The 288358-nt window shown below is 41.1% G+C and overlaps 1 protein-coding gene across 2 annotated transcripts; it reads left to right on the forward strand.

Annotated features, from left to right (window-relative positions):
* The first annotated feature begins 49055 nt into the window (after positions 1-49055).
* On the forward strand, positions 49056-161874 carry MBOAT1 (membrane bound O-acyltransferase domain containing 1). Of its 2 annotated transcripts, none has more exons than XM_033434825.2 (13): positions 49056-49389; positions 105226-105371; positions 106256-106333; positions 109977-110072; positions 131737-131792; positions 133837-133891; positions 135228-135411; positions 137391-137517; positions 142050-142153; positions 144125-144189; positions 146284-146416; positions 148974-149125; positions 160552-161874. In XM_033434825.2, exons 1-13 carry the CDS (start codon positions 49294-49296, stop codon positions 160676-160678), a joined length of 1419 nt encoding a protein of 472 aa, XP_033290716.1. In that variant the 5' UTR covers positions 49056-49293; the 3' UTR covers positions 160679-161874. The 2 variants fall into 2 exon arrangements, with proteins under 2 accessions (XP_033290716.1, XP_004273580.1); XM_004273532.4 differs by having other exon boundaries at positions 49059-49389; positions 137325-137517.
* The last annotated feature ends 126484 nt before the right edge of the window (positions 161875-288358 follow it).

The following is a 288358-nucleotide window of genomic DNA, read 5'->3' on the forward strand; positions in this document are numbered from 1 at the left end:
TTTGTGCTTTTGGGTTTTGTTTATGGACTTCTTTCTAACTCCGAAATCAAAAATATATTCTCCCATTTCTCTTAACACCTATCTCGAATACTTCCTGCTGTAAAGATCTTAGATCTTGGAAATCTTTGTTTTAAATTCTCCTCCCCTTCCCCAAGTTTGTACTAAGTAAGGAAAGATCATTTTATTTGGAGGAGGAAGGGGTGTCAGGATGGCTGATAAATTTAGCCTATGGGCCATTTGTCACCTGTAAAAATCCTTTTACCCTTAGAATCTCAGCCTAAAACTCTCTCCTCCGTGAGGCCTTTACTAACCATCCCAATGGAATTCAATTCAACATACATTTATTGAGCACCTTTTATATACCTGGCCCTTTCCTAGAAGCTTAGGACACAGTGTTGAATAGCATTTATATTTCATTAGAGAACATAGATTTTAGCCAGATCGAGGCACAGATTCCCCTGTGGTTCCACTATATGCTATAAACCTCCACCACAGTAATTATTATCTTAATAGAATAATTTATGCATGGTTTTCTCCTCCATCAGCCAATCCCATTGACTCTGCCTTCAAAATATAACCAAAGTCTGATGACTCCTCAAGATTTTTAAAACAGCCTCAAAGGCGTAATCTTCTGCTGGATTATGTAATAGCCTCCAGTTAATCTGCCTGCCCCTGCCTTTGTCACACCCACCAATCTCTTCTCAACACCACCGCCACAGTGATTCTGCTAAAGTGTAAACCAGCTTCTGAACACTCTTCTGCTCAGAACCCCTCAGCAGCTCCCATCTCACACGGGGGAGAAGCTGAACACCCCACCCCCATCCGTGCCCTTGGGCTATGGCCGCTCTCCTTTCACTCCCGCACTCCTGGGACCCCGGCCACACCAATTCCCAACAGTTTCTACAGCATTCTAAGCAATCACTGGCCTCAGGGTCTTCGCATTTGTGGTTTCCCAGCCCAGGGTCCCATATCCCCACAGTCTGACCCCCTCACTTCTGTCGTGTCTCTGCCCAAATAGCACAGTTGGCAGTAGGTCCTGCTTTGACCAAAAATGAAGTTAAACATTAAAATTAAAATAAGAAAAATAAAATAAGAAACAGCACACACAGTCCTACTCTCTGTCTCTCCTAACCTAATTAATTTTTCTCCACTGCACTTAACATCTGATCTGCTGTATGTTTCTTTCTCACTGTTTACCACCACTAGGATATAAGCTCCCTGAGGCTCAGGAATGGTGTTTATTCACTGCTGTTTCACTACTGCCCAGAACAGTGCCGAGTACATACTGCCCAATATATATTTATTGAATAAATAAATGCATGCATGTAGGAATGAATGAATGGCAGGTCTAGGTGTGGGTGGGTCAGCATAAAATACTGGTTATATTAGAAAAAGAATAGGTACAGAGGGGCGAAGAGATCATAAAGAAAGGAAGAGGGCCGATAAATTTCTCCCACTTTGCGATTTTACTTAGAGCCTTTGGGATAGCTGACCCCCTTATCACTGGCCTCTGCTATTGCCTTGGACACTAGTTTCCTTCCTGAATGTCCTGAAGGTGGCTCTCGATAAAGACTTATTGATTGACAGCTTAATTAAGTTATTATAAGAGTTTTTCCCCTGCATCACCCAGAAAATGGAATCAGCTTTCAGATTGCTTTGGTAGGCAGGCTTGCCCTCAGATCTACTAGGAGAGGGATGGACCAGGAGCTTCCTGTGCTCGTGTTGAGAATGCTGAAAGTTGACTTCAAGGACACATGGCCTTTGTTAGGAGAAGACTTCTCCTAACGAATAACCCAATGGAAAAATGGGCAGGAGACTTAGACATTTCTCCAAAGAAGACATACAGATGGGCAATAGGCACATGAAAAGATGTTCAGCATTGCTAATTATTAGAGAAATGCAAATCAAATCTACAGTGAGGTACCCCTTCACACTGGCCATCAGAATGGCCATCATTTAAAAGTCTACAAATAACAAATGCTGGAGAGGGTGTGGAGAACAGGGAATCCCCCTACACTGTTGGTGGGAATGTAAATTGGTGCAGCCGCTATGCAATCCTACTCCTTGGCATATATTCAGAGAAAATTCTAATTCAAAAAGATACATGCACCCCAATGTTCATTGCAGCACTATTCACAATAGCCACGACATAGAAACAACCTAAATGTTCATTGACAGATGAATGGATAAAGAAGATGTGGTACGTATATACAATGGAATACTACTCAGCCATAAAAATGAGTGAAATAATGCCATTTGCAGCATCATGGATGGATGTAGAGATGATCACTAAGTGAAGTAAGCCAGACAAAGACAAATATCATATAATATCACTTATATGTGGAATATAAAATATGACAAAATGAACTTACCTACAAAACAGAAACAGACTCACAGACATAGAGAACAGACTTGTGGTTGCCAAGAGGGAGGGGGTGGAGGGGGAGGGACAGACTGGGAGTTTGGGATTAGCAGATGCACACTGTTATATATAGAATGGATAAACAACAAGGTCCTACTATATAGCACAGGGAATTGTAGTCAATATCCTGTGATAAACCATAACGGAAAAGAATATGAAAAAGAATATATATATATAACTGAATCACTTTGTTGTACACCTGAAATTAATACAACATTGTAAATCAACTATAATAAAATAAAATTTTTAAAAAGACTTCTATTGGTTTATCATGTACAAAGCCATCTAAGAAACTCAGAACCAACTGAGATGGCTGGAATCCAAGATTTATCTCTTAATTCAAAACTATGGGAAGAAATAATACAGGTGAATTAAATCTCAACTTTTCTTCGTTGTCATCTTCGACTCACTTATTTATACTTTCAAGTACGTCAATTTTTGTGTGTATATGTAGAGACAGTGTGGTCTACTCAAACATAAACTGAGGGAGAGAAGAGCTGCTTATCTATTAATCAGCTGTACTGTAGGCAAAATATTTAGTCATACTGTGGCTCATATGGTAGGGATGAAATAGTTAAATAACAGAACTCCTAAGAGGAAGGAGGCGGCCAGTTTTTAACCCCAACTGTCACAACCAGAGACTATCATCAGAGTGGGACAGACTTCTAGAAAAAAATTTTCCAGTCTACACTTTACCTGTAAGTTACTCGTTTTCTGCTTAAAGACAAGGATTAAAGCTTTTCATCATCGGAAAGAAAAAGTACCCAAATTTGGGGGCATTTCTGCCTTTTTAATAATTTGTGCAATAACAATTAAAATGGGGATATCTAGAGAAATGGAAATATGAGTATTATACATATGTTCCCGAAAGCTAAACTTTGAAAATTGTATGTATACATGACCAAAATCTCCTCTGCGATCCACGGATCAGATCACAGAGCGTGTGGTGTGGACAGATGGGAATCTGCACAGGAGGTGGACTGCCATGGCATGTGGTCCACGTGGGATTCAGAAGCACCTCAACAGCTGATTAGAAACCAGGATGAGATGATGGAGATGCAAAGTGAGAGAAGAGTCTTTAGCCAGGACACTTTGAACAGCAAGTGACAGAAAACCAATCCAAACTAGGTTAAACAAAATGAGTGGTTTATCTGAAGAGCATGGAAGTAGCTCAAAGGACCATCACAGGACCTAGAGTCATTCTGGGGTCCCACAGACTGGAACCAGAACCCAAAAATTGTTAGCTCGCTCTCTCTGTCTGTCTGTCTGTCTCTCTCTCATCTGTTGCACTTACGCTTCCTTCTCTGTTAATAGAGATGGACATTCTCTGCCCAGTAGGAAAAGTGGCCTTCAGCAACAGTCAAAGTCACATCCTGAAAGATTTGCAGCCAGAGATGTCTATTTATCTGTGAATTTCAGTTGGAAAGGTCCTAGGGAAGGACTCAGGCTGTTCAGATGGGATTCTTATGCCCACCACTTGGATTATTGGACTGTACTGTGGCCAGGGCGTGGGCCCTCTGTTGACCTAGCCTGGGTCATGTTCCTTCTTTGGGCCAGAGTGCGTAGCTTCTATACCGGGTGATGGCTTAGCACAGACATGACCATGAGACACTTGTTTGTGTGGGACGGCCCCTACAAGGCGGCCCTGACAGTTACCGCCCTGGTCATTCCTAGCACCCTTCCAAGGAGGATGGCTGGACAGTTACTATGAGAACTTCGCCCTGGGGGTACGTGTGTGCATGTGTGTAGTCAGACCGACTAGATTCCAATGGCTCCTCCCTCCACCACTTACTTGCCAAGTGATCTTTCTATGTATCAGTTTCCTTGTTTATAAAAAGAAAATAATAATCGTACCAACTCCATGGGGTCGTTAATAGGATTAAATGACTTATACGTAAAGCTCCTTGAACAATCTGGAATACGAAGGCTTAGCTGTCACTATGACTAAGAATAAAACCATAAAGACAACACACTAAATAAGGACACTTTTCACGATCCTGTCCATGCCCGTTACAGACTGTGAGGTCCGTGGAGTTACTTTCCATTCATCATTGTTTGCTCGCCAGCAGCTGTGAAGGCTGTGCCTGCCAGATGATCAGTGGGGCTCTGAGGCTGTCCAGTGTCTTTCTGGGCCTCCGTCCCAGGGTGTCTTTCTCATTTTATGATCCCAGACAGTTTATTTCTCAACTAAATACACTTTTATTGTAGGGTCCCTATGAGGCCTCAGAGATAAAGTGTCACTGCAAGCTGCCAGTGAGCAGAGCTCTGTCCCCCTTGCTTAGCTTGCTTCCCCCGGTCAGGCCCAGGTTTCTGAGCAGCCTCCCGGCTCTGCTCACTCTGCTTCCTACTGGCTTTGGTGGCTTCATGTCAACCAATTCACTATCAGACACTCTTCTACCCATCATAGTCTTCTCATTCCTAATGGTGTGTTTCTAAGGCCTGGGTTTACTTTCCCTCAGCTTCTTTGGTTTTTTTTAAATACATCTTTCTCTTCACTTTATCACTCAAGCCTCTATGTCTTTATCTTGATCCAACTCAAGTCAGCAAATATTATTTACCAATAACTGTGCTTGGATTTACTCCATTTACTTGCTTTTTCTTTTCTCTGCCTTTAATTCTCTCTCTTTCAGTTTCCTTCATGGAGGGAATCCCAACTTTGAATACACAACTTTTTAATACTTGAAGTAAAATTCTCCTAGCTGTTGAAGATATATTGGAAAATTAATCTTCATATATTAGAACTTTGTGTGAGAGCAAATTCCAGTCGGGAAGAGGTTACATACACCTGTTTCTTCTATCTACATGTCTGTAGTTGGTAAATTGTATATAGTTTATTCCATATAATGGGTTCATTAGTCTCAGTTCATCTTTTTGTTGAATTTATAAAGTCCTGAGTTTTGAAGTCATTCTTCATATACTTTTTTAAAATTTATTTTTTATTTTTAAAAAATCTCCACTGGTGTATAGTTGATTTACAATGTTGTGTTACTTTCTGCCATACGGCAAAGTGAATCAGTTATACATACACATAAATCCCCTGTTTTTCAGATTCTTTTCCCAGATAGGTCATTACAGAGTATTGAGAAGAGTTCCCTGTGCTATACAGTAGGTCCTTATTATCTATATAATATATTATCTATTTTATATATAGTAGTGTTGATCCCAGTCTCCCATTTATCCCTCCCCCACTTCCTCCCTGGGAACCATAAGATTGTTTTCTACATCTGTAACTCTATTTCTGTTTTGTAAATAAGTTCATTTGTACCATTTTTCAGATTCCACATATAAGTGATATCATACAATATTTGTCCTTCTCTGTCTGACTTACTTCACTCAGTATGAGAGTCTCTAAGTCCATCCATGTTGCTGCAAATGGCATTATTTCATTCTTTTTCATGGATGAGTAATGTTCCATTGTATATATGTACCACATCTTCTTTTTCCACTATACTTTTAAGAGAGGTACCTGAATCAGATAGATCTATCAACATTTATGGTCTCTAATTGGTTGCTGAAGGTGGTTAAATCAGTCAAAAACTTTAGACTAATGCCCAAAGAGGGTTTACTCTCATGTGGGCATGGCTTCTTATACTTTCATGCCTCTTAAAGTGAAAATAATAATACCTCATGTATGGAAGATAAAGGGTTAATTGAATGCCAGTAAGCCTCTTTGAATATGTTACTATGTAACTAGAGAAAAACATGTTTTAAATAATTTATCGTATAATCATAACCCATGGGAAGGCAAGGATCCACAGATAAATACTATGTTTTAAGACATTTACCTAATTTCATTGTCTCTCATTCTTTTCAGAGAAAGTATTAGAAGTCTGAGTCAATTTCTATAAAATGGTACCTATTTGTTAAATAGTTGTCTTCTTGGAAGACATTCTAGGTCTTCTGCAGAAGCAGAACAGAGAGGATTGAGGAAAAAGGGGAAGGGTCCACAACCTCAATCTTCTATTTAAAAATCACATTTACATTCATTCATTAATTCACCAGTCATTTATCGAGCATATATGTGTCAAATCCCATGCTTTGAGCTGAGGACTCAAAGATGAATAACATAAAGCAATGCCTTTGAAAAGTTTCCTGTCTACTGGGGGAAGGGGGCAGACCTGTAAATGAATAATTATAGCACAGGAAGGTAAGTACTAACAGACAGATGCATCCAGTGTTGTGAGAAGAGGAAGGAGTGAATGACTAACTGCTTGGTGGGGGGTCAGCAACATCTTTATTCATTTAAGAGATTAATGGTTCATTGAGAAGGTAGGGACCTAGAGAAGGGCACTTCCGGAAGACGAAACACATGCAAAGACTACTGAGGTCTGAAAGAGTGTGGAATGTTCAGAGAGTGGAGGGGAGCTCAGTGAGACACGTGGGTAGGATTGTGTATGAGGAAAACCTGGGAGTGAAGCTGGAAAGGTAAATAACAGATTGCAGAAGACCCTGTGTTTCATGCTAAGGATTTCACACTCTCCCTTGGAAAGAATGATTTACTGATATTAAATGGAGAAATGATTTGCTCAGAATCCAGTAAGAAACTGTAGAAATACTTAGTGAATAGGACACTGAAACTACAGAGATAATTGAGTAATTGCCCTTCAGAGTAGCTTTTTGGGAATGTTCATTTAAAAAAGGAATTTTTGTTCAGATAAGGTTGAGAAAAACTGCACATTCAGTTCCCTCTCAGAGAAACATTATTTACCAGAATTTATTAGTGGCTCTGTGAAGACCAGCATAAAAGATATTTGTTTAACTTAAGTCGGTATTTTTATGTGGCCATAATATAGATTTGACAGATGAAATTCTGGACATCCAGTTTAAAGTTGAATTTTTAGATAAGCCACGAATTAAGAGATAGTGCATGGAACATACTATGTGAAATTAATAATAGAATTCTGAGGAACACTTGGACAGCACTTTAAACTTCAAAGATATTGCTAATGAGACAACACAGCAAAGATATTTTCTGTGGTGCTAGTGAGACAAGAAAAGGATGCCACTCACCAGAACTCCATGCATCCTTAAGAGATCTGTTTGATGGAATTTAAAACTCTTTATAATAATTGTGGTAGGTACTGATTCTTGTTATCTTTTTTTGTGTGTAATAAGAACTTTAAAGTCTCCTCTTTCAGTAACTTTCAAATATACAATACAGTATTATTAACTACAGTCACCATGCACCATGTTACACATTACATCCTCATGACATTTATTTTATAACTGAAAGTCTGTACCTTTCGACCACCTTCACCCACTTCTGCTCCCCTCCCCAATTTGTCCGCTGTATCTATGAGTTTGGTGTTTTGATTCCACATATAAGCAGGATCATATGGTATTTACTTTTCTCTGTCTGGCTTATTTCACTTAGCCTAATGCCCTCAAGGTCCATCCATGTTGTTGCAGATGGCAAGATTTCCTTCTTTTTGTGGCTGAAGAATGCTCCATTGTATATATATGCCATGTTTTCTTCATCCATTCATCCATCAGTGGACACTTAATTTGCTTCCATGTCTTGGCTGTTGTAAATACAGTTGACCCTCGAACAACATGGGTTTGAACTGCACAGATCCACTTGTACTGGATTTTTTTCAACAGATATGTACTATGGTACTGCATGATCAGCAGATGGTTGAATCTGCCATTGCAGAACCTTGGATGTGGAGGGTTGGCTATAAAGTTATAATGTAAATTTTTGACTGAGTAGGGGCCAGCACCCCTAACCATCAGGTAGCTCAAGGGTCAACTGTAATGCTGCAATGAACATGGGGATACATAATCTTTTCAAGTTAATGTTTTTGTTTTCTTTGGCTGAATACCCATAAATGGGATTGCTGGATCATATGGTAATTCTATTTTTAATTTTGTGAGGAACCTCCATACTGTTTTCCCAGGTGGCTGCACCAATTTAATTCCCACCAACTATGCACAAAATTTCCCTTTTCTCCACATCCTTAGCAACACTTGTTATTTCTTTTTGACTATGGCCTTCTAACAGGTGTAAGGTGATATCTCAGTGTGGTTTTGATTTGCATTTCTCTGATGACTGGTGATTTTGAGCATCTTTTCATGCACCTGTTGGTCATCTACATGTCTGCTTTGGAAAAATGTCTATTCACTTAAGAACAACCCATTTTGTTGAAAGTTTTTATCATAAACACATGTTGAATTTTGTCAAATGTTTTTTCTGCATCTGTTGAGATGATCATATGATTTTTATCCATCATTTTGTTAATGTGTTATATCACATTGATTGATTTGTAGATGTCAAACCATCCTTGTATCCCTGGGATAAATCCCACTTGATCATGGTGTATAGTCCTTTTTAATGTATTATTAATTTTGGCTTACAAAGATTTTGTTGAGAATTTTTGCATCTATGGTCATTAGGGATATTGGCCTGTAATTTTCTTTTCTTGTGGTGTGCTTGTCTGGTTTTGATAACAGAGTAATACTGGCCTTGTAAAATGAGTTCAATTTCTTGAGAAAGGTTGGTATTAATTTTTCTTTAAATATTAGGTAGAATTCTCCAGTGAAGCTATCTGCTTCTGGACTTTTTTTGAGGGGGGAGATTTTTGATTACTGATTCAATCTTCTTACTAGTAATTGTCTGTTCAGATTTTCTGTTTCCTCATGATTCAGTCTTGGTAGGCTGTATATTTCTAGGAGTTTATCTATTTCTTCTAGGTTGTCCAATTTGTTGGCATGTAGCTATTCATGGTAGTCTCTTATCATCCTTTGTACTTTTGTGGTATCAGTTGTAATGTCCCCTCTTTCATTTCTGATTTTATTTATTTGAATTCTCTCTTTTTCTTGGTTAGTCTACCTTCTTGGCAATTTTGTTTATCTTTACAAAACAAAAAAATTTATTATCTTTAACTTAAAGTATCTTTTGTATTTTACATTTTTTTCATTTTGTAGTAACTGTATGCTACTATAAATAAAAGTTGTCCTTCCTGTAATTGATTTAAAAAGTATTCTCCTTCCAGTGATAAGGTTTAACTAATAAATTAATATAATTATCCAACACACATCTGTTGAGAGGCTACCATGTACTAGACACAGAGGATACAGAAATGTAGAAGGAAGGTATGTTCTCTGCCCTTTGCAGCACTTACAGTACAGTGAACAGCCTAAGTCAGTCTGTGGTCCTCTAAACTGAGCTTAGCATAGCAGCTTCTGCATGGTCTGGCTCCAGATCATGCAACATTCTGCAACATGCCTTTTTCTCTAGCCATGTTTGTAGTTCCCAGGACACACCAAGATTTTGTACCTCCATGCTTTTGCATGTAGTAAGGCCTCTCCCCAGAATGCCCTTACTCTCTTCCTCCCTCCTCATCTTCTCCATGTCATACTTGGCCTTTAATATTCAGTTTAGGGACTTCCCTGGTGGTCCAGTGGTTAAAACTCCGAGCTCCCAATGCAGGGGGACGGGTTTGATCCCTGGTTGGGAAACTTAAGATCCTGCATGCCGCGTGGCACAGCCTAAAAAAAAAAAAAAAAAAAAAAAGATTCAGTTTAAACATGAACCTTGGAAGCATTTCCTGATAACACCTCCCCCAGTCTGATTGGATGCCCTTTTTTTGTATTCCAAATATTCTTCCTGACCCAGATATAACTCTACCATAACATTCACCAAGTAAACTTGCTGCAATTGCTGGTTTACCTGAGCCTTTCCTCCACATTAAACTATTAGCTACCTGAGACCAAGGACTGTGTCTTCCTACAGTCTTACCACCTAGCACCACCCTGGTTAGACATTCGTGCTTGTTGAATGATACATTGGGGGTCAGTATCTGTCGGTCTTATATCAATAGACTCTCCTCCATTCTCTCCTGCTATCATCACGATACTGAATTATTCTGAAATGAATTATCAGTAAGAAAATATCATTATTTTCCATCTTGTGAACTATAGCACACTAAGTTGAAAGACAAAAAAGAAAAACTGTTAAGTACCCTCTGAAGAAGAATTTTAAATAGTGCTACTTTTTGATTACTAAGAACTGTCACCAAAGCCATGCCTGAGGTGGTTAGGAGGGGACAGCTTGACCCACAAAGGTTCTTTGTCAAAGAGGCTGATTTATATGCAGTCACTATGATTCTGTAAATGACAGCTGTGGTCCCAAACCAAGGAACAATCTTTACATCTCCTCAGAGTGGTAATATGGTTGGGCTTGTCTTGATGGGTATGGTCACATCCCACACTCAGATAAGAATTGTGCTGAGTAGTGTCACTTACAAATGCCAAACGCCAGAAGAGAGGTCAGAATTATCTCCTGTTAGAGGGCAATGAAATTATAATTTAGTTAATTATGACTTTATTGGACTAAGAGTTAAGAATGAACATGTAGGTGTACCTTTTCTATGTCTTGTTCTCCTATTCCATTTCTATATATACATTTCTCCTGATGCCAATTTCACCTCCCAACCAAGACAGGTGGGTAGCCATGGTGGGGCCATGGTTTGAAGGCTGAAGCCCTTTCAATGACGAGAATGGTTTCCACAGCAGGGAGATTATGCTTTGTCTCTTGCAGATCCAAACAGAAACATGCTTTCCCCTCGTCTCCTAGTCACACCCCTAATTTTGAGTAGTTGTTTTGAAACCTCAAGACAAAAATTCAACCCAGCAATCTAAAATAACCTGCATAGACCCTGGGAGGCTGGGCCTGAAGACCGAGGGGGTTTCTCTTTGATCATAATTTGTGGTGGTTGGACTGGGAAGGTAGGTGATGGCTGGGGAAGAAGTTCTGGAGGCATACACTATAGTGTTGATAGATGCCTGTACAGTTTTTGCCCTAAGTTTTTGAGGTTCAGTTCAGTTTAAGGAAGATTTGTAGGGTGTGGTAAGACCAGGTGCTAGAAATGTAACAGTTTGCAAGGTAGATACAATCCCTGCCCTCATAGCACTTGTGGATAAGTAAATACAAGGAGATACAGACAAGTGTTATGATAAGGGACTTATAAGATGGTAAAAGACCATCCTGGAGGAGAGGATATTACACAGCCTGCTAATCAAAGAAAATGAATGGAACTGTCTGACCTTTCTGTATAAAAGGGTAGGTAGCTGGCTTGACTCATACCTCTCCAGTGAAAGAGCAATGTCAAGGATCTGCGTTGGGCAACAGAAAGTCTATAGCTCAGATGTCCCTTCTTTTCTCAGCTTCTCCAAGGAACTAGTATGGGTCAATAGAGCCAGTGGTGGTAGAGTCAGTGATGGCTGGCAGGGGTCAGAGTGAGGAATGTCATTGGCAGGGGAATGTCTGGGATGCTAGCTGTGACAGCCATGACTGTGTTCCAGCAGTCAGGGAGTAAATGCCAGTATGGCGTTATACTGACAAGGCAAGGCAATTAGCGGCCAAGAGATGCTGCCGAGAGACTGAAAGCAACATGGCACCCGAGGGCAAGGAAGAGCAGCCTGAACGATACCTGGGGTTTGTAAAAGGATTTACCTGAGGTACCTGTGCTCCTTTGGAAGGGGAGAAATGGGGGAGAATCTGTCCCCTTTTCCTGAAGGCTTTGGATTGGGCTACGGGCGTTTGTTACTGGAAAGGGAATTAGCCTTATAGAGTTGGGTTTCATCTGGGTGGTGAGTGAACTTCTATCCTCTTCAGGACATTCTTTTACCACTATACATTGTGTGACCAAACCAATAAGATGATGGAATTTAATATCTAGTTCAAATAATTAATTAAATACACAAAGCCTAAATAATATGGTGAGGAAGCTTAAGAAAAGTAAAAAATATCCTATCCCCTTTTCACAAAGACTTTCAAAACATCTGGATTCATGGTCATTGGCAGTTTACAATGATGCCATTCCCCAAGACTGCTGTTAGGACTAGAGCACAGGCAAGATCCTATGATAATGAGGTTCCCTGGCAACTAAGTCCCTTAAACAGTGTTAGAGACAGACTGTAAAAGAGAATTCTGTACTCTGCCAGGATGCATTTAACAAGACTTTGGTGTCTACTTGGTATTTTTATGACTTGTAGAACAGCAAGGCAAGTGAGCATGGTACCAAGATAGTTACTATAGCAATAATAAGTGCAAATTTTGAGATCTACTAAACATTTTTTAGTATTAAAGATGTTTAAGTATTTTGGTAGTGCTCTCTCTTTAAAATAAACTAAAATACAGAAAATTCATTAATTTACTAACTACTCAGACCTCACAAAGTCCTTTCATAAAGACACTTAGGAAAAAAGTGTCTAGAAATGTAAAGAAAAAGGGCAGCTGTCACTAGAATTACTTCTTGAAACCATAATCCAAACTTACAACTTCATTTGCTTTTACATTAAAAACTATAGCCCCTCTTCTGGTATTGTTATGAATTATTGACATTAGGTTACAAATTATTCTAGGATGTAGAGCATAACAATCCCTTTAACAGAATGAAAGGTTGACATGTATCAAAGAAACAGTCCTTCACTACTGACCAAACTGCAAATCACTCGTCATAATAAAAGCAATAAATAACCAACCTTTGATTGAAACCCCAATATTCACAGGGCCCAGGCAAGAGCACAAACGGAAGCCCACAAGTCATAGGTTTAAACCAAGCTAACAACTTGCTAAATAAAATATGTTCTATCCACGTACATTGACTAACGTGCTTTCATGATTGGAAGTCAAGGTCAAAGTTAGAATTCCTAGACCACTTAGTGTTGAATGTCTACCGTCCCCCGGCCACCCCTCTTCTCTTCTCATCACTAGCTCCATCCTGTACTGTAGGGCCTTGTGGCACGAGGCACATGTGGACACCCTAGTCTTGCATACAAGCTCTGTCTACCTTCTACCATCTCCCCGAACAGCTGTCCCGCAGGGCTAGGAGTGGGTATTCTAACTGTTCTGTCTGCTTTTGGGCCAGACCCAGAGAAGAGACCAGTGCAGGACATGAAAAAGGGCTCAGGGTCATTTGGGAAGGGAATTCCAAGGTTTTGGGTGCCTGTAGTGTCATCTAGAGAGAGGTTACGAGCTCCAGGTTGGTGTGTCCTTTTGGCCATGAAGGGAGGGCATGGGCCGAGAAGCGTGGGAGTCAGCATGCAGTCCAGGGAAGGAGCCTTTCTTGCCCACGTCATAGGGTGGGCACTAGGTAACTTCCCAGCACTTGCCTAAGGGCTGAAACCACCCTACTCCTATTTAACAGTGTTCTATTCTTCCAGTGTGTCTCGTTTATTTCCCTAAGATAATTGCTTTTATAAGCTTCTGGACAAACATGACAATATGCCATTATCCATGGGAAGACAGGACAGGAGAAGGCAAAGTGGCTTCTGGATAATACTGGAAGTTTGAGTTGCAGAGAGGATATTGAAAACAGGGAACTGAAACTATCCTCTTACCTTTCAGGGTCCTTCTTCAAACAAGGCAAACTTTCTAAAACAAACAAGTGCATTGATTCTTTCTGTCAGTCAGACCTCCTTCCCAGTGGCACCTGTGCTGCTTGCTCTCTGCCATCTCCTCCCTTTTAAAGGATGCCAGCAGGGCTAGCTGTGCTAGAGCGTCCTCGCCTCTCTCTGGTAGTCATCTCTTAGCTCTTGCCATCTGTATCTTTCTGTGTGACATCAATGATTTCTTTGTGGGTCAAGACCTGACCTGGTATGTACTTTTTCTCTGACAGAACGTCAATTCATCTTCCTCTGCTTAGCTCCTGTTAAGTGACTCATCTGGGGTGCAGTGGGAAGGCCAGCCACACCTGAAAAACAATGTGCCTGTTGGATCCTAGAGATTTAATTGCTTTGTACTTCACCTTTGATTTTACCATTTCAACCAATGTGATCAGAGAGATGGGAGTAAAGCTACGTGTTGACATTTCCTCATTTCATATTGGGAACTAGAAAATAAAAAGAAGAACGATCTTTTTTTCTGGGGGGAGGGCATCTCCCTTTCACCTGTACTGTGTTCCTTAGCTCATTTCCTGCCAGGGCAATTTCAGGTTCAACCTATATTTTTAAAGTTGTGAATCATATCAGTGACTCAAAACCAATTTGGGGAGAAAAAAAAGCTAAGCTGGCTGTTTATAAAGAACCAAGCCTAGTAGAGAATATGAATTATCATTCTTGGAACTTCTGGCAAACACCCACTAAAGTATTATTCATTCCTTCATTCAGCAGAAATATGTTGAAGCAAAAATATGCTCAATGGATGGTGTCATATATAAAAGCAACTAAATATTCTTTTCTGAAAGATGCATAGGTTTTTTTTTTACATCTTTATTGGAGTATAGTTGCTTTACAGTGGTGTGTTAGTTTCTGCTCTATAACAAAGTGAATCAGTTATACATATATATATGTTCCCATATCTCTTCCCTCTTGCATCTCCCTCCCTCCCACCCTCCCTATCCCACCCCTCCAGGCGGTCACAAAGCACCGAGCTGATCTCCCTGTGCTATGCGGCTGCTTCCCACTAGCTATCTACCTTACTTTGGTAGTGTACATATGTCCAGATGCATAGGTTTTTAAAGTTGGATTCTTATTCTTCTCATGAGGGAAACAAAATTTAGAAGTAGTGGTTACTATAAATTTGTCAACTGTGTTGTTGTTTAAAAAAAGAGGGGAATTATGGAGTTCCTCAACCCAGACATACTGTGATAATGAGTTGATACATTAAACATTTATTTTCTAATCACAGAGCTGGGAGAGACCTCAAGGATTATGCACACAACTTTTCAATTTCACTAATGAGAAGAGGGAGTCCCAGAGAGGGTGAATGACTTCCTCAAGGTGGCACAGCTGGTCAGCCTGTGGCAGAGCTGGGCCCAGAAAGATCTTGCATCTTTCTGTGAGCTAGTGCCCTCTCCAGGAACAATCATGTATACTTTATTGTTTATTTATTATGAGAGCAAGCCACCTTCTCTTATGCTGTATTACTTAATAGTCATACATCATTGCAAAATAGGTATTACTCTCTTTACTTCAGAGAAAGGGAGAGCAAGTCTAAGAGAAAATGTTATTTAACCAAAAATTTCCTGATTGGCTGGTGACAGAGCTAGGACTCGAGAAGGCAAGAATCTAATTCAAGGTCATATTCTTTTCATATTTCAGCACCGCTCTACCCTACCTCATGCTGCCAGGGAGTGTCTTCTTATGGTTGTCGCCTTTTCTTATATACCCAAGACTGAATGGAGATGAATGAGATTCTGTCCCCAAACCGATACGTTTGTTTATTTGTTCATTCATTCTTTCATTCATTATTCTCCTTGTAAAGCATTGAGTTAGGTGCTATGGGAGATGAAAAGAAATGGGTAACATATAGACCTGCCCCTTGAGATATCCAATGTCTGTAAGGGGACATAAGACTTGTTCACAAATAACTATTGTATGAGGTAGAATGTATGAACAAATTAAAAGTGGTAGAAAGTATTACAGAAATTCCTGTGTTGGAGGAAAAATAGATAATTTTGTACAGTTGGGAAGGAAATATCTTGGAAAGATTATGAGTTGTTTTACTCTTTGACCTCTAGGTGGCGAAAGAGAGGGAGTGCATGTCTATGGAGATTTCCTCCTGAAAGAATGCACATAAAACTTTATCGAAAAATAATTTGATTAATGAACTTAAGGGGAAGATGAGGAAGTTTGGATTTTCCAGATGGGTCCTTGGAAAAGTAACAAGAAAGCTTCTAAACTTCTAGACAGTCTAGTCTTCTAATACGTGAAAATGTAGATGCTAACTAAAATTTAGTTAGTAACTAAAAATACATAGTTATTACATTTGCAGGACTCTCACCCTGAGTTATGAAATTTGTGGATAAGTAAACATTCAGATTTTGATAGAAATGAACAAAAAGTTGAAAAGGAAGAGATTCCATTGGGCAAGAGCAGCAATCAGTTATTTTTGCAGGAAATTCACGATTCTAATGGCTACACTATGGGGAAATAAAATAAAAAATCAAATATCTTAACTTGTGAAATTACACAAGATTTTCAGCATGTCTTTGGGCATCTTAAACTTTAATAACTTAGATTGAAGGCAGATAAAAATTTCAAAGCACATTTAGATCTGTTTTTTGTTTACAACCTAATAGCACAATGAATCCTAATTCTGGGTTTGAGATTCTTTGAAAAAATGAAGAAGAAAAAGGCCCTATAAATGAGAAGGAAAACATGCCCTAAGACTAGTTAAATCCCATAGCAACAGAAGAAAAATTTCACTTTACCTTTGAATGCAGTTTTCAGATTTATGACCACCATGCTCCCAACCTAGTATTTATAAAGTTTAAAGAATAATAATAACTGCAACTTCCAAAAGAGGACTTCAAGTACATCTGTGATATTTTATCCCCTCAAAAACACCTGAAGTAAACATGGGGAAAATGAGAACAATCTGGACGGTGGTGACTAAGAGTCTATTATCTTGTTCTCCTTGTTTATTGTCTGTTTGAAATACCTCGTAATAAAACACCTGTACACAGGCTTCATGAAGCCTTGATCATTTTTATAAGTCATCAAATCATTCTGCACACCCACTCTTCTATCAGCATTTTGACTTACCACTGGGAAATTACACCACAAAAATGACAGTATAGAGTGATGAGAACTTCCAGCCAATTAGTGGAGGCAGGGAAAGTGGCTGGAAGAGGAGTGGGGAATTTGGAGGGGCAAGAACTTGTCTATTCTTTAGCATCGCCAAAGCTTCTTGATGCGCTGTTGATGTCCTTGTGCATGGCGGGTGCCGGGCAGGGAGGGATCTGAGTCAGCTTCCCTCAGAGCAGTTTCCCTTTCCAGTAGGTTTGGCTAGGCCCCTTCTGAGGTGGTTTGGCTATTGGAGGACTAAAGAATGTCTTTTCCAAGAGTCTGGGAAAGGTGTCCTACCCACAAAACTGGGGAGAACCTCTCAAATATTTTGTGAAATATCACATTGAGTTTAGATTTTCAAAGATACAGGGAAGAAAGGCCAAGTATATGATACCCAAATAGGATGGCTGACCATCTTTTACTACAAGCTTTTCCTCCTGTCTCACAGTATGCTTTGGATGAGAGGGCAGGAGATTTAGCTGCAGAAGGCCTTACGGAAAAGGATGGTAGGTAAGGGAAAGCACTTTAGAAAAGGTCCAGATTTCTCACTAGTATTCTTTGATTTGACAGCTCTGCCAAGTACAATTTAGTACATGCTAGCCTTGGGGCTCCTCATAGCTATCAGATACAGTTTCAGGCAAATTTGTGAAATGCGTGAGGGGTGTTCTTACCACCTGATGTGGAAGACTGAGGGCTTCCAGTGAGATGGTGACCGTGCTAAGCATTTCTTTGTGTGCATTACCTTATTTGATCCTCACACCATTCTTTAAGATAAGGAGTTTCCCTATTTTAATCATAGGCTCAGCGCTATGGAAAAGAATACGGATGTTTCTTAAAAAAATAAAAATAGAGCTATCATATGATCCAGCAATCCCACTCCTGGGCATATATCTGGAAAAGATGAAAACTCTAATTTGAAAAGATACATGCACCCCTATGTTCATAGCAGCACTGTTTACAATAACCAAGACATAGAAATTACCCAAATGCACATCAACAGATGATTGGTTTATATACAATGGAATATTACTGAGCCATAAAAAGAATGAAATATTGCCATTTGCATCAACATGGCTGGATCTAGAGATTATCATACTGAGTCAAACAGAGAAAAGACAAATATTATATAATATTACTTATATGTGGAATCTAAAAAATAATGCAAATGAATCTATATACAAAGCAGAAACAGACTCACAGACAGAAAACAAACTTATGGTTATCAAAGGGGGAAGTTTGGGGGAAGGGATAAATTAGGAGTATGGGATTAACAGATACAAACTATCATACATAAAATCAATAAGCAACAAGAATTTATGTATAACATAGGAAACAATATTCAACATCTTATAATAACCTATAATGGAAAATAATCTGAAAAAATATATATATATAACTGAATCACTTTGCTGTACACGTGAAAGTAACACAATATTGTAAATCAACTATACTTCAATTTTTTTTTGTTTTGTTTTTTGCGGTACGTGGGCCTCTCACTGCTGTGGCCTCTCCCGTTGCGTAACACAGGCTCCGGACGCGCAGGCTCAGCGGCCATGGCTCACGGGCCCAGCCACTCCGCGGCATGTGGGATCTTCCCAGACCGGGGCACAAACCCGTGTTCCCTGCATCGGCAGGCGGACTCTCAACCACTGCGCCACCAGGGAAGCCCCTTTGCCTATTTCTTAATTGGGTTATTTGGTTTTTTTGCTATTGAGTTGTATGAGTTTTTTATATGTTTCGGATATTAACCCCTTATTAGATACATGATTTGCAAATATTTTTTCCCATTCTGTAGATTATCTTCTCACGTTGTTTGTTGATGGTTAGAATATACAATTTTTATGTATATATTGATGACCATAATTATGTGAAATAATGTTGACAGAAAAATAATGGAAAGAATGCAAGAGGGGGAAGATGGCAGCAGTGGCAAGGTGTGTGAATCTTTCCGAATCCCCACATAAAACCAGAGAACACAGTAGCTTTCTGAGCCTCACCTAGTTTCTGCAGGGTAGTAGCCAGGCACCCCTGAGTTTTCAAGGTAGGATTTAAAAATGACAAGACATGAAACAAACAAATCCGTATTTTTATTTGGTAACAGTTTACCTTGAGAATCTACACTGATATTCCAGGGATGCTGCAACTGTTCAAATTGTTTTGGATTCCTCTTTTGAGTCTCTGGCATATTCTTTGGAGATCTTTCAATGATAAAATATCATCATTTGTGGACAGACATAATTTTTCGAACAAAAGTTACCTTGATCCCAGGATGGCAGATAAAGTTGGTTATCAAACAGGCCACATGCACAATTGAGATACAGACAACAAAATGAGACTTATTTTATGGGATGTGTGCCAGACTGACCTTAGTCCGGGGTAAGAGGAGCCTGGATATTGGGCCCATAATTTAGAGGGCCCTGCATATAACACAAATGCACTAAAAAGTAAAAATCCGTGGAGGCTCTATCACTCAGGGTCTAGTGCTGGTCAGTACAACTCATATCCTTAAAATATCTGCCCTCGTGATTAACACTGTTGAAGCCCCAGGGGGCTACTTCTCAATCTCCCTTGAGATTCTTGAAACAAAAGGTAAATGTTTAAATGTTGTCAAGTGATACTCTGCTGACACTGATGTGGAGAGACAGGCAGTTTCAAGCAGTAGACATAAAGAGAAATTAATAATCTAGTCAAATACATTTTCTCAGAGAGCTGAATGCAATAGATTTTTTAAAAAATTGAAGTATAGTCGATTTACAATGTTGTGTTAGTTTCAGGTGTGCAGCACTCTGATTCATATACATATATATTCTTTTTCAGATTCTTTTCCATTATAGGTTATTACAAGATATTGAGTATAGTTCCCTGTGCTATACAGTAGGTCCTTGTTGGTTATCTGTTTTATACAGAGTAGTGTATACGTTAATCCCAAGCTCCTAATTTACCCTCCACCCCAACTATCCCCTTTGGTAGCTGTAAGTTTGTTTTCTATGTCTGTGGGTCTATTTCCATTTTGTATATAAGTTGACTTGTATCATGTTTTTAGATTTCACATGTAAGTGATATCATTTGATATTTGTCTTTCTCTGTCTGACTTACTTCACTTACTATGTTAATCTCTAGGTCCATCCATGTTGCTGCAAATAGCATTATTTCATTCTTTTTCATGGCTGAGTAATATTCCATTGTTGTATATACCACATCTTCTTTATTCATTCATCTGTTGATGGACATTTAGGTTGCTTCCATGTCTTGGCTGTTGTAAATAGTGCTGTTATGAACATAGGGGTGCATGTATCCTTTTGAATTTTGTTTTTTTTTCTTTATAGCAATAGCTACTTATGACTGCTCATGTGTTTCAGCATGAACACTAGAATATGTGTTCCTAAAAGGTAATGTGTAAATTAGATTTCTTAAGTGATTTAGAGGGTTCAATTCTTGAAAGACTGCTTGTGATCAATTTAGCATCGTAGAGCAAAGATTCTTTTAATAAAGCAAGTTGTCATCTTTGTAATTTACATATTTTTGGAAATCCATGCTTGCTTAAAACAGTGGTTCAACCTTGAATGCACCATAGAATAATCTGGAAAGAGTTTAAAAAATATTAGTGTCCTGTCTTACCTCAGGAAATTTTCATCTAATTTGTCTGGAATAGGGGTCAAGCATCAGCATTTTATTAATGTACTTTTTTTTTTTTTTTTTTTTTGCTTAAAAGTTTTACTTTGAAATAGTTATAAATTCACAGGAAATTGGAAAAAAGGTACAGGGAGATTCCGTGTGCTCTTCAACCAGTTTCCCCCAATGATAATCTTGCATTAAGTATAGTACAATATCAACTCCAGAAAAACAACATTGGTACAGTCTACAAGAGCTTATTCAGATTTCACCAGTGCTAGTATGCTCCTGTGTGTGCATGTGTGTGTGTTTCTATGCAATTTTAGCACCTGTAGAGTTGTGTAACCACCATCACAATCGACATACAGAGCTGTGCCGTCACTGCAAGGCTACCTCATGTTATTCTTCCACCTCTAACCCCTGGCAACCACTGATCTGTTCTCCATCCCTATAATTTGGTATTTCAAGAATGTTATGTGGATGGAATCACACAGTATGTGATGTTTTGAGGTTGGCTTTTTTCACTCAGCATAATTCCCTTGAGATCCATCTAAGTTGTTGATGTATCAGCAGTTGGCTGCCTTTTATTGTTGTGTAGTATCCATGGGATGGGTGTTTCACAGTCTGTTTTACTATTTACCCACTGAGGGATATTTGGGTTGTTTCCAGTTTGGGGCTGTTATGAAGAAAGCTGCTATAAACAATCATGTAGAGGTTTTCGTGTGAACCTATGTTTTCATTTCTCTGGAATAAATGACCAACTGTGGAATTCCTGGGTCATATGGTAAGTACATGCTTAGTTTTATAAGAAGCTGTCAAACTATTTTCCAGAGTTGCTGTACAATTTTACATACCCACCAGCAACATATGAGTGGTCCAGTTTGTCCTCATCCTTGCCAGCATTAGATGGTGACACTTTTTTTTTTAAATTAGCCATTCCAGTAAGTGTGTAGTGATATTTCACGATTTTGATTTGCAGTTCCCCAATTGCTAACGATGTTGAACATCCTTTCATGTGCTTGTTCACCGTCTGTATATCCTCTTAGGTAAAATGTCCCTTCATGACTTCTGCGCATTTAGAAATTGGATTGTTGGCTTTTTACCATGAGTTTTGAGTTCTTTATATTTTCTAGAAACAACTCTTTTGGAGGATATATGGTTTGTAAATATCTTCCCTCACTCTGTAGCTTGTCTTTTTATTCTCTTATAAGGTTCTTTCGCAGAGTAAAAAAATTTAATTTCAATGAGATCCAATTTTTCAATACTTTTAGTGGATCATGCTTTGGGCCTCAAGTCTAAGATCCCTTTACCTAACCCTCGGTCCTGAAGATTTTCTCTTATGTTTTTTTCTAAAAGGTTTGTAGTTTTATATTTTGTATTTAAGTCTGTGATCCATTTTAAGTTAATTTTTTGTATAAGACATGAGGTTTAGTCTGAGATTCATTTTTTGCCTATGCATGTCCAGTTGTTCCAGCACCATCTCTTGAAAAGTCTATTCTTTCTCACTAGAATTACTCTTCCATCTTTGTCAAAAATAAGTTGGGCATATTTATGTGGGTCTATTCACAGGTTTTTTTCTGTTCCATTGATCTATGTATCCATCCTTCCATCAGTACCACATTATCTTTTTTTTTTTATTACCACACTATCTGGATCACTGTAGCTATATAAGCCTTAATATCAACTGGAATGATTCCTTCCACTTTATTCCTCTTTTTGAAAATTGTCTTAGTTATTCTAAGTCCTTTGCTTTTCCATATCAATTTTAGAATAAGCTTGCCTTTGTCTTGCTGGGGATCACCTCACTTTAATTGGCCTGGAATACAGCCCTGGCATCAGTAATTTATCACCCACCCCCAGGTGGTTCTGATGTATAGCCAAGGTTGTGAACTTTGGTTTAAAGCTTAAACATAAAGCTTAAACATAAACATAAAAAACACATAAACAAAAATTGCCAGTAGAGAATAGATGACTCAAGCCTTGGCTTGAAAGTTTGAAGAACAGGTGGGATCTTCTAAGACAATGGACCATGAAATGAAATTTAAAGAAGTGAAAGGAAAAGAGAAAGATAGAAATTTCTTTACAGCTCTGTAAAGTAGTCTCTATTAAATGCCCATCCATGGAGGAGGAAGCCTAGGTTTGAAAAAGTAGCTCAACGAATCTTGAGGAAGCTCCAAAAATGGAAAGAATTGGTCTCCGGCCACAGAATTCTCACTTGGCTTGAACACAAAAAAGACTTAGGTGTGGCCAAGGCCACACCTGTTTGAGACAAAATACTCTAAATAGGGGCGGTACAATCCAGTAATGTGAAGGCATTTTTCCTCTATGCAGATGGTGCGAAAAAGAAGTGTTGAAACTTTAAAGGATTTTAAAAGGTATTTTGAATTTGAGCCACATTCAGGAGTCCCGCTGGACTAAAATTAAAAATGGCACACATAGTAATATACTTATTGTTATTTTCTTTCTATTCTTTTTTAAACTGAAAGCCTTTTTAACTGTATTCAGTGAGCATCGATGTTATTACTTTTCTTACAATTTGCCTATAGTTCATAGCTGCCACTGGTGAATAGATGACTACGTTCTTGAGGGGCTATCTCTCCCTTTAAATGCTGTTGAAAGTCTTCCCCTAACTGCAATTAATACATATTTCCCCCATAGTTATAGAAAAGACAGAATGATTGAAGTAATACTATTTCAGAGCAAAATACAGTCCTTTTTCTATTTTTAAAATTACCAAGTAGTTGGCACCACAAAAGTTTGGGTCTGAAAACAGATATCTAAGGAGTCTAAATGTTAGCGATCCCATTTATGTTTCTCAAGGCTGCTTTCTGCAGTGGCCACAGTACCAGGAGACAGAAAGCTTCTTTCCTTTACACCTTCTTCCTACTGGCCCAGTTCATTGACCTTCACCTGATGGTGAAGTGTTCATCTATTTTCAGTGATCTTTCTTACAGGGAAGGATTTGGGCCACCTGCCTCCCTGGCTTTCAATTCCATCTCCTTGGGGAATTTTGGTTAACATGAAGATTCCTGGTCCCCAGCGCTAGCCATTCTGCTCTGGAAGTTCTGCCCCGAAGCCCTCAAATCTGCATTTTTGACAAGTACCTCAGAGGGTTCTGGTACTGGAAGGGTCTGAGCCTGCTTCGGGGCTTGCGGCAGCAGAGCGCTGGCTGTGATAAAGATGCTTTTAAAGTACACCTGGCTTGGGGATGAAGTTGGCAACCATGGCTGGAAGAGCCTTCCATGAGAGGCTCTCCTGGTTGTCCATTCTCTCTTCAGATCCTTTTCTCTCCAGTCGCTTCCGCCATGGACTGCCCTCTGTTCTCTCTCAGCGACCACAATAACGATCCTCTGTTTCAGTTCTCATGACTTCATTGAGAATTTGACTATTTCGGTCCACGTGGCTCTCTCCCTTCTCTAGACTTACTACCATCACAACGAACGAAGCAGAAGCATTCTGAGGGTGCGCTTCTTGTCCAAAGTTTCACGAGGAGGGGTCCAGGCTCTGGCCTGCTCAGGAGGCATCTGTGCTCAGAAACGGTTCTTCCCTGACCAGAGCCTTTTGCTGCCTCTCCTGCAACCTCCACAGTACCTCTCCTTCCATCACCCTCCCTGGGCCTTCCCTGCCTCTGTGACTTCACCCCAGCACATGCCACTGCTTCCCCTGCTTCTGGGACATCACTTTCTCTGTGTTGTCCAACGCCCCAAATGGTTCCGTACCCTCCCTTTTTGCATACAGGAAATTAGAAAATTGTTTTCACGAGCACAGCAGTGAGAGGACTAAACATTAGTACTAGGTTTCCACAGCCAGAGAGTTTGTAAGCTGAGGTATAACTGTGATGTCTATTATGGGCTGTGTCACTTGCAAACCCAAATTGGGTGTTACACTTTATACGAATTCTTCTCGCCACCTCAGCTTCACTGGAGGCTCCTTAACAGCAGGGATCATGTCTTCTCTCTCTTCTTTTGTTTTTTTTCTTTTCACATTTTCCATAAGCTTCACTGAGAATTGGAAAGAATGTTGGAGAGGCAGTAAGAAGGGAGTATGATATAAAGAAAAGAGGATGGGCTTTGGAGTCTCGGTGGGTAGAATCATGGTCCCCCAAAGACGTCCACTAATTGATTCCTGGACCAGCGAATATGTTAGGTCTTGGTGGGGTTGGGGGGGCTGGAATTAAGGTTGCAGTTGGAACTAGGTTTGCTAATCAGCTGACCTGAAAGTAGGTATATTACCCAGGTGGGCTGAATATAATCACAAGGGTCCTCAAAGATGAAAGCTGGAGGAAGAAGAGTTGGTCAGTATCAAAGTGATGTGACATGAGAAAGACCTGACCAGCCCATTGCTGACTTGAAGATGGAGGGGGTCTACGGGCCAGTGAATGTGGACAGACTCTAGAAGATGGAAAAGGCAAGAAAATAGATTTTCCTCTGGAGTCTCCAGAAAGGAATGCGGCCCTGCTGACACCCTGATTTTAGCCCACTGAAACCCATTTTGGATGTCTGACCTCCAGAACTGTAAGATAAAAAATTTCTGTTCTTTGAAGCCGCAAAGTTTGTGGTAATTTGTTCCAGCAGTCATAGTAAACGAATACAGACTCTGACAATCTCTCTCTGCCACTTATTAGCTTCGTATGAATCTTTGCAAGTTACTTGACCTCTTTGTCTTCAAAACAGGGATAATGTTACAAACTCTGAAGGACTCTTATCAGGATTAACTCTTATCATGAATTAACAGTATGTTAACTCCTGCACAATACCCAACACATAGTCAATGCTTAATAAATGTTAACTTTCTTTCCTATAGAGATGATCAATTCTAACTTTTACTTGATCTATGGATTTTTTAATATAATATCCTTCATTAATGGTGTCAGCCATTTCTTGACTACCCCAAGGGACAGGGAGCTCACTCCATCCATTTTGTTTTCAAAGTTATGATTGTTACAAAGACTCTTCTCCATAGTTTTTATGTACTAGTTTTATTCTGTCTTTTGGAGTTGGGATAAATAGCCACAGGGACACTGCTAGCCTATAAAGTATTTTTGTAAAAATTAGAAAATATACACCCCCTTTCAAGGTACTTTACTTTCTTCTGTTTCTGTTGGAAAATTATTATAATATACTAGTTTTGTAGTACAAGGCATTTTGTTGCCACCAGTTAGAAAATTGTTGCCCTAGAATACAAATCTATGATGTTTCTGAAGTGAATGTTGCCTTTAAATGTAGCCCTTTGCGCAGTGCACCACTTGCGCATCTAAGCATGACACCCTTGAGTGACCACTGATTCATACAGTGCCTTATGGTTTAGACAGGCTTTCACGAAAGTGATGTAATTAGCCTTCACCATATCCTGTAAAATTCGTAAAAATAATTATCTTAATTGTAGAGATGAAGCAACTGAGGCCCCAGTTGTTTAACACATGCCAAAGATCACAGAGCAAGGAAATGGGAAACCATTCTGAACTTTGACGTTCATTTATTATAATTCCTATTCCTTGAATTTCATATCATTTGTGATATCAAGTGAATGTCTCCATGATTTCAGTCAAGTCATCGATAAAAATGTTCCTAAGGTCAGGCCTGCTAGAGGAAGAAGGGTGGCTTTTGAATGACTACTTTGTGCCAGCAATTTATTTGCTATAATCCCATTCTCTTGAGAAAAGTCATGATATCCATTTTACAGATAAGGAGATAGATGGGTTAGCAAATTGCTCAAATTCCCAAAGCCATCAAATAGTTAAGTGCGGAGGTGACCTTTATATCCAGTTCTGTCTGAGTTCAAGACCCCGGTTTTCCTTCTTTACACCATTCCATGTCGCACAAGGCAAACCTCAAATAGTTCTGGATTTTGGACTTCCTATTATTTCTTATAGGTCAGTATCATATTTTGCTGGTGCTTTGTTGTCTCCCTCCTTCCACCTTTCCTGAATATCATTTTAAAAATCAGAGTTAAATAGAGCTTGCAATTGTAACTCTTTTTTAAGATACACACCTCTCCTTTCCCCTTTGGTGAATATTTGCAATTATGAAATTAGAATTCCTCTCTTGAATACTTCCCAAGAGTCTTCTTCCATGTAGAGGACTACTTGCTGATTAATTGATAGTAGGCACTCAGTGAAGATTTTTAGAATTGAATTTAAGGATTCCCAGGGAGCTAGCATACTTGATAAACCTTACAGCCACAGGAATTTTAATCTTATTGTTGCTTACATTTGAGAATACATTTTACTTTTTAATTGTTTTTTGTTTTTGTCTGTTTTCTAAACTGAAGTATAGTTGATTTACGATACTATATTCATTTCAGGTGTTCAGCATAGAGATTCAGTATTTTTACAGATAATACTCTATTACTATAAGATAATGGCTATAATTCCCTGTGCTGTGCAAAACATCCTCGCTGCTTATCTGTTTTATTTATTTATTATCCATTTTATACATATTAGTGTATATATGTCAATCCCAATCTCCCAATTCATCACACCACTCCACCGCCCACCGCCCCCCCCCCCGCCACTTTCCCCCCTTGGTGTCCATACATTTGTTCTCTGCATCTGTGTCTCAATTTCTGCCCTGCAAACCAGTTCATCTGTACCATTTTTCTAGGTTGCACATATATGCGTTAATATACGATATTTGTTTTTCTCTTTCTGACTTACTTTACTCTGTATGACAGTCTCTAGATCCATCCACGTCTCTACAAATGACCCAATTTCGTTCCTTTTTATAGCTGAGTAATATTCCATTGTATATATGTACCACATCTTCTTTATCCATTCATGTGTCGATGGGCATTTAGGATGCTTCCATGTCCAGGCTATTGTAAATAGTGCTGCAATGAACATTGGGGTGCATATGTCTTTTTGAATTATGGTTTTCTCTGGGTATATGCCCAGTACTGCGATTGCTGGGTCATATGGCAATTCGATTTTTAGTTTTTTAAGGAACCTCCATACTGTTCTCCACAGTGGCTGTTTCAGTTAACATTCCCACCAACAGTGAAAGAGGGTTCCCTTTTCTCCACACCCTCTCTAGCATTTGTTGTTTGTAGATTTTCTGATGATGCCCATTCTAACTGGTGTGAGGTGATACCTCATTGTAGTTTTGACTTGCATTTCTCTAATAATTAGTGACGTTGAGCAGCTTTTCATGTGCTTCTTGGCCATCTGTATGTCTTCTTTGGAGAAATGTCTATTTAGGTCTTCTGCACATTTTTGGATTGGGTTGTTTGATTTTTTTCCTATTTGAGCTGGATGACCTGTTTATATATTTTGGAGATTAATCCTTTGTCCATTGATTTGTTTGCAAATATTTTCTCCCATTCTGAGGGTTGTCTTTTCATCTTGTTTGTAGTTTCCCTTGCTGTGCAAAAGCTTTTAAGTTTCATTAGGTCCCATTTGTTTCTTTTTGTTTTTATTTCTATTACTCTAGGGGGTGGGTCAGAAAGGATCTTGCTGTCATTTATGTAAAAGAGTGTTCTTCCTATGTTTTCCTCTAAGAGTTTTATAGTATCCAGTCTTACATTTAGGTCTCTAATCCATTTTGAGTTTATTTTTGTGTATGGTGTTAGGGAGTGTTCTAATTTCATTCTTTTACATGTAGCTGTCCAGTTCTCCCAGCACCACTTATTGAAGAGACTGTCTTTTCTCCATTGTATATCCTTGCTTCCTCTGTCATAGATTAGTTGACCAGAGGTGCCTGGGTTATCTCTGGGCTTTGCCTTTCTATCCTGTTCCATTGATCTGTATTTCTGTTTTTGTTCCAGTACCATATTGTATTGATTACTGTAGCTTTGTAGTATAGTCTGAAGTCAGGGAGCTTGATTCCTCCAGCTCCTTTTTTTCCCCTCAAGACTGCTTTGGCTATTTGGGGTCGTCTGTGTCTCAAATTTTAAGATTTTTTTGTTCTAGTTCCATAAAAAATGCCATTTGTACTTTGATAGGGATTGCACTGAATCGGTAGATTGCTCTGGGTAGTATAGTCATTTTCACAATATCGATTCTTCCAACCCAAATACATGGTATATCTCTTCATCCATTTGTATCATCTTTAATTTCTTTCATCAGTGTCTTACAGTTTTCTACATATAGGTCTTTTGTCTCCCTAGGTAGGTTTATTCCTAGGTATTTTATTCTTTTTGTTAAAATGGTAAATGGGAGTGTTTCCAGTTTCTCTTTCGGACTTTCATCATTAGTGTATAGGAATGCAAGAGATTTCTGTGCATTAATTTTGTATCATGCTACTTTACCAAATTCATTGATTAGTTCTAGTAGTTTTCTGGTGGCATTTTTAGGACTCTCTATGTATAGTATCATGTCATCTGCAAACAGTGACAGTTTTACTTCTTCTTTTCCAATTTGTATTCCTTTTATTTCTTTTTCTTCTCTGGTTGCCGTGGCTAGGACAACAAAAATATGTTGAATAATAGTGGTGAGAGTGGACATCCTTGTCTTGTTCCTGATCTTAGAGGAAATGCTTTCAGTTTTTCACCATTGAGAATGATGTTTGCTGTGGGTTTGTCGTATATGGCCTTTATTATTTTGAAGTAGGTTCCCTCTATTCCCACTTTCTGGAGAGTTTTTATCATAAATGGGTGTTGAATTTTGTCAAAAGCTTTTTCTGCATCAATTGAGATGATCATATGGATTTTATTCTTCAGTTTGTTAATATGGTGTATCACATTGATTGATTTGCATATATTGAAGAATCCTTGCATCCCTGGGATAAATCTCACTTGATCATGGTGTATGATCCTTTAAATGTGTTGTTGGATTCCGTTTGCTAGTATTTTGTTGAGGATTTTTACATCTATATTCATCAGTGATATTGGTCTGTAATTTTTTTTTTTTCTGGTATCTTTGTCTGGTTTTGGTATCAGGGAGATGGTGGTCTCATAGAATGAGTTTGGGAGTGTTCCTTCCTCTGCAATTTTTTGGAAGAATTTGAGAAGGATGGGTGTTAGCTCTTCTCGAAATATTTGATAGAAATCACCTGTGAAGCCATCAGGTCCTGGACTTTTGTTTGTTGGAAGATTTTTAATCACAGTTTCAATTTCATTACTTGTGATTGGTCTGTTCATATTTTCTATTTCTTCCTGGTTCAGTCTTGGAAGGTTATACCTTTCTCAGAATTTGTCCATTTCTTCCAGGTTGTCCATTTTATTGGCATAGAGTTGCTTGTAGTAGTCTCTTTGGATGTTTTGTATTTCTGCGTTGTCTGTTGTAACTTCTCCTTTTTCATTTCTAATTATAATGATTTGAGTCCTCTCCCTCTTTTTCTTGCTGAGTCTGGCTAATGGTTTATCAATTTTGTTTATCTTCTCAAAGAACCAGCCTTTAGTTTTATTGATCTTTGCTATTGTTTTCTTTGTTTCTATTTCATTTATTTCTGCTCTGATCTTTATGATTTCTTTCCTTCTACTAACTTTGGGTTTTGTTTGTTCTTCTTTCTCTAGCTCTTTTAGGTGTAAGGTTAGATTGTTTATTTGAGTTGTTTGTTGTTTCTTGAGGTAGGCTTCTATAGCTATAAACTTCCCTCTTAGAACTGCTTTTGCTGCATCCCATAGGTTTTGGATCATGGTGTTTTCATTGTCATTTGTCTCTAGGTATTTTTTGATTTCCTCTTTGATTTCGTCAGTGATCTCTTGGTTATTTAGTAACATATTGTTTAGCATTCATGTGTTCGTGGTTTTTACATTTTTTCCCCTGTAATTGATTTCTAATCTCATAGTGGTGTGGTCAGAAAAGATGCTTGATATGATTTAAATTTTCTTAAATTTACTGAGGCCTGATTTGTGACCCAAGATGTGATCTATCCTGGGGAATGTTTTGTGCGCACTTGAGAAGAAAGTGTAATCTGCTGTTTTTGGATGGAATGTCCTATAAATATCAATTAAATCTGTCTGGTCTATTGTGTCATTTAAAGCTTGTGTTTCCTTATTAATTTTCTGTTTGGATGATCTGTCCATTGGTGTAAGTGAGGTGTTAAAGTCCCCCACTATTATTGTGTTACTGTCGATTTCCTCTTTTATAGCTGTTAGCAGTTGCCTTATGTAGTGAGGTGCTCCTATGTTGGGTGCATATATATTTATAATTGTTATATCTTCTTCTTGGACTGATCCCTTGATCATTATGTAGTGTCCTTCCTTGTCTCTTGTAACATTCTTTATTTTAAAGTCGATTTTATCTGATATGAGTATTGCTACTCCAGCTTTCTTTTGGTTTACATTTGCATGGAATATCTTTTTCCATCCCTGCACTTTCAGTTTGCATGTGTCCCTAGGTCTGAAGTGGGTCTCTTGTAGTATATATATGGGTCTTGTTTTTGTATCCATTCAGCCAGACTGTGTCTTTTGGTTGGAACATTTAATCCATTCACGTTTAAGGTAATTGTCAGTATGTATGTTCCTATGACCATTTTCTTAATTGTTTTGTGTTTGTTTCTGTAGGTCCTTTTCTTCTCTTGTGTTTCCCACCTAGAGAATTCCTTTAGCATTTGCTGTAGAGCTGGTTTGGTGGTGCTGAATTCTCTTAGCTTTTGCTTGTCTGTAAAGCTTTTGATTTCTCCATCGAATCTGAATGAGATCCTTGCCAGGTAGAGTAATATTGGTTTTAGGTTCTTCCCTTTCATCACTTTAAATATGTCCTGCCACTCCCTTCAGGCTTGTAGAGTTTCTGCTGAGAAATCAAGTGTTAACCTTATGCGAGTTCCCTTGTATGTTACTTGTCATTTTTCCCTTGCTGCTTTCAATAATTTTTGTGTCTTTAATTTTTGCCAATTTGATTACTATGTGTCTCGACATGTTTCTCCTTAGGTTTATCCTGTATGGGACTCTCTGCGCTTCCTGGACTTTAGTGACTGTTTTCTTTCCCATATTAGGGAAGTTTTCAACTATAATCTCTTCAAATATTTTCTCTGGTCCTTTCTCTCTCTTCTCCTTCTGGGACCCCTATAATGCGAATGTTGTTGCATTTAATGTTGTCCTAGAGGTCTCTTAGGCTATCTTCATTTCTTTCCATTCTTTTCTCTTTATTCTGTTCCGCAGCAGTGAATTCCACCATTTTGTCTTCCAGGTCACTTATCCATTCTTCTATCTCAGTTACTCTGCTATTGATTCCTTCTAGTGTAGTTTTCATTTCAGTTTTTGTATTGTTCATCTCTGTTTGTTTGTTCTTTACTTCTTCTAGGTCTTTGTTAAACATTTCTTGCATCTTCTCAATCTTTTTTTTTTTTTTCCTGTGGTAGGCGGGCCTCTCACTGTTGTGGCCTCTCCTGTTGCGGAGCACAGGCTCCAGAGGCGCAGGCTCAGTGGCCATGGCTCACAGGCCTAGCCGCTCTGCGGCATGTGGGGTCTTCCCGGACCCGGGCACAAACCCCTGTCCTCTGCATTGGCAGGCGGACTCTCAACCAGTGCGCCACTAGGGAAGCCCCATCTTCTCGACCTTTGCCTCCATTCTTTTTCTGAGGTCCTGGATCATCTTCACTATCATTATTCTGAATTCTTTTTCTGGAAGGTTGCCTATCTCCACTTCATTTAGTTGTTTTTCTGGGGTTTTATTTTGTTCCTTCATCTGGTACATAGCCCTCTGCCTTTTCATCTTGTCTTTCTGTGAATGTGGTTTTTGTTACACGACTGCAGGACTGTAGTTCTTCTTGCTTCTGCTGTCTGCCCTCTGGTGGATGAGACTATCTAAGAGGCTTGTGCAGGTTTCCTGATGGGAGGGGCTGGTGGTGGGTAGAGCTGGCTGTTGCTCTGGTGGGCAGAGCTCAGTAAAACTTTAATCCTCTTGACTGCTGATGGGTGGGGCTGAGTTCCCTCCATGTTGGTTGTTTGGCCTGAGGCAACCCAATACTGGAGCCTACCTGGGCTCTTTGGTGGGGCTAATGGCAGATTCTGGGAGGGCTCACACCAAGGAGTATTTCCCAGAACCTGCTGCCAGTGTCTTTGTCCTCATGATGAGACACAGCCACCCCCTGCCTCCGGAGGAGACCCTCCAACACTAGCAGGTAGGTCTGGTTCAGTCTCCTATGGGGTCACTGCTCCTTCGCCTGGGTCTTGATGCACACACTACTTTGTGTGTGCCCTCCAAGAGTGGAGTCTCTGTTTCCCCCAGTCCTGTCGAAGTCCTGTAATCAAATCCCACTAACCTTCAAAGTCTGATTCTCTAGGAATTCCTCCTCCCATTGCTGGACTCCCAGATTGGGAAGCCTGACGTGGGCCTCAGAACCTTCACTCCAGTGGGTGGACTTCTGTGGTATAAGTGTTCTCCAGTTTGTGAGTCACCCACCCAGCAGTTATAGGATTTGATTTTATTGCGATTGTGCCCCTCCTACCGTCTCACTGTGGCTTCTCCTTTGTCTTTGGATGGGGAGTATTTTTTTGGTGAGTTCCAGTGTCTTCCTGTTAATGATTGTTCAGCAGTTAGTTGTGATTCTGGTGCTCTGGCAAGAGGGAGTGACAGCATGTCCTTCTACTCCGCCATCTTGAAGAATGTAAGTCTGCTTATCTATTTTATACATGGTAGTTTGTATCTCTTAACCCTATACCCTAATTTGCCCCTCCTCCTTCCCTCTCCCCACTGGTAACCACTGGTTTGTTTTCTGTATCTGTGAGTTTGTTTCTGTTTGGTTATATACATTCATTTGCATTATTTTTGAGACTCTACATATAAGTGATGATATACAGTATTTGTCTTTGTCACTCTGACTTATTTTACTCATCATAATATTCTCTAGGTCCATCCACATTGCTACAAATGGCAGAATTTCACATTTGAGAATACATTTTAAAGTCCATTTACTTAACATATATACCATGAAATGAGGGAATTAAAAGTGGAAATAGCTTTAGTGACTATTTCCCCTCCTTCTCTGCCTTCATTTTGCAATGAATTAACTAAGTTAAAGGGGTTTAATTATTAAACCAAAAGCATGCAGCTAGCTATTGAAGACATCAACATTAGAATATAGAAATATGGGTTCAATTTAATAGAGATAAATATATATGAACTGTAAAGCTAAAGTGGACATTTGTTTTTATTGAAAGCCTGAAATCCACTCCTCCTCCTTCTTTGGGTAACAGAACTCTATTTTTTTTTCTTAGAAAATTACTCTTCCCCCACTTTCAGTTAAAAGGTTGAGTTGTGCTAATTCAGTCTCCAGCTCCACAGATGGGCATGTGACCCAGGCCTGACCAGTCAGAGTGGTACATTCTTTATTTGGTTTGGAGATGGGCATGTGACCCATCCAGAGCCAATGAGACTCAATCCTGGGATTCCCCTTGGGAGGATAGGATAATAGCCTGGAACTGCAGGCAGCCATCTTGCCATTTTAAGGGGAGTATTGCATAAGAATGGAACATCATAGAGGAAAACAAAATCCAGAGATGGCAAAAGACCAATCCTGAAAACACTGAGACCTGGGATATAGATGTGTCTGAAGTGTGAATACACTTGGACTTTTCAGTTATTTGACTAATCACTTTATTAGCCAATAAATCATCACCCTGTTTTTTTGTTTTGTTTTTTAATTGCCTAAGGATGCTTGCAATGGGATTTCTGTCATTTACAACTAGAAGAAACAATAAAAATGTGATCAAAAGCTAATAGATGAGGATAGGATTGGGGAGACATGGCCTAATAGTTATTTGTATGGAAGAGGCTCTTAGGAGAAATTCTTATTCATATTAATTTAAAATTGTTTTCTTGGAATAGATGACAATAGGTCTGAGTTCTATACTGAGGGACAAAAAGAAATAATGTAAATTTACTTCTATATGGCAGGGATATGTTTAACTTCTAGAAACAGCAATTTTATAGTCTCCATCTACAATGCACTGGTCATTTCTTCCTTGGAAATTTATTTTCAGTTTTGTGTAATGGTTTTTAAGAGAGACAGGGACATATAATAGTTTCTCAGGAGGGGGGTAACTAAAATAGTATGGGATCTTAAAATCACACCATTATTGAAGGACTAGTTTAGCCAATGGAAAGGAAGGCTTAGAAGAGAAAAGAAAAAAAAGGCTCTTTTCACAGATTTTGACTGCAGTCAATTGGAAGAAAATATTTTTTATTTCATTTGGCAGAACTAGGAATAGTGGTTAAGAGTTTTGGGACAGCAGATTTTTAACTCAATATGAGCAAAATTTTTAACCAATATGCTTTTCCCACAGTGACTGTCATGGGTTACATATGAGCCCCATATATTTTTTATTTTCTTGGAAGAACCAATTGACACAAAAATGTTTCACTGTTTAAACAGAGTCCCTCCCCTTCCCCAGTTAAAAACTGAGAGCAGACTGTGTTTGTCTGTGCATCAGTATACTGTATGGTCGGGGACAATGTTGGGTAAGGGTGTTATAAATATATGTTCAATACATGTATGAATAAAATAATTGTTTTTTAAAATCTATCTTCTCATTTCAAAAACAATGTTCTACCTGTCTTAAGACTTTGTGAATGATTATATAATTGACTTTGGTTAGCAAAATATTAATGTATACTTCTAAGCTACAATGATAAGTATTGCATGGGCCAAAAAGTTTGTTCAGGTTTTTTTGTAACATGTTGCCCAAATGAACTTTTTGTCCAACCCAATACATAGTAGGACCTGACCTCTGTCTTCTAGGGAGGAATTAAATGTTGCCATACTCAATTTCCATATAATTTATACAAACTATTCCTATGTCCTGTCACGATGTATCATATTGATGAGTTTACTTCCCTCAATAAAGCACTTCAAGGAGAAGGACTATGTCTTCTCAGATTCCATATGAAAGTACTGGAGGTTCTAGCCAGCTCAATAGGATTAAAAAAAAAAAGAAATAAAAATGTAAAGATTAGAGAGGAGGACATAAACTATAACTTTTAAAAGAAGATATGATTTTCTACTTAGAAAAATTGAATCTATATACAAATAAATAAAATGAATAAAAATTTAAAAGGTTGCTATATATAATAGATCAATTTCAAAAGTAAATTGCAACAAACAATATGTAGTGTAAAAAAAAAAGAGAGAGAGAGAACATTTACAAGTGCAAAAGAAAATGTAAAGTACCTGGAACAAATCTAATAAAAATGATCAAGGTATTTCAATAAGACTTTATTGAAAACATCAAGATCTGAATAAATCGAGAGAAATACAATACTCATAGAGCACAAGGTTCTATATATCATAAAGGTTTCAGTTCTCCACAAATGAGAATTTCTCCACAAATTGAGAAAGAAATTCAATACAATTCCTGTCAAAGCCCAAGAGTTTTTCATGAAACTAACAAGCTGGTTCTAAAATTTATATGGAAGAAGAAGGTCCCACATTGTCAAGATGCTCCTGAAGAACTATGTGGTGGAACACATCATACCAGCTACCAAGACTTTCATACATCAACTGTAATTATGACGTTGTGGTATTGGCCCAGAGTAGACACAGAGGCCAGTGGAATAAAATAGTGAGCTTAGAAACAGATCAGCACAAAAATGAGAATTTGATATATGACAGAGCTGGATCGGTGGGAAAAATAGGAACAGGTTGATAAAAGTTTCTGAAACATCTAATAATCCATATGTAAAAAATGAAATCTGAATTCTATCTCACATCATACCCAAGAATTAATTCTAGATGAGACTTAAGTATAAAACAAAATTTTAAAAAGCTTTAGTCAACCAAGATGTCTTTCAGTAGGTAAATGGATAAACAACTGTGGTGCAGCCATACAATGGACTATTACACAGTGATGAAAAGAAATGAGGTGTCAAGCCATGAAAACACAGGGAGGAACCTTAAAAGCATGTTGTTAAATGAAAAGAGCCAAGCTGAAAAGACTACAAACTGTGGGATCTCTACTATATGACATTCTGGAGAAGGCAGATCTACAGAGGTGAGATGGGGGAGGGAAGGATAGATAGGTGGAGCACAGAATATATTGAGAGCAGTGAAACCACATTGTTTGACACAGTAGTGATGGGTACATGTCATTATACACATTTCAAAACATACAGAATGTACAACACAAAGAGTGAACTCTAAGGTGAACTGTGGATTCCCGTTAATAATAATGTATCAGTATTTGTTCATTAATTGTAACAAATGTATCACACTAATGCAAGATGTAAATAATAGAGAAAACTGGGGGTGGGTGGGAAGAGAGGGGTTTGTGGTAACTCTTTGTACTTTCCAATCAATTTTTCTGTAAACCTAAAATTGCTCTTCAAAAATCTATGAATTGGGCTTCCCTGGTGGCGCGGTGGTTGAGAGTCCGCCTGCCGATGCACGGGACGCGGGTTTGTGCCCCAGTCCGGGACGATCCCGCATGCCGTGGAGCGGCTGGGCCCGTGAGCCGTGACCACTGGGCCTGTGCGTCCGGAGCCTTTGCTCCGCAACGGGAGAGGCCACAACGGTGAGAGGACCGCGTACCACAAAAACAAAAACAAAACCAAAAAAAAAACCCTATTAATTAAAAATTTAGGAGATAACAGAAAATAAGCTTATCTGTGAATTATGGGTAAGATAGATTTCTTAAATAAGATGCAACAATAAAGAAAAAGGTTGAATATGTGACTAAATTTAAATTAAGATCATTTACTTAAAAACACCATGAAGAGAGTGAAACTCAAGCTACAGCCTGGGAGAAGATATTTGCAATAATTATGACTGATAAATGTTTAGTACTGGTATCCAGAACATATAAAATACTCCTAAAAATAAAACAGAAATAGATAAAACACAAAACGAGTTATAGAAATATAGGCAAAAAACATGAATAGATATTTCAGAGAAAAGGACACATGAATGGTCCCTAGACAAATAGAAAGACGCTAAACTTCATTACTAATAAGAAAAAATAATAAAAGGACCTAACCTTCACCAGTCTGACAAAAGCTTAAAAGGCTATAAATACCAAGTGTGCTTTTAGTGTTTTTTTTTTTTTTTTTTTTTTTTAGCTTTTTAAGGAACCTCCGTACTGTTCTCCATAGTGACTGTATCTATTTACATTCCCACCAACAGTGCAGGAGAGTTGCCTTTTCTTCACACCCTCTCCAACATGTATTGTTTGTAGATTTTTTTTTTTTTTTTGCGGTACGCGGGCCTCTCACTGCTGCGGCCTCTCCCGCTGCAGAGCACAGGCGCCGGACGCGCAGGCTCAGCGGCCATGGCTCATGGGCCCAGCCGCTCCGCGGCACGTGGGATCCTCCCGGACCGGGGCACGAACCCATGTCCCCTGCATCGGCAGGCAGACCCCCAACCACTGCGCCACCAGGGAAGCCCTGTTTGTAGATTTTTTGATGATGGCCATTCTGAATGGTGTGAGGTGATAGATACCTCATTGTGGTTTTGATTTGTATTTCTCTAATGATTAGTGATGCTGAGCGAAGATGTGGCACATATATACAATGGAATATTACTCAGCCATAAAAAGGAAAAAAACTGAGTTATTTGTAATGAGGTGGATCGATCTAGAGTCTGTCATACAGAGTGAAGTAAGAAAGACAGAAACAAATACCATGTGCTAACACATACATATGGAATCTAAAAAAATGGTACTGATGAACCTAGTGGCAGGGCAGGAATAAAGATGCAGACATAGAGAACGGACTTGAGGACACGGGGGGGAAGGGGAAGCTGAGACAAAGTTAGAGAGTAGCATGGACATATATACACTACCAAATGTAAAATAGACAGCTAGTGGGACGCAGCCACATAGCACAGGGAGATCAGCTCGGTGCTTTGTGAGGACCTAGGGGGTGGGATAGGGAGGGTGGGAGGGAGGCATAGGTGGGGGATATGGGGATATATGTATGCATATAGCTGATTCACTTTGTTATACAGCAGAAACTAAGACAGCACTGTAAAGCAATTTTACTCCAATAAAGATAAAAAAATACCAAGTGTGAGTGAGGATGTGGCAACTGGGAGTTTCATACACTGCTGGGGGAGGGCAGCTTGGTACAACCACTTTGGGAAGCCATTTGGTCTCATCTTGAAATGTTGAATGTGCATTTAGCTTATGATCCAGCAATATTCACTCCTAAATCTTTACCACAAAGAAATTCTTATCTATGTTTACCAGGGATTGAGAATATTTACATCAGCATTGTTATGGTTTTATGTTAGTGTTTTTAAAAGCAAAAATCTGGAATCCACTGTTTCCAGATATCAAACGAACCAGATAATTGTTAATTAATTTATTAATTTATTTATTTTTGGCTGCTTTGGGTCTTCGTTGCTGCGTGTGGGCTTTCTCTAGTTGTGGCATGCGGGCTTCTCATTGCAGTGGCTTCTCGTGTTGTGGAGCACGGGCTCTAGGCACCTGGGCTCAGTAGTTGTGGCATGCGGGCTTCAGCAGTTGTGGCTCATGGGCCCTAGGGTGCAGGCCCAGTAGTTGTGGTGCACAGGCTTAGTTGCTCTGTGGCATGTGGGATCTTCCTGGACCAAGGCTCAAACCCATGTCACCTGCATTGGCAGGTGGATTCTTAACCACTGCTAATGGTTAACTTGTGATAATTAATTGTTAAATAATTGTTAAATTGTGATATAGTTTATATAAAGGAATACCACACAGCAGTGAAAATGATTAAGGTATTTTAACCACATCCCTATATGGATGAATTGCAAAAACCTTTTGAGTGTTAAAAAAAACCCCACAAGGAATGGGGAATTCTTGTACAGAGGTCAAAACCAGCTAACCCTAACAATTATGCTTAGAGATATATACATACATGGCAAAGTTACAAAAAGAAGCAAGTACATACTTAACATAAAATTCAAATAATTGTCACCTTTGTGAGATGGTAATTCATTGAGAAGGGACACATAGGACTTTTTAGTTCAAATCTTTTGTTCACTTATTCCCGTAAAGAATTTTGAGAAACTATGTATTTGTTCCTACATTTTAAAGTCACCATCTAAAAATGTTCATTATAAGTTGAAAGAGTTGCAAAGAATGTAATTTCCAGTGTTGTAAAATTTGACATTTAAAAATAAAACTGTCATATCTTGCTTTTAAAAGTATTCAATAAGATATAAAACTATAATTTTATACTGTTACCAACAACCATTTAAAACATATGTAAACAAGCTCTTTAACTTGTTAAAGAATATGGGGAAGGGGAGGAGGGATAAGTTAGGAGTTTGGGATTAACATATACACACTACTATATATAAAATAGATAACCAACAAGGACCTACTGTATAGCACAGGGAACTACTCAGTATTTTGTAATAACCTATAAGGGAAAAGAATCTGAAAAAAATAGGTATATAAGTAGGTATAACTGAATCACACTGCTGTACACCTGAAACTAACACAACATTGTAAATCAACTAATCTTCAGTAAAACAAAACATTAAAATATGTAAATCTTCCCTTTTTCTCTTTGAATAATATTTCTATCCTACTTCCTCCACAAGCTTTTGTCCTAATATATCTTTATGATCGAAACTCTTCTCTTGATTATCCTATCATACTTATCTAAAACAAAATACGCGTATACGTGTAATCTTAACATTTATTTCATTTTCTGAAGTCATAAGGCTCCAAGACTTAAAAAATTTACCTTTGTAATTATTATTAGTGCCCACTTTATCAAAAATTCTTAAATGTTATAACTGTTGATAAATAATCATTAAACACAAAAAGTAAAATTTATTGGAAATAAATCCTTTTTTTTGCTTATTTATTTATTTATCTATTTTACATTTTACTGAAGTATAGTTGGCTTTGGAAATAAATCCTTTTATAAGAAGAATCATGATCTTCTTCTATGCTTTTAATAAAGAGAATGGTTTATACTGGTAATAACTGGTGGGGCTAGCAGTTATTTCATATACTTTTTTTTATTAATAGGAGATATAAAATAATAAACATTTCATAGGATGAAATAATATGAGGATGCAATGTAATTACAAAGAATTCATAATATAATTGATAAAATGGCTTTTAATTACTACATTGAGTACCACATACCAAAATGGAAAGAAGTTACATAAAAATTTTAACTTTGGATTTTACCCAAAGTTATCCTGATATTTTTGGCAGTCCCAGAAAACATTCCAGTAACACTGAAAAGAATCAGAATCATTCTGCTTCTTCAGCTGATCAAGATGTTTTTATTTCCAGCAAATGACACACCCTAGGAAAGAGTATTGAAAATAGCTGAAAAGAAATGCTTGTTTTTAAATATATGAAAAAAGAAAGCCCAAGTTTTCAGTGTTGAGTATTTCTCATCCATGCTTTCTTTGTTTTTCTCTCCCAGGACTCTTCCTCATTCTTTGAAAATAAACTGGGGAAGAAAGAGGTAGAAAATTATCATTGCCACCCCCATCCTTATCACTACCATAGATCTGATTTCAGAACATCTTGACAGGAGCCACAATACTTGATTCTAAAATTCATGCTTTACCATTGACAGAAATATGCATAAAATGGGAAACACAGAAAGGCCTGTGGGTTTATGGTACCTCGCTTAATCCTCAGGAGACCTGGCCCATTTGGAGATGAGAGGGGTTCACACCCAGGACCCTGGTGCACTGTGAGATTTGCAATGGGTGCTTCGGTCAAGTGGGAGAAGGACTATTGGGAACTCAAGAGTTCTCAGGCAAATTGAGTTAAGAAAGAGTATATATGGAATTTGGGTATCTAGAAATAACTTACTTAAACTGGTGGATGCTTAGGTACCCCCAGAAAGTCCTTATGTACCTGAGTTGGGGTGGGGGGATGAGGGCGGTACAAGCCTTGGTTTGGAGAGCACTGTTGATGATATTCCTGATGTTCTATTTCTTGAAAGAGTTGTGGGAACATGCATATATCTTTAATTTGGTTATTTTAATTTAAATTATATATATATGTGTGTGTATATATATTATTACATTTACATATATAATGTATCTCTCAATAAATATAGTTTAAAAAATCTACAATGGTTGCAGGGCAGTTTTATTTCTCATCCACATACATGGAAACTGCAGCCCAGGAAGACTGAATTCATAGCTGTGACATTTGCCGGAAAATCTAAAATTTTCACAGCTGGCAGGAGAATCTCTTTCAGGGAGAAAATTATCTTTATGTAGGAAAATAATAAGTCCTTTTATAGGCTGGATTTTAAAGAGCTTGGAAGGAAAGAGATAGCTTAATTGTTTTACATTAAAAAATGAGGGAATTCAGATAAACCCTCACACATATGGTCAAATGATCTTCAACATATGGGTGTCAAGACTACTCAATGGGAAAAGGACAGTCTAAGATTGTGTTGAGAAGCTGGAAATCCATCTGCAAAAAACTGAAGTTGGACTCTTATCTTACACCATATCCGAAAATTAACTCAAAATGGATTAAAGACATACACATAAGACCTAAAACTGGAAAACTAGAAGAAAACATAGGGGAAAAACGTTATGACGTTGGATGTGGCAATGATTTTTTATATATGACAAAAAAGCACAAGTAACAAAAGTAAAAAGGGAGAAATGGGACATCAAACTTAAAAACTTTTGTGCATCAAAGGACACAATCAACAGAGTGAAAAGGCAACATACAGAATGGGAGAAAATATTTGAAAATTATATATCTCATAAAGGGTTAATAGCCAGATATACAGAGAACTCCTACATCTCAACAAAAAATCAAATAACATGACCAAAACATAGGTAACGGGCTTAAACAGACATCTCTCTAAAGATGATGTAAAATGGTTAACAAGCATATGAAAATGTGCTCAGCATTACTAACCAGCAGAGAACTGTAAATCAAAACCACAATGAGATTACCTCACACCCGTTCGGATGGCTACTACCGAATAAAAACAAAACAGAAAATAACAAGCGTTGGTAAGAATGTTGAGAAATTGGAAGCCTTGTGCACTGTTGATGGGATTGTAAAATGGCACAACTGCTATGGAAAACAGTACTATGGTTCCTCAAAAAATTAAAGAGAGAACTACCATATCATCCAGCAATCCCACTTATGGGGGATATACCCAAAGGGTTGAAAGTAGGGTCTCAAAGAGATATTTACACACCCATTTTGATAGCAGCACTATCACCATAGCAAAGAGGTGGAAACAATCCAAGTGTCCATCAACAGATGAATGGATAAACAAAATGTGGCCTTTACATATAATGAAATATTGTTCAGCCTTCAAAAGAAAGAAAATCCTGTCACATGCTACAACATGGATCAACCTTGAGGACATGAAATAAGCCAGTGACCAAAAGAAAAATATCGTATGATTCCACTTATAGGAGGTATCTAAGGTAGTCAAATTCATATAGAAACAGAAAGTAGAATGGTGGTTCCCAGGGGCTGGGGGAGGGGAAAGGGGAGCTGTTTAAAGAGTATAGGCACTCCTCTGCTCAAATCCTTGCAGTGGCTCCCGGTCGAAATCAGAGGAACAGACAAAGTTGTTGTAATGGCCCCCAAGGTCCCCATAGGCTGGCTCTCCATACCTCTCTGGCCCATCTCCTCCCTCTCTCCCCTCAATCACTCTGCACCAGGCTTCCTGGCAGCTTGTTGTTTCTCCACTCTGCCAGACCTACTCCTGTCGTTGGGCCTTTGTGCTAGACAGTTCCTCTTTCTGGAACAGTCTTTGCCCAGAAATCTGCCTGGCTAACTCCTTAGCTGCTTTCAAGTCTTTGTTCAAATGTGATCTTAATGAGGTCTACCCTGGCCACCCTATAAAACACTACAACATATGTACCCTGCATATACATATCATATACATATATATATATATATATATATATATATTTAATGTTTTTGTTGTCTTCCCCTGCTAGAGTATGAGCTCCATTGGGGGAGGTATTTTTGTCTGTTTGTACTTTAGGATAGTGCTTTATAAATAACTGTTCCTTAATAAACATTTGCTGAATGTCAACTCAATCTTCACAAGCAAAAGCCCTGTCTCCCCAAGTGAATCTGGGGAATGTTAATTCTGAAGGATGCACCACGTACACACACAGAAAGTCCTGTGGTCAACGGAGCTTGACGTTCCTTTCTTAGAGACTGCCAACAGGAGCACCTGCTAGTATGTTTTTGAGATACTCTGAAATAATTGACCAATAATGATGGAAATTGTTTCAAAGTAAATGAAAGTTGCAGAAATGGCACAATAGGTATAGGAAAGGCTTAGGGAATAGGGACAAATACCTAGTTTAGTCCTATAAATAACAGACTACAGTGTACACTCAGCATTTAGGGCTGGCCACCCTAATGTGCTGACACAGAGAGCCACGCAGGCTCTGAACAACAGGCTGGGTCATGAGGATTTAAGTGAAAAGTCATGAGTACCACTGGCCGCACTGATTGCCAGGAAACCATCCATCCCTTCATTCTAAAGCATTGTTGTGCTTGACACTATCATTGGGCCTAGGAATCAGGCAGCAGAACAAAGAGTGAAGAGTAAGGTAAAAATATGGGTTGAGGGAGCGTCCAAGTGGCCTCTGATCTGAAAACGAGGTCTAGGATTAAAGGATTAATGCTGGGCAGCTCCCTGAAGCCTAAGATGGCAGCGGTCTCAGCAACGACACCCACAGTGGGGCTGGGGCACGGGATGGAGAATGTCAGGACACCCAAAGCGTATCAGGACACCAAGCATGTCAGGACACCCAAAGGAAGTAAGAAAAAAAAACAAACAAACCTCTGAATATCCGAGATAGATAGCATAGAGCTTACTTAAAAACGAGGTACGGTCGGCCGTCCATACATATAGTTTGCATACAGTACTACGTTTTCCATCAGCAGTAGGTTGAATCCGCGGATGTGGAGCTCGCAGACAGGAGAGTCTACCGTAAGACTCGTGCTTCCATGGATTTTGATGTCTGCCGCACGTCCTGGAACCAACCGTCCCCGGATACTGAGGGACAACTGTACTTGACTTCTACAAGCACTCCTTAGGCATTCAGCCAAAGCCTAGCAATTTTAGAGTTCCCTAACTCACAGGAGAACCAGAATAGCAGTCAAGGCAGCAACAACCGAAATATGAGAGGAGATTGGAAAACTAGAAAGTAGACACAGTAATTGAAAAAGCTGACCTCTTTGGGCGTAGTTTAGTGTACGGACAAATTGTTGACAAGTCAATGGACTCCAAGACATCACTCTATTGCAGGATGGGCTCTTGACTCATCAGCAAAAACTCAGTAATGGTCACGAACTCCATTTAAGTATGCAGGGACATGTGCGATCCATTTTAGAAACCTCTCCTTCCCCAAAGGCTAAAGTTAAAAATAAAATGTTAGCTTGTAGAGGGTAAGCTCCGCTGAGCAGAGATAATTAATATTTTTTGAACAATTACTTGATGATGGGTTATTTCGTATATAATCTTTCCTTCAGTCCTTACACCAGCCACAAGAGACTGTAATTCTTTTTTTTTTTTTTTTTTTTTTTGCGGTACGCGGGCCTGTCACTGTTGTGGCCTCTCCCGTTGCGGAGCACAGGCTCTGGACGCGCAGGCTCAGTGGCCATGGCTCACGGGCCCAGCCGCTCCGAGGCATGTGGGATCCTCGCGGACCGGGGCACGAACCCGTGTCCCCTGCATCGGCAGGCGGACTCTCAACCACTGCGCCACCAGGGAAGCCCGAGACCGTAATTCTTATTTCCACATTATAGAGGAGGAAGCGGAGACTTGCAGAAGATAATTGATTTGCTCAAAGTCACAAAACTAGTAGAAAGCAGTACTGGTTTTCGGGTCCAGTTTTGCTTTGCTTTAAAGGCTGGGTTCTTTAGATTTTCATTACCTGTTTCTTTTCTACATTTTAGCCTCCAATCCTGCCCACTCAGAAGTTGTGCAAAATCGTATTTATAAATATCATTCTGTGTATTTTTAGTTAATGGTGTTTTGTTAGTGAGATTTATTTCTACATTTGCTTATCCGTGACTAATTTCTGCTTCGTATTTCTCATAACTGGCTTCTTTCAGAGGTTGGCATATTATTTTGGATTCTTTTGTCTTTAGACATATCAGCATCTCCCTGATGTAAGTACAGAGGTTAGCAGGCTGAGAGGATTTGTGTCGATTTATCTGGAATGACTAAATGATAGTATTCTCAGGGGAAAATGCTATGTTATGCAGCAGTAAGAGCTAAATCTAGTAGGTGTTCAGTTATATTAATTTCTTAATTTTTCTGAACATGAACAATTATAAAAACGATGTTTAACTGTGACCTCAACTCAGAAAATACGTTAGGCAGGTAGGAGGTAACAGATGGTCCAAGCAAACGCAGAATGGTTGAGCTAAGACGTGACGGAGTAGGGCACTGATCGCAAAATCTAAATTCCCTGTGGTTTTGTGTGGACGATGCTTAAAGAAACTGCTTAAAAAGCAAGAGTGATACCCATCGTGGGTCAGTTCAGACCATTCTCCGGATCAGATCTCAAATGTTAGGCGTGGAGTTAAATGTTCTATGCAGGCAACAGTTTCTGCCGTTTTCCTGAAGGTGGACTCCTAGTATAATAAAAAGATCTCTGTGTAATAAAAAGAACAATGGAATAGCCAAGTTTGAATCCTACTTTTGCTGTTTACCAGCTGGATAAGCTAGCTGCGATGTACCAGAAACTTCGTACTCTCGTGAATAAAAATGGAGAGGATGATGACATAATAATAAAAGTGATAACACCTGCCCTTTCAACCTCATAGAATTGTTGGGAGGATCAAAAGGGATGATATAACTGAGTGTGCTCTGTGAATACACAATATCATTACACGAATATGTGGTATTATTATCATGGTATTTTATTTTTACGTGGGTTATGTCCTTGTAGATGGTTTTAATTAGTTTTGTTGGTGATTATTTTTGATTGAATCATGAGAACTTATCTTCTTGAAGGGTTACACCTTTGTAAACTTTGAGGCTGATTTGAATTCAATTTTGTTGTTTGAGTATCTTTGGCTGGGTCTGGATTGGCATGAGACTGGTGTTGGATTTTTATCAGTCGACAGTATCACGCTGCCTCCCTGAAATATGCCAGATCCCTTTTCAGGTCTTTTTGTCTGGCCTTTAATTTTAGACCAGTCATCAGGATCAGCACTGGATCTTCTGGATGACTTCACATTCTGAGTATAGCTTCAGAAAGGAGATTAGAAACTTGACCTTGATATCATGCCTCATTCTACGGCAGACAGAGAACAGGTGAGACCGAGTGCCTGTAGCATCACCCCAAGCCACCTCATTTTTGAACAGTAAATACAGTGCTTTGTCCACAGGAATGACAGGCCTGTGGGTGTATGAGTGGGCCTCTTGATAAAGAGAGAAATGTTTTGTTTCAGAGGAGGCAACGTGGCATAATGACTGAGGGCCCAGGTTCTGGAATCAGACAGGCATGTTTTATTCAACCTCCCTAAACACGGCCAAGATACTTAAACTCTCCAAACTGCAGGCTTCTCATCTATAAAATAGAGATTATAATAACAACCACGTGGGTTATTGTCACTGGTAAATGAGAGAGCTTTTTAAAAGGTATATCTAACATGTAATAATTATTATTATGAATTGATCTCTGATGGAAACAGAGATAAAGGGGAAGGAAAAGAGAGTGATGAGTCCATGGTACAGCTCTTATACATCTTAGAATCATATCCCATCCTCCAGAAGCCAGCTGAATTAACCTATAGGGTAACTGATCCATTCTTTTGAGGCTGCATCACCTAATAGTTCTTTGAACATTAATTGTACTACAGTATCAGTAAAACAGAATTATTAAGATTTAAGTTCTGTGATGTTTTGTTTTCAAGATCTAAGCGTACTTCCTCCATTTTTAAGGGGAAATTTTAGACTAGATGATAATCTGTGTTTTGTTGAGCAGAAGAAAATCCGTGTAGGGCTAATCTTCTGTTTTTAAACCTACGCCAATGTGAAGACTAGTTTTTGAAGTCTGAAGAGCATAGCTTTGCGGAAAATTATGAGTGGTCTGAGCATTTGCTTCGTAAATACTACCCAAACTGGCCTACTTTTCTTTTCTGGCAGTTCACATTTAAGTGTTGACTTTTTTTTTCTTTTAACAACGCTGTCTAGCTCCTTCTGCCCTCAGACACCTCATGTAAGCTGTCATTTTGCTCAAGATAAGAGGAACATTGCTTCAATTCTGGTCAGTTTCTAGAACTGTGTGATATTTAATGAGCCTGTCTAGCCTAACTGAGACTCAAGCATATGCCTGTGTGTGTGTGTGAGTGTGTGTATATGTATGTGTGTGTGAGTGTGTGTATATGTGTGCGTGGTGTGAAAAGCAGATTGTCATCTGGTGGCGGTGGCCTCCTATAAAATCTCCATGGGGACAGGGAGTGGTGGGGACATGAGTTGAGAAACTCTGGCCCGGCCATTTAAAGTTCTGTGCAGCTTTTTGGTGATGAAGCTCTTCCAGAAGGCCAGGGTGAGGCCCAGCCTTGGAGGGGAAGTTGTTGTGACCATCTGACAGGCCTTCAGTTGGATTTGAAGCTGGAAGCCATGTTGATGACAATGTTAGTTCTGCCCCAAAGTTACTGGCCCCCTGTTTGGTTGGATTCTCCACCAACTAATCCACGGCTCTGTGGCTCCTACCAGCTCCCAGGAAACCGCTGATGCAAAGCTTTGGGCTTGGTTACCTGGTGAAGCCTAGAGATTGACACCAACTCAGTTTTCTTTGTTTTTTGTTTTTTCCTACCCATCTGATTTCCTGCTTTCCCGAAAGCCTTCTTCATCAGCGAGCATACAACAGTTCTTGGAAAGGATCAAGACGTTTATGATTCTCAAAACCTATTAATCAACTAAAGGTTTCCAAGTGCCAGTGATACACTTGGGTGTCTGAGGACAGAGAAGCGAAGGGGCCAGGTACCTCTTTTTAGAACCGGTTCTGGCAAAAGCTGATCAGAATGCACATAACTGTAGCGCCGTTTCTTACAGGGGTAAAAAGAATTCACAATCCAAAGGGCCGAACATTAATGGTCAGAAGCTAGCAGTCCTAGTGTCTGAGCCTGTGTGACACAGACCATGTCAGATCAGGGTGTAGGAAACTATGTCTTGCCCACAGGCACGTAAGGAGAAAAGGAGGCTGGGTGCTGGGGTGCTGGCTGGGAGCCCCGGGGTGTCCTTGGGCTTCGAGCCCCTGGCAGATTAACCCTTTGCCGCAAGGACTGCGAGGGAGAAGCCTTGCAAGGAAAGTGCAGGAAATCTTAGCCGGCGCGGGGACCGGGAGGGCCGCGGTGCCGACGCTGCGACGGAACCAGAACGGGGTGGGGTCAGGGTGCTCCCTAGCGCAAGGAGCCCGCCAGGGTGACCGGGATGGAGGTCGTTTCTTGTGGCGGGGAGGGAGAATGGGGAGCTCGGGCGAAGTAAGAGCAGAGGATCCTCCCGCCCCCGGGGCCGCGCGCCACCAGGCGCCGGGCTAGGCGGCGGCGTCCCTGTCGTCGCTTTCCCTCTCGGGTTGGCCCGGGCAGGGCGGGCCGGGTGGCGCTCGAGGGCCGGGCTCCGAGTCCGCACTTTTCCTCCCTCCCTTCCTCCCTCCTCCCGGGCAGTCCCGGGCGGCCGGGCCAATGAGCGGCGAGAGGAGGGGAGCGGGAAGCAAACGCTCTCGGCCGCAGCCCTCCTGCCGCGCCCGCGGCCACTGCGCCAACGCCAAGTTTGCGCCCCGAGAATTTTGCGCTGGGTCGCGTCCTCCGGCTCGCCGCTCGGTCCCCGCGAGCCAGGCGGCCGCGCGGCCCTCGGGACAGCCACCCGCGCGCACTCGGGCGGGAGGACGCCGAGCGGGGTGGCGCGGCCTGGGGCCGGGGCTGCCGCCTCCCGAAGATGCAGGATGGCAGCAGAGCCTCCTCCCAGCCTCTCCTACCGCACCACGGGCTCCACCTGTCTGCACCCGCTCAGCGAGCTCCTGGGCATCCCTCTGGACCAGGTAACGGCGGGCGGGCGGGCGGCCCTCGGCTGGGGCGGGAGCGCGGGAACCCTCCCGGAGCCGGAGCGGGCGTGAAGCCTGCGGGGGTGTTGGTGGGGATGTTATCTACCTCCGTCCCCGCCCCCATAGCAGATTTCACTGCTACAAACTAGACAGGTGGAGTTTTGTTTGTTGGTTTTAAATTGATGTTTTTCTCCTGTAAGTGTGAAAAAAATTGGTATACCTTGCACAGAAGGTTCGAATAAACTTTTTTGTTTTGTTTGAAGTTTTGGGTTTCCTCGTTTCCTGTAACCCAGGGCTAAAACATTCTGATAAATGACTCAAGTGTTTCTTTCATCAGTGTAGTCAGGTCTTTATTATTTTTAAGTTAGATGAAACTACTTAGAAACTGAACCTGAGTGATCTATATGCAAAAGCCTGTAGCTTTTGAATGAGAGACCTGGGTTTTCTGCAGTGAGGCTTGTGAAATCGGGTTGACAGTTATTTTGTACCACCTGTGATCAACATCGTCAAGGGAGGAGGGACACAGGATGCTGTGGTTTTCCGAGGGCCTTAGGTTATTCAGTCAGTCTACCCTCGGGGGTCCAGGCTCCCTAGTAGGACAGGTTAGTGGGAGAAGAGAGGCACTGTTGCAGGTATTTGGACTGTCCAGCAACTGTCTGCTACCATTAAAACTGAAAATGGCAGCAAACAACAGTAATTCCAGGTAAGAAATTTTCCCAAGGGTTGAGGCTATCTTAACCTCTTTTCTTGTCTCCTTAGGTGCTGCAGGCTAGATAGGCCCTGTATTTAGCAGTGAGTCAATAAATATACAGTTGACCCGCGAACAACACGGGTTTGAACTGCATGGGCCCACTTATATGTGTATATTTTTCAATAGAAAATACTACAGTACTGTACCATCCGAGGTTGCTTGAATCCACAGTTTCCGAGGAACCACAGATACAAGGGGCCGACAGTAAATTATAGACAGATTAACCCCTATATAGTTCAAGGGTCAGCTGTATGTTATTTAAATGGAATTGGGTAAGGCATGCTGGAGGACGGCCCGCTAGTGATCTTTTAAAAAATTCTTCTTTCCTTCAAACAAGAGTATACCTGCTGCTCTTTCCACTCACATTCCCTCAGCAATGAGGAAGTGAGACCTAGATGTTTCCCGTACTCAGATGCTGTTTACTGAGCCACCCTTCCACCTGGCTCCCTCTGAGGATCTGATTCAGAACTCCACCTGACCTGACTGTCGGCCATCAGTTGTAAAATCCAGACGGTCAGGAAATTGGGAGAGGTATCAGCTGCTAACGCCTGTTCTTGTAGTGAGAGTGTAGTGACTGCCAAGGACCTGCAAAGGCAGAAATAATAGCAAATTCTTTAGCCCTGAAATGAAATATAACTCAGAGCTGAATTTCCTTCAGGGGAGTTCGTTGGTACTTACCCCTCTACTCTCCATCACAATTTATTTTAATTGCATTTTCCATTTTCAGCAATTCAGCACAGCTACAGAGAAGAGGAATCCAGGGAGGTTTTTTGTATGGAAAGAGTTAGATTGTTAATGAATCCCAGAGATTGACGACTGAGAGGTGCCTAGGATGATGTTATTAAGTGCTTTGTAACTGCATCCACCCTCATCTTCCATCTCCTGGATTTCTGGCAAAGGAATTCTGGTTTTAATTTATAAACAAGAACAAGAGAGCCTGTGGGATGTTTAAGGCTGGAAGGAAGGGATTTCTGGGATGAACTGAAGGAAAAATGTGGGCGATAGGCAAGGAAGGAGCACCTGTGATCTCTTAGATCTTAGGAAACCCCACTGCCCTCCAGCAGGGTCAAATCTAAGCAACTCTCAGTGGAAGAAGCACTGAAAGGGCAATGCCCCAGCTGGCTCATTTCAGGCCGAGGGAGAATCCCAAACCATAAATAATGTGGTTTGAGGCTAAACTGTGGCTTGAGAGTTTGGAAGCTTGATGTGTTTTTCTCCCTCGCACTTTCAGGGGCTTTTTAGTTGTTAGACTGACTTGGGAGTAATTTGTGCTCTGCCAGAAAACTTCCTTTATGACTGCTGGCTGGTATTCTACCCTCCTGGAGCCTCAGAGTCTTCACGTGTAAAATGGGAGACGACAAAAAGACCTACATTTTGGAGCCGAGACATTTTATATAGATATAAAATGCCCTACAGTCCTTGTATCAGACAGGGTCCTGGCAGGAAACAATTCAACTCAATGGATGGCAATGAAGAAACTTTGATGAACTACTTAGAGAGGTGTGGGTGGCATTAAGGGAACCAATAAAGGAGGTTCAGGTACCAAGACCTGGGCAAGGGAAAGGGAAGAAAGTCCTCTTGCCAGGATACAGGGGGGAAGTAGAGAGAGAACCTCAGCCCTTCTGCTCCCCATCTCCTGGCCTTTCCATCTCTTTTTTCTTGCGGTACGCGGGCCTCTCACTGTTGTGGCCTCTCTCGCTGCGGAGCACAGGCTCCGGATGCTCAGGCTCAGCGGCCATGGCTCACGGGCCCAGCTGCTCCGCGGCATGTGGGATCTTCCCGAACTGGGGCACGAACCCGTGTCCCCTGCATCGGCAGGCGGACTCTCAACCACTGCGCCACCAGGGAAGCCCCCTTCCATCTCTTGCAGTGGCCCCCAGTGGGTGGCTGGCCTGGGGCACCTGGGCGATGTGGTCTGCAGGGGCTCCCCCTGGGGCACAAAATTGGGAAGAGAAAAGTGGAGCCAGGTCTGGAGGACAGTCCTAGGGTGAGAGCCCAGTCCTTGATACATGTTTGCTCCTGGCCCATTAAAGAGTGACTTTTTATTGGCCTTCGATTTGCTAACAGTGGTAAAACATATACCTCACGTTGTCCAAGTGGTTCTTCATATGCCACTTAAAGATAGTGAATCCTGGGCTTCCCTGGTGGCGCAGTGGTTGAGAGTCCGCCTGCCGATGCAGGGCACACGGGTTCGTGCCCCGGTCCGGGAAGATCCCGCATGCCGCGGAGCGGCTGGGCCCGTGGGCCATGGCCGCTGAGCCTGCTCGTCCAGAGCCTGTGCTCCGCAGCGGGAGAGGCCACAGCAGTGAGAGGCCCGCGTACCGCAAAAAAAACAAAAAAAACAAAAAAAAACATAGTATGAAAAAAAAGATAGTGAATCCTTTTCTTAATGTCTTAACATTTCACACGTATATTTTTAATTTCTGTATTGATTGCACTTGTGAGAATGTCTTTGGCTTCTGGGTCTCCCTGTGTCAAGTTGTTTATTATTTGCAAAACCTGAAATATCTGTTGAGCATTCTACTATGTGAGTGAAGAACTCTTTTTTTAAATATTTTTACTGGAGTACAGTTGATTTAAATGTTATGTTAGTTTCAGGTGTACAGCAAAGTGAATCAGTTATACATATACATATATCTACTCTTTCTTAGGTTATTTTCCCATATAGGTTATTACAGACTATTGAGTAGAGTTCCCTGTGCTATACAGTAGGCCCTTATTAGTTATCTATTTTATAAATAGTAGTGTGTATATGTCAGTCCCAATCTCCCAATTTATCCCTCCCCCAACCCTTTCCCCCTGGTAACCATGTTTGTTTTCTATATCTGTGACTCTGTCTTGTAAATAAGTTCATTTGTACCATTTTTTTTAGATTCCACATATAAGCGATATCATATGATATTTGTCTGACTTACTTCACTCAGTATGACAATCTCTAGGTCTATTCATATTGCTGCAGATGGCATTATTTCATTTTTTTTTATGGCTGAGTAACATTCCATTGTATACATGTACCACCTGTTCTTTATCCATTCATCTGTTGATGGACATTTAGGTGGCTTCCATGTCCTGGCTATTGTAAATAGTGCTGCAGTGAACATTGGGGTTGCATGTATCTTTTCAAATTATGGTTTTCTCTGGATATATACTCAGGAGTGGGATTGCTGGATCATATATATGGTAGCTCTATTTTTAGTTTTTTAAGGAACCTCCATACTATTCTCCATAGTGGCTGTCTTTAATTATTTTTCATCTGATTCTTCCATTTATCTGTTCTGTTAGCTTATGGGGGGAGCCTGTGTGCAATTGTGACTATACTCAGGAAAAGTCTATGGTTTTAGTTTCCAGGGACTTTTACTAGCCTGGCCTCCTCCTAAAGATGTTAAATGCAAAATCATCTTATTTAATTAGAGACTAGAGCACAGCAGTTCAGATCCAGAGTATAGGAAATGGATGACTTAGGGGCCTTCACAGGTGCCTCACAGATGAGTTTGATGAAAACTGCTTTTCTAGAATGAGTTTCTTTCGAGCAGATGTGGAGCTCGGGCAAAGAACTGAGGATGACTATTTTGTTTGATTTTTTTTGTTTAAATCATCTGCTCATGCCCTCTCCACTCGGTTTTGGTCGTGGGGTATGGCATGATCTGTCTTTAAACTATCCTAGCCTTCGAAGTTTGCAAAGTTGACTCAGCTACCAGGATAGACGCGGTAATACTGACGTTCCTAATTTGTGTGGTACACGGTCGTATCCTAGGAGCTGTGCAAGAGGAGAAATTTCTGGCTTTAAGGAATTTGCAATTTGGTGGTGGGGAACTCTGAGTGCCAGGAAATGATTTTTGAGATTAAAGCAGTCCAGGTTTAGGCCTATTTATGTAAGCTTGTGTTACAGTTTAAAAGGCAAGATCAGTGAAGACCAGCTCTGAAGGCCTGACCCTCTCGACTTATGGTGATATCAGCAGTGGGTTTTGATGACTCCACCGGGGCCTCTGACCACAGTGTCTGTACCTGCCTGGAGCTTTCAGTCATCTGGTTGGTTCTTTTGCCTATTCTTGGAAAGCCCAACCCTCAATTTTCTCTTCTTATCTAAGTCTTGCCCTTGGTTAAAAGCCCAGCTCACATTCCACAGTCATTATTAAATCAATTAAATATTTATTTAACACAAGTAGTACCAGGGACTTGGTCAGGTCTTAAAAAAAAAAATCAAGGTTCCTATCCTTGAAGAGTTTATACGCCCATGGAGGAGACAAAAGACCTATAGAAGTGCTATGTCCTCACAGACCTATGTAGGTACTAATAGAGGTTTGTAGGTGGTACCTTAGTGGAACAGAGAAGGGAAAAGCCACAGGACACCTTGGACTCTTGTGGAATTTACTGTTTACCTTTGACACGGTTTATATTTGACACTTGACACAAAATGTTACCTTATTTTGTTAGGTATCCTGCCTGGTTTATAATACTGAGTTTCAAACTAATTTAAAGTCTCCTTGAAGTCTAGGTTTTATCTATCCTGGTATTCCAAGCAAGTAGTAGCGTGCTCAACAAATGCTTATCATTAGTAGCAATATATGCCAATGCTGATGATATACATGATCAGACTTTGATACAGAATCTTCTGTTTTTAAAGTGGAGAGAGGTGGATCTTTGTGGGAGGGGTGGGGAGGGTCCTCTACCGAACATTCCCCCTGTGGGTGCTGCCTCCAGGCTGTACTCTTGGGTTTCTGACTTGAACAATCTACTCTCCACCCTGGGGCTTTCCAGCTGACCCCAGGCTCAGGATGCATATGGCAGGTCACAGAATGTCCATCCTGCAGAGAGCCACTTCATTCATTTTTTTGGCCTACGAGGCTAGGTCTCCTCTCCCCACTTAATTTCCCTTTCACTGTCTGATAGTGAAATCGTCGGCTTATGGGAGGAGCATCATTTGGTTAGACTACAAACAGCAAATACTGAGTTTCTGCCATGTTCCAGGAATTCCTGGGACTGGGTGAGGCTGTTTCATTCAAACATGAATAAAATAGGGTCCATCCTCGAAAAACTCATTGTTGGGTGGGGTGGGGACACAGAAGTCAACCAATGTTGCTCCTGTGTGGTGCCTGGACCTGCAGCATCAGCCTTGAAACTTGTTAGAAAAGTTATTCTCTGCCTGGCACCCTGTCTGCTGCTCTGGGCACAGACCCAGCCAGCGGGGGATTTCATGAGCCCTCTCGGTGGTGCTGGGATGCCCCAAAATTTGAGAACCACTGCTGTATGCAGATAAATGGGATACAGATTAATTAAGCGCAGTGGAGGCGGGTGAGGTGTGGTTGGCAGAGAGCATCTCACAGGCGGGGAGGACCACGAACTGGGTCTTGAAGGCCGAAGAGGTATTTGTCAGGCAAAGTGGGTAGAAAGAACAGCACATACAGAGGTGGGGAGGTGTGAAACTGTGCACTTCGTTCAAGGAACTGAGTCCACTGAAGTGGCTGGTGAGGCTGCCCTTGTGAAGATTTTAGGACTCTAGGTTGGGGACGGAGGCAGGGGTCACATCATGAGGAAGCTCGGAGGCTCTGGTGAGGTGTTTGTACTTCACCCTGCAGAGACCAGGGGGAAGCAAACTATTTCTATAACGGGCCAGACAGTAAATATTTTCGGCTTTGCAGGCAGTACAGCCTTTGTTGCACGACTCAACTGTGCCATTGTGCGGTGAGAGCAGCCATAGACAGTATGTAAATCGTTGGGCCTGGCTGTGTTCTCGTGAAACTTTATTTATGGACTGAAATTTGAATTTTATGTAATTTGCACATGTTGTGAAATTTTCTTCTTTTGATATTTTTTTCCCAACCCTTTAAAGATGTAAAAACACGTAGTTAACATGCAGGCCACACAAAACAGGCAAGGGCTGGATTTGGCCTGAGGACTGGAGTTTGAGACCCCTGTTATAGATAATTTTCCTCACGTTTGGTGGATGGACCGTCATCAGTATCTATTGCGAAATATGCTTCTGGGATTTGACTCAGACCTAGTGAATCCAAATACATTTCCGAGTGACAGGGCTGCCCAGGTGATTCTTGTGCTACCTGAAGTTTAGAGGCATTACTACCATCCAAGGGAAGGCATTGAAGGGTTTAAGATGTGAAAGGATTTTCATTTTGTGAGGTGGGGCAGGAGGTCATGGCTGAAGGAGGCAGGGATGGAGCAGGGATTTTTGACAATGGGTGGATGTTTAGAGCAGTCTTAATGGGGGAGCAGAGAAGGAGCGTCCTGGGGTCAATTTAATGGGTTGCTGAGTATAATCGACGCACTGAAAATCAAACATTTCAGGATTTGTGCCAATATGTGGTTTTTGTCTTTCAGCAGCTCCTTGTAGGAGCAAAAGTAAAATAAATCGCTGGACGTTTGCAGGGAAGGTTGTTGGAACGTTAAGAAGTAAGGGTGTTGAAAGATGCTGACAGGTAGCTGGAGGTGATGGCAGTGAAAAGGGAAACATTTGGAGATTGGAGGGACTTTGAGGGGCGGGTGCAGGGGAAGTGAGAGAGCCGGGGGCCAGGATATTTAAGATGAAGATTCCTAGGGAAGCTTCCCTGGGCAAGGATGAAAGTCAGGGTGTGGCCATGGGAGAAGGGGTGAAAGTCGATTCAGTTTAGCAAGTTGAGGAACTGGGGAATTTGGTTGATTGTCCTAAACATTGAAGCTGCCTAGGTGACTGGGGATGTGAGGTGGAGAGAAAGACTCTGTGCTACCTAAACTCTCCAGGAATGTGGAGGTAGATTGGTAGATCCTGACAATGAAGAAGGACCAGAGAGGGTATGACAGGCTCTGCTATCAGGCACTCAGCCAGCCACTCTCCAGGGCGCATCTCATTTAATGTTAGGACGCAGAGTGGGGTCTGGAGGGAGGTGCTTCCTGGCTGGAAGGACGGTGCCTCTCAAAGGGCGTTAGAAGAGCTCTCTTAGCCCCTTTATCAAAGGAGGCAGCAGCTGAGCCTGTTGAGCGGGGGTCAGCCTGCTCTGTTCTTTCAGTCCCACCACCCCCTGTTCCCTCCAACCGACACCATCCTAGGGCCCAGTTCACACTTGGCACTACTTAAACACTTTATTGAATAAATACAATACCAAACAAAATGCATTCAAATGCTTTCTAAAGAAGTCAATTTTAAAGGTCTTTCCATTCAGGTTAATGACAAACACAGTAAAGGCAGATACGCTACTTTCACATAATTGGCTGATTCTATACAGCACTTATATCTTTTAGTCCACAAGTATATTCTTAAATGACAGAAGGATGGTGGAAGAAAAATGGTCCAAAGCAGCAATGGGGGAATCTGGAAAAGCAGTGACTTTCTTCTCTCTCCTTGCCGTTTGTGGTGGTAAAATGGGAAAGCAGACGCCTGGGGGCGGACAGTTCTCCCTCAAGGCTAAGAGGGAGGGAGAGAGCTGGGAAGACACCGAGGCTTCCGGGAGCAGAGCAGACTGAGGGCTTTGAGGAGGACCTCGGAGCCCATGACTGCAAGCCTGCATGCCGGGCACAGGAGGCTCAGGGATGAGCGGCGGGGTGCTTGGCAGGTAGAGGGGTCCCCGGGGGCCCCAGAGTCCTTTTAAGGCCGCGGCCAGCGACTCACCCTGGGCCTTGTGGTCTTTCCTGGAGCTGCACACAAAGAGGGTGGGCAGCCTGGGAGCTGGGCAGGGCTCGAACCCAGGACTGCCTCTGCAGACTTTGCTCGTAGTCACTGCCCTGCATCCCAGCCGCTGCTTCCCTGGGCGCTGTACCATCAGTGCAGCGGATGAGTTCTTTCCTGTGCCTCAGATCCACTGCGTCGTTCACACCTTCCAGCTTCTGCTCACACTTTTTCCTCTGCCTGACATTAGTCCTCATACTCATCCTCATTTCCTTTTTCATCCCCTCCTGTCTGCTCTCTGGAACCCTGGCCTTGCTCTCTCCTCTCCCCTTATAGATCATCCCCCCCCCTCCCCCAGGGCCAAATAGATCCGATTTTATTTTCTTTTTTTCTCCATAGCACTCTCTCCATACTGTATGTGCTTCTCTTTTTGGTGGGAGAGATTATGTTTATTGACTTTGTATATGCATATCTACTTGTCTGCATATTGGTTATGTGTGTGTTTCTGTCTTTTTTAAAAAATTGAAATATATAGTTGATTTACAATGCTAGTTTCAGCTGTACAGCAAAGTGATTCAGTTATATGTGTATTTTTCAGAGTATATTCCATTGTAGGTTATTACAATATATTGAATATACAGTACATATATTCCCTGTGCTATACAGTACAGCCTTGTTGCTTACCTATTTTATGTATAGTAGTTTGTATCTGTTAATCCCATACTTGTAATTTATCCCTCCCCCCGCCCTTTCCCCATTGGTAACCATGAATTTGTTTTCTATGTCTGTGAGTCTCTTTCTGTTTTGTATATAAATGCATTGGTATTATTTTTTAGGTTCCATATATAAGTGATATCATGTAATATTTGTCTTTGTCTGACTTACTTCACTTAGTAGGATATACGCTAGGTCCATCCGTGTCGCTGCAAATGGCAATATTTCATTCTTTTCTCCCACATGGTGCCTCTTACTTTATGTCTCAGATATTTATCGTCTTGCTGCCCTGCCTGATTCTGAGAGGCTTCTCTCTGTACTTGCTTATGGAGTACCGGATGCCAAATATTGGGCTAGAAGGGGATACAGAGATTAATTAGGATCTCTGCCTTCTAGGAGGCAAACCAATACGCACTTGGTAAATTACTTTATTACGTGTAAACTCTTGTAAAGCAGTGTGCTCAATGCTCCAGAAAATGTGTACGTGTGGGCCTCAGCACTCCTGGGCCTGTCCTGGGGAAGGTGAGGGGAGCTTCCTGGGAGCTGCTGCTTTAGAAGGAGAAGGGGAAAGTGCAGCGGTGAGGCCAGGTGGGACAGGCAGAATATGCCAGGAAGAGGAAGCTGTTTGAGCAAAGGTACTGAGGCTGAGGAAAGATGACCTTTCTTCTTGGGCAGTGAGTGAGGCTGCATCTTAGTCATCTTGGTATGCTTGTTAGTACGAAGTAAGAACTAAATAAACTTGGTTCCCTTGAAGTGGAATTTTATTTACATAATTTGCACTGGAATGGATGACTAAGTGATGATAAAATTAGGAGCCGGTTCTTTTTACCAACTGGTTAAGCCTGTTTATTATTTGGACCCTACACTTCAGATCGAATAGGCCTAATTTCTGATTTGAGAGTTAATTAATGGCCCCATTACTGATAGTTAAATGTGAATCTTGGGTTGTTTAAATATAAAATTCTCCATTCCCGTTTTCATTATGTGGAGTTGATAGATGCATTACTTACCATTATAAAGGCAGATATTAATATCATTTTTTTGGACCAGTTGTCTCAAGTGTGTGTGAACACCATGTACAGTTTTCCTTTTGCAGTTTGAAGTCAAGTCATTTACATATAGAAAGTGCTGTATACCCAAGTACTCCCAAGTGTTTTTGAAGCACAGCCTCTGAATTACATTTATAAAGAAAAATTTCATGGAAAGATTATAAGGAGATACAATCTGGAAATATCTTTTTGTAGCAGCAACTTGTAAAAAGAATTCAGTCTGTGTAATTTAATAACAGTATTTGGTTGTATGCTTTTCAGAAGCTTTCTATTTTAAGGAAGTCAACCCTTTCAGTAAACAAAACAAAGGGAGAACTTGCTGCAGTCTTGTTAATGACAATTTCTAGTAGTTTTGCCAGGATAGCAGAAGGATAGAGAATAATCAGCGGGAAAAGTAACTTCAAGTAGTTTATTCGGGTTAAAAATGTGCTTCATTAAAAGCCCACTATCCCGTAGGGCTTAGAAATGTGATCATCTGCCACAAGATGAACTCTTTAACCCATTTTAGTTAGCCAAAAAATAGGCACTCGGTTAATCATTTACCGTCTTCCTTATAATAGTGGGGCTCTGCCTATAACTTTGTTATCAGTGGTTAATCATTTTTTGAAGTATGGTTTTGAAAGTCCACACAGCATAAAAGGGGCTCTCAGTGTTGCGTTAGGATTTCTGGCTGGGGGATGGTGCTGGGGATTTTGCAACCATCATATTATTACAGATACTCCATTCTCCAGCCTATTTACCAAAACAACACCACAAAGCTCGGGTTTGAAAGCTTCATTTGAAAAAGGAGCCAGGGGTACATTGGAAAAGTTTTGTTCAGAGAGTTCTAACTTCTTATTTCAAACAAGTAATTAAAAAATGAGTGGTTGTCTCCCCCCCACCCCTATTTTTGTCTCATTCATCATTCTGTACTTCTCATTTGAAACAGTCAGCAGAGGTATACAACACAAGGTTGCTAAGGCCTAGAGGAAGTTGCTAAATTCAAGTCATTTTGTGAAATTTTATGAAGTGGTTTAACTGTGAGTGTCCCTGGGTTGAGACTTCTTTCGTCCAACGACTTTTTTTTTTATCCCTGGCATCATTTTTTGCTCTGTCTTTTTAAAAATTTAATTTCATTTATTTTAAATATTTATTTATCTGTAATGTTTTGTGTTTGATTAATTTTTTTGGTTTTTATTTTGTATAAATACAGTTTAAAAAAATGAGTTTTCTGACTAGGTAGCTTATGTACTTAGTATCAAACCACAAGGCAGAAAAGGGGGTATAATGAAAGGTCAGTCCCTGTGGTGTACACCCCCCTCACGCCCCGCCCCCAGTTTGCAGCTGCTCAGATCCGCTCCCTGCTGGTGGCCAGAGGTGGGCGAGGCTGCCATGTACACAGAATCTTTTTGTCTTTTCTGACACAAACGAGAGTGTACGGTTCTTCCACTCTTCGCCTTTTTAAAAAAACTTAACAGTGTCTCTTAGGGATTGATTCATATCTGCATCTACAGAGTTCTTGTGACGTTGACTTCCTTTCTGCCTTTTCTGAGAGTTCTGCTTCTCTGCTTCCAGGAACGGCCTTGTCCTTTAGCAGACGCTGAAAGACGCTGGTGGGGGTGGGTGATGAGTTTGGAGAGGGGTCTCCCACATTGGCATGGTCCCCAGGAACATGGAGAACATGGGGACCACGTTCAGTGGGGCAGGTGGGGCGACGGGATGAGCACTGAGCTCAGGACGGGCAGAAGATGGGCTTTGCCTCCAATTTCCCTGAGAGGGAGAGCGTACACTCTGGACTTAGGCATGAGGACATTAAAGATTCCCTTTCCCTTGTGCCCCAGGGATGAAAATGGTTCTGCCTCCCACTGACCCGGTGTCAGCGGAAGTTTTGGTCTCTCCGTCTCCTGGAAATGATGCTCTTTAAGCCCAATGCAGCTCTAAAATTCTGTGATTCCAAGATCTTCAACAGTAGCAAGGAAGGCTTGGTTTTAGATTGTAAAGAAACACTTCTTGAGGGTAAAGGCCCCCCTCCAAGGCCTTTTCTTTCTCTTTTTACTTTTCAGTGGATGTAGCTAAAAGGATTGTATCTGTATATTTTCCTTCCTTGTTTCTCCCAGTGAAATGAGTGCATTTCCATGCATGTTGGCTGAAGCGAATTGACCTTCAGGGCTCTGGAATCTCTCTTCTTCCACCTCCTCCTTAGAGCAAGGTCAGAACGCCTTAGGAATTTGTGTGCTTTACAATGGAAATAAGACCGTGTGAAAAAGAGCTTCTGTTTCTTGTTTACTAGAGATGTTGAGCTGGTTTTCCTCCCTTCTCAATTCCAAAAGAGAATCGCCATTCATCTCCAAACAGTAAGTGTTAACCTGCCTGCAGGTTACTGAACAAAAGGGAAGCAAATCAATTTGTATATGAAATTCTACTCAGAGAGCTGTTTTCTACACATTGTGGAGGGAGGAACAAGAAGATTTTTCATTTTCTTAATGTGTAGGGTCTGGGGGTGGAGTTTATGAAAAGAGTATAATAAAGGACTATTTTGTAACCTCAGCCTTATCGAGTTAACATTTACCTCAGTTTTATAGTGAGCCTAAGTTGCAAAACTTAAGTTGACTTATGTGTTTATCTTTCTACTGAGGTATTGCGAGCCTTCATAGATATCTTTATCCGATGGCCAGTTTTGTTATCTTAGTTTGAAAGAAGGGCGAAAGGAGGCTATAAACTAAAAGTAATCATTTCATCAAGATACCAGGTGGGACCCAATTTCACTGTCATAACCAATAATGAATTATGACTGTGCATCTTAGCTAGTGGAAACTGCAGAGAGAATTAGAAAGACAGTAGTGGGCTGTAAAATGATTTAGAAATTGACCACTTACAAGTTTTTAGGAGAGCTGGAAAACCAGCTCTTGTGTGCTTGGCAACCCTCAAATATTTATTAGAGTTATATGTGTCGAGACTTGGTTCTCTGTTGCAGAGTTTCTAGATGATATGGAGAAGTTAGAAACGAGCAGGAAAAATGGTTCTAAGAACAACTGGACTGAAGGTTCCTAAACAAAAAAGGAAATGAACTTGAGTAAAGGAGTTGACAAAAGATGGCAAGAGCCACAGACTGTGGAGTAGCCATCAGTGAGGACCATAAAATGCCGGTTAGGTAACCATGGATGGGGTGTGCCACTGATGCGCCTCATTTCCTGAAGAAGGCCTTGAACTTGATGGCCTCAGAGAAGTCCTTTGTTGTGTCATTTTGTAATTATCCCTCTTTAGCTCGAGGGAAAATACTAAGGGTCTCACCAATATTTCAAGAAGCGACTTGCACCTCATCTAAGGTTTGCCCTTTGCTTCATAATAATAGATCACATTCTATGGTAATTAAAGAAAAACAAACTTATTTTGGAATAATTTAAAATTCACAGAAAAACTGTGCTGATAGTACAGACAGTTTTTATATGTGCCTCCCCCGGTTTTCCTCAACGTTAGGTACACTTGTCAAAAGTCAAACATCAACACTGATAGAAAACCATTAAATAAATTCCAGACTTTTTGAATTTCACCCATTTTTCCACTAATGTCCTCTTTCTAGTCTAGGATTCTGTACCTTACAATTCACCCATTTCAAGTGTACCAGTCAGTGTTTTTTTTAGTATATTCACCAGGTTGTATAACCATTGGCATAACCAAGAGAAGTCTCAGGAGACATGACAAGTGAATGCAATGTGGTGTCCTGGATGGGATCCTGGAGCAGAAAAAGGGCATTGGGTAATAAGCAAATCTGAGTAAAGTATGGGCTTTAGTTAATACTAGTGTATCAATATTGGTTCATTAACTATGACAGATGAAACCTTTATATGTAAGGTGCTAATAATAAAGGAAATACGTTGTAGGATATATGAGAACTCTCTGTATTATCTTTGCAATTTTTCTGTAAATCTAAAACTGTTCTGAAAAATAAATTTTATTTAAGACATGATGCTTTTTATTTTAAATCAAGGATTGTTAGTTGTGCTATGTCTGTGAACATTGGGACCAGCATGCTTTTAGAGAATTTTCGAGTCAGAAGAATGGAAAGAAAGCACACAGTTACACTGGTATGTGTCTGTGCTTTACTTTAAAGTCAGATTTATTAAAATCATTGCATGCATCTAAGTCACTTTCAGTAAAGATATAAAGGACTTTTGGTTCATCCTGAATCCATCCGGTAATCTTCATGAATGAATAGTTGTTTAGTAAGATAAATATTTCTCTCCCTGTAACATCAAACAGCAGAACCACCCCCGGACAAAACTCTCCAGGCATTTACCATTGCTCAATGAGATATTTCCTCATTATTTTGACCACAGAAATCCTATTCTGCATCTCAGTTGTCCATTCAACCGGACCATTCTGAGTGTATATTGCTTAAGCCACAAGAATTCACGCGAAAATCTTCTCAAGGCATTATGGAGTGCAAGCTGTAAAAAGTGACTAAATTTTAGACCCAGGCTGTGTAATGAATGTTTGTGTTTCCTTCTGGGTTCTGTCCTGTGAACTTACCTTGCTCTAACATAGTAGGAACAATGCTGGAATAGACTTTGAAGAGCCGGGTTCTAGGCTTAGAGCCAGTCTTTTGTAGATGTGTGACCTTGGACAAGCTATTTAACCTTTCAGAGCCTGATTCCTTATTTGTAAAATGAGCTAATATATATACATGAGGGGTGTTTGTGTATTTCAAATGAGGCAGGTGATCCATAGGGAAGATTTTAGTAAACTGCTCAGTAATTATGTGGATGTTGTTTGCTATCATTTCCCCATCACCACCTTCATCACATTTTTGAAGCTCATAGGGAAAAATGCGTATGTTATAGCACTGAGCTTAAGTGAGGTGAGTGTAGGTGGCATTTGGAAGGGAAGTTGGGCTTTCAGTTAGAATCTGGTGAAGAGTAAGAAAAGACTCGACTTTGGGGATTCTATGGGATGAAGGAATTTCATACTTCAAGGCAGAAAAGATGGGGCAGAAGAAGGCAGTGAGTAAAGAAAGGGGTGACAGCTGGAAAGAAAACTTTTTTTTTTGACTGTAGTGAAATGGGAAGGTGAGGATCCAAGCTGAAACATTAGTAAACTTAGTGAACCCAGGAAGTGAGAAAGAATCTCGCATAGGAATGACTCTTTTTATCAGGTAAACATTACCTGTGTTGGAATCAGATAACGTGAGAGGGAAGGTGAGAGATTTTGAACCTAGTTCCTATGAGGAGGATTACAGAAGGAAGAAGAGGTGTTTAACTTAAAGAAAAAAAGCCTTAGATAGGATATAATAGTAGTTTTCAGATATTTGAAGAATATAATTATGATGTGTCCTCTGCAGAATTAAAGGATGGAAACTTTAGCAAGGTAGGTTTCAATTGTCAGAAATTTCTTATTAATGAGAGTTGTAGATAAAAGAATTGATCATCATTGGAGTTCATGAGTCCCCCATCCCAGGCAGTATTCAAGCAGAGGCTGTGTGGTGATGACTCCTATTGTCAGGGTCTACTCCCTTCCTTCCTGATGTCCCTCCCTGCTTGCCCTGAGTTCTTTCTTTATCTAGCTGTCAGTCCACAGTGATCCTAGTTTCAGTATTAATTGACAAGTAAGTCAGTGGTTTAAAGAGTGACCTTTCTCAATGGGCATTTAAAGGTAGAAAGATCCCTAAATGTTAAGCAGTAGAGGAATAGTTAGATTGAATTATGGTATACTCTAGCTGTGGAATTATATACAAGTGTTAGAGTAAATAAAGTCAGATTGAAAGATATTCATCATATTGAGTGAAAAGAGCAAGTTGAAGAACAGTATGTATATTATGATCCCATGTCCTGTTTAAATTTAAAAAAATAAAAATGCTCTCTCTTTCATCTATTTATCTGTCTGGTTTTGGAATGATAGTCACCAACGTGTAGCTAGTGGTCACAGTGACCTTGACCCTCTTAACAGTCACCCCGATTGCTGCAGAGGATAAAGGAAACTTTAAATTTTTTACATCTGTGTTTTCTTAAGCAAACATAGTATTTGGGTATTTAAAAACATTAAAAGGAAAGATCTTCAAGACCCAAAGGAATGAAATAATTGTGCAAAATATCAGGTTGTCTGGTGGTTATTTTGGGGCTCTCCCAGTCATAAAGCCAATGGGGTTGCAGAGGGGAGTATAAGAGTGTCTTGGCGAACGGAACTTCTTCTGACAGAAATGGAGAAACTGGAAACAGGTTGACTAAGAGGTGAACTAATGACTTCTGCTTGAGCCATATTAAGATGAGAGCAGGATTTCAAAAAAGAAATGCCCTGAAGGCAGTGTGAGGCATGAGAGATCAGAGCTGGGGAGATGGAGACTTGGAAGTCATTGGCATGGGTTGGGGTGGGGTGAATGAAACCAGGAAAAGGAACAAACTCACTGAGGGCGGAAATGAGATGAGACCACAGCAGAGACTTGTTCTGGTGAACACTCCCCATTGAACGCCTGTGGAAGAGCCCAGAGAGAGCACAGCATTAGGAAGGTAATTTAGTAGCACAGAAATGGGTGAGGGTGGGAGGGGTGTTGCAGGGCCCTCAAGGGAGGAGGAGGGTTGAATTTTTTGAGAAAAATATTGTTTGGGATGGTGGAGAAGGCAGTTTTAGAGAAGTGGTGAAGAGGGAAAATGATACAGTGTTTAGGGAAGAAATGGACATATGTGTAGACCATTCATAAGAGGCATCTGATGGCTTTGAAGAAGAGAGATGAGACAATGGCAGGAAGGGCCAAGGGGAGGTTTGTTTTCAGTTTTAAAGATAGAGGGGAGGGCTTCCCTGGTGGCACAGTGGTTGAGAGTCCGCCTGCTGATGCAGGGGACACGGGTTCGTGCCCTGGTCAGGGAAGATCCCACATGGTGCGGAGTGGCTGGACCCGTGAGCCATGGCTGCTGAGCCTGCGCGTCCGGAGCCTGTGCTCCGCAAAGGGAGAGGCCACACAGTGTGAGGCCCGCATACCACAAAAAAAAAAAAAAAAAAAAGAGGGGAGTTATCCATATCTGAAGACAGAAGTGAAGAAATCACAAAACCTGTGGAGAAGAAGTTGACAGAGACTTGATGCAGAGTGGGTTAAGTGTGAGAGGGGACAGGATCCAGCACATGGTCAGCTGAGGACACGGAGACAAGGTCCCCTCTGCACCTGGAAGGGTGGGTGTGGGCCTGAATCACTTCAAGATGGAGACAGGAAGAAGCATGGGGTGCTCCTCCTGAATAGCCTTGGCTTTGGTTCTTCATTTGACTGAAGAATACCTGGATGAACGTGTGAAAACAGATTTATCAGCATTTGTTCTTCAGAAAGAGCCGAGTAGATGGGAACCATCAAAAGGGTGGGACGGGGCTCAAAGTATCATAAGGACTTAAGGCATCCTAAGGACATAAGGTGTCATGAGGTGGCTCAAGTTGTCCTTGTTTACAGTGGTCACCATCAGAATCACCTGGGCAACACTTTAAACACAGGGATTCCTAGGCCCCACCCCTGATCTTTCTGAGTCAGAATTTCCTAAGAAGTCCCAGTCTAAGACTGAGGGAGTCTAAAGAATCGACCTACATCAGCGAGCAGGGAGACAGAGTAGTGGAAATCAGTGAAGGAGAACAGAAAAAAAGAATAAAAAGAAATGAGGACAGTTTAAGAGACTTCCAGGACAGCATCAAGCATACTAACATTCACATTTTACTGGTCCCAGAAAGAGAAAGGGGCAGAGAACATATTTGAAGACATAATAACTGAAAACTTCCCTAACCTGAGAAAGGAAACATATATTCAGATCCAGGAAGCACACAGAGTCCCAAATAGGATCAACCCAAAGAGGACTACATCAAGAGACACTGTAATTAAAATGGCAAAAATTAAAGATAAAGAGAGAATCTTAAAAGCATCAAGGGAAACACAAGTTACAGGCAAGAAGGGAGTGGCATGATCAAATCGGATTTATCCAAGGGGTACAATATGGTTCAATATTCACAAATCAATCAGTATGATACACCACATTAACTGAAGAATAAAAAGCATATGATTGGTACTCGTTGGTGGTCCAGTGGTTGGGACTCCGTGCTTCCACTACAGTGGGCAATGGTTTGATTCCTGGTTGGGGAACTGGGACCCTGCATGCCATGTGGTGCTGCCAAAAAAAAAAAAATCATATGATCATCCTAATAGATGCAGAGAAAGCTTTTGACAAAGTCAACATTCATTTATGATAAAAACTCTCAACACAGTGGGTATAGAGGGAACATACCTCAAAATAATAAAGGCCATATATGACAAGCCCACAGCTAACATCATACTCAATGGTGAAAAGCTGAAAGCATTTCCTCTAAGATCAAGACAAGGCTGCCCATGCTTGCCACTTTTATTCAACTACTATTAGAAGTCTTAGCCACAGCAATTAGATAAGAAAAAGAAATAAAAGGAATCCAAATTGAAAAGGAAGAAGTAAAACTGACACTACAGATGACATGATACTCTACATAGAAAATCCTAAAGACACCACCAAAAACTACTAGAGCTCATTAATGAATTTAGTAAAATTGCAGGATACAATTAATATACAGAAATCTGTTGCATTTCTACATACTAACAATGAACTATCAGAAAGAAAAATTACAAAATTAATCCCATTTATAATTGCATCAAAAAGAATAAAATACCTAGAAATAAATCTAACTAAGGAGGAAAAAGACCTGTACTTGAAAAACTGTAATACACTGCTGAAAGAAATTGAATATGACACAAGCAGATGGAAAGATATACTGTGCTCATGGATTGGTAGAATTAATATTGTTAAAATGACCATACTCCCCAATGCAGTCTACAGATTTAATGTCATCTCTGTCAAAAAACCAATGACATTTTTCATAGAACTAGAACAAATAATTCTAAAATTTGTATGGAAAAACAAAAGGTCCTGAATAGCCAAAACAATCTTGAGAAAGAAGAACAAAGCTGAAGGTCATGTTCCCTGATTTCAAACTATACTACAAAGCTACAGTAATTAAAATAGTATGATATTGGCACAAAACCAGACACACAGATTAATGGAACAGAATAGAGAGCCCAGAAATTAGCCCACACTTAAATGGGAAATTATGACAAAGGAGGTAAGAATTTACAGTGGGGAAAAGACAGCCTCTTCAATAAATGGTGTTGGGAATTTTGGACAGCTTCATGCACAAGAATCAAACTAGACTACTCTCTCTCACCGTGCACACAAAAAAATTGAAAATGGATCAAAGACTTAAATGTAAGATCTGAAACCATAAAACTTCTAGAAGAAAACATAAGCAGTGACCTCTTTGACATCAGTCTTAGGCAATATTTTTTTGGGTATGTCTCCTCAGGCAAGGGAAACAAAAATGAAAATGAACATACGGGACTACATCAAACTAAAAAGCTTTTTAGGGCTTCCCTGGTGGCGCAGTGGTTGAGAGTCTGCCTGCCGATGCAGGGGACACGGGTTCGTCCCCCGGTCCGGGAAGATCCCACATGCCGTGGAGCGGCTGGGCCCGTGAGCCATGGCTGCTGAGCCTGTGCGTCTGGAGCCTGTGCTCCGCAATGGGAGAGGCCACAACAGTGAGAGGCCCGCGTACCGCAAAAAAAAAAAAAAAAAAAGCTTTTTCACATTGAAGAAAACTATCAACCACACAAAAAGGTCACCTAATGAATTGGGGATGACATTTACAAGCAGTATATCTGATAAGGGGTTAGTAACCAAAATATACAAAGAACTCAGAAAACGCAATGTCAAAAAACCAAACAACCTGATTAAAAAATAAGCAGATGTTCACATCCCTGTTTGGGTCCCAAAAATGGGGGGGCAATCTGCATAGACATTTTCCCAAAGAAGACATACAGATGGCCAACAGGTACATGAAAGGATGTTGAACATCACTAATCACCAGGGAAATGCAAATCAAAACCACAGTGAGATACAACCTCACCCCTGTCAGAATGGCTATTTCAGAAAGACAACAATTAACAAGTATTGACAAGGATGTAGAGAAAAGAGAGCCCTTCTGCACTGTTGGTGGGAATATAAACTGGTGCAGTCATCATGGAAAACAGTATGGAGATTCCTCAAAAAATTAAAAATAGAATTATATAATCCAGCAATTCCTCTCCCGGCTATTTACTCAGAGAAAACAAAAACACTAATTAGAAAAGATATATGCACCCTTATGTTCACTGCAACATTATTTACAATAGCCAAGATATGGAAGTGACCTAAGTGCCTATCAATAGATGAGTGGATAAAGAAGATATGGTATATATACACAATGGAATATTACTCAGCCATGAAAATAATGTAATCTTGCCATTTGTGACAACATGGGTACACCTAGAGGGTATTATGCTAAGTGAAATAAGTCAGACAGAGAAAGACAGATACTGTGTGATCTCACTATATGTGGAACCTAAAAAACAAAACAAATGACCAAACATAGCAAAACAGAACGGAGTTATAGATACAGAGAACAAACAAGTGGTTGCCAGAGGGGAGGGTAGTGGAGGGAGAAAAGAAGTAGGTGAGGGAGATTAAGAAATACAAACTTCCAGTTCTAACACATATATATGGAATCTAAAAAAAAAAAAAAGGTTCTAAAGAACCTAGGGGCAGGACAGGAATAAAGACGCAGACGTAGAGAATGGACTTTAGGACATGGGGGGGGGGAAGGGTAAGCTGGGACGGAGTGAGAGAGTAGCATGGACATATATGCACTACCAAATGTAAAATAGATAGCTAGTGGGAAGCAGCCACATAGCACAGGGAGATCAGCTCGGTGCTTTGTGACCACCTAGAGGGGTGGGATAGGGAGGGTGGGAGGGAGATGGAAGAGGGAGGGGATATGGGAACATATGTGTACGTATAGCTGATTCACTTTGTTATACAGCAGAAACTAACACACCATTGTAAAGCAATTATACTCCAATAAAGATGTTTAAAAAAAAAATTACAGTAACCAAAAATGAGTTACAGGTATAAAATTTACAGAATGGGGAATATAGTCAATAGCTATGTAATATCATTGTATGGTGATGTAACTAGACTCTTTGTGGTGATCATTTTGAAATGTATAGAAACATCGAATTATTATGGTGTAAATGGAGCTAGCATAGTGTGATAGGTCAATTACACTTCAAAAGCAAACAAACGATCTCATAGAGAAAGAGATCAGATTTGTTGTTACCAGAAGCAGGGGGTGGAAAGAGGCGGAACTGGATGAAGGTGGTCAAAGGGTACAAACTTCCAGCTGTAAGACAAATAAGTACTAGGGATGCAATGTACCACATGATAAATAGAATGTACACTGCTGTACGTTATATATGAAAGCTGTTAAGTGAGTAAACCCTAAGATTGCTCATCACAAGGAAAATCTTTGTTTCTTTCATTTTGTATCTATAAGAGATGATGGATATTCACTAAACTTATTGTGATAGTTGTTCATGATGTATGTAAGTCATATCATTATGTGGTACACCTGAAACTTCTTTGGTGCTGTATGTCAATAATATCTCAATAAAACTGGAAGGAAAAAAACCAGACTCAGTCTACACTTCAGGATCTGCCTGGGATGCTAGGAGTCATTTAAGAGGAAGCGTGCCTTTCTGGAGCATAAATACTTTGCATATTGTCTGAAGGTTTGTCTGAGCCTTTACTTCTCTGGGGGCTTGTTCTGAATTTTTGCTCACTTAGGGATGTCAAGTCTTCCATGGTGATCAGGCACCTTGCTATTTCTAAGGCTGGGCTGGCGTCTGTAGGTGTGGATATGTGTTTGGTTGTTTACTGTTCTTAGCCTGCCGTGTCTTGTTCCCACAAAGATTCCAAGGCATTTCTGAGCACCGTGGAGTCCTTTTCTCTAGGTGCTCTTCCACGTTCACAGGGTTGCCTCTTACGCCTCACACAGGCAGACCTCAGATATCTTGGGGGTTCAGTTCCAGACCACTGCAATAAAGCGAGTATCGCAATATAGCAATTTTTTCTGGTTTCCCGGTGCATGTAAAAGTTATATTTACACTATGCTATAGTCTGTTAAATGTGCAATAGCATTATGTCTAAAAAAACCAATGTGCCCACCTTAATTAAAGAATACCTTATTGCTAAAAAATGCTAACCATCATCTGACTACACAAGGTTGCCACAGACCTTCAATTCGTAAAAAACATTATCTGCAAAGCACAGAAAAGTGAAGTGCAATCAGATGAGGTATGCCTGTATAGTGTTCCCATTTCACTTTTAAACTTAGGTAGAAAACCAGTGCGCTGTAAAGTTTCGTCCTTTCTTGACCTGACTTATGGAAATTCTTCTTTTTCTGCTTATTCTTTCACATTAATTAATCCAGGAGTCTAACTCTTAGTGCCGAGACTCTCCTTTCTTCCTTCTTGCCGAAGGTAGAGATTGCCGAACCTCTTCTGGTGTTGTAAATTGTTTTAAATTTGTAAAATAAGAATTTGGAACTATTTTTGTAGGGGAAGTGGGAAGAAGAAAGTGAGCTCTATGGAACCATAGTAGACATTTGCCCCGGAGAACACTCCCCATAAACTGTGGAAGAGCCGTTTAGGTGCTTGTACGAGATGTGATCCCTATATTTTGTTGTGGAATTTTCAGAATTATCCTAACAATTATTTTTTTCCCTTCCTCATTTTAAACACAAGCAGATCTAGGCTCATTAAGATCAGATCACTTGTCCAAGGACACCCGAGCTAGCTAGTGGCAGAACTGGTTGTCTGACACCAAAGTTGATGCTCTTTCCTATATGGCATGCTTACTGTTTTGTTCATATCTTCAGAATTAATAAAATGTGGCCATGGTGAGAGGCTGGACCTCTGTATTACATGGTCATTGCACACAGAGTTGCTGTTGGTCGGTGTTTAAACATTCCAGGAAGCTTGGGAATCCTCTCTTATGTCTCAGAAGGACGTTATATTCGTATCTGAATGAACAAGTTGTGACGGTCCAAGATGTTTTAGCGGAAAAACATAGGAAGGTATTTTTACCCCAAAGATGTTTAGGTTTGAAATAAATGTTTCCAACCAACTTGGTAAATAGTTTTATAACCATATTTACAGGCTGCAGGTTTTGCTTAAAACGGAGTGGCTTATGCTTTGCTTTCCACATGTCAGAGTGTAGATCTTGTTTAATTAACTAGAAATTAGTCATTGGGAATAACTCAAGGTTCTATGTTTTTTCTTCTGAATTTCTGGTTAGTTTATTTACTTTCAGAAGTAGATGTTCTCTTTCTCATGTGGTTTTCTTAAGTCCCAGACTCAGATAGAGTTAAAAAGCCTTTACATTGTCCAAGGTGTACCTTTGATGGAATATTCTGATCTGTGCTACTTCTTCAAAGGTTCCGCCAGGGCTCTGGTTCAAAGTGATGGCATTTCAGTCTGGCCTCATTGACCCTCCAGATTCAGGCCCGGCAGCCAGCCAGGGAAGAACTGGCCCGGCAAACTTGCTTCAAAGAGCAAGTGCTTATCTATTCTACACAGGGTCACACTATTGCCTCTCTTTCTGTTTCTCATTCCCTTACCCTAGGCTGTAGGAAGGGTGGTGAAACTCAGGACACGTGGATTTGTAAGTGGTTGGACCTGGAGAATGAGGACAGTAGGGATAGGTATGCTAGAAGCGTCACTGAAGATGGAACACTTGTTGGTACAGCCACTATGAAAAACAATGTGGAGGTTCCTCACAAAACTAAAAATAGAATCACTGTATGATTGAGCAATCCCACTTCTGGGTATATTTACAGAGGAAATGAGATCACCATCTCGAAGAGATATCTGCATCCCCATTTTCACTGCATTATTCACAATAGCCAAGACATGGAAACAACCTGTGTCCAATGACAGATGAATGGATAAAGAAAGTGTGGTTTGTATATGTACAATAGAATATTATCCAGCCCTCCCCGCCCCCCCCCCCCACCAAAAAAGGAAGTCTTGCCATTTGTGACAACCTCGATGAACCTTGAGGACATTATGCTAAGTGAGATGAGTCAGATACAGATAAGCACTGTATGGAAGCTTCCGGCAAACTCCAGCCCTCTTACCCACATTTCCTTCCTCCCAATCATTTATTGATGTACAATAGTAGTTAAAGGCAGGGAGTCAGAGCTGGTATTAACTCCCTGTGAGGGCAATTGACTAACCCTCCCTGCATTTTAACAAAAAATGTTTTATTTTATGTTGGAGTATAGTTGATTAACAATGTTGTGTTAGTTTCAGGTATACAGCAAAGTGATTCAGTTATACATGTATCTATTCTTTTTCAAATTCTTTTCCCATTTAGGTTATTACAGAATATTGAGCAGAGTTCTCAGTGTTACATAGTAGGTCCTTGTTGGTTATCTATTTTAAATATAGCACTGTATACATGTCAATCCCAAACTCCCAGTCTATCCCCCCTTCCCCCCAGTAACCATAAGTTCCTTCTCTAAGTCTGTTTCTGTTTTATAACTAAATTCATTTGTATCATTTTTTTAGATAATGCATATAAGTGATATGATATTTGTCTTTCTCTGTCTGACTTACTTCACTTAGTATAATAATCTCCAGGTCCATCCATATTGCTACAAATGGCATTATTTCATTCTTTTTAATGGCTGAGTAATATTCCATTGTATACATGTACCACATCTTTTTTTTTAACACCTTTATTAGAGTATAATTGCTTTACAATGGTGTGTTAGTTTCTGCTTTATAACAAAGTGAATCATCTATACATATACATATATCCCCGTACTCCTCCCTCTTGCGTCTCCCTCCCACACTCCCTATCCCATCCCTCTAGGTGGTGGCAAAGCACTGAGCTGATCTCCCTGTGCTATGCGGCTGCTTCCCACTAGCTACCTGTTTTACATTTAGTAGTGTGTATATGTCCATGCCACTCTCTCACTTCGTCCCACCTTACCCTTCTACCTCCCCGTGTCCTCAAGTCCGTTCTCTACTTCTGCATCTTTATTCCTGTCCTGCCCCTAGGTTCTTCAGAACCTTTCTTTTTTTTTTAGATTCCATATATATGTGTTAGCATATGGTATTTATTTTTCTCTTTCTGACTTACTTCACTCTGTATGACAGTCTCTAGGTCCATCCACCTCCCTACAAATAACTCAATTTCATATCTTTTTATGGCTGAGTAATATTCCATTGTATATATGTGCCACATCTTCTTTATCCATTCATCTGTCGATGGACACTTAGGTTGCTTCCATGTCCTGGCTATTATAAATAGAGCTGCAGTGAACATTGTGGTACGTGACTCTTTGAATTATGGTTTTCTCAGGGTATATGCCCAGTAGTGGGATTGCTGGGTCATATGGTAGTTCTCTTTTTAGTTTTTTAAGGAACCTCCATACAGTTCTCCATAGGGGCGGTATCAATTTACATTCCCACCAACAGTGCAAGAGGGTTCCCTTTTCTCCACACCCTCTCCAGCATTTACTGTTTGTAGATTTTTTGATGATGGCCATTCTGACCGGTGTGAGGTGATACCTCATTGTAGTTTTGATTTGCATTTCTCTAATGATTAATGATGTTGAGCATCCTTTCATGTGTTTGTTGGCAATCTGTATATCTTCTTTGGAGAAATGTCTGTTTAGGTTTTCTGCCCATTTTTGGATTGGGTTGTTTGTGTTTTTTGATATTGAGCTGCATGAGCTGCTTGTAAATTTTGGAGATTAATCCTTTGTTAGTTGCCTCATTTGCAAATATTTTCTCCCATTCTGAGGATTGCCTTTTCATCTTGTTTATGGTTTCCTTTGCTGTGCAAAAGCTTTTAAGTTTCATTAGTTCCCATTTGTTTATTTATGTTTTTATTTCCATTTCTCTAGAAGGTGGGTCAAAAAGGATCTTGCTGTGATTTATGTCATAGAGTGTTCTGCCTATGTTTTCCTCTAAGAATTTTTAGTGTCTGGGCTTACATTTAGGTTTTTAATCCATTTTGAGTTTATTTTTGTGTATGGTGTTAGGGAGTGTTCTAATTTCATTCTTTTACATGTAGCTGTCCAGTTTTCCCAGCATCACTTATTGAAGAGGCTGTCTTTTCTCCACTGTATATTCTTGCCTCCTTTATCCAAAATAAAGTGACTATATGTGCGTGGGTTTATCTCTGGGTTTTCTATCCTGTTCCATTGACCTGTATTTCTGTTTTTGTGCCAGTACCATACTGTCTTGATTACTGAAGCTTTGTAGTATAGTCTGAAGTCTGAGAGCCTAATTCCTCCAGCTCCATGTTTCTTTCTCAGGGTTGCTTTGGCTATTCGGGGTCTTTTGTGTTTCCATACAAATTGTGAAATTTTTTGTTCTAGTTCTGTGAAAAATGCCATTTGTACTTTGATAGGGATTGCATTGAATCTGTAGATTGCTTTGGGTAGTATAGTCATTTTCACAATGTTGATTCTTCCAATCCAAGAACATGGTATATCTCGCCATCTGTTTGTATCATCTTTAATTTCTTTCATCAGTGTCTTATAATTTTCTTATAATTGTCTCTGTAGATAGGTTTATTCCTAGGTATTTTATTCTCTTTGTTGCAGTGGTAAATGGGAGTATTTCTTTAATTTCTCTTTAAGATTTTTCATCATTAGTATATAGGAATGCAAGAGATTTCTGTGCATCAATTTTGTATCCTGCTACTTTACCAGATTCATTGATTAGCTCTAGTAGTTTTCTGGTAGCATCTTTAGGATTCTCTATGTGTAGTATCATGTCATCTGCAAAAAGTGACAGCTTTACTTCTTCTTTTCCGATTTGGATTCCTTTTATTTCTTTTTCTTCTCTGATTGCTGTGGCTAAAACTTGCAAAATTATGTTGAATAGTAGTGGTGAGAGTGGACAGTGTTGTCTTGTTCCTGATCTTAGCGGAAATGTTTTCAGTTTTTCACCACTGAGAACGATGTTGGCTGTGGGTTTCTCATATATGGCCTTTATTATGTTGAGGTAAGTTCCCTCTATGCCTACTTTCTGGAGGGTTTTTATCATAAATGGCTGTTGAATTTTGTCAAAACCTTTTTCCGCATCTATTGAGATGATCATATGGTTTTTTTCCTTCAATTTGTTAATTTGGTTTATTACGTTGATTGATTCTGTATACTGAAGAATCCTTGCATTCCTGGGATAAACCCCACTTGATCATGGTGATATCCTTTAATGTGCTGTTGGATTCTGTTTGCTAGTATTTTGTTCAGGATTTTTCCATCTATGTTCATCAGTGATATTGGCCTCTAGTTTTCGTTTTTGTGACCTCTTTGTCTGGTTTTGGTATGAGAGTGATGGTGGCCTCGTAGAATGAGTTTGGGAGTGTTCCTCCCTCTGCTATATTTTGGAAGAGTTTGAGAAGGATAGCTGTTAGCTCTTCTCTAAATGTTTGATAGACTTGGCCTGTGAAGCCATGTGGTCCTGGGCTTTTGTTTGTTGGAAGATTTTTAATCACAGTTTCAATTTCAGTGCTTGTGATTGGTCTGTTTATATTTTCTACTTCTTCCTGGTTCAGTCTTGGAAGGTTGTGCTTTTCTCAGAATTTGTCCATTTCTTCCAGGTTGTCCATATTATTGGCATAGAGTTGCTCGTAGTAATCTCTCATGATCCTTTGTATTTCTGCAGTGTCAGTTGTTACTTCTCCATTTTCATTTCTAATTCTATTGATATGAGTCATCCCTTTTTTTCTTAATGAGGCTGGCTAATGGTTTATCAATTTTGTTTATCTTCTCAAAGAACCAGCTTTTAGTTTTATTGATCTTTGCTATCGTTTCCTTCATTTCTTTTTCATGTATTTCTGATCTGATCTTTATGATTTCTTTCCTTCTGCTAACTTTGGGGTTTTTTGTTCTTCTTTCACTAATTGCTTTAGGTGTAAGGTTAGCTTGTTTATTTGAGGTGTTTCTTGCTTCTTGAGGTAGAATTGTATTGCTATAAACTTCCTTCTTAGAACTGCTTTTGCTGCATCCCATAGGTTTTGGGTCGTCGTGTTTTCATTGTCATTTGTCTCTAGGTATTTTTTGATTTCCTCCTTGATTTCTTCAGTGACATCTTGGTTATTGAGTAGTGTATTGTTTAGCCTCCATGTGTTTGTATTTTTTACAGATTTTTTCCTGTAATTGATATCTAGTCTCATAGTGTTGTGGTCGGAAAAGATACTTGATAACGATTTCAACTTTCTTAAATTTACCAAGGCTTGTTTTGTGACCCAAGATATGATCTATCCTGGAAAATGTTCCATGAGCACTTGAGAAGAAAGTGTGTTCTGCTGTTTTTGGATGGAATGTCCTATAAATATCAATAAAGTCCATCTTGTTTAATATATCATTTAAAGCTTGTGTTTCCTTATTTATTTTCATTTTGGATAATCTGTCCATTGGTGAAAGTGAGGTGTTAAAAGTCCCCTTCTATGAGTGTGTTACTGTCGATTTCCCCTTTTTGGCTATTAGCATTTGCCTTATCTATTGAGGTGCTCCTATGTTGGGTGCATAAATATTTACAATTGTTATATCCTTTTCGTGGATTGATCCCGTGATCAGTATGTAGTGTCCTTCTTTTTCTCTTGTAATAGTTTTTATTTTAAAGTCTATTTTGTCTGATACGAGAATTGCTACTCCAGCTTTCTTTTGATTTCCAATTGCATGGAATATCTTTTTCCATCCCCTCACTTTCAGTCTGTATGTGTCTCTAGGTCTGAAGTGGCTCTCTTGTAGACAGCATATATACGGGTCTTGTTTTTGTATCCATTCAGCCAATCCATGTCTTTTGGTTGTAGCATTTAATCCATTTACATTTAAGGGTGTTATCGATATGTATGTTCCTATTACCATTTTCTTAATTGTTTTGGGTTTGTTATTGTAGGTCTTTTCCTTCTCTTGTGTTTCCTGCCTAGAGAAGTTCCTTTAGTAATTGCTGTAAAGCTGGTTTGTTGGTGCTGAATTCTCTTAGCTTTTGCTTGTCTGTAAAGGTTTTAATTTCTCCATTGAATCTGAATGAGATCCTTGCTGGGTAGAGTAATCTTAGTTGTACGTTTTTCCCTTTCATCACTCTAAATATATCTTGCCACTCCCTTCTGGCTTGCAGAGTTTCTGCTCAATGATCAGCTGTTAACCTAATGGGGATTCCCTTGTATGTTATCTGTTGTTTCTCCCTTGCTGCTTTTAATATTTTTTCTTCATATTTAATTTTTGATAGTTTGATTAATATGTGTCTTGGCGTGTTTCTCCTTGGATTTATCGTATATAGGACTCTCTGCACTTCCTGGACTTGGTTGACTATGTCCTTTCCCATATTAGAGATGTTTTCAAGTATAATCTCTTCACATATTTTCTCAGTCCCTTTTGTTTTCTTGTCTTCTTCTGGGACCCCTATAATTCGAATGTTGGTGCGTTTAATGTTATCCCAGAGGTCTCTGAGACTGTCCTCAATTCTTTTCATTCTTTTTTTTCTTTATTCTGCTTTGCAGTAGTTATTTCCACTACTTTATCTTCCAGCTCACTTATTCGTTCTTCTGCCTCAGTTATTTTTCTATTGATTCCTTCTAAAGAATTTTAAATTTCATTTATTGTTTGTTCATCATTGTTTGCTCTTTAGTTCTTCTATGTCCTTGTTAAAAGTGTCTTGTATTTATTCTATTTCCAAGATTTTGGATCATCTTTACTATTATTACTCTGAATTCTTTTTCAGGTAGACTGCCTATTTCCTCTTCGTTTATTTGGTCTGGTGGATTTTTACCTTGCTCCTTCATCTGCTGTGTGTTTCTCTGTCTTCTCATTTTGCTTAACTTACTGTGTTTGTGGTCTCCTTTTTGCAGGCTGCAGGTTCATAGTTCCCATTGTTTTTGGTGTCTGCCCCCAGTGGCTAAGGTTGGTCCAGTGGGTTGTGTAGGCTTCCTGGTAGAGGGACTAGTGCTTGTGTTCTGGTGGATGAGGCTGTATCCTGTCTTTCTGGTGGGCATGACCATGTCCAGTGGTGTTGTTTGGGGTGTCTGTGAACTTATTATGATTTTAGGCACCTTCTCTGCTAATGGGTGGGGTTGTGTTCTGGTCTTGCTAGTTGTTTGGCATAGGGTGTTCAGCACTGTAGCTTGCTGGTTGTTGAGTAGAGCTGGGTCTTAGCATTGAGATGGAGATCTCTGGGAGAGCTTTTGCCATTTGATATTACGTGGGGCAGGGAGGTCTCTGGTGGACCAGTGTCCTGAGCTCTGCTCTGCCACTTCAGCGGCACATGCCTGACACCTGGCTGGAGCATCAAGACCTGTCAGCCACACGGCTCAGAAGAAAAGGGAGAAATAGAAAGAGAGAGAAAAGAAAGAAAGGATATAAAAAGAAATAAAGTTATTAAGATAAAAAATTAAATCCACCAATAATAACAAGTGCTAAAAAGTATACTAGAAAAAAGAAAAACGGAGAGGCAGAACTCTAGGACAAATGGTAAAAGCAAAGCTATACAGACAACATCACCCAAAGAAGCATACACATACACACTCACAAAAAGAGAAAAAGGAAAAATATATATCTATATTTTTTTTAAAAAAGGGCTTCCCTGGTGGCGCAGTGGTTGAGAGTCCTCCTGCCAATGCAGGGGACATGGGTTCATGCCCCGGTCTGGGAAGATCCCACATGCCGCGGAGCGGCTGGGCCCATGAGCCATGGCCGCTGAGCCTGTGCATCCGGAGCCTGTGCTCCGCAACGGGAGAGGCCACAGCAGTGAGAGGCCTGCGTACTGCAAAAAAAAAAAGAGAGCAACCATATCAATAAACAAATCTACCAATGATAATAAACTCTAAATACTAAAGTAAGATAAACATAAAAGCAGAAACCAGTCAGTTGCATACAGCAAACCCCAAGTCTCCAGTTGCTCCCAAAGTCCACTGCCTCAATTTTGGGTTGATTCGTTGTCTATTCATGTATTCCACAGATGCAGGGTACATCAAGTTGATTGTGGAGATTTAATCTGCTGCTTCTGAGGCTGCTGGGAGAGATTTCGCTTTCTCTTCTTTGTTCGCACAGCTCCTGGGGCTCAGCTTTGGATTTGGACCCGCCTCTGCGTGTAGGTCACCTTAGGGCGTCTGTTCTTCGCTCAGACAGAACGGGGTTAAAGTAGCAGTTGATTAGGGGGCTCTGGCTCACTCATGCCGCGGGGACGGAGGGTATGGAATTCGGGGGCAGCAGAGGCCAGCGTGAAGTTGCATCAGCCTGAGGATTGCCGTGTGTTCTCCCGGTGAAGTTGTCACTGGCTCCCGGGACCCTGGCAGTGGCGGGCTGCACAGGCTCCCCGGAAGCGGGGTGTGGATAGTGACCTGTGCTCGCACAGAGGCTTCTTGGTGGCGGCAGCAGCAGCCTTAGCGTCTCATACCCGTCTCTGGGGTCCGCGCTTTTAGCCACGGCTCACGCCTGTCTCTGGAGCTCCTTTAAACAGCGCTCTTAATCCCCTCTCCTCGTGCACCAGCAAACAAAGAGGTAAGAAAAAGTCTCTTGCGTCTTCGGCAGGTCCAGACTTTTCCCCGACTCCCTCCCGGCTAGCTGTGGTGCACTAACCCCCTGCAGGCTGTGTTCACGCCGCCAACCCCAGTCCTCTCCTGGCCCTCTGACCGATGCCCGAGCCTCAGGTCCCAGCCCCCGCCCGCCCCGGCGGGTGAGCAGACAAGCCTCTCGGGCTGGTGAGTGCTGGTCGGCCCTGATCCTCTATGTGGGAATCTTTCCGCTTTGCCCTCCGCACCCCTGTGGCTGCGCTCTCCTCCGTGGCTCCGAAGCTTCCCCCTCCGCCACCCCCCGTCTCTGCCCACGAAGGGGCTTCCTAGTGTGTGGGAACTTTTCCTCCTTCAGAGCTCTCTCCCCGAGGTGCTGGCCCCATCCCTATTCTTTTGTCTCTGTTTTGTCTTTTTCTTTTGCCCTACCCAGGTACGTGGGGGGTTTCTTGCCTTTGGGGAGGTCTGAGGTCTTCTGCCAGCATTCAGTAGGTGTTCTATAGGAGTTGTTCCACATGTAGATGTATTTCTGATGTATTTGTGGGGAGGAAGATGATCTTCGTGTCTTACTCCTCCGCCATCTTGAAGGTCTCCCCTGTACCACATCTTCTTTATCCATTCATCTGTCGTTGGACATTTAGGGTGCTTCCATGTCTTGGCTACTGTAAACAGCACTGCAATGAACATTGGGGTTCATGTATCCTTCCTAACCATGTTTTTCTCCAGATAATATGCCCAATGCATATATTTGAGCGATGCAGCTGAAACTAATTTTACTTTTTTAAGGAACCTCCATACTGTTCTCCATAGTGGTTATACCAATTTATATTCCCACCAACAGTGCCTGAAGGTCCTCTTTTTCCACACCCTCTCCAGCATTTATTGTTTGTAGATTTTTTGATGATGGCCATTCTGACTGGCATGTGGTGATACATCATTGTAGTTTTGATTTGCATTTCTCTGATAATTAGCATTGTTGAGCATCTTTTCATGTGCCTACTGGCCATCTGTCCTCCCTGAGTTTTAAGTCTTTTCATTTGTTGAATGGATATGAGAATACCTGCCTCACAGCTTTCTTAAGAGGATGGAATGAAAAAATATGGAAAGTGCTGAGACTATAGAGAATGAAATTAATTTTGCTTATCCCGTGGTGGGCACTCTCCTAGGTGGTAGGCTTACGGAGATGAGTAAAACTTGTTCCTTGCCTACAGAGAATTCAAACGTAGCTAGAATATACACACACACAAAACAACATTGCAATTATGTGTGCCAATTAAAATATTTGATACATACGGTAGTACAGAGGTAACGTAGAGGCAGATACCTAGCTCTGTGTGCATATGTGTGTCCAGAGATACGGGTTGGAGGGTGGGAATGAGGAGATGGTTTCCAAAAGAATGGAGTTAGGTAGGGAGTTGGGGGTTAGATGATGGCAGACGCTGGGCTGTATCTGAAGGGCTTTAAGCCTGGGAGAGACATGGCTGGGTTGCTCTAAGCAGTTCATTTGGTGGAGGATGGTTTGGGTAAGTATAGACGAATTGCTCACCACAGACTTTGGCGAGTCTTATAGTCACACAGGGGCTAGTTATCCAACCAGTGATTGAGGCCCAACCCTCAGCCTTGGCTCAGTGACTAGAGTCCTGCTCTCCAGGGTAACTGCCCATCCCTTGTGTGCCTGTCTGCCGATGTGGGCTTCCAGTCTAGTCTAGTCTACCTGCATTGTCCCAGCTCTTCTCTGCCTACCTGTTGTGAATGGCATCACTGTAGACAGAGTCCCGTCCTCCCCCCGCACCACCACCTATCCCATCTGCACAGTGACCAGGGATGCTGTGATCAACAGAGCTGGCTTTGGCAGCCAGGCTGGACTTCCCTGTTAACACCAGCCCCTAGATGGTCCCCAGCATGCTCCCCTCCTGGGTAACCCTGATGCTAGGTCCCTGCCTCTTTCCTTCTGTCTTGCTGTGAATTATTGCCTATGGATTCCTAAGATACTGTTCAATTTAAGGAGAAGCGATGTCAAAGATTTTGGAGCTGAGTGGCAAGCCTTTGGTGCAGGGCCCTGTCAACAGTAGTAACAACTGTCCAGGTCCTGTTGTTAGCTTTGCTAATTAGTCTAGAATCTTGATTTTTGTTGGTGAACTTACACTTGATGGGACTCAGTGATAGACTCCAACCAAACAGAATGTCATCTTATCCATTCACGGTGACTAATACAACTGGTAAGCCGGACGGAAATACTGATGTTGGGTAGTCATTCTGTTTATCTCCCATATAGGAGACTTTCTCTGCAAATTCAAAGTCGGATCAGAAATAAATGGAGTCAGCTGGGTGTGGGCATCATGGTCACGGGTGATTGAGCCAGGCTGGCCAGATGGACCCAGCTCTTTGTTGTACCTGTTTACCTAGAGGGTGCTCACATAGTCAACTCTTTTGTCTTTTTTTATTTGTTTTTTAATGAAATCCTTGCAGACCTCCCCTTTCTGTAAACACATTATCTAGATCATAGTACCATGGATTAGATTACAGTTTATTTTAGTTACATTCCAGCCTGGAGGACAAGATGGCCTTCCAGTCACCTTGAGTGAGAGAGTGACAAAGGGGAGAGGAGGACGGAGAGTTCTCTTTGGCTGTAGCTATAGCTCAGCTCTCTGAAGTGGAGTGGGAGATAAGGTGGGTGGATTTTCAGCGTCTGGAGAGCTCTGTATGTCAACTTGTTCTTTTTTTTTTTTTTTTTTTTTTAGCGGTATGTGGGCCTCTCACTGTTGTGGCCTCTCCCGTTGCGGAGCACAGGCTCCGGACGCGCAGGCTCAGCGGCCATGGCTCACGGGCCCAGCCGCTCCGCAGCATGTGGAATCTTCCCGGACTGGGGCACGAACCCGCGTCCCCTGCATTGGCAGGCGGACTCCCAGCCACTGCGCCACCAGGGAAGCCCTGGGATTAGTTTTTTAGTTGAATAAATTTAAGTGACTACTTTTCATCTACTTTAGAGTTTAAGAGAGAAGAAAATATAATGGAGAGGAAAGGCCAGCAGTTGAAAACAGAATGAAGTGGGAACAGGAAGAGGAGGACAGAGGGAAACTGATAATGAGGAGGTGAAAGAAAAGAAATTTTAAAAAAGAAGAAAGAAGTGACTCAGGTCCGGGATGTTGTGCTTCCTCCTCCACCTGAGATGGTCCTACCCTTTTGAGTGGCTCTGATCACTCTTGTCTTAGTGGGGTTGGGTGGGTGGTTAGGGAGGGGAATCACTACAGCAGTGGCCAGAGGTCATTCCTAATTCATCCCTCTCTGTTGCAGCCACCAAGATGGGAAATGCCCTCAACGGGCAAGTCCTCTGGCAGCTGTGAAGTAGACAAGATTAAATTATCTGGTTTCTATTTTTAGCCTGCTGTTAGCACTGCCTAGAACTGATCAGTTCAAGGTAATCATTTGCTACTATTTCTATTTTAATTATAGTCTCCTTAAACTCAGTTTAGGCCACATCAAACTGGTTTCTGGTCATTTCACTTTCTTTCATTCTTAGATTTTAAGTTCTAATGAACTTAAAATTCTATACCTCCAATTGGAAAACATTTCACAAGTTTGCATAAGAGATGCCATTTATTAAATAGTTTTCATTAAATTCACTTGTCCATGGATACTGTATGTTTTGAAGTTAAAAAATGAAAATTAACAAATAATTGGTATTAAAAAATAATTGGTATTTGTTGGGTGGTAGAAGGGAGAGTTGGTGTCATATTTAAAGGCCAGAAATTTAAATAATGTTAGGGTATAACTCAAAAGCGGAATTTCGTGGGCAGATTCACCAAATGCAGATGACTGTTGAGTTTAGTTAGCAAAATATCAGAGCAGCTGATTCTGTGAGGGGCAGAATGTGGGGTGCAGGCAATCCAGGGCCACTGGTGGTTATTGGAACAAGAAAGGGGTTTGTGAGTTGCCCATGAGGCCTGAGAATCCACGCTGGGAGCCCCTGGGGAGGTGGCAGGGGTGGGCAAAGGATGGAAAATGGCAGGGCCAGCGTGGGGAAAGATGGGCAGGAGAATCGGGAACATATGAAAATGGCCAGTATTAAGAGCAAGGGGGATTGGGAGTCGTTGGAAAAAGGAATGAGGGGGAAACTAAAACAGGTCGGAGGGTATTAAACTACATCAGAGGTTTGTCAAAAAGAGCCGAGAGGTGTCTACTTTCTGGGCAGTGCAAAGATCATCCGGGTAAGGACCCACTCTTCAAGGAAGAAACAGCCTCGTAGTGGAGATGGCATGTACACAGATACTTAGGGGACTAGATAGGATGTGATGGGTGCAACAGGCTGGCATAAGGCAATCGCAGTGGCCGCCGAAGGGAGGGAGAGATTCAATGCCTCTCTCTGATTATTTGAGAGAAGCTACTGGCTTTTTCTTTTTTAAAATCCAACTCTTAGCAAGTCCCTGATACCAACGACGCACCCACTGTAGGTTTGGTTTTCTGAGAGTGGCCGTTCGGTGGGATGACTGTGCTCTAACCGTTCTATTGGTGTCAGTGTAATGGATTTATTTCCCATGCTGTCGGTGTAGACACCAGTGACTTTACGTGAAGTGGATCAGTTCACCATTGCCTGACAGATGGCAGCCAGCCTGCTCCCACAGGCTAAGTCACTTCATCCCAGCCAAAGCACTGAAAACATCTATAAGAATTTTTTGAGTTAGAAAGGATCTTACTGATCATTAGTATGATCTCCTGATTTTTCCACTTGGAAAGCTTAGGACCTTGGGGTTAGCTGAGTTGTCTGATGTTCAGTGTATAATAGTCGTTGATTGCAGCCCACGATGAGCCTATCTCAGAGCCAGTCTGTGTCTGGTCCAAGATCAGGGAATGGAGATCCTTACTCTGATTCCAGGTGTCCTTGGAAGGGCCATCACATTTAGAACAACAAGTAAATATTTCCCAGAGTCCTATGATCCTTCTCTAACACTGTCCTGTTTCTGTAGCATTAGCTACTTGCTAAGTATTGCAACAATGGAATCTTCATAGAAGTAGTTAGCCATGGCAAGCTTAGCTTTTGCTCTAAAGAAAAATGGTGTTGTGTGGGTGGTGTTAGGAGTCCATTCACTGAATAAACAAGTCATGGCTGTGTGTACAGTATGTACACATTGTAGGGACTTTCTTGGTCATCATGTGCAGTTGCCCTTCTTCCTCTGCCTCTTCCTCTTTCCCCGTAGAATTTACATCATTGGAAGCCAGTAGCAGGAGGCAGTAACTTCTGCCTTATACTGTGGAATGGTCAGATTTAAATGTAAGACAAATAGGAAAACCACAGTAGGAGACAGGAAGTCGCATCTTGGCTTGGTAGGCTTCTGAGGTGAGTAATTTTTTTTTTTATGTTTACACTACTGAAAAAAATTAAATTACATACTTTAGAGGATGAATGGGTTACATATAAAACCCAAAGGTCTTTTCACTCCACACTGACAGGGAGTAGCTTTAATGCTCACGTGCACCTGTAGAACCTTTTAGACAACTGTGGGATGTGAGTCTTGTGAGTGACACCTGATGCCAGCTAATCTGCCCCATCGTCATTCATCCTGCCACCAGGGACTTAGAGAAGCTGGCATCCGAGTAAAGGGAAGGAGGGAAGCAAGGTGGTAGAGGTGGCGGCAGACAGGCTGAGCTTTGGGGGAAAAAACAAAAGTGAGAAAATAAAGTTTTAGAGAAAGCAGACGTTTTAGGATGATGCGTCAGAAACCTTTGCCAAGTTTCATAAGAAATCCGGTGTTGTGCTTCACTGTATTGTCCATATCGACGTACCTTGGTGGATTTTTTTATAGGCATACTTGTTATTATAGCGTCCCCAAGGCAGGTCTGAACCCTTCTGTTTGCTGCATAAGTTCATGAAGCAGGAGAGAATGTAACTTCCTGAAGATCAAAGGCCAGCTCGCTGGCGAAAGGTGACTGAGCACCAGCCTGTTTTGAATTGCCGAAACACCAACAATTAGGGTCTTTATTAGTGTTTTCATCCGGGTAGTGACTATGGGCCGGTAATTCTTGATGATAGGCTAGACGGTTAAAAAAAATTTCAGGGTTGCTACTGTGTATGAGATAGCTTTGTAAACTGTCCAGTTCTATCCATTTTTATGGTTAATAATTATGAAGCTAGACATCTTTATCATCTTTGAAATGGAGTAAAAACTGATGGTAAATGCCAGTATCCCTTCTGCCTCCTACTTTGGGACTGCTTAAAGCTTCAGCTTAAAAAAAAATTAGCTTTTAACCACAACGCTGCACTGTGTCAATCCTGAAACAAACAAAGCCAAGAACGCGCGTGCCCTCATAATCACGCTCCAGATCGTTCTGTGCCAGCAACAGCTGTGATGCTCTCTTGGGCTACTTGATATGTGTTGCAATTACATATATCTTTTTCAATATGTAATATTTTTTTTCTTGAATTTCTCTTGAAGAGAAAAATACAAATTTCTCTTAAGAACCTAGGCTTAAAATTCTCCATTTAAGAGAAAGCAGTGTCTGTGCTACAGATAATTTCTCTCCTAGGACCTTTCTGGCTATATTATTTTTATTAGCTAAAAGACATATTTTTGTGGGCTCTTAAAGGGGACCAGATTTTAGGGGAGGGAATGGTTTTTGGTTACTTCTCTGTTTCCCCTCCTTGCCCGCAGCCATCTTCATTCTGAACTTACCAAGCGGCAGCTTTGCTGTGAACTCTTTTTCTTGACTGTCTTAGTAAATGATATATCCAGGGTAGATTAATTTGCCTCTCGTGGATGTCACTGCCCCTCTTCTGGTGTGTCCCCATCATGTCAGACGTGAAAATAGAAATCGAAGGAGTTTAAGAATAGTAACTAAATTTTTGCTTTGAAAATTCCTCTCCATAATTGGCTACTTGGTATTATTTTTATTCAGTGTGGATCCCATGAGTGGAACTGTTTTCAAGTACTCTTGACCCCCCAGTGTTGCACACAGCAGGGCACCTGGTGCTGTGCGTGACACCAGGAGGGGCCGCCTGGAGGTGACCGGTGTGGCCGTGCTACACACCCTTCTATAGCTTGGTGGCCTGGGCACCTGGACACGTGATACTTTTTTTTCCCCATTTCTCCCTCAGATGTTTTAATTTTCCTCTTTCGAGCATACTAAACAGCATGAACCGTATTATGAGGCTCAGTTTTTATCTAAGAATAAGTACGTCCTTACCACCTGGAAGAGGTGGTCCACTGACATCCACGTACATTGTGTATATGCGTACACACACACACACACACACACACACGTCTTTCTTGGACCGCCTTGGATCTGGAGGGCACCACAAGCATTGCAATTAGTGCCATCACAGATTTGTTGAGTTACTGTGCTATCATTTCCAAGGTTCCTTCAAACCCTTTGTTTTTTGTAAAACATGCAAATCTCTGCAGAAGTCCTGACACGGTTATTATTAGTCCCGTTTTTCATTTGAGTCTGCAGAGGCCCCAGTAAGTGGCTGGCCCCAGGTTACTGGGACAGGTAGCCTGTGGAGCTTGGTCCTCAGGATGGAGAGAGAGCTGCTCCCCGGCCCCCGCCCCCCCGGCCTGGTGCATACTGTGATGTGTAGGACTGGTTGGTCCCTTGGGCATTGAGAAGGGGTGGGTGGAATGTGAGAACATCAGGGTAGATTGACTGTTGCTCTTCCATTCTAGAGAGAAAAGAAGTCGGCAGTCTTCCAGTCAGCAAAGCCTGGGTGTCATTTTGCCTTTACTCACATAGTTGTGATCCACTGTAAAGCCAAGAAGGGCACTAGTTAGAGTCATTCTTTGGAGCCACCAGTGGTGGGCACCACTGAGTGATACCTGTTGTAGCTGTCTTAGTATTTCTCCTTTCTTTCCTAGGTTTTCTTTAACTTTCTTTTTTATGTCTTTTCTCATTCCTTCATTCTACAGAGATTAAATGCTTATCACGTGCCAGGTACTGTGCTAGGTGCCGGGGATCCAAAGAGTAATAAGCCACTAGGTTTCTGTCCATGAGACCCTCACATTCTGTTCGAAAAATAGACTTTGTCTAGAGTTTTAATTGTTTACACTGTTCTGCCAATTCTAGGACCTCATCTGAGTCGTAGAACAGTCTTGTAAGAAGCAGCAGTTAAACCATATCCTTTTTGTCTTTTCCCTTCTTGTTTATTTCCCTTCCCCAACATTTTTGTCTTTCTCCTTTCTCTGTACTTTCAACCCAGTATTCCTAAATGTTTACTGGCACTGCCTAGTTCTTCATGTAATACTCAGATCTAAAGATTTGTCCGATTTCTGGTCTGTCTCTTCTAAGTCAAACAAAATTTTTAACCTCTTTTGTGTCCTCCTACATATGAACAGCCAAATGTATTCTGACTTTATTTCAGGTATTTTCCAAAATGAGTCATTAATCATTTCTGATGAAATGTTTCCATTCAATTGTGGTGTCTTTTAAAAACCGGTTTGAATCTCTATGATTATTTTATGGAATTTTAAGATTTAAATCCTGGATTAACTTTCAGAAGTTTTTCTCTTGTATGGGAACAGAGGTCTAGAAAATACCAGTTTCTATTACTCAGAGACCACAAAATTCCAGTTTTGTGTGACATGGAGGAGAACTTGCCTTTTCTTCATAGAGTCCATCCAGGAAGCTAAACCGTGTTCATACATTTTTACACTTTTGGCCTTTTTTCCCATATGTTTTTGTGCATCCTATCACACTGAAATGTTTATTAAATATACGATTGATGATCTGTAGATCTACACCAAGGTGTTATATACATATATATGTATATGTGTGTATACATACACACACATATTTTACATTTATGTGTTTGCAGGACTTTTCACTGTAGTTCTGGGAATTTACTTTCCTTGGAACAAGAATATGGTATTTGCTAACTACAGATTTGGAAAGGCAAGAAAGCTGATTTCACGTTCTGTTTGCTTTTAAGAGCAAAAGTTGAGAAAGCAAGGCAGCAGATCCTCTGATTTGCAGGTAGAGTGTTGGAAAATTGAGGCATTCCTAGGAATCAGTTTCTCGTAGCAGTTTGTACCACAGCATATTTATTATCTCCTCTTTTGTTTTCCTTCTGTTCAAGAATGTGTAAGGATCCCCTGCTGTTAGCAGTGCTGCTGGGGTTGGATTGATGGGGTTAACTGTAATGTTTACTGTTGAAGTTGGGAGGGAGGATTAGATTGGAAAGAGATTGTTGGGTTTGGTTTCTATTAATTTCCTCTAAATGTATGCACGTGAAATAACATTGATCATTTTAAAAAGTGACACCTGTGTCTCAAAGAAGGACACTTATTATGAAGTCACCCGTGGCTCCGAAACAGCCCATCCTTGCACATCAGCTTTCCAGTAAATGTTTTCTGAATGCCCGGTAGAGGCCTGGAACTGTATTCCTTACAGGATAAAGAGTAAGCATGGCCTTCAGAGCCCTTTATTACTTATTCTCTGCTCTGCCTTTCCTTTACCTACCTTTTCTTATCCCCCTAATGTGCTGACTAACCTCCCTTGCTCCTGAGCCTTTCATTCATTCATTCATTCATTCATTCATTCCAATATTGAGAACCCAATATATAGCAGGCTCTCTGGATACACTGATCAAAAGGATAGACCTGACCTCTGCCTTCTTGAAGCTATTGCCCAGGCAATGAGATCATTACAACACAGTGCAAGAAGTGCTGTGACCGCAGAAGCTTGGGTGCTGGGGAGCGGCAGAAGGGAAGACTTCCTGTAGGAGGTGACTTCTAAGCTGCAATTAGGAGGATGGAGGAGGAGGGGAGGGAAGGGTGGGCATGGTCAGAGGCTGGGAGATTAGTTAAATGGCTGTTGAAGTTGTCCAGGTGAAATGAATGAATGAAGGTCGATGTAGCGGGGGAAGCAAATGGATTTGAGAGACTTAGGAGGTAGAATTAATATAGTGAGGAGATTGATTCCGTTTATGGGATTTAAGAGAGAGGTACAGTTCTCTGGTTTCTGGCCTGAATAATTGGATGGTTGAAGGGCCCACCCTTAGATAAGAGGCCTGGCGAAAAGGACTAGGTGAGGTGGAAGATGATGAGCTGTTATGGACCTCGTGAAATTTAGGCGTCTGTGGTTTATCCAAGTGAGGATTCCAGTAGGCACGGGGGTGTATGCTGGGAATGTAGGAGAGACATCTGGGTTGCAGAAAAAGATCTGGAAGTCATCGGCTGGTAATTGGAGGCACAGGCGTAAGAGAGATCCTTTGGCATATATTGGCAATCACTCGGCATGGGAAGCGAAGCTGGCCCAGAGGGCACCATCTTAGCAGGGGTGGGCGGCAGGGGAGCAGCTCTCAAAGGAGAGGGGTAAGGAGTGATCAGAAGGTAAAGACAAACAAGGGAATGTCAGGGAGTCAAGAAGAAAGAGCAGAGGATAATGCACTGTGTTAGATGTTGCTGAGAGCTCATGGCAGGCACAGACTGGGTAAGGTTCATTGACTCTAGCAAACAAGGAGATGGTTGGCGATTTGCTCGGAGCAGTTGTTTTGGAGTGTTAGGGAGATGTCGTGATTTATGGCATGAAGGGGAGGGGAAGAAATAGAGTCTGATTTTAGGGGTTCTTTGTAATTAAATTTTAAAAGTACAAATCCTTCCCCCAGTCCCTCCCTATGACTCTATAGGTGAGAGAATTAATAAGCACCAAAGAAACGTTTGCCCACTACTTGAATTTTTTTTTTAACCTGTAGTTGGTCATTTGTTTCCTGCCTTTGAAAACGGTTGTCTTGTTTCCTGTTGAGTAGGCTAAGGTTGTTTTTTGTTTGTTCGTTTGTTTTTTTAAAAAGGGATGCACAGTTCCTTTGACTCATGGTCCAAATTGGAGTTTCCCTTTTATTATAAACATATTTTAGAGAAGGTGATTACATAATAGAAACTGGAAATAGCTTAGTACTTAGGGACAGGCAGAATTACAGATATTCCTATTTTGATGTTCCCTGGTTGTACAATGGCCACGAGGCCTTCAGTCTGTCCTCTCTTGGAATTGTGGCATTTGTGTTGCATCCCGTCTGGCTCCACAAGAGCTCTGTTTTATAAAAGCTAAACGGTGATATGTTTTATTTTCAACTTAAAACTGAATTAAAATTAATTCTGTGTCGAGACTTTTGAGAATTTCATAAGTCTGAGATAATGGGTCACACCCTAGGGTGTTGCATAAGAAAATATAGCCCTGGTTCTGCATTTTCCCTTGTCCCCAAAGATCTCACTCACAGTAGCATCTTTTTTTTTTTTCCATCTTTATTGGAGTACAATTGCTTTACAATGGTGTGTTAGTTTCTGCTTTATAACAAAGTGAATCAGTTATACCTATACGTATGTTCCCATATGTCTTTCACAGTAGCATGTTAAATAGTAAGTAGTATTATGGGTGATGGAAAAGCAGATCTATCTGTGGAAGGCACTTTCTTTGGAGTGGTAAAGTTTTTACTTAAGTCCACCAGGAAGGAAATTGTTCAGGTCAGGTGTTTTGTTTACGAGGCAGTGATAGGTTGTTGGGGAAAGAGGTGACTTGGGAGTCCGTTTTCCTCTGTTTTGTTAAATAAACCTTATTTAACCTCTCCATTTTACCCACTGGGGAAACACTGATGATATTTGTACGTACTGCCTCCCTAGGGACATGAAATAACCAAATACAGTGTGTGTGTGTGTGTGTGTGTGTGTGTCTATGTCTAGTTACTTTTTTTTTTATAAGATGACACTATAGTATCCTAGTGTAATTGATTCATGCTCCATTCCGGTTGGCTTATGTTTATTGATTAATTCTACTATTTCAGATCGGTAATGTCTAAGAGCTTTTAAATAATAAGGAGATTTTTTAAAATGTTAGAGTAATGAATGTGGCCTCGTACTCAGTTGAATCTCACTTGGGAGAGAAGATGGACTAATTGCATTTTTACATTTAGGACAGCTGCTGACTGTATAAGAGCTTATGCATTTGGTAGGCCATAAGTGATGGGGGGGACGTTCATCATTTATATGCTTTTTACTAAAGGATGTACAGAGAAATTGATCAACTCTAATTAGTACATTTGAGCTCTTCTTCTTGTTACTGTGTTGGGTAAACAGCTTGATGGGGAAAAAAAGATAATATTTAGCACACTTGGAGCATTTCATGCTGGTCAGGCACCGTGCTCATCACTTTACATGTATTAACTCATTTAATTCTATGAGGGTAGCTATATTATTATCCTCATTTTACAGAAGAATTGGAGTACAGATTAGATAACTAGCTAAAGTTGAAGAGCTAGGAGGTAAGTTAGGGTGGGATTCAATCCTCGTAGTCTGGCTCCAGAGTCTGTACGCTTATCCCTATACTCTGCTAGCTCTCATTACAGTGTGCCCTCCTTTGTCTGCGGATTAGAAGTTGGTTGAATCCGTGGATAGAACCTGAGGATAAGGAGGGCCAACAGTCCACAGATTTTGGCATCTGCTAGGGTCTTAGAACCAATCCCCACAGACACTGAGGGACCCTGTACTATTGATTAAATCTGAGTGCTTCATTGATCTGCATCACTCCCTTTCTACTATAATGAAAATGTTAATCCAGTGGCTAATAAATTCATTGGCCAAAGGCCAATAATAAATGAAAAGATGTTCAACCAGTAGTCAGGAAAATGCAAATTGAAATTAATATACTACCAGTTCTCTACCTGATCGGAAAGATTAAACAGATTCATAACATCTGCTGCAGGCAAGGGTGTGGGGAAAGGACACATACTCATATGTAGCTGGCGGGAGGGCCAACAGTTATTACAAAACTGCTTAAACTTTTAGAGAAAGTAACCTGGTCATATTTATTGAAATTTTAAATAAATATTCTGTTTGATCAAACTCCTAGGAATTTATCTTAGAGACATAAAATCACCAGTACATAAGGATGTATGTACAAGGATTTTTTTTTTTTTAATGGTGCTATTTGTAATGGTCCCAAACTGGAAACCACTTGGCAGTTGGAGGATGCTTGCATAAATTATGTCACATACATAATATTGGCGTTTTGGGAAACTAATCAACAAAACCCTTTTCTTCCTCTCCTAGATGTGGAACCAGTTAGGAAATAAGACCCAAGAGACAGCCAGAGGGAGATCAAAATATTATCTTTATTAGTGATAAAGCTGATTGACCAATCTTTACCCTTGAATGAGAAAGACGTATGCCCCCAACTACTGGTACTCATGGGAGAAGGGCAGCAGGGCAGGGAGCACAGAGCAGAGAATGTCCTTGTTTAAATGCAGACTGGTCCCCAAAGACAGAAGTCCCAGGGGGCTGAACCAGGCATGCCCAGTGTCTCCTCTGCGATTCACCAGTTGGCTAAGTCATTCTTCCCTCCCTGGGGAGGAGGAAGCAAGGGGTCAGGGTGGACAGAAGGTGGAAATTCTCCTTTTTTATTTTCCCTCCTAGGGAATGGACTGGAAATTATTTTGTCCTTATGGAAATCTACGAGGTGGGGAGTGTTCCCCCTCCCCCAACACGTATTTCGGAATATCATGCAGCTTTTTACTTTTCAAAGTATAAACTAGCTCAATGTGAGCAGACTTGGGAAGATATCTGTGATATTTTGTTAGTGAAAAATTGAGTTGCAGGTAATTTTTATACCGTGATTATATTCAAAGGAGAAACCGTGTATATGGGTATATTTTTGCAAATAGTAGAAAGTATTTAAAAACATACTGTAGTTTGCTAAGAAGAATGGTGGAGAGTGTGTGTGGAAGGTTGGCAATGGGGAAACTGAGCTTTTACCCTGCACGTCTCTGTATTTGTTCAGTTGTTCAAATGAGCAATTATTAATTTTATAAGAAAATGAAATGTATATTTGAAAGTTGCTACCATATATGTATTTTTTCAGATTACTTTTCCATTATAGGTTGTTACAGGATATTGAATATTGTTCCCTGTGTTGTACAGTAACTATGAGATAGATCTTAAAATTTCTCATCACAAGAAAAAAAGTTGTAACTGTGTGGTGATGGCTGTTAACTAGAATTACTGTATTGATCATTTACAGTACATGCAAATATCAAATCATTATGTTGTACACCTGAAACTAATATAATGTTATATGTCAGTTGTATCTCAATAAAAAAAGAAAAGATTATAAAGTCATCTGCAGACGTTGCACGTGCTTGTTCAGTGGTGTTTTCTACAGCAGCCTGTTTCCCCTCCCCTCTTTGGCAGTCCAGGGATCCTTACTCAGAACTTATTTCTAGATGGGCCTGTCTGACCCCCTGCACCCTGTTTTATTTCCATCCCACACCCAAGGCTGGTGGGGAATTTTGGGAAGTTGTGCTGGCCTCCTTCGTTCTTGTCCCAGTCTGATTCTCAGTGACTGTGTGACCCAGGCTGAGTGAGTGGGCATCTCTGGGCTCCACTTTCCTTATCCGGAAAATGAGATGTTGGAATTACGTGAGAAGATTGAACTAACTGAATCATTCTGGGGTGGCTGAGCCGAGGGACTCTGGACCCAGTATCCCCAAGTTTAAATTGCAGTGTTGCCACTTACCAGGTGTGTGATTTGGGGGAAAATTTCTTAACCTTTCTGTGACTTACAGGCAGAAGGACTTAGAGCAGTGCTGGGATATAGTAAGCACCCTAAATACTAGCTATTATTATTATTAATATTTTAACTGGCTAACAATGGAATTAATTCTAATGGTAAAATGATATCTCCAGAGGAGGTGGGTGACAGCATGCTTGTGGACAAGGTTTTTCAGGATTCCTCAAATGGTTTTGAATTCTATCAAGTCTTCCCTGTACAGAGGTATCTCCAGGTGAGGAGGGGGCTCCAGCTTATGCTGAGACTCAGCATCCCTCACAGTTTGGTTTGGGTCTTGCTAACTTCCCACCTGCAGGAGCAAGGAAAATGAGGTCTGTTTCATTCCATGTCTTTGAGTAGAAGATTTTTATTGGGAAGTGTTAGAGGTTGAACCGTGTTCCTGAAAAATCCAAATATTGAAGTCCTAACCCCCAGTATCTCAGAACATGACTGTATTTGGAGATAGTGTCTTTAAAGAGGTAACTCAGTTAAATGAGGTCATTTGGGTAAGTCCTAATCCAATGACGGATGTCCTTATAAAAAAGAGGCAAGGAAAGAGGCCTCAGAAGAAAACAACCCTGCCGACGTCTTGAATTCAGAGCCTCCAGAATTGTGAGCTAATAAAGTTCTGTTGTTTAAGCCCCCCAGTCTGTGGTACTTTGATATGGCAGCCTGAGGAAATTAATCCAGGCAGCTACTAAATTCTCCCTGAGTGACAGTATTTCTGGGGAGAATGCTTGAAGTTGAGGGGAAGCAGTACAATGCAATGAGTGAGGACTCAGGCCAGGTTTGAAACCCTGGCTGTGTCACTCACTAGCTTTGTGAATTCAGCCTTTGTTTTTCCTTCTCCTACTGTGTAAAGTGGGAGTAAGCTACTTCATAAAGTTGTGAAGCTGAAATTACATCATTTATGTAAAGTTTATCACTGTGCCCAACACTTGGTAAGCGCTCAGAAAAAAAAATTGCTTATTGTTATGATGAGACAGAATATCAACTAGAAGTTTGTGTGGTTATACATTACACACATTATCAGTCTTAAATCATATTTGTTCATCTACAAGCTTGGAAAACACTGGCTTATTACAGATTTAAAAGCATTTCTTGCTGACATTCCAAGGAGTTTAGATTTAAAGTATAACAAGGATGTCTTTGAAAGTGCAAAGTAGCTGGAGAGTATGGGACAGCCACTTTTTGTTCTGTGGTACAGAAGGGAATAGCATTTTTCATACTTTCCTGGGCCACACGCATTTGTAGGAGGCGGTGCACAAAAAGCACTGTTTGTGGAGGAGGGACAGCCCGCCTTTAAATAAGGAATTGCTTAATTAGATTGGTTTTGTCTGGGAACATATAAGGCAGCGTTGCTGAGAAGAGCATTCCAGGCCTGGACAGTTGCCTCGGTCTCACTGGTGAACCTCTGGTAAATCACTGTAGCAGGGAAATCATTTTGGACTGTTAATCTTTGCTGTTCGTTAAAAATAGCCTGCTTGGGGGCTTCCCTGGTGATGCGGTGGTTGAGAATCTGCCTGCCAATGCAGGGAACACGGGTTTGAGCCCTGGTCTGGGAGGATCCCACATGCCGCGGAGCAACTGGGCCTGTGAGCCACAACTACTGAGCCTGCGCATCTGGAGCCTGTGCTCGGCAACAAGAGAGGCTGCGATAGTGAGAGGCCCGCGCACCGCGATGAAGAGTGGCCCCCACTCGCCGCAACTAGAGAAAGCCCGCGCACAGCAATGAAGACCCAACACAGCCATTAAAAAAAAAAAAAAAATAGCCTGCTTGCATCTCTTCATTAGGAGGAAGGCAATGTTTTGTGCTCCTGGCAAAGTTTGGTTTTTTTGGGAAGCGTATGAAGGCCATGGAACACAACTCCCAAAGAAATGCCTTTCTAGCAGCACATGAGAGCACAAAGATTGAAAACTTACACTGGAAAATTGCAGCTCAGTGTGATTGGGCTTTGGTGAAATAAGAAGTCAAACCCTTGGGTACGTGACTTTGAAATCTTGCGAGAGCAGTGAAAATTGAGCTCTTGCTGAATCTAAGTTATGTTGGATCAAAACAACTGTGCTCTACTGCTTCCTTCTGTAGAAGGGCCCACATAATTGTTTAACTGTGGAGGGCGTATTGTTGGAGATCACGAATGAAAGCGCAGCTTTCTTTCCTGCTCTAGAGGGAGGGCATCAGTAGAAAAATAAAAACTTGGCACACCTTCCTTTTTTTGTTTAAATTTTATTTTTTAAAATTTAAAACAAAATAATTTTGTAATTATTTTGCAAAAACAATTGTAATTGTTTTGCAAAAACAAAATAATTTTGTAATTTTAGAGGTCTAGTTAGTAACAACGTTCTATAAAAATTTATAAATACACAAGTGAAATATACAAATACAATTTTTACATGTTTTAAATGAAAATACAGTGGTCTGTGCTATTGACAGAATGTAATATTCATATATGAGTTTAAATAGTAGAATGGAACTAGAAATTAACTCACCGCTTGGCATGTTTGTTTCAAAATAGTAAAATTTAAGAAATGGAAAAGAGGTTTTAAAAGCGATTTTTTAAAATTAAATAGTGCATCCAATATAGCATTACTAGAACAAATATGTTTATAAGTACATTTATTCATGTAGTTTCTAATACTAAAAGTAAAAACTTGACTCTTTGACTACTGTGCAGAGTGATATCGAGAATTAACACTTACCTTTTAAATGTGAAGAGTTTATTAAGTGTAAAGCTGTGTATTTTCATCTTCTCTGGCCATGCACATCACAGTTACTCCTGACATTTTGCTGCCTGTAAAAAGGGCGTTTTTCTTTAAGGTGAAACTTTTTACAAGTTGACTTCTATTTATGCCTAACTCCTCCCTAAACTTTATTTATAGTAGGTGCTAATAAATGCAACCCTGAGGATAGAGTAGAATTAAATAAGAATTGTTGTGAGTTTCTTAGAGTGCCCTGATTGTGTGGTGTGTGTGTGTGTGTGTGTGTGTGTGTGTGTGTGTGTGTGTATGAGAAATTCGTTATGGAAATTACATTATTGAAAAAAAAATTGAAAAAAGTTGAAAAAAATTTACAAAGAATTTGCCTGGATTCCTGTCATCTTGATAAAACCGCCATGTTCGATTTTACATGTTATCTTTGCCTTTTTTCCATATGCCATTATTGTTTTTTTTAAAACATGGTTGTACATGTCCATACAGTTTTATATTCTGCTTTTTATTAGTTACAGCAAATGTTTTTCATTTCATTATAGGTGCTTTGTAATGCCCATTTTAATACTATTATACTGAACGGGTTTACCATTAATTACTATCCCTCTATTATCCTATATGTAGGTAGATTTTGCTTTATTTTGTCTTGTAAATAATGCCTTGACAGTTTTTCAGCATTAAGCTTTTTACCAACCAATGAATACATTTCCAGGAATTGGTCAAAAGTATGACTTGTAGCAAATACTACCATATTCCTTTTGAAAAGGATTGTAGTGCAAGGTGCATCCTTTGTTTTATATGTTAACCAGCGCCTTGAACTTTTAGGTTCCTTCTTCTTGCTACTAGAAATAATACTGAGGTGTACTTTTTTTGTGTGTAAAAATTTGGTGCACATTTCTAATAGAGGTAGTAACAGTGGGTTTAAAATTTACAGCCACAGACAGATATGCAAAAACGGAACTTTTAAAATTTCTCCCTACTAAACTTAATTTACCTTTCAAGCTGAATTGCCAGTTTTAGGCAGCTCACCTCCCATTTAAGGCTGTAAAGCTTCGTCTCCCTCTGCACCTGGGACTGAGAAGCAGACCTTCCCCGCGGCCTTGGCAGGCATTGGGTTCCCGTGCCATTGGAACCTTGCTGGCCTCTGCTCAAGAGGAGCCCATCTTGTGGTCCTTTGGAGTGCCTCTCTACAGGGCTGGCCATCTCCCCGGGCTGCATTCTGAGAAGCCGGGCCACCCTCTCTTCTGTGATAACCTGCATCCTTCCTCCAGACTTCTCTAGGGATGCCATCCGTTTCGATGGTCTGAGCATCTTTGCTCTTACCCTTTTGTCCCCATGTCTAAGTGGTAGTCCTGACCCACGGAATCTCTCCTTCAGATCCCTGGCCAAACTCTTTTTTTTTTTTTGCGGTACGTGGGCCTCTCACCGCTGTGGCCTCTCCCGTTTCGGAGCACAGGCTCCGGACGCGCGGGCTCAGCGGCCATGGCTCACGGGCCCAGCCGCTCCGCGGCATGTGGGATCCTCCCGGACCGGGGCACGAACCCGTGTCCCCTGCATCGGCAGGCGGACTCTCAACCACTGTGCCACTAGGGAAGCCCCCTGGCCAAGCTCTTTATCAACTTTTGTGCCGAAAAACAGCTCTTATATCATTAAGAGCTTTTCTTCCCTCTGGGATTATGGTAGAAACTCCAGTGCTTTAAATTCTTCAGTTTTGCTCCTGATCTATGAAGATAAGCTTTCAGGATTAAAAAGGAAAAAGAGAGCTTTCCTAAATTCCTGGAGACTGCTTTCACTTTCAGATTTACCTCTGCTTTAGGTTTAGAAGAATCTAATCAGGAACTGGAAAACCCAGGGGTTGACTCTCTCGTCCTAGGCTGCATTGCCTCTCCCTGTGGAAGAAAGGGTACGTGGAAGACTCAGGCAGCTGCCTGAATGATGGGTGCGAAAGGGCATCCGTCCAAGAGCAGCAGGGAGGGGACTGGGGAAGCCGATTCTTTTTTTTTTTTTTTTTCTGGTACGCGGGCCTCTCACTGCCGTGGCCTCTCCCGTTGCGGAGCACAGGCTCCGGATGCACAGGCTCAGCGGCCACGGCCCACGGGCCCAGCCGCTCCGCGGCACGCGGGATCCTCCCGGACCGGGGCACGAACCCGTGTCCCCTGCATCGGCAGGCGGACCCTCAAGCACTGCGCCACCAGGGAAGCCCTGGGAAGCCGATTCTTAACAGCCCAACAGTGGTGACCGCATATTGAGTTTAATCTGTGCACAATTTGTGTGTTAACTTAGTGGATATAGAATAATATTAATAGCAAGTGCGTGTCAGAGCCAGGACTGTTTCCAGTGATTTTCTACGTTAACTTCTTTAGCCCTCAAAACAACCTGAGAAGTAGTACTACTGTTACTGCCTCCATCACATGAACCCGGAGCCTAGACGAAGCGAGCTTTGTAACTCTTCAGCCAGTAAGTGGTGAAGCTGGGTCTTGCAGCCCAGTAGTCTGCCTCTGCTGGTAACCGCTGGTTCTGTTGCTGGTTCACGGGCTGGGAGGCCACAAGTACTTAATTTGATTATTATTGAAGGGAAATCCTTTTCTCTTGCATTTGTTATAATTTGGTTCTCTTCTTTCGGGAGTTTGATCATTTCATAAAAGGTGGTTCTTTTCCTGTTTAGGAAGGCGTCATCCCTTTATTGTTTTGGTTTGTTTCTATACTTACGTATATTTCCTCACTAACTTAGCTGTTTCTCTGATGTGGATAAAGAGACTTCTTTATCACTAGGGTTTAACCTCTGTATCATCTCAGGCCAGTGATCTGCTTTCCAGAGTTGTGTAGTTATAAAAACCTGTTTATTAGGGAAAAGGGCAAAAATATGTGAAAGTGGAGAGGTGAGTAGAGTGAACTTTTCATGTGCCCAGCACTCAGCCTCAGCAGGTTGAAGCTCATGGCCAATCTTGTTTCATCTATACCAGGAGTTCTTAACCTTGGCACTACTGACATTTTGGACTGGAAAATTCTTTGTGTGGGAGGCTGCCCTGTGCCTTGCAGGATGTTTAGCAGTATCCCTGGCCTCTACCTACTAGATGCCAGTAGCACCAACCCCCCACCCCCTTTCTGGTTATGACAACCAAAAGTGTCCCCTGGGGAGCAGTTCATCCCTAGCTGAGGACCACGGATTTATGCTCACTCCACTCTTCCCATCCCCTCAAGATTATTTGGAAGTAGATCCCGTACATTAAATCAAACCCATTTGGGGATATATTTTTAAAATAGAATGTCTCCAATTTTGTTAGTCCATTAGAGAGGAAGGGAACAAAGATCTAATTATGTTCCTATACGAATTGTTGTCACGGCAGCTAGCCACTCTTGGCTGCAGAGATGCCCATAGTTCCTACCAGCTACCAGTATTGATATGAACAAGGAAACACTAAGAAATTGGTATTGTGCTCCAGCCTGTACATTTTTACAAACCGTAGCAAAATATACATAGTGTAAAATTTTCCATTTTACCCATTTTTAAGCATATAGTGCAGTTCAGTGGCATTAAGTACATTCACATTGTTATGAGACTATCACCACCATCCATCTCTCCACTCCTCAGTCCTTGGCAACCACTATTCTACTTTCAGTCTTGATGAATTTTACTCTTCTAGGTACCTCATATAAGTGGAGTTAGATACTTGTCCTTCTGTGTCTGGATGATTTCACTCAGCATAATATCTTCAAGTTTCATCCATGTTGTAGCATGTGTCAGAATTTTCTCCATTTTAAGGCTGAATAATATTCCACTGTATGTATATATACCACATTTTGTTTATCCCTTCAACTGTTTATAGATATTTGGGTTGTTTCCACATTTTGGCTATTGTGGTTAATACTGCTATAAACATGGTGGGCAAATATCTCTTCAAGACCCTGCTTTCAGTTCTTTTGGGTATATACTCAGGAGCGGAATTGCTGGATTGTATGTAATTCTATTTTTAATTTTTTGAAGAACCACTGCTTTCCATGGCAGCTGCACCATTTTGCATTCCCACCAGCAGTGCACAAGGGTTCTAATTTCTCCACATCCTTGCCAATGCTCATTATTTTGTCTTTAAAATAATCACCATCCTAATGGTGTGAAGTGGTGTCTACTTGTGGTTCAGCCCATACCTTTTAAGCTGTACCTCTGGTAATTGAAAAGCAATTCTGCTAGAACCTTCCTGCTAGAACTAAGTGCTGCAATTGTGTATTTCTACTTTTACCTTGGAACAGTTTGCCCTGAACCCTCAGCTAGCCATCTGTGACTTATTCCTGGGAAGAGGCGGGGGGAGTGAGTTGTGTTTGTATATAGGGGAAAGTTTTTAATCCATATTGAAGTGTTGCATTTGCACATTTACCATGAACAGTTAAGGGAAAAGATTCTGGTTAGATATGTATGGAATCAGAGACCATTAGAGCTGGAAGAGGCATTAGAGACCAGTTCATAAAAGGAAATTGAAACCCAGAGCGTGTAAAGCTCCTCTTCTTGACTTGAGGGTAGTGACAATGTCTCGCTCACTGTCCCCAATATCTAACACATAGAGTCAACCACTAAATGTTTGTGGAATTAATCCATGAATTACCTAAGCCTGACCAGTTGGCTTTTCAGTGTCAGGACTAGGGCATTCAGTTGGTTACGTATGACATTATGGTGACTAAATAATGGTAGTTTGCTTCAATGGCCAAGTGAGTCTTCTCTTTCTCCTTTTCAGTTGCTGGCGTGACAAGACTAGATGTAGTTTTCCCACAGTGAGGCCCTCTCTTCCTTGGAGATAGGTTTGAAGGGGTCTTGAAGACGACCAGCCCAGCTCAGGAGCCCTGAGGAGCCCTGGGTTGGCTGAGTGATGGCAGTCAGGCTTTGATCACTCTTAAATCTCTTCCACTTCATCCTTGCCTCAAGCTTGCACGGTCCAACCTCCCTGTCCTGTATTTGTGTTTTGCATTCTGGGAAAGCCCGGCTCCTAATGGGTGCCTCTGTAGGTCTCTCTCTTTATTCTTCTAATCTAGGAGGTCGCCATCCTGCCTGCATGTTAGAATCACCTGAACACTTTGAAAAGGCCTGACGACAGGCCAGATCAATCAGAATGGTTGAGGATAGGATGCAGGCATTATTTTTTTAATTTTTTAATGTTCGTAACATTCCTCAATTTTCACCTGTTTCAACAGTTTTCCTGATTGTCTGCCTGAATCTCATCCCTCCTTAACGATGAACTTCTTGTCATTTACTTTGGATCTAAAGGCACACAGTGTTGATGTTACTTTACAATTTCTTGTAGGTTATTTGTGTTCTCTTGCCAGTTAGATTATAAACGCCTGGAGGCAGGGATCATGCCTTTTTTCTCCTTTGTCCTGTTGGCTCTCAAACTCGAGTGTGCATCACAATCACTTGGGGGGCCTGATAAAACACAGATTGCTGGGCCCACTCTGGAATGTCTCATTTAGTAGGTCTGGGTGGGGCCGGGGAGTGTGCATTTCTAACAAGTTTCCAGGTGGTGCTACTCCTGCTGGTCTGGGGACCATACTTTTGAGAACTGCTGCTCTAGCCCCTGAACCATTCTTCATGCACAAGGGTGCTCAATGATTACTGGCCAGCCAAAAAGAATGGTGCAAATTTCCCCTTGCTTGCTCTTCTGAGTAACTATGTTCTGCTCTCACTGTGGGCTGGTCTGCTCTCACTGTGGGCTGAGAGAATGAAACAATGTGTGACCGATCGTCTACAAATAATCATAACTTTGACTTTCTAGTTGCCAATTCCTTTACATTCTGAACGTTGCTAAGACAGTTATTTTTCTTTTTGTGTATATGTGTGTGCGTGTGTGTGTGAGTGTGTGTGTGTGTTGTTGGTTGTGCATTTAGGCTATAAAGAGATATGACCACATCATGCAGGATAGGATCCCAGTTCATCTCCTGTCTTTCAAGGTAGAAATCAAGTATGAACAGTAGTAGGAATAAGTTTTTGGAAAGACTGGGGAAGGGTGATCTCCAAATAGAGGGGAAACACAGCACAGTCAATTTTAAAAACAAGAAATTCTCTGAAAGTGTTATTTTCTATGAATTATAAGGAGTTTAAAGTATTCCTGTTGTTGGGAAAACAAATGAGCTTTGGGTGGAGCTGACGTTGGCTGCTTGCAGCCCTACCTTGGAGCATAACCCTGATGAATTTCACTAACAGCCACAGTCTTTTTGTAGCATGAAAAACTGTCGAGACTGAAGTTGAGGGTTTATTCAGATACTCATATCCTCCATCCGTTCTAAAAGCAAATTGATACCGAAGTGTTCATGCTGAATACTCTAAAAAGCTTAAACTGCTTTTCCCATGTTAATTAATGGTTAAACCACTTAATGTATTTTGGTTTTGTGTTAAATCAGCTGATCTTTTCTAAGGGTATTGGGGAATTATTTTATAGTTTCTCTTAGGTAAAATATTTTTGAGAGAGAGATCACTGAGAGTTTTCTAAGGAGATGTGGTGCCTATTTTGCATAACCGGATAGTTTTGATGTTGCAAGTTCATTGCAGGGCTGGTTCTTACTTTGTGGGTCTTTACTGGTGCACCTTGGATTTGAGCAATGTTCTTGTTTATTTCGTGTTAATTTAAAATGAGAACAATTAGACTCAGAAAACAGCTGATGATTGTTTTGGAGGAGCATGTGTTTTCTGAGGTACCAGTGAGGGAAGCCTCATGGATTTGATTCATCTGCATCTCGAGAAGAACATAATGCTGGGTGGGGGGGGAGGGGAAGACACCCAGCAAAGTGATCTCACAGTCTGATAAGGCCCCTTCCAATAGAAAGTCTCTGGTTTGTTGGTGGGAAAGCAGCTTTGGCTAGTCTCAGAGATTGGAGAAGGAAGTTTTGGGTTTGTCACTTCTTATACCAGATGAGCGTGTGGTTATCTTTTCAGTCTCTCGCACCTCCTCCAAACGAATGCTCTACTGAGGAAAACATCCAAGTCTGAGATGCACCTTGACGTAGAATCTGAAAGAAGTAGGGAAAACTCACACACAGGCCAAACAGTAAAAGTCTCGATTCTCTCTTTTTTTCCCCATACAGGTGAATTTTGTGGCATGCCAGCTCTTTGCTTTGTTTGCTGCTTTCTGGTTCCGCAGCTACTTGAGTCCTGGTAAAACCAGTCCCGATGTCCGGCATGCGTTCGCCACCATTTTTGGCATCTGTTTTGTCATCTTCTGTTTTGGCTGGTGAGTACGAGCCTCCTGAATTCTAATATTTATCATTTGGTTTTGTAGCGATATTCTTGGCATTTCCCAGGCACTAAGGAAAAAAAAAGATATTTACTCGTATTGTAAAATGTTGGGGATGTTGAGAAATCTCCATTTACTGTAAGAAACTGGAACCAATAAACGGACTCTATTAGAAATCAATTCAGTGAATTTTTCTTAAAATTAGACTTCTGCTGATCTCACCTGGGGTCATGTAAATGGAATGTTCTAAGGTTTAATTTTCCCAACGAGGGACCTTTCCTAACTGTTGTAGATATTGGTGTTTTTCTTGCATCACTGCTAGAGATACTGGTGTTAATCCTGCATTTAGAATAGAACAATAGTTTTCGTGCTGGTGTTAGGGAATGTGTCATTCTTTAACAGAGAAAACCTGTGGTCTAAGACGTTCTCTACTAGGAAAGCTGGGCAAATCCCCTGGGAGGGGTACTTCTTGGGGAAGAAGTTTTAGGAATGAACATTTCTAGAAGTACAACTTAAGGGAATTTGTGACTTTGTTCAGGGTAGTAGATTATGGCTCTTCCTCCTTCAATGAAAATTTGAGAAAGGATGATGAGTATTTTGGTATCTGGGGCAGCTCGGTTGTGGTCTTGATACTTTAAAATTGAAAGAAAGAACTCTCTTCACTGCAGTTGGCAGACTATGTCATGTCTTCCTAGTGTCACACAGTATCTTAATTACATAGGACGAAAATACTTGATTTATTTTCTCCTACATAAACATGGGGTAACTGATCACTTGCTTTTTTGTGGGAGTGGAGGTGGAGGTGCAGTATGGGTGGCCAAGAGGTATGTTAATATGAAATATATTCAGTGTTTCCCTTTCCTCCCCATGATGGCCTACAGGTACTCTGTGCATCTTTTTGTGCTGGTGTTAATGTGCTATGGAATCATGGTCACTGCAAGCACATCCAATATTCACAGGTAAGACCCTGGGAATGAACGATGCAAGGTGAAGCTTTTCATGATCTTTGAAATATATTTCTAGGATGAAGGGATGCCCTCCCCATTTGCCACATGTGGCGTATCCTAAGTGCTTTGGGATATCAGAAAGGAGGGATGGGAGACCTTAAATGCTGGGAGTCTTCAGAGAAAGCTTTATGGAAAAAAAGTGTGATGTGAATTGGGACTCAGGAAAAAGAGTTTGTCAGAATGAGGCAGCCTCATTCGTGATAGCACCAACCTGGAAGCAACCCAGATGGTCACACTATGGAATACTACTCAGCAATAGAAAAGAATGAATGATTGCTACACACAGTGCCATGGATGAATTTCAAAATCAACATGCTGAATGAAGGAGGACCCACAAATTCTGTTCTCAAAAATGCAAGCTAATCTCTAGTGACAGAAATCAGATCTGTTATCTTGAACTTGGCTGAGGTTTTCTGAGTATGAAATAGGTCAAAATTGTGTATACTTTACATATTTCCAATAAGTGTTAAAAAAAGGAAGAAATATTCTTACTATGCTATTTTGACTTCAAAGTGCAGAAGTAATTTAATTCTCCCTTGAAGACTACACGCTTGAACAATCCAGGGAGATACCTGGAAGAGCTGTTTTGCACTGTCTCTGTTTCCCATGGTCTTTCTGAAACCTCAGAATTAATTCAGCCTCAGTAACACTGGAATGGAAGCTCTGTGGGAACAAAGACTTTTCTCTCCTTTTCACTGTTATAGCCTCAGAGCCTAGAACAATACCTGGCACAAATAAAGGCTCAATAAATATTTATGGAATGACTGAGTATACTTGAAAAGAGCTTCACCCTTCTATGGCTTCCTTTCTGATGGCTTCTCTTAAAAAGCAGATGCCTTATTTCAGCCTCAGAAAGTTCTTTGATTACTGAGACTATTAGCACAATCGTTTTCCTTCTTAAAAGCACTGTAATTTAATTTTTGAGTGTATAATCTTGTAATTACTTCCAATAAATTTCTGATTTGTAAGGGAAAATATTTTTGCCTGCTTTTAACTTGAATAGTCATTCAACTTTGTATTCAAAGGAGCTCTGGAAATTTGAATTCTAATCATCTCTCTTCTAAGTGCCCTCCTTGAAGGGGATAGAGTCATTCCTTCAGAAGGGAAATAGGAAATCCGTATTTCTATAATTTGGTACGAATGGGTTTTGGAAATGCTTCATATTATGACAAAATGCTTTTTTCCCTGGGAGGTAAAGATGCCTGGCTTTTCCTGCATTTGATGTTGGAAGCAATTAAATGATTTATAAAAGCATTGTTGCATCTCTAGAGCACATTTCCAGCTGCCTTACCGGTTGTAATTTGTCACCTTTCCCCACACTTGTGTGATGTTGGTGAGGTGCAGTCTGTTTTGCAGAGGGTCAAGCTGCATTTCCAGGTTCTCTGGGTTAGTCTCCGGCCAGGAGTGGAATCTTCCAGCTTTGGCAGAGACTTTACAGACAGGCTCTGACTGTTTCCCCCAAATAATGTTGTGGTAGCAGAGAGCCATGTCATAAGACCGAAAAGAAAAAATGCCAGAACAAGTTCCTCCCCTCTTTCTTTGCTTGTGTGGTTGCCAATACTGCAGAAATAGGGAGTGGTTCACATTTCCCGATGGATGGAAGTTGTTTCCTATTGCCGCTGGGAAAAAACAAGAAGCTGGAGTCAGGAAGCCTGGCTCTTTCCAGCAGTGTGGGTTTGGAAAAGCCGGGCAGCTTCTTCGCATGTCAGGTTTCCTGCCTATGAAATGTAGGGTTTGTGGTGGTTCGAGCTTAAGTTCTCTTCAAGACTAGAATTTCTGGGTTCTTTGTGAATTGTTTTCCTCTTCCTTTCACTGAGTTATGAGCCCTGTCCTATGCATAGCTGGGAATAGGAGGGGACAGGGAACATGTGCAGCTATGGGGAACTAACCCATTTCAGGATTGATTGTTGTTATTCAGGATTTATCTAGAGAGTTCTTGGGGTACCATTTCTGTTTCCTTCCCAAGCCACTCTGTTGGGCAGAAATCACAGGTAGTCACTTACCTCATATGAACCGACTGGAACAGAATATAATATCTCCTGGGATGGAAGGCCTCATGTGGGAACTTGGTGATGCAGTTGCCAATTTTGGAGTACTTGCTTGGTGCCAGGTGCTAGGCTGAGCCCTCGTAAATATATTATGTTTCATTATTTTGATCTATAGACCCTTATTTAGTATATCACTTAATATACTATTACATTTAATATTTCCTATCATTATTGCTAATATATTCTTTCTAGGACAACTCTATAGGGTACAGATTTTTTTCCTGAGATGGAGAAAAATGAAAGCTCAGAATTGGGGAAACAGATCCACACATATGATTTTAACGTTATAATTATATATGTTAGCATGTAGCACTAGAGAAATACAGGCAGTGGAGCAGCGAATGGTGTTGGGAGTGGGGGTGGGATGGATACAGCAAGGCTATGCCAGGTGACATTGGAGCTGAGCCTTATCTGATAGTTTCCAGATAGACCATAGGAGGGAGCAAGGAGTTGCAGGCAGAGGAAGGAGAAAGATTCCTGGCCTGAAAATGCAGGATGTAGTTGTGGAAAGGGAGCAGTCCACTGTGGTTTAACACAGGGTGGGTATGGAACATGGTTGGAGATGAGTCCAGAAGGAAAGGTAGAGCTTAGCATGCGAAGCACCTTGGATGCTGTGTTCAGGAGTTTTGATGTGATTAGATAGTGGGATCCACTGGAGAATTTTAAGACCGGTAACATTCATTTGTTGTTTGTTCACTCAACACACAGTAGGTTCACTCAGCACACAGTGGTGAATGAAACACACATGACCATCCTTGCCTTCATGGAGCTTTCAGGCTTGTAAGGGAGACGGTAGTTAATCAGATTATCACCGATCTTTATAGGTACAAGTTCATGAATGTTTTGAATGGTGTGTGTCTGTGCATTGGGGGTTTATACTATAGGATGGTCAGGACCTGTCTCTGAAGGAGGCCGGGGAGTGAACGTGAGTAGGTAGGTGGTAATTGAAGCCTCAGGCATCAGCAGGGAGGGTCCTAAGCAGAGCACTGGGAAGGCTAACACCTAAGGAGTAGATTGAGGAAGATGAGCTGAGCAAACGCCTTGGAAGAACTGACCAGAGAGCTGGGAAGGAAACAAGGAGAATGGAAGCCAAGAGAACAAAGTGTTTTGGGAAGGGAGTGGTTGGCAGTATGATGATGGTTTGTATTTTAGGAAGATCATTGTGTAAACAGGATGGTTTGTGAAGAGGAAAATCTGAGTGAAGGACCTTACAGGCCAGCGGTTTTCAGCTCTGGCTGCACGTTGGAATTATACCTGCTAGGTGCACCCCATCCCAATGAAATCAGGGTATCTGGGGGTGGGGCCCGGTGCTCCCCAGGTGATTCCATTACGCTGCCGTAGTTGAGAACTACTGCAGTGGTCCAGGTGAGAAAAGACGAAGGGCTCAGAGCAGTGGGTGTGAAAGTGAGGAGAGGGGATGGGCTGGGATGGAGATGGACCACACAGGACTTTGTGACTAATTGCACGTGGCGGGGGAGGGAGAGAAAGAAGAGAAAGTTGATTGAACGGGTGCGCAACAATCTGATCCTCTGTGTTTTTGGTTCCAGATACTCCTTTTTTGTAGCAATGGGCTACCTTACGATATGCCACATCAGCCGAATATACATCTTCCACTATGGCATTCTCACTACAGATTTTTCTGGGTGAGTATCTTAATTTGTGTGGGGACAGTTGGACTGCTGACTCAGTCCAGCAGCCCCTTGACTGCTGAGTCCCTTGACTCGGTCCCTTGGGGTCTGTAAAGATAAAGCATGCGCGTAAGAGTCATCGGCAGCTCATTAAATCAGTTGGTAAGACTGTGCTAATGAGGTTGAGGTTGGAGATTTGATTGCTCTGTGGGACGGTGAGCTCTGCTATGGCCCACGGGCTATATCTGTCCGGCCACCCGTTTTTGTAGTTACACTGGAACATACCCAGGCACTCATTTATGTGTTGTCTCTGTCTGCTTTTGCACTACAGTGGTAGAGTTGAGTAGTTATGACAGAAATTATATGACCCACAGAAGCCAAAATATTTACAGTCTTGCTCTTTACAGGGAAAGTCTGCCAACCCCTATTCTAAGGCCCTTAACACAGAGTTGGTGTTTATCACCTACTGGTTAATAATACAGAATTCTTCCATACTAGTTGATGAATAGCTGCTACCCTGAGCCCCTTGAGTGCTGCCTGGCTTCCCTGGCCCCCTCCCCAGATCCCCCAGACTTCTAGCGATGAGAAGGGCAATGCCTGGCACAGCAAGGGTCTCCATACTTCTTCTAAAAATTTTGTCTGTTACCATAGCCTTAACCTGGGGGCCACCCCTCTCCTGATTGGTCACTGGGTGAAGACGGCGGTGGATCAGTGAAAATTCTATTGCTCTGTTGGTATTTGTTTAGGAGCAACTTTTTATGAATCTTGAGGAATGGGTACTAAAGCAGAGCTACTTCTCATGACACATTGTACATTATCCACGTATTTCCTTAGGAGTTTGGTCATGGTCTACGCAGGCAGCCTGGAGTCAGGGAGAGCCTGGGTTCTCCTCTCAGGTTGAATTGCCTTTCATTGGATGAGTTGGTAGAGAATAGTCAATGAAATAAAGACCTACAGATTACTGCCCATTGGTGTGAACTTTGCAAGTTGTGCAACTAAACTGTCCCACTGTGAAGAGGCTTCGGAAGGCAAAGTGTGGTTTGGGACACAAAAACTGTTGCATTGGGATTTCGATGACTGTAGTTTGGTCTCAGACTAGCTTTTTGGGCATTGGTTCCTCTTACCCTCGGTCCTTTCAATTTTACCATTTTCTCTTTGAATTGCCTCCTTTCTTTATTCCTTTCCTCCCAGATTGTAGAACATAATTTTTCAATTTTTCTGAAACATGTTCACAAACTTCTTTACTTTTTAACAATGTGTACTGCTAATAAAATATGGAAAATATGGCAGCAACAAAGATAACAATATAGTCGTGAAGTTAGTTATAGCATTAAAAGTAATTTTATTTTATTTTTAACAATAACATACATGTGTCCTTTAGAGAAGTAATTGTAATCCCTTGTTTTTTTAATATATTTTTTAACATCTTTTTTGGAGTATAATTGCTTTACAATGGTGTGTTAGTTTCTGCTGTATAACAAAGTGAATCAGCTATACATAAACATACATCCCCATATCTTCTCCCTCTTGCATCTCGCTCCAACCCTCCCTCTCCCACCCCTGTAGGTGGACACAAAGCACAGCTGATCTCCCTGTGCTATGCGGCTGCTTCCCACTAGCTATCTATTTTACATTTGGTAGTGTATATATGTCCATGCCACTCTCTCACTTCGTTCCAGCTTAACATTCCCTCTCCCCATGTCCTCAAGTCCATTCTCTATATCTGCGTGTTTATTCCTGTCCTGCCCCTAGGTTCTTCAGAACCATTTTTTTTTTTTTAGATTCCATATATATGTGTTAGCATATGGTATTTGATTTTCTCTTTCTGACTTACTTCACTGTGTATGACAGTCTCTAGGTCCATCCACCTCACTGCAAATAACTCAATTTTGTTTCTTTTTGTGGCTGAGTAATATTCCATTGTATATATGTGCCATATCTTCTTTATCCATTCATGTGTCGATGGACACTTAGGTTGCTTCCATGTCCTGGCTATTGTAAATAGCCACTGTGCATCATGAACATTGTGGTACATGCCTCTTTTTGAATTATGGTTTTCTCAGGGTATATGCCCAGTAGTGGGATTGCTGGATCATATGGTAGTTCTATTTTTAGTATTTGAGGAACCTCCATACTGTTCTCCATAGTGGCTGTATCGATGTATATTCCCACCAACAGTGTAAGAGGGTTCCCTTTTTTCCACACCCTCTCCGGCATTTATTGTTTGTAGATTTTTTGATGATGGCCATTCTGACTGGTGTGGAGTGACACCTCATTGTAGTTTTGATTTGCATTTCTCTAATGATTAGTGATGTTGAGCATCCTTTCATGTGATTGCTGGCAATCTGTATATCTTCTCTGGAGAAATGTCTATTTAGGACTTCTGCCCAGTTTTGGATTGGGCTGTTTGTTTTTTTGATATTGAGCTGCATGAGCTGCTTGTATATTTTGGAGATTAATCCTTTGTCAGTTGCTTCATTTGTAAAGATTTTCTCCCATTCTGAGGGTTGTCTTTTCATCTTGTTTATGGTTTCCTTTGCTGTGCAAAAGCTTTTAAGTTTCATTAGTTCCCATTTGTTTATTTCTGTTTTTATTTCCATTTCTCTAGGAGGTGGGTCAAAAAGGATCTTGCTGTGATTTATGTCATGGAGTGTTCTGCTTGTGCTTTACTCTGAGAGTTTCATAGTGTCTGGCCTTACGTTTAGGTCTTTAATCCATTTTGAGTTTATTTTTGTGTATGGTGTTAGGGAGTGTTCTAATTTCATTCTTTTACGTGTAGCTGTCTAGTTTTCCCAGCACCACTTATTGAAGAGGCTGTCTTTTCTCCATTGTATATTCTTGCCTTTTGTATCAAAGATAAGGTGACCATATGTGCGTGGGTTTATCTCTGGGCTTTCTATCCTGTTCCATTGATCTATATTTCTGTTTTTGTGCCAGTACCATACTGTCTTGTTTACCGTAGCTTTGTACTATAGTCTGAAGTCAGGGAGCCTGATTCCTCCAGCTCCGTTTTTCTTTCTCAAGATTGCTTTGGCTATTCGGGGTCTTTTGTGTTTCCATACAAATTGTGAAATTTTTTTTTCTACTTCTGTGAAAAATGCCATTGGTACTTTGATAGGGATTGCACTGAATCTGTAGATTGCTTTGGGTAGTAGAGTCATTTTCACAATGTTGATTCTTCCAATCCAAGAACATGGTATACCTCTCCATCTGCTTGGATCATCTTTAATTTCTTTCATCAGTGTCTTATAGTTTTCTACATACAGGGCTTTTGTCTCCCTAGGTAGGTTTATTCCTAGGTATTTTATTCTTCTTGTTGCAGTGGTAAATGGGAGTGTTTCCTTAATTTCTCTTTCAGATTTTTCATCATTAGTGTATAGGAATGCAAGAGACTTCTGTGCATCAATTTTGTATCCTGCTACTTTACCAAATTCATTGATTAGCTCTAGTAGTTTTCTGGTAGCGTCTTTAGGATTCTCTGTGTATAGTATCATGGCATTTGCAAACAGTGACAGCTTTACTTCCTTTCCGATTTGGATTTCTTTTATTTCTTTTTCTTCTCTGACTGCTGTGGCTAGAACTTCCAAAACTATGTTGAAGAGTAGTGGTGCGAATGGGCAACCCTGTCTCGTTCCTGATCTTAGAGGAAATGTTTTCAGTTTTTCACCACTGAGAACGATGTTGGCTGTGGGTTTCTCATATATGGCCTTTATTATGTTGAGGTAAGTTCCCTCTGTGCCTACTTTCTGGAGGGTTTTTATCATAAATGGCTGTTGAATTTTGTCAAAAACTTTTTCCGCATCTACTGAGATGATCATATGGTTTTTCTCCAATTTGTTAATATGGTGTATCACATTGATTGATTTGCGTATACTGAAGAATCCTTGCATTCCTGGGATAAACCCCACTTGATTATGGCGTATGATCCTTTGAATGTGCTGTTGGATTCTGTTTGCTGGTATTTTGTTGAGGATTTTTGCTTCTATGTTCATCAGTGATGTTGGCCTATAGTTTTCTTTTTCCGTGACATCTTTTTCTGGTTTTGGTATCAGGGTAATGATGGCCTCGTAGAATGAGTTTGGGAGTGTTTCTCCCTCTGCTATATTTTGGACGAGTTTGAGAAGGATAGGTGTTAGCTCTTCTCTAAATGTTTGATAGAATTCGCCTGTGAAGCCATCTGGTCCTGGGCTTTTGTTTGTTGGAAGTTTTTCTTTTGTTTTTTTTTTTTGCGGTACGCGGGCCTCTCACTGTTGTGGCCTCTCCCGTTGCGGAGCACAGGCTCCGGATGCGCAGGCTCAGTGGCCATGGCTCACGGGCCTAGCCGCTCTGCGGCATGTGGGATCTTCCCAGACCTGGGCACGAACCTGTGTCCCCTGCATCGGCAGGCAGACTCTCAACCACTGCGCCACCAGAGAAGCCCCTGTTGGAAGATTTTTAATCACAGTTTCAATTTCAGTGCTTGTGATTGGTCTGTTTATATTTTCTATTTCTTCCTGGTTCAGTCCCGGAATGTTGTGCTTTTCTAAGAATTTGTCTATTTCTTTGAGGTTGTCCATTTTATTGGCATAGAGTTGATTGTAGTAATCTCTCATGATCCTTTGTATTTCTGCAGTGTCGGTTGTTACTTCTCCTTTTTCATTTTTAATCTATTGATTTGAGTATTCTCCCTTTGTTTGTGATGAGTCTGGCTAATGGTTTATCAATTTTGTTTATCTTCTCACAGAACCAGCTTTTAGTTTTATTGATCTTCGCTATCATTTCCTTCATTTCCTTTTCATTTATTTCTGATCTGATCTTTATGACTTCTTTCCTTCTGCTAACTTTGGGGGTTTTTTGTTCTAATTTTTGTAATTCCTTTAGGTGTAAGGTTAGGTTGTTTATTTGAGGTTTTTCCTATTTCTTGAGGTAGGCTTGTATAGCTATAAACTTCCCTCTTAGAACTGCTTTTGCTGCATCCCATAGGTTTTGTGTCATTGTGTTTTCATTGTCATTTGTTTCTAGGTATTTTTTGATTTCCTCTCTGATTTCTTCAGTGATCTCTTGGTTATTTAGTAGTGTATTGTTTAGCCTCCACATGTGTGTATTTTTTACAGACTTTTTCCTGTAATTGATATCTAATCTCATAGCGTTGTGGTTGGAAAAGATACTTGATATGATTTCAGTTTTCTTAAATTTACCAAGGCTTGATTTGTGACCCAAGATATGATCTATCCTGGAGAATGTTCCATGAGCACTTAAGAAGAAAGTGTATTCTGCTGTTTTTGGATGGAGTGTCCTATAAATATCAATTAAGTCCATCTTGTTTAATGTATCATTTAAAGCTTGTGTTTCCTTATTTATTTTCATTTTGGATGATCTGTCCATTGGTGAAAGTGGGGTGTTAAAAGTCCCCTACTATGATTGTATTACTGTCGATTTCACCTTTTATGCCTGTTAGCATTTGCCTTATGCATTGAGGTGCTCCTCTGTTGTGTGCATAAATATTTACAGTTGTGTCTTGGATTGATCCCTTGATTAGTATATAATGTCCTTCTTTGTCTCTTGTAATAGTCTTTATTTTAAAGTCTATTTTGTCTGATATGAGAATTGCTACTCCAGCGTTCTTTTGATTTCCATTTGCATGGAATATCTTTTTCCAGCCCCTCACTTTCAGTCTGTATGTGTCTCTAGGTCTGAAGTGGCTCTCTTGTAGACAGCATATATACGGGTCTTGTTTTTGTATCCATTCAGCCAGTCTGTGTCTTTTGGTTGGAGCATTTAATCCATTTACATTTAAGGGTGTTATCGATATGTATGTTTCTATTCCCATTTTCTTAATTGTTTTGGGTTTGTTATTGTAGGTCTTTTCCTTCTCCTGTGTTTCTTGCCTAGAAAAGGTCCTTTAGCATTAGTTGTAAAGCTGGTTTGGTGGTGCTGAACTCTCTCAGCTTTTGCTTGTCTGTAAAGGTTTTAATTTCTCCATCTAATCTGAATGAGATCCTTGCTGGGTAGAGTAATCTTGTTTGTAGGTTTTTCTCCTTCATCACTTTAAATATGTCCTGCCACTCCCTTCTGGCTTGCAGAGTTTCTGCTGAAAGATCAGCTGTTAACCTTATGGGGATTCCCTTGTGTGTTATTTGTTGTTTTTCCCTTGCTGCTTTTAATATGTTTTCTTTGTATTTAATTTTTGATAGTTTGATTAATATGTATCTTGGTGTGTTTCTCCTTGGATTTATCCTGTATGGGACTTTCTGTGCTTACTGGACTTGATTTACTATTTCCTTTCCCATATTAGGGAAGTTTTCTACTATAATCTCTTCAAATATTTTCTCAGTCCCTTTCTTTTCCTCTTCTTCTTCTAGGACCCCTTTAATTCGAATGTTCGTGCATTTAATGCTGTCCCAAGGTCCCTAAGACTGTCCTCAATTCTTTTCATTCTTTTTTTTTTCTTTTTTCTTTATTCTGCTCTGCAGTAGTTAATTCCACTATTTTATATTCCAGGTCACTTATCCCTTCTTCTGCCTCAGTTATTCTGCTATTGATTCCTTCTAGATAATTTTAAATTTCATTTATTGTGTTGTTCATCATGGTTTGTTTGCTCTTTAGTTCTTCTAGGTCCTTGTTAAACGTTTCTTATATTTTGTCCATTCTATTTCCAAGATTTTGGATCATCTTTACTATGATTACTCTGAATTCTTTTTCAGGTAGACTGCCTTTTTCCTCTCCATTTGTTTGGTCCGGTGGGTTTTTTACCTTGCTCCTTCACCTGCTGTGTATTTCTCTGTCTTCTCATTTTGCTTAACTTACTCTGTTTGGGGCCTCCGTTTAGCAGGTGGCGGGGTCATAGGTCCCGTTGTTTTTGGTGTCTGCGCCCAGGAAGATACCAAAGGTTGGTTCAGTGTGTTGTGTAGTCTTCCTGGTGGAGGGGACTGGTGCCTGTGTTCTGGTGGATGAGGTGGGTCTTGTCTTTATGGTGGGCAGGACCACGTCCAGTGGTGTTTTTGGGGGTGTCTGTGAACTTATTATGATTTTAGGCAACCTCTCTGCTAACGGGTGGGTTTGTGTTCCTGTCTTGCTAGTTGTTTGGCATAGGGTGTTCAGCATTGTGGCTTGGTCTTAGTGTTGAGATGGAGATCTCTGGGAGATCTTTCGCTGTTTCATATTACTTGGGGCCGAGAGGTCTCTGGTGGACCAGTGTCCTAAACTCAGCTCTCCCACTTCAGAGGCTCAGGCCTGACACCTGGCCAGAACACCAAGACCCTGTCAGCCACATGGCTCAGAAGAAAAGGGAGAAAAGAGAGAGGGAGGGAGAGAGGGAGGGAGGAAGGGAGGGAGGAAGGAAGGAAGGAGGAAGGAAGGAAGGAAATTAAATAAAGTTGTTAAAATAGAAAAGAATTATTAAAAATAAAAAAGTAATAAAAAGAAGGAAAGAGAGAAAGAAAGAAGAGAGCAACCAAACCAAAAACCAAATCCACCAATGATAACAAACACTAAAATCTTACTAAAAAAACCCAAAAAAGCCCCCCAAAACAGACAGACCATAGGAGAAATGGCAAAAGCAAAGCTATACAGACAAAATCACACAAAGAAGCATACACACTCACAAAAAGAGAAAAAGGAAAAAATATATATATAAAAAAATTAAAAAAGGAAGAGGGCAACCAAATCAATAAACAAATCTACCAATGATAATAAGCTGTAAATACTAAACTAAGATAAACATAAAACCAGAAACAAACCAGATGCAGAAAGGAAACCCTAAGTCTACAGTTGCTCCCAAAGTCCACCACCTCAATTTTGGGATGATTCATTGTCTATTCAGGTATTCCTCAGATGCAGGGTACATCAAGTTGATTGTGGAGCTTTAATCCGCTGCTCCTGAGGCTGCTTTCCCTTTCTCTTCTTTGTTCGCACAGCTCCTGGGGTAGCTTTGGATTTGGACCCGCCTCTGTGTGTAGGTCACCTGAGGGCATAAGTTCTTTGCTCATACAGGACAGGGTTAAAGTAGCAGTTGATTTGGGGGCTCTGGCTCACTCGGGGAAGGGGGTAGGGGTGCAGAATGCGGGGCAAGCCTGCGGCGGCAGAGGCCAGCATGACGTTGCACCAGCCTGAGGTGCGCCGTGTGTTCTCCCGGTGAAGTTGTCCCTGGGTCACGGGACCCTGGCAGTGGCAGGCTGCACAGGCTCACGGGAGGGGAGGTGTGGAGAGTGACCTGTGCTCGCACACAGGCTTCTTGGTGGCAGCAGCAGCAGCCTTAGCGTCTCATGCCCGTCTCTGGGGTCCGCGCTTTTAGCCGTGGCTCGCGCCCGTCTCTAGAGCTCCTTTAAGCAGCGCTCTTAATCCCCTCTCCTCATGCACCCTGAAACAATGGTCTCCTGCCTCTTAGGCAGATCCAGAGTTTTTCCCGGACTCCCTCCTGGCTAGCTGTGGTGCACTAGCCCCCTTCAGGCTGTGTTCACGCCACCAACCCCAGTCCTGTCTCTGGGATCTGACCTCCGAAGCCTGAGCCTCAGCTCCCAGGTCCCGCCCGCCCCGGCGGGTGAGCAGACAAGCCTCTTGGGCTGGTGAGTGCCGGTCGGCAGGGATCCTCTGTGCGGAAATCTCTCCTCTTTGCCCTCCACACCCCTGTGGCTGCGCTATCTTAAGATTCCCCCCTGCCCACGCCCCGTCTCCACCAGTGAAGGGGCTTCCTAGTGTTTGGAAACTTTTCCTCCTTCACAGCTCCCTCCCACTGGTGCAGGTCCCATCCCTATCCTTTTGTCTCTGTTTTTTCTTTTTTCTTTTGCCCTGCTCAGGTATGTGTGGAGTTTCTTGCCTTTTGGGAGGTCTGAGGTCTTCTGCCAGTGTTCAGTAGGTGTTCTGTAGGAGTTGTTCCACATGTACATGTAGTTTTGATGTATTTGTGGGGAGGAAGGTGATCTCCATATCTTACTTCTCCGCTATCTTGAAGGACCCCTTTTTAACAATATTTATTTATTTTTGGCTGCATTGGGTCTCAGTTGTGACACGCGTCCTCCTCTGCAGTGCGCGGACTTCTCTCCAGTTGTGGCGCGTGGGCTCCAGAGTGCGCAGCCTCTGTAGTGGCGGCATGTCGGCTCTCTGGTTGTGGTGTGTGGACTCAGTAGTGGCGCACCAGCTTAATTGCCCCACGGCAGGTGGGATCTTAGTTCCCTGAACAGGGATCGAACCCCTGTCCCCTGCATTGGAAGGTGGAATCTTAACCACTGGACCACTAGGGAAGTCTCAAAAGTAGTTTTAAATGGTGGTCATAACTTTCCCTAGTGTTTAATCAGCAAACATTATTTTTTTTGGTTCAACCTCACAACTGGGCCCCCCCACCCTGTCCCCCATACTTAGAAGAGTTCCTGGCTCTTCATAGATGTTCACTAAAGGAATGAGTTAAATACTCTAGTATTTGTCAGTCCTTTTTTTTTTTTAATGCTTCCAGGAGACTCAATTAAACAGCCCCTCCAGCCATATTTGGTTGGGATATTGAACAAAAAACTTTGACTTTAGCCTAAAGTAGATTATTATTTGTTTCTCATCTATATCATCTTTCTTTTTAGGACACAAGTGTATATTCATTCATTCATTTCTACAACAATTTTTTAGTCTGCAATATGCTATGCACAGTGCCAGGTGTCAGAGACACCATGCATTTTAGCAGGAGGAAGGGTATTCCTGGCAAAGGGAATAGCTCTGCAGGAGCACAGACATGTGAGGTGCTTGTGGAGGTCTCAGAAAGCCACCTTCCTTTCCCTGCCACCCACATTCTTATGTCAGCAGCCTGGCAGTCCCCAGAATCCGTCCACTGCCCCTCATGCCCACTGCCAACACCCTGGATCACCATGTCTGCACCTTTCCTAATTGGCCATCTTTCCTTCCATCCTGCACCTCTTCTCCAGTCTATGCTCTCTAGAGTATCAAAGCCAATGGTGATTTGGACCTGCTTCCTCTGCTGCATCGCCTCCCTGTGTGCACTGCATGTGGCAGCAGTGCAGAAAAGTTTAGGGTCTGTGCATGCGCTTGGTTACTTCATGTCTCTGCGCCTCTGCCTTACTCGTTCCCCTGATTAGAAGCCCCTTTTCCATCCTTAAGTGCATGGAAATCTCTCACTTCACTTTTTATAACCCAGCTCAAAGATTACTGCTTTACAGAGCATTCCCTGCTGGCCGCCTCCTCCCTCCCGTGCCCCCTTCCTTCCACCTCGTGAGTCCTTGCATTTGGACCTGTGTAGCAGGAGGCCTCTCATCTGCTCTCACTGGCTGGTGCTGCCCATCGCCCGTGAATCATACTCACTGAGACCCCAGTGCACGGAGTGTTTGTAGGTGGTGAGCATGGGCACTTCTGCTCTCATCCATTGATTTGTACGCTTAGGTAGTGTCATGTGTTTATCCCCAAATTTGTTTATTCCAGTTTGTACTTATTATAAATAAGCTGATTATATGTGGATGTGAAAGGAGAGAGAGTGGTTTGTCTAAATCTAGGTAAGGTCCTTTGGAAAGCCACCGAAGCAAATTTAGTATATTAAAAGTAATAGTGGTTGAATTAAATGTGATGTGGCTGAGAAAGCCGAAAGGATCTCAGGGAGGATTATACCAAGTAAAAACTCTGCACTCAGATTGCTCTGCAAGCATCTTTACTTCCTTTTACCTTCTCAATCCTTGTTAGAGGAAACAACTCTGGAGATAGTGGATGGGATTTATGTAAGAGAGTAGCCACCATTGATCAGATCCACACTCCAAGGAAGAGCTTTGGTCCTGCATTGAAAGGTTCATTCATTCATCATTCAGCAGACCTGGCTGAGAAGCTATATATGGCAGGCACAATTATAGGAGACAGAGGTGACCAAAGACTGTGGAATGAATGTAGTTACCTATTTCAGGTCTGTATAGGAAGGTCAAATGTGAGCATGTCATTGTGTACTGGCTTGACGCGTGTTCCCCCAAATTCGCGTCCACCTGGAGCCTCAGAATATGTCCTTATGTGGAAATAGGACCTTTGCAGATGTAACTAGCTAAAGTGAGGGCATACTAGATTCGGGTGGGCCCTAAATTCATTATGACTGGTGTCCTTCTAAGAAGGCCACGAGAGAGACAGACACAGAGACACAGGGAAGATGGCCACGTGAAGATGGAGGTGGAGATAAGAGTGACACAGCCACAAGCCAAGGAACTCCAGGGGTTGCCATCAGCCACAAAAGCTAGGAAGAAGCATGGAACAGATTCGCCTTCGAAGCTTCCAGAAAAAACCAACTCTGCCAACACCTTGATTGGGACTTTCTGATCTCCGGAACCGTGAGACATTAACGTTTCTGGTTTTAAGCCCCCCAATCTGTGGTCATCTGTTATGGCAGCTCTAGGAAATGAATACCCATTTTTATATGATTCCATACCCTTTGATGAGCTGACAGCTGTCCCCTGGTCCTGGTCACGCCTCCACTCTCCACGTTTCACTCTGTTCTCGTCACATCTCCTCCTCCAGTGGTTTTGCCCATAAAACTGTAAACTCGTGAATGACTGTTATGTCATTTTTAATATAATCAGAATTGTGGAAAGTTACCGAAAGGAAAAAATAAAGAGCAAATAAAGAGAAGACAGTCATGTGCTTGTGAAATGGGGTGGATTTGGGGTTTGACAGCAGGGGAGGATGGAAATCAGTTCCTGTCCATTCCGCTTTCAGTGGCATAGGCATAGTCATGATAAATTTCCTTAGGTGATGTTTGTTCTCTGGCATTTTTTGGATCTTCTTGTATTAAGAAATCTCTGACTTTACACACAAAAGGGTCGACTGTTTGAATGAGAAAGGACACTTTTGTTTGGGAAAGGATACAACAAAAATGTGTCTGCTCCTGTAAGTAGAATGTGATTTAGATCCCTGATTGTGGAGTGACCATACTTTATCCAGTTCTTGGAGGGTATGTCTTTTTTAAAAAAAATTATAGGGCATTATTAAGCAGCAGAATTTTTTTTTTCCTGTCACCCTAAATGCACAGTGCCTCACTGATATAAATCCATCTTCTCAGATAATGTCAGAAACATAAATGGACGGGTACATACTGAAATTGATAAGATGTTTTAAATCACAAATGGTCAATAAGAGAGATTCTTTTCCAGTGTCTAGTCTCATTAAGAACATGCAAGCAACCACCAGTTCTCCTTCAGAACGGAATTTGTTTAACACTACTATTTATTTCAGCCTAAAAATCTTATTTAGGATTTTGTTGAGGAATGAAGCAGTGATTTGAAGTTGAACTTGGCGTTTTAAAGCAGCCTGATGTGATAGCTATTCTCTTTTGAGCATGCATGTGAACCTATCTGCTTAACATACTTACTTAGAGTAAGAGCACAGACAGGAATTGAACAGGATTGGAGTATGTTAGTGTTTGTGTCCAATAATGTATATATGTTTTTAATTTGGGGAGAGCACATAAACTTGTACTTCAGATGATTCTGGGGCTCGCAATTTTGTTACCATTCTGAAAGTAATCAAGACTGATGTTAAATGGTGAGGACGACACACAAGATACACTTTTATTAGTGCTGCTAATGTAGTTTGTATCAATACATGTAGAAGCCAGTGTCCTCCATGTTTTCTCTGTGAATATGGGTGATTAACAATACTGGAACATTTACTGTTCTCCCCGGGGAAGCTCAACAACTGCTTGTAATAAAGCTGATACTTGATTCCTTTTAAGTTGGTGATAGTGAACTGATTCCTTTTTGCTTACAGAAGGGCGCAAATCGAGTTTTCTTCTGAGGGAAGCAGCAAGAAGGAACCTTAATTCCTCTTGCAGGCGAGGCCAGATTCAGGCAGATAATTGCTCTCCCATCATGTTGGCAATTTGAGTTACCCATGTGTTTTTGAAAACATTATGAAATGAGAATTCATACGCTGCTAGTGGGAGTATGAATTGGTACAACCGTTCTGGAAGCCAAGTTAGCCATAAATTTTAAGCAAGAATTTTTTTAAAGTTTATATCCTATAATAGGATAAATTCCTAGGAACTGAATTACCTTAAGGAAATCAAATTTATTCATAACCATGTTCAACTGTTGTCGATAATAGTGCAAAATTGGAAGCTCCTAATTGGTCCAAAAGAGGTGAATGATTAAATTATGATACTAATATACATCCATTAAAAATGATGTCGTCAAAGAATATTTAATGACATTGGAAAATGCTTACAATATAATGGAAAATCAAAACCACAAAACAAATACATGTATTAAGATTCCTTTTTTTTTTTTTGTGATACGCGGGTCTCTCACTGTTGTGGCCTCTCCCATTGCGGAGCAACAAGCTCCGGACGCGCAGCCTCAGCGGCCGTGGCTCACGGGCCCAGCCACTCCGCGGCATGTGGGATCTTCCCAGACCAGGGCACGAACCCATGTCCCCTGCATCGGCAGGCGTACTCTCCACCACTGCGCCACCAGGGAAGCCCTAAGATTCCATTTTTATGAATGTGGACATGTGTAGAAAAAAGAGTGGAAGGAAATAATACATGCTAAGACAGTGATTCTGTCTGGGGTTGGGGGGTGGTCTTTATTGGTGATTTTAATAATTGTTTTATTGTTTTATATGATTATAATAATAAATTCTAAATGTTATTTAAATATATTTGAATGCATACTATGCATGCGTATCGTGGTGAACTGCAGCCTACACCAGTGGAACAATAGTCGTTCGTGTTCCTGGTTATCCTGTTGGGCATTCTAGAAGTATCACTTGCCCACATCCCTTGGAGCAGTGGAGATCATTGCCCTGTTGTTCCATGAGAGATGTTTTCCTCTGTTGGTTTATGATATCCTGATCACTCTACCTAACCAGCCCAGTATGTGCAAATAACTGGGTTCTATAATATGAACAAAAGAAGAGATTTGCAAAGAGATTTCCAGATTAGTGTATTTCGTGTTTCTCCTTCAGTCTGCTGCCAGCTTTTCAGTAATTAGCACCATCACTTGGAATTTAATTCTGAGGACACGAGTATAAATTATACCAAGTATATTTGGCGGGTTCCTGTTAAAATGGAGAGCTGGTGATTTTGTTGTTGTTGAGTGCCAAAGTATAGAGATTAGATGGGTCTGAACAGATACCAGTGAACTCTGAAGTGAGTCCAGAGGAGTTTCCATTGCCTTCATTTGCAGCCCTAGGAAGCCTGGTGGAACCATGTACTTTCTTTGCTGTGACTCCGGGAGTCCCTTGTTTTCTTCCCCCAGGCTGGCATAGTTGATAGGAGTTTGGGAGCATTGTACTAAAGGTATAATATCATCACCCCCCTCTTCAGTAATCCTGGGAGCAGGGGGATACTGGAGGGGCAGAAGCAACAGCCTCCTGTCTGGCCCTCAGCTCTTGGGTCTGGGCCACGGGCTGCAGTTTGCATTGTATCTTGGCGCCCCTAGTTGTTGTGCAAGATCCAGCCCCGTCCTAGATTGTGGTTGATTGGAAGTTTGTTGCATTGGATTCTCCCATCCTGTCAAACTTCTTGCTGGCCTGACTCCTTGCTTTCCTAGTATGTATGCATTGTAAGTGGATTTGTATTATAAACAAAGAATTGATGAAAAGATAAAGTATAACTTTTTGCATCTAAAATTACCTGTTAGGGAAAATAAGATCCTTGAATGTCAGATTTGGCTTGATGCTGTCCAGCCAGCTGTGATTGGTTGGCTTTTTTGACACCTCTAACTGATGACTGCATCATCTCATTGTTCCATCCTAGCTTTACCAGGACAGAGAACTTAACCACTTAAGGTCCAAAGATTAAGCTACAATAGGCAGGTTATCCTGGAATACTGCTCAAAACAGAGTTTTGCTTAGTGTTTTAAAAACAGGTTATTTTTTGTTGGGAGTTGATACAGGAAATGGAAATGGATGAATGGGTACCACTACTGGTAAATTGCCCGAAGTCTGTATCAGAAGACATTGATTTTGTGTGTGTGTGTGTGTGTGTGTGTGTGTGTGTGTGTGTGTGGTGGGGAGAGCAGAGTGGCATGGTTGTTTCTTTTTACTCTAAACATATCTCTATCTGCCTGTTTTCCCCGTACTTTATTTCCCCCTATATTTCTTTATCCAAATTAGACTAATAATTTTAGGTTCAGGAAGAAAAAATTTTCTTCAGCATTTTTTTTTTTTATCATGAAAAAAATTCACAGGACAAAAGAGAAATGGCCCCATCTCAACCCTGCTGGATTCAAACCTTGGTTTCCGATTGGTCAGATAGTTCCCATAGATGCAAGGGCAGGGGCCTCTGACTGGTGAGTGTGTAAAGATCCAGGGACAGGGCCTGCTTCTCAGGGGGTGGATGATCTGAGCACAGCTAAGCTTCTAAGGCCTCGTTGTCCTGAGGAAGTCCTTTGGCTGCATCAAGGAGCCTTTCTGTGCCCTTCGTGTGCTTGTAGTATGTGCTTCGATCTCCTGGGTTTTGTATTTTTGCCGGAAAAAAACATGAATTCCGATCACAGACCAACAAACACGTCTTAGATTATATTATGTTTTGATTGAAATGCAACGTCGATGGTATTTGAGTGTTTTTTAAAATATATTTATGTATTTATTTTGGCTGCATTGGGTCTTTGTTGCTGTGTGTGTGCTTTCTCTAGTTGCGGCGAGCGGGGGCTACTCTTCGTTGTGGTGCGCGGGCTTCTCATTGCGGTGGCTTCTCTTACTGCGGAGCATGGGCTCCAGGCACGCTGGCTTCAGTAGTTGTGGTACACGGGCTCAGTGGTTGTGGCTTATGGGCTCTAGAGTGCAGGATCAGTAGTTGTGGTGCACGGGCTTAGTTGCTCCGCGGCATGTGGGATCTTCTCGGATCAGGGCTCGAACCCGTGTCCCCTGCATTGGCAGGCGGATTCTTAACCACTGTGCCACCAGGGAAGTCCCGGTATTTGAGTTTTATCCTAAGTCGGTAACTCTCTGGATTTGACTCTGAAATCTCAGTAAGCTGTGCAGTCTGAGTTTGGCATCTGATCTACCCATCGGTTTAAATAAATTGATCAGTGAAAAGTGTTCAGAATGGACTTCCTCTGTTCAGGAGCGTATGGCGCTCTTCCTTACACCCACAGAAAAGTAAGAATGTAGGAGGACTCTAACTCCATTTCCTTTTCTGCAAGTTGTCAGTATGTTGTTTTTTATAAGCCCATGATCACATGTGTGAGTCGCTTCTTATTTAAGTTACTAGAAACTTCTTCAGATGTTTAAAACAGAAACAATATATTATTAAAAGTATAGTCTAGATCATGGGTAACAAAATTTGATCCATAGCTTCTTATTTTTTCCCCTCAAAAGAGAGATTTTTTTTTTCCCTTAAAGAATGATAACAATGTGGTTCTTACATAGACCCAAAGGTACAGATTGAACATGGAGTAATTATTATTTATTTACATTGATCTAGATGCTCAGTAGTGTGTATTACATTGGTCTGGGTTCTCTGAGAAGCAGACGCCAAGGCGAGAACAGATGTATGAGATTTGTTGGGCAAAATACCTGTGAGGGAAAACAGGGAGGCAACTGGATGAGGCTGGGAGAGCCATCAGATTAAAATGCACGTCTCACCGCTGAGATGGGAGAGGGAAGGAAGGAAGGGAGGTCTTGGACTGCAGTGCAGTTCTGAGCCTGTTTCAGCGAGTTCAAGGATGAGTCCTCGAGCTGGAATTCCCGGGCTGAGGAGCACCGCGCCTGGTCTGGAGGGCGTGGCTACCCTGCTGTGCTCAGTCACTGGCTGGACGTAGCCTCAGGGAGGCGTGGGCTGAGCACCAGCAAGGTGGTGGAATCAGAGGATGCAGCTGCAGCCAGTCAGTTACGCACCCCCAGCAGCCAACCTGAGAGGTGCTTTCTCCTGCCCACCACTTCTGTGAATAGACTCTAAATGCTTTGCTGAACGTGTGCCTAATTATGGAATACATTAAATCTAACCCCAGAAAGAGGAAAACAAATGGTACATTTCTGTAGAGGCTGAAGGTCAGGCTAATTCCATGACACATTTCCTTTATGGATATATCAATGTTTTAGACCCTTTTAAATGAAGTTGTGAATTAAATCAGATGTAGGAACTTGGTTTGCAAATTGCATGGTCACCAGAATGTGTGTCTCAAAACACAAAAAACGTGTGCCGGGCTTTGTGTAAAGAAGGCTGGGAGTTTAAGTCCTGTTACTGATTCCTCAGGCTTACAATCTTACAGGAAAAAAAAAAAGCACAAAGAGGCTTTGAAAACAAAAACAGTCATATTTGGCAACTACATTGAATGTGATGCTTAGTGTAAGTCCCTTTCAAGAAAAACAGCTCTCAGCATCTGATACACATTCTGGGTCAGAGGTGTTGTTGAACATCAAGAAGATGAGCTGTGAAGTTATATATTTGTCTGTAAGACGAAATTGCTCTTATAGAAAGTTTTGATGTAATCCTTATTTCTAGGACCCAAACCTCGGTGTTCTGGAAGCAGTTATTTTTTTCACTATACAAGAGAGTGGTCAAAATTAGTGTCAGCTGTGAGCATGTCTTGCTGCCCTAGAATGACCACTTTGGGGGCTCCCTTGTCTGCCACCCCCCACTTCTTCCCAGTCCTGGAGAGCAAGTCACCCCTCCCTTCCACAGTCAGACAAATCACTTCTCCTTCTCTTCGCCTTACACAACATTAGGAATCTTGTTTCAAACGTTGGCCACTGGACTTTTACAAATAAGATATAAAGTTGGGTGTAGGTGTTAAGATGTCAAAGGGCATTTGTTGACACTTTCTTTAAAATAGTTTATCTTATTAGTTCATATTGACAGTTTAAAATATTACATGCTTATTATTTTAAAGAGATGGAAAATGGAAATGAGGACGAGAGGAATTAAAGAAAATGGACTCACAGAGAGGTGGCCGAGTGCAGTGGACACATCAGCCTTGGCCTAAAGATGGTTTGCGTCTGATCCCATCCTGCCACACCTGGGTGTGGCCTGAGCTCAGGGCACAGAGGCTGTGCGGCATCCTAGGTTTATCCCAGAGATGCTGTCATAGGACGTTGACCAAACCTCAGCTTTCTATGTAAATGAGTCATCAGTCCATACGGGTCAGAGATAGCAAATTCAGTAAGAAGCTATGAGAATGGAGATCAGATTACCAGGCTAAACTTAGAAGGTTTGAAGGAAAGTAGGGTAGTTGGGCAGTGGGATTTTATCTCATCTCACTGGGCAAGGATAGAGCTATTAAAGGTACTAAGCTAGGCTAGATGATTGGAAAAACAGATGTCTTTTTTTAAATTAACTTTTTATTGGAGTAGAGTTGATTTACAATGTTATGTTCGTTTCTGCTGTACAGCAAAGTGAGTTGGTTATACATTCACATATATCCACTGGTTTTTAGATTCTATTCCCATATAGGTCATTACAGAGTATTGAATAGAGTTCCCTGTGCTATTCAGTAGGTTCTTATTAGTTATGTGATCTACATACAGTAGTGTGTATATATCAAACCCAATCTCCCAATTTATCCCTCCCTCCCTTTCCCCCCTGGTAACCACAAGTTTGTTTTCTACATCTGTGACTCTATTCTGTTTTGTAAATAGGTTCCTTTGTACCATTTTTTAGATTCCACATATAAGCGATACGATATTTGTCTGTCTTTGTCTGACTTACTTCACTCAGTATGATAATCTCTAGGTCCAACCACATTGCTGCAAATGGCATTTTCATTCTTTTTTATGGCTGAGTAATATTCCATTGTGTGTGTGTGTGTGTGTGTGTGTGTGTGTGTGTGTGAGATGTGTGTGTGTATATATATATATATATATGTACACACTACATCTTCTTTATCCATTCCTCCACTGATGGACATTTAGGTTGCTTCCATGTCCTGGTTATTGTAAATAGTGCTGCAGTGAACATTGAGGTGGATGTATCATTTCGAATTACGGTTTTCTCTGGATATATCCCCAGGAGTGGGATTGCTGGATCATATGGTAGCTCTATTTTTAGTTTTTTAAGGAACCTCCATACTGTTCTCCATAGTGGCTGTACCAATTTACATTCCCACCAACAGTGTCAGAGGGTTCCCTTTTCTCCACACCCTCGCCAGCATTTATTGTTTGTAGATTTTTTTGATGATGGCCAGTCTAAACCGGTAGGAGGTGATACCTCATTGTAGTTTTGATTTGCATTTCTCTAATAATTAGTGATGTTGAGCATCTTTTCATGTGCCTCTTGGCCATCTCTATGTCTTCTTTGGAGAAATGTCTATTTAGATCTTCTGCCCATTTTTTGATTGGGTTGTTTGTTTTTTTGATATTGAGCTGCATGTGCTATTTGTATAGTTTGGAGATTAATCCCTTACCAGCTGCTTCGCTTGCAAATATTTTCTCCCATTCTGTGGGTTTTCTTTTTGTTTTATCTATGGTTTCCTTCACAGTGTAAAAGCTTTTGAGTTTCATTAGGTCCCATTTGTTTATTTTTATTTTCATTACTCTCAGAGGTGGATCAAAAAAGATCTCTTGCTGCGATTTATGTCAGAGAGTGTTCTGACTATGTTTCCAAGAGTTTTATAGTGTCTGGCCTTACATTTAGATCTTTAATCCATTTTGAGTTTATTTTTGTGCTTATTTTGTGTTTATTTTTATGGTGTTAGAGAACGTTCTCGTTTCATTCTTTTACGTGTAGCTGTTCAGTTTTCAGGTGTCATTTTAATTGCAGCTTTATTGAGATATAATTCACATACAATGCAATTCAACCACTTAAAGTATACAATTCAGCAGGTTTAAACACATATGCAGAGTGAATTTACAGAGTGTAACCATTTTACCACAGTTAATTTTGCAACATTTTCATCACCCCCCCAACCCAAAGAAACCTGTATGCATTAGCTGTCACACCTCATTTCCTCCCAATTCCCCGAGACTTAGGCAACCAGCAACCCATTTCTCTGTGGATTTGCCTAGTCTAGATAGTTCATATAAATGGAATCATACAATATGTGGCCATTTATGTCTGGCGTTTTTCACTTAGCATAGTGTTTTCAAGGTCTATCCATGTTGTAGCATGTATCAGTACTTTATTGTTTTTATTGCTGAATAATAGTCTATTAGAGGGACATATCACATTTTATTTATCCATTCATCAGTTGATGGACATTTGGGTTATTTCTTTTGGGGCTGTTATGAATAATGTTGCTCTGAACATGTATGTACAAGTTTTTGTGTAGACATGTTTTTATTTCTCATGGGTATATACCTAGGAGTGGAATTGCTTGGTCATGTGGTAATTCTATGTTTAACGTTTTGAGGAACTGCCAGACTGTTTCTCAGGTAACTGCACTGTTTAATATTCCCACCAGTAATGTGTGAGGGTTCCAATTCTCCACGTTGTGGCCAAAACAATCTGTCTTTTTGATTCTGGTCATCCTAGTGCTTGTGAAGTCGTATCTCATTATGGTTTTGATTTGCATTTCTCTGAGGGTTGATTACTACTGAGCATCTTTTCATGTGCTTATTCACCATTTCTTTATCTTTTTTTAATATAAATGTCCATTCAGATCCTTTGGCCATTTTTAAATTGTTACTTTTGTCTTTTTATTATTGAGTTGGAAGTGTTCTTTATATAGTCTAGTACGAGTTCCTTAGCAGATATATGATTTGCACATATTTTCATGCATTCTGTGAATTTCACTTTCTTGATTGTGTGTGTCCTTTGAAGCACAAAATTTTAAGTTTTAATGATATCCATTTAATCTATCTTTTCCTTTTGTTACTTGTGCTTTTGGTGTTACATCTAAGAAGTCATCGCCAAATCTAAGGTCATGAAGATTTATGCCTGTGTTTTCTTCTAAGAGTTTTATAGTTTAGCGCTTACATTTAGGTCTTTGAACCATTTTTAGTTACTTTTTGTATGCTTTTTATGTGGATATCTAGTTGTCCCATCGCTATTTGTTGAAGAGACTATTGCTTCCATTGAATTATCTTTTTGTGTGTGTATGATTTTTTTTTTGAACATCTTCATTGCAGCATAATTGCTTTACAGTGTTGTGTTAGTTTCTGCTGTATAACAAAGTGAATCAGCTATATGTATACATATATATGGGGATATAGGTATACACTGAATTATCTTGACATGCTTGTTGACATGGGTGTCACTTCTTAGGCTTGTATTGGATGGCTTTTTTCAAAATAAGATTGGTGCTATTTTTGGTCACTAAATGGTTTATTTCCAGGCAGCTACATTTTACAAATGTATCTTTTACTATGTGTGAATGAAAGAATTGCCTTTAAATAGAACAAAGCAGGTTAGAGCATATTCGCATGAAGAAGCCAAGATCATATCCATCCAGGTGGAACCAGGGCCCTGGATTAGGTCACCTCCCGAACCAGCGCTGCTTACATTTAAATGTGCATTTGAATTCCATGGAGCTCTTGTTAAAATGCAGGTTCTCATTTTCCGGGGTGGGAATGGAGTGTGAAAGTCTATGTTTCTGACAAGCTCCAGGCGATGCTGGCAGGGCTGGTCCTAGAACTTAGCTTAGAGTAAGAACGCAAGAGGGAGTTTCTCCGGTGATCTTCTTGTTCACTGTTGCCTATCTACTTCTTTAAAGTGATTTGGAAGGGAAAAACAATTGTTTGAATTCTGTATTTTATTTCATAATCTTCAAGATGAAACACTACCATGCCCAGAAGTGGAATAAATGTTTTCTCCAGTGGCAGTCCTGCCAATCTTGATTGTTTTCTATCTTCCTTTTAGGCCTTTGATGATTGTCACTCAGAAGATCACAACCTTGGCATTCCAAGTTCATGACGGTGAGAAAAACAGCCCTCCTTTTGGTTCTAAGAGTGAGCCTGACCTTCAGAGCTCTTCTTTTCTACCGTATACACAGTCCAAATGTTAGACAAGGGCTGGCAGATCTTGCAAAAAAAATTGCAGCCCACTTTAATCATAGCTTTTTACTTTCCCAGCTATTATTTACCATTTCCCTGCTGAATCCATAGTCTTGGCTAAAATGTTTATATTGAGAATGGTGGGTTTTCTGTTTAGTTTTACAGTGTTTTAAATTTAAGTTAATGTGTGGTGCTCTCTGCCCTTCATTTCCAAATCCATTCAGAAGAAATGGAATCCTTTTTCTTTGGTTTAATCTCTGAGAAGCTCATGAGGTAACAAAATGTTAAACAGCATTGGCTAGTTAACCATTTTTGGGGGGTGCGGGGGCTTGGAAAATTATCTAATGAGATTAGCCCAAACCTATAAAAAGCTGGGAAGAAAAATTATCTTTTCTTTATATAAAACTGAACATTTTCTTCGCTCAGGCCCTTCCTGATAATGGCCAGAAAGTGTGATTATTTCCACTGTTAATACTGGGTTCCAGGAAAGGAGGATGGCCCTTCCATCCATGTGGAAGGTTTCAGTATGGGCTTAAGAGATGCCAGGTGCAATTAGTAAAGGTATCTTCTGCGGATTTGTACGGCTCTGGCAAATGCTTTGCAACTGTTGAAACTTCTTTATGTGTTGACGGGTTGGGAAGATTTAGTCTCTGCTAGCGAGTCTTCCTGCTTTTCCTTACAGCTGGGGAGCTGATTTAATTTCGTTTTGACCCTGTTTATTCCTAGTTCATACTTGGTGATTTAGTCATTCTGTAGAGAACTGAGTAATTTTATTCTGAGGATGGAGTCTTTCTAGGGTGAGCAACTGTCCTGGTTTGCCCAGAACCCAGAAGTTTCCCAGGATATGAGATTTTTAGTGCCCACGTTGGCAAAGTCCTGGGCAAAATGGGATGATTTGGTCAATATTTTTGTACCTGAAAACCATTTGGTAGTTGTTATAGACTCACATTAGCACCGTAAGTCAATAGCTAAAATCAATTTAATTCCTGGGATTGCCAGAGCTGTACTATTTGATGAGATCTTAGAAAAAAGTGAGGGTGATTTTTTTCTTTTATTAACATTGCTTCTTGGTTTTGTTTTGTTTTTAATACACAGGATTTTTGCCTAAATTTACTTTTTAAAGCATTCTCAGTTTACCCTGTTTTTTGGAACATCCCTTACATGCAGCAAAATGTTTATTTGCCTTTTTCTTTTTTTTTCTTGTGTGTGGGAGGAACAAGTAAATTCCAGGAACACTCTGCCTTCTCTTAGGCATGTTTTTGAGTTGCCTTGATGGTCGGTAACCCTAATCAGTCTTAGCTGAATATACAGTTTTAAAGTCGACTTCTTCTGCTCTTTAGATGACAGTTCGGTTTCCTTGACTATTAGTTAACATACAGATTTTATAGGAAGCACAAATGTGATTTGGTTGGGAGTTTTTCTGGCATGGATGAGTTTTAAAAGAAGAAAAACCTCTTGATAATTCTTTTGTGTTTTCCGTGCATTCAGGGTTACGTTTCCTGTTTTTTGTGGAAGAGGAAAGTCCCCTATTCCTTTCCCCATCCATTCCATTGCATTCCCAGCTTATACCAGGTATCTGCACCCAGCATAATCAGGAAGGCAGTTAGGCAGGTGCTGGCTGCAAAGGCAGGCTTATGTCTCTCATGGAGCAATGAAAACGTATACAGCGTGGTAAGGAGTGTATGAGGTGTGAAGGGTTCTCTGGGATCCATGTTCATACTATGTGAATTAAATCGGGGTAACCCCTGAATTCTCCCCTCTTCATAACCTATAGAGACTTTCCTCCTCACACGTGTCCTTACAGGCAGCCCTTTGATCGATTGAAAAAAATGGAGAACGGGGACTGTTTATGATCGATGAAACAAAAACGAATCACTTCTTTCAAATGAGTTTTTATAAGCCTCTTTAAGGATTAAGTTCTCTACTTCACTTAAAACTTCTTATTTCTCAATATTTCTTTTCATAGGATTAGGTCGAAAGGCTGAAGATCTTTCCACTGAGCAACATCGGCTTGCTGTAAAGTAAGTTTGACAATATATTCTTGAGCCCCTTGGGTATCAGTATCCAGAGATCTTCCTTAATGTTGTTTATTGAATGAATCTGCTATTGATGGACACTTGGGTTGTCTACCAGTCTTTGGCTCTTATAAATGGTAAGCCATGATAACCTTGTCCATAGGTCATTTTAAATGGGTTTGGGTATAGCTGTGGGATAGATTCCCAGAACTGAGAGTGCTAGATCAAAGGGTAAATGGCTCTGTATTTTGTTAGTTTTACAGGATTCTCCTTCAGTGGGGTTGGAGAGATAAATATGGGCTGGAGAATAGGATGAAGGAGGAAGCTGAAGGTGGTCTTTGGCCAGTGTTGATATGTAGTAGAAAGAGGATGGGTATCGGAGAGGAAGAGAGGCCGTATAAGGTAGGAGAGTAACACTGACAGAGGAGCAGAAATGGCTTATGGGGTAGCACATGGGGAAGAGTGGTGCAGCCATGGTGGAGGGTTCCTACCAGAGAGTAGCGGGAAATAACTGGGATATGTAAGAGAGGGTCCCAGCTTCATTCCTTCATTAAGAAATTGGGACTTGGAAGCAACGTAGAAAGTTATCATTGGAAGTCTAATGAACCAAGTTCTTTGCTAAGCATCATGGGGGTGTAAATGCTATAGGGCGTAATTCCAGTGACTGGTTAGCAATGGCATCTGAGGAAGCCTTTGCCCACAATTCTGTCCTACTTGACGAGCATGCCCTTTCAAAGGCCCTTAAAACACTAGACAGAACTGGTCTCTAGAAATTTTTTCCTGCCACTACCCTTGTCTGTTGTCCAGGACCTCGTGTCTGGATGCCAAAGCAGACAAGAGGCTGTTACAGCTGTAGTTTGTGTGGCCTCAAGTGGAAACCGGTTCTACCCATCATTTGTTTTGTATTTATTTTGGCAGTTGGGAGGGAGTTTTCCCATTTCAAAGCATCTCAACCAACTCACGTTAGGTCGGGTTCCGACCCTGCCTTATGTTCAGTACCTTCATTTTCTCTGGTAGACAGACAGCCAAGGTCGTTGAGAAAGAACGTTTCCCAGCCTCAGGGTTGCCTTTGGCCCACTCCTGGCCCTCCGCGTTTATAGCTGTGGGTGGCCAGCAGAGGGCGCCACGGAGTGCTGTGCCTTCTCTGAGCCACCCACCTCAATAACTTCCTTTCAACTAGATTTCTCCTTAGACGGATTTTTAAAGAACCAGAACAAGGAAAGATCATGCCGCGTTTAACAACCCGCAGAGACAACACCTGTGTTTACGATCGGCATATTTGCAAATATGAACGAAAAATCAAAGACTGAAGACTCTTCAACTTTTTACTTTATTTTCGCAGAGCAAAACCCTCCTTTTTGGAATACGTAAGCTACCTTCTCAACTTCATGAGTGTCATAGCAGGCCCTTGTAACAATTTCAAGGAGTATATAGCCTTCATTGAGGGGAGACATACACACATGAAGTTGCTGGAAGTGAACTGGAAGGAAAAAGGCTTCCACAGCCTGCCAGAACCTTCTCCCACTGTAAGTTTTTAGTGCCAAGTATTTACCCAGAGGTCCAGAAAATGAGCTTTGCTGCCAGGGCTGACTGTCACTTTTAATTGTTCTAATTAAAAAGCCAAACAGTTTATCAGAAATCTTGGCTGGTAACATTTTCCCCCCGTTTGTTTAAAATATCAATATTGGTATTTATTTGCAGTAGTTCTCTGTGTTGGAGCAACAGATGTTTATTTCACAGAGCCAATTCACAGCTCATTGGCTGGGAATATTGAAGCAATTAACCCATTTGCCAACCAGCCAATATTTAGTGCCTACAATGTGCCTATGACTGTGCTTGTTAACACATTCAAATTTATGAGTGTTTTCTCTTTATGAATAGAAATTCATAGACAGCCAAAAGATACTATGTCATAAATGGTGGAGGAGGAAAGAGTGGGACCAGAATAAATGTGCTTTTTATTGCAGATCCTGCTTTTATGGCAAGGGAAACCAGTTTTACACTGGCATGCCTGTAGTTTGGTCATATTGACTTTGAGAGAGTTTAGGTGGTTTTTTTAAACAACATTTAAATTTTAATCTGAAGTGTATTAACCTCAGATTAGTCAACATGCGCTTAATTCACTGAACTTTACAAATATGCTGAATTTATCCAGATCAAATATCCTATATTTAAGGGAAATCTGTAATTAATTGAAGGGATGGGGAACATTGGAAAGGGAGAAATTGAGGATAATTTAAATATTTTTAAAGTGCTACCATCAGGCAGCATTAAGTATTTGAAAATTTAAGTGATTGATTAATAAAGCATGCATTTTTGGAGAGTTTTGACACATTTGGGTCCTCTGCACTTTATGATTTACTTAGATGTCTCAGCCCCAGCGGTTTTATTGACATAATCTACGAGTGAGGTCACCGTGGCTGGGAGACATCAAAGTAACCACAGGTGTTTCTAGGGAGTATCTGTCACAGGAGTGCTGCGTTTCACATACTTGAATTTGGAAAATAACATTATTAGAGAGTCTTCACATCACCCTCCAAGGAGACTCTCGCATTTTTTTGTGCCCAGAGAACATGAAGCGGTAAGGTTGCATTTTGGCTAAGGACACATGGATGGGAGGGGCTGGCGCACACAAGCTGCTGGCCCCTCAGCAGTGTCATCATAGTTAAGTGTGGTGCGCACTTAACGGGGAGCCCCGCACTGCTTTCAGCCCCTTGTAAGTATTCACGCACTGAAACCCCAAGCCACCCTCTGGGGGAGGTGGTACTGCTATCCCTATGTTACAAGTAAAAGAAGTCTGTTTTTATAAAGTTGGGAACTATAATTCTGTGGATGTTTGGAATGTCAGGGGAACCAGGCAAAATGATTCCATCCAGAGGAATTGAAAACCTCTGTATAGCTTAACCCCAGAGCAGACTACATGTAAACCATCCAGAAAGGTTTTCTAAAGCTTTCTACTACCTGCCCACGTTCTGGCTCAGACATGTCATCATGTGCACATAATCCTTCCCAACTAAGCCTCTGTGCCCCTTGCTGGGGATTCAAACCCATTTCCTTGGCTCTGCTGGCTGCGGGACCGCAAGGCCAATGGTTCGTTCTTTCTGATGGAAGATCACCACCCTGTAATGTTACTGATTTCTCTTATGTTTTGGGTAATAAAACCAGCTGCCCATTGTTGGTAGAATGTGCCGGTAAATGTTTTCTTTTGTTTTAGATCCATCCACCTCAGGTGTCAGAGGTGTATTCTGCATCTAAATATAGCACATAATGCCCATCACCCACTACGTGCCCTGAGGAAGAATGCCTTTTGCCACTCCTTCTAGAGAATATCGCCAAAGCAGCTTTGAAACGGCTTTGTTCTCAATGTGCCTTTGCTGAAATTGTTTTCCTCATACCAGTGTCTTCTGAATAGTTACCTCATTTTTCCCCCCATTTTCAGGGAGCCGTGATACACAAATTGTGCATGACCTTGGTGTCTCTCCTTTTGTTTTTGACGCTTACGAAGACCTTCCCTGTCACCTGCCTGGTTGACGACTGGTTTGTTCATAAAGCAAACTTTCTGACCCGACTCTGCTACTTATATGTGGTCATGCAAGCCTCGAAGCCGAAGTATTACTTTGCCTGGACGTTAGGTGAGTTTGTTGGAGGGTGCTAAATGAATGAGGGAAAAATGATACTCCTTGGACGGCTTGGCCAGGGCAGCATTTGGATCAGCTAATCTAAAAAAAGTCCAATGCGTGATGGAAGGCAGTTGAGCCAGGGTCACTTTCTACCTTCCGGAGTAACCCTCTTCTTTCCCGCCGCCCATAAACTCAGTTATCTGTGATAAGGAGGAAAGAAATCCCGGCTGTTGTTATTAACAGATGTCACAACCTGGAAGCTGCTTCTTCTACCAATCCTACTTGGAAAGTTAGGGGAAAATTCCAGAATGATCTGGCTTTCTGGTAATTTTTCTGGCTTGTCTGTAATACAGGATATACACTGACTTAATTTATCAACACACGTGCTCATTTAGGTTACACTTCTTTAAGAAATGGTTGGTTAAGCTTTATGCCTTAGAAAGAAACTGATTTCAAGTGACTTTTTTTTTTAAAGGTAGAAAGTTCAACTTAATTTGGTATTATCACACTTTTTTCCCCCCTGTGAGATAACTTTAGTCAATATTAAGGTTTCATCTCTTTCCTTTTAAATAATTTTAGACCAGAAAAGTTGAAACCTTTGCTAAAGTGAGCAGTAAACCTTCTGTTTACTTACCAAGAATGGTAAAGTATTTTGATAAGGCATGGTAACCGTATCTATTTCACATTTGGAACCCTTTCAGGAATGGAAGTTTAACACCTTAGCTGCCAGTGACCTGGGGCTTGATGTCAGGGAACAGTGACTTGGTTTATGAAGCCAAATAGATTATTAAACTCAGTTCCTAGTGCTTAGTCCATATTTCATAAGGGCACAGCACTTAATTGAGTTCTCTTCTCTCATTTCATGCTCCACGTTTATAGCCCCCAAATCAAGTTCGTAGCTACTGTTTTTTTTCATTTATTATTTTTATTACGGTAAAATATACATAATGTAAAAGTTGCCATTTTAACCATCTTTAGTGTACGATTTAATGGCATTAAGTTCATTCACAGTGTTGTGCAACCATCGTCACACCGCCATCCATCTCCGGAACTTTTCCTGAAACAGAAACTGTCCATTAAACAAAGCAATAACCCCCCATTCCTCTTTCTTCCCTGCTCCTGGTCCAAATTATTTTTAAAGGTCACAATGTTCAGAGACAAGTTCAGTCTAGTGCAGTATTTATGTTACGCTTGACCAGAGAGAGACTTCAGAGCTTTTCCAAAATTTGCCACGGGGGAGATTTTGTTTCTGGTCCCATTCAGTTTAATTCAAGGAGTTTTTTTGTGGAGTACCAGTCTGTGTGGTATGAGGAACTCAAAGGTGAGTAAGATATCTCAGCCCTCAAGACCGTTACAGTCTGTGAGGACACAGACGTGTACACCAACCAGGCAATACACGTCAAGAGCTGCCCCAGTAGTAGGATTACAGAGGGGATGATGTATATGGACTGGTCCTTGGGGAGGGCTTCCAGAGTCTCCGTGTATCTGATTCCTTTTTCTGCAGATGCTTTATTATTGAAAAATAATTTCCTTCGTAAGTAGGCATTAGGCCTACTATGGATGGAATACTGGGCATATTTTTGTATGTGAAGTAGAGTTTTCGCTTTGCTCCAACCTTGTCTCACTCCTTTCCTAACTTCTACTTCTTCACTTTTCCTCCTTTTCTTTTCCCCTCTCCCTCCCCTTCCCGCTGCCATATTCTGTATCCCAGGGCTTATGGGCTGGCTTCTGGAGTAAAGCAGCTCCTGATTTAAGGAGGAAAGAAAGGCCATGCCGTAGTCTCATAGGGAAAGTCTAACACGAGGTGGGTTGTGCTGGCGGGGACCTGGGTGGGGAGGGGCTTACGGGGCACAGGGGTGTCCGCCGTCAGTCTGCTCGTTGCGGAGTGACCGCAGATATTTGGAATAGAGGAGTGACCCTTTCCATGGACAGCTTTCTCTGTGGACTTACCTCTTTGTTCTCCCCCACTGCCCTTTCTTTATTGTTTCTCGTGGCTTCCGTAGAAACACTTCATTACTTTGGCCTCCATTTGAAGTTTGTTGTAGTTTAGATTGCATGGGCTGGTCTGAAATTAAGCTTTGTATTATTTATGAGTAAAGAAGCAATGAATAGTGTAACAGGGAATGTTTAAACTGCTTAACTGAATAATTGTTTTATCCAGCTCTTTCAAACACCATTTACATATAATTGATTAATAATACATGCTTATAAATTTAATCCTTAAAGCTGGCCTCTTGATGAATCTCAGCTGAGTTGCACTGTGTAAGCCTAATTCTAGCTACCGTTTCTATGGAAAGAGTACAGCTATTTTCTTTGGACTTAGCATAGGAGGCTGGGTGGTTGTTTTTCTTCTAATTAGTACTAATGAGTGAGACTCAGTTTTAGCCCAGGCTGTGTTCTAAAGATCACAGATTCCAAAATGTGGGTGTCTAAATGAATTTATCTTCAGTCATATGTTAGAGCCGTGTACCATGCAAGCGAAGCCAGTTTTAGGCTGGTGAAATTAGAACCTCTAACTGCTCTAAAGCAGAAACCAGTCTTGGATACAGGGGAGCAGAATGCGCTCGGGGGAGCAGGGAATTCTGACCTCCTCTAAATGCAGCAGTTCGGAGAGTCACCGCTTCTGGTTCTTACATTTATCTTTCAGACGACTCCTAGCCACTCAGGCTGTGGAACCAGAGTTCTCGTATTCAGATTCTAGCACTGTTTAACATTGAGATCACTCAGGTGGTAACATTACTAAGCTTTAGTCTTCTTAATAGCAAGATGGGGGTGGTAATAATAATGATAATAATGGTGGCAGCTGACCATTCTTGAGTGCTCACTTGGGCCAGGCCCTGTGTTATGCACTCTACATATATTCAATTTGGGTTAATCCTTTCAACATCCCTTTAAAATGGGGACTGTTATTACATCCATTTTCTACTCAGGGGAATAGGTTTCTAGAAGTTAGACAACTCTCCCAAGGCTGTGAATTGACCCTGTTCCCAAGTGGAGAAGGGAACCCAGGAGAGCTGTCATTCCCACCCTGAACCACCACCTTGCTCACAATGGTGTGATTAAATGAGAAATGTCTGTGGAATGCTTTACAGAATCCTGGGAAAATAGTAAGGACCCAAAAAAAAAAGTCCTTCTTCTTTTTTTTAGATCTGAGGCTGGAGATGGGAGAGGGAATTCCTGGGTTGCTATGCTGGTCCCAGCATGGTCAGCCCAGCCCTGTTTTTAGTTGTCAACACAACCCTCAAGGGCTTGTCCTCTCCTGGTTTAGTTTATTTCTGTCATTCATAGTTTGTGCCCACACATTTTAAAACTCTTGGTTTCTTAACTGGTACACTCTGCCTTTGTTCTTCTTTTTCTTTTCCACTGAGTTTCCCTCTGGTCGGCTTGGGAGAAAGACGTATTAGGACTCGGTACTTTTCCTCCTTTCTTCTAAAAGAAACCAGATCATTTTACAGTGAAGCTAAGAATAAGATAAGCGATACTAAATCATCAACGCTGCCAAAAGGGAAAGGAGGCATACTTAGAGCGGGTGATTTTTCTTCAGAAGTCCAGCTGGAGTTGGACCTGAACTCCCATAGAAATGGAATGAACACAACTAGCAAAGGAAAGGTTTCTCTGAGCTCTCCCCCAGATCTCAGACTTTAAAATTTCATGAGTTTATTTTTCTTAGGAAAATATTCTAACAGACTGAACTTGAAAGAAGATAAGTGAAGAGAAAAAATTAGCCTCTTGGCTATCATAATACAACTGTGTTGATTTCATCAGATCTCTTTTTGAGTGTAAAAAATTTCATTAAGGAATTGAGTAGAACTGAATTACAGCAGGGGGACATTTTCATAGAGTTCAGTGAAGTGACATAACGGTGGACACAGGAGCTTTTGGACTTTGTGGGTAGGGTGGCTTTGGTCATTGTGTCCACATGTGGCCTCTATGGCAGCTGGTCCCAAATTCACATCTCTAGAACCGTTCTTTTTCTTAGGTTCTAAATTTTTCTAACTGTATCTTGGCTGCCCCAACTGATATCCTACTGGCATGTCATGCTTAACAGGTCCAGAACGAGCTCCAATTTCTCTTTCAGAGCTGGTTCTCCTCCTGATATAATGATATCAGCCTGTGTCCCGCCATCTTTAATGACAGCTCTTGGACGGAGTCCCCTATATCTTCTGGTCTCTGAGCTTATATGTATTTTCACCTTTTTCCCTTTCTCCCCTTATATCCAGTTGGTCACTAAATCTTCCTGTTTCTTTGTTTTGCTTCTTCATTTCTCTTTTTTTCATTTGGCATTCTGTGAGCATCTAACACCTTCCTTCTTACTTAGCAGATGCTCACTAAATGCTAGTGAATGAATAAAAATGAATAAAAGTTGAGGTCACCCAAGAGCCCAAACTGATTCATAATGGTGCCAGGTCCTTTAAATTTATTTTGGTTTCTTTTCCAAGGAAACTCTCTCTCTTCATCTTAAAGCTAGACAGACATTTAGTATCTGTTAAAGCAGCAATGTGACTTTTGCTCCACATCCTAATGTGTTGTTTTAAAAACCATAGCTGATGCAGTGAATAACGCAGCTGGCTTTGGGTTCAGCGGAGTGGATAAGAATGGAAATTTCTGTTGGGATCTGCTTTCTAACCTAAACATCTGGAAAATTGAGGTGAGTTTATCATGCTTTTGAATCAAGCTGCCATTGTGAATAAAGCAGATGGTTTGCTGTGAGTGTGGCATCCACAGAAGTTTATCATCAGTGTGCGAGGAAAAGCTGCTATCAGGAAATGCTGGCTCCAGCAGGCTTGGGGACATTTTGTATCTTGGAACTTCTTTCCTTTTTTTTTTTTTTTTCTTTTCTTTTAAGGTGCCTACTTTCTTGGCAGTATTAATGGTTCAAGTAGTAACAACACACGAAAAATCTGGAAAAGAGCCAGGAAAATCTTTTTGTTGCTTACATTCCTGTTCTGTCAACTAGAAAGTACAGATATCATTTTCTCTTGTTCACATTCTCCTTTCCTCAGTCAAGGGTACAGACTAGCAGTTGTATTTAGATTTCAGCATTGCCAGTGTTCTTGGTGGTTCCTTTGGAAACATTTGTAATGCCTTCGCTTTTAAGAATTGTAATTGGTGCACAGCTTTTAGGCCACTAGAATTAGTGTGGTTTTTCTTTTTTGCTGGCTTTGTTCTTGGACCACAGTTCTGGATATGTTTCCGTCTCTAGAGGTGGTCTCTCTGGGGCCCCATCCTTCTTGGTTCCCTTGGCATTGTCATCCCTCGGAGCTGAAAGGAATGCCAAGTCTTGGGCCCTTTTCCTCCTGGCAGCTGGTTGGGAGGAAGGGCATGATTCTCAACGTACCAAAGTGTTGGTTCTCCAGCCACGTGACTCATGGTTGCTGGTGGTTGATTTCCACCTGCCACAGGGCAGGCAGAGTGCCACTGGAGAGTTTGGGCAGAAAGGGGATGCCATATAGGGCAGGAAACCCGGGATGTGGAGACTGACCACCTGCCACCCACATTTGGTGGAAACTAGGCCTTCAGGGGACCTGTGTTCTGGGTAAAGGGCTGAGTTATGTATTTATTATAAAAGAAAACCAGAAGGAGAAAATTTGTATTTCCAATAAAGTTGATATAGAGCAAGGAGCTAAAGGATACCAAGGAAGTCCGACTTATTTAAGGCACCTTGAAGCTGTGTGTATAGCATTTTATCAGCCATAGAAGGTGTCTAAATGGATAAATAAAACTCTGTAGGGTTTTGACATTAAAAACTCATAGTACAAAAGTCTGTCTGTCTGTCCATCATTGGTCTGATCTCTCTCTCCCTTCCTTCCAAACATATTACATTAGGCCAGTGTGTGGCCTAAGATTTTCTTACGGTTGAAACAGAAAACAGTGACATTTGCACTTTTCAACTTCGTTAGGAATTCTGGTTCTTAAATGTTTGCTTCATGCTTTCTACCACCAGCCTTTATTAAGTCTTTTTCTCTTCTTTTTTCTTTTGAATGAGAAAACCCAGTTGATGACTTATTCTGGAATCTCTCTTTCTCAATGGTTGATTTACCTGCATCATTGCCAGTTGGGTGATATCTGTTTCCTTTTCTGTATTGTGACTCCTTCCTGCATAAAATCTCCTTACTATTCTAGATACAAGTGGAAGCACTTGAACCTGTGCTATTTGTAGAATAACTTCACCAGACTGACCTGGTTTACAGATGGCCACAGAATGAAAAGATGACAATTAAATTCAAGCCGTCTCCGTAAAGGCGCTAAATTCACATGATGAAACTTTTCCGGTGGCAAATCCCATTTTAGAGTATTTAGTTTTAAAATTCAGATGACTTAAATTTTGTGTTTCACCAGAATGGAAGGAAAACCTACAAAACATTCCTTCAGTCGTCCTATAATTTGAAAATAGATTGAGAAAAATTGAGACTTTGTGAGCCAAGTTTTAGTTGCAAAGTAAATCTTATAAACCCCCGAAAATTTGACTGTGTGCAATGGAACAGCGGATCTGCTCCTGAGTCAGTACTCACTGTTGAAATAGCACGTCTAATCTGCCGCCAGGGAAATTCTGGGGAGGACTTTCCATTTCTTGGGGTATTTTTAAAGCTAATGATAGGTGTTATTTTCTCCTTTCTAGACTGCCACAAGTTTCAAAATGTACTTAGAAAACTGGAATATTCAGACAGCTACTTGGCTAAAGCGGTAAGGAAACCAAAAACGACCTCATTACTCATGGCACTGGGATATGTTTAGATGGGTGTCATTAGATGAACAGCGATAGTCTGCCAGTGGTAACCTCATCTGACACTTGTGTTTGGTATTAACATCTATGCTGTGTAAATGGAAAAGTAGAAATACAGTAATTTGAGAAGGTCACAAGGTAGCATATTTATTTTACTGTACCAAATACTTCATACTGCCATTACTGGGTACCAGGTACTCATTTAATCCTCATAACGATCCCATGAGGTGTTGGTAATTATTATCCCCATTTTACAGATGAGGAAAGTGAGGCACAGAGGGGTTATGTAACTTGCCCAAAGTCACACAGCTTATGAGCAATAGATATGAGCCCATATCTCATAGATAATAGATATGAGTGTCTCTCCAGAGCCAGGCTCTTAAGCTCTATGATGTGCTGCCTCTTATCTAGAGGAGAGCCTATTGCTCAGATGTCATGGAAAGTCAGTGTCAGCATCAGATCACTGAAGATTGCTGTGTTTATTTTATCCCCCGTATCGAAAGCTTTATGGTGCCCCAAATGCTTGTGCTTTTCAACTTTGTATTTTTGTTGTTTCTCTGTCCTTTTGTTTTTCTACACATTCCAAAATTAGAAACATTAGTTATTGTGGAACTAATGATATGCTATCCTTGAAGTGGCTCTAAGTTGAGCTAGTGAATATTCCTTTCACATGAGTGCAGGGAGAGTATAAAAATATTAAGCTGTTGATTCTGCTGTTTTTGATAAGTAGCATTTTTCATCAGTTAAAACATCGGGGTAAAAGAAGAGACAATGTATAATAATTCCAACAAAGTAAACTCATGCAACTACTCTGAACATGCAGTTTTTGAAAATTTGCCCTTAATGTTATTGCTATTCATTTTGCAAGTCATTTTAGCATAAACCTCTTTCTGTATATTGAATAATCCCAATGTATGGAGAGTCCTGCAGTCTCCACTAGGAGACTCCACATTTTTTATGGGACTGAACATACATGTGGGCACATAAAAAATGAAAAAAAACTATTTAAAAATCATTTTAGAAAATGGAATATTTCATTCATACAAAAATACAGAGGGTAAGAAACAAATACCCATGCAAACTACCTCTCATTTCAAAAAGAAACATTACAAATGGAGTCCCATCCTGTGTTTCTTTCCTCAAATGCATTCCCTTTCTTCCTATGAAGAGAGAGCCATAGTCCTTAGTTTGGGTTTAACTTGGTCACTTTTGACAGCCCATCCAGGCTGGATTGGTATTAACTGTTGGGATTTCTGTTTTACTTTTCATCTGGGCCCTCTCATTTAGGAAGCCATGTCGTTGCTCCTACGGTGCCACTGGCAATCCGTGGACTGAATTTGGCAGGAAGTCCCCTGTCATGTTGTTTTAATAAACAACCAAGAAGCTAAAGATCTCCAGAGTATTTGCTGACAGTTTCTAGATTCTTACGATGTCCTCACTCTTTAAGGCAAATTCATGGATTGGAATCCAATAGATACTGAGGACTGAAGAAGCCATATAACTGACACGTTGATTTTGTGCTGGAGTCATGGCCAAGAGAGATGAGAAGGCTGCAGTGTTGATGAGTTAGATGACATTGGGGCCAGTGTGGAAAAGTAAATTAATTTAGACGAAATAAGGATCTCACTTCTAAAGACCCTGATTCTAAAAGTTTTAGTGCCAGTGACACTTATTTATCCATAAGTATCCTGGTAGATTAGGCCAGTGGTGGAATAAGCTTCTATAAGGCAGGAGCTCTCATTGGGGAAAAGCGACCACTCTTTTATTAGATATTGTGTGATGGGGTCCAGATCATTTAGTCCTATGGAGGTTAAACATTGATGCATCTTACAAAGGGATTGGACTGTGTGAATGGCCCATCTGGGAGTGTTTAAGAAAACTAGAGCTCAAAGCGGCTTGGATTGCGCTGCAAGTGCCTGAAAAGGGTGAGGCAGGCACGCCATCAATATTGGAGCAAATGATTTCTGCATGATTGGTTCCAAAATGATGCAGGTGTAGGCGGAAGTTTCTGGTATGTTTGACCTGTGGCCCGTTGTACCTTCCTGTCTTCACAGAGTGTGCTATGAGCGGGTTCCCTGGCACCCCACAGTGCTAACCTTCATCCTGTCTGCCTTGTGGCATGGTGTCTACCCTGGATACTACTTTACCTTCTTAACTGGAATCCTTGTCACGCTAGCAGCCAGAACGGTAAGCTCCCTTTGGCTGTGGGGTCTTTTCCTTAGTAATCGGATGCCTGTGTGTTTGTGTTTTAGGTTCCAGCAGAAGTGGTGTTGGGGGTGATGGTAGGAGTGATGTTTTGAAAAATCAACAAAAGTCTTCCCATTAGAGAAATACTTAAATATATTGGAACTTATGGTCATAAAGTGGTTAAGCATTTTATTTTCATATTACTTGCAGGGGGTGGATGCAAAACAAAAGGACTTTTAGGAACAATGTTTAGTGCCTTAAGAGATGAAAACATGTTTAATCATTAAAGGCTGTAAACATACAGTCTACTAATTACAGGTGACAATGATTATTAACGTAGGCTCTGTAAAACTTCATTTTGCTTATACTCTACTTGATTTCTCTTTTCATTATCCTACACCTAAAAATAATTTGGTTTCAGAGCAACTGGAAAAATTGCAGCCATAGGAACTGTTCTCTTAAAGATTGCTCTCAGCCCTCATGTTGGATCCAATTAAATTAGTTTGTGTAAAGTCCTTTGTGAATTAGATAAATTTGGTTCTCTAGGTTTTGGGGGTAGCCTTCAGTTTGTCCTAGACTGTTCCTGCCATTTGCTGGCTGTAGAGCAAGAACAATAACAGAATTTAAAAATATGCCTGCCCTCAAAGAATGAGATGAACATGTATATAAGTAATTACAATTCACTGTATTCTGTCAAATACAGGGCTTTGAATTTTATTTCAATACTTGATAATGATTTTGGCATTCCTGATTCAGGTGCCAAGAGCTTTTAGTGAGATTTGTTGAGCTGTATGTTTAGATGAGGATTTAGGAGTCCCAGCACAGCTATTCACTCGTTCTTTTTTTTTAATCTTAAAAATATATTTATTGAGTGCCTAGTACGTGCCAAGGACTGTGATGGGTACTGGAGAAAAAATGGAGAGTAGAACACATGTGGCCCCTGCTCCTGGTCTAGTGCCGGGAATAGAAATGGATAACTTCTTCATATTTGTTAAATGGAGAGACAGGTAGAGTGGGAATTTTTTTCTACTTCTTTTAGCTATTCACTGATTCTTGAGTTCATCTGTTCTATTAATATTTCAGGAGCCCTACTATATGCTGGTAGGTGCTGGGCTATTGCAGTGAACAAAAGTTCCTCGCCCATGGAATTTCTATTTTAGTTAGAAGAAGGTTTGTGGGGTTACATGTGTGAACAAGATGGATAATTGATTATTCTGATTAGCACTCTTTAAAGTACATATTTTACATATTTGTGCATTGAAAACAGAAGACATTTTCTTTTCTCCCGTACATATACTGACTTGGATCACAAAACTAAAACACAGATGGGAGGACAAACTTGAACAAAGGCCAGAATTTTGTTAATACTTTCAGAGTATTATTTCTTAAGCTGTCTTTAGTTGATTTCAGTGGGTATAAAAGGATTAATTTATGTAAAGCCTCTTGGGTGACCTGGAAATGTTTTTCACAAATAAGTTAGGTAAGGGATGGAGGGGAGAGGGTTGATAGAACAGTATTTCCATTTTTTTTCCAAAAGGAGAATGAACTCAAACAGTCATGAAGTGTCTCAGGCCCAGGAAGTTACCTAGTAAAATCTCTTACATGCTTTTCAGTACTGCCCACAGATGGACCCCTAGCCTCTGTCCTGAGGAACTCAGAGCCTAGGAGGTGCCCTCAGCTTCCCAGGCAGCCCTAGGAAGCCTTTCCTGATTTGAGGCTGACCTACCTGTAAGCCTGCCATTGTTGCAGCTCTGTCTTTGGTTCTGGCATCTGGAAATTAGGTGTCTTTCTGGAGCCAAATCTGTGTCAAAAGACCTACAAATGAGTATCCTTTGACCCAGCATTTTCCATCTCAAAGAATGTTGTTTCCTTGTCTGGAAAATAGGTATACTGATGCTTACATGATAGGCCTGTGTCCCGGGAGAGTCAACAGAGATGATACCCATAAGGAATTCGCACAGGCTTGGCACACAGTAAGCACTCAATAAATGGTAGCTCATGTTATTATACTATTATATTATTACTGTTATTCAAAGGAAATAATTAGGAAACAGGGCAGAGACTTTTCTACAAGAGTATACATTACAGAATTGTTTACAATAGCAGGGGATAGGAGACTAACTTTCCCATAATTAAAATTGTATCAGATGAATATTTAATGACATGGAAAAACATTCACGCTATGTTACTAAATGAAAAAACAGGCTAAACATATATTGACGCCCCTGGAAACGTAAATATGGATATATATGAATATAAAAGGACTTGGAAGGTATGTGCCAAGTTTTTCAACGGTGCTTTTCTCTGGGAGATATTAAAGAAAAAAAAATCTGATTCTGCTTAGCTCTTTAAACATTTTTCTACAGTGAATGAACTTATATTTTTTTAATAATAAGAAAAACCATAGTGGTATTTTTCGTTGAAAATAGAACTCAGATGGTTGGTAGTTTTTATCTCCTGTGTTCCTGAGGGGTATTACCTGCATGCATGGAGTAAAAGTTTCTATTTTTTGCATCCCCCCCCCCCCCACATCCACCATGACTTCCTCGGTGAGCAGGTGAGGAACAACTACAGACATTACTTCCTTTCGTCAAGAGCCCTCAAGGTTGTTTACGACATAGTCACCTGGGCTGCCACTCAGCTGGCCGTCTCTTATACCGTCGCCCCCTTCGTTATGTTGGCCGTTGAACCCACCATCAGTTTATACAAGTAAGTTTCCACTGTTCTCGGTTGCTCTATAGTAAACTTGTCTGTTCTGTGTTGGACTTAGGAGTTGGCAAATTGAATCAATCAGGACTGACAATCTCTATGTACGCTTTCGATGGGAAAATGTCTAGAGAAAGCTTTAGGAGGAAGTGTCTGTCCTGGAGATGCCAACAGACGAGTAGTAATACAGTGAGCAGAGTTGACAGGTAGCCCTTCAGCCATGACTCATGTAAGTAAGAGATGCTTATGGCAATGAATTCTGAAGGGATGTATCCAGATTACAGACTCAGAGGGTGAGTTCGCTGCCCTTTGCCTCTGTTTCCTGGGGTTAGGCTATGTTGGAGGCCGTGGGGCACTCAGAGAGGGACAGAAGCAGGCCGCAGCTGGGGCTGGGTTCACCCTACAGACAAGAGGCCTTTAGGGAAAGGGTGTCTTAGGGAAAGGGTGTCAGGCCCTTATGTTCAAACACCAGCCCTCCAGATGAACTGCAGACCTCTTTGTGCTTTTATTGTTTCCCTCTTTTGTTGAATTAGTCGTGTTTCTCTGGAGAAATGGTTACATGACCTCTGGCAAGTTATTAACCTCTTTTACCAGTGTTTTCTCAACTGTACAATGAAGGTAAGAATAGAATTCACCTCCAAGCACCTTTAGGTGTTAGGATTGAATGAGGCAAACGTGCAAGGGGCTCAGCTCAGTGTCTGGCGTGTAGTCTGTACTGGATAAATACCAACTTGTGTTCTTTACTGATTTGCAGAGGCTTTTGCAGATTGAGTTTGGACCATAGCTACAGTCAGAAAAGTGGCTTAGAAATAAACATGCAAACATGCCTTATTGTACATCAGGGATTGGACTCGCTGGTCAGGAATGATCAAAGAAATTTTACTACTTGGTACAGGTATCAATGTCTAGGATGATTTTTTTTTTTTTTAGGTTATAGGAAAAGAAGGTAGAGGGAAGTACACCGTGCTCCTCAATGAATTCTGTTTCTATAATGCCGGTTAGGTCACAGGAGTTATGTCCGTATAATATGGAAGTTGAGCTGGTTTATACACAAATTTTTCTAGATAAGGGATGCCAGAAGAGTGGAAAAACGATGAAATCTTCAGCCAAAAATAGCCCTCAGTTCAGCTGCTACAGCGGTAGGAGCCATGAGTGCCCGCCCAGCGCTGGGCTTCCTCTTCTCAGAGGCGCCCCGCCCAAGCTGCACCATCTTGGTTTACCTCCTCTGCACCTTGCCTCTGGGCAGCCCCACTTGCTCACAGCTCTATTGTCCTTTCTCTCGTCTCAGTGCCCTCTAGCCAGCATTTGCCCTTCATTATCTGGGACTTTTATTGCCCCCTGAAGCAGCCTTAGCCCGTTGAGCTATCTGCCTAGGCTGTCCAAGTTTCTGGCTTGGGTGTTCATTGTGTTACGAAGTCTCATAGGTTTTGAGTTGTCTGCTTCCGTCTTCATAGGTTAACTTATAACCCTGGGCCCTTCTCTCCCTTTTCTTTGGAGGTGCCCAATCCCCTCCACACTCCCTTACTCTAGGGCAGAGAGCTGCTAGTGAGGAGATGACTTTTATAAAAGAAATGGAACGGTGAAATAAAAAATGTTCCGTTAAATCAGATTTTTAAAAATGAGGTACTTGTTTTTTTATAACAGGCATTGAAACACATTGACTTGCATTCCTGAGTAAGATGGATGGGGCTGAGGGTTTCCCCCCGTGTTTGGAAAATCTAAGTGCCTATGAGGACTAATAAACAGGAACGAGAGAGAGACAGAAAAACCACCCTAGTCCTGGTGTTTTAAGCACATGATGTTGCCAGATGCAAGATTTTTTTCAGGAATATATGTATCATGTTGTAGCAGAAATGCCTGTATTTAACTCAGTACCATTTAATACCTACAGTGTGCTGGGCACTTTTCTAGAAGCTGGGGGATGGGATGGTGAGCAAAAGATAGAAATCATTCTTACTTCCATGGAGGAGATAGCTTGGTGGAAGTGACAGGAAATAATTGACAAATTGATAAATACCCACTAAGATCATACTCTGAGTGAATGGTACAAAGATTTATGAGAGCCTGTAACAGGAATCTGCTCTTGGGAGGAAGCAGTGTTTGTTTGAGTCCTGGAGTCTGAGGGTGCTGAGAGTGGTGGATGGGACACTGTGGGTTGTGTTCCAGACCCAGGGAGCAGTTGTGATAGGAGGAAGCCCCGAGAAACATGAGTGTGGGCAGAATATAGAATCAATCCAAGGTAGAGAGTAGTGAGCTGAGAAGAGACAAGAGTAGGTATCAGTGTCCCTGTTTATCATATATGGAAGTGGAGGCTCAGAGAGGGTGAGCAGTTAAAACACACACAGCAAGGCCCGAGTTTCAGATGCAAAATTTTTTTTTTTTTTTTTTTAAACAGCAAGAGCAGTAGTGCAATTACTAAAAATTTCTCTAGGAGAAGCTATTTTGGAAGAATGTTAGTGCTAGGGGAATAGCACAATGTGGTGATTTGTTTGTGATCACATGCATTTAACCAACTAAGCATGCTAATTTCTATATTTAGGCAGGAGTTCTAGGGAAAGAATTCAATCATTATCAATCCAGATCACTCATGTAGATTTCCATTTCTTTTTAAAAACAATCTTTTTTTTTAGAAAACACCTTTGTTTAGGGTGAAATTGACATTTCTGTCACTTCTGTCAATTACAAGCAATTCAACCTAATATGTTATCTTGTTTTCATAGTTGCTTATGTATATAATTTAAGTTCCCTATCTAGATCAGCTCTGTCCAATAGAAGTTTCTACAATGACCAAAATGCCATCCAATATGTTGGCCACCAGTGCATGTGGCTGTTGAGCTTTTGAAATGTGGCTAGTGTGACTGAGGAACGGAGTTTTCAATTTATCTAATTTGAATTTTAACAGCCACATGTCAATGGCTACTAGACTGCCTCTCAAAAACAGTTTTCAGAATCTTTTAAAAACAATTTTTTTCAGAAACTCTTAAGAGAATCACTGAATCTGGCAAAAGAAATAAAAATTGAATCATCTTTTTAGTCGAGGTGGGTCTAGATGCATTCCAGATCTGTTCCTCACTAGGGGATAATTTAAATAACTGGCAATGAATGGCAGTTGTATGCAAATCCATTTCTCAGGATACCCTTCCCTGATTGACATTTAAATGTCAGATGGGCTTCATTTTTCTGGCTAGTCACTTTTCAAGTTACAGTGACTACAAATCCCAGCTTTAAATTTCTTAGTCTAATTTTTTTCCTTTAAGTTGTAAATGAGCCCCAAGTGAACATCTAAATGTATTATGAAAGAACTTGTGATTCTGAAAAGATGATAGAGTAGAAGGACTTGAGCTTACCTCCTCTTGTGAAAACACCAAAATCACAACTAACTGCTGACCAACCATCAACAAAAAAGACTGGAATCTACCAAAAGAGATATTTTATATTCAAAGACAAAGAAGAAGCCACAACGAGACGGTAGGAGGGGTGCTTTTGCGACATAAATCCTATAACTGTCAGGTGGGTGACCCACAAAGTGGAAAATAATTATATCACAGAGGTTCTCCCACAAGAGTGAGAGTCCTGAGCCCCACGTCAGGCTCCCCAGCATGAGGGTCTGGCATCAGAGCATTTGGCTTTCAAGGCCCGTGGGGCTTGAGTACAGGAGCTCCACAGGACTGGGGGAAACAGACTGCACTCTTGGAGGGCATGCACAAGTTTTCATGTACCCTGGGACCCAACACAAAGCAGTACCTCCATAGGAGCTGGGGCTGGACCTACCTACAAGTCTTGGAGGGTCTCACAGAGGTTGCCATTTTGGCATCAAGACATGGCCCTTCCCACCAGCCTACAGGCTCCAGTGCTTGGATGCCTCAGGCCAAACAACCAGTAGGGTAGGAACACAGCCCCACCCATCAGCAGAGTGCATAAAGCCATACTGAGCTCACAGCCACCTCTAAACACACCCCTTGACATGGCCCTGACCACCAGAGGGATAAGACCCAGCTCCACCTACAAGTGGGCAGGCACCAGTCCCTCCCACCAGGAAGCCTGCACAAACCTCAAGACCAGCCTCACCCACCAGAGGGCAGACACCAGAAGAGGAGCTATGATCCTCCAGCCAGCAGAAAGAAGACCACAAACACAGAAAGTTAGACAAAATGGGACAGCAGAGAAATACGTTCCAGACGAAGGAACAAGATAAATGAACAACTAAATGAAGTGGACATAGGCAACCTACCTGAAAAAGAATTTAGAGTAATGATAGTAGAGATGATCAAGATCTCAGAAAAAGAATGGAGGCACAGATGAAGAAGTTACAAGAGATGTTTAACAAAGAGCTAGAAGATTTAAAGAACAAACGAATAGAAATGAACAATGCAATAACTGGAATGAAAAATAAAGTAGAAGGGATCGAGAGCAGAATAACTGAAGCAGAAGAACAAATAAGTAAGCTGAAATACAGAATGGTAGAAATCACTGCCGTGAAACAGAATAAAGAATGAAAAGAAGTGAGGACAGTCTCAGAGACCTCTGGGACAACATTAAATGCACAAACATTCACATCATAGGGGTCCCAGAAGGAGAAGAGAGAGATAAAGGGCCTGAGAAAATATTTGGAGAGATTATAGCTGAAAACTTCCCTAACATGAGAGAGGAAACAATCAAGTCCAGGAAATGCAGAGAGTCCCATACAAGATAAACCCAAGGAGGAACACACTGAGACTAAAGACAAAAAATATTAAAAGCACCAAGGGACAAGTAACAAATAACATACAAGGGTATCCCCTTAGGGTTATGAGCTGAAACTCAGAAACTCTGCAGGCCAGAAAGGAGTGGTATATTATGTAAAGTGATGAAAGGGAAAAACCTACACCCAAGAATACCCTACCCAGCAAGGCTCTCATTCAGATTCAACAGAGAAAAAGTTTTACAGACAAGCAAAAGCTAAGAGAATTCAGCACCACCAAACCAGCTTTATAACAAAGCCTACAGGAACTTCTCTAGGCAGAAAAGAAAAGGCCACAACTAGAATCAAGAAAATTAAGAATGGGAAAGCTCATCAGTAAAGGCAAACATAAAGTAAAGGTAGGAAATCATCTGCACACAAATATATCAAAACCAGCAATTGTGAGAAGAGGAGAGCACAAATGCAGGATATTGGAAATGCATTGGAAATTAAGTGACCAGCAACTTAAAACAATCTTGTACATATATAGACTGCTATATCAAAACCTCATGGGAACCATAAGCCAAAAATCTACAACAGATACACACACAAAAAAAGAAAAAGCAGTCCAAACACAACAATAAAGATAGACATCAAATCACGAGAGAGAGAACAAAAGAGGAAAGGGAGAAAAAAAGACCTTCAAAAACAAATCTAAAACAACAAAATGGCCATAAGAACATTAATATTGATAATTACCTTAAATGTAAATGGATTAAATGCTCCTACCAAAAGACATAGACTGGCCGAATGGATACAAAAACAAGATCCATATATATGTTGTCTACAAGAGACCCACTTCAGACCTAGAGACACATACAGACTGAAAGTGAGGGGATGGAAAAAGGTATTCCACGCAAATGCAAATCAAAAGAAAGCTGGAGTAGCAATACTCATGTCAGACAAAATAAACTTTAAAATAAAGAATGTTACAGGAGACAAAGAAGAACACTACAGAATGATCAAGGGATCAAGCCAAGAAGAAGATATAACAATTGTAAATATGTATGCACCCTACATAGGAGCAACTCAATACATAAGGCAAATGCTAACAGCCATAAAAGGAGAAATCGACAGTAACACAATAATGGGGGGGGGACTTTAACACCCCACTTTCATCAATGGACAGATCATCCGGAGAGAAAATCAATAAGGAAACACAGGCCTTAAATGATACATTAGAACAGATGGACTTAATTGATATTTGTAGACCATTACATCCAAAAGCAACAGAATACACTTTCTTCTGAAGTGCAGATGGAACATTCTCCAGGATAGATCACATCTTGGGTCACAAGTCACACCTTGGTAATTTTAAGAAAATTGAAATCATACCAAGCATCTTTTCCAACCACAACACTTGAAATTAGAAATCAATTACAGGAAAAAAAACTGTAAGAAACAAACATGTGGAGGCTAAACAATATGTTACTAAACAACCAATGGATCACTGAAGAACTCAAAGAGGAAATCAAAAAATACCTCAAGACAAATGACAATGAAAACACAATGACCCAAAACCTATGGGACACAGCAAAAGCAGTTATAGGAGGGAAGTTTATAGCAATACAGTCTTACCTTAGGAAACAAGAAAAATCTCAAACAACCTAACCTTACACCTAAAGCAACTAGAGAAAGAACAGAGAAAACCCAAAGTTAGCAGAAGGAAAGAAATCATAAAGATCAGAGCAGAAATAAATGAAATAGAGATGAAAACATTAGCAAAGATCAGTGAAACTAAAAGCAGGTTCTTTGAGAAGATAAACAAAATTGATAAACCTTTATCCAGACTCATCAAGAAAAAAAGGAAGAGGACTCTATAAATCAATAAAGTTAGAAATGAAAAAGGAGAAGTTAAACTGACAGCACAGAAATACAAAAGATAAGAGACTACTACAGATAACTATATGCCAATAAAATGGACAAATTCTTACAAAGGTACAACCTTCCAAGACTGAACCAGGAAGAAATAGAAAATATGAATAGACCAATCACAAGTACTGTAACTGAAACAGCAATTAAAAACTTCCAACAAACAAAATTCCAGGACCAGATGGCTTCACAGGTAAATGCTATCAAACATTTAGAGAATAGTTAAACACATATCCTTCTGAAACCCTTCCAAAAAATTGCAGAGGAAGGAACACTCCCAAGCTCAGTCTATGAGGTCACCATCATTCTGATAACAAAACCAGACAAAGTCATCACACACACACACAATTACAGGCCAGTATCACTGATCCTCAACAAAATGCTAGCAAACTGAATCTAACAACACATTCAAAGGATCATACACCATGATCAAGTGGGATTTATCCCAGGGATGGAAGGATTTTTCAATATCCACAAATCAATCAGTGTGATACACCACATTAACAAACTGAAGAATAAAAACCATATGATCATCTCAATAGATGCAGAAAAAGCTTTGGACAAAATTCAACACCCATTTATGATATAAACTCTCCAGAAAGTGGGAATAGAGGGAACTTACCTCAACATAATAAAGGCCATATATGACAAACCTACAGCTAACATCATTCTCAATGGTTAAAAGCTGAAAGCATTCCCACTAAGATCAGCAACAAGGCTAGGATGTCCATTGTTGCCACCTTTATTCAACATAGTTTTGGAAGTCCTAGTCATGTCAATCAGAGAAAAGAAGAAATAAAAGGAACCCAAATTGGAAAAGAAGAAGTAAAACTGTCACTGTTTGCAGATGACATGATACTATACATAGAAAGTCATAAAGATGCTACCAGAAAACTACTAGAGCTCATCAATGAATTCAGTAAAGTTGCAGGATACAAAATTAATACACAGAAATCCCTTGCATTCCTATACACTAACAACGAGAGACCAGAAAAAGAAATTGAGACAATCCCATTTATCATTGCATCAAAAAGAACAAACTACATAGGAATAAATCTACCTAAGGAGACAAAAGACCTGTACTCAGAAAACTATGACACTGACGAAAGAAATCAAAGATGACACAAACAGATGGAAAGATATATACCATGTTATTGGAATTGGAAAAATCAATATTGTCAAAATGACTATACTACCCAAGACAATCTACAGATTCAATGCAATCCCTACCAAATTACCAATGACATTTTTCACAGAACTAGAACAAAAACCTTTAAAATTCGTATGGAGACACAAAAGACCCCAAATAGCCAAAGCAATCCTGAGAAAGAAAAACGGAGCAGGAGGAATCAGATTCCCTGACTTCAGACTATACTTACAAAGATACAGTAATCAAAACAGAATGGTACTGGCACAAAAAAAGACATATAGATCAATGGAACAGGATAGAAAGCCCAGAAATAAACCCACGGACCTATGGTTAATTAATCTACGACAAAGGAAGCAAGAATATACAATGGAGAAAAGACAGTCTTTTCAGTAAGTGGTGCTGGGAAAATGGGAGAGCTACATGTAAAAGAATGAAATCAGAACATTCTCTAACACCATATGCAAAAAGAAACTCAAAATGCATCAAAGACCTATAAAACTCTTAGAAGAAAACATAGGCACAACACTCTGACATAAATTGCAGCAGTATCTTTTTGGACCCACCTCCTAATAAAAACAAAAATAAACAAATGGGACCTAATTAAATTTAAAAGCTTCTGTGCAGCAAAAGGAACCATAAAACAAAAAGACAACCCATAGAATGGAAGATAATATTTGCAAATGAAGCAGCTGACAAGGGATTAATCTCCAGAATATGCAAACAGCTCATGCAGCTCTATGTCAAACAAAACCCCATTAAACGAACAACCCAATCAAAAAAATGGGCAGAAGACTTAAATAGACATTTCTCCAAAGAAGCAATACAGATGGCCAAAAAGTATATGAAAAGATGCTCAACATCACTAATTATTAGAGAACTGCAAATCAAAACTACAATGTGGAATCACCTCACACCAGTCAGAATGTCCATCATCAAAGTCTATAAACACTAAATGCTGGAGAGGGTATGGAGAAAAAGGAACCCTCCTACACTGTTGGTAGGAATGTAAATTGGTACAACCACTATGGAGAACAGTCTGGAGATTCCTTAAAAAACTAAAAATAGAAATCCCACTCCTGGGCATATATCCGGAGAAAACCATAATTTGAAAAGGAACGTGCACCCCAGTGTTCATTGCAGCACTATTTAAAATAGCCAAGACGTGGAAGCAACATAAAATGTCCCTTTACAGAGGAATGGATAAAGAAGATGTAGTACATATATACAGTGAATACTACTCAGCCATAAAAAAAGAATGAAATAATGCTATTTGCAGCAACATGGATGGACCTAGAGATGTCATACTAAGTGAAGTCAGACAGAGAAAGACAAATATCATATGATATCACCCATATCTAGAATCTAATTTAAAAAATGATACAAATGAATTTATTTACAAAACAGAAAGACTTACAGATATCAGAAACAAACTTACATTTATCAAAGGGGAAATGTAGGTTGGGGGGATAAATCAGGAGCTTGGGATTAACATACAAACACTACTATATTATAAGATATCAACTGATAACCAACAAGGACCTCCTGTATAGCACAGGGAACTCTACTCAATATTCTGTGATAACCTATATGAGAAAAGAATAAAAATGTATGTGTGTGTATATATATATATATATATATATAAAACTGAATCCCTTTGCTGTACACCTGAAACTAACACAACATTGTAAAGCAACTATAATCCAATAAATTTTTTAACAAAAGAACGAAGTTGTCTTAGCTCAGGCTGCTATGACTAAATAGTATAGACTGGGTGACTTAAACAGCAGACATTTATGTCTCACAATCTTGGAGGCTGGGAAGTCCAAGATCAAGATGCCAGCAGATTTGGTTTCCGATGAAAGCTCTCTTTCTGGCTTGCAGAAGGCTACCTTCTCACTGTGTCCTCACATAGCAGAGAGAGAGACCGAGGGAGACAAGGACCGCAAAAGAGATGGGGTGAGGGACAGTGAGAGGGACACAGAGAAAGATGGCTCACGCTCTGATTTGCCTTTATTTTCTAATAAGGGTACTAATGCTGTCATGGGGGGCCCACCATCATTGCCTCATCTAAACCAAATTACCACCCAAAGTCTACTTCTCCAAATACCATCAGATTGGAAGTCAGGGCTTCGACGTATGAATTTGGGGGAGGACACAAACATTTAGCCAGAGCAGAACCTTTCGATGAAATCATTTTCAAAAGCAAAATCTCATATGTTGTCTTTAACTAGAGAGCACTTTATTAAATTCAATGTATAAGAATGTTAGAATTTGTGTAGGAATTTTTGTAGATAGCAAACTGCTTGAGAGTAGAACTATGCTTTATTCATCTGTGTATCTGGAGTACCTAGTTTAGTCCTAGCATGCTCTATAAATGTTAGCTGAGTTTTTCCATAACAAAAAGATGGAAGTATTGCTTAAAATTTGAGAGAAGTATGGAGTGTCAGAATAGGTTACTAAACCTCCCTGGGAAGTTGAAGTTTTTCTCCCTTGACTTCCAGAATATTTGGTTTTAATCTAACAAAATTGCTCCAGTGTAGATTTGGCCACATGTAAAAGATTAAGGCAAAATGCAAGAACAAAGTACATTTTACGAGAGCAGACTCTGAAAGCTGGAGTTCCCTCTGCCTGGGGTATGCCTGTGAGAATCCCAGCTTACACTTGCTGAACCAATGTGTTTCTCTGTAGAGCTGTTATTCACCCTCATTAATGTCCTGGTTTAAATAGTAAATCAGATGGTCACTTACCTGTGGCTCTTCACCCCTCTGCTAATTACTACCATTGTGTCTATACGTCTCTTCTTTTCCATTCCCAAAAGGAGGGGTGGGGTCTTTGCCTTTTTGTAGATCCCAGTTCAATGCTTCGTACATCCTAGGCAGTAAATGCTTATTGAAAGAAGAAATGAAGATATGTTTGCTTCTGCTGAAGCTTTTAACTATTCTATATAGACCTGACATTATGATCACAAAAGCTGGGGAATTATATGTAAATCGATTGTGGGTCCCCTGCCCCTTAACATTATTTTCCTTTGCCCTTGAAAAAGCATTGGAGAAAGTGTAAGTTCAGTTTTCCCAAATGGATATAGAATAATTTTATAACAGCTGCTTTCTAATTACTTGCATTCATTGATGTGTACAGCATTTATTGAGCATCTACCCTGTGTCCAGTATCACACTTATGCAATAAGTCCACAAACCTCAAAAGCAAAACTTGTTTTAGTTTGGATGAAAATCGAGGTATGGAGTAGGCTTTTGAAGTCCAGATTCCTCAGGCTCATAATATATACAGGAACCCCTGACACTTAGTGGAGCACATTGGCTAAAGGGTCAGTTGCATTTGTGTTTGGGGAACATAGGGTAGGGCTTCAATTTCATTCCATGCATCCTTAGACTTTTAATATGGTGGGTTTCTAGCTGTCAGGGTTAATTCTCTCCATCTGCTTATTACATCAGTGGGACATTGCCATACGCCTGTCTGCAGATGGGCTGGTTGGTTTGCTCTGCCCAGCTTTGTGGTTTTGGTCCATCCCTGGCCCACTCACCCACCAAAGGGAGTTATCTGTGGAGTGGATCAAGGCGAGCCTGAGTGCAGCCAGGTCCACCAGTGCCAAAAGGTGATGTAATTGCCTCATGTGACATTTCCCACATACACCCTTGTTTGAAATATAATTTGTGTGTTTATTCCTAGGTCCATGTACTTTTACTTACACATTATCAGTCTCCTGATCATACTGTTCCTGCCAATCAAACCACAAGCTCATAATCAAAGGCGGCCTCAGACTCTGAACTCTGTTAATAAGAAAAAAATAGATTGATACCTCCAAAGAAAAGAAACAAACAAAAGCTGAACACATAAGACTGCAAATCACTGGACAGAGGAGATAAAAAGACTCCAGGGTTCTCCAGTGACTTAGAGGTAATGTTTACATGCATCTATTTTGTTTTGATTTTTTAAGTGCAGGGAGTATTTTTATAAAGCTTTTTTTTGTACCATTGAATCAGCCATGTCCAGTTGATTTAATACTTTCTAGGACATTTGAGTAGTATGGAGGTGTGTGGAGAATGTGCTAGAACTGCAGAGACAGTCCATTCTGGGCTAGCTGGGTCTTCACTTTTCTGGCATGATCTCCAACCACTGAAATCTGGACGTTGGGAACCCGGGCGTCTGCTCCAGAAGTTAGAAGGTAAAGCTGAGATGACTTGTCTTCCAGAACATATGCAAGACGGTTGTTCCTTGGGAAGCCCCCAGTCCCTTGACTTGTGACATTACTGTTCTCAAACACATTAACTACACTCAGAAGACTGCTGAGGAGGGACCGTGTGGAGGGAGGTTTGCAGAATACTGAAAATTCAATGAGCCTGGAGGACTGTGAATGGACACTTGAATGGACTGGAGGTCAGGCACGTGCCCTGAAGGTGGCTGCGTTTCCCCTGCCACCACCACCCCCCCCCCACCAGGGATGTAACCCTTCTTTCTTCTGAAATGAGCCAAGATTGGAAATCAGAAAGTCTCCTGTCCACATACCAGAAGTCTCAGAGGGGCTACTGTTTTCCATTGCATATGTGCCATCTGCTGGCCCAGGCATGGCCCTGAGAAGACACCCAGATTTCACACCATTAAGGCAGAGGGATGTCTTTTTATAAATATTTTTTAAAGTAATTTAAAGTTATATTGAAGTTTGGGAAGAAGAGGCAGATATTTCTCTTTTCTCCCCTCACTTCTCAGAGATGTTCATGATCACAGCCCATGATGTTCACTCGGGCTGGTCTCCATTTTTTTTCAGTTTCATAGCTGATTAAATCCGATATTCTTTTAGTTGAATCATCCTATTAGAAAGCAGAGATTGAAAAACGGTTTTCCTTTCTATCTTTGTAATGAATGTGCTGTGGCTCCTTTGGGAAACTTCTATTGGGTGATATTCTATGTGGGAGAAGGAAACGTGGTATTAAATGTGGAAAATAATAATGATAATAATAAAATATATGCTACAATGTTGTACCCTCAATCAAATACTTTGGGAGGAGAGAATTTGTTCAAATCAGATGGTTAAAAATGAGTTTCTTACTAAATCAATACTGCATTTCTACATAAAGGAAATATTTCTAAAAACAAGTGCTTTTTGTTTGTGTCAGACTTGCCGTTCTGAAGTGTGTGTGTATTTTGTGTGTGTTTTAACAAATGTGTACAAGGTTTTACTTGCTTAAAATGTGAGCATCACACGTTCAATTTGTACTACGTGTCAGGTGCTTGGATGTTTTTGGTTTGATTTCTGATCTTCGTTCCTAACAGTGCAGGTAAGATTAACCTCCTTTTAGAGATGAGGAAACAGAATCAGGAAGATGGCTGCTAACTGCCCCAGAGTCACAGACTTAGTGCTTGAGCTGAGATTTGAACCCAAGACGGTCCCAAGAGAGCCAATGGCCGTGGATCTTTCTATGAGGTATCCTGCTGGTGCATCTCTTTGGACAATGAAATGTGAAATGATGTGCTTGTCCCTTAAATAGTTTGTGTGGTCCTGATGCTGCTCAGAACCTGAGCTGTAGTCCTTATGTGAGACAATGGAAGTTAAGATGTAGCACTTTTGTGCCAGCATAGGAGGCTTACCCCAGTTTAACCAGGGAACCTTGTGGTAACCCTACTTTGCTGTCCCAGGAGGAATATTAGATAGTGGATAGAGGGAAGAGAATGTAGGTGCCTAAAATCTGTCAGGGTCTGTCTCCAACAGGAATATTTTGAGGTGCAAGACCAAGAAAAATACCCATCTTGCACACCAGCAAAAATGGTATACATCACCATTGGCATGGAGTGTGTGGAATAATCCATCTTACAATGAAATCTTTGAACTTGCAATATGATTTATGTCTGGGGTTCTCTGTATTTAGTATCTTCATTTCTGAGAGAAGAACTTTGGTGGCGAGAGGAGAGGTGATCATTAGGGAGACCAGCAGTCCTGCTTTGCAGAGACTCTGCCAACCTCTCAGTCCTGGGCAAACAAGGACCACTGGTCCCTTAAGAGACCACTCAGAATCAATTACTCATTATGGAATGGAAGTCAAGCCTGTGGAACCTGGGCTTATAGATTCTCTATTTCAGACAGTGCTAGGTCCTGAGACACCCTTTTCATATTATGAGGCCTTATTCAGTACTAAAAGGACAACAACTCCAAGAGCAATTAGTACCTTTTTTCCCCTGAGAACATTTAACCATAGAAAAAATTTCAATTTAGGACAAAAGTTTAAACAGAAGATTGGGACTGTTCCTATTGCCTTAGAGTTCCTAGTTGTCCTAAACATAATATGCATTTAATAAATATGTTTTGGGTCGATGAGCTTGCAGTTTAAAAGAAACACTTTTTAGGTTTTGTTTTTGAAAAGGCCAGATTTAAAATATTCTATTCTAGTTCAACATCACTAATCATCATGGAAATGTGAATCAAAACGACAATGAGATCTCACCTCACACCAGTCAGAATGGCTATCATCAAAAAGAACACAAGGATAGAAAGCCCAGAGATAAACCCATGCGCCTATGGTCACCTAATCTATGACAAAGTCGGTGAGAATATACAATGGAGAAAAGATCGTCTCTTCAATAAGTGGTGCTGGGAAAACTGGACAACTACATGTAAAAGAATGAAATTAGAACATTCCCTACCACCATACATGAAAATAAACTCAAAATGGATTAAAGACCTAAATATAAGGCTGGATACTATAAAACACTTAGAGGAAAATATAGGAAGAACACTCTTTGACATAAATCACAGTAAGATCTTTTCCAATCCACTGCCTACAGTAATGAAAATAAAAACAAAAATAAATAAACAGGACCTAATTAAAAGCTTTTGCACAGCAAAGGAAACCGTAAACAAAACAAAAAGACAACCCTCAGAATGGGAGAAAATATTTGCAAACAAAGCAACTGACAAGGGAATAGTTTCCAAAATATACAAACAGCTCTTGCAGCTCAATATCAAAAAAAAACAAACAACCCAATCAAAATATGGGCAGAAGACCTAAATAGACATTTCTCCAAAGAAGACATACAGATTGCCAACAAACACATGAAAAGCTCCTCAACATCATTAATTATTAGAGAAATGCAAATCAAAACTACAATGAGGTATCACCTCATACTGGTCAGGTTGGCCATCATCAAAAAGTCTACAAACAGTAAATGCTGGAGAGGGTATGGAGAAAAGGGAACCCTCCTACACTTTTGGTGGGAATGTAAATTGGTACAGCTATTATGGAGAATGGTGTGGAGGTTCTTAAAAAACTAAAACTAGAGCTATCACATGACCCAGCAATTCCACTCCTAGGCATATATCTGGAGAAAACCAGAATTCTAAAGGATGCATGCACCCTGATGTTCACTACAGCACTATTTACAATAGTCAGGACATGGAAGCAACCTAAATGTCCATTGACAGAGGAATAAAGAAGATGTGGTACATATGTCCAATGGAATATTACTCAGCCATAAAAAGGAACAAAATAGTGCCATTTGCAGAGACGTGGATGGACCTAGAGATTGTCATAGAGAGTGAAGTAAGTCAGAAAGAGAAAAGTGTGGAATCTAGAAAAATGGTACAGATGAACTTATTTGTAAAGGAGAAATAGAGTCACAGATGGAGAGAACAAACTTACAGTTATCAAGGGGGGAAGGAGAGGGTTGGATGAGTTAGGAGATTGGGATTGACATATATACACTACTATGTATAAAAGAGATAACTAATGAGAACCTACTGTATAGCACAGGGAACTCTACTCAGTGCTCTGTGGTGATCTCAGTGCTCTGTGGTGACCTAAATGGGAAGGAAATCTAAAAAAGAGTGGATGTATGGATACATATAACTGATTCATTTTGCTGCACAGCAGAAACCAACAACATTGTAAAGTGACTATACTCCAATAAAAATTAATTTAAAAAAAGAACACAAGTAACAAATGTTGGCAAGAAGGTGAAGAAAAGGGAGCCCTTGTACACTGTTGGTAGGAGTGAAATTTGGTACAGTCACTGTGGAAAACAGTATGGAGGTTTCTCAACAAACTAAAAGTAGAACTACCATATGACCCAACAATTCCACTCCTGGATATATATCCAAAAAACCCCAAAACACTAATTCAAAAGGAAACAAGCACCCCGGTGTTCACAGCAGCATTATTTACAATTGCCAATGTATGGAAGCAACCTAAATGTCCATCAACAGATGAATGGGTAAAGAAGATACACACACAAACATATATACATATATATGTACACACACACATACTGGAATACTACTCAGCCATAAAAAAGAATGAAATTTTTCCATTTGCAGCAACATGGAGTGACTTAGAGGGCATTATGTATGCTCAGTGAAATAAGACAGAGAAAGACAAACACTGTATGACATCATTTATATGTGGAACCTAAAAAATACAACAAACTAGTGAATAAAACAAAAGAAGTAAACTCACAGATATAGAGAACAAACTAGTGGTTACCAGTAGGGAGAGGGAAGGGAGGGGCAACACGGGGGTAGGAGAAAAAAGGGGTTATTATGGGATTATATGAAATCATGTATATGAAACTTTTGAAAATTATAAAGCACTATAGACTTTAAAGAATATTTCATTCAATTAAAAACATTTCTATTTTAGTTTTAAGGTTACCATAAAGAAGAGGAACATTATTCAGTAGTTGCAAAAAATCAGTAAGTGCTTCAGTCTGAGATTTTGACAGGCTGAGAGAGAAAAAGGCAGAAATCGGGAGGAAAAAAGAGGAGTTGGTGGGTGGTCCCAGAATGGGGTGGGTGTGCCCTCTGTACTCTGCAGGCTGAGGGCGGTGAGCAGAGGGTCCTTCTGGCCAGCCCTTCTCCACCCTGGCTGCACATCACAACCACAACAGGAAGTTTAAAAAGAAGTGATCGATGCCCAGCCTCGCGAGAGACCACATCTTATCTCTTCTTGTCTCCAGCACTTGGCATAGTGCTTGACATGTAATGAAGAGTCAGTAAGTGTTCACTGAATGAATGAGGAATTGAAGCATGTTTAATGCGTTGTTGGGTTTGACAGTTTTGATGGAGTCAGTTTTGTGCTGGAGAACATCTTTTCTGCTTTTCAGAATTAGTTTTTGAAATGGCATGTGTCTTCAGGGAATTCTGAAAGCACATTATGTGAAATAGCCACTCAGGCAGGCAGTTTACATAGTCTGAAACCCCCTGATCTGCCCATCCATTAATTAATGCATTTTCATATTTATCAAATTTTGTTGGGTCTGGAATGGGTCTGGCATTCTGTTAGGCACTGCAGGTAAAGATGCTGAAGACCTATTCTCTGCCCTTGAAGAGCTCACAATGTGACCAGAAAGACAAGATCCAGAGCATGTGCTGCAGGAATACCTGGGGGAATCCCAGCATGCAGAATGACAGCGTGACTGGTCACTGTATCCTTGTTTTCCTGTAAGTTTGGAGCTACCTCATCTCACAGTGCCTGAAGGCTACCCAGCACAGCACTGTCACCACTCACCAGCCTCTTGTCCGGGTGAAGTTAAGCCTGCCCTTATCCTGAAATTGGATGCTGCCTTTGCATCAAATCAGTACCAGTTAATGCAGTGGCCACCCAAAGGAGCAGGCTGTGCTTTCACAGTTGCCCAGAGATAGTGGGGTGGCTAGTCCCCTCCTGGAAGGATCTTTAGTGAAGGTTCCAGGCTCAGTGAATGATGTGATGAGGCCCAAGAGGAAGGGCATTTGCTGAGAGAAGGCCCAGCCCACCTGAGCTTTGTCTAACTCCCTAAACTTACATAAGGCTACAAAGCTCCAGGAACAATCGCAAGCCGCCATCCCACCCCCACCCCCGGGCTACAGGAATGGTTGCAAGCCGCTGCCGCTGGACTCCTGGACTCCAGGAGAGGTCTTGAACTGTCACCATTTCCATCGTGTGCTCTGGGGGTACACGTGAGCTGCTGATGCCACCGAAAACCCCAGGACAGAGCACCAATCACCTCATCTGCACAGTCCCTATCAAGGGCGTAATGGTCAGCACACACCGAGGAAAGGGGTGACAGACATCCACACTAAGAACAGCCCTCACACCAAAAATATTAAAGCTACACAGGGACACTCCCACATATATATAACCCTCTAAGACCATAGTAGATAATTGTTTCTCCTAAACCCCCAAAATAAGAGAAATATAAGTAGAATGAAGAAGCAGAGGAACCACTTCCAGTTAAAAGACCAAGAGAATTCCCTTGAAAGAACAAACAGTGAAACAGACCTCTTAAGTCTAATAGACACTGATTTCATAAAGGAGATAATGAAGATACTGAAGCAATTAAGAAAGGCTATTGACAGAAATGCAGAGTACTGTAAAAAGGAACTAGAGACTATAAAGAAGAACCAAGAAAAATTAGGAAACTCATTTGCTGAGACAAAAGCTGAGCTAAAGGCAATGAATAGCAGAATGAGTAAATGACCTGGAAGATAGAATGATGGAAAGTACCCAATCAGGACAGCAGACAGAAGGCCAAATGAAAAAAAATGGAAAAAAAAATGATACAAATGAACTTATTTACAAGATAGAAACAGACTCACAGATTTAGAGAACAAACTTATTATTACTGGGGGGAGGGGGAGGGGAAGTGGAGGGATAGATTGGGAGTTTGGGATTGACACAGACACACTGTTATATTTAAAATAGATAACCAACAAGGACCTACCATATAGCACAGGGAACTCTATTCAATATTCTGTAATAACCTATATGAGAAAAGAATTTGAAAAAGAATAGATACTTGTATATGTATAACTGAATCATTTTGCTGTACACCTGAAACTAACACACCATTGTTAATCAATGATACTCCAATATAAAATAAAAAATTTCTTAAATGAAAGCAATATGAGACCTATGGGATAGTACAGAATGTGCTAATCTATGCATAATAGGGATTCCAGAAGGGGAAGAAGGAGGAAAGGGGAACGAAAATGTATTTGAAGAAATTATGGCTGAAAACTTCCCAAACTTAGACAAGGAAACATATCCAGGTACAGGAAGCACAGAGACAGCCACACACAACCACACTAAAAACAGCCCTCACACCAAAAATATTAAAGCTACACAGGGACACTCCCAAACAAGATAAACCCAAAACAGACCTACACCAAGGCATATTATAATAAAAATGACAAAAGTTAAAGATAAAGAGAGGATTCTAAAGGCAGCAAGAGAAAAACAAAGGGTTAATTACAAGGGAACCCCTATAAGGCTATCAGCTGATTTCTCTACAGAAATGTTGCAAGCCAGAAATGGAGTGGCAAGATATATTCAAAGTCCTGAAAGGGAAAAATCTGCAACCTAGGATACTCTACCCAGCAAGACTATCATTTAGAATAGAAGGAGAGAAAGAATTTCTCAGACAAGCAAAAACTAAAAGAATACAGCAATACTAATCCTAAAAGAAATATTTCTATTCTCTAAATAGAAAAGTAGTAAGAATCTATAGGAAAGAGAAAATCACAATTGGGAAGCAAATCACCCAAATAAGCCAGTAAACAAATCAAAAAACAAAAAAAAAAATCAAAAAATTTCTGTGAAAGTGAAGATAACCACAGTGAACAGCAAAAGGATGAACGTGAAGATGTAAAAGAGGACATCAGAATCATAAAATGTGGGGGAGGAGAGTAAGAAAATGAGAAAATGTAGGTTTTTTTTCATTTCCTAGAAGGTGTTTGAGCCTATATGACTACCAGTCTAAGGCAACTAGATATAGGAAGCAGTTAATAATACCTGAAAAACAGGGTAAACACAAGTCAAAAACATACAATAGATTCACAAAAAACAATAAGTATAATACAAAAGGAAATCATCAAACCACAAAAGGAAGAACAGAAAGGGACACAGAAGAAACATAACATCAATGGGAAATAAGGTTTAAAATGGCAATAAATACATATCTATCAATAATTACCTTAAATGTCAATGGACTAAATGTTCCAATCTAAAGACACAGGGTGGCAGATTGGATAAAAAAAAAAAAAAAAAAGCCCACAATATGCTGCCTATACAAGTCTCACTTTAGGGTAAAGGACACACGTAGATTGAAAGTGAGGGGATGGAAAAACACATTTCATGTAAACAGAAATGACAAGAAAGCGGGGGCCGCAATACTCATATCAGACAAAATAGACTTTAAAACAAAGGTTATAAAGAAAGATAAAAAAGGACACTATAGTAAGTCCCCTACATACAAACCTCTAAGTTATGAAATTTCAAAGATGCGAACATGCGTTCACATGTCCAATCACATAAGTTTGTTCACGTGTCTGGTGTACATTGTCACGTGTGCATCCTCTACAAGTGGTTGTGCCTTTGTGTACTTTATCGTACAGTACTGTATAGAGTACAGTAGTACAGTATCTTTATTTCAAGCCCAGGATGTCCAGAAGCAAGTGTAAAAGCAGTGGTGATGTAGCTGGTAGTACTGTACTTTTCAAGGTACTGTACTGTAATATTAAAAATGTTCTCTTTATTTTTTGTGTTTGTTTTTTATGTATTATTTGTGTGAAAAGTATTATACACCTATTACAGTAGAGTACTATATAGCCAACTGGGTTAGTTGGTTACCTAGGCTAACTTCGTTGGACTTATGAACAAATTGGACTTATGAACACGCTGTTGGAATGGAACTCATTTGTATGTAGGGGACTTACTGTACATAATGATAAAAGGATCAATACAAGGATTTTACTCTCATATATATACAGCATATATACACCTAATATAGAAGCACCCAAATATATAAAACAAATACTAACAGACATAAAGGGAGAAATTGATAGGAATACCATAACAGTAGGAGACTTTAACACCCCACTCACATCAATGGACAGATCTTCTAGACAGAAATTCAATAAAGCAACAGAGATCCTAAATGATACAATAGAACAGTTAGACTTGATATTTTCAGGACACTACATCCAAAAAAAAAAACCCCAAACCAGAATACACATTCTTTTCAAATGCACATGGAACATTCTCTAGGATTGAACACATACTAGGGCACAAAACAAGCCTCAACAAATATGAGTACAGAAATTATCTCAAGCATCTTTTCAGACCACAACGGCATGAAACTAGAAATCAACCACAGAAAATGAAATGAGAAAAAAATGATTACATGGAGACTAAACAACATGCTACTAAAAACCAATGGTCAACAATGAAATCAAAGAGGAAATTAAAAAATACCTTGAGACAAATGACAATGAAAACACAACCATACAAAATCTATAGGATGCAGCAAAAGCAGTTCTTAGAGGGAAGTTCATAGCAATACAGGCCTTCCTCAATGAACAAAAATCTCAAATAAACAACCTAACTTACCACCTAAGAGAATTAGAAAAAGAAGAACAAACAAAACCTAAAGTCAGCAGAAGGAAGGAAATAATAAAGATTAGAGAGGAAGTAAATAAAATAGAGATTAAAAAAGCAATAGAGAAAAATCAATAAAACCAAGAGCTGGTTCTTTGAAAGGGTAAACAAGATTGACAAACCTCTAGCCAGGCTCACCAAGAAATGGAGAGAACCCAAATAAACAAAATAAGAAATGAAAAAGGAGACATAACAACTGATACTGCAGAAATACAAAAAATCATAAGGGAATACTATGAACAATTATATTCCAACATATTCAACAACCTAGAAGAAATGGAGAAGTTTCTAGAAACATAGAGTTCACCAAAATTGAATCAAGAAGAAATAGATAATTTGAACAGACCAATCACTAGGAGTGAAATGAATCTGTAATTTAAAAACTCTCTACAGACCAAAGTCGAGGACCAGATGGCTTCACAGAAGAATTATACCAAACACACGAAGAACTTATATTGATCCTTCTCAAACTCTTCCAAAAAACTGAAGAGGAGGGAACACTCCCAAAGACATTCTATGAAACCACCATCAACCTAATACCACAACCAGACAAAGACACCACCAAAAACGAAAATTACATGCCAATATCTTTGATGAATATAGATGCAAAACTTCTCAGCAAAATATTAGCAAACTGAATCCAATAACACATAAAAAAGGTCATATGTCACAACCAAGTGGAATTCATCCCATGTTCACAAGGATGGTTCAACATATGCAAATCAATCAACGTGATACACCATAGGCAAAAGAAAAGACAAAAACCACATGATCATCTCAATAGTTGCAGAAAAAGCATTTGACAAAATTCAACATCCACTCATGATAAAAATTCTTACCAAACTGGGTATAGAGGGAACATATCTCAACATAACATGAGCTATTTATGACAAACCCACAGCCAATATAATACTCATGGTGAAAAGCTGAAAGTCTTCCTGCTAAAATCTGGAACAAGACAAAGATGCCCACTCTAACCTCTTCTATTCAACATAGTATTGGAAGTCCTAGCCACAGCAATCAGAAAAAGAAAGAAAAGGTATCCAAATTGGAAGGGAAGAGGTAAAATTGTCATTATATGCAGATGACATGATACTATATATAGAAAACCCTAAAGACTCCACACAAAAACTACTAGAACTGAAACAAATTCAGCAAGGAAGCAGGATACAAGATTAACATACAGAAATCAGTTGCATTTCTTTACACTAGCAATGAAATATCAGAAAGGAAATGTAAAAAAAAAAAAAACCCAATACCTTATAAAATCACACCCCCAAAAATAAAATAATTAGAAATAAACCTGACAAAGGAGGTGAAAGACTTATATCCTGAAAACTGTAAAACAATAAAGGAAACTGAAGATGATTCAAAGAAATGGAAAGAAATCCCATGCTCTTGGATTGGAAGAATTAGTGTTGTTAAAATGGCCATACTACCCAAAGCAATATACAGATTTAATGCAATCCCTATCAAATTACCCATGACATTTTTCACAGAACTAGAACAAATAATCCTAAAATTTATGTGGAACTATAAAAGACACAGAATTACCAAAGCAATCCTGTAGAGAAAGAATAAAGCAGGAGGCATAACCCTCCCAGACTTTAGACAATACTACAAAGCTACAGTAATCAAAACAGCATGGTATTGGCACAAAAACAGACATATGGATCAATGGAACAGAATAGAGAGTCCAGAAATAAACCCATACCCTTATGGTCAGTTACTCTTTGACAAATGAGGCAATGCTATATGATGGGAAAAAGTCTGTTCAGCAAGCAGTGTTGGAAAAGTTGGACAGCCACATGTAAATCAGTGAAGTTAGAACACACCCTTTCACCAGACACAAAAATAAATGCAAAATGGCTTAAAGACTTAAACATAAGACCTGATACCATAAAACTCCTAGAAGAGATCATAGGCAAAACATTCTCTGACATAAATCATACCAATGTTTTCGTAGGTCAGTCTCCAAAGGCAATAGAAACAAAAATCAACAAATGGGACCTAATCAAGCTTACAAGCTTTTTCATAGCAAAGGAAACCATAAACAAAATAAAAAGACAACCTACAGAATGGGAGAAAATATTTGCAGTTGATGTAACTGACAAGGGCTTAATTTCCAAAATACACAAACAGCTCATACAACTCAACAACAACAAAAAAACAAACGACCCAATCAAAAAATGGGCAGAAGATCTAAATAGACATTTCTCCAAAGAAGAAATACAAATGGCTAATAGGCACCTGAAAAGATGCTCAACATCACTAATTATTAGAGAAATGCAAATCAACACTACAATGAGGTACCACCTCACACCGGTCAGAATGGCCATGATTAAGAACTCTACAAATAGCAAATGCTGGAGAGGATGTGGAGAAAAGGGAACCCTACTACACTGTTGGTGGGAATGTAAGTTAGTAGAGTCACTATGGAAAACAGTGTGGAGGTTCCTCAGAAAACTAAAAATAGAATTACCATATGATCCAGCAATCCTACTTATGGGCATATATCCAGACAAAACTCTAATTCAAAAAGATACATGCATCCTATATTCATAGCAGCACTATGCACAATAGCCAAGACATGGAAACAACCTAAATGTCCATTGACAGATGAATGGATAAGGAAGATGTGGTACATATATACAGTGGAATACTACTCAGCCATAAAAAAAGAATGAAATAATGCCATTTGCAGTAACATGGATGCAACTAGAGATTATCATACTAAGTGAAGTCAGAAAGAGACAAATACCATATGATATCACTTATATGTGGAATCTAAAATATGACACAAATGAACCTATCTATGAAACAGAAAGAGACTCACAGACATAGAGAACAGACTTGTGGTTGCCAAGGGGAGGGGGTTGGGGGAGGGATGGAGTGGGAGGTTGGGGTGAGCAGATGTAAGCTTTTATATATAGAATGGATAAACAACAAGGTCCTACTGTATGTCACAGAGGACTATATTCAGTATCCCATGATAAACCATAATGGAAAAGAATATTAAAAAAGAATGTATATGTGTATGTGTATACATATATATGAATCACTTTGCTGTACAGCAGAAATTAACACATTATAAATCAAGTATACTTCAATTAAAAAGAGCAAAAAAATAGATAAATTTATGTAAGGCTACCTCCCACATGCTGAGAGGAAGAAAACTAGCAGTTACTGGCAATTCCTTTCACATACATTACTTAATACAGTCTGGGAACTTGCTATTAATATCCTCTTTCTGCAAATGTGGAAGCCAGGGCTCAGAGACTAAGTAAGTTGCCCAAGGTCACCCAGCTTGTTAGAGCTGTGGCTTGGATCCTGGTCCGGCTAACTCTGAAGTCCATCTTGCCTCTTGGGGCAGAAGCCCTTTAACAAAGCATTTTAAAGCTGAAAGTAACTCTGTAAGTCACCTGGTCCAGTGGTTTCCAAATGCAGGTGGGCTGACCCTGTCCCTTGGGGAGCTTGTTAAATAGGCAGGGGGTAGGGGCAGGAGGGATAGATTTGCGGTGGACAAAACGCTGACTGCCATCTAAGGGGAGGAGCAGAAATCCTATCCATGGAAGGTAATGGAAACCTTCCTCTGCTCTTACCTTCTGTGGGTTGGAGGGAAAGAGCAAACTGGTGGGGTGTAACCACACCAAATCATTCGACTCTGGTCAAGAGAAGGCATGTTGAAGCTTCAGTCAGTGCTTGTGCTGCCATAAGACCTTTTGTTTAACATGATGCTCAGGCCAATTTGAAATATGCACAGGTTGGCCTAGACGTTTGGGACCTTTTGTATTTTGTGGGCGCAAACTGCTTTGCCGGAAAAATGGACAGAACTTTGGGGGAATTCGCCGTACCTACTTGGGAGAAGAATAAGGCTGCAGAGCTTGGGGACCTGAGAAGGGAATTCCCAGAGGTCAGGGTGACTTTTAAGAATAGGAAGGGGTAGAATTGCTGGGCTGTTCTGGAAGTTTCCTCTTACTGCCATAGCTAGAGATACCTTCCATCTTAAAGAAGGTGGGGCTGGACCTTGGCTCCAGTTTGGGCTGGCACTGGGGTGAGAGAAGAGGACAGACTAAGAGAGAAAAATGCAGTCGCCGCTAGAGATTGGAGCGAGATAAACCCAGGAGTGATCGAAGCCTCCTATGGAATTCCCCAAATGACTGATCAGAATATTGGCCATAGGGTGGAGGGCGCTATGCTCCCTCTCATCCCTGTACTTAGACATTCAAGTGTCTTAGAAAGGGAGAGACTTGGGGGATATTCAGGGACTAGACAGATACTCGGTTACAGAGTCCAGGGTCCCGCTCCCCAGATATTCTAGTTTAGTTAGTTATGCCCAGGAAGCAGTACTCTTATCTCACTCCTGGTTGGGAGCTCCTGGCTTGGTATTATGATTATTACATCTGAGGTAACTCCCAGGGAGTTTCATGACTTGCCAAGGCGCCACATCACTCTTCTGTAGCAGAGTTGAGGGTGGAAGCTAATTCTCTTTTTCCAGCAGAGTCTGGACGTCCCACAGGTACGTATGCTTCTGGCGGACACCCAGCGGCCTGAACTTCACGGGACAGATGGGGCTAAGAGGAGCCCTCTGAAGTTTTCTACGAGAAGCCTTCGGACGAGCACGCCCCTGTAAGGCCTGCGGTAGTACAGGTGAGCCCTGGGTGTGCTTCCTCGGACCTGGACATCCGCATGCCCTGGGGACCAGTTGGCCCCCACGTGTCGTGGCATAATGTCAGCTGCTAGGCCGCCTCATGGTGTTTCCAGAACGGGTGATCCAGCCAGTGGAGGCAGGTGGGGAGCACTTTTCTGGACTGTACGGCGCCTTTTTCTCTGCCTTTCTGGATCCACATAGCCCTAAGGACCAAGTGGCCTCTTTTGTTCTCAAAACAAATTCATCCGGAATAAGCACTTTTGACATACAAATATACACGGTCTAAGCAGTTACCAGCAACAATCGTCCATTCATTCCGGGCCTTCTTTCTGTCCATTGTCTTGGGTTTCACAGGCAAAACAACGTTTCAGCATTTCCAGCTGCAGTCCCGGGGTGCAACCCTCTCTGTGTTCGCTGGCGCAGAAAAGCCTCAGAGCTGGGACAAGTTTCCTGCCTGGTCACCAGCCCCTTTCTCCGTCCCGTCCTTCTCCAAGCTGTTGCCAGAGAACCTTCCTGGACGGCCCATCAGGCCTGCGTCCTCTTCATAAAACCTTCTGTCGCCTCCTGCTGTCAACAGCAGAAAACCCACCCCTTCCCTTCTGACCCGAACCAGCCTGGTTTCTGCCCCACTTAGAGCCCCGTCCTGGCAGCCTGGGGCATTGGTGACTCCGTGCCTTTGTACCTTTTATTGTCGCTGCCTGAAGACCTGCCTTTTCTGAGCGGGCCCTTCCCAAAGCAGGAGAGACATGCCTTTCTAGCAGAGCAAACAGAGCATACAAGATGCTGCTTTCACTGTGCCAGCTTCCTCCACTGGCCTCTGGATTCTGCTCCGAGATGCCCAACACCACCTTCTGTCCCAGGTGATGTGATTTCATTTGTCTCTCCCCAACCAGACTGCCAGCTGCCTGACCACTACGAGTTGTGTTTATCTTTATACCTTCATACCTATCAAGGCACTGACTCACATGGGGACTGGAGCCAACTGTTAGTTGAACAAATGAGGGAAGGAATAGATTCTACTCCCTCTGGCAGTATTGTTTCCCTGGGGTGAGGGGGCAGCTTGGGGAGGCAGGTTGGAGTTGCAGCCCTGGCCCCTGTGTTTAGAGACCAGCCCTACAAACGGCCCTAATCATGACCAAAGGCTCCACGGTCCCTTGTCCTTGCACATCCAAGTTTCCCCTTGCATGGGGTGTTGGACCAAGCTCTTCCGGCCACTGGGGTTCAGGTGCGGTAAGATCAGTGTTGCTGGAACCAAGTCCCTGGGGGGTGTCCACTCACTGGACTCCGTGTTGCTGAGATCATCTTTTACAACTTGGAGTAATTGTAAGGTTCTGTTGTCTGCATAACCAAGGCTTCATTTATCCATCCCTTGCTAATGGACTTTGTCTTCAGCTGCTTGGGCTGCCATCACAAAGGCCCACAGACTAGGTGGCTTAAACAACAGAAAGTTATTATCTCACAGCCTGGAGGCCAGAAGTTCGAGATCGAGGTGTTGGCAGCGTTGGTGTCTTCTGAAGCCTCTCTCCCTCCCCGGCAGATGGCCGTCTTCTCCCTCGATCTTCATATGGGCTTACTCTGGTGCGTATCTGTGTTCTAATCTCCTCTTACAAAGGTGACAATCATTGGATTAGAGCCTACCCACAATAACTACATTTTAACTTAATTACCTCTTTCAAGTCCCTGTTTCCAAATACAGTCAGTCACATTCTGGGGTACTGGAGTTAGAACTTTATATAAGAATTTAGGGAGGACACAGTTCAGCTCATCCAGACCTTCAGGCCGTCCTCAGTGTTTCCACGGTAATAAACCAAGCTGGAGTGCACATCCTTTTGTATTTCTCTGTGCATACATGGCTGATAAGGTAGATACAGGGAAATGGAATTGCAGGAATCCTAGGAAATGGATTATTGCCTGTCTATGTGTTATTGTTCTCCAACCAGTTATAGGAATTTTCCCATAGCCCTGCAGGGTATAACAGTTCTTGGTCCACAGTCACATCAGACTCGGTATTACCAGACCGTCGTTTTGTGCCAGTCTGATCATTGTGAAAAAATATACAGAGAAAAATAATTCTCCTTCCTAGGTCTGTCCTCAGTGCTCCTGTTTCTTCCCTAGAGGCAGCCACTGTTATCTTCTTTGTATACAGCCGTTCAGAGAAATTCTGTCCCCCAGATCCGGCTTTTCAGAAATATCATGAACATTTCTCCATGTTATTGCAGAAACTTCCTAAAAGTTGTTTTTAATGGCTGCGTCGTATTCTGTGGATGAATGTGTCATAGTTTTGAAAAACACCCCCCTAATGGTTGGACACTGGTTATTGCTTTGTTAAAAATATTCCTTCCAGAAAATTTTAAAATTCAAGAATAAAGCATCTATAATCCCAGTACCTATTGACATGTTATTATATTTCTAGTTTTTTTGTAGTTAAAAATGTTTTTCATATTCTTATAGGTACTTATTTGTACAAAAGCCTAAGACTTCCTATGGAGTTCGGAATTCTATTTTTTATTTAACTTTACAGTGTGAGCATGTCCTTGAGTCATAAAATCCAACATTCCTTCCTCTTCTGCTCCAGTGAGTCCATCGAAGAATGAAAATCAGGGAGGCCATACTGGGGGTGGGCTTGAGCATGGGCTCATAATTTAATTTTTTAAAAGGTAAATTAATCGCTAACGTTAGCTCTTTAAATTATTAGTAGTAAGAAATTACTTTGACTTATCCCCACAACCCATGGAGGCCGAAGCCTGCGTCTCTGAGCCTGTCAACCCACTGCCTGCTAAGTGACTTCATTGAGCCTCTCAGTAAGTAGGATGTGTATGTGAAGGAAATACGAGCCTGTAAGGCAAAGCAGCGCTTTTGTTTGTAACGTGGAACCCTCTTCTGAAAGCTACCAAGCAGAAAGCGTTCTAACAGAATGAGTTCACTGCCTTCTCAGGGTGGCCAAAAAGAAAAAAACAAAGAAAAAAAAAGATTAGGAGAAAGAATCTCAGTAGAGAACACTATCAAAGTACATAAACTTCAAAAGTTGCTGGGACCTTTAAAAAACCCACAAGCACCTTCTGCATCAATAGATCTCGTATGAATAAGGTATTTAAATTAAACTTCAGGTTTGTCAATGCTCAGTATAGCTGAAGTGGAAATTGTGAGCGTGGTTAACATAATTGTGGTCTTTTAAAAACTTGTAAAAACTTGAAACAATGATTTGCAAACTGGATTCTAATTATACTTGGGAAAAAACTCCAACGAGCACAAGACATCCCGGACCTGAATTATGAGTGTGGTGTGTGCATACGTATTAAACGCATATATGACACATATATATAAACTCACTACAGTCATTGGAACTTCACTCCTGGTAAGGGAAAAGTGTGAGTAATATTTCAAGAAAAATCACACTGTAAAACCCCAAAGTGTGTCTTTTGGATGCTGCCGAATCACTGTTTCCATGAGTCTGAAGCACTGAGCGTGGTAGAATTACAAGAAAGTGCCAACAGGAGCTTTACAACTGAGCAGACAAAGGGCTTCGTGCAAGGTCTCCGGCCCTGGAGCAGCCTGGGAACCCCTTGTGTGGGTGACTTCTTAATGTTTCCCAGCATAAGCAGGGTAAGTCTCAGGCCTTAGTTAAAGTCTACATTTTTGCAATCTCTCTCGAGGTAGATGTAAGAGAAAACAAGGAAGCAGTCAAAAGACATTAGAAATGACAGAGCTGCTTTCAATTATAAGAGATAAATCACCTCTGTGTCCAAAGATCAAAAACATTCTTGACTTGAATGTGGATGGCTTTTCTGAAGTGGTGTGAAGTAGTGACATCTTGTGGACATTTATGGTAATTGCCGGCAATTCATATCGCTTTACAAATCCAAACGTCCATTCATTTGTTCTTCAGATCTCCTTCAGTCCTTCATTCATTCATTCACTCACTCTCTGAATATGTAGCAATTGCCACTTTAACCTCTGGTGTTCCTTTTAAACCGTGAATGACAGTCATTTATGACTTTATGACAGTCACAGAGGTCAGATTTTAATGACTGTTCCGGTAGAGTCAAATACTGCCCTGTCCTCTCCTTATCTGAAAACAAAAACAGGAGCTTGTGTGGACTCAAAGAAGCACAGATGCTGGAAGCGAAATAGCTTTGTTTAAGCCACGTTTCTGCTTCTTACTCGCTGTGTGACCATGGAGAGACAATCAAGTCACTGTGACATGGGGCTATATAAGCTCTTTGGATGTCAACTTCCTCATCTGTACAAGGTATCTGTAAAAGGTGACCAGCAAGGTTGCTTTGGTTTCTAACAACCTACGATTTGATATTTTTCTTGACACTCTTGCGGGTCTCTCTATTTCTAGGAGTAAAGCTCCCCAGCCAGTGGGAGTGCTGGGCTGAGCTAACTTATTTTTTGACCTATAACTTTGGAGTATTTTGTTGCCTGAGTAATACGTTCTAGGTGGTCAATTTCAAAAGGAAAATAAAAGCATTTTACGTACGATCTTTCATCCTTGATATTCCAGTATTATAGTGGGGGCAGTTAGGCAAGTTTCTTAATTTAGAAAGAAACAGGTAAATATTTTAGCAGATATTTAAAGCTCCCCTGTGTGTCCAACAGGTCTGTTCACCCAGGTGAGTAAGTCATGGGCATCTTCCTCTTTTGGCCCAAGATTACTAGGATGAGCAAGGCAGTAAGTGGATCTTTCTTTCTAGGTCTCCCTTCCCAGCTCATTTGTTTCTCAACAAGACAAGGCACTTGGATCAAATTCACAAATTGGGACTTCCCTGGCGGTCCAGTGGTTAAGACTCCACGCTTCCACTGCAGGGGATGCAGGTTTGATCCCTGGTTGGGGAACTGAGATTCCACATGCTGCATGGCCAAAAAATAAAAATTTTAAAAAAATTCACAAATCAAGTTTATGCCTCACTATCATAGGGGAAAATATTGATATTAGAAACCAACATATCTTTGGGACAAATTTGTTTTTTCCTCCCTCCCTCCCTCCCTCCTTCCTTCTCTTTCTTTCTTGTAATTAGTTTCCTAAACATTACTGGAGTAGTTTCAGTCCCTCGTGAAAAGAAGCGATATTCCATTTCACCCCATGTTTTATTTGTAATTGGCAGTTCATAAAACCCATTCCCATACATTCTCTCCTTTGTTTCCCAAACCAAGAAAGTGAGGCTAGTGGAACCAGTTGTTACTATCCATTTTTACGTTAGGAACCTGAGATCTGAAAAAATTGAGTAACTTTCCTGTGGTCACACATGCAGTGAGTGACAGGGTTGCCCTGTCACTGGGCTGCCTGGGCTGCCCTCTTGGGCTTAGGTCTGGTGTCGCCAATCTGTGTAAGCTCTTTTCACGAATTGTGTCAAAAACTCTTCTTGTGCTATTAGCTTGAATAAACTGTAGTTAGAATTTGTTTTTGAAGCCTTGTTAATCTCTGAGAATGATCCCTTTAGAAAGGCAAAAAGGCCACAGATGGTCTTGCAGTGTGTCTTCCCAGAAGCAGACCTTCCCTGAGATGAGGATTTCATGTTGAGTAGCAGTAGTTTGTTTGGGAAGTGATACCAGGAAGGATTTGGAATGGGGAAGTGAGACAGGATAGAGACAGAAGCTAATACAGGGTGCACTCATTAGTAGATTACCACTGTGGGCAACTGGGGCTCAGACTGCTGGGGACCCCGGGAGACAGTGGAGAGCACACCCCAGAGCTGTCCCACCCAAGAACAGGAAACTGAAGCATTCATGGACCAACTCTCATCTGTCACTGGGACAACTCCTTAGTGGCATGGCAGGTCCTGCAAGCAGGCCAAGCACACTCAGCAGGGAAGGATGGTCCTCAGCAGAGATGCAGGGGGGTTGCAGCAAGCAGCTGCTACACTCCCAGGAAAGGTGCCGAGAGCATGTGGAAGGGCACTGGCTACGCCCTCATCAGTTACACCTGCTCTTCCTGTATCTGGTGTTATTAGGACTGTGAGTCCCATGCCTAGCACGATGCAATGTGGTAAGGGAGACACAAAATACATTTAAAGATCTAGAATCTCTACCTATCACAATAGGCTAATTAAAAATAGATACACACTTGAAACAAGTAACACTGGAAGACACTTATTAGCAAGTGTCACAATGAGTAAGATGGATATCAAATACTGTAAGAGTTCAGAGAAAGGAGAGATCAGAAAATCTTGCTGAGAAAGAACTCCAAGAGCTGGTGAAATTTGGGTAGGAGAGTGAAGATGGAAGGTGGGATCGAATGAAAAGCACAGGCAGGTGTGTACATATTTCTCCTCTGTCCTCTAGAGGATGGGAAGTTGAAAGCCCCCCACCCCCATTTTATTAACTTACTATATGCATATAGCTTAAAAGAGTCTAGAGAATTATGATGTGATGTAAATAAAAGTAGATCCAATATTTTTTAAATAAGTAATAAAATACAGGCTTATGCATACAAAGCTACAAAGGTACTACTGCTGATAAAACAGATGGGTGGGTTGCAGTGAAAGCCAGGCTTAAAGTTGATAGCTTTAAATGTGTGTATTTGTAAAGAACAAGATCTGAAAATAAATGACCTTAGCATTAATTTCAAGAAGTTAGAATAAGAAAAGCTTAAATAAACTCTCCCCAAAAGTAGAAAGAAGGAAATAGTAAGAGAAAAAAAATTAATGAAATAGAAAACAATCAAAAAAAGAAGATCAGGGCTTCCCTGGTGGCGCAGTGGTTGAGAATCTGCCTGCCAATGCAGGGGACACGGGTTCGAGCCCTGGTCTGGGACGATCCCACATGCCACAGAGCAACTAGGCCCGTAAGCCACAACTACTGAGCCTGTGCTCCACAACGAGAGGCCACGATAGTGAGAGGCCGGCGTACTGCAATGAGGAGTGGCCCCTGCTTGCCGCAACTAGAGAAAGCCCTCGCACAGAAACAAAGACCCAACATAGCCATAAATAAATAAATAATCAATAAAGCTGAAAGTTGGTTCTTGGAAAGGACTAATATAATTCATAAACTCTAGTAGGAACTGATTGAAAGAACACAGGCAGAAAACACAGCTAATGTCAGGAATCAAAAAGGAAACAACACTGCTGCAAGATTTTATGTATATTATGAACAGCTTTAAACTTATTAAAGTTAGGTAAGTTAGATAAAATTGATACACTCCTCAACATATTAGTGGTGACTAAAATGAACCCGAGAAGAAATAGAAATATCAGAACAATGTTATAACTATTAAATAAATTGTGTCTGTAATTAACAAGCTTCCCATAAAGAAGACTTTAGGTAGGCTCAGAAGTCCCACTGGTGAATTCTGCCAAACTTTTAAAAAAGAGTGAATAGTAAACTTTAAAAACTCTTTCAGAGATTAGGAAAGGAAAAAAAAAAAAAGATAATTCCCAATGCTTAAATAATCTTGATACCAAAACATGACAAACATTATAGGAAAAACTATAGTTGAATCCACTCAAAAAATCCTAAACAAAACACTAACAAAGTGCATTGAACAGTATATAAAAAGGTAATAAGTCTTGTCATATTGTTATATTTGGGAATGCTGGCTTGGTCCAGTATTCAATAAATAAGCAGTGTGATTAACATTCTTACAGAATGAAGGAGAAAAACGATAGTGATCATGTTAACAGATGCATAAAAAACAATTGGAAACATTCCATTATCTGCTCATGATTTTAAAAAGCCTTGGCGGGCTTCCCTGGTGGCGCAGTGGTTGAGAGTCCGCCTGCCAATCAAGGGGACACAGGTTCGTGGCCCGGTCCGGGAGGGTCCCGCATGCCGCAGAGCGGCTGGGCCCGTGGGCCGTGGCCTCTGGGCCTGCGCGTCCGGAGCCTGTGCTCCGCGGCGGGAAAGGCCACAGCGGTGAGAGGCCCGCGTACCAACAACAACAACAACAAAGCCTTGGCAATGCCACACAAATACAAAGGATCGTAAGAGACTGCTATGAAAATTACACACCAACAAACTGGACAATCTAGAAGAAATGGATAAATTGCTAGAAACATGCAACCAGCCAAGACTCAGTCAGGGAGAAAGAGAAAATCTGAACAGGCTGGTTAGTAGTAAGGAGTTTGAATCCGTAATGAAAAACCTCCCAACAAACAGAAGTCCAGGTCCAGAAGGCTTCACTGGTGAATACTACCAACCATTTAGAAGAATTTAAGAAGAATTAAATTCTTATTTAAGAAGAATTAATTTAAGAAGAAGAAGAAGAATTAATACCAGCCCTTCTCAAACTCTTCCAGAAAAAGAGGAGGGAACACTTCCCAAATGCATTTTGCAAGACCATCATTATCCTGATACCAAAACCAGAAGGGGACACCACAAGAAAATTACAGGCCAATATTCCTGATGAACATGGATGCAAAAATCCTCAACAAAATATTAGCAAACCTAATTCAATAATATTGTTCATTAAAGAATAAGACATCATGATCAGATGGGATTTATCCCAGGGCTGCAAGGAAGGTTTAACATCTGCAAATTGGTCAATGTGAAACATCATGTTAACAAAATGAAGGATAAAAGTCATGATCATCTCAATAAGTGCAAAAATAAATTTGACAAAATTTAATATCCATTTATGATAAAAACTCCCAACAAAGAGAGTATAGAGGGAACGTACCTCCATGTCATAAAGGCCATATATGAGAAGCCCACAGCTAACATCATTCTCAATGGTGAAAAGCTGAAAGCTTTCCTCTAACATCTGGAACAAGATGCCCACTCTCACCACTTTTATTAAACTTAGTATTGGGAGTTCTAGCCAGAGCAGTTAGGTAAGGAAAATAAATAAAATCATCCAAATCAGAAAGGCAGAAGTGAAACTATCACTATTTGCAGATAACATAATATCATATATAGAAAACCCTAAAGACTCCACCAAAAAAGCTCTTAGAACTAATAAATTCAATAACGTTGAAGGATTCAAAATCAATGTATAAAAAAGTGGTGTTTCTATACACTAATAATGAGCTATCAGTTGTAAATGGGACTGTTTAAGAAAACAGTCCCATTTACAATTGCATCAGAAAGAATAAAATACTAGGAATAAATTTAACCAAGGAGGTGAAAGACCTGTACACTGAAAACTCTAAGACATTAATGAAAGAAATTGAAGAAGGGGTTAATATCCAAATATAAGAAGGACTCATACAACTCAATAGCATAAAAACTCCTTATCAGATATATGATTTGCAAATATTTTCTCCCATTCCATGGGTTGCCATGGAATCAATTAATTCTCATTAAAACCAGAAAAAATTTAAAAAGTGTATCATTCCAGTGCTCAACCCTCTCAAAAGTCTTGAGAAATTAGAAATAGAAAGGAAGTAACTAATAAACATATAAAAGCCTATAGCAATTATCATATTTAGTAGTGAAATGTTGAAGGCTTTCCTCTTGAAATTGGAGATAGGAAAATGTGTACAGGAGTTCTTAGTCTATGCAATAAGGCGATATAAAGAAATGAAAGATGTAAAGGTTGAAAAGAAGAAGTAAATCTTTTATTAAATGCAGATGCTATAACTTTATAAACAGAAAACCTTTAGAAAATACATACAGATAAATTTTAGGATCAAAAAAGATGGTTAGCAAAGTCAGGTAGTACAAGATCTATATACAAAAGTATTTCTGTGATAATAAACAGAAAAGCAAAAGAAAATGAAAATAGCTAGACACAGGGACTTTCCTAGCGGTCCAGTGGTTAAGATTCTGTGCTTCCAATACAGGGCATGCGGGTTCGAACCCTGGTCAGGGAACTAAGATCCCACATATATGTATGTATAACTGAACCACTTGGCTGTACACCTGAAATTAGCACATTGTAAATCAACTATATTTCAATAAAAATTTTTAAATTAAAAAATAGCTAGACACAAAATACATATTATAGAATCCCATTTTATAAAAAGTTCAAAAAATAGAAAAACCCAAAGTATATTATTAGAAGTCATGGTAATTATTTTTGAGAAGGATGGAGGGGGCACTAGGGGTCCTAGAGAGTTGGCAACACTCTATTTCTTGATCTACATGGTGATTACACAGATGTTCACTTTGTGATAATTGAGCTGTACCTTTACATTCTGTTCATTTATCTGAATGATGTTAAAATTTAACATAAAAAGCCAGATTAGTCAGTTTAATAAGCAATGGTATCTATAAATATATGTAATATAATTTTGGTTTCAGAAACAGTAAATGATTTGAATGCAACTAGAAGAAAACCAACCAGGATTAATTTATAACCACAGAACTCCACCATCACATTGTGTCAGAAGTACAACACAATAATGCAAGAATGTATAAACCTAATGTGGACACAGAAGTAGACAATGCCAGGAGCGACATCACCAAGGTGGTGACGTAGGTCATTTCTGACTTTGCTCCCTATCACAAGAGCAATAACTAACAACTATTCACAGACAAGATACCACTGAGAATTCTAGAATATCGGTGTGAGTTTGAAGCAACCTCTGCAACAGAGACCAGAACAGACTTCATTAGAAGGGCAAGAGGAATGGCTACAAGCTGAACACATTGCCCCTCTTCCAGGCCATTGCAGCACCATGCTGAGAGGTCTTCCCTGAGCCTATGGTTCCTCCACTGGGAAAAGACAGACCAGGGTGACATATAACATTGTGGGTTGCTCTGTGGGAGCCCCTAGTCCGGCTTTGCCCTGTAGAGATTGTAAGGGAGTCTGCTGGGCTCAACTACTGGGAGGGGTTTTCCAACAAACAGCATTCAGGTCTTGGCAGACAAAGTTCCTACCTGCAGAGCCCAGTGGTAGTCCCAACCAGTGGATTTGCTCATCTGCAGAACCAAATCAGGGGCATAATCTGACCAGGGAACTCAGCGGGTTTCAGGACAGCCTCATTCAGGTCTTCAAATGAGGAGTTTTGCCAGGCTTACAGCCTGGTCTGCCCCTGCCCAGGCAGAATTGCTGAGTCATAGCCAAACCCACTGTGGAATAAGCATGGCTCCTGGCCCCTCTTGACCAGAAAGAGTATTTGGAAAAATTTGACAATTGCCTGAAGTGGGCCCTCCAATCCTTCCCAGGCAGGAGAGCTAGGTCCAAACCTCATCTGCTACAAAACTTGACTCTTAGCCCCATCTGACATGAAGGGCTGCAGAGAAGACCTGGAAGATGCATAACCCAGCAATGCTTAAGCTGAGAGGAAGGCAGGCGGAGCTGATCACCCTCAAAGAAAAGCCAGTACCGGGCATGGAGTTGTCACCTGCTACACCAAGGCAGGGGAGTTAATTCACAGCCCCACCTATTGTGGAGTATGGTTCCCAGCTCCATCTGACAGGAAGGGCTCCATGAAAATACCTGGAAGCTGCTGTATAACCCAGCAATGCTTGAGCTGAGAAACAGGTAAGCAGTGGTGATTGCCCCCAGAGGCAAGCCAGTGGCCCTGTTCAGACAAGAAACTTGGGGCATGGATCAGTTTGAGTCAACATCACAGACCAAGTGCCTTAGTGGCTTTGGAGCTGCTTCTCTTGCTGCACCCAGACAGGGAAAGTGATTCATAGCCCCATATATTGCTGAATACAAACTTCAGCTTACCTGACCAGGGAACCTTGCCCAGAACACATGGGTAGCTGAAGCCCATTCAACATCTGTGCTTACAGTGGACTCTGAACAGACAGCACAGCTTGTGGTTTTCCCTGTCTGCAGAGGAAAACCAATGACCTCACCTGACCAGGATATTCAATGCATGCTCTTGCATGATTTGGGCCCCCAAACAATGAGTTGTGAAAGCTCTGGAGCCCATCCTTTTGCCCTACCAGGACAGGGAAGCTAATTCATAGCCCCACATACTGCTGAGTACAGTATCCAGTTCTGGCCATCCAGTAAGTCTGATGAGAGAATTCAGGCAACTGCAAAGTCCATCCTACAGGCTCACTTTGGCAGGGAACCAAGCCAGCAGTTCTATACAGTTGTTGACAGCAAGTGGCACCTCCCACCCCTGATCTCAGAGCTTGAACAGTTGTCTCACAAAAATAGACCCTAATAGCAGGCCCCATGTGCCCAAGGACATTAGCAGCAGACACGTCCAGAAACCCAAACTGAGCTGACTGTTGAAGAACTATCTCTGCCAAAGCAAACCTGCAAAGCCCCAAAGAAGAGACCACTTACTCAAACATGCAAATACCATGTAAGGAATAAAAGATCATGAAAAATCAGGTAAATATGACACCACCAATGTAACTAATAAACGTCTAATAACTGACTCTAAATATGTGCAGATCTATGAACTGTCAGAAAAAGAATTCAGAATAATCCTCTTAAAGAAGTTTAGTGTACAATAACACACAGACAACTGAAAGAAATTAGGAAAACAATGCATGAACAAAACAAGAATTTCAACAAAGAAACAGAAACTATAAGAACAGACACACAGAAATCGTGGAGTTGAAAAGTACAATAATGGGAGTTAAGAATTCAATAGGGAGCTTCAAAAGCAGACTTGACCATGTAGAAGAAAGAATCAGCAATGTATAGCACTTGAAATGATTCAGTCAGAGGAGCAAAAAGTAAACAGAAAGAAAAAGAGTGGAGAAAGACTACAGGCTTATGGGACAGAATGAAAAGGAATGATATTTACATTATGGAAATTCCAGAAGGAGAAGAGATAGAGATAGGGAAAGAAAGTATATTTAAAGCAGTAATGGCTGAAAACTTCACAAACATGAGAAGAGAAATAGAAATCTAGATCCAAGAGGCCCAAAAGACGCCCCATAGGTTGAACAAGAATAGGGCTATATTGAGACACATTATAAATAAACTGTCAAAAGTCAAAGACAAAGAATTTTGAAAGAAGCAAGAGAAAAGAGAGAAGTTACATACAAGGGAACTACCGTACAACTATTAGAGGATTTCTTAACAGAAACATTTCAGGAGAGATGTTTGATATATCAATGGGATGATATATCAAAACATTGAAAGAAAAAAACCTTGTCAACCAAGAATTCTATACCCAGCAAAGTTGTCCTTCAGAAATGGAGAGATAAAGGCTTTCCTGAACAAACAAAAACTGAGGAAGTTCCTCACCAATAGACCTGCCTTACAAGAAATGCTAAAGGGAGTTCTTAGAGTGGAAGTAAAAGCATAATAATTAACATCAAAAAACATAAGAACATAGTGTAAAAGTCACTAGTTATAGTAAATATATAGTCAGAGTTGGATTCTGTAATACAGTAATGGTGGTATGTAATTCACTTACAACTCTTTTAAAAGTTAAGAAATAAATGTAGTAAAAATTACCATAAACACAATAATCGGTATTATTTACAAAATATAAAAAATATGCAAATTATAACATCAATAACATAAAGTGTGAGGAAAAGTGTAAAGCATAGGAATGTTACTGAAGTTGTTATCAGTCTAAAATAGGGTGTTATAATTTTAAGAACTCTCTGCCAAAGCAAACCTGCAAAGTCTGAAAGAAGAGACCATTCATGTGGCCTCATGATAACCATAAGGGAAAACTTGTAGTAACTACACAAAAAAGTCAAAACATACTGATACCAAAAGATATCAACACACACACAAAAAAAGCAGTAGGACAAGAAAAAAGGAACAATGGATCTATAGTCCTTACCTATCAATAGTTACTTTAAATGTAAATGGACAAAATTCTCCAATCAAAAGACACAGAGTAGCTAAATGGATTAAAAAAACAAGATCTAACAATATGTCATCTACAAGAGACTCATTTTAGCCTTAAAGACACATAGACTGAGAGTAAAGGGATGGAAAAAGGTATTTCAAGCAAATAGCAATAAAAAAAAAAGGCAGGTGTAGTTATAAGACAAAATAGACTTTAAACTAAAAATAGTGAGAAAAGACAAAGAAGTCATTATATAATGATAAAGGGGTCAATACATCAAGAAGATATAGTAACTGTAAATATTTATGTACCCAATTTCAGAGCACCTAAACACATAAAGCACATAAAAACTAACAGAGCTAAAAGGAGAAATAAACAGTAATACAATAGTTGGGGACTTTAATATTCCACTCTCAACAATGTACAGATCATCCGGACAGAAAGTCAATAAGAAAACAGTGCATTTGAACAACAGTATAGACCAAATGGACCTAACAGACAATACAGAACATTCTATCAGACGACAGAAGAATACATATTCTTCTCAGGTACACATGGAACATTTTCTAGATAGACCATATGTTATGCCACAAAATAAATCTTAGCAAATTCAAGAAGACTGAAATCATACCCAGTGTCTTCTCTGACTTCAATGGTATGAAACTAGAAATCAGTAACTGAGCAAAACTGGAGCATTCATGAATACATGGAAATTAATCAACACTCTCTTGAACTACAAATAGGTCAAAGAAATTAAAGGGGAAATAAAATAGTATCTTGAGACAAACAAAAATGGAAACACAATATACCAAAACGTTTTGGATGCAGCAAATGCATTTCTAAGAGGGAAATTTATAAAAATAAATGCCTATATTAAGAAAAAAGATCCCAAATAAACAACTTAATTCTATGACTTAAAGAAAGAGAAAAGGAACAAACTCAGCCCAAAGTTAGCAGAAGGAAATAATAAATATTAGAGCAGAAATAAATGATATAGAGAATAGAAAAACAAAAAAGATTAACCAAACCAAGAGTTGGTTCCTTGAAATCTAACAAAAATTTGACACACTTTTAGTTAGACTTCCCAAAGAAAAAGGAGGATCCAGATAAACAAAATTATAAATGAAAAAGGAGATATTACAACAGATATCACAGAAGTATAAAGGATCATATGAGGCTACTATAAAACTATACACCACAACAATGTGTATACATATACAATGGAATACTACTCAGCCATAAAAAAGAACAAAACTTTGCCATTTGCAGCAACATGGATGGACTTGGTGGTCATTATGCTAAGTGAAATAAGTCAGACAGAGAAAGACAAATACTGTGTGATATCACGTGTGGAATCTAAAAAATACAACAAACTAGTGAATATAATAAGAAAGAAGCAGACACAGATATAGAGAACTAGTGGTTACCAGTGGAGGGGGAGGGGCAATATAGGGGTGGAGGAGGGGGAGGTACAAACTACTGGGTGTAAGATAGGCTCAAGGATGTATTGTACAACACAGGGAATATAGCCAATATTTTGAACTAATTGTAAATGGAAAGTAACCTTTAAAAATGGTATGAAAATTAAAAATTTAATTAAAAATAATTCAAAGAAAAATTAATAAAACATGTTATCACCAAAAGATAAAAATAATTAACCAATAACTGAGCTCAGAGGCATGGAATTTTCTAATCTAACTGATAAAGAATTCAAAATGATAGTTTGTAAGAAACTCAATGAACTACAAGAAAACTCAGAAAGATAGTTCAATGAAACCAGGAAAAATATACATGAACAAAATGAGATATGTACCAGAGATGGGAATCATAAAAAATAGAGATTCTGAAGCTGAGGAATTCAATGAATTACATGAAAAATACAATAGAGAAAATCTGCAGTAGAGCAGAGAAAATGGAAGACAGAATAAGTGAACTGGAAAACAGGAATTTTGAAATAACCCAGTTAGAGCAGAACAAAGAAAATAAGAATGAAAAAGAGTGAAGAAAGCTTACATGATCTAATAAATTCCATCAGAATAACAATTATTAGAATAATAGGGTTTCCAGAAGGACAAGAGCAGGAGAAAGAAGCAGAAACTTTATTTAAAGAAATAAAAGCTCAGAACTTCCCAAACGTGGGGAAAGACTTAGACATCCAAGTTCACAAAGCTAATAGCTCATCCCATTATCTCAATGCAAAAAGACTTTCTCCAAGACACATTATAGTGAAACTATCAAAAATCAAAGATAAAGAGAGAATCCTAAAAGCAGTCAGGGAAAAAAAGATTATAACCTTCAAAGGAGCCCCATTAGGCTAACAGCAGACTTTTCAGCAGAAACCCTCTAGGCCAGCAAAGAGTGAAATGACATATTCAAAGTGTTGAAGGAAAAAAATATTTCCAGCCAAGAATACTCTGTCTGGCTAAGTTACCCTGAAGATATGAAGGGGAAACAGAATCTCTCAGACAAAGAAAAGCTGAGTGACTTTGTCACCACTAGACCTACCCTGCAGGAAATGTTGAAAGGAGTTCTTCAAGCTGAAATGAAAAGATGCTAATTAGTGTCAAGAAAAGATGAAAGTAGACAGCACACTGGTAAAGGTAAATATACAGTCAGACTTAGAAAACTCTAATTCTGTAACAGGATGGTGTGTTAACCACTTACCCGTAGTATAAAGATTAAAGGAGAAGAGTATTAAAAATAATTATAACTACTAAATTTGTTAATGAATAGACAGTATAAAGAGCAGTAAATAGTAAGATCAAAAGGATAAAAGAAGAGGAGTAAAAAGGTGAAGTTTTGTAGGCAAAAGTTAGGTTGCTATCAGCTTAAATAGACTGTATTATTATTTCTTTTTAATAAATTTATTTATTTATTTTTGGCTGCACTGGGTCTTCTTTGCTGCGCACAGGCTTTCTCTAGTTGCAGTGAGCGGGGGCTACTCTTCGTTGCGGTGCCTGGGCTTCTCACTGCAGTGGCTTCTTTTGTTGCAGAGCACGGGCTCTAGACACGCGGGCTCAGTAGTTGTGGCTCACAGGCTCTAGAGCGCAGGCTCATTAGTTGTGGTGCATGGGCTTAGTTGCTCTGTGGCATGTGGGATCTTCCTGGAACAGGGCTCGAACCCGTGTCCTCTGCATTGGCAGGCAGACTCTTAACCACTGTGCCACCAGGGAAGTCCCTAGACTGTATTATTTATGAGACTTTCTGTGTAAGCCTCATGGCAACCACAAAGCAAAACCTAGATTCACAAAAGTTTTTTTTTTAAGGGGGAGGGGGATGAGAGTGACATCAACAAGATAGAAGGCTAGGAGGTCCCAATACTGGTCTCCACGCCTAACATGCACAAAAAACAAAAACAGTACATAAGCAACTACATACTGAAGTAAACAGTTCAGGGAAATCTTAGAACTACAAAGAACCAGCAAAATCCCCATGGAGCTCAGAAACCAAGGATGGCAGCATAGAAAAGTACAGAAAATATTTTGCCTGTGTCATCCCGTACCCCAGTCAAGAGCAGATCGGCACCAGGAGGCATGCCCTTGGAGGAAGTTCACCGCACAGGGAGGAGAGCAGGAGAACCCAGCAAGCCCCACCAATGTGGACATTTGCAGCCTGGGCTACAGAGGCCTCCCATGATCGTCACCAACACTGATCCCAGCTGAGCAGCCTGGAGAGCCCCCTTCTGCATCAACTCCCAGAGGCTGGAGCTGCTGCTGAGATGAGAGTTGCCCTTAGGGGCCCTGGTTTCTGCTGAGCCCTGTTTTCAGGGATTGGATGCTACATACAGCATCTCCCCATAGATGACACCAGAGCTGCCACTGCTCTTTGCCCACCCTTGTGAAGTCTGTAATTGTCACTTTGGTTAACTAGATAACTAAGTATCTTGCTAGTCACTGTTTCACAGTGCCCTATGATCCTATTTGACCAAATGTTAAAAATCTTTTGATATTTTTGACAAACTACCCTCCCCACCCCCAAATCCAATTGTAAATGAAGTCGTTTTGACCTCAAACTAACTTTGGGATTTTTTTTTTCAGAGGGTCCTTGGAACGTTTCAAATGATTTGTTCTCTCTCCTTATAAAAAGAGAGATGTTGCACTAATTAGGCACATTTGATATGTTAAATCATGTGGGAAGCATTGTCAAATAAGTAGTGCCAAACTTTTTTTAGATTACATTTGTAAGGATTATGTTATTAATATAAGTATTCCAGAAATTGTATGAAATTCCTAGAAATCGGATATGTCCTGATATGTTATCACTTGTAATTACAGTTATTATCTTGAAGTGTTGTGTCACAGAAATAAGCAAATTTCTTTGTCAACTGCAACTCTTATTAGATTTGTAACTATGGCCATTTTGAAGTCTTTTGTCATTTACAGTTATTGTTTTACTCTAATGATTTTACAAAGGTATTCCTACAAAAGTGCTTTATCTTCAGAGAGATTCGTGGAGGACACTGACAAGATCATACCACTGAACTAAATAAGAATTTACAGAACTCTAATGGAGAAACTGATGGCTTCATAAAACTTGTAACAAAAGATCAAGATTAACAAGTATTAATTACCTGGGACTCAATGAACTAAGAAAGATGATTACATTTTTTGTGTGACTCTTAAATTTGAAATATCGCTGAACTTTTTAATGTTTTGATTTTTCAGATTTAAGGAAACTTTTTCTCTTAAGCTATCTATGCTTACAGCAACTGAATAAAGTGTAACTTTGTAAACAAAGATGAAGCATTTACTTTCTCTCTGCCTGATCCCTCCCGAATTCATAAACTCTCAGTAAATATTTTTGTTTTCATGGCAGTACAGTTGTTTGCTATGAGTTCAATAAGAATCTGTTCTCCTTTTAATAGGACACAATGGGAAACATTGGTCATGTTACCAAGGATTTGACTGAAATGTCAAAGAACTGAGATTGACTTTATGAAGCCAATAAAGCCCCTTGGAAAAGCAGCCTGGTATCTTGCTTATAGGGTATCAATAGCCTTGTCATGTGAGTAAGGAAGGTAGCTTCTTGGTAGGTACAAGAACCTCAGAATATTTGGGAGACCTTGAGAAGAGAGGAACTCATTAATATCTATAAATAAATTTTATATATATATATATAACATCTATAGATATTGCAGGGAAAGTCTGATAGCAAGTATTTGGTTTGATATTTTGGTCTTAAGAGGCTAAAATTCAATCTGCAATTCCTATGAAAAGTTCCAGCCAAAGCAAATTAAAATATTCTGTATGGTCAGTTGCTATTCTTGTTGCACTTATGTCAATAATCAAGCCAAGTTTAATAAAACTAGACTTAATTTGCAAACAAATTAGTTTGACTATGGTTATCACTGACAGACATGGGGGTGATTGTAGAGAGAGAATTTATGTTTCAGTAATACACTTTTATGGATACTGGATTCTATTGATAGTTCTGTTAGTTATCTTTGTGGGTTTGTTTTCTACCTGTAAACTGGACTATAACCTGAATTCTTCTAGTTTCCTCAAAATTTGGCCACAACTCTCCAAACTAATATTTCCAATTTTTCTCCCACTCTTGTCTTGAAATCAGGAAGAGCTAAAACTGCCCTTTTTCTAAAGCCAGGCAAACTAAAGTTGGACAACTTGAGAGAAACTTCAGAAAAATTGACACCACAACTCATGTATAGACAATCTTCATGCCTGTTGCTGTGTGGGCTGTTCAGAAGACCCCCTGGGAGACATTCAAACTGCAAACCAGGAAAATCTATCAAATCCTCACTTCCTGTGCTTACTCTGAGGAATGCTTTGAGTTTGATATCTAGAAATCTTCTCTACCATCCACCATTCGGAATTCAGAAACTGGTTTATAATTTGCTACAATCATTAACCATTGTTTTTCTTTTGTTTCCACAGAAATGCCTTATTAAATACTTGATTTACTTGCACAATACAGGCCTCACCTTTGGGAGCCCACCTTTATGGCTACCTCCTAAAATGAGACAAACCTGTTTAACTGAACTGACCTATTTTTAAGACTAAGAGATTAATTCAATGAAATAATAGAGTAATCTACCACCTCAGTTTTTAACATGTGAAACTTCCAGGGAAGTATCAGAGGAGGGAGCTGATAGGGTTCAAGGCTGGGCTGCCCCAAATATGCCAAGGTAGCCTATTGATTATTTTGAACAAAAGTTACTTGAGAAACAGCCAGTACAAAAATAACACTCTGACCCTTCTTTTATTCCCCTGAAAACAGGAAGCAAACTCCCATGGGAAGGTTTCCTCCCTATGCCAGGAGGATGGAGGGTATCCTTTTCCCCAGAGATAGGGAATTTGAGACCAAGAAAGCTGTGTAAACAAACTTTGTTACTTTTTCATTAATTTGCTATTCCAAGCAATAACCCCTCTGTTTTGTCAAAACTTCACAGATAATTGATTCTTTGTCTAAAAAGGTATATAAACATCTTGCTTCAGTCACTTCTTTGGTCACGTATCTATGGGGCCTCCATATATGTGAAATTAAATTTTTTTGTTTTTCTCCTGTTAATATGTCTTTATGTCAATTTGTCTATTAGACCAGCCAAAACAACTCGAAGGGTAGAGAAGAATGTTCTCTCCCCTGCAAAGTAAACATGGAACATTCTTCAGAATAGATTGCATGTTAGGCTACAAACAAGTCTCAGTAAATTTAAGAATATTGATGTCATATCAAGCATCTTTTCCAATCACAATGGTATGACACTAGAAGTCAACTACAGGAAGAAAACTGGAAAAAAACAAAAACATGTGGAGACCACACCACATGCTACTAAGCAATCAATGGGTCAGTAAATAAAGAGGAAATCAAAAAATACCTTGAGACAAATGAAAATGGAAACACAACCTTCCAAATCTATGGTATGCAGCAAGAGCAATTCTAAGAGGGGAGTTTATTGCCACATAGGTCTACCTCAAGAAACAAGAAAAATCTCAAATAAAACACTCTAACCTTACACATAAGGAACTAGAAAAAGAAGAACAAATGAAACCCAAATGTGGTAGAAGGAAGGAAATAATAAAGATCAGAATGGAAATAAATGAAATAGAGACTAAAAAAATAGAAAAGATCAATAAAACTAACAGCTCATCTTTGAAAAGATAAACAAAATTGACAAAACTTTAGCCAGACTCATCAAGAAAAGAAGAGAAAGGACCCAAATAAATAAAATAAGAAATGAAAGACAGAAAGTTACAACCAATACCACAGGAATACCAAGGATAAGATACTGCTGTGAACAATTATATGCCAACAAATTGGAAAACCTAGAATGAATAAATTTTTAGAAACATACAATCTTCTAAGACTGAATCAGGAAGAAACAGAAAATCAGAATAAACCAATTACTAATAATGAAATTGAATCAGTAATCAAAAAAATTCCCTACAAACAAATGTCCAGGACAAGACAGCTCCACAGGTGAATTCTACCAAATATTTAAAGAAGTGTAATTACCTCAAACTATTCAAAAAATTGAAGAGGAGGGAACACTTTCAAATTCATTCTATGAAAACAACAGTACCTTGATACTAAAAGCAGACAAAGACACTACAAAAAAGAAAATATTCTTGATGAACATAGACAAAAAATCCTCAACCAAGTATTAACAAAGTGAGTTCAACAATACATTAAAAGGATCAAACACCATGATCGGGATTCCAAGGATGCAATGATGGTTCATTGTGTAATGATAAATGATTACACATTGTGTAATGTGTAATGATACACATTAACAAAATAAAATATAATATCATCTCAATAGATGCAGAAAAATCATCTGAAAAAAATTAACACCCATTTATTATAAAATCTCTTAACAAAGTGGGTTTAGAGGGAACGTATCTCAACATAATAAAGGCCATATATGACAAATCCACAGCTAACATCATACTCAATAGTGAAAAGCTGAAAGCTTTTCCTCTAAGATCAGGAACAAAATAAGTGTGCCCACTTTTGCTTCTTTTATTAAACAGAGCATTGCAAGTCCTAGCCATAGCAATTACACATGAAAAATAAAAGGCAACCAAATTGGAAAGGAAGAAATAAAACTGTCACTATTTGCAGATGACATGATGCTATATACAGGAAACCCTAACGACTCCACCAAAACACTATTAGAATAAATTAATTCGGTAGAGTTGCAAGATAAAAAATTAATACACAGAAATCTGGTGCATTCCTATATACTAATAACAAACTACCAGAAGAAAAATTAAGAAAACAATTGTACTTACAATTGCATTAAAAAGAAGAAAATACCTAGGAATAAATTTACCAAGGAGGTGATAGACATGTACCCTGAAAACAATAAGACATTGATGAGAGAAAATAAAGATGACATAAATGTTGGAAAGATATACCATGTTCAGGGATTGGAAGAATTAATATTGTTAAAATCCATACTACCCAAAGCAATATATAAATTCAATGCAATTCCTATCAAAATACCAATAGCATTTTTCACGGAACTGGAACAAATAATCTTAAAATTTGTATGGCACCACAAAAGATCCCAAATAGCCAAAACAATCCCAAAAAAGAACAAAACTGGAGATGTCATGCTCCCTGACTTCAAACTATACTACAAAGCTATAGTAATCAAAACAGTACAGTACTGGCACAAAAACAGACATAGATCAATGGAACTGAATACAGCACACAGAAATAAACTCATGCATGTTTGTTCAATTAATCTATGACAAAAGAGGTAAGAATATACAATGGAGAAAAGATAGTCTCAGCAATAAATGGTGTTGGGAAAATTGGACAGGTACATGCAAAAGAATGAATCTGGACCATTAACTTATACTATATACAAAAATAAACACAAAATAGATTAAAGACTTGAATGTAAGGCATGAAACCATAAAAATCCTAGAAGAAAGCATAGGCACTCAGCTCTTTCACATCAGTCTCAGTGGTATCTTTTGGATATGTCTCTTCAGACAAGGTCAACAAAGCAAAGATAAACGTGTGGGACTACATCAAAGTAAAAAGCTTTTGTGAAGGAAACCAACAACAAAACAAAATGCAACCTACTGAATGGGAGAAGACAATTGCAAATATATATCTGATAAGGAGTTAATATCCAGAATATATAAAGAACTCAAACAACTTAATAGTAAAAAAAAAAAACGCCAAACAATTCGATAAAAAAATGGCTGAGGACTTCAATAGACATTTTCCCAAGGAACACATACAGATGGCTGACACATAAAGAATGTTCAACATCATTAATCATCAGGCAAATGCAAATCAAAACCATAATGAGATATCACCTCACATCTGTCAAAATGGCTATTATAAGAAAGACAAAAAATAACAAGTGTTGGCAAGGATGTGGAGAAAAAGGAACCCTCATTCACTGTTGGTGAGAATGTAAACTGGTGCAGCCATTATGGAAAAGAATATGAAGATTCCTCAAACAAGTTAAAAATAGAACTACCATATGATCCAGCAATTTCACTTCTGTGTATTTACCTGAAAAAATGAAAATACTAATCTGAAAATCATATGCACTCCTATGTTCGTTGCAGTGTTATTTACAATAGCCATGACTTGGAAACAAAGCATACATACAGACAAATGGAGATATATATATATATATATACACACACACACACACACACAATACAATATTAGTCATAAAAAAGAATGAAATCTTGTGATTTGCAACAACATGGAAGGACCTAGAGTGTATTGTGCTAAGTGAAATAAGTCAGACAGAGAAAGACAGATACTGTACGACTTCACTTATATGTGGCATCTAAAAAACAAAACAAACAAAAAACCAGAAACAGAATCATAGATACACAGAACAAATTGGTGGTTGCTGGAGAGGAGGGAGTTGGGGGAATAGGCAAAATAGATGAAGAGGACTAAGAGGCACAAACTTCCAATTACAAAATAAATAAATCATGGAGAGTAATATACAGAATAGGAAATATGATATTTAGTGATATCGTAATAACTTTAAATTACAACACATGGTAACTAGACTTATGGTGATCTTCTCGTAATATACATAACTGTTGAATAACTATGTTGTACACCTGAATCTGGACCACTATCTTACACCATACGAAAAAATCAACTCAAAATGGATTAAAGACTTGAATGTAAGACCTGAAACCATAAAACTCCCAAAAGAAAACATGGGGAGGGGGGGCATTGTAGGGTCTTTGACATTGTACTGTCTTGTATGATATTTTGAATTTGACACCAAAAGCAAAGGTAACACAAGCAAAATAAACAAGTTGGACTACATCAAACTAAAAAGCTTCTGTACAGCAAAGGGAACTATCAACAAAATGAAGAGGCAACCTATGGAATGGGAAAAAACTTACAAATCATATCTGACAAGAGGTTAATATCAAAATATAAAGAAATTATACAACAGAAAAAAATCCAATTAAAAAATGGGCAGAGGATCTGAACATTTTTCCAAAGACATAAAAATGGCCAACGGGTATAAGAAAAGGTGCTCAACATCACAAATAATCAGGGAAATGCAAATGAAAACAACAAGGAGCTATCACTTCACCCCTGTTAGAAAGGCTCTTATAAAAAGATAAGAAATAACAAGTGTCTAAGATGTGGAGAAAAGGGAACCCTGTGCATGCTTGGTGGGAATGTAAATTGGTGCAGCCACTATGGAAAACAATATGAAGTTTCCTCAAAAAAATTAAAAATAGAACTAGCATATGATCTAGCAATTCCACTTCTGGTATTTATCCGAAGGAAACAAAATCACTATATTGCATTCCCACGTTCATAACAGCATTACAATAACCACAACATGGAAATAATCTAAGTGTCCATCAACAGAGGAATGGATAAAGAAAATGTGGTGTACATGTACAGTGAGGCGTTATTCAGCCACAAAAGTGGAGGTAACCCTGCCATTTGTAACAACATGGATGGACCGTGAGGGTATTATACTAAGTGAAATAAATCAGAGAAAGACAAATACCATATGATCTCACTTATATATGGAAGCTAAAAAAGAAAAATATATGGAATCTAAAAGAAAAAAACAGAAAAACAAACCAAAAACATGAGCCTAAATATACAGAACAGATTGGTTGTTGCCCAGAGGTGGAGTCTGGGGACTTGGGGAAATGGGTAAAGGGGGTCAATAGGTACAAACTTCCAGTTACAAAATAAGTCATGGAGATGTAATATACAGCATGGTGACTATAGTTAAAAGTACCGTATTGCATATTTGAAAGTTACTAAGAGTGTAGATTTTAAAAGTTCTTGTTGCAAGAAAAAAATTTCTAACTGCATGTGATGATGGATGTTAACTTATTGTGGGGATCATTTTGCAACACATATGGTATCATCATGTTGTACACCTAAAACTAATATAATGTTACGTGTCAGTTATATCTCAATTAAAACATAAAAGGAGGTACACAAAGGAAAAAGCAAGGGAATTTCCAGCTTCTGACATAAAAAATAGATTACAGAGCAGGACAGTAAACAGGTTACTGTTCTGAGAGAGAGTTTTCCAGGTAATTTGATTCCTTCTCTCCAATATATCAAGGGGCCTAGCCAAGAGGACCCCGTTCATCACAACACTTGAACTTGTAAGCAAGAGGAGGATATGATGTAGGGAAAGTAGAAGGAAGACTTCCTTTTTTCCAGCCCTGGGTGATGGTGGGAAGGAAAATTAAGGGAGATTAAAGGAGGCAATTAAGACTGACCACTTTGTTCTGATGTCCCTGGATTGGGGCCCTGGGATGGAGAGATATGTTTCCTAAGTGAGGGTAACATGGAAGGCAGAAGGAAACCCTTGTCCTGGCTCCTGATTTAGTGCCCTGGGAAGAGGCCCCCTCTCAGTAAGTCCTAACCCAGCCTGGATACAACTGCAGCATTGCAAATGTGGGTACAGTCAGGCCAAGGAGGCTTGAGGTTTGTTTCCTGATCTCCGAGTTTCCATGTGGGGTGGATACTAGATGGGGCTCCAGTGGGCCTGCTTTGGAAGTTTTCCCAGGAAGGGTCAAATGACTCGGCTGCAGAGGCTAGGATGGGCCCTCAGGCCTGCAAAATGGATGGAGACCTTGGCAGAGATCTGGGGTCTGAGACCTGTGAAATTCAGGTGAACCCAATTCAGCCAGGAAGAATCTCTGGTTCTGGGAAAGCTGAGAAAGACCAGCAGCCACTGAAGTTGGCTTAGAATATGGCAGGAAAAGGAGATAGTGCCGCATTCTCAAAAGACCTGCGAAGACCTGGCTCTTCCCTGTACCATAACATACAGGCCTCAGATCACACACCTGGGTACCACCTGGGGAACAGAAGTGGGCCAAGGGAGTGTCAGTAAGGATTATCCAGAGAAGCAAAACCAATAAGAGATATCTCTATATCATCTACCAATCCATCCACCCATCCAAGGAATTTGCTCACATGATTATGGAGGCTGAGACGTCCCAAGGCCTACAGTTGGCAAACTGAAGACCCAGGAGAGACAATGGTACAGTTCTAGTCTGAAGGCAGAAATAGACTGATGCTCTGCTCGAAGACAGCAGAAAGAGAGTGAATTTTCCCTTTTTCAGCCTTCTTTTGTTCTAGTCAGGCCTTCATTAGATTGGATGAAGCCCACCCACATTGGGGATGGCAACCTGCTTTGCTCAGTCTACTGATTAAGATGTTAATCTCATCTAGAAACACCCTCACAGACACACCCACAATAACAGTTTACCAAATATCTGGGCCCCTGTGGCCCCATCACGTTGACATATAAAATTAACTACCACAGGAAGCCATCTAGAAACAGAGTTTTCCTACAAGAGTATTAGCTGAAAGAACAGTTTACATTATCAGATTGTGTTAAATTTAACTAAGATTAGAGACTTAGTGATTTTTTTTTCATCCCACTAACTGCTAAATGGGAGATTATGAGAGAGAATAGACAAGATCCAAGGGAAAATTAAAATCACATTTTTTCTGCATATTCAGCTACAGATAAAGGTATACTATGTGGAGACAGCAGAAACAGGAAGAACTACAATCCTGCAGCCTGTGGAACAAAAACCACATCCACAGAAAGACAACAAGATGAAAAGGGAGAGGGCTAAGTACCAGATGAAGGAACAAGGTAAAACCCCAGAAAAAAAAACTAAATGAAGTGAAGATAGGCAACCTTCCAGAAAAAGAATTCAGAATAATGATAGTGAAGATGATCCAGGACCTTGGAAAAAGAATGGAGGCAAAGATTGAGAAGATGCAAGAAATATTTAACAAGGACATAGAAGATTTAAAGAACAAACAGAGATGAACAATACAATAACTGAAATGAAAACTACACTAGAAGGAATCACTAGCAGAATAACTGAGTCAGAAGAACGGATAAGTGACCTGGAAGACAGAATGGTGGAATTCATGGCTGCGGAACAGAAGAAAAAAGAGTGAAAAGAAATGAGACCTAAGAGGCCCTAAACACAACAACATTTGCATCACAGGGGTCCCAGAAGGAGAAGAGAGAGAGAAAGGAGAAGAGAGAGAGAAAGGGCCCGAGAAATTATTTGAAGAGATTATAGTCAAAAACTTCCTTCACATGGGAAAGGAAAGCCACCCAAGTCCAGGAAGTGCAGAGAGTCCCATAGAGGATAACCCCAAGGAGAAACACGCTGAGACACATAGTAATGAAATTGGCAAAAATTAAAGACGAAGAAAATTTATTGAAAGCAGCAAGGGAAAAACGACAAATAACATACAAGGGAACTCCCATAAGGTTAACAGCTGATTTCTCAGCAGAAACTCTACAAGCCAGAAGGGAGTGGCATGACATATTTAAAGTGATGAAAGGGAAGAACCTACAACCAAGATTACTCTACCTGGCAAGGATCTCATTCAGATTAGATGGAGAAATCAAAAGCTTTACAGACAAGCAAAAGTTAAGAGAATTCAGCACCATCAAACCAGCTCTACAACAAATGCTAAAGGAACTTCTCTAAGTGGAAAATACAAGAGAAGAAAACGACCTACAAACACAAACCCAAAACAATTAAGAAAATGGTCATAGGAACATACATATCAATAATTACCTTAAACATGAATGGATTAAATGCTCCAACCAAAAGACACAGGCTTGCTGAATGGATACAAAAACAAGACCCATCTATTTTCTGTCTACAAGAGACCCACTTCAGACCTAGGGACACATACAGACTGAAAGTGAGGGGATGGAAAAAGATATTCCATGCAAATGGAAATCAAAAGAAAACAGGAGGGCTTCCCTGGTAGTGCGGTGGTTGAGAATCTGTCTGCCAATGCAGGGGACACGGGTTTGAGCCCTGGTCTGGGAAGATCCCCCATGCCGCGGAGCAACTAGGCGCATGAGTCACAACTACTGAGCCAGAGCATCTGGAGCTTGTGCTCCACAACAAGAGAGGCAGCGACAGTGAGAGGCCCGTGCACCACGATGAAGAGTGGCCCCCGCTCGCTGCAACTAGAGGAAGCCCACACACAGAAACGAAGACCCAACACAGCCAAAAATAAATAAATAAAATTTTAAAACATTAAAAAAAAAAGCTGGAGTAGCAAAACTCATATCAGATAAAATAGACTTTAAAATAAAGAATGCTACAACAGACAAGGAAGGATACTACATAATGATCAAGGGATCAATCCAAGAAGAAGATATAACAATTATAAATATATATGCACCCAACATAGGAGACCTCAATACATAAGGCAACTGCTAACAACTATAAAAGAGGAAATCGACAGTAACACAATAATAGTGGGGGACTTTAACACATCACTTATGCCAATGGACAGATCATCCAAAATGAAAATAAATAAGGAAACAGAAGCTTTAAATGACACAATAGACCAGATAGATTTAATTGATATTTATAGGACATTCCATCCAAAAACAACAGATTACACTTTCTTCTCAACTGCGCATGGAACATTCTCCAGGATAGATCACATCTTGGGTCACAAATCAAGCCACAGTAAATTTAAGAAAATTGGCTTCATATCAAGCATCTTTTCTGACCACATGTTATGAGATTAGAAATGAATTACAGGGAAAAAAACATAAAAAACACAAACACATGGAGGCTAAACAATACATTACTAAATAACCAAGAGATCACTCAAGAAATCAAGGAGGAAATCAAAAAATACCTAGAGACAAATGACAATGAAAACACGATGATCCCAAACCTATGGGATGCAGTAAAAGCAATTCTAAGAGGGAAGTTTATAGCTATAGAAGCCTACCTCAAGAAACAAGAAAAATCTCAAACAATCTAAACCTTACATCTAAAGGAACTAGGAAAGAAGAACAAACAAAACCCAAAGTTAGCAGAAGGAAAGAAATCATAAACATCAGAGCAGAAATAAATGAAATAGAAACAAAGAAAACAGTAGCAAAGATCAATAAAAGTAAAATCTGGCTCTTTGAGAAGATAAACAAAATTGATAAACCATTAGCCAGACTCATCAAGAAAAAGAGGGAGAGGACTCAAATCAGTAAAATTAGAAATGAAAAGGAAGTTGCAACAGACACCGCAGAAATACAAAGCATCCTAAGAGACTACTACAAGCAACTCTATGCCAATAAAATGGACAACCTGGAAGAAGTGGACAAATTCTTAGAAAGGTATAACCTTCCAAGACTGAACCAGGAAGAAATAGAAAATATGAACAGACCAATCACAAGTAATGAAATTGAAACAGATTAAAAATCTTCCAACAAAAGTCCAGGACCAGGTGTCTTCACAGGTGAATTCTATCAAACATTTAGAGAAGAACAAACACCCATCCTTCTCAAACTCTTCCAAAAAATTGAAGAGGAAGGAATACTCCCACACTTATTCTTTGAGGCCACCATCACCCTGATACCAAAACCAGACAAAGATACTACAAAGAAAGACAAAGATACTACAAAGAAAATTACAGACCAATATCACTGATGAATATAGACACAAAAATCCTCAACAAAATACTAGCAAACAGAATCCAACAACAAATTAAAAGGATCATACACCATGATCAAGTGGGATTTATCCCAGGGATGCAAGGATTCTGCAATATACGCAATCAGTCAATGTGATACACCATATTAACAAACTGAAGAATAAAAACCATATGATCATCTCAATAGATGCAGAAAAAGCTTTTGACAAAATTCAACACTCACTTATGATAAAAAGTCTCCAGAAAGTGGGCATTGAGGGAAACTACCTCAACATAATAAAGGCCATATACGACAAACCCACAGCAAACATCATTCTGAATGGAGAAAAACTGAAATCATTTCCTCTAAGATCAGGAACAAGACAAGGTTGCCCACTCTCACCACTATTATTCAACATAGTTTTGGAAGTCCTAGCCACGGCAATCAGAGAAGAAAAAGAAATAAAAGGAATACAAATTGGAAAAGAAGAAGTAAAACTGTCACTGTTTGCAGATGACATGATACTATACATAGAGAATCCTAAAGATGCCACCAGAAAACTACTAGAGCTAATCAATGAATTTGGTAAAGTTGCAGGATACAAAATTAATGCACATAAATCTCTTGCATTCCTATATACTAACGATGAAAAATCTGAAAGAGAAATTAAGGAAACACTCCCATTTACCACTGCAACAAAAAGAATAAAATACCTAGGAATAAACCTACTTAGGGAGACAAAAGACCTGTATGCAGAAAACTACAAGACGCTGATGAAAGAAATTAAAGATGATACCAACAGATGGAGAGATATACCATGTTCTTGGATTGGAAGAATCAATATTGTGAAAATGACTATACTACCCAAAGAAATCTACAGATTCAATGCAATCCCTATCAAATTACCAATGGCAGTTTTTACGGAACTAGAACAAAACATCTTAAAATTTGTATGGAGACACAAAAGACCCCGAATAGCCAAAGCAGTCTTGAGGGAAAACAACAGAGCCGGAGGAATCAGACTCCCTGACTTCAGACTATACTACAAAGCTACAGTAATCAAGACAATATGGTACTGGCACAAAAACAGAAACATGTATCAATGGAACAAGATAGAAAGCCCAGAGATAAACCCACGTACCTATGGTCAGCTAATCTATGACAAAGGAGGCAAGGATATACAATGGAGAAAAGACAGTCTCTTCAATAAGTGGTGCTGGGAAAACTGGACAGCTATATGTAAAAGAATGAAATTAGAACACTCCCTAACACCACACACAAAGATAAACTCAATGGATTAGAGACCTAAACGTAAGACCGGACACTAGAAAACTCTTAGAGGAAAACATAGGAAGAACACTCTTTGACATAAATCACAGCAAGATCTTTTTTGATCCACCTCCTAGAGTAATGGAAATAAAAACAAAAATAAACAAATAGGACCTAATGAAACTTCAAAGCTTTTGCCCAGCAAAGGAAACCACAAACAAGACGAAAAGACAACCCTCAGAATGGGAGAAAATATTTGCAAATGAATCAACGGACAAAGGATTAATCTCCAAAATATATAAACAGCTCATGCAGCTCAATATTAAAAAAAACAAACAACCCAATCAAAAAATGGGTAGAAGACCTAAATAGACATTTCTCCAAAGAAGACATACAGATGGCCAAGAGGCACATGAAAAGCTGCTCAACATCACTAATTATTAGAGAAATGCAAATCAAAACTACAATAAGGTATCACCTCACACCAGTTAGAATGGGCATCATCAGAAAATCTACAAACAATAAATGCTGGAGAGGGTGTGGAGAAAAGGGAACCCTCTTGCACTGTTGGTGGGAATGTAAATTGATACAACCACTGTGGAGAACAGTATGGAGGTTCCTTAAAAAACTAAAAATAGAATTACTATATGATCCAGCAATCGCAGTACTGGGCATGTACCCAGAGAAAACTATAATTCAAAAAGATACATGCACCCCAATGTTCATTGCAGCACTATTTACAATAGCCAGGTCATGGAAGCAACCTAAATGCCCATTGATGGATTAATGGATAAAGAAGATGTGGTACATATATACAATGGAATATTACTCAGCCATAAAAAGGAATGAAATTGAGTCATTTGTTGAGATGTGGATTGATCTAGAGACTGTCATATAGAGTGAAGTCAGAAAGAGAAAAACCAATATCATATATTAACACATGTAGGTGGAACCTAGAAAAATGGTACAGATGCACTGGTTTGCAGGGTAGAAGTTGAGACACAGATGTAGAGGACAAACGTATGGACACCAAGGGTGGAAAGCCTCTGTGTGTGGGGGCTATGGTGGTGTGCTGAATTGGACGATTGGGATTGACATGTATACACTGATGTGTATAAAATTGATGACTAATAAGAACCTGCTGTATAAAAAAAAATTAAAAAGATATACTATGTGGGATCACCCTATCTATTCTGTAATCTGTTTTTCCCATACAAACATACATACTAGACAGCTTTCTGGATTAATAAATATGGATCTCCCTAAAAGTCATATTTAATATTTGCTTAGTATTTCATTGTCTAAAAAGATCATGATTGAAATACTCAGACTCCTGTTGATGGACATTTAGGTTGTTTCTAATTTTTTACTCTTACAGTAAATTAGTAAATTTACTCTTATAGTAAATGCTGTGATAAACATCAAAGAGGATTTAAATGTACACAGTTCACCCTCCCAAAGCTTTCAGACTCCCAATTGTTTTGCTATATTGAGGAGGAAAATAATTTATATTTATCCTTTTTACATGGGAGTATGGGAAGAAAAAAAGGGAGAATAGGAATTCAACAAGGAGCTTGTAAATGGCTGGGGGATGCCCAGCGATGAGGCCTGCGCACACCTGGCCACTTGTCCCTGCGCGACTGTGACCACACGTGTGGGATAAGGGAGCACAAGGTGGTGTTGTTTTGTGCCTCTCAGAGACTTCTTACTTGCCTGCCACGCACACGCTTTCCACCCCGTGCTTTCCATAGCAGACTCCTGTGGGCTCTCCCAGGACCAACAGAGGGGAAGAGGGTAAAGCTGGGCAGGAAGCATGCTTCTGCCTTCCTGCTGAGATAATAAAGTGGAGAAGGCAGGAGAAGCGGGGCCACCTGAAGGACGGCCAGCAGCCCTATCTACACAGTCCAGAGCAGGCCTGCTGTGGGCCAGCTCTGTTTATCTGGGGCCACGTGCTCCCGATGGCAGGCTATTGCATGGCTTCAATTAGACTTTTTGACTGATGGCCAGTTTAATGAGCCTATTTACAGAGGGTCATTCAACATGGCAATTACACCTATAAATCTATTTGCAGCAGGACTCGAATAACTTTCTGCACACAGCCCTATATAAAACTGCTGTCTGATTAATTAACATTAATTTCCCCGCCGCATGGAAGCAGCTGCAGTTGGGGTAAATGCTTCCAGCTCCTCTCTGCAGGCCCTGGGAGAATGGCAGGGGTTCTCTGGGGTGGGGGAACCTAGAAAAATGGTACAGATGAACCGGTTTGCGCTTCACCGGCTGGGAGGGAGGGTCCCGTTGAGGTAGTTGCTATTCCAAAGTTCTTCGTGTTTCTTCTGTCCCTCTGTTCTTTCTCTGGTCCTGTTTGATTGATGTTTCAGGGCACTGTCATATATAGGGGGCAAAATTCAATTAATTGGATATGAAATATTTATAACCCTGCTGTATCTATCAGAGAAGAGCCCTTTAATAGATCTTCTCATTAGTATGAGCTGGTGACTCATTTCTCTGCTTTCACAGTCATTTGGAATTAAAATCCAATTAATCTAATATCCCTGTGAATGTTATTAAATTATTCGAAAAACTGCATTGAGGAGATAGAGTGAGGGGAAGAAGCCAGCCTCGTGGGTACTCATTTCCTCTCCGCAAAGCACACAATGCTGGTGGGGGGGACAAGCTCCCCCTTACTTTGGGCTCTTCTAGCTTTTGGGTTGTGTCTACACTTGGCAAATAAAGCACAGGACTGTGAATCAAGGGTTCTCAGCTGCCAGTGCCAACACTGCCTAAGCTCATACCACTACCGCCATCACCACCAAACCCAGAAGACCAGGTGCTAAAGCCACCAAAGCATTTGTAGGATTGTAATGAAGTGAAAAGATATGCTTTGCACTGTGTTAAGCAGCTCTAAATGAACCTCTTTAAGGCAGAAGCAGTATTAAGAATAAAGCCTGAATCAGAAGCTCCCAGGCTCCATGCCCTTCTAGAATGCTGTGGTTTTATGAATTCTTAATCTGGGCGCCCTGTAAAAAAGTCGGCCATAACGGTCTAGGATTTCATAGGAATGAGAAGAATAAAAAGGCAAAGGCTCTTCCTTGCGTTTGGAAAGACAGGGATGGTTGCCATCGTTCACAAATTTTCATACCACAGGGCATCCCTTTGTCCAGCGGCCTACGGAGGCACTTGAAATTTTTGCATTCACGGGGCAGCGGAGAGGAAAAGTATGTTGCAAGAATGGTGAGCAATGATGTGAAGCTTTGCCAATTGATTGAAATTATAAAATTTTGGTGCAGTATTTGGAGATCTCCAACTCCAGACTTTAGTTATAACTAAATGACATAGTGAAAGAATAGTGACATGATGATTCTAGAAACCAGTGACAAAGGCTCTCAAATTCCTCCATCCTTGCCAAATCCAACACCACAGTTAGACAAACACTGATTTCCTACTGCATGCCAGGCGTTACACTGCTAGGTATTACTTACATATATATTTATCACCTGAAATATTCCCCAAAGGATGCAATGGTGAACAAGACTTGGCTCCTGACTTTGAGAAGCTTCTAGATATGAAGACAGATCATTTAAAATATGATAGGTTGAAAGACTTTGCTACAGGAGCAAAGTAGGGAGACCTGGAAGTCAGGGAGAACTTCCTGGAGGAGGTAAGTGATGGAGACATGTTCCTGCATTGGCTTAGGCTGTTCTCTGAGTTGTGAAATCTTTCCCCCTCTTTCTTCCCTACCTTCCATCCTTTTCAAGTCCTGTCTTTTTTAGGATGCCTTCCTTCACTAATGCAGTCCTATATTGAAACTGTCCATCACTCATTGTCTTTGTCACTCATTCTGCCACTAAATTAGAGATTTCACCTATTATTAATGGGTTTCTATGTGTGCTTGTTGCCCCTACATTAAAATTGTTTGAGGGACAAGACTGTTTCTTACATTGTAGATTGCATCTCATCAATAGTAAGCACTCTGCTAAGAACATAGTCGACACTAAAAATTTGAACAAAAGGTTACCCAACATTTAGTTTCTGTAGTAAGTACTTTGCCAAATGTAATGCAGTTTATTCGATGGTTTTCCATTTTCTCTTTGTTCTTAGCTGTCAAAAATGGCTGCTCTGATTGTAAACTTCTGCGGAGGACAATTTAGCGACTCTTACAACTTACAGAAGCATTTATCCTTTTGACCCAGCAACTGCATTTTTGGGACTTATTTTATAGATAAGTTTGCACATAAATGAAATTGTATATATACAAAATTATTCATTGCATGAATGTTTGTAGTGGTAAAAGATGAGAAACAAACCAGATGTCTATCATTAAGGGATTCTGGTCCATACATATAACAAAATATTTAACAGTTTTAAAAAAAAGAATGAGAATGTTCTCTATGCACTGATATGGAAAATCTTTGAGATAAATCGTCCAGTGAAAAATGCAAGGTTCAGAACAGGATGTATTTATAGGGTACCTTTGCGATAAAAGAGGAAGAAAAATAAATTTGCTGGTTGTATAAAGAAACTCTTTTGAAAGATAAACTACTCATAGTAGTTTCCTCTGGTCAAGTATGTGGGGTTAGGCAGAGGTTAAGGATGATAAATGTATTTTTCATTCTATCTTTTTTTGTATTTAAAATTTTTATTTAAAAATTAGACAGCAAAGTTGATTCTTTTTGGGTATAGGATTCTATGAATTTTAATATGTGTGACCATTATGTAGCCATTACGGCAATCAGGATGCAGAATAGTTTCACCATCCCCCAAACCTCCCTTTGCAGTCATACTCTCCTGCCCTCAGTACCTGGCAACCACTCCTCTGTTATCCGTCCCACTTTACAACGACGTCTTATAAATGGTATACTGTATGTCCTCTTTTGATTGATGCCTTAGAGATTCATTTAAGTTGTTGTATCAATAGTTTGTCCCCTTTCTATTGTTGAGTAGTATTTCATGTGTGGATGGTCCATAGTTTCCTTACTCACTCATCTGTTGAACATTTGGATTGCTTTCATTTTTGGGCAGCTGTGATAGAGCTGCTATAAACATTTATGTACATGTTTTGGTATGAACATATTTTCAGTTCTGTAAACACTCAGAAGTTGGATGGCTGGGTTACGTGGCAAGTGTATGTGTGCCTTTAGTAGAAACTGACAAACTGTCTTCCAAAGCGGCCACACCTTCTTCCATTCCCTCCAACGTCTGAGAGTTCCAGTTGCTTCACATCCTCAACAGCACTGGTATTATATTTTAAATTTTAGCCATTTTAATAGGTTGTAGAAGTTTATCATGGTTTTAATTTGAATTTCCCCGATGGCCTATGATGTGCTTATTCGCCATTCTTATATCCTCTTTGGTGAAGTGTCTGTTTATATTATGTGTGTATATGTGTGTGTGTGTGTGTGTGTATGTGTGTGTTATATAGATTTTGAACAATGTGAACATATTATTTATTTGAAAATTAAATTTAAAAAATGGCTGCCTTATCCCCAAGGCCCCAGAGCCCTATTTCCCATTTCAGGAAGGGATTCTGGGTGTGGTAAATCACATCACCATAACCTGGCTTTCCTCATTTTGAAAATGAGAGCGATAATCTTTAGGCCATTGATCCAGAGATGCCCCTCACGGGAAAGCTAAGCGACAAGAAGATTACATGACCTTCCCGTGGCCTCGCGGTGGCTGAGGAGCAAACAGCAGAACTGAGATCTCAGGTTCTCAAATGCTGTCAGGGCAAAAGGCCCTGTAACTCCTTACTCACTCCTGGTTGTGGTGCCAAAACCCTTAGCAGCTGAGGGGAACTTCTGTCCAGAGACACGTAGCCATTCTGAATATGCATTTCCGGACGTTAAATTCCCAGCTGGCAAAGGTTTATGTGAACAAACCAACCTACCATTTCCTGCTGTCACTAGGAGTTTGGAATCGCTTCTGGAACATCCTGAGGATCCTCTCTGGAAATATTTTTCTTCTCTTTTACTGCTGCGAGCCTGGAGTCCAGTTTGTTGTAAGTCCATTTGGCAGGAAAATCTGTCACCATCACTTAAGTGAGAGAAAATGAACTCACAACTCCTAGTGGCTCAACAGCACTTAATTAAAGTCTGCAAACATTTTGAACTCTTACTCCATGCCTGGCCTGCACTAGGAAAACCAAGACAGTCTCTGGTCTCAAGAGCTCAGCTGCAGTCAAAGGTCATTCATTATAAGAAGCCTCGCAGTGATAACCTGGGAGGTGTAGAGAAGGCATGCAGCCTCATTTTACAGATGAGAAAACTGAGGCCCAGAGAGGTTAGATAATAGACGGGAGGTCTGGGGTTTAGACTTAGATCTATCTGACTCTAAAGCCCATACTCTTTCCAATATACCAGTGATTTATTTTGTCATCAAAATTTTTTATGCTTATTCATAAATATACAATTTTATTTGCCATATTCAGGAGAAGCTTAGGCATTAAATTTCAAGCTACTAAAACACAGGATATCTAAAAAAATATATAGAAGTGTAAGTATCCCAACCCCTTAGAATAAATGTTAGTGAATTAAGTCTTAATATCTTTAAACGAAAAAAAACACAATCTTATCACATCAAGGCATAAGACAAACCAATGCAAAGTGGCTAAGCAGCTTCCCACAGAGCTCCTCCCAATGACCAAGAAGTGACACCTTCCTAGTGAGCTCAGCTGGGTGAGAAAGGTCAGTCTGTTACTAAATCTGCTTTATAGAAAGGATTTTGATAAACTGTTCACACCAAAAATTTAATAACCCACAATGGTCCTTATAACAAGGAGACAGTAAGTCCTAGATGCCCTGAGAACTTGGTTAAACAGGTCTTTGGCAAAGACTACAGCACAAGCAAGAAGTCTCAGGAAGCGTCTGCAGCCAGACAGCGTCAGAAGGCTCACTTTACAGCAGCACCGAGGTCAGTTTGCACACCTCCTCCCAGAAACAGCCAGCATTTGAGAAGCAAAGACTTTGTTCATTGCAGCCATGCCCTTCAGACTCTGACATTTTTCGCTACCATCTGAGTTAAATCTATTTTGAAGTATGCTACCGGCAGGGTTTTGTTTTGTTGTTTTAAAGGAATTCTAGTAGCTCCAATGTAACATCGAATTAACAGTCTGCAGGTTTTGTGGTTTATCTCAAACACCCCTGCCAACAGTAGAGAGAACTTCATAGTTATACAAAGAAAATAAAGGAGTAGGCAAGAGAGAGACACTGGGATGTACCACCAGCATGCTAACTGTTCAGTGTCATCCAGATTTGAAAGTCAAGAAGTCTGGTGAAAAACCTGTCTTCCTGCTACAACCATGATCACCACTAAATGACGGCAAAGCCATTGGACCGTCGTCAGCTTCCACCATTAACCTGTTGATGGAATGAGGCAAAATGTCTCCCTCTCTAAATTATTTAACAGAATCACTCCAAGATATTAGATCAGTATCTTTTCGGCATTTCTGAAAAGTAAAAACATTTGGAAGTCTATCCACACGTGGAAAAAAAAGGAGCACAAAGTTCTCTTGATCTCCTGTCAATTTTGAGTGACATGATAAAAGTTAAATGTGTGAGTGATGGTGTATATCTTGGAGAAAGATAACAATTGTATATATATATAATGAGGAAAAACAAATTTTCATTTAAGTGGTTACTAAATTCATAAAGAAAATAAACCATCATTGCTAAGTATCCCCTTTCTCTTAGTGATTTATCTTGTGTGGACAGTAGTTGCTTAGTCACTGAAGTTTTATGTGGTTTATGTTTTATCATATTTGTGCTTTTATGGAGGGTATCGGACCAAAAGAAGCTCTTCCATGTGGCAAAAAACCTAAAACGAGCTCCTTCATTTAAAAAGGAGGACAGTAATTTGGTGGCAAATATCAATACTTCAGACTACGGGGATCAACGGCTTTCCCAGTACCCTGGAGAAGGCAGTATGGCATGGTCTGAGAGCAATAATAGCTCTACCATGTGTTAAAATAAGCATCATTGTTACATCTAAAAAGTAGGATTCTATTTAGCGGGAAAGGATTAGGCAGGTGTTTCTGCATCTAAACACACTGAATCAGGTGCCTGGTCTTTAGGGCAAATGCCTACTGAAGTCGAGGGCTGATTCAACGTTAATTTGATAAATGTGGCTTTGTTCTAAGTAAAGTAACTAGAAAGAAAATTAAAATCTTCTCCAGGTGTGTGTTTCCACGATTTCTTCAATACTTGTGTAACTAATACCTTCTTTACTTTTCCTCTCTTGGGGACATCATCACTGATAACCACACTCAAACCCCCAAAGACTTTGGGTGTCCACTGGTGAGTGGGTTTTTTCAATGAAGAGACCAGGATGGGGCCTCACTTGTCTACATCTTTGCTTAGGCAGGTCATGGGACGGCAGTGTCCCACCCACTGTGGCAGCCTCCTCTCCACTGAGAACAGTTGGTGCCACTCTCCGTGGATTGGGAACTTGATGATAATCTGTTACCCTGATGCCCCAAGACCAATACATCTTCATTCAGAGGCATTGCTGGGAGGAGTTTCTCAAACATCTGTAGCTAATACACTTTAAGAACCTCCTGTTTCCACCCCCATCCAAAAAAAACAAAACCAAAAACTGGTATGACCTTAAAACCATTTTATAACTCTTCAATATATGACAAAAGTGTTTTGGAGAAAAGGTGTTAATATTAGAGGAAAACTAATGTCATTTAAATTAATTCACTGATAACGGTCAAGCCCAACATGGTAGAGAAGGCAAGCAGTCTGACATAGCTTCTGAGTGACATCCAAGAGGCTGGCTGCTGGACCACCTCCAGACCCGCCCTTGAGGTGTGTCCCCACTATATTTTACACGAGGAAATGTTCTACTTGCTGGGACTTCTGGTTGGTCTTGCTAGGGCCAGCCAGTGAGAGCTGCCTTTCTCCCACCCTCAGGAATCCTTCAGCTGGTACATTTTCCTCCTTTGCCAACTTGGCCCCTTCTCACCTTCTTTGGAAAACCTGGAGCCTTTCTGGGTGTCTGTCCTGCCCCTCAACTCCCAAAAACTGCCTTGGAAATCATCTGGCCAGCCTCTGCTCTTCTGGTTAACATCCCCCCTGCTGAGAAGGTGGCTTCCCTTCTGCTCCCCGCCATAGGGCCCGCCACCCACCTGCAGCTGAGGTGCTGTGAAGGGAGCCGGCGGGGCTCCTCTGTGGTGTAACCGCACTCCGAAGAGTTAGCCTGTGATTTTAAAATGCCTCTGGTGATCTGCTTTTTACACTGTTTATGAGCCTTAACTGACATTGCCATGAGCTTTAGACTTTAAAAATTACTTTTGTGGTTCATTTGATGTAATGATTAATAAAAGAAACTAAGTCAGACGGAGAAAGACAAATATCATATGATATCACTTACATGTGGAATCTAAAAAAATGATACAAATGAACTTATTTACAAAACAGAAACAGACTCATAGACATAGAAAACAAATTTATGGTTACCAACGGGAGAAAGGAGGTGGGGGAGGGATAAACTGGGAGTTTGGGATTAGCAGATACAACCTACTATATATAAAATAGATAAACAAGGTCCTACTATATTGCACAGGGAACTATATTCAATATCTTAAACTATAATGAAAAAGAATCTGAAAAGGAATATATATGTAGAACTGAATCACTTTGCTGTACACCAGAAACTAACATTATAAATCAACTATACCTCAATAAAAAATTTAAAAAAGAAACACCACTATAAAAACATACCAGTCTGTAGTGTATAAAAAGTAGCATCATATTAAACATATTTTCTTTATAACTTGCTCTTTCACATAGTAATGTATATATTTTTTCCACGTTATCAGATACAATAGCCATCAGTTGCCGTGTAATAAATTAGCCCCAAATTTAGCTGTTTCAAACAACAAGCATTTGCTATCTCTCAGTTTCTGAGGGACAGAAACACGCACGTTTGCTGGGGGTTCTGGCTCATGGTTTTTCGTAAGGTTGCAGTCAAGACATCAACCAGGGCTACAATCATTTGATTGATTGGGACCAAAGCATTTGCTTCCAAGCTCACTCACAAGGCCTCAGATTGTTTGCACGTGGGTATCTTCACAGGGCTGCTTTAAGGCATGGCAGCTGGCTTCCCCCAGGGGGAGTGATGTGAGAAAGCAAAGCTGCAATGTCTTTTATAACCTCATCTCAGAAGTGACAAACCATTACTTCTGGCATATTCCATTGATCACACAGACCCATTCTGGCACAGTGTGAGAAGGGATTAACCCAAAGTATGAATCCTGGGAGGTGGGAACCATTGGCGGCCATCCTGAAGTCTGGCTACCACTGAGTGTGTGTATTTCATATTTCATCTATAATAACTTTGATTCATAGATCTCCCCGCACCCCCAGGCTTCCTTATTCCACACAGCACAGAGGGCTGCACCAGCTCCTGCCATCACAGCCTCTTCTCTTCCTCCCCCTTCACCATCCAACTTTCAGTTATGAGTTTGCAGAATGGCTTGTACTCTCACCCTTAGGCCTCTTGCATCCTGCATCTACACCTCCCTCTTTCCCTGTCTAGTTTTCATCCAGGGATCAGCTCCTCTTAAAAGCCTCTCCTGAACCCGTCTGAATTAGGCACCCCTCTTAAGTGTTCTCCCAGCACCCCTTTCTTCCTCTGCCAAGTACTTTCACATACAGTCTAATAATTGTGTGTTGCTCTTCCTGTCTCTGCTTTCAGACTGGCAGATTGTTCAATATGGGGCCTGATGTCTTACAATGGAGTTAGGGTAGTGTCAGTTCATGCTACGTGGTCCTCATCTTTTGTTGAATGAATAAATGAACACGCTGCGAATGTGCACCAGGGAACTGTGATCCATGAGAGCTTGACTAAGACTTTCTTCTCCACCATCACCACTGTAGCTTTGTTGCTGCTGCTCCCAAGCCGGCTTCAGCGAACTGTCTAGAGCTCTGCTGTGTGAGCTCTTCCAGATCCAGAGTGCGCCAACCAGCACGGCAATCAAGTGGTGTTTTTTTTTTTTTTTTTTTTTGTGGTACGTGGGTCTCTCACTGTTGTGGCCTCTCCCGTTGCGGAGCGCAGGCTCCAGACGCGCAGGCTCCGCGGCATGTGGGATCTTCCCAGACCAGGGCACGAACCCGTGTCCCCTGCATCGGCAGGTGGACTCTCAACCACTGCGCCACCAGGGAAGCCCTCAAGTTGTGTTTTCATGATGCCGGCCGGCTTCCTGGGAAGTTTCAAGTTAATTTTAATCTTCTCCTCACTTTTAAGGCCTCTAAACAGGGCCGTGTTCCCACGTTCCTTGGTGAACCGGGGCCTATCCTATTCCCTAGAACCGTGCTCGTCATGGCGGGGGGCTGTGTGCCCCCATGTCCCTGGGCCTCCCCATGCCCGGCCGGGGGGCTTCCAGGCTGTGGGCACCTCCTCACCTGGGCCCTGGGAAAGCCAGCCCCGTTCACAGCAGCCAGGCCTACGCCCACCTGGATCTGATGGAGCTTGAGCGTTTAAAATACACCCCACAACATGCACTATTCGTTTTATTGTTTGCTTTCGCCCCGTTAAAAGTAGATAAGATGAAGACAATTATTTGTCTGAGCCATATATATATATATATATATTTTTTTTTTAAGTCAGCCTGGCGTGTTTGATCTGAAGTTGACTATGGTACTGAGCAATATGTATACCGGTATTTTTTGTTTCTCCTTTCATGATGCAGATTTCCATTTCTTGCCTAAAATCACTGTTATTCACAGGCCTACTCAGGAAAATAAATATGGAAAAATGGAAGCTGCTCAAATAATCTCTTCATTTAGCATCTACTGTGCTCCAGGCTTGGTGTTAAGGGTTTTCATATTCTTGGCCTCACTGGAACCTCATTACAACCCTCTGCGGCAGGTACTAATATCCCCATTTTGCAGAGGTTCGGGGGTTTACACAGTTTGCTCAAGGTCACGGAGCTAGCGTGGGGCGGCGCTGAGAGCATGGGGCGGCGCTGAGATCTGGTCTTCTGTCTTCCGACTCTAGAGCTCACTCTCATCTCCTCCCCAGGCCCTCCCTTCCTCCGCTCTTTCCAACTATCAATCTGCAGGAATGTCGTGGTTGCCTGAAGACTCAGTTTTTTCACCGAGTTGAGTTTAGTGATTTGAGAAGTTTTGGCAAGTGACCGCGATGGGGTACGGTGCCCATTTGCTGCTGGGCTTTTAAAGGAAGAAGTGAGCAAAGCAGGCTGGTGGTGCTTGGCTCAGAACGAAGCCTTAGAAGCCAGGCCCTGGGATGTGGAGGCAGCAGCCAGAGACGAGGCCTGAGGAGGACACGCCCCCTGCTGCCGCCCCGGCTTCTTCCCCTGCGGGAGCCACGCCTCTTCTGCCCACTGGGACGCTCCCTCCGTATTTTTTCCCCCAACAATATTTCTAGCACCCAGAGACTAGTAGGTGGTAGACAGGGATGGATCTCACACTGGCTGATGCTGCGGGGTGCCTCAGTTTCCCCAATCAGCAGCCTTTTTGAAGAATCGGGAGAGATTCGGTGATCTCCCCAGGTAACCATTGTCAGATTCCTGCTGTCAGATGCTCACATAAGAGTCCTAGATTCATCTCAGGCTCGGGCCTCCCGTGTAGCAGTTGAGCCATCAGGCTGGCTGTGAAATGCCTAACATCAGGCTGCAAATGAAAATACCTTTTCAACCCTAGTATTATTACCCCTATGGATGGCACCTTTAATGCACGCTATTCATTGTTATAATGGCTGCACCTGGGTAGCACGCGGGTATTGGAACCGCCGCAGCTGTGGACCGTAATTGCTAAACATTATTTTCTGTTTCTCCCTGAAAGCTTTTGTGCGTGCATGTGTCTATGTCCGCGTGTGTGTTTGTTTCATCTGTAACGACTCTGGTCCAAAGATTCCAGCCCCCGCATTTTTTAAAACATAAAGCTAAGTGTAAATACATTTCTTTCTAAATGTACGTTTCACAGAAAGTCAGATACAACCACCCTACCCCCCGACACACACCCACACACACTCAGTAGTGAGACTTCAGAGAGCGACTTCGGCCCGCGTGTGGTCTGGGGCGAGGTCCCCAAGCTCACTGCTGCTGGGAGCATGGTCTTTATGTGCCATCGCACACAGGCCCTGCCGTGGTTAATGCATTTGTTCCTTGATACTCAGCCCCCAGGTGTCTGCAGGATAGTGAATCAATTTAGCACTTGCAGGCCCAGATTATCACCAGCACCAAAGACGTTTCTGCACCAGGAACTTCCCAATTCAAAACAAGAAAATTTCTAACACTTTTCCCCCCTTATTTCCCCCTTTCATTCTCTTTGTGTTTTTCCGTGCAGTCACTCAAGACCCCCGTGAGATGCTGCAGCCACTGGAAGGCTGCAAGTCAGCCTTTGAGGTAGTGCTTTTAAAGTCAGCAGCGCAGCTAGTAATTTGAGATCTTCACGGAGGCAGGCGGCGGCTGCGTCCCTCTCTCTGTGCACATCTTACCACCCCAGGGGACCTGTCATGATACACAATCTGACCACTGGCCTCGCAGGTGATATTTGCTGTGGTTTTCTCAGCCACGGTCTGGTGGGCGACAAAAAGAACCATCTGTCTGTGGGCGGAAGAAATTCTCCTTTTCTCCTTCCCTTGCACTTACCTCGTTCACAAGGAGGAACTTCTGCTGCCTCCAGCCAGAGGATGAGCGTAGAAGAAACAGGCGACATCGTAGCACGGGATTGCCGCTTTTGGATGAGGTGACAGGGCTCCTGCCCCGAGCGTTAGGGAAGAAAAGACCAGAGGACGCTCCACCAGCAGCGTTTGAAACACGCTCAGGCAGTGAGAATGGGCCTCCCCACGGCTGTTTCCCCTGGTATAAATAGGGCCATCGTTTACGCAGGTGGGCAGGGTTGTCAATCACCTTCAATCACGTCCTCACAGAAACGAGTAGAGTTTCTCAGAGAAATGGCATCCCGTTTCCCTAACCCCTCTGGCAGGTTTGGCACGAAGCGGGATATGGGGCTTACTGTAGAAGCCAGCAGTTACAGGGCTGAGACAAGCAAGAACGTGGGTCCTCTCTGTTGGGGGCACTCAGCTGAGAAATAAGATTTCTAGGCTTGCAGACTTCTTCACACGTTAGAGACTGCAACGGTAGAAAGATGACTTCCTGCTTTCTGAGTGGTGGTGTGTCCTGGTCAGTGTGCCAGTTCCTTCTCTGAGTTTTCTTTTTCTTCAGAGGGACAAACACAGAGGTGTTCAAATAAACAAACATGTCCATTCAATTGCCTTGTTTATTGACAACACGTTGCTGGTGAGCCATGACTAATGGGCGGGGTGCACTATAAGGGGAAGGGACGTAAACATCTTATAACCCATCAGGATATCAGTAGCGGCATTTCATTTTTTTATGCTGAAAACATATGACTTTAAAATACTAAAATCTATTGAAAAAATCAAATTCAAGATTATTTAGCTAGGCAAACTAACCAATTTTTTTCCATCTTTTTTTTAAATTGAAGTATAGTTGATTTACAATGTCATATTAGTTTCAGGTGTATGGCAAAGTGATTCAGTTATATATATACTCTTTTTTAACATTCTCTTCCATTATAGGTTATTACAAGATATTGAGTATAGTTCCCTGTGCTATACAGTAGGTCCTTGTTGTTTATCTGTTTTATATATGGTACTGTGTATATGTTAGTCCCAAACTCCTAATTTGAACACGTTTTTGAAAGACAGTAAGTATTAATAAAAGAACTAAATAGAAAACCTAAATAAATAAAATAATAAGAATAAAATAAATAATAAAAGCTAACTAAAAAACATTGAGAATCTATCCACCTCTCTTCAAGTCCTATAAGAGTTAAGGAGTCTGTGAATGACATTGAAAAAATCTGGTAAACTTTGTCAGTGTGATTGATTATTCCTTCTTTGAAGAATCTGCTTAATTGGTAAAATGGGCTTTCTGTTCTATTATGCATATGATTAGTGCTTTTATAGTGACTTTTTTTAGTATATCAATGTTATGCAGGCCTAGTGACAGAAAAGAAAGGAAGCCCCGAAGTGAAACCCTTCTTTACTACCCCACATAGATGAGTTTGTAAATAGGTGACTGCCTATTGTACTTTTCTCCAGAAGGGGGCAACATTTCCTTAAGAATTTGTAAGAAAACTGTAGCTTCAGAAAATGACGATTTATCTCTGGACATTGTGTTTTGTTCTCTTTTCAAAGGCACAGCACAAAATGCATGGTCCCTCACACCCATCCTCCCTGTTTATTCTCACCAGATTAAAGGGAAGAATATTGTTTTTTTCTCTCTCTCTCTCTCCCTCTGGAGAACAAATTTACATTGTCAAGGTTTTCGGCTGACCTGAGTTTATGCTGAAATGGATTTACGTAGCTGACAATTTTAGACGGTTAGCCCTCCAATTCCACCTCATGTCCCCGAGAGGGGGTGTTTTTCTGGAGGGGGGGGAGGTCTGTGTGAAGATCCACCTTCGTCTGTGGCGGTTAAATCAGATGCCCACTCACAGCCATGAGCATCCCTTACGTTCTGAGAACCCCAGTGAAGCCACGATAAGTCTCTGCAACGATCACTCCTTGCTGCATTTGGCTGCTTGCTTGTCTCCTAATACTTGTTCACGCTGAGATTTGGAAGCAAGAGGAACGAGAGTGGAGACACTTGCATGGGCTGAGGTAGTAAAATCAAACAGTGGAGTCGGTTGTCCACACCCGAACATTGGGGCTCCTGCGTGCAGCCCAGTGTCTCACTGGCAAGTCGGGGACTGTTGTTCCAGGAATCGGAAATGTTGCCATGTCCTCTTCACTCCACCCCACTCCATCTTCCCCCATTTTCGAACGTGTTTTCATTGGGGGAGGGTATGGTGGTTGTAACGCACACGTCCATACCCACAAATGGGTCTGGTTTAAAGTAACTTTGAGAACTGTTATTACTTCTGTTTCTGACCAGCAATATCTTTGTGTGATATACTTCGTTTCCTGATTAGAAAAGAAACTTGGAGTTAAATACTACTTAGCTATGAGAATTGTTCCAAATTATAATAAAAGATGAACATTTTAAAATGTATTTGGAGCGATGCTTTGTATTGTGTAAACTTGAGACCTTGCCTTTCACCTTGGGAGGAGGGACGGTATGCCCTTTCCCAGGAAATACCTTACTAGCCAGTCTTACTGTTCTCAGTCTCTCTCTCTCTCTCTCTCACACACACACTCACACTCACACACACACACACACACAGAGTTTCCAGTAGTATGTGCACTACAGCTCCTTATCTCCGGCACAAACACTCCATAATTCCCCTTGGCCAGAGAATAGGAAGTGGCTTCTTGACTATTCAGGGGGCTGCATCTGCTTCCCATGACACACACAGGTGCCTTCGCTCCTTCTTCTTGAAGCCACGTGCACGGCTGCCTCCCTCTCGGACCCTGGGAGAAAAGTCCTCTCTCTCCCTGCGGACGCTCCCTCTCTTCATTCCCTCGCCCACTGGCCCCGGAGCCCCTTCTTTTCTCCCTGCCCCTGCCTTACCTGATGGCCAGGGATTCCGTTCCTGTTTCTTCCTGGGTGGACGGGGAGAGCTCTTCTGACCTGCCCCAGAGGGGGTGCATGTCTGGATGAGCTAGACATGGCAGGAAGAAGGAGACAAAATGTGCTGCCACGTGTGCTCATCAACTTGAAACATTTTTAAAGGTAAAAATGTGTAGATTACACACTAACATATAATACAGTGTAAAACCAATAGCACAATACAACATAACATTGTTGAAGAATGAAAATGCTCTTGAAATCAGTGACGTCAACTCTTCCCAAAGCTCAGAAACTTCCATTTATACATGTAGCTGATTTTGACTTTTCTTGAAGCTACTGGACCCAAGTCACGAATTGTGTAGCTCATGCTGCACTCCTCTGCCCAAGGGGAAAATGACCTCTTTATTGCCCTTATCTTGTCACAGCCCCTGTCTGCTGGGTGGTGCGGGCAGGGAGGGCAGGGGACTCCTCCTTGCAGGAGAATTCCATGAACTGTTTGATGTTTACGTTGGTCTCTGCCTCTTCGGGTCTCTCAGGTTTCCCGGCCCTGACTCTTCTCCTCCTCCAGATGGCATGTGACCCCTGGAGGTGAGGTCATCTGTAGCCCTACTGTCTTCCAAGGTGGAGTGGCTAGACTTTCCTGCTTCTGGCTTGATGACCACTGAGGCATGGCTGGTTGCATCCAGCATGTGGGGGGCTGATGTGCTAGTACCTACCACTGGTTTGGGCCATTTGCTCCTTTTCTTAAGGCCCCCACCTGAAAGCCTGTGCTGGTCCCCCTCTGCATCCTCACACAAGGCACGGAGTTCGTCTAGAATCCCCACGTACACCACCGGGAAGGGGGATGTCAGAAGCCCTATCCTGCCCTTTCCACCGAGGATGCTGTCCCATCCCCCTGGGCTGGGGGATCGCTTGCAGCCACTCCCTGCTACACCCTGGAAACAGGCCACTAGCTCAGGGTTTGTCTCCCACACTTTTCTGGATATTTCAAAAGATTTACCCCATCCTAAGGATGAGGGGTGGGCCATGAGAATCTTGCTGTTGGAACTGGCTTTCCTGGGGTCTCTCAACAATTCCCGTGATTCCCACCTGGAAAATCCAACCTCCAAATTTTTCTTAAAAGTTCAGAATCTCCCATCCGTATGCTTTCCTCTATGGCATACCTCTTTTCTACTTTAGAGTAACAAGTATAGTGGCCTAATGGTCATAAGCAGAAGGGGAATCTTATCTACACTCTGAGAAGAAATTTGAGATCTGAGCCCTTCGGCTTGGTTCCTGATATACTAAAACAATTTGGAAAATTTGCTTTCTCTCTCTCCCTTCTCTACAAAGTCTGTTTTTCACTCTATGGTGTTTCTCAATTTTGAATGCTGAAAGCTAAATACACTTTCTCTTTGAGTTTCTGTTTGAATAATCTTAATGTTTTCTACTCTACCCCTACCCTTCAATAGATGCTTCCAAATGAAAGTATGTATACAGAAGTGCAGAAGAGAAAAGCACATTGATATTTACAATCTCCTTCATACTAATCTCATTCACACCTACAAAAGAGACCCTTTCCTCCTCAGCCCCTGCCCAAGCTCTATGCAGAGGAAATGCTACTTCTTGCTGGCAGTCCTGTCTGTGCAAAACCACCTTAGCTGATTTGTTTGGGTCGATGGTGATGAAGAGTGACTTGTAGCAAAACGTGAGTTTGGGTTTGGGTTTTACTGATTTTTAAAGTTGTTGCCTGACTTACTCTAATTCCCTTACAAAGAGTGTTCTATAAATCATTTCCGTCTGGTAAATTACGAAATAGTTTATGTGTGTGTGTAGGGGGGTGGGTGTTGGGTGTGGCAAAGTGTTGCAAGGAGTCTCATTTGTATTTCCATTCAGCCTTTGACTTACTACTGAACATTAGTAAGGCATTTGGATTGGAACCAAACTCAGCTCAGCACTTCAGTTCTTACCGCTTTTAGCTGACATCTAGAAAAATAATGTTTTTGCTCATTCTAGGGACAAGAGGGTCTCCTAAGGAAAAAGCTGCTACTCCTCTTTACTTCTAGGGAAACTCAAGTGGGTGGCATTAGGAGTGCCACAGGCCCATGGAACCTTCCGGGAGCTCTTGACCTCCCAATCTCCTCCTGGTACTTTGTGAGGCTGAATCGGGGAGAGGACTTTCCCCACTAGAAATCCTAAATGTCACTGAATGATGACAAGATAGCAGAAGTCTCATGCAAAATGCTCAGACTGTCTGTAGAATGTAGAAAAATGACTACAAGATGTGTTGACTTAGGATCACATCTACACTTCCACCATCAATGCAAATAGTTGTTCGTTTGGACTGAGGTCCCAGTTTAGTTCATTACTGTTGGTTAGTGGGAGATTACAAACTTGAATTTCAATGGCATGCACGAGGCTCAGCCTTACTCAATATTTACACATAATGATAGTTCTCATCAAGGCATAAGGACTTGATAGTTATGAAATGATTATACATCATAACCCAGCTATAAACAGGATTTTAATTATCATCGGCAGCAGCGACAACGAACATTTATTGAAGAGCTACCCTGTGCTGTAATTGAATTAATGAATTTGTTCATCATAGCCTCCTGTTCCCATAAATATTTGCTTAAGTTCGATCTCGGCAAATCACATAGGCACCAGATCAAAATACCTTATCATTTAAGAAGATTAACTGTTTTCCTATAGTGTTAAGAGTTTTTTTACTTGTGTTTGAAAGTGTAACCGTAGTTTTCTTGGCAACGCCAGACTGACAGGGCACAGTCAGAGAGGTCTCTGTCTACGGTGGCCAAGGCAGTAGATATGGACTTTTCCAGAATCTCCAGCAGTGGGGTCCCTGGGTATGGAGGCCCCAGTTCCCTGGCAGAGTCTCCGAGTGTTGGGGGTGATTGCCTCGCCTGTCCTCTTGTGCCATTGCCCTGCGGTCACCCCTTGCCATTTGCCCTCTGTGTGTCAACTGCAGGGCTGTAGGTAGCCCCGGGGAAACGTGATTTCTTCTGTCCTGCCTGGTTCTCAGGGCCCCTTCAAGCTGGCTCTGGGCAGTGACACAGTTCTGAGCCCAACTTCTCTCCTCCTCAGTGCCCCTGCTGGCATGGATCTGGTCATTCCTTTGGCCACTGATGGGGTGACCACTTTCCAAATAACCAGTTGGATTTTAGGCTCAGATTCCTGCCACACTTTTGGTATTAGGACCCTTTCATTTCATCTTCCCTATTCCGTTGAATCCACTCCCACTCCCAGCTCATGAAAACCTCTGCCCAGAATCACTTGAGGGATGGGTGGGAAGGCACACGGGGCACTGCCCTGCAACACCCATGATGATTTCTCAGTTCGCACACGTAGCCAGTGTCCCTGGAGCTGCTGCATCTAACTGTGGCCCCTACTACTTTTCTATCAGGAACATTCGGTCCTACCCAGTTCCCAGGCCAAGGAGTTAAGGGTGATTCTTTATCTGCTGCTTGTTTGTGAGACCAACAGGACAGGATGATTTTCTGAGGTTTCAGTTTTACTCCCTTTTCCAAGTCACTTCCACGCTTCCCATTCCGAACAGAAACCTGAAGTTTGTCCTTCCCTTGCCTCAGGAGTAGAAGCTCTTCCTGATTTCTGTAAAAGCCTAATCTCAGGTGAAATCAGGTATCCCCAGAGAAGGAGGGGTGACCTGGGAGTGCTTCTGAGAGCGCTGGCAGGGGAGGCGAGAGATGGTTCACCCTGGACTGGGTGGAGGTTGGCTGTTGGTGACTTTCAATGGTAACGGGGAGCATGGGCCCCAGTAGCAGCTGCCCAAGGGAGAGACACGATCAGAATGCTGTCTGCTGATGCACACAGCAGGAGGAGGGGCTTCCAGGTCATCAAAGACTTTATGAGCCCCACAAGTGGAGTAGAAGCAAGTGAGCTGCCATATCCCAAAGGGCTAGGACTGTGGGGTCCCCAGTGGTATTCTGTGACCCCAGTGTCTCATAACCAGCAGGGCCTTTCTGAGGTTTACTCCTACTTAAGACCCACAGACCTCTGTGTGGCTCGAGGGTGGGGAGCTCCCATAATGACTGAATTGGACGTTTCTATTCATCAGAGGGCTGGAACTTAGAATTTGACTTAGGTTGATTTAAAGAAAAAGGAGAAAGTGCACTATTTCTTGCACTCTTTGTCCTGGTGATTGGTTATTGGCTACATTCTGTCCAATCTTTGCACCTCTCAGGAAGGCCTGTCAGAAATAAAACCACTGCTCTCCCACCTTGACAGGTGTGATTTCATGCTGTGAGCATGCCCAGTAGACAATCCTGTGGGACCCTCATGATATAAGAATTACCAAATATTCAGGATCTGTGCTCTAGATTCTTACTACAGAAGAATTTTTCATTGTGATGCCAAGACTAGGTTAGAATAAAGAAGCGGTTGAACTTGTTATGTGTGATAGGTTTGCTTAGTAGTTTAGCAGCTTGTGAACAGGACAGTAGCGCAGACAGAGAGCAAGAAGCAGAACAAGTGGGTGGACAATGGTTTGGATTTTGTGAAATCAAGTTAGACTTTCCATTTGATGGCCTGGTTTGTGAGTAAAACTTTATTCATTATTCGTTAGTACCTACTGACTTTCTGCTGCATTCTAAAGGCTGCCCACGTCACCCTGAACTAAACAGAAACGGACACAATGAGAACTCTGTCTTTGTATTACATGAAAATGCCAACGTTGATCTGGGAACTTAAACACAATGGTGGCAGGTCTCTATTTTCTACCTGGAGGTTTTCTGTACATAATAGATGATTGTCACTGAAAGTATAGGAGGCCTGGAGACCCTTCCTTTGGGAGTCTTTAATACCATAGGCATGAATGAGGAAATCCTAGGGGCACAGTGGGATTGTAATTCCCATCCATTTCTTTTTTTACTAAGAAAACTCAGGTGATAAGATATGATGTAGAATAGCATACATGTTCTATAGTACATGCATTTGGGCAATATGCCTTCCTCTGTATTATTTATCCTGTTAGACGTGTACGGACTTTCACTGACCACCCTTCCCCCTCCCATCCCAGTAATGGTAATTATGACACTTATATAACAATAAATAATATATAAATAATATATCAAATTAATAATAAATAATCTTGCTCTCTGGTGATCAGCTAAGTACATTTGCATGGTTGATATCCCCCCCCCCCTTTTACTAATTAGCCTTTAAATGAAAGACACAAATTTGCTGCTTCTACACTGTGCTTTGACCATGTGAATTAATGAGCCACAGTCTAGTAAATGAAACAAACAAACAACACTAACAAAACAGTATCTAAATGCAGAGAAAACAAGCGAGTCCATTTGAGGGCAGGGAAACAGCACAGTCATGAATTAAGTGGTCTGCCTGTACCAGGCATTTCATACATGCTATTTCATTTAATTTTCACAACAATTTTACAAGACAAGCATTAGTGTAACCATTTTACAGATAAAGAAACTGAGTCTTAAAGGGGTTAACATATTGCTTAGAGACTCATACTGGCAATTCCATGGAATTGGAATTCAAATGTCAGTCTATTTGAACCTGAAGTCCATACTCATATATTCTACAACACTGCTTCCTGGACTTGTAAATTACAACAGAGATCAGAGTTGCACAGAAAGAAAGGGGATGAGAAACCTGGAGCTACAGGCTTTAACAGAATTGGGAAAGAAATGGAAACTACAAAGCAACTGGCCAATTATCTGATCATGTTTTGAGACAGAGATCTGGCAGCTCATCCCCAGCCTGGTCTAAATTGTTGGGTTTAGACTAAAGTGTTTGAGAAATTCACAAGAGGGTTAAAGTATAATCACTTTCATTGCTTTATTTAAGTCATAAAAAAGATTAACATGTACTAAGCTGAACTGAAATTACAGGGGCAAAGCTAACAAGAAGTAATTTTGCTTTTGACAGATTCCCTTCCTTATTCCTCCACTTGCTCCAGATGGAGGATAATGTAAACTTTATATCATAGGAATAAATGCCTATTGATTGATTAAACATTGATGATGGCTCTCTGTCTCCATCTGTATAGGAAAGTGGCTGTTTTCAAAATTAACCCTTTTATGGGTCTGACACATGTTATCAAGATGCATCCTGAATTTTGGAAGCCAGACTGCCCACAGCTGTGCAATTATGTGAACTAGGCTAGTTTCCAGACATCATTTGCATGCAATGGTAAAAAGCTACTTTTGTAGTTTAGTTTAGATACAACACACATTGGAATACTGTTATTGACTTCCTTTCTTCCCCTGTGCAGGATGCTTCATAATTATTTGGGGCTTTCCATGTACTTCACAATAAACAGATTTTCCCCCAGTGCAAGTTCACCATCAAAGAGTTCCCCATGGCATCGAAATAAACATCTTTCACTTCAGATGTGTATTTCTTATCTCCATAGTCTTTTGGGCTTGATGAGAAATATATGGATCTTCCTCCTTGCTGTCAGAACAGAAACTAATCGCAGAGTTTGTATCTATTTTCTTTTCTTTGTTAATTCCAACAGCAGCTTTTCTCTCATGCACAGCCCTTTATTTGGTTTGTGATTTTAGAGCATGAGAATTGTTCCTAGTTTCCACCTGCAATTCATCCCACCCAGGGCTCTGTCCTAGGATTTAGCTAATGGGTAGGCCTGGTTCTGCTGGACATGAATCTTAGGCTAGTGATGTAATCCAAAGTTTTTTTTTTCTTTCCATTTAGCAACATCTTATGAGCAGCTACCATGAGCAAGGCATTGTGATGCACTGTGGAGGACACATGACATACGACACAATCACTGCCGTAGAATTTAGTAGGGAAAATAAAATGGGCATACAGAGACCTAAATGCAAGGTGGTCAATTATAATTGCTATGAGAAAAGATAAATTAAAGTGGCGGAGGGATGTTCAACCAACAGAGGTTTTTAATATAAGGCTGTAAGTTATGAATACATTGTACATGAATTTAATTGAAATCCTTGAACATTTTCCTTTCCACCCCTCTTCTAAACCAGGACTTCCTTTTGTTGGCATGTGGCACATTGGACAACAGGTCATAAGTTATTTTGTCCTCAAAGACAAAGTTTCATGTTGGATGCCCCTGACTCTTGTAATGAAATTATTTAACAGAACCTAAAACGTAGCTAGGTGTTGACCAGCTATAGAGTCCTAACGGGTCAGCATATAGGACTTCACAGCCATGAGTTGAAAAAGTAGATGAGCATGCAAACAGGCACCTCTAGGTTAGCAGGAAGTATGATTTCATAGGTTGGAGGAATTATTGGTACTATCTCCAATTCTGCCCCTTTTTCACTGTGTAGTCACTTAACTGCTCTATATTTTAGTTTTCCTAGCAATAAAATGCAGATAATAAGATTTCAGCAGCCATTATAGGAAATTAATGGTAGAAAGGGTCTTTAAAATCCTAGTATTAAAAAAAAATCACCATTTGGTCAATGTTTGGGTATAATATACAGGGAGAGAACTTCAAGTTCCTTTAAAGTAACATTATGAACATTTTACAAATGTATAAAAATATTTTAAAAAGTATATAACTGGTGTTTAGTCATTGCTCTGCTATTTAATTCATGCTATCTTCTTCCATTTTAAAGCATTTCATTTTCTTTGAAAGAAAATTAATATTATTTAAAAATTTTAAAGACTGCTCTCTGGACATCCCACCTTCGGTTGGCTCTGTCTCTGTTGGCCACTGATGTCATCTGAACTCAGACTTGCCTTTAAGGCAGGAGAGAAGACCCACCCACAATAAAGCCCAGTAGTGTTTGTGATGAACAGATCTTCTGAAGGTGACCTGCTTTCAACACTGCTGATGACTCCTGAGCCAAAATCAGGTTTAATAGCCCTCTGGCTTTGAAGTAGGATGGGTGATGCACCTTTTTTTCCCCTTCTAGTTTATGCTTTTGTCACAAAGCAAACTTTATGGGCTGGTGGAGGTTGACAGGGAGGAGGAACACAATCTACCAAGTGAATGCCTGTAAGTTGTAGCACCTTAGGGATTCCCGTCAATATTTGATTGCCTGGTGCATGGTTCTGCTTCAAGAAACAAATTCTCATGGCAAACTGCTTAGATATTATGTTTCCCAAGAGTTAAAAGAACCAAACAATCAAGGTGGCATTGATTCCTTTAGGTGGATCTCCACCCAACCTGTCTCAGCAAATAACCTTAGCTTTTTCGTGTTTCATCAAGAAAACGGAGGCTATCGGACTGTTCTACCCATAGACCTGGGCAAGAGGGGCCCTGCTCTGCACCTGTGCTTTAAAGAGCACCATTCTGGCCTCTGCCCCCTGGGCTCCTCCCTACAGGGCAAGGGGTATGTGGAGCTAAGGGGACACGTCCATCCAGAGCCTACACCTTACTTTCCTGTGTACTCATCCCACATGCTATAAGTCTGCAGGCCCCCAGAATTCCTCGTACAGATTGCCATGAATCTGCTTCCATGGCTTGCATGGGCCTCTTCCCCAAATCCTTTCTCCCAAAGATGGATGACCCCACTGTGTGTGCATCTCTAGGCCGAAGGGGTGGCCAAGGAAGGAATGGCTATTTGCAGAGGGATGTAGGCAGAGCCTGGGCACGCAGGCTTGGGTGTCCACATGTGTACCTGTCAGGTCCTTTGTTGGGTACGGTGGCGCCAGTGGTAGGAAGAGAGGAGAATCAGGTCTGGTTTAACCAGATTGTGCGGGTTCTTACGCTTCTTCTATGACTATTTCTCCTCTTGCCCGCCCTTAACAAGGTGAGGAGTGCTAGGATTCTATTCTATGTTCAGTAGTCTTCAGAATCTACAAAATCTCAACCATGTATATTGTTTGCTTCCCGTGTTATAAGAACACACATACATAGTTTTCAAGCTTTAATGTCTACTTTCAGCCTTGAACTCACATATTCAAATGACCGCTGGCCGTCTCCAATTTGAAAAGCCACTAGACACCTCAAATTCAACATTGGTCTAGACGCATCATTTTCTCTGTGCATCGTTCTCATTCTTTGGTCATTTCCCAAGTCCAGGAGTCTCCCAAGCTTCTCCCCTTCTTACATCAAATCTATTGCTAAATCCTGATAACTCAACCTCATAAATGTTCCTCAGCTCTGAAGCATCTTTTCCATTCCCACTGCCATTACCATAGATCCGTCGTTATTTCCCTTAAATTGGGTTAGTACTTGCTACTGGCTCCCCTGCCTTCAACATTATCTCAGTACTGTCTTTGTTTATATTTCTACCACAACAGTTTATTTAAAATATAAATCTGATAAAGTCATTATCCTCTTTAAAAATCATTGACAGGGCTTCCTTGCTGGCGCAGTGGTTGAGAGTCCGCCTGCCGATGCAGGGGACACGGGTTCGTGCCCTGGTCCAGGAAGATCCCACATGCCGCGGAGCGGCTGGGCCCATGAGCCATGGCCGCTGAGCCTGCGCATCCGGAGCCTGTGCTCTGCAATAGGAGAGGCTGCAATAGTGAGAAGCCCGCATACCGCAAAAAAAAAAAAAAAATCATTGATAGTTACAGAATAAATGCTAAGTTCCTTAATATAGTGTACATAGCCCTCTGTGATCTGCCCTCTCATCCCTGGCCACAATCCGCATTAAAGTTCTATTCCAGAAATGTTGTCTTGTCACGTACCTGCCGCCTCAAAACACACACATACCCGACGCCTCACACCAGTGAGCCTCTTTCCCAGTGTTCTCTCTGCTGAAACACCTTACCTAACCCCTCCGCCTCCTTCTCAGTTCAGGCCCCCAATCACCTCCTCCAGGAAGTTTCTCCTGTTGCACTGCCACCAAAAGTTGAGCTAGGTTCCCCACTTCTGTGATCTCACTGCATCCTTTGAATGCCTCTATCACTGGACGTGCTACGTTGTACCGAAAAGATCTATTTATGGGTAATTCCTCTCACTATACTTAGCATCTCAAGAACTTGGAGTGTGTCTCACTTTGGTACCCTCAGTGGCTCAGAAGAGAAAGTATTTAATATGTGCTTATCAGCATCGTTCCAATCTCCATGGTGTTGTAACCTTTACACCTGTTGATATACAGAGAAATTCAGGGCCCTATCGACAAAGGACAGCTATTCCTCCATTCTCCGTTGTCCAAGGACTCTAACTGGCACAAATGGACCCAGTTCTCTAACCCGGAAGACAGTGAAACGCTGGGGAGTCGTGTTGGAACTGGTGGCTCAGAGGTACGGGCACAGCCAAGCTTCCTGACCTCAAAGGGGTATTTATACACAGACAGACTGAAGGGTTGTTGGATTTCAGTTTTCAGGAGTATAACGTGTTCAGAGGTGGTGGGTAGAAAAGAAAACAAGCTGTGGTTGTTTCTCCAGGTGAAGGTGGTGTGGCACTACCTGGGATGGTACCTGGTGAGGTATGTTGGCATTACTCCTATGTCTTAGAAACCTGGTGTGATTACGTGGGTCACTCAGATAGGATCTGGGGGAAGCTCATATTGAAGGATGACAGTGTACTAATTTCTCAGATTCATTAAATATCTGAATTAAAGCGTCTTATGTGCATGCAGATTTGACCTGTGGACTTAAAATGAAAGCCCTTGAGTGTTTACTTTTCTTAGTCTTCTGCTAAGGTTGAGGTAAGAGCAAGGGTCCAAAAAAGAAGCAGGCGTTTCTTATTATATACGCAGAGTGCGATCCAGACGTTTTCACAGGGCCAGTAAAGTGCTGTAAATGCTCTTTCCATCACCTTGTTCCAGGACCCTTCCCTTCCTTTGCTCCTCCCTCTCTGGTTAATTATAATCCCATCACACTGGCTTTTTCTTCACTCTTTGTTATCCCTCCCACTAAATCGGGGCTGGGCTTGTGACTGAGTAGATCAATAGAAAAAGGTGGAAGTAACACTGTGCCATATCTGAGTTTTGCCTTTGAAAGGGCTGCTGCCTTCCGTGTCTTCCCTCTGGGGCTTCAGCCGCCATGCTGAAGGAAGCCCGAGCAGCCGTGTGGAGCTGTGTGAAGGAGAATCAAGGCCCTGGCTGAGCTCCCAGCTGACAGCCAGCACCAGCTTTCCCGCCACATGAGTAAGCTGCCTTGGAAGGGACTCTCTAGCTCCAGTTGTGTTTCCACAGCTGGCAGCACACGGAGCAGTAATGAAACGTCCCTAGGAGTCCTCTCCAGATTGCACAACCATGAGCCAATGAATGAGTCGTGTTGTCTCAAGCCACAGTTTGGGGGCAGGTTGTCATTCAGCAATAGATACCTGAAAGGTCCTTACACCTCCCAAGCTCTTTTCTGCCTCTGGGCCCTTGTACTGGTCCTTTCTCTGCATAGAATGATTCATCCCTTCCTGTCTGCTCTGACACAGCTGCCTGTTTCATCTTTGTCACCTCCTCATAGAGGCTGACCCTAAAAATAACCTATCAAACCTGGTTTTCTGTTTTAATCTCTGACTTGTCACTTATTGTTTGACTGCGGGCAGATTACTCAACCTCTCTGAGCTTCAGTTATCCTTTTCTTTAAAATGGGGGTATTGATACTCAAATACTTAAAGACTTAAATATAAGACATGACACCATAAAACTCCTAGAAGAGAATGTAGGCAAAACATTCTCTGACATAAATTGTACCAATGTTTTCTTAGGTCAGTCTCCCAAGGCAATAGAAATAAAAGCAAAAATAAACAAATGGGAAAACTTATAAGCTTTTGCACAGCAAAGGAAACCGTAAACAAAACAAAAAGACAACCTATGGACTGGGAGAAAATGTTTGCAAATGACATGACCAACAGGGGCTTAATTTCCGACATATACAAACAGCTCATACAACTCAATAACAACCCAATCAAAAAATAAGCAGAAGACCTAAATAGACTTTTCTCCAAAGGAGAAATACAGATGGCCAATAGGCACGTAAAAAGACATTGCTAATTATTAGAGAAATGCAAATCAAAACTACAATGAGGTATCCCTTCACATTGGTCAGAATGGCCATCAGTTAAAATTCTACAAATAACAAATGCTGGAGAGGGTGTGGAGAAAAGAGAACCCTCCTGCACTGTTGGTAGGAATGTAAATTGGTACAGCCACTATGGAGAACCCTATAGAGGGGCCTCAAAAAACTAAAAATAGAGCTACCATACGACCCAGCAATCCTACTCCTGGGCATATATCCTGAGAAAACTCTAATTAGAAAAGCTACATGCACCCCAACGTTCATAGCAGCACTATTTACAACAGTCATGTCATGGAAGCAACCTAAATGTCCATTGACAGATAAATGGATAAAGAAGATGTGGTGTATATATATACAACGGAATACTACTTAGCCATAAAAAGAATGAAATAATGCCATTTGCAGCAACGTGGATGCAACTAGAGATTATTATACTAAGTGAAGTCAGAAAGAGAAAGACAAATATCACGTGATATCACTTATATGTGGAATCTAAAATATGACACAAATGAACTTATTTACGAAATAGACACAGACTCACAGACATAGCAAACAAACATGGTTACCAAAGGGGAAAGGGGGCACGGGAGGGATAAATTCGGAGTTTGGGATTAGCAGATAGAAACTACTATACATAAAATAAATAAACAACAAGGTCCTACTGTAGAGCACAGGGAACTATTTTCAACATCCTGTAATAAACCATAATGAAAAAGAATACATATATATACATATATATATATCTGAATCATTTTGCTGCACACCAGAAACGAACACAACATTGTAAATCAACTGTACTTCAATTTTAAAAGTGGGGGGTATTGATAATACCTACCTCCTAGGCCTGTGGATGAGATTAATAAACTAATGCATGTAAAGTACTTAGCCCCATACCTAGAACATAGTAGGCACTTAAGAAAGAGTGTGGTCGGTCTCAGCCTGAGAATCTTCTCTGGAATCATCTTTAGCTTCCAGGCTTTAGGGAAATACTGATGCACTTACGCATATTTGGAGGAAAGAGATGTGGGTGGCTCTTAACATATTAATTACCCTACAATGAGGACAGCTAAGCATCATTTACACTGACGGTCTTCAGGCCTTCAGGTGGATTGGGGTCTGGAATGAAAATGGCTCATCTTAAGAGGCCCTGGTCTGGTGTGGGGTTATAATTCTACCATTACAGCCCTGGTCATCTCCTTCTATTTGCACGATTCTTGTCCTACACTGAACAGGAGAGCCAGGGAAGATAATGATCCTCGTTTGTATCAGTTAGGGTCTCAACCTGCTCTGAAATGTTCTTCATTAGGCTTGTAAGCTGTATTTATTTTCATTACTCTTGTACTTGCAGAACTGTTTGCCGTTGCCTTTTTCTGGACATTTCTCCCTGCAGAGCTCGTTCTCTATGTGAGAAATGCATCTTCTTGTTTCTTCCTGTGCCATTCATTCTGTTTTCATAAAACACATGGCTCTTCATGTCACTTACACACATACTCCCTGCATCCGTGTCCATCCTTAAAGAGGTTGGGCCAGAACTTCTCTAAGGTCCCTTTGACCCTTGAGATTACCTCTACCCAGCGCTTTCCCACCTGTGCTAGTGCACTGACCTAGCCGTCATCTTCCCTGAATTGAAGGTTTGAATGTTTAAACGGCTCTCTGCTACAGGGATGAGCACCCAGCCTCCTACAGTAGAGTTAAAGACAAACATCTGAATGGAAAAACACTGGCTTTCCCTTCTTACAGCAATCAGACAACCAATAAACCATAAGGAAGGTCTTCCAATGTCTAGGTTTGTGTGGAATCTCTAAGAAGAGAGACATCAGCACCAAAGGCATGAAAGCCAAGGAAGGGCATGGCTGCCGAGGAGCTTTGACTTCACTTGGAGAAAAGTTTGAGCCCCAGACTGTGCTGTGCCCAGGCGGGGAAAGTTGAGACATTCCCAAGGCCCTGGTTGGGAAGCGGTGACATTAGCACCTCCCATCTCTCCAGAAGGTCTCTGTGCTCCTGATAATAGCCAAAGGCGCTTCTGAGAGCAGCAGGGTCACAGAAAACTGCTGATGAGGAAACAAAACTCTTTTTCAAGGTGCCACTGCGAAAGTAGAAACATTACTTGGTATTTACTACAGTCCTCGCTCCCACGTGGTCTTCTCACAGTAACAAATGTAATTCTGCTAGTAACTGTTTTGGTAAATGAGTCATATTGTAGCAATCTTCATGAATCAAAGCTAATTATATTTTTACTCAGCTAGCACTGGTTAAGAAAACTCCCTCATTCTTCAATTAGCTGTCTTTTCACTCTGGTATTTATCTAGAGGGTCTTCTGCATAATTTTAACCTAGTTCTTTGCTCCCTTTTCCCTCTCAGTTAATGCCTTTTTGATTTTCATGCCTCCCCATGTTTTCTTGTATATTCTTCATCATTGTTCTTCTTTTTACATTTGTGGGAAAACACCGCGGTGAATTAAACTAGGCTTGCCTGGAGGAGGCAGAGATGACAGTCTTCTATAGCCAGGGGAGTTATTTATAACCACAACATTAGCTTTTTACTCTGTAAAGAGAAGATTATTGTTCACATTTCATCTGTCTTTGACTAACTTATAATGTCCTTAAAATGACCATGGAGTTGAAATTGAATTACCACTAATTACAGCTACTGTTTTTGCACAGGGGTAACCCAAAACTGTCAACAGCTTTATTTATTTAGCTCCTGATAGATCACAATGGCTCCATGAATGAGTTGTTATTTTCTCCATTTTACAGATGATCAAACTGAGGTTTAGAGGTTAAACAATTCACCCAAGGCCATAGAGCTGCAGCTGAGCTAGTTTTTTTCTTTTTTCTTTTTTTTTTGCTGTACGCGGGCCTCTCACTGCTGTGGTCTCTCCCGTTGCGGAGCACAGGCTCCGGACGCGCAGCTCAGCGGCCATGGCTCACGGGCCCAGCCGCTCCGCGGCATGTGGGATCTTCCCGGACTGGGGCACGAACCCGCGTCCCCTGCATCGGCAGGCGGACTCTCAACCACTGCGCCACCAGGGAAGCCCTGAGCTACTTTTGATTCCAGCAGCTATTCCATCCTGCCTACCTCCTTCCCCTCCATCACTTACCCAATTGTGCTGCGCTGAGACTTCAGTCATCTCACTGCTCTTGCCCTTGTTCGAAGTGAACACAGAATCACCAGCCTTTCTGTCTAGGTCATTGGAGTCAGCTGTGATTGGCTCCAGGTCATACGGTTGAGCTGAGCTGGACCACCTCTCTGGGATCCACTTCCTCACCCACATTTCCTTTTCCTGAAGATGGCTGAGCCTTTGCAGGACTGGAATACAGAGGAACATGTCTTCGAGGCCTTTGAGCTTACATTTGTGCCCTGCTGTCCCCTCCATGGTCCTCACCTCTCCAAAAAAACCACTCACAGCAGGCCTTGCCCTTTGGAGGTGGTTCCGATGTGTAGCCCAAGCACGCTTCTCAAACCTTCACACGCAAGGGAATCATCCAGATCCTGATGCCGTTGGACTGGGTGGGGCCCGAGAGTCAGCATTTCTAACAAGCTCACAGGGACCGTGAGGCCTGAGAGATTCGGATTCAAGTTGTCAGAGGCGTGGCCCAGGCATCAGCATTTTCAAAAACGCCCCAAGTTGGGACCCTCCCGTGCCGGCTGCTGGCTCTGTCTCTCCACATCAGAACTTGTTCTCAGGTGTGTTATGTTTCCGGGTCAAAACCTGGTACAACCCGAGTCGGGAGGGTTTTTCTGGGTATCTCGTTGTCTTTAGACAACCCTCTTGCCTCACTAACACTGCTTTCTAAGGTTACCCTTCTGCCGGACCTTGCCCGCAGCATGGACCCAAAAGGCTCGGCTGTTTCCCTGCTGGGTGACCTTGGCCAAATCTGTCTACCACTCGGGGCCTCAGTTTCTTTGCTGCTAGTGAGAGAGATCTGCGCCAAATGCTCGTGAAAATCTGTGATTCCCCCAGACCCTCTTTGCTAATACTAGAACAGGGCTGTCATCCTTCTCGGGGAAGGTTTGTGATTGAGGGGCCTTGGGAGGAGGGTGTGTGGGCTGCTGGGACTCCTGCAGGGCTGGGAAGGCAGGTTGGAGGAGGAGGTGTTGGCTGCGAGCTGGGCCTGCTTCCTGAAGGGGATCCTTCACCCCATCACACAGCCAGCCTGGGATGGGTCACGGAAGGCCTGGCCCTCAAAACCACTCCCAGGCCAATCATCTGGGCCTCAAGGAATGTCTGCCATGAAATATGACCACCCAGAAAGACCTGTCGGCCCCTCAGCTATTTTCCAAGGTGATAGTAACACGGGTGCGTCTGCAAAGACGCCGCTTCACTGCTTCTGCAACTGAGGGCAGCCCCGGCCGCATCGACTCCTCCCCGTGAAGCCGGCGCGCCCGCGGAGGGACGTGACTGCGTGCTTTTCCAGGGAATTCGTTCAGTATCTTCCATGTCAGTGGTACCTGCGAGAAACAGGAAACTGTTTTCCCATCTCATTCACATAATAGATAAGATGAGAAATTAGCTGCTGGATGAGCCACCTGGGGGCTGTTCATTTTATCACAATAGAGAAGACTCTGCTGCTGCCGCGCCGCCTCTGAGCGTGCCTCCGGGAGCACGTGCACGCGTCACGCTTTCTCCTTCGGGAGCCCACCCATCGCAGCTTCACCCCCGCAGACGTTTCCTTTGTGTTTTCCCCTCCGACCCTCCTGAAGGTTTTCCCAGCCCAGAGACATGGGGATCTGCGGAGTTTTGCGGCCACTTAAAGCGCTGCCTCTGGGCCACCATGGGGACCCCCCTCTGTGGAGACCCCTTCCCACGCCTCCACCTCGTGAGGGTCCAGACCCTGCACCTCGGGCGTGGTGCTCCCGCCAGCAGCATGGGCATCACCCGGCTGCTCCTTAGAAAAGCAGCCCCTGCGGCCCCACCGCACGCTTCCAGAGCCAGAGCCGGCATTTCACCACGATTCCCAGGTGTTTCACTCCTATGCACGTTCAAGTTCGAAGATCACCGATCTAAAAAAGAGAACAGGGATTTTGTAAATCCAGGCGGCGAGGAGCTGGAGATAGAGCCTCCCGCCTGGCGTTCAGGGCTTCCGAGCAGCATCCCCCTCCCAGTGACTCTCTGGGATGGACGCTAGGTCGCTGCTCTGCGTTTTCACCAACCAGAGACAACAGAGCGGAAGAGGCGGCGCGTGTGTGCGCACGTGGCAAGGCCCCTGGTCTAAGCACCCTTGCCCCAAATGCCCTGGAGTCCCAGGAGGGAAGGGGCTCTGATCCTCTCACACGCACGAGGAGGGGGTAGGCAGGTGTCTCCGGGTTTTTCTCTCCCTTGGCTGCCTTCTTTACAGTTGTGCCCAAAGCTTTGAGGAAAGCGCTGGGGGTGTGGGTGGTAGGGATGTGAAGACAGTGGTCAGAATTGGCCTAGTGAGCCGTTCAGGTTAGAGGTGAGGGTTGCTTGCTGCCTGGGTGTATTGGAGGTGGCTGCTGTGTTGGTTTGCTAGGGCTGTCCTAACAAAGTACCACGAACTGGGTGGCTTAAACAACAGAAACTGACTGTCTCACAGTTCTGGAGGCCGGAAGTCTGAGATCAAGGTGTGGGCGGGGTTGGTTCTTTCTGGAAACGGAGGGGAAATCTGCTCCCCGCCTCCCTCCTAGCTGCTGCAGTTTGCTGGCCATCTTTGGCGTTTCCTGGCTTGTAGATGCAGCACAGCAACCTCTGCCGCCCTCTTCACGCGGCATCCTCCCTGTGGGCCTGTGTCTGTGTCTAAAGTTCCCCTGTCATAAGGATATCAGTCAGATTGGAGTAGGGTGCACCCTAATGACCTCATTTGACCTTGATTACCTCTGCGAAGATGCTCTTTTTAAATAAGGTTACATTCTGAGGTTCCGACGGTAAGGACTCCAACATCTTTTATGGAAGGGGTGGCCCAGTTCACTCCCTGACGGACGTGAATGTAGGGATTCCATGTAAATCGCACCTCATGCCGCTGGGAGAGGGGAACGTTTCTTGCTCAGTCCTACCCTCTTTTTGGAAGCTTCTGGGATGAAGAAGGTAGACTCGGTCAAGAGGATGGCGTTAGCAGTGTAGCTGGAAGAAAGCAAGTGTAGCCAAGTCAGGCTTTTTGTTGTTGTTGTTGAATGTTTAGAAAACTAAAGAAAGGGAAATCAATTATGGGGCCTACCTGAATTTTATTTCCTTACCAAAAACCAAATTACTCAGCAAACTTATCGCTTGCTATTGCAGGCTTTGGTATTAAAGAAAACAATCAGGCAGCAGGATTAATCTCTGACAGCCGCCTTATCTTTAACTTGCACCTTTGTTATTTTCTGATGAGCTTCTCCGTTTTTGCTGCCACATTGTACCATACCTCACTGGTTCCTTTCATTTTATCATCAGGCAAGAGCGGAGGACCTTTCAGTTTATTAAAAAACCTTTATTTGTGAAGAACAAAGAGGGGGGGAAAAGGCAAACAATGAGGTCAGACAATCTCCTTCCTGCCAGGAGTCACTCACCTGTTATTTAGAGTGTTATCAGTTAGGGGAGACTTGCATCGTGGAAAATGAGGCTGTGACAGGCTGTTCGGTTACACACACACACACACACACCCAAATCTGACTGACGTACATCAACCTCCACAAAAGGTCCTTGACTGGCGAAGCAGCGATATTTTCTTTTGTTTCTAAGCTTCTAAGAAAAAAAGCCTAACAAGCCCATCCCTGCCTCCACTGCCGGCCCTCCCCACTTTCTCCTGCAATGCAGCCAGGGCTTCCTGGAAAGGATAAAGCCACGGGCATTTTAGTGACCGTTTAACACGTCCAGTGTGAGCTGGGAGCAACTTGGTTCGCTGTCATGGGAACTCAAGTATCTCTTATGCATCTTATTAGCTGTTTATTAATTTGGGGATCAATTTTTGGCACACACCACTGATTTCTGTTTGTTTTTGTTTGTGTTTTGCGGTACGCGGGCCTCTCACTGCTGTGGCCTCTCCCGTTGCGGAGCACAGGCTCCGGACGCACAGGCTCAGCGGCCATGGCTCACGGGCCTAGCGGCTCCGCGGCATGTGGGATCTTCCCAGGCCGGGGCTCGAACCCGTGTCCCCTGCATGGGCAGGCAGACTCTCAACCACTGCGCCACCAGGGAAGCCCTGATTTCTGTTTGGAAGGGCAGTTGCATGAATGCCATTATTTGTTAGGTGGCTGGACCTGTGCTTTGTCACGGCTTCATGAATTGGAAAGAATGTTGCAAATCCCCTAATCTCTCCGTACCTCAGTTTCCTCCTGTCTAAAGTGCAGGGGCTTCAACAAGATGGTGTTGAAGACTCTTGCAGTTTCTAATACTCTGCATTCTTGACCCATTTTACAGCAGAACTACTTCCAGGTAAGGGCACCTTGAAGTCTGACCACTGTATTTGCCACTAATTAGCAGCGTGGCCTTGAGCAAGGCACTTAAGCCTCTCTGAGGGCTGGAGATAATGCTCGCTATGGTCTCACATGGATCTGTGCGTCTATGAAGTGACTATTAATCTCTTGTCCTACATGACGGGGAGCAAATCAAAGACATTCAAGGTTCAGCTTATACCTACCGCTTATGTCCTCCATCCAGTAGGCAAGGTGCATTCACCTTTTATTGCTGCATAACAGATTTCCACAAATTCTGACCATGGTTTCTCTGGATTAGAAGTCCGGGCATGGGTTAGCTGGGTCTTCTGCTCAGGGTCTCGCAGGCTGAAAGCAGGGTGTCGGCCAGGGCTGTGATCTCATCTGAGGCTTGGGTCATCTTCCAAGCACATCCAAGTTGTTGGCAGCATTCACTCCCTTGCAGTTTAAGACCGAGGTTCCTGTTTTCTCGCTGGCTCTCAGCGCCCAGAGGCTGCCTGTAGTGCCTGGTCATGTGGCCCCCCTGAGGCAGGTCACAGCATGGCGCTCATCTTCTTCCCGGCCACTGTGAGACGATCTCTCTGATGCTTCATCTTCTTTTAAAGGCTCCTCAGATTAGGTCAGGCCCTCCCAGGATAACCCCTCTTTGGCACTAGGGTGATATCCCATCATGTTCCCTGGTCCCACCCCTGCTCAAGGGGAGAGGACTACGCATGCACGTCACCTTGGGGGCCATCTTAGAATCCACATACCACCCAATTCTCCCAATTCTCTACTGATCTTTCTCTAGGATCCATCACCCCCCATAACTAGTTTTAACATTTTTCTCCTGTGTGTTTGGCGGTGGCGCAGACCCATTTTGGGAAGGGGCAGGACTCTTAACTTTTCTGTTTGCTCTGCTCACTCCACTGAAGAAATGGGAAATACATGTTACGGTGTGCCTAACAGCTCCTCGGAAAGACCTCGAGGGTATTATCGCCCTCCAGTGACAGTAGGTGAGCCTGCGGGAACGGCTGTCAGTTGGGCGGAAGAAGATATGCCACCGGGCACAGCCAGGGATGTTGGGTGACCTCAAAGCCCTGTTGGAAATCTGCTTCTCTGCACTTAACAGGTCTTAGTCAGTGACCTTGAACCCTACTGCCTCCTCAGTTTCTTCTGTCTCTAATTTCCTGTGTAACTGATCCCAATTTAGAAGCTCAAATTGGACCTTCTGGTTTTTTGACCTTGTTTCCTGTTATTTTTGCCTCTACTTTAATCCAGATCCTAATCTCTGAGGTTCTGACCTCCCCAGTAGCCTTACTGGATTCTTGATTTCTCCCCTGCTGGCATGTGATTCTATGTTTGAGTTTGAGCTGGACCCTGACTGTCCTATACTTAGCTTTGGCAACTCAGTGAGAGACCCCAATCCCTTGTCCTAATAAAGACCCTTGTGGGCCTGTGTGTCCCCTGCTTGGCCATACTGGGCTCTGACGTACAACCCTGATCCTCTGTCTCCTCTCCCCTGCACCCCACTCCCTCTCTCTCCAAGAGGGAGAATCTCTAGGAAGTGAGTTTGAAAAGATATGGAAAGATGCCAGCTTCTCAGCCTAACATGCTTCTATAAACTCTCGTGAACTTGCTCACAGCCTCTGGGCTGAGATCAAGGGTTATGTCCTTTCTCTGGGGACTGTTGTCCTGGCCTTACCGAGAGCACAGGGCTCTGGATCTAATGACAGAGGTCTTTTGTAGCCCCAAGAGAGGAAGCTACTCTCTTTCTATCTTTAGCAAGAAACACACACACACATGCACACATATACACACACAGAGGCAACCAAAACCTTGTAATGAGATACCACTTCACACCCATTAGGATGATAATTATTAAAAACATAAACAAACAAAAATACAAAGCAAAATGGAGTATGACAAGTGTTGGTGAAGATGTGGAGAGAGTAGAACCCTTGAACCTTGGTGGGAATGTAAGATGGTGCAGCTGCTATGGAAGGAAGTGTGGAGGTTCCTCAAGAAGTTAAACATGGAATTACCATATGCCCAGCAGTTCCACTTCTGGGTGTACACGCAAATGAATTGAAAGCACGGACTCAAACAGATACTTGTACTTCAATATTCATAGCAGCACTATTCACAATAGCCAAAAAGTGGAAGCAACCCAAGTGTCCATCCACAGATGAAGAGATAAAATGGGGTCCATACATACAATGGAATATTATTCAAGGTTTAAAAAGGAAGAAAATTCTGACACATGCAACAACATGGTTGAACCTTAAGGACATTATGCTAAGTCAAATGAGCCATACATGAGGGACAAATATTGTATGAGGTCCCTAGAGTAGTTAGACTGATAGAGGCAGAAGGTAGACTGGTGGTAGCCAGGGAAGAGGGGACGAGGGAATGGGGAGTTATTGTTTAATGGGCACAGAGTTTCTGTTCGGGAAAATGAAAAGGTTCTGGAGATAGATGGCGGTGATGGTTGTACAACACTGTCAATGTATTTAAATAACTCTGAATTATATATTTTAAAATGGTATATTTTATGTATATTTTACCACAATAAAAATAAACACCAGGGCTTCCCTGGTGGCGCAGTGGTTGAGAGTCTGCCTGCTAATGCAGGGGACACCGGTTCGAGCCCTGGTCCGGGAGGATCCCACATGGCGCGGAGCAACTAGGCCCGTGAGCCACAACTACTGAGCCTGCGCGTCTGGAGCCTGTGCTCCGCAACAAGAGGGGCCGCCATAGTGAGAGGCCCGCGCACCGCGATGAAGAGTGGCCCCCGCTCGCCGCAACTAGAGAAAGCCCTCGCACAGAAACGAGGACGCAACACAGCAAAAATAAATTAATAAACTCCGACCCCCAACATCTTCTAAAAAAATAAATAAATAAATAAACACAACATAGCCATATTTGTGTGTGTGCTCTGAAAGCTCACAATATGCAGATTATGTACTATATTACAGAGATATAGAATTATTCTGGAAAAATGCCATATTTTAGTTCAGGACAACCTGCCCAAAGGATAAAGTCGATGGGAGAACATCAAAGTGTGTGCGTTCTTTCCAGCAAGGTGGCACCAAATGCAGCCGTACTTATTTCATATTCAATAATCAAATACACCAGGAGCATCCTAAGCAAAGCAAGCGCCCTGTGTTCTTAGGGTCAAGTTTTCAAACATGGGAAAAGTTTATTTTGAATGCCAAGAATTGCCTAACCTGCTCTTCTCTTACAGAAGATGTTTAAGAGGATATAAACATGACACTGAAAGGAAAGATAAAATAAGTTGGCCCCATTAGCTCAGAGAAGAAAAGGCCGAGGTTAGCCATGCAGATGAAAGAGCCCTGGCTGGGGGCAGATTTGGGCTTTGGTCAAACACTAATCAGTTTTATGACTTTGTAACAACTCATTTAACTCTTGGAGGCCTCAGTTTCCTCTTATATAAAATAAGAAGGGTTGTACTAGAGTCATTTACTCATTCCACATGGATTAACTGAGCATCGACTTTGGGCAAGGAAACCTGCTTGGGTCTCAGAGCCACTGGGGAGCAGCTGGAGGAGCCGGGGCTCGTCACGCTGGGCTCACAGTCTAAGTTCATCCTCTCTGGTCTCTGGGATGCCTCCCCGGTCTCCGGTTTACTCATCTTTGTATTTTATCATGCTCGCAGGTATCTTCCCTCCCCACGGCACTCACCGCACTTCCCTCGCAAACCAGCTCCTGGTACGCTTGATTCATGGCCCCCACTAGATCATGTGAGGCACACAGTGGTGAGAAGTCATCCCTTGTACCATCTTTGTACCCTTTCTACTGTCTGACAGTATACATTACACAAAACATATGCTCAATACGTGTTTTCATGGCTGGCTTTTCTAATTGTGAAAGTAATCCAATGCGTAGTTGAGAAAGAGTTGATATGGAAGAAGGCCGGTAGGAGGTTATTGCCATAGTCCTAGAGGAATGTTGTGGTTTCAACAAAGGGAGTGACTGTGGGAGGACAGGAAGCCGGCGGAGCGACATTCAGCAGATGGAATTGGCCCGACTTGGAGCTCCAAGTCCTTTGAGTTGCAGGATCAGGACGCCGGTGGCCAAACTGCTGGCCGCACCAACCAGTGCCAGGTCGCAGGGAGCGCGCAGGCTTGTGCGCGGGGCCGGCCGTGCTGGATTCCAGAGGCACGTGGCACGTGGAAGCACAGGCAGGTGGTGGGCGTTGCGAAGGGGCAGGGCTGGGGTGCGTGGGGTGAAACACAGGAAGCGAGGAGAGGGCAGGAGTCAGCCCCCTGGGGGGCTGGCAGCAGACGGGAGGGCCACCTGGGTGGGCCTGGCAGGAGTGAGGCAAGGACCAGGCTTGAGAGAATAGGATATGAGGTGGATCTTTAAGGCAGAGACCCAGACGCGGAGGTGTCACATGATGAGCTGGGTACAGGGTGGGGACTTGATTACGGAGGAAAAGCAGAGGCAAGAATAAAACACAGTTTGATGTTTATGCAGTCATTCCCTCATTCCATAAATTTGAGCTGTGTACCTGGTATGTGCCAGGTACACTGCTAGGCCAGCGGGGAGATGGTGGGGAGAGGTGAGAAGACAAGCGAATCCCCAACTTCACAGGCTCCCCACATTCTACAGGAGGTGGCATATGACAAATCAGTGACTAAGAAAATATCAGCTGTATCAAGACATCACATTGTACACCTAAAATACATACAATTTCTACTTGTTAATTATACCTCAGCAAAGCTGAAAAAAGAAGAAAAGAAAAACATCAGATAGTGGTGAGCACTGTTAAAAAGTTAACTGAATGGGGCTTCCCTGGTGGCGCAGCGGTTGAGAGTCCGCCTGCCGATGCAGGGGATATGGGTTCGTGCCCCGGTCTGGGAAGATCCCACATGCCGCCGGGCGGCTGTGCCCGTGAGCCATGGCCGCTGAGCCTGCGCGTCCGGAGCCTGTGCTCCGCAATGGGAGAGGCCACAACAGTGAGAGGCCCACGTACAGCAAAAAGAAAAAAAAAAAAACAATTAACTGGATGATGAACTTGGCCATCAGGGGTGGCTAAGGAAGGCCTAGCAGAAGTACCCTTGGTGTTGCCCCTGGAAGGATGGGACGTGGCCTTCTGTATGGAGTTCTGAGGTCCAGGCAGAGGAAACTACAAGGGCCAAGACCCAGAGGCCAGTGAGGAATAGAAGGGAGACAAGTGGGGTATATATGCTAGGACAGGAAGATGAGGGAGGAAACAAGAGACAGGTCTCACAGAGCCTGTGCGAAGTGACAAGGGATTTGAATTTTAGTCTAAGAAAATTGGAATGCCATTGAACATTTGAGAAAGGGAGGTGTCTTTTGGTACCCAGGGTGATTCTAGAGGAATAGAAATTTATTTCTCACAGTTCTGAAGGCTGCAAGTCTGAGATCAGGATGCAAACATGGCTGGTTTCTGGTGATGACCCTCTGCCTGGCGTGTAGACGGCCGCTTTCTTACTGGGTCCTCACACTGTGGAGAGAGCACTCTGGTCTCTTTTGCTCTTCTTATAAGGACACTGATCCCATCAATGGGAACCCTACCCTCAGGAGTCCATCTAAATCTAATTACTTCCCAAGAGCCCCACCTCCAAATATCATCACATTGGGGGACATATGAATTTGGGGGGACACAGACTTTCGGTCCATAATGGAGTGACGACATTTGGAGCTGTCCAGTTGGCTGCTGTGTGTGAATGGAGTGTGTGTGTGTGTGTGTTTGAGCTAGGTAGGGTGACAAGAGACACTAAATGTCTGAGATACAGAGTCACTTAGTTTTTGCAATAAATTCCTTTTGCTAAGGGCAGGAAAATCTTCCATAGTATGAGTTTTGGCAAATGAGAGCTGGAAACAAGTGAGATCAGTTGTGGATACAGTATTCAGACAAGTCATTACAGTGAGTGACTGCAAGACTGTGTGTGTGTGTGTGTACGTGCTTCTGTAGGGGTAGGGTCAGAAAGGAAGGAGAAACGAGAGAAAGAGGGAGAGAGAAAAGCACAAACTGACTTCCAGACCCTGGTATTTTAATTACAGCCATCACAGGAGAGGAATAGGGCAATTTCAAGTCTCAGCACCGTTTCCCCAGAGCCCGAATAAAACATAACGTACAGACAGAAAAGTGTGTACATCTTATGACCGCAGTTCAATGCGTTTTCACAAGGTAAACACACCTGGGTAACCAGTACTCAGATCAATACGCAGAACCTTGCCAGTCCCCTTCATGCTCCCTTTTAGTCACGGCCCCTCCCCCGAAAGGTCACCACCGCCCTCACTTCCGACAGCCTAGATTGGTTTTGCCTGTTTGTGTACTTAAAATAAATGGACTCGCTGGATGCTATTTTAAAGTTGTTTCCAAAGCTATTTTGAAGCTTTTCCCCGAATGACACACTAACGTGGAAAGAGGGAAACCAGGGGTAAATGAAGACATGTTGTTGAGATCCACAATAGTTAATCTATTCAAAGGGCTCCTGGTTCCAAAGTGTCATTAAATGGAAAGAGTAGTCCAAAATGGATCTCTAACTCCTAAAGCATGTTTTGGCTTTAGAAATCTCCTTCTGTGTCCTGCTGTATTGAAAATCTGCCCACTCAGCTGTAAGGAGAAGTAGAATGTGTTTGGGGGTCTCTAAACACTGACCAGCTGAACTGGTCCCCCTGAGTATATTGTACTGTGGAATTTAACCCTTGGTCTTTGCAAAGCCAAATATAAGAAGATAATAAAAGGAATGGGAACCAATCAGTTTTTATGTCATAGGTATCTTATTTAATATTTACAGCAATATTTTGAAGTAGATATTATTGTTACAATTTTATGTTTGAGGAAACCGAAGCTCAGGGAGATTAAATAATTGGCTCAGATCACGTAGCTGGAAAATGCCTGAGTCATTTTCCTGCTTTTTAATCTATATGCCTTTAGCTAAACCAGGATATCTCAGTGTCACTTTCTCCCTTTCCCTTTATCAATTATGATTTTTTTAAATGTAGAGAATAATTATAGATATATTCATTTATTCAACAAACGAGGTACCTCATGTTACTGAGGTTCTCCTATGTTCTGGGCAGCAGTCCAGGTGTTAGGGAAACAACAGTGAATAAATACAGACATGGTTTCCATCTTTGTTGGTCTTAGAGTTTAGTGGCAGAGATATGAAAATAGAACAACTATAAAACAACCGTAAAGTAGAAACTGAAAAGTGTAAAGAAGATGAGAGATACAGGTACTAGGAGAAACTATATTCTTTCCCTACCCTTTCCATCCACAAACCTTTCTGAAGTGTGCACGTGCACGCACACGCGCGTGCACACACACACACACACACACACACACACACACACATACATTTTCTTTCACACCAGGGATTTCAGAGAAATCTTCCTGGAGAACAAATCCTTTGGGGTTGAGTTCTTAAGGATGAGTGGGAGTTAGCAGGGTGAAATGGGAGAAGGAAAGGCATTCCAGATAAAGTGAAGAGCATGTACAAAAGCCCTGAGGTAGGAGGGACACACTGTATACGTGAGGGGATGAGAAGAACAGTGTGGCTGGAGTGAAGACAGCAGGGCAGGGCACACTGGGAAATGGCAAGGTAAAGACTGATAGGAACCAGACCTCCCAGGGCTTTGTGAGTGCAGAAAAGAGCGTGAAGCACAGCTCACGGTGAGTTTTTACAGAGGGACAAGGAGAAAGGAACAGTTTTCAGCTTCCTTTACTGTCTCATATTTTAGAGGATTCTTTGCTACTAAGTGTGAAGTCCCTTGGAATTAACATTATTTGTTTCCTTCTGGGAAATATGTTCATCCCACAGTGCTCTACGGAACCAAATTAAAAATCAACATCTAAACCAAATTAGGCTGCCTAGAAACACTGATGATATGAGCCAGATTGAAATCAAATTGAGATTCTGAGTTCGTGTCAGGTTAACATCACTGTGAATCTACTGATAATTTATCATATTTAATTAAAGAAATGCTCGCCATGTCCATTCATCAAGAAGGCTTGCATTACTCCCGTGACACAGTGAGGAAGCAGCATTACCATCCCCAGTGGACCCAGCGTCCTGTCGTTAAAGGCTTGGTCTCTTGAGGGTGGATGCTTTTGCGATCATGTAAATTTATTACATCGTTTTGTCCTATTTAATCTTAATCAACAGAGAGTAAAAGTATAACTATGCTGCTGGACCACCTGCAGGTGGTCCTTGCAGATCACTGACATTCAGAAGGGGGCCTCATGCTCAGAAAGTATGTGAAGCCTTGCCTGTTTAACGAATTGGTATATCCATATTTGACAAATATTTAGTGAGCATCTAGATTACTTATCCTCACAAGAGCTCTGGGACGCTGGTCTGAGAGACCAGCAAACTGATTTTGGGTATAGCCATGATGGGTAGTGATAGATGCAAAAGAATCATTGGTAGAGATCTGTTAAGGGAAATGCTTATGCAACTCAATCATTGCTAAGATTTATCTATGGAAGCTGTATGATGAAAGTGCCTATATCCATGATTAATCTCCCATCTTTGTTGGCAAATGCACATCCACATGTGTGCAGAGTTGGCTGTGAGGCTGAAATTGGGCCACCTCACAAGTGTGACCAGAGGTAGGTTGATATCAAATTCTAGATTCCCTTTTTGCCAAACACCTCCAGTAACCCAGGTGGGAAGCTTAAGGTCTGCGCTGTCTTCCTCCTCCTTGGGGTGGGGATGGTGAGTAGCCTGTGGTACCAGTGGGTCCCCAACCTCAATGGAAAAGTAGTTTTTATTACCATCCCTCTAACCATGTATATTTTACATGAAACCATTGTCTTTTGTAAGAAAGACTTATTTATTTAGTTTTTACTTTCCTTGTTTGGTAAAGCAGAAGCCAGGTATTGTATTCCTATTTTCAAGAGACAAATGAAGATCCTAGGGTCATGAGGACACCACTGTCTGCTCAGGCAGTCCCCTTAGCATGGTCACCCCAGGGGTAATTTAATAGAGGTTGGGGAGAGGCAAGGAAGGTAGCTAGTATCTGAATGTCCTCTGCATACCTGGCTTTTTCTGCGCTGGGTCTCATGCAATTCTTGTATCTCAACAAGGCTGGTGTTATCTTCCCATTTTACAGTTGGAAAGACTGAGGCTCAGAGAAGCTATATAACTTGCTCGAGGTCTTACAGCAAAGAGGAAGAGCAAGGATCTGAAGCCAGGTCTGCCCAGCTCTGGTCTGGGCTCTTTCCTGAACACCTTGCTACCTCCAGTCACTCTCAATCAGTGGGAAGTCTGGAAATTTCTGTCTCTAAAGCCCCAGTGTGAATGTTGTAGCCTAGGCACAAGAACGTGTTGGGACATCCTTATCCCAAATGACCCTCCCCACCAAGCTTGCCTGCCCCATTGGCCAGATTGTGGCAGTAAAACTCTGGCTGGGTCACTAGCAACAAAATTAATTTCAATTCCCATTAATTTTAATGTGTGTGTACATATGTCACCCAGTCTTTTTTCCCCTTGGGTGATTTTCAAAACTCTGTTATAAAAACAAACGAAAACAAGGAAGGACAAGCCCAAACAGTTTGAGAATCACTGGGGTACTGACGAAATTAGGTTTTCTTATTGGCAATCTTAATGCCTCCTGCTTCAGCGTAAATTTATTTCTCTTCTTTATTTTCTATTTTTTCTGTGGTCAGTGGAAATGGAGACTTATCTCCTTGTGTACCTGACGACTATTATTATGCCATTTCCCCAGCATTTCTTCCCTGGATACAATAATCCACTCAATCTTTCCTCTGAGGTCCAGTTTTCACCACTCTAATCAACATCAGGAAAGCTCTGCTGATTCATGTAAATCTTCTGGCAGACGATAGTCTTAGATATTTGGCTGCCATGTGTGAGCTGGCCCTTTCCCATCTGTATTTTTTTCTAGGTCCTTTTCCTTACTGCCTGCTAATTTCCTCCCTAATAAACTTACAAGTTTGGAAATGGTCAGAAATATCCCCAGCAGGGATCTTGCTCATTTCTGGGCTTGAACATGATACTAACAGGGCCTCACTGGGTCATGAAGGTAAATACACTGAAACCACGCTGGTTTCAGGGCAGCAAGAATGCTGTTGGGGCCATCAGCATCTAACCTTCTAAGGATATTCACAGAACATGCAACAGGCCCCGAAACGGTGACCGTTACCTGAGGTGAAGATCTGCTATTAATTCTCACCAAGGCAAGTATCGCATTATAGTAAGGACTTTCCATGTGAGGATGTGAGGATTGTGATCTCACTCGGGGTTTGGCTTTTTTTTGGCTGCGCTGGGTCTTCGTTGCTAAGCACGGGCTTTCTCTAGTTGCGGCGAGCAGGGGGCTACTCTTTATTGCGGTGCACGGGTTTCTTATTGCGGTGGCTTCTCTTGTTGTGGAGCACGGGCTCTAGGCGCGGGCTTCAGTAGTTGCATCATGTGGGCTCAGTAGTTGTGGCTCTTGGCCTCAGTTGCTCTGAGGCATGTGGGATCTTCCTGGACCATGGCTCGAACCCGTGTCCCCTGCATTGGCAGGCGGATTCTTAACCACTGCGCCACCAGGGAAGTCCTGGCATTTTGAATAAAGATCATCACATGTGTCACTAGTTACTGACTAGCTGTGTGACTATAGTTAACTGCTTTGAACTTTTTATCTATAAAACGGACATGAAAACACCTACTTAAAGACTGACCTCTCAGTGGAGTGACTGGTTCTCTAAGCACCCTGCGAGGCTGGATCTGCAAACTTAGCCCAGCCCCTGGCTTCACGAAACATGCAGTCCGGAGAGGATATGACCTAGCGCGTACCTGGTCTAAGGCAGATGTTTCACATGTGCTTCTAAAATTAGATATTACTGTTTTAAAGTTAAACCAACAATAAACTCTGTAAAATGACAACAGATAAGATTTCCTCAAAGTATCTACATTGTCAAAAAGTTGTAAACCTGAACTTGGTATATATATTCAGTGCTATTATCCTTTCTGGGCTGACTGCAAGTTTATAGAATGTTCTTATGTCCTGTTTTTAGTATTTTAATGAGTGATTTCATTCTGGAGATTTGTGCAAAATACTTAGTTTTAGTAAAGTTAAACCATTACACACACACACACACACACACACACACACACACACACACACACACACACACACCCCAACTGCACGCTTCTAACAGGAGAAATAAAAATCACCGTGATAATGACAAAAGGTGCCTACCTGTAGTCGGCGATAGCTTATCCAGTGCCTGCCTGCTTCTATTTCAGAGTTCGAACACCTCACCAAGTTGTATGTATCGGCAAAACATACGCCCAGTGCACTTCCTGTTCTAACTGGATGGAGAGGGCCGAGGCCTCGTGAAGGCGCTCCAGCTTGAAAGAGCCCGGGCACTGCCCATCCTGCTGCTGGCTGGGCCTTTTGGGGGTATATAGAGTTGTCTCTCTTACTGGACCCAGGAACAGACAGCTGGAAAACAGGTCTTTTATTTCATCTGTGATTTACTCCATACTTCCTGCAAGGCTTGGCTGGGGCCCGCCAGTCCCGTTTCACCTATGACTCTCAGAGGGCGGCTTAGGGAGTGTTTTATTCTCATTAACTTTTCGTGCCGGGCAGAGTTACATCCTATAAATTCAGCATCAGACCCTGCTATCAAACAGTTTATGCTTTCTGTTTTCCAAATCTTATGTTTGTTGTTATTGTCTAAAAACCCTCCATTTTAATGATTGTAGCCTCAATTCATTTTAGATATTTCCATTTTCTTACTCTGCTTCAAATTGCAGCCTTCAGAAATCAGATCTTGATTTGGGGAAATAGTTTACTTTTGGATACTGAAAACAGAATTTTAGGCAAAACTGTCTTTTTCATGAGTGGTAGAAAGCTGTGTACATTCTTGTGATTTTCTTATAAAGATATAAGATGTCTCAACTAATAATCTATGAAAGTCCATACCATGCTTATGTTTTGCATCCTCTATGGCATGTAGATTGATGAGGATTATGGCAAAGGAAAAGTAGGATTTTTCATTTTAAAACTTTAATAAAGTAAATAAGTGAATGAATAATGAATAAGTATGCCATTTGTCTCTGTTTAAAAATTAATAAATTGTTTATTGACCATTTCTAGATGTATATATCTGATAAATGAACTTTATAAATATTGCATCGATATACCATGAGCTGGATTTCCATAAATATAAGGGCATGGTAGTTATCAAAAAGCTTGCACTAACTTTGAAAAAAACCCAGAATAACAGGAAAAGAGTGTGATTTATTCATTCTACGTCTACTTGGTATTTATGGGAGCGCTCCTATCTGATAAACTCAAAGCTTGGCAGGCGCGTCCCTTTTCTTCGTTACAGTGCTCCTGTGTGACTGTTAGGCCACAGACACAAAGCAGGTCAGGTAAATCCAGCTCAGCAGGCAGGGGTTCTGGGCCTTGCAGACCATTGCTGCTAACACCTTGCACCAAAAAGGTGCAAAAGAAGATCAATACAGCTATCCTTTTCTCTAGGCAACTCCTTTGATCCCACCCCCCAGACTGACTGCTCCTTCTTGGGGTCCCTAATACTAACTAGGGGGTAGCACCTGCAACAACACTTCATTCTACCAACTTCTTTTATTTTTTGGCTGCGCAGCATGTGGGATCTTAGTTCCCCAACCAGGGATTGAACCCGTGCCCCCTGCAGTGGAAGTGTGGACTTTTAACCACTGGACCGCCAGGGAAGTCCCTCTACCAGCTCCTTACCTGTTCCCTCACTTGACTCATGGGCTCCCTGATGGCAGGGGTTCTCTCTTAGTCGTCTTTCTGCGCCAGCACTAGCACAGTACCTGGCACACAAATCATAGTTTGTTGAATAAATACATTCAGCTGCATGAAGTGTTAGTCAGGTTTCCCCAGAGAAACAGTCAACAGGAGAGAGAGAGAGAAATTTGGAATCGGCTCATGTGATTGTGAGGGTTGGCAAGTCCAAAACCTGATGGGAGAGGCTGGCAGGCCAGAGACTCAGGAAAGAGCTGCAGTTCATGTCCAAAGGCTCGGCTGGCAGAATTCTCTCTTGCTTGGGGGAGGCTAGTCTTTGTCTTATTCAGGCCTTCAACTGATTGGATGCCCACCCTCATTACGGAGGGCAATCTGCTTTACTCAAAGTAAATCTCATTCAAAAACACCCTTATAGAAACATCTAGAATAATGCTTGACCAACTGTCTGAGCACTGTGGCCCAGACAAATGGACACATAAAATTAATCATCACACTTGATTTAACTATAGTTTAATAGGCAGTGACTGATTACTTTCTAGGCAATTTTGAAAATATTGTTTCCATTGAGGAAATATTTATCTAGCTGTAATATATTTTACCTATGGAAATATTCTAGCAAAAATAACATGACTGGAAAATTCTGATATGAGGGAAATAATAGATTCCTCTCTGTTTCAACTCTAATTCTAAAAGAGACATGTTACATAAAATCAGAATTTATGCAAGAAGTAGGGAATTATTTTATTTTGGGTGTTCCACATGACAAGAGGAAAAATTCAGTGTGGTTACTTGGTTTGACATTTTTACTTAATTTTTTGAACACATAGCACATTTATATAGTTTGATAATTAAATATTATAAAGAGTTTAGTGGAAACTCTCACACCTACTTCTCTCCCCACATCTTAGTTTTCCATCCTACCCACTATAGTTGGCTTTCCAAATTCGTTTTTTAGGTATATTTGTCGAGTTGCTTCATGCAATTATAAGCAAATACAAATATAAATCTATGATTTTATTTTTCACCCTTTAAAATTTAACTTTTTAACTTAAAGAAGAGAATCACTCATACATTAAGATCAGACTATGTAAACTTTAGTCACTAAGTACAATACATTAAAATTAAAATTTTGTTTTAAATTTTACTTTTCCTAAAAAGTTCAAGATTGAGGGACAGAAGAAAAAGGAAGAAAATGGGCTGGAGAAAGAGAGTGTCTCAGGAAAACTAAAGAGAGACACGAAAAGGGAAAGCCCGAGACACAGAGGAAACATTAGAAGCTGCATCTGTATCCATCAGAGAGCAAAACAAACCAGGGAAGCCACATTCTGAGACACATAAAGCTTTTGTGGATCTTTGTGGACCTTCATGGACCTTCGTGGACTTCTGGTGATCTTGGTGGACTAATGGCCTCATTTTCTGTTGTTCTAAGATATTACCACAAAATAACTTTAAACAAGTCTGTTGAATTTTTTTCAACATTAGGTGTAAATACTGCTATTCTTTTTGGTACTAGTCATGCAGGCTCTTATGTGGGAAAAAGATTATGCATATTTTTTAGCCCTAGGTAGGGGGTACAAGAAGGTAAATACTAACTCACTAAACTGTGGCAAATAATAAGGTAGTAAATTCTCTGTCACTGGAAGAATTCAAGCCCACTTGAAGAGGAGACCACCTCTTAGAAGTTCTATAGAAGGGATTTCAGGATCAGAAGGGAGAATGCAGCGTGGGTTCCGTCAAAAAAGCATTCATTCATTCATCTTGGCTTCTGGTATGAAATATAACACTTAAAACTCAAACATGAAATGCAAACAACAATGTCATGTTCTAAACACCTGTGAGTGAGAATAAACTAGTAAGTGTATTGGTTTGGTTATTGCTTATTATTACCATACCAGTCATTATTTTGTTAATTTTAAGATTCACTAGCATCTATATTTAGCCTTAATAAAAATTAAAATATAATAGATCTGGAAGGGGAAAAGGAATGTTTGTGACAACCTCATAGAGAAGGCCTGGAAATCACTGGGCCTATCTTGGAGGTGTAAGGGTCATGCCCATGGACAGACAGGGCATGTCCCCTCTGACCAGCATCAGATATAAAGCATGGGGCCATCACGCAGTGGAGTGGGAAACTTTTTTTTAAGTCTAAGGGAGTCCATATTGAATACAGTACAGACAACAGAAATCCAAGGTTTCAGTTTTGACTGCTTTCATTCCAGAGCTTACGATTGTTGGAATTTGTTCAGAACAATTGAACTTTTGGACATGAAAATATGGGTATAAATTCCAGTTCGTTAAAGTTCTCAGTGTAAAACCATTTAATGTGTTTCCATTGGGAACTTTCAAATATTTGTTTATGCATTTTTGTGTAAGATTCTAGATAAGCAGAAGGAAAAAGGACAAACATTTAGTGATAAAAAGATGTAAAAGCTGTTCTACTTGTGTTTATGAGATTTTAAAAAATGAATGCATCATGATTGCACACATTTATAGAATTAACTCTTCAATACTCATTTGAGAAGGATAACTTCTTGAAAGACTCAGTAGAGTGATTTTTTACAAAATTGTCTTAACCAGATATGTATTAAAGAAATCCACATGAGGGATTAATGTCTCATCCAGGTACGAATTAATCCTCCAGATTTGCTACTTGCGAAATAAAATGTTTTCTGGAAAACACGTCAGTGAAAAGACAGTAGAGTGCGTTTGCGTAAGCAGCCACCAGGAAAATCAATAAATATTACTTAGTCATACAGCACAATCAATATCAAATACATTTCTCCGGTACTGCGTGGAGAGGTAGCTTTTGACCGTATAGGGGAGACATGCCTAGCTCTGGGACCAAAGCTTCAGCTCTGTGGGAGGAAAGGAAGGAAGAAGCAGCTGTGGAATTTCATGGCGCATGAGTTGTGTGACCTGGGGACAGGGAGGTATTGAGCAGTCCTGGAATCAACCAAGGTTTCTTGCTTGGAAGGCGGATGAGGGTGCAGAGTTGCTCCCTTGGGTGAGGAAGCTGGTTGACAAGAGAGGCTCACCTCTTTGCCAAGTTCTTTTTAGATGGTAATCAAAGCATTCTATAGCTTTGTAAGTTGGGGGAGTGTAGAGTCATGGCTCAGAGCAGTCTTTGGAATCAGGCTGGCCCAGGTGTGAATTTTTTTCCAGCCACTTATTAACTGTGTGTCCCTGACACTGTACCTGTGCCTTGGGTTTCTTAGCTGAAAGATGGAGATAACAATAGTGCTTCATAGGGATGTTGTAAGAATAAATGAGATAATATATGTAAAGCATTTAAACAGTGCCTGACCCAAGGCACATGGTAGGTCCTCAGCAAATAGTAAGAGCAACTCATGACACATGTAACACACATACAGGAAAAGCTGTACAAACAGCAATCCACCTGCAGCCCGTGGGGACAAGTAGAAAAGCAGGGTATCCAGAAACAGAGCTTCCAGGTCAGATGGAAATACAGAAAATGGTTGATTCCAAGTAAAAACTGTGGAAGAGGCAGGGTGACAAAGAAGTTGCCCTTGAGCCCTACTGCCTGAGTTCAAGTCCTGTTCTATTACTTAACAGATGTGTGACTGATACAAGTCACTTTGCTGCTCTATACTACAATTTCTACCTACCTCCCTGAGTTGTGAAAATGAAAGACACCCGTCTCCTGGGTTTTTGTATTTAGAATAGTACCTGGCAGTAAGTGCTATAGACGTGTTAGTTGTTATTGTTGTTGTTGTTATTTTTATTGGAGTATGTGACATTTCTGCCTCTTCTAAAATTACAGAGCATAAATCTAGTCTGTGGAGATGAATTAAACATCCTAAGTCCACTCAGAGTTGCTGCCATTAGGTGAATTATGGTGATAATATGGTGATTCTATAAAATATCTCAGGTCAAGATTTTAGGCCTCATCATGGGTGGACAACTAGGAATGACGGATACAGGTAACTGGCACATTAGCACTGGCAGTGATGCTCGTGATCATTTAGTCCATTGGCTTTCAGTCTATTTTTAGGGCATAGATCAAAGAACCCTAACTGGACAGATAAATAACCCTTCTAAGGCTTACTCCTAAGTCAAGTAGAGGTGGAGCCAGGAACCCCACCTGCACAATATACCGGGACCTCCCTGCCAAACAGAAGGGTGGTGCTGGGGGGGAGTATCTCTAGACATATAATAATAGAAATGGTAATAACTAACATTTGTTGTGTGCTTCCTACTTGCCAGGCACTATGCAAATTATATGTACTCGTTCATCTAACTCACAAATCCTTGCGAAATAGTTACTAATTTTCATCTTAAATGTAAGTGTGAGGAAACTGAGAGAGTAAATAAAAGTTCCAAACTAATTCAAGGAGTGGCTAAGCTTGGACTTGCAGCCAGCCTGGGGTGATTCCAGAGCCTGTGCTTTTAATCACAGTGATCTAGTAGCACATTTATTTGAAAACAACCAGGTGACACCACCTTGTTTTGTAAGCGAAGAAACGGAGCCCAGATTGAGTAGCTTGTCAAAGGTGGTTTTTGTTTGTTTGTTTGTTTGTTTGTTTTGCGGTACGCGGGCTTCTCACTGTTGTGGCCTCTCCCGCTGCGGAGCACAGGCCCTGGACGCGCAGTCTCAGCGGCCATGGCTCACGGGCCCAGCTGCTCCGCGGCATGTGGGATCTTTCCGGACCGGGGCACGAACCTGTGTCCCCTGCATCGGCAGGCGGACTCTCAACCACTGCGCCACCAGGGAAGCCCTCAAAGGTGTTTTTTGAGCTAATTACTGGTGGAACCCAAACCACATCACTTTGCAAGACTCCCCACCAAGGAACTGGCCTGACTTCTACCCCTTCTCTGCTTCCTTCATCTGTCTGAATCCCCACAGCACTCTACTTGCTGTGTGGTCTGGACTATGTCCCCAGGCATTTGTGTGTTCTACAATTTTTCCAATAAGTATAAAGACGAAAGATTATATTTGGACCTAAGATGCAACAGTTTTCAAAATGGGTAACTTTCAGCCCAGAAATTTTCATGATGAACTCTGTTCCTGGGACTCTAGATTTTATCCCCTACTTTATAAAGATGGTATCTCTTTCCAGCTAGAAATTAAGGCACTGATATGCAGGTCAACTTGACAGAAGCCGAAGGCCACAAGAAATGCCACATAGGAATGCCAATTACATGTTATGTATATGCAAGAAAATTATGAAGGAAAAGTTGAGGAAACTAGACTTAGTGTATATTTAAAAAATTCAAATCACTCACAGTTATCAAAACACTGTGATACTGGCATGAGAAAAGACAGATCAGTGGAACGGAATAGAGACAAAGGCTAATTAAGTATGTAACAGTGGTGATATTTCAATTTAGCAACTAAAGGATAGTGCTGGCAAAACTGTTATCCATTAAGAAGAAAAGGAAGTTGTACCCCTCCCTCACGCAATTTAGGAAAAAAACACATGAAAAAATATGTGAGCAAATACTTAAATACAAAAGAATTTTAAAATTTAGAAAAAAATATAAAACAATATTAGATAACTTCAGGTAGGGAAGAGAACTTTTAAGTCAGACAACAAACTTAAAAGCTAAGAAAGAAATATAAGATTATGTTTACTTATAAGACAAAAGGAAGGCAAATGATATATTACATGATGTGTAAAAAATAACATAGGGTTAACATCCAAAATATATAAGAGCTCATACTCACTTGCAAAAAAAATTTACCATCTCAGGAGAAAAATGGACAAAGGGCATGAGTGGACAATTTATAGGAGAAAAAAATCCAAATGTCCAATAAATCTATGAAAAAATGAGCAATCTTCCCAGTAATCAGGAAAATGCAAATTGATGTACCAGTGTAATAAAATGTTTTTCACTCAACTATTTGCCAAAAGTTAAGAAATAGCACTAAAACTCAGTGCTGGCTAGAAAGTGGGGAAAGGGGCATTCTCATTTATTGCTGGTGGGAATGGGAAACACTGTAGTCTTTCTGGAAAACAATCTAACAACATCTATTTCAATTACAATTACATGTATTTAAAATATATCTACTATAATTACTTGCACTTTAAAATACATGTAATTGGCCTAGGAATGCCACTCTTAAGAAGCTAGCCTATAGAAACACAAACTCAACATTTAAGGACATAGGAACAAGGACTTTTCAGCAACACTGTTCATAGCGGCAGTATGTGTAGTGCAAGCAACCTCAATGACCATTGGTAGAGAAATGATTGAATGAGTTGAGGTACACATAACTGTGGAATACAATGCACCGCTTGAAAAGAATGAGTCAGAACTATATCCATTCACCAGGGGTAATGTTTTTCATGCACTCCAAAGTGAGAAATCAAATAGCAAGGGAAAGTACCTAGTATAAAAAAAATACAAAAAGAAAATTTCTTATGTATGCTTATAAATATTTGTATGTGTTCACATGACTATGAATAAAGATGTGTCTTTAACACTGCAAACTGGGAGGAGGTGATGCTAGAGAGAAGAGAGGGGGTGAGAGGGAATATAAATCAATAAGAAGAGGGAATTCACCCAAATTTCAAACAAGCAAATAAATAGCAAGTAGACTCTAGGCAATCCTCAACTATACATACTGGAGAGATTTGGTGGCAGAAACAGTTTACCCACTGGCTGTAGGCAGAAGACCCCCTTCAGAAAGATGCCTGCTGGTGGTACCTGGTGATTGGATTCTTTGGTCTACACAAGACTTCTGGTTGTTGCTATCTGGAAATCCTACCATGACTCAAGATTCCCATTCTCTTTACCCCGTTCCTCTCAGGAATCAGCACAGTGCTGTGCACAGGTGGATCTCAGTAAACGGGGCACTATTGTGGCAGAGGACAAGGACACAAAGCAAGAGAGCTAAATGCAGATGAGGGGGAGTCCCGATGTGGCCCAGTCCTCCCCTGCCTGGGGCTCAGCTTACAAAACAGAGCCTGCTGGGCTTTCTGCCTGGAGGCAGCAGAAAAGGACGGAGGAAAGGCCATTCCTGGACACCCACTCAATAGGTGTATTGAGTCTTTGGACAAAAAGTGAGTCTGGAGCTGGCAAGTGCTGCGTCCAGTGGCCTGAACAGAATGAGAAGGGGTGACCAGGCAGCCATTTTTCGGTCTGTGCTTTGGCCACAGGATGCAGCAGCTTTGGATTTGTTTCCAGGATGGGGAGTCCTCGAGTCCTGGTATGCCTTTTATGTGCCCTGTGGGATTCAGCCCCAGGCCGGAGATGGAGGGCTGACAAAAATTGGGTGAAGCAAAAACCATCTTTGTGAGGACAGCAGGACTGTATGGACAGCAGGACTCCAACAAAGTTGGAATTAAACCCTCCTTTTTCTACAGAATGGTCCCTACACATACCCCCTCCTCTCATCATCTCCCTCCTGCACTCCCTCCTTTGTGTAGTGGTCTGAGCTCATTTGCTTGGATTCTTTTCATTGCAGATTTCAATTCAGCCATCAAACTGAATATGGCTTGAAGAGGAGGGAAGGAAGAATGCTTCAATTTCCTACAGTCTAACTGGGAAAATAAGACCTGTATACAGAAGCACTGTCCTCCCTGGGGATCACGTATAATTCTTGACACTCAGTACAGGTTAGGAACCTGAGGGTTCAGGGTGGGAAGATTTCTAAGGACTGTCCAAGATGAAAGTTTGTTTTTGCTCTTATTTGTGAAACAACTGGAGAAGGACTCCATCACATCATACGTGCTCTAGAAACGTCTAGGCCATGTAGGCTTTGTGCTGAGGAAAAGCAGAGCAGTGGAGAGGTTGGGGAGGTGTGGTGGTCTCTAGGTAACCTGGATGGTGGCAAAGGCATTCTGCCTGGGGAGATCTCCACTCTGTAGAAGTGTGATCTTAGGCAACTCATTTCTCCTCATTGGGCTTCAGTTTCCTTATCCGTAAAATGAGGAGGTTGGGTCTTACAGTTTCCAAGGTCCTTCTCAATTCTCACTTCTTTGAATTTATAATTCTGTGAGATAGCAGGACATGGTTAGTGCAGGGAAAGAGGAGAGGCAGAGATTGAGTAAAATATGTAAAGCAAAGAGGAGCTTAAGAAGAGTTAGTTACTGCTTTTCTTGCCCCGTTATCATTCCTTCCTCCAGAAACGATCTCCAAAGAAAAAGCAGATTGGTGCTTATTTGGACAACTGGTAGCAGTAGATGGTGGAGCAAAAAAAACTTAAACTGAAACTAGTCTTGTCATTAACACAAGAGTTGTGATACCCAGGAGCTCATGTGCTTGTGGCATCTTCAAGGAGACACAGCGTGCTTGGGAAATTGCCTGATAAATATGCCACATCTCTCTGCACAGGTTCAAAGGCATCCCTAGTCATGTCAGCATTTTGATGCTTCCTGGGGCCCTTCTCTTGCTCATTAATTAGCATTTTCAGAAAGTTACAGGACTCAAATCTACTAGTCAGATACACCCCCCCCCCAGGTTGTGAGGGGCTGCAGAGAGAGAAGACAGGGCAATGAACTTGAAGGAGACTCACACTCCCGCCCCACATTCTTCTGGGAGCTGGAAAAGTCTGTGTCTTTCATGGTGAGAGAATGGGTTATGACCCCTTCCGACACTGTCTCTGGAGAGGCAAAGTTCACGGGCTGCAGAGTAGGGGCACTCATTCTGAAGGACCCTGGCTGCTGACTCCATCTCTGTCCTTGAAGAGACTTTTTTTTGCTTCTCTAGACACTTGCAGGCACCCTGGTGAGTTGACCCCAGGGACTCATATCTCATTTTGAGACCAGTCCTCTGGCTGTTACACTCATTTCAACGTAACCCCCTCCTTTCATGAGAATGACCTAGAAATGACCCTCTGAAGGAGACAGTGTGTCTCCGGTGTTTGGCAGAACAGACAACTATGGTCTGTTCTCAAGAGTAGCGAGGAGAGACGATGGGGAAACACAGGCACATGGGTGCCTCTGTCTAGCTATTCAGGAGATGTTGAACTAAAACACTGATTTAAGAAAAGAGTAGCTCAGAACAGAACAAGACTCCCATGCTGCTTGAGGGAAAATGATCAGGAAGCAAAAGGTTTTAACTCAGGAGCAAATTTGGCTTGATAGGAAATGGTAGCTTATTTGGACCAATCAATGAGTGGATTTGGAAATAAAGACAGAATTTTTTCTTGAAATCTGCTTAAAATAACCCTGGGAAGAGAATAGCTTGGGCTTCAGTCCTTAATAGAGGTACCCAGAGGAAATTAAGTAATTACCATTTCCTGATATGGATAAGGCTAGAAAAGGTATTGATTCTCTCCATAGGCAAAGGCAGGTTCACCAGCATGAACTCATTTATACTGTCTGCAAGCAAGTCGTCTCCTTTCACATGTAGAATGATTCGGAACAGGTTTTAGGATGAGAAATCTGGTGCTGTCCAGCAGGATGGGTTTGGGAGGGAAGGGGTGAAAGAGGAGGTCATTAGAAGGCTCTTGCGATTTTTTTTGGCCATTCCACACGGCTTGCAAGACCTTAGTTCCCTGATCAGGGATTGAACCCGTGCCCTCGGCAGTGAAAGCACCAAGTCCTAACCACTGGACCACCAGGGAATTCCCTGCGATTTAATATTAAGATCATGAGAACCTGGACCTGCAATGGTAGCACTGGGTCTGAAGAAGAATTTGTTACAGATCGAAAAATATAGAACTACTGGCCTTGCAAAACAGCTCCTCAATGAAAAAGAAAAAATGGGCAAAATGTGGGAAAAAAATACTTGCCACAAATATGACGGAAAAAAGTGAATATTCTAAATGTCTAAAAAGTGTATATGGGCAAAAAAGACACTGAGACCCAACTATGAGACCCATAAGGGCATAGGAAGTATATGGAAAATTCTCATAGAGCACAAATGGGTTAATAAACCTGCAAAAATGTTTAGCTTACTAGTAAACAAACTAAAAATTTAAAGTCATTTTTTTTCTAGCAATCACGTTATTCATTTAAAAAGATAATATTCACACACCAGTGGTGCGTGCCTTAATTGACATGATCTTTCTGGAAAGGAATTTGCTGATATATAGCAAAAGATTTTTAAATGTTTTGACCTTTTGATGCACTTTCTACTTTTCAGTGACTCTCCTAAAGAAGTAATAATTGAGTTGTTAACATAGATTTACTTGTTTATCAAGATGGTTTTTAGAATAGTAAAAGCAAGGAAGAAGGGGAAGGAACCAAATGTCCAATGTTGGACACATGCTGAATAAATTATGACATACTCTACCATGTGATGAACCATTAAGAAATCATCAACATTGTATTTTCTTAATAGTGAAATTTTTTGCCACACAGCTTGGGAAATCTTAGTTCCCTGACCAGCAATTGAACCCAGGCCCTGGGCAGTGAAAGCGCAGAGTCCTAACCACTGGACCACCAGGGAATTCCCTGAAAGTATTTTTATATAATGCTAATACATATTTTATGTAATGCTTTATACAGTTATTTCACAATGTAATCTCAATTGTTTATATATATGTATGTATACTATACTATATACATAAGAAAGATATGATCAAAACAAAACTGAATTCTACATTTTCATCATCTATTATAGAAAATAAAGCACTGGCGCCATTACCAACAACGGTAAATGGGATAGAATGATGAGTCTTGCTGTGTTATGGATTGCAGCGTGCCACTGAAATTTTTAACTCTGATAATCTCTTAGCTCCACAGCTAAACTGCCAGCCAGGAGGTTACTGTTCTAAATGGCTACTACAGTGAGTAATTTGGGGCAAATCCTTTCACATTTCTAAGCATCAGTTTCCTCATCTTTAAATTGGAATCTATGATAAAAAATATTCCCGTTTTTGGAGCTGTATTGCCTTAACCTTAACAATGACAGGTTATAAAATGCCAAAAAACATTGTTTTTAATTTTTGACAACTGGTTAATTAGAAAATATCTCATGTGGTTTCAATTTGCATTTCCTTCATTACAAGAAAGGTTGACGCAATTTCGCACATGTTTATTGCTAAATGGTAATTCTGTGATTTCAATCTTTTTTTATGATTTTAAGGAGTTCTTCATATATTCTGAATAGGAAGTTTTGTTATATGTGTTGGAAATATGCTATCAGTTTCTTCACTGTCCTTCAACTTTATCATACAGAAGTTTTCATTGTATAAAGGTTTAAACTTTTTATGCATTAAACCTAATTGTCTTTTTCTTTAAACATACTATGGAAACTGTGACCCCCCAATTATAAAAATGTTGTCCTACATTTTTCTAATGCTTTATATACTTACATCTCTATAGATTTAGAAATATATATATATATATATATATATATCTCTAGAATCTTGCTACTTAAAGTGTGTTCCATAAATCAGCAGCATAACGTTACCTTAGAGCTTTTCATAAATGCAGAATCTCAGGACCCATCCCAGACCTCCTCATGTCTGCAACTGTATGGCTGTTAGCATAACTGATGCCATCTTGGGCCAGTACAGTCCCTCCTGTCCCTCCACTGACCCTACCCAGGACTGTACTGTGTAGCAAATCACTTCTCTGTCCTGAAGGGCTTTGTAGTTAATAGATGATGTTTAATAATCATTAGGACCAGGTGGCCTCTGTGTTCTGTTAGTTCCCAAACAATGATGAAGACCTTTGCTGAGGTATTCCCAGCACCCACGAGACTAGTTACCCATTCATAAATCTTGACTTAGGAATGCATGTACTATTTCCGAGCACATACCCTATATCCTAGGTTAACTATAAAATGGTCCCAGTGGCCCCTTGTTGGTGCAGAGTGCAGCTGTGGATGCTTCCAGATCTTTGTCCTCCCAATCCCACCCTGTGAGTGTGTTGCTCTGTAATAAATGGATCCATTGTTTATATGGAACTGCCTCCCTCATTTTTTGGTCTCAAGACACCTTCTCAGTTTGGTGAGCACTTTCATCCCCTCTGTCCTCCAACAGCAATTTACAACACCTTCCTATGCACATTAAAGTTTAAGAGGCGCTGGTCTAGGAAATAATTTTGTTTGTGAGATAAAGATATATTATGTTTTGTGTTTTCTGTATCCAAGTGACCCAACACCATTTAGCTCTGCATTTCTTTGGATTGATTGCCACTTTTGTTCAACAACCCCAGAGCCAGTGTGGAGGAGGTGAAAGTGGGTCTGAGAGAGTTGAAATCTCTGCTTTGAGTACCCAGGAGATCAAAGAGGAAACTCTAAAAACTGAGTCTACCATGTGCATTAATTCTAAGGGAGCAATCAGAGGAGAGAGGAAGGATAATTTGCTTGGGATGAATGTAATTTGGTTTTGGGAAAACTTTTAAATGTTGTTGACCCTTGAGCAAATTGGAGGTTAGATGCACTGATGCCCCCTGCCCCCTACATTTGAAAATCTGGTTATAATTTTACAGTCAGTCCTCTGGATCTGTGGTTCCTCCCTATCCAAGGTTCCACGTGCATAGATTAAACCAACCACAGATCATGTAGTCCTATAGCATGTACTTAGTGGAAAAAAAATCCATGTATATGTGGTCCCACTGCAGTTCAAATCCATATTGTTCAAGGGTCAACTGTACACTTTTATAAGTGGCACCAAAGTTTTTCAGACAGAAGTGACAACTGATACATTTTCCAAGTCATATATCATGTTGCCTTTTGGATACAATTAGAGTTGTATACATGTAGAGTTTTGTGGGTGACCTCTTGTTCTCATACTGTCTTTTTGATACTGACAAAGGCTGAAGATCATAATGATTCACTAGGTCAACTTTAAAGTGTAGAAAGCAATTACACTGACTCCAAACTTACAAATACTTTAAAGGCAACGTGACAAAGAATATACTGCCAACTATTCCACAACTGCCCCAAACTGCCAGATGATGAACTAGGTTTCACAAGGTTAGATGCTATGTAAAAACTCCTAGAAATATAGAATCAAACATTGAATGAACTGCAAAATAATTTTTCTATGATTAATACAAAATAATTTAGAAATATTTTTTATTCCTACATAATGCAAATATTTTGCTCTCCTGGATATTAGAGCAAAAAAGACAGCATGGCTTGTTTTTGTTGGTTTTAGCCTGCAATAGGGTTTTATTTGTTGAAACTACACATTTATGTGAAAAAATACCTGGTATATACAGAGTAAATTCAGTTTGGATCAAATTACTCAAAATACAAAGTGAAAATTATCTCAGTATTTTTGTTCATGCTTTGGTTTTTTTTTTTTTTGGCCACCTTGGCATGTGGGGACAGGACTTGTCTGACCTCAGTGACCTGTGACCAAGGGAGGGAGGGTTGTATTAGCTTATTAGGGCTGCTCTAAGAAAGTACCATAGATTGGATAGTTTAATAGAATTTATCTCACAGTGCTGGAGGCTAGAAGTCTAAGATTGAGGTGTTGGTTTCCTCTGAGACCTCTCTGCTTGACTTGTTGATGGCTTTCTCCTGTGCATGGCCCTCCCTCTGTGTGTTTATGTGTCCTAATCTCCTCTTCTTATAAGAACATTCGTCATTGGATTAGGGTCCATCCTAATAACCTCATTTTACTCTAATTACCTCTTTAAAGACCCTATATTCAATCAAATACAGTTACATTCTGGGGTACTAGTGGTTAGGACTTCAACTTACGGATTTTGGGAGGACAGAATTCAGCCCGTAACAGATGACATTCTGGGAAGGGCTGTGAACAGGGAGGTAGATCGCTGAGTTAATCCCAGCCTTGCCACTAGCTGTGTCCCTTGCTTTTAGCCTTAGATCTCTTGGCTTCTGTTCCTGCACGATGTCTTTTGCTTCACGCTAAGACTCAAAGACTAATATCAGCCTTATGAGTGAGCTATTTTATATTATGCTTATGAATCGCAGACATCCCCAATTTCTGCAAAATTCCGTGGTCATCCTTTAATATCCAGATAATATGGTTTGAGTGTCCATCTCACACGGTGCTAGAAGGATCCTCTGATACTGCTTGCCTTTTCTGACGACCTTCACTCTCCAGGGCTCCCAGGGCTGCAGCTGTCATTGCTCTTGGCTCTGAGACTGTTCTCTTCTTGGATCGGCCTTCTCATGCAGGACCCAACCCCAGTCCCTTCTCTCTAAAGTGTCCCAGCAAGGACTGTTGAGGAGAGCAGATTCTGACCGAAGCTTTTAGGGGAAAGGGAAGGGATGGGGGGTGATGACATTAGAGTACACTACAAGAAAAATAGTTAAACTGCAACGTAGACTTCCCTGGCTTAAGGTTCCATGGCCTTTTCTTAATTCAGGGCATTTTTTACTGAGCCACCATCTCCCACTTTGGCTTCTGCTTATGGACTCTACTGAGACCCCTTTCTTTTCCTCAAGACCTTCCTTCTATTTCTCCTCCTTCCTCCTTCCTGGTTCCCACCTCTACCTCACCCCAGTTTCTCTCAAGCCGTCAATGAACAACTCCTAATTCTGTTATTTTCTTAGCAAGGAATGTAGCTCTTCTCCAGTCGCATCTTTCCTCCTAGCTGGCCCCTGGGAGTAGCAGGTGGGGGCGGGGCTCACTTTCCTAAACCAAAGGCCCGTCAAGAAATAGTTCCGACACAGTCATCTCTGCTGTGAATTATGCCTCTAGCGTGTGAGAGCTGTTCAGTCTCTTTGTTGAAGGTCAGATCCTCGTCTTTTTCTCCCATCTCCCCTCTTGTAAGCTCTCTACAACAGATTGAGGGATCATTCTTTCATGGGCAATGTAGATGAATTGATATTACAATCGCTTAGAGTACATTTTGGTGTTTTTGTGTAACATGAATATCAATGGTAAGAGAAAAAAAGACATACTTTGTTGTCCTGGTTATGTAGTACTGATGACTATTTCAGATAGAAAAGCATTATAGGGCCATCTATTTGGTTCCCTCTCAATCGAGAATTAAGTGGGTCAACAAAGAAAAAGTCCATTTCATATGTATTATTGCTGCAAGCGCCAACTCTTTTTTCTCTGTATCTGCTTTAAAAACAAGACAAACAGCCCCAAATCTCCTGAAAACTCTCAGCAGCTGTGCTAAGGTTTTAGCATCTTCACCTTGCCCAGTCCTTCTGTAGCCAGTGCTTTTTATCTTAATGGATTGAGGGGCCGTAGGGCACAGACTCAGGTGGCAGAAGGTTTGAGTTTCCGCACTTAGTCTGTGACTCGTAGGTTCTGTGACCGTGGAGAAGTCGCTGAAGTTCTCCAAATCCAGTTCCCTGGTCTATAACATAGGGCGGAATCCTACTCACATACTCACAGGATCAAATGAGATTGCATTACTTAGAAACATTTCTTTGGCTAGAAGGACTGCAAGTCAAGTATCCGAGCTGGGTAGCGGCTGTGACTTCTGATGTGTTTGGGCAAGTCTGGAAGGTTAATTGGCACGCTGGCCAGGTTTGGGCTTGCCTGACAACTCAGGGGAGCCACAGTGACTGGTTTGATTAAATCTGACAATTGGAGCCCAAGAGTAACGCGAGGCACTGTCTCCGATGGGGAGCTAGAACACAGGTGCTCATGCTGCATCCAGGAATGCTGGTTGGAAGGAGGCAGCGGTCACTGTGAGCACAGATGAGAAAATGCCTCTGCACTGTCTTCCTGTCCAGCCTCAGGGGACCTGCCCCATGTTCCCTGAGAGAGGGAACTGGTATGAGAGTGGGCCAAGGGAAAGAGGCCTCTCCCTGGAGATGCCCTAGAGTACTGAGATTGAGAGCAGGTCCCCCATGAGACATAGTAACCTGGGTGGTGCTGAAGGTGTATCTGTAGAATAATGCTAGATGCTGTGTCAGGGGTGGACTTAGTGGGGCCTGAAGGTTATAAGATGTTGGGGGCTCTTTAAGAAAAGAATACACAGTTACAAATATAAAACTTGGCAGAAAATGGACTATTTTTTTTAGAATAATTAGGTAAATCCCAATAACTTACTTTGAAAAAGCCTATTTCCAAAACAGAAATAGAGTCACAGATGTAGAAAACAAACTTACGGTTACCAAGGGGGAAAGGGGAGAGGATAAACTGGGAGATTGGGATTGACATATACACACTACTATATATAAAATAGATAACTAATAAGAACCTACTGTATAGCACAGGGAACTCTACTCAATACTCTCTAGTGACCTATATGGGAATAGAATCTAAAAAGAGTGGATACATGTGTATGTATAAATGATTCACTTTGCTGTATAGCAGAAACTAACTCAACATTGTAAATCAACTACACTCCAATAAAAATTAATTTAAAAAAAGCTGATAAATAGTGCAAAGCCCAGAAACATAACAACATATTTTTACTAGTTGTCTGACCCATCTCTTTAAGACTTTTTTCCTTACTTTCTTGGGTGGCATACTTTTTGATCATTTCTTCATACAACAATGATTTTGTAATATCACTTTCTACAGAGAGAATGAAAACATAATTTGGTCTTTCTTCTGGAATTGTTAATCAGAATTAATTCTCAATTATTGATTTTTAGGATGAATAAAAGAATGAAGACGATGCAAACGATGCACTCTTTGTAATCTTCCTACAGCTTGTGCTCAACAAACGCAAGATTTCTGAAAGATTCTATTTTGAGTGATTTCTATAATAAAAGGGAAAAAATGTACGGCACATTTATAATTGTATACACTCACAAAAGACAATCTCTGTTTTGACTAGGTGTTGACGAGAACCAAATTGTCTGCTTACACATTTACATACGTAACGATTAGAAGGAATTCCCACAGAGAAGCTTCTGACTGGGTACATTTCAAACCTTGTACTCTACTACTCATCCCTCTGGTGCCAGGAGCCACAGAATCTGTACAATGTTGAGTTAGGGCCTCTGGTCCTGCTCCTTCATGTTTGAACATCAGGTGAGTTGGCCCAGAGGGCAGTAGGAGAATTCCTGGAAAGGCGTTTCTATATTGGTACAGCTAGCAATAACTTAAATATACCTGGAAGTGACTTTGAACGAGATAAATGATCCCATTAAATGCAAAATAAACTCCCCTTAACCAGATTCCAAAAATGCCCCCTGGCCACTCCAATGCCATTGGAGAAAAAGTGAAGTATAATGGAGGGGAAATCAAAGAGGAAAGAGAACGTGGTCTTCACCACTTGTAGCTAAAATATTTTACTTATGCAAATCTTAGCAAAAAACATGATCACATGAACTCATTGCCAGGGACCTTTCCTGGTTCTTTGAAGGGGACCATGAAAGTGAGGGGTTCTCAGACTTAAGCTTCATTACCTTTCCAGGAAATATATCCCTGGCTGAAACAATAAATTCCCAATTTCAGTGGCTTCAAGTAATAGTCCACATTTTGTTGACACCCACCAGTTGGTGGGTGGTGGTAGTGAATTTGACTGGAGTGGTGTGTCGTGGCCAGAGGGTAGGGAAAACCTTGCTGCACGCAGTCATTCAGGGATCCAGGCCAACAGAGGCTCTGGCATCTTCAACATTTGCCTTGGGCATGAACAACTAGCTGTCAGACAGGGCAAGAGAGAGAGCAGGAGATCATGAGGGAGGTTTTACTGGCCAGCCCAGGAAGTGGAACTTCACTTCTTCCCGTAGTCTACTGGCTGGAACTCAATCATGGGGCCATGTACCTGCAAAGGAGGCTGGGAAGTGTAGTATAGCTGTGCCCAGGGGAAAGAGGAAATACATTTTGGTAAACCACAGTACTCTCTGACACAGGAGGAGACAGGATTTTCCTTTAGTTGGGACTGGAGTGACACAAGTATGGCAAGACAACACTGCTGGAACCACAGAAGGCACTGAAAGGCCATCAGGGGCTCCTGGGGAAGCCCCAGTATCCTCTTGAACCAGAGAAGATGTTTGGGGGTGTGGCGCAAGAGATGTATTGTGGGTGTGTTTTGTTACTAGTGTTTTACTCTTTATACCTCCCACACCACCATGGTTTAAGGAAAACTGCCTGGAAACCCGTCTAAGGGATGATGATGATAATGTTGACTGTGAGTAGAAGGATTTTTAGGGAGAAGTTTGCAAAATCAGATCACTAAACTCTCCCTGCTGCCATTCACTGAAGGGATTCCCAGTGCCTGTTTTTATCAGACTGTCTGCTCCAGGAGTGAACTGTCTCATTTACTTTTGGGTCCCCGTGCCCAGCTGGGTGCTATACTAGATTGTTAGAATTTTCCTTTTACTTTCCTAAATAGGTAGGCATTTTACAGGCACTAAATGTTTTTTGATATGTAGCGCTGTTAAGAGCCTGGACAGAATAGATACTAATGCCCAAGTTCAGCAAATTATGTCCATTTCGATCCACAGTTCCCGGATATTCCATAATTAATTGAACTTGGGGTCTCGGTTTGAGATTCTTTCCATTAGACCTTTTCTACAATAGTTAAAGAAAAAACATAAGGCTTAGGTATAAAAATTAATTTTGGCTTTCTTGGAATATGGAGATTCTCTAAACCAGTTGGAAAAGGTAGGTTCTTCATTTCTTCCGGCAATTGGAAAATGACTTTTCCCTTGATGCTTTTCTCTCTACATAAGTTAAAAATCCATTAGTAAATTAGGCTTAGCTGGGTCCCTTCATTGATATTTGATCCTTGGAACCTCGCAAGGAAAATCAATGTGTGGCTTCTCAGTTAATTAACATAATGTTAATAGAATGTATAAGAGCAGCTGGAATCCTCATACTTAGTCTTCTGCTCAGGCTGAGTGAGCAGAAACGGCTGACGGGTATTCTTCGGGAGACAGCCTATCTAGACCACCCGAGGGAAGAAGCACAAGGAGACTGCGGCTAAAATAGTACCTGTCTGCGTGATCCTTCCTATGTGCTTGCTTGATAGGGTTTGCTAAAGCAGGAAGAAAGGGCTAGAATAAAGCTAAAATGAGAAGGATTAAAATTCTGTCCACATGTGGGCAGCTGGTGTCAGCAATGGAATCCGAACAACAGATTCAAATTCAGCCTCTGAGACGTCGAGTGTGAGGAAGGGTGTGATCAGAAAGTTGGGACCATTGAATGAATTACTTCTACGGTTTCTCCGGTTAGAGACTATAACCATGAAAAATAGCCGCATAGCACAAACAGCAGAAACAGTCCAGATCCCATGGTATTCAGATATCTCCCTCCCGCTCCTGCCCCCACTTAAAAAAAAATGTTAAGTGCCGGTGGAATACTCATTACATAAAATTTACCATTTTAACCCTTTTTGGGGGGTGGTGTTTTCAACTTCTTTTTATTAATAGGAAGAGGCAATTCAGAGAGAGGAAAACACCGAGAAGAGAAAAACCTTGCTCTGAATACTTTTTAACTGGTATTATTATTGCAATGATAAAAATATAAGCTGTGATATACCAATCTTCGTAAAAGCATACTGACACGCTAGGATTTGGAAGAAGTTCTAGCCCAGCATACATTTCGGGAGACCCTAGGTTGGGTATCCCAGGCTGCCATCTTAACCACTTTTAAGTGTATTAAGTACATTTTCATTGTTGTGCAGCCATTACTATCATCCATCTGCAGAACTCTTTCTATCTTGCAACACTGAAACTCTGAACCCATTCAGCAATAACTCTCCTTTCTCTCCTCCCCCTGGCCTGTAGAAACCACCTCTACTTTCTGTCTTTATGAGTTTGACTACTCCAGGTATCTCATGTAAGTGGAATCATATAGTATTTTTGTGATTGGGTTACTTCACTTAGCATAATGTCCTCAAGGTTTATTCTAATTATAGCATATGACAGTATTTCCTCCTTTTAAAATGTTCAATATTTCCACGGTATGTATATAACCACATTTTGTTTATCCATTCATCTGTCAACGGACACTTGGGTTGCTTCCACCTTTTGGCTATTGTGAATAATGCTGCTATGAACATGGGGGTACAAATATTTCTTTGAATCCCTATTTTCAGGGTGTGTGCTCAGGAGTGGAATTGCTGGATCATATGATCATTTGATTCTCAAGTTTTGAAAAACTGCCACACTGTTTTCCATAGTGGCTGCACAATTTTATATTCTCATCAATAATGCATAAGGGTTCCAATTTGTCCACATCCCCACCAATGCTTTTTCTTTACCTTTTTTCCCTTTCTTAAAAAATTTATTTTTTATAGTAGCCATCTTAATGCGTAAGGAGATGGTATTGCATTTTGGTCTCACGGTCAGAGGCTCCACCCAGATACTGCTTGCTGACTATCTCCTCTCCCCACCAGCTCTTCCCCTAAACCCTTTCAGTCTCCCACACCCCATAGCCTTCCCTTTCCCCCATCTCTCTTCTCCAAATCGCATGCACCATCTGCTGTGACTAGTGTTCTCATTCACCTTTTTGTGCTTATCTCCTCTTCAGCAGGAAAGTGCTTTGGAGGCTGACAGCCTAATCTCTCTGCTTATCCCATGTTTCTGAATTCATCATCCCGCCCCTCCGGCTGCTGCCCCTGCACTGCTGTCCAGGCAGAGCAGGAGGAGGGCAGATGAGGCTGGACCAGACGGGGAAAAAAAAAAAAAAAAAAAGGGTCGGGGAGGGATCCAGGCACAGGGAATGATGTTGTGGAACCCTGGAGGGCCCTGTGGTTCTGACAGGGCTTTTTTTTTTTTTTTTTTAAATAAAACACAAAGCAATGGACAGTAAAAAACATCCTGATTTCCCCCCCCCCACCCCGCCGCCACTTTTTGGTGGGAGTAGGGTGGGGCATGGTAGAGGTAGAGACAGATGGAGACAGCCCGGAAGGAAAGACAGCTCTATCCGCCCCTATTACTTTCCTCCACCAGCTATGTTCAAAGCCCCTCAATCACTTCTCCCAGTGCTGCTATAGGTGCTGCTATAAATACACACGGTGGCAGCAGACAAAGAGTTGGTTTGGCCCCTGCAGTGACAGGATGGGAATCTAGAGTAGGAGCTACAAGGGCTGCTAAGAACTTGACACTATTCGCCAGAACTGGTGCAGAATAGAGCAGCCAGGCCTGATCTGGAGGGGGCTGCTGGTTTCCTGACAAGCCAGGTTAGGCCAGTAATGGTTGAAGAGGCTACCTTGAGCTCTGAACGGGCAGCTGCTCCTAGCTTGGGAGAATTTGGTGGGAGGAAAATCCAAGGAGGTAACTAATCCAAGGTCAACTTTCTTTTCCTTTCCTGAATCAAACATGACATACCAGGGAAAAGAGGAGTCAAGAATGTTTCATTTCTGAATTTCCTATAATGTCTCTCCCTGCCAATTCTCTCCCCCCACCTGGCAACTCAGCTCTCCTTCCCTGACAACTGTCCTTCGAAAGGATGGAAAGTGCACTTCATTTGTTGTTGTTTTTCCTCATGCTGAGATAAAGCCCTGAAGCTCATAGTAGAGGTGAGACTGGAGTTCTGCTTCTCTCAGAGCTATGTGTCCCCATCGTGGTATTTGATGTATTATGTGAGATGTACCATATAATTGGTAATGTATACATTAATTATGTATATTATGTATGTTATTTGATATATATACACATTTTATTATTTACATTCTACCTATCTATTTAATTTCCCCTCTGCTTCCAGGAAGGAAGCTGCTCATGGCTATTTCTGCTCTGCAAGTCATACCTTGAGCATGGTCACCTGCCGTGTGGGCTTTCTGTATTGCTATCCAGAAGGTAGCTGTAAATCATTTTTTTTCTTTTTCTCTTAACTGGGAGAAGCTGAGGCTCATCACCTAGGGAAGAGGGCAGGAAACTCAACTGCAAAAAAGCTACCTTAAAACACAGACCTATAAAGTGAGGCCATTAAAGTATATGGTGCTGCCACAGATTTTCTTTAGATGCTTATTTTTTCATTTCTCTTCTACCTCAGCTCATTCACTCCCCCTCTCCCGCTGCCCCTGCCCCCTGAACCATGGAGGATGCAGGCTCTGCTTCATACACTACCATTAGTAACACCTCACGCTTATGACCTTTTAATATTTCCAGAACATTCTCCTTTTATTTTCTCTCTGACAGGTATGCACAAATTCTTCCTATATGTCTCCTTCTCTTCCAAATCTGGCAGATGGGCTGGACCTTTTTTTTCTTTTTTGGCTCATTTGAGTATGCTGTAGTATAAAATAAATATGCTTCCAGCACAATATTGAAGCGCTGAGGGGTGCACTTTGGGGAAATGAAGCTCAGGTAATGTGTCCACCCTCTGGGAAGGGGGAATTACGATAAAGTGGTAGCGTTTTGTCACTGTCACTGAACTATCATGTCTCGGAAGGAAGTAATTGCTGTCACCACAGCCGTTTCTTCTTGCTCCTCTCGTTCCCACCCTCACATATCATGTGATAAAACATATTTCTGGAACAAATGAAAAAAAAACTGTGGCTGCGGAGTGGGACCTGAAGCTGATAAAATAATGAAATTAGGCTGGACTTTTTGTTATCTTTTTAAAAAGTTACTTTATCTGGCAGCTACATATCACTTGTTCCAGTTCAATTCTTTCAGTTCCAAAAGTTTCACTTCATAAGGATACTGTCCTCTGTTATGGTAGAGGTGACACTGGAGTTCTGCTCCTCTTAGTGCTATGTGCCCCCATCGTGGTATTTGATGTATTATGTGAGATGTACCATATAATTGGTAACGTATACATGAATTACCATTGTAATTAATGGTAATTAATGTAATTAACAGAGGACCATTGTTATGGTCCTCTGTTAGGGTTTTGTCCATTGACAGTGTAAAGGTTGATTTTACAGCATTAGGGTTTTAGGATTTTTTGCTAAGTTTTCTTTCTGTGACTATGTAAATTTCACTCACGAATCACAGGATGCTGCAGCTGTCAGGAAGGGGCTTAAAATATCTCATGCATACATGCCATGATCAGCAAACAGCAGTCTCACAGCTATATGTGGGAAGGTCCCAATTCTTGTTCCGATTCATTCCTGGGAGGTAGGAATAGTAATGCAATCTTTGGTCAAAGGGAGAAGTTGTGAGGTTCACAGAACAACTCAAAAGTCAACAGCAAGAAGTCTGGCAGTTTCTTATGAAGTTAGACCTATACCTACCCTATGATTCACCAAATCCACTCAAAAGTATTTACTCAAGATAAACAAAAAAAGTTTGTTCATAAAAACGCTTTTACAAGAATGTCCATAATAGCTTTACTCATAAAGCTGGAAATGTCCAAATGCCCATCGATGAGAATGGATAATAAATTGATATATTTGTATAATGGAATACTACTCAACGATAAAAAGGAATGAACTACAGATACACAAAAAACATGGATAACTCTTACAGAGACTATGTTGTGTGAAAGAAGCCAAACACAAAATAGCACATATTGTATGATTGCGTTCATGCAAAGTTCAAAACAGGCAAAACTAATCATTAATGATAGAAATCAGAAGAGAGTTGACTCTGGGTACCAGAGAGTAGGGATCAACTAAAAAGTAGCATGAGGGAAATTTCTAGGGTGATGGAACTGTTCCATATCTTGATGGGGTATGGGTGACACGGGATTTATATTTGTCAAATGTCATCAAAACTCAAACTTAAAACTTCAGATTTTGCATTTCACGGGATACAAATTTTCTCTCAAAATTTAAAATGGACTGCAAACATTATATATATATATATATATATAAAAATTAGTAGCCAATGTGACTGCAGTGTCGCACAACTGGAGGATCTTTTATGAATTCCTGGTGCTGTGGTTGTGGTTCTCAAACCTGGCAGCACATTAGACTTACCTGTGGAGCTTGTATTCTGCAGGATGCCTGGGTCTGACTTACCACCAAAGATTCTGATTCTGTGGGTGCGGTTCAGGAACCTGCATTTCACAGTAAATTCCAGGGCTTCTAAGATGCACTCTGAGGGGAGAAAGTTTGAAGGTTTAGATAGTAGTAGACTTTTTTAAAAGGATGCTCTAATATCTGGTCACGATCACATCTGCCATTTTTGAGTTGTGACACTTGTGAATAGAAAGGTGTTTTGATTCAAACCTATGTGTATCTTTAAAAAAGAAGTAGATGTGAAGACAGAGGAAAAGAACTAACATATATTGAGGGTCTAGGATGTGCCAGGGAGGTTGTCAGGCATTTAATATAGATAATTGCATTTAAATTCTCTAAGAAGCACACTTATTTATTATATATATTCATTGCAATCTCCACAGTCCAGGCACCAGCAAAGCCAACTTTCTTGCAAATCTCTTAATAGGTTGGGCTATTTCAGGGCCCAAGGCTTTTGTAATGCCAGGGATGCCTTTCCCCTTAGTCTGCTGGATGTATTTCTATTCATCTTCTAAGATCCACTTAAGTATACCACATTATATGCAGTCCTTCTTGCTCCTTCCCTTACCCTGTTGGAGGAATTTCATTCCTCTTCAAGTAGAAATTGTATCTGCTGTCCTAGGATTCATACCAAAGTATGCTTTGGAGTTCTTTTACATGAATTAGAGACTCTCATTAGTAACTGATTTAATGCCAAAACTACTTAAATGGAGAAAACACCACAAATAAAACTTTTGGCAGTCAAATGTAGGTTTGCATTAGACTGATTTCTACTTTTAGTATTACATCTATCACATGGCATTATAATGTTCAATGTACATTTCTTTCTCACCCACTAGACAAAGATCTCCATATCTTATTCATCTTTGTAGTCCCAGGACCTGGCACAAAACCTGGCACTTATTCAGTGCCCAATAAGTTATTGTTGAATAAATGAATGGATGAATGAAAGAGATCACCTTGCTTCTCCTTAAATCTAACTTGTACCCAGATAAATAGTGAATTTTCAGTAATAACCCACTGACCTCAAAATAAAATGAAAACCCTCAAAAAGAATTTCAAGGGTTCCCATAATTACCATCTGCCCTACCCAGCTCTAGCTCTAACTAATCTTGTGGGCTATTGATTACTAAATTAAATCTCCTGGTCAAGATATATCAACTCATTCCTTGAATATCATAGGCTCATTTTTTCCTCCATGCCCTTGGTTAAATTACCATCTACTCCATTGTATAATGGAAAGATTATATGACGTCTGAAGAGCTGAGAATGATATTAGCTGTGTAACTTTGGTTAAATGACTTATCTCTAGGTCTTGTTTTTTGTCATTTATGAAATGACATAATATCTGCAGTGACAATAGATTGTCCTGGAAGCTGTGTAAATTATTATTATTATATTACATTATTATGTTAATATTACTATATTATTATTACAGTTATAAAAAGAACTAAACTATTAGTAGTAGTAGTAGCAGTAATAGTAATTGTTGTAATCCTACATATCCTTCAGTATGAAGCTTAAGGCCCAAGTCCTTTTTTATTTTTTTTAATTTATTTTTAAAAATATTTATTTATTTAGTTAGTTTTGGCTGCGTTGGGTCTTCGCTGCTGCGAGCAGGCTTTCTCTAGTTGTGGCGGACAATCAGGGGCTACTCTTCGTTGCGGTCCACGGGTTTCTCATTGCAGTGGCTTCTCTTGTTGTGGAGCGTGGGCTCTAGGCCCAAGGGCTTCAGTTGTTGTGGCACATGGGCTCAGTGGTTGTGGCGCACGAGCTTAGCTGCTCCGCGGCACGTGGGATCTTCCCGGACCAGGGATCGAACTGGTGTCCCCTGCATTGGCAGGCGGATTCTTAACCTCTGCACCTCCAGGAAAGTCCCCCCAAGTCCTTTCTTAACTTTGGAGAGGCTACGTTGTTTTCTGAACTGTCTGAACCACTAACCATGGCACTTCCTCATATACCATCATTATTATTATTTAACTGTTTTATGTATATGCGGTCTTTCTCTCCAACCTGATTGGGAGCCTCTCAAGGGCAAAAGCAGGAACTTGTGTTACCCTTATTCTTATGCCTCCCAATCACTTAGAGGAGCATAAGATATATTAAATTGTATTAATATTAAATTGTTTTAAGGAGAATGGAAAATATATTTAGAATCATAGGGTTTCAGAGTGATAAGTTCTTAAACATCATTTAATACAATTCTCTTTCTATTGAAACTGTAACTGATATGTGCTCTGTGTCTTTCCTAAAGTCACAGCTAATAATAATTCTAGCTAATGATTCTTGAGAACATCTGGCATTATGCAAAGTAATTTAAATTAATGATATAAGTTAATGACATTGGAGTTATCATTGTCCCCATTTTATAGATGAAAAAAAGTGATGCTTAGAAGCTGGGATTCAAACACAGGCATCTTTCTCCAGATCTTCCACCCTTAAACCTGCCTTTGGCATTGAAGTTTCCTGATTCTCATACCAGTGCCCTTCCTGCTACGGGGGTAACCATTATCTTCTCTCTTCCAGCAGTGGTTCTTCAGTGTGGCCCAGACCAGCAGCGTCAGCATCACCTGGGAACTTATTAGACATGCAAATTCTTGGGCCCCACCCAGCCCTGATGAATCAGAAGCTCTGGGGGTGGTGTTTAACAATTTGTGGTTTGACAAACTCTCTAGGTGATCCTGACGCACACTCATGTTTGAGAACCATGGCTTCAGAGTGAATATTGCACTTGTCTTTTGCTTCTTATATTGTTCATGCTGTTGCTTAATAGAGTTTCTTTTTTCTCCTTTTATTTAAAAAAAATTTTTAAACATCTTTATTGGAGTATAATTGCTTTACAATGGTGTTAGTTTCTGCTGTATCACAAAGTGAATCAGCTATACGTATACATATATCCCCATATCCCCTCCCTTCTTGTGTCTCCCTCCCACCCTCCCTATCCCACCCCTCTAGGTGGTCTTAATAGAGTTATATATTATGTGATTATATAACAAGGGTGAGAAAGCCTACATCTCTCCATCAATATTCAATGATTTCTATATTCTGTATATGAAATTCCACTCCAGCAAAGAGATCTAACAAACCTGAAATTTGCTGCCATGCATCTTATTATCTTAAGAACTTTAATTGGTTTTGTTCCTTTACTTGTTTTTACACTTATTTTTATATTTTTACTTAACTCATTTATAAGGAACAAGTAGAATTTTCCCTGCACAGTGACCGGAATTTTTAACAAAAAATGCATCTTTCTTACCTCCTTCCAGAAAGTCTCTAATCTGGTTGGAATCCTTAATAGAGCTTTAAAATTTTTAAAGAGAGAGCAAAAATGTTTTTTATTAAAATTCTGGCCAGATTTCACCATGAATATGATATATACCATGTATAATAATTAGGGAAGAAATCCAGACTTTGTTTTTTACATAGTACTAACATATAGACTGCTAAAAAAATAAGTTACTTAGCCAATATCCAAAATAAGAACAAAGGTTGAATGACATACGTGGTTTCTTCAGAGAAGGCTGATTTCTTCAGAGCCTTTAAAAATTCTTGCAGTGATTCTTCTAGAATGCAGTACTGTGCAAATCTAAGCACATGACTGTCATGAGACTTATATGTGTTGTTTGTCATTCAAGTACTTTTAATATTAAAGCGATTACCAGTTATTTACTTTAAATGAGTAGCTAACTTAAGGAAAAGTCTATCCTGTTTTTGATAATAATCTTAAAAGGGCAACAGTTTAACATCCCTACCACGGACAATTTTATGACAGTCAAAAGTTTGCATCAAAGGACCTCAGATCCACTGGGACATGTTAAACATTCAAAAATTTTTATTTTGGGGCTCTACAGAATAGGAGGTTAATGACTCCATTTTCCACATAAGGAAAAATGGAAAAGAAAAAAAACCTGGCGGCTGTTGGAATGTCACCGTTAAGATCTCAAATCACTTGAAGTTCCATGTGTTATAAGATTTTCTTGGTTTGAGGTATGGATGGCTACTTTTTTGCACAATCTAAGGTATTAGTTGAGCAGTATTTCTGTAGAAATCATGGAACAAACAAACAAGTCCTTAATAGATCATCATTATTCACAGAACAACTTGTTCTGTACTTTTAATAAAGTTAAAGCAAATATTGTTCTTATATAAAAGTAATAATTATTGACATAATGAGGAATTAATCTGGAATAATAAATATATTTTGTGTCTTCTAAGAAGAAAAGTCATGATTGCTTACCAGAAAGTGTGCCTTAAATTGCTTTCTGAAAAGCAACCCATTGTGAAGGAATACTAAAAATGAAGCATGACAAACAAATGTGATTTCAGGTAAATTTCACAGAATTTTAGGGTTCTAAGGGATGTTACCTGACATCTAGTCTAACCTCCCATCTAACTCCAAATCTCTTTAGTATAATCTCTGATGGAATGTTATACAGCTACTATTTGAATATCTTCCCCCTTATCTGTAGGAAGGCAACCCATTCTATTCCTGGATAATTCAATTCCATATTCCTCTCAACTCCATTCATTAGCACAAGTTCTGCCTTCTGGAGACAAACTGAAAGGTCTAGCCCTGTAGTCATAGTCACCAACACCTGTATTGTTTTTAGTTTCTTAGTGTCCCTCTCTAAATGAAGTTTCCAGAGCAAACAATTAATTCAATTCAGCTGATGTCCTAAAGCAATGTAGCAGGTGGGCAGGGCTGACCATGATCTGCACTGCAGTTATCAAACATATGTCACTCTTTTCTCTGATATCCTTTTCTTTAATCATCAGGTTTATTGATGTGTAATTTACATGCAGTATAATTATGCAGTCCTATGATTTTTGATGAATGCATACCGTTGTGCAACCATTACCACAATCAAGATATAGAAGAATTTCATCACTTTCCATCCTTTGTAGCTAACCCCACCCTTCATCCTCAGCCCCTGGCAACCACTAATCCATTGTCTGTTTCTATGATCTTGCCTTTACTTCTTCTATACCATCTTGATTACTGAAGGGCAATTTTGTTTTAGTTATGAGGGTCCCCATTAGGACTGCACAAGGTACATGACAAGGGATGGAATAAAGAATTTTTTTAAAGGATGAGAAAAAAAAAAGTAAGAGAATTTGAAAAAGGAGGAAATGGTCAGGAGAAAAGAAAAGACCAAAGGAAGAGCCTATAGTTGTGATAGAAGGTGCCTTGGATGTTGGTGTCTACATCTGTTTGAAAACCTTTTCTGCCACAGTGGTGACCTAACCCATTATACTGATTGGAAACTACAGACAACACGCAGCTGGTTACACAGAGGGAAAAGCTAATCTTCCGAAGCCACAGTACTCAAGAATAGTGAGAACGAAGAGAATGTATCCTCTACCACCATAGCAACCACTGTCCACGGTGCTGAATATTCACTGCATGTTACCACATACTTATATATCTTACCTTTGGATTCTGGTGACTTCTATTTGACTTGACCTCTCCCAGGAATTCAGATCTAGGCAAAGGTCAAAGTTTTTGTGAAGAGAATCTAATGTGGTTATTGGAGACTGACTTTTGGAGAGACATTTTCAGAAAATAAGAGACATTTGTTTTAAAATAATTTTCAAATAGTTGCAGCTGCCTTGAAAATTTTTCTTCCGGGACAGTTGGGAAGATATATTTCCTCTTCTTCTCCTCCTGACCCATTAAGTTGTGTGGTTAATGACTTGCACTTCAGACTGGATTAGCTGTAACTTTCCACCTAGGTTAACTCTTCTTTGGAAGGTGCTCAGGGTTAAGTGTCTTGAGATTTGAGTTCTGATCTCAGCTGTGCATCAACTAGCTGGCTAACTGCTCTGCTTCCTTTCAGGGCTTAGGGATAGGGTTGTCAGACTTAGAATATAAAAATGCAGGATGGGCTTCCCTGGTGGCGCAGTGGTTGAGAGTCCGCCTGCCGATGCAGGGGACACGGGTTTGTGCCCCAGTCCGGGAAGATCCCACATGCCGCGGAGCGGCTGGGCCTGCGAGCCATGGCCACTGGGCCTGCGCGTCCGGAGCCTGTGCTCCGCAACGGGAGAGGCCACAACAGTGAGAGCCCGCGTACCGCAAAACAAAAAACAAAACAAAAAAAACCTGCAGGATGTTCAGTTAAATTTGAATTTCAAATAAGTAACAAAGACTTTTAAAATTATAAGTATGTCCCATTCTGAGATAGGTTGTTAAAATATCCTGAAATATGCAAATAGTATGAAATGTTAAGTGGTTGCATTGTTTAAAAATGTGTTCTTGACTTGTGGGTGACCCCTAGTGATTTGGGAGAACAAACAGTATATAACCCTTTTCCGAGAGGTTACTTTTGAATTCTAAGCATTGAAGGTGGTGTCATTCTGTGAAATCATCAAGTTGTGCTAGTCCTTGCAGTTCATCAGGGGTGGGTTTGGGGGAGGGGGTCTACAAAAGAAAGTGTCCACCTGTGTAAATGGTAAAGAAACTTCTGGGGTTATTATTATTTAAGATGATGGTATTGTTCCTCATTCAGGTGAATTATATATTTCCTGTAATTTTTTTAAAATGTCATTTCTTTTACTTCCTTTTTTTTTCCTGTTTGTTCATCAGCTCATTTTGGCCTCCCATTTGTGTTTTAAATCTTTGTTGTTTATTTTAATTTAAGATGTCATCCCATGAAAAATAGTTTTTTTTTATTCTGTGCCCTGGACACAGTATTGCTGGTTTTTATTTATTTATCCATCTTTATCCTGCCTGAGGGAAAACAAATATTTAAAATGCATTGTCATCTGCATCTGTGAGCAGATAAATTTAGCACGTATTTGTGATAGTGCCAGAGTGTACCTTCTCACTCCTAATTTTGCCACCAGCAATTATTTGGCCACAATCTTAAGCAGATTGTCTATACTCTGAGTATCTCTGCAGAGTCTCACTAGCTATTTAATCATGGTAGGATGGGTTGGAGTAGCACAAACTATGGTAATGGACGTTAGAGAATGATGGTTAGTTCTTACCAAAGAATAAATTTAGTTCCAAGTTTTAGCTTTTTAGAAAATAACTGTATTAAAAATTTCATGAAGTTCATCTGTCCATCAAAAGCCTAGTGAGTACAGATCAGAATAACAGATTAACGTTAAACATGATTTCTGAGTGGCAGGAAATTTTGTTCTAGATGGAGCTGATGTCTCATCCGTATGTGATTGACAGGTTCATAATGGCACAGTACATTTACTCTCCCACTCCTCTTGTGTGTAGATAAAAAAAAAAACGTTTACAATAAAGGTAGTCACATTTCCAATAACTTGCTGTTAACTCATCATGTAATGGGAATTTCTTTCAGAGACTGCTCAAGCAATATATTCTATATTGATTTTTTTTCTTGGTGATGCCTCTGGCTCCCCAGATCATTAGGCATTAACTAAAAGAGGTAAGTTACAAAAATGAGATTATGCTTTTCTGAGAAAGGGCAGCTCAATACTTTAGTGAGTAGAACCTACTAATAAAAATCAGCCTTTTAAATGTCACCTGGTATTTATAGCCCCCATACCTGGGCATCACTGGAGCTGTGAAGGTCATGGTAGGGGACTGTCCCGAAAGAGGAAGGTCAAGGGCAGGATAACGAAGGTCCACACACCTCCTGGAGCTGGCAGTGCTGGAAACAAGAACACCACATCATGATTAGCACAGGAGCAGTGGACAGAGCCTGGAGCTGAGAAAGTGTTTTTTTTTTATGCCCCTAATCATCAAAATAACTTCAGTTATATAGTTTTGTCTTCCTTTTATAAACTGGAGAAATTTTGAGCTAAGAGAGACTTTAATGACTACCAACTCAACCATCTCATTGTGTTCATGAAGAATCTAATATCTAGTGGGTTAGTTGAGTTACGCGGTGGCACAGATAGTACTGGTAGAGCTAGGATCATGATTCAGTTCTCAGATTCTTAATTTAATACTCTTGGAAATGTAGTTGAAAGTAATAAATGTGGAGTCTAGGTTTGAGTCTCAGTAGTAACTACCTGAGCTAAATGACCTTTTCAGGTAACAAAGTCCTTGAACTCAGTTCTACATCTGTAAGATAGGGTTCATAATACCTGCTCTATTTACCTTTCAAGGATATTATGTGTTTCTAATAAAAATGCAAGAAAAGAGTACTGGATTATTTGTTATTGCTGTGTAACAAATTACTCCAAACTGAGAAGCTTAAACAATAAACATTTATTATCTCATAGATTCTGTGGATCCAGAATCTGGACCCATATTAGCTGGATGCCTCTGGCTCAACATTGCTAATAAGCTTGTAGTCAGTCCATAGAGCTCTGGTCTCATCTGAAGGCTTGACTTGGGAGGTGTGGGGTGAGGTCTTTTTCCAAGCTTGCTCATGTGATTGTTGTCAGGATTCAGTTCTTTGCAGGCTGTTCACTGGGGGCCTTTCTCAGTTGCATGTGGACCTCTCTATAGAACTGCTCACTATGTGGCAGCTGGCTCCTTCAGAGCAAGGATGTCAGGAGGCAGTGGAACAAAAGCAAGATGGAAGCAAGTCTTTCTGTAACCTGATCTTGGAAATCACGTCCCATCACTTTTGCTGTCCTCTATTCATTAGAAGGAAGCCACTAGGTACAGCCCATACTCAAGGGGCACAGATCACACAAGTCATGAATACCCGGAGATGAGGACCACTGGGGGCCATCTAGAGGCTCCTACCACATGCAGTATTCTCATTTTTATGAGTAGTTACAAGGAAAGCATTTGATGTTAGATGTACACCTGCCTTAATAAATCAAAAGCTTTTACAAAAGGAAAGTGGCACCAATATTTTCATTTATAACTATTGGTTGATTCTCTGTTTCCAAAAAAGATTTGAGGTGACATCCAGATCCACCTGCTTTGCAAATGCTATTCCTCCTTAGGAGGAATTAAATTCCTCCTTTAAATTCCTCTAAACGAGGTTTTAGAATACCCTCCTTCTCAGCTCTTATTCACCTAAGAATTACTAAATCATCTTCTGCAAATTCACCCAAATGTGACCTCCTGGATATGTCACTGTGGTTCAGTTACTATACTATTTGTTTTTTTAACACCTTTCTGGAGTATAATTGCTTTACAATGGTGCGTTAGTTTCTGCTTTATAACAAATTGAATCAGCTATACAGATACATATATCCCCATATCTCCTCCCTCTTGTGTCTCCCTCCCACCCTCCCTATCCCACCCCTCTAGGTGGTCACAAAGCACCAAGCTGATCTCCCTGTGCTATGCGGCTGCTTCCCACTAGCTATCTATTTTACATTTGGTAGTGTATATATGTCCATGCCACTCTCTCACTTTGTCCCAGCTTACCCTTCCCCCTCCCCGTGTCCTCAAGTCCATTCTCTACATCTGCGTCTTTATTCCTGACCTGCCCCTAGGTTCTTCAGAACCTTTTTTTTTTTTTTAGATTCCATATATATGTGTTAGCATACGGTATTTGTTTTTCTCTTTCTGACTTACTTCACTCTGTATGACAGACTCTAGGTCCATCCACCTCACTACAAATAACTCAATTTCATTTCTTTTTATGGCTGAGTAATAGTCCATTGTTTATATGTGCCACATCTTCTTTATCCATTCATTTGTCAATGGACACTTAGGTTGCTTCCATGTCCTGGCTATTGTAAATAGAGCTGTAATGAACATTGTGGTACATGACTTTTTGAACGATGGTTTTCTCAGGGTATATGCCCAGTAGTGGGATTGCTGGGTTGTATGGTAGTTCTATTTTTAGTTTATTAAGGAACCGCCATACTGTTCTCCATAGTGGCTGTATCAATTTACATTCCCACCAACAGTGCAGGAGGTTTCCCTTTTCTCTACACTCTCTCCAGCATTTATTGTTTGTACATTTTTTTGATGATGGCCATTCTGACTGGTGTGAGGTGATACCTCATTGTAGTTTTGATTTGCATTTCTCTAATGATTAATGATGTTGAGCATCCTTTCATGTGTTTGTTGGCAATCTGTATATCTTCTTTGAAGAAATGTCTGTTTAGGTCTTCTGCCCATTTTTGGATTGGGTTGTTTGTTTTTTTGATATTGAGCTGCATGAGCTGTTTGTAAATGTTGGAGATTAATCCTTTGTCAGTTGCTTCATTTGCAAATATTTTCTCCCATTCTGAGGGTTGTCTTTTCATCTTGTTTATGGTTTCCTTTGCTGTGCAAAAGCTTTTAAGTTTCATTAGGCCCCATTTATTTATTTTCTTTTTATTTCCATTTCTCTAGGAGGTGGGTCAAAAAGGATCTTGCTGTGATTTATGTCCTAGAGTGTTCTGCCTATGTTTTCCTCTAAGAGTTTGATAGTGTCTGGCCTTACATTTTGGTCTTTAATCCATTTTGAGTTTATTTTTGTGTATGGTGTTAGGGAGAGTTCTAATTTCATTCTTTTACCTGCAGCTTTCCAGTTTTCCCAGCACCACTTATTGAAGAGGCTGTCTTTTCTCCCTTGTATATTCTTGTCTCCTTTATCAAAAATAAGGTGACCATATGTGCATGGGTTTATCTCTGGGCTTTCTATCCTGATCCATT

This window comes from Orcinus orca, chromosome 10 (assembly GCF_937001465.1).
Source record: "Orcinus orca chromosome 10, mOrcOrc1.1, whole genome shotgun sequence".
Lineage (NCBI taxonomy): Eukaryota > Metazoa > Chordata > Mammalia > Artiodactyla > Delphinidae > Orcinus > Orcinus orca.

Bases quoted from the DNA above. Each gene is read 5' to 3' on its own strand.
- MBOAT1 (XM_004273532.4), top strand. From the start codon at position 49,294: ATGGCAGCAGAGCCTCCTCCCAGCCTCTCCTACCGCACCACGGGCTCC. The intron at 49,390-105,225 runs GTAACGGCGGGC...TTCCCCATACAG, and splicing joins TGGGCATCCCTCTGGACCAG to GTGAATTTTGTGGCATGCCA. The intron at 142,154-144,124 runs GTGAGTTTATCA...TCTCCTTTCTAG, and splicing joins TAAACATCTGGAAAATTGAG to ACTGCCACAAGTTTCAAAAT.